This window comes from Pan troglodytes, chromosome 6 (assembly GCF_028858775.2).
Source record: "Pan troglodytes isolate AG18354 chromosome 6, NHGRI_mPanTro3-v2.0_pri, whole genome shotgun sequence".
NCBI lineage: Eukaryota > Metazoa > Chordata > Mammalia > Primates > Hominidae > Pan > Pan troglodytes.
Window position 1 is genome coordinate 49,550,269 of NC_072404.2, and position 260,313 is coordinate 49,810,581.

The 260,313-nt window shown below is 42.3% G+C and overlaps 2 protein-coding genes, 1 long non-coding RNA gene and 4 pseudogenes across 5 annotated transcripts; 2 read left to right on the top strand and 5 right to left on the bottom strand.

The window, feature by feature from the left end:
* The first annotated feature begins 39,451 nt into the window (after nucleotides 1-39,451).
* Nucleotides 39,452-41,403, top strand: LOC107975776 (protein capicua homolog; annotated as a pseudogene).
* A 1,881-nt stretch (nucleotides 41,404-43,284) lies between these two features.
* Nucleotides 43,285-44,583, bottom strand: LOC101057798 (putative uncharacterized protein FLJ44672; annotated as a pseudogene).
* A 794-nt stretch (nucleotides 44,584-45,377) lies between these two features.
* On the bottom strand, nucleotides 45,378-105,136 carry LOC104007201 (proline-rich protein 36-like). Its single transcript, XM_063814180.1, is given in 13 exon segments — nucleotides 45,378-45,685; nucleotides 45,687-47,050; nucleotides 47,143-47,200; nucleotides 49,253-49,443; nucleotides 50,192-50,314; nucleotides 55,964-56,028; nucleotides 56,866-57,018; nucleotides 57,409-57,525; nucleotides 58,139-58,260; nucleotides 59,375-59,489; nucleotides 67,679-67,765; nucleotides 71,145-71,380; nucleotides 104,657-105,136. Coding segments are annotated over 3 exon segments (1,545 nt in total). The 5' UTR covers nucleotides 47,146-47,200; nucleotides 49,253-49,443; nucleotides 50,192-50,314; nucleotides 55,964-56,028; nucleotides 56,866-57,018; nucleotides 57,409-57,525; nucleotides 58,139-58,260; nucleotides 59,375-59,489; nucleotides 67,679-67,765; nucleotides 71,145-71,380; nucleotides 104,657-105,136; the 3' UTR covers nucleotides 45,378-45,507.
* Nucleotides 70,340-70,439, bottom strand: LOC112209873 (U6 spliceosomal RNA; annotated as a pseudogene).
* An 11,417-nt stretch (nucleotides 105,137-116,553) lies between the features above and the next one.
* On the top strand, nucleotides 116,554-139,024 carry LOC112209780 (uncharacterized). The gene is made up of 2 exons (XR_002944620.2): nucleotides 116,554-116,753; nucleotides 138,468-139,024. It is a non-coding gene; the product is annotated as an uncharacterized LOC112209780 (long non-coding RNA).
* RALA (RAS like proto-oncogene A) lies at nucleotides 131,100-214,438 on the bottom strand. 3 transcript variants are annotated; one of them, XM_054655565.2, is made up of 5 exons: nucleotides 214,098-214,438; nucleotides 152,063-152,213; nucleotides 148,266-148,474; nucleotides 142,020-142,194; nucleotides 131,100-133,097 (listed from the first exon to the last, which is right to left on the bottom strand). In XM_054655565.2, exons 2-5 carry the CDS (start codon nucleotides 152,174-152,176, stop codon nucleotides 132,975-132,977), a joined length of 621 nt encoding a protein of 206 aa, XP_054511540.1. In that variant the 5' UTR covers nucleotides 152,177-152,213; nucleotides 214,098-214,438; the 3' UTR covers nucleotides 131,100-132,974. The 3 variants fall into 3 exon arrangements, with proteins under 3 accessions (XP_054511540.1, XP_054511541.1, XP_054511542.1); XM_054655566.2 differs by lacking the exon at nucleotides 214,098-214,438 and adding an exon at nucleotides 213,495-213,964; XM_054655567.2 differs by lacking the exon at nucleotides 214,098-214,438 and adding an exon at nucleotides 172,590-183,545.
* A 13,217-nt stretch (nucleotides 214,439-227,655) lies between these two features.
* On the bottom strand, nucleotides 227,656-228,401 carry LOC129135477 (akirin-1-like; annotated as a pseudogene).
* Nucleotides 228,402-260,313: the final 31,912 nt, after the last annotated feature.

The following is a 260,313-nucleotide window of genomic DNA, read 5'->3' on the forward strand; positions in this document are numbered from 1 at the left end:
TGTAACAAGTATGATGCAAAAAAATTCTGAAATCAAAGCCTTACCCTATGGTTATTAAGAGTCTCTGCTTCTAGAACTGGTTGTTATTTTGGGCAAAGCATGTCCTAGCCCATTAGTCCAAATTCTTCAATTTGAGGAGTTTTAAGTATGTTCTTAATTAAGTGACTTAGAAAACACAACGGAATCCCTTTATAATGTACATTTGGAGAAAGAAAATTTACATTTCTAAATTTCCACAATTTTTTTTTTATATGAGAGAAGCAGTGTTGCTATGTTGGCCAATTTGGTCTCAAATTCCTTGGCTCAAAAAATCCTCCCACCTAAAACTCCCAAGTAGCTGAGATTGCAGGCACGTACCACAATACTCAACTAAATTTTCACAATTTCTAGTATTAGTCTAATTACAGAACCAAGGTAGAAATAGGGAAAGAGTGCTATCCTAAGAAGTATATGATACCAAAATATTAACAAAGAAACTATATGCTATCTGCTGTACAGTTTTGGAACTAAAATGCACCAGGGAGAGTCCATGATTACTATGATAAGAATTTATTTAGGCATAAGTATTATAAAAGTCATGTTAGTATGAATTTAAAAGTCACAGAAAGCATACTCATCCAAATAAACCCTGACCACATTTCAAATTTCCTGTATTGTGAGAAAGCTTAGCCAAATATAATTTTTCTGTCACAATATAATCATTTTCCAGCACATTCCTTTTCTCACCCACACACCCTCTTAGTATTTAACAATCTATTATTTACCAAAGTACAATTTTTACAAATTCAATTATTCATATTTCTTTAAAATGCTTTTTTGTAACCAACTTTCCATTACAAACATAAAACAATGACAGGTTGACCACTGCTAAATTTTAAGAGTAAATTATATAGAAAACTAGATTCATAATGAGAAAATTAATTTCACATGTGAGCACTTTACCTTGATATCACAATCACGGTCTTCCTTAGCTGATGTAGGCTGTAAATCATTGATCGCCTGTTTGCCGGAAAGCCTTTAGAGCAAAAATATACAACAAAAATGAGTGTGTTCATTTCTTTAAAAAAGTAATTTGCAGGTCCATACCTGAGTGTCACCTCCAAAAAAATAGAAATAGAAACAAATCTGGTGAGAGACCAGCTATCTGTATATTAATGTTGCTTAAGAAAATTAAAATTTGGCCTCTGTTGTAGATTTTAGTTACTTATTTCTATTTCCACCTCTCCCAACCTATGAAATAGTCAAGACCCACGCGTAGTTCCATAACAAATCATGGCAGCCAATACACTGGCATAGTCTGAGAATAATTTGTCTTCACAAATTGTATGTCCTACAGGCTGAGCTGAAAATCCAATTAATTGCTGACATAATTTTTAATACCTGAACTGGAACAAACCTGATAATCTAAAACAAGGTAGAAAAATATAGAGTCTCCTCTTCTTCATTTATTTCTGGTTCAAAGACTAATCTCTGTCACTCAAAAATGGCAGCCTGGGTTCTTCAGCATGGAAATCACTTAAGAAGGCCTCAGTGCGGGCCAGGTGCGGTGGCTCACGCCTGTAATCCCAGCACCTTGGGAGGCCGAGACGGGTGGATCACGAGGTCAGGAGATCGAGATAACCCCCGTCTCTACTAAAAATACCAAAAAATTAGCTGGGCGTACTCGGGAGGCTGAGGCAGGAGAATGGCGGAGCTTGCAGTGAGTGGAGCTTGCAGTGAGCCGAGATCGCGGCACTGCACTCTAGCCTGGGCGGGAGGCGGAGCTTGCAGTGAGCCGAGATCGCGGCACTGCACTCTAGCCTGGGCGACAGAGTGATACTCCGTCTCCAAAAAAAAAAAAAAAAAAAAAAAAGAAGGCCTCAGTGCTTACCTTTACCTTGAAACATTTGAAATAATTGAAAGCTAAATATATGAAAGTCAGAGGACAAATGTCTATGTTGTTATTAAAATATTCTTCTTAGAAATATTGAAACATTAAAAATTAGAAAATCCTAGTATTTTCCCTATATAGGTCCTGTCCTATTCAGGTTCACATAAACTAGCAAGCCCTTAACAACCTTTATAGGCACTCAGATACCTAAAGAGAGGGACTGCTGAAAAAACACAGTCCTGGTAGTTGTACAGCTCTATGTCCCTAACTACTATTAAGTACTATCTAAATATCTTCCTTCCTTTTAGATTCCTCTTCTGCAAGATTCTATGGCAGTCTCCAACCTTTAAATCTTCAGCCAATGGAAGCACAAATTCCTAAAAGCATGGGCTCAAATAACCAAGAGTAGGAGCTATTTCCTTGCTCCCGGAAAACAAGCTAAATGCAGTCTGTTATCTGTCCCCAGCAGGTAACAGATTCAACTACCCAACTGAAGCTCCATGACTGATTTGACAGCCAATCCTACCCCTGCCCTAGTCTGCATGGACATGGGAAAAAGTCAGTAGACTGGAAAAAGAAATAGAGGTGAGGGGACACTTGCCCTGGGCCATAGATCTGTCAAGTACAGCAAACTCTAGTCCCCTAGTACTTGAGGGGCTCTGAGCCACTCCTCTGCAAGTTGCAATGAAAGTAGATGATACGGCAGTCCTATCTGCTGTGCAGACTCTTCACAGTGACTCAAATTCTTTTACCATCATTCAATAGAAACTCTGAAGTTTGTCAGCTGCTCCAATTAAACAACCAAAAAGGCAGCCACTTGTTTGCGACTTCCTTGAACCTCTTATTTTAATACGCCGTTCTAGATAACTCCCAACATCCTGTGCCCTTTCTTTCTAAAATCTATCAAACTTGTCATAAACCCCAATATTCTGACCTCTTTTCTAAAATCTTTATTCCTACCTCAGTGTTCTCTTCAAACTAGGCCTTCCCCTACTCCTTTCATTCCTATCCTCTTCCATTGGGTTCATCAGTTGATTCCATTCTTTTCCTCTTCCACTGTGTTCACTACTCCCACCTTCCCTATTATTAAAATGCACACTGACAGGAAGATGAAGAAGGGAGAGGACTGGGCTTTCAAAGGACTTCAAATCTCATTTCCGCCACTTCCTGTATCCAAATAAGTCACTTTAACCTCCTTAAGTTTCAGGTTCTCCATCTGAATAACCACTTGACCAGAATGTTAAACATAGGTTTAAGTACTAGAGGTTATTTTGATTAGCCACTAAGATTCCTTAAAATTCTGAAATTCTATGTGCTTTTGATTCTGTCTACAGAAAAAAAAAAGGAACACTTAGCTGGCAGAAATGGAAAAAATAATAGAACAAAAGACACCCCAAGAAAAGTGAAGAAGAAAGTTAAAAACTCAAGAGAAGATTATAAAAACTAATGGAAGAAGAAAAAAGTCTCTAGGGAAAAAAGCTTCATGGAACTAGGCAGAGTAAACTAATGGGAAAATTAAACTGGGAAGTCTAAGTACAGAAATCACCTAGACATAGCCTGTAAATAGACGATAAATATAATTAACATGACACAGATATGTAAATATGGATATGTAACATAACAGGGATATGTAGATATCTTTCACTTAAAATAAAATAATTCTTCCAATAAGTCTCTAAAACTTGCCTGGTCTTGCTTATGTAAAACCTAAGGTTCTGTGGCCGTAGCTAAATGAGATCTGCCCTAAAACCTTCGATGGTAAAAACAAGTTGCTGGTTAGCACTGAAATTGCCAAAACTATATAGGACAAACTCTTGCACTAATCAGACTTCTAAAGAAAAGTGTAAATCAGAGTTAATGTATAACTAAATGTGACTTTCTGAATTAATCTGATTTGGACCTGTACCTTGATTCCAGAGATACACAGGTCTATCAGGTCTCTACTCTTGTTCTATGAGTCAGCTAATTGTTAATTATAGGATCAGGGGCCAATTAACCTCTCTGAACCACAGTTGCCTGATTAGTAAAAAGTAGGTTGTAATTGCACAGACACTTTGCAAAGCTGTTGTGATGACTATATGGAATGAGTTAGGCACATAATATGATGTGTCATTTTGAGTGCACAACAGGGTGCAACAATCAACAGTTGTTCGTTTCTTTTCCTTCTATTCCCTTAGTTAACAGATAAATATTTAAAATCTGTAAATCCTACCTGATTACAGAGTCTTCAGAACTCCCATCCACTGTTAAAGAAAAAAGTAAAATACCTTTTAAATCAACAATAGAAACACATAGAATACTTAAAGCATAAAAGTGCCTGGTAGGCTGAGGCTGAAGGATCACTTGAGGAGCCCCGAAGTTTGACAACGGGCTGGACAACAGAGCAAAACTCTACCTTTATTTTTAAAAAACCGTGCACACTTTTCTGCATGCTTTAGACTTTGTTTTTTAAAAAGGCATAGGACTGATGCTTTGTTACAAAGTATTCCTTTGGGACCATACCTGGAGATTATACTAGAATATTAATTATACTACTGGTAGGAAATTAATGCATTAAGAACTCTTACTGCCCCTCCTTTGCATCTATGAAATGCAAGGAAGAATGGGAATTATCAAAATGTGGTCCTTAAAAGGAACTGCTGTGTACAATTATAATCCTAAATGAACCCTATCAGTCTCACTGGTATCAATAACAAAATCTGTATCATAAGCTAACAGTGTCAAACGTAGCATGATTTCTGGACTAATGGACTAGGAGCAGTTAGAAGGCATGCACAGTAACACCCCCTTACCCATTTTATGTGTGGAAAAAAAAAATGACCACAATGTATTTTTTCTCTGCTCTCAAAGTACAACAATAACAAACACAGAAGACTTCTGTGACCAAATGAGGGGAAGACTTTTCCGCACCAACAAGCAATCAATCAATCCTGCAGCAGACACCCGCTGGGGGTCCTCTAAATCAATTCCTCACAAGTTGGGGGTGCAGTCCCCAAGGCTGCCCCCTCCCCTCACCAGTCACAATTCTGGGCCTCCAGAATGACTAACTGCAAGCTATGGTTCCCATGACCTCTCCTTGGGTTTCATTAATTTGCTAGAGCAGCTCACAGAACTTAGAGAAGCAAAAAAATTTGCATTTCCTGGCTATTACAAAGAATGTTACCAAAAATACAGATAAAGAGTTGCACAGGGCCAGGTTTGGGGAAGGGGTGTAGAGTTTCATAACCTTAGAGGGTGCACCACCTTCCAGAAACCTCCATTTATTCAGGTATCTGGAAGCTCCCTGAACCCAGTCCTCTTGGGTTTGTAGGAAAGCTTCATTCCACAGGAATGGCTGATTAAATCACTGGTCATCAGTGATCAGCTTAATCTTCAGTTCCTCTCCCCTCCCAGGAGGCTGGAAGTTCCAATCCTCTAATCATGCCTTAATCTTTCCAGTGACCAGCCCCTATCCTGAAGCTGCTTAGCCATCAGTCAACTATTAGCATACAAAAATACATCACTTTGGAGATTCTAAGGATTTTAGGAGTTGTATGTCATGAAATGGAATTGTTAAAGCGAACTAAATGTGACCTGAGAAGGACTCCTTACTTCTGTATTTGAGTCCTTGTGGATGAACCGGAACCTAGCTTAATAGGTAGACAAGATTAAAAACCTAATTTAGGAGTATGCGCCTGTAACAATAACTGAGTCTTGGCCAATCCCAGCAGCCATACCTCAACCATTCATACACCACTGAGTGTTTGAACTGTGTTCAAACAAGGCAAACACCAACCTGTAACCAATCCAGCTGTTCTGTACTGGACATCATTTCCTCTTTTTTTTTTTTTTTTTTTTTTTTTTTTTGCCTATAAATCTTCTTCTACCATGTGACTGTGCTGGAGTCTCAGTGAATCTGCCATGATTCTGGGGGCTGCTGGATTCACGAATTGTTCATTGTTCAATTAAATTCCTTTAAATTTAATTCAGCTGAAGTTTTTCTTTTAACAGAGTTGAAGACCAAATATGTATTTCACGGTATCACATCTGTGGTTTTGCTTTCTGTGGTTTCAGTTACCCATAGTCAGTCATGATCCATAAATATTAAATGAAAAGTTTGGAAATAATAAGTTTTAAGTTGCATGCCGTTCTGAGTAGTGTAAAATCTTCAGCCATCTCAATCCATCCCAGCCAGGGCATGAATCATCATTTTGTCTAGTGCATCTACATTGTATATGCTATCTACCCATTAGTCATTGGCAGGTCTTCTCCTGACATCCAACCATCAGTATTATCAAGGCTTAATAATCCAGGATCACCCAAAGCAGATAATCCTTCTCCTGAAGGTCAATAGTAGCCTAGCACTACATCACAATGCCTATGCCATCTTATTACAGAGGCACTGTATCACCACACATCATCAACAGAATAAGGGTGAGTACAGTGCAAGAAAATATTTCAAGGAACCATATTCACAAAACTTATTATAGTATATTGTTATGATTGTTCTATTTTATTATCTATTGTTAAGTTCATACTGTGCCTAATTTATAAATCAAGCTTTATTATAGACATGTATGTATAGGAAAAAACATTGCACATATAGGGCTTGGTACTATCCACAGTTTCAGGCATTTGCTGGGGGTTTTGGGATGTATCCCCTGTGGATAAGGGAAGACAACTGGACTTATTTTGTTGTGACACAACAAAGCTTCTCCAGTTCTTCAGTTAAAACTGTTCAGTTTAGAATAAAACATCCTGTCATGAGGAAGCTAGGTCCATGGGCACTGTACTATGTTTTATGGCAAAACATAGGAAACAGACCAGGGACAAAGATTCTTGCAAAGACTTTTCAGTTGCCAGTGGAGAAGATCTCAAGGGAGATCACTGTACTCACTATTGCTGATACTCTTCTGGGGAAAATGCTGGTTAAGTTTACTTAGTTCTGGCTATTTTCTCTGCCCTATGTATGCCACAAACAAGGCTCAAATTTGCCTGCCATTTCACTCCTATGGAAAAGAACCACTGGAAAGATCATTCCCTTAAGAGCTTATCCACTCACTCAGAAGCATACCACTTATTCAGAGAGAAGCTTAAGAAGAAACACTGAAGAGGTGGTGGCAAGTTGCCAGTGAGTACTATCTGATGTGAAAAATATATATGAACAGAACTATCAACTCACTCAAGCTACTAGAATGTGCCAACAGTTGTCACTCTCTCCAGTGGAAGAAAAAAGTTCTTTTGCACTTCATGTAAAGCAAAAACTGTGACTCTCTGGGCATTTCTCATGACAGAGAATCTAGTTGTAGGTGAGCCATGTCGTAATAATATAGACTATTTTCAAACTCGTATCTCAAAGGAAGATAATCAGTGAGGAATATATTTATCCACCTGTAGTATTCACTGCCTAGTCTTATTTTCAACTGCAAGGCATGAAGGTTTTATAAAGTATGAACTCTTAAGATTGTCCCTTTTCATTCATAGAAAGTCTATCTGGACCCATCTCATAGAGCAGGATGGTCTGTAGTGCTGCATGATGTCATTTTTGTCAACCCTATTATGTGGCAAGTGTCTATAGAAATCATGCTTTCTCAGTATGGAAAACACATATCATCATATTCTATGACGATGAACAAAACAAAAAGAAAACAAAAGGACAAAAAACATCTTCAATGACTACTGCAATTACCATGGAATTTTAATTTTTTAATATTCAAATAGTTATCCACTTTATTATTCCAATACAGTGGAATTCCAGACTAGTCTGGAAAAAGCAAACTATGGAGACAGCAAAAAGATCAGTGGTTGCCAGGGGTTAGTCGGGGGGAGAGATGAAAAGGCACAGTACAGAGGATTTTTAGGGCCATAAAATGATTGTGTCTAGGATACTTACAAGGGTAGAAACCTGTCATTATAGATTTCTCCAAGTCCAGAGAATGTACAACACCAAGAGCGAAACCTAATGTAAACTATGGACTTTGGGTGATGTGTCAATGTAGGCTCATCAATAACTCTAGTGAACTTTGGTGGAGGACATTGATAATGGGGGAGGCTGTGCATATGTGGGGGTCCATGGAGTATCTGGAAAACCTCTACCTTCCTCTCAATTTTGCTGTGAACATCAACTGCTCTAAAAAGTAAAGATTAATTTTAAAAAAGATATTCACTGAATTTGCTATTACTCTATATTATGAAAAGATATAGTCACCCTGAAAATTGCAAATCACTAAAGGTCAAAGAATTAATAACAGAATATGGATATTATCTCCCAAACTGAATTATATAGAGCATGTATAGCTAATAATTTTAACTGTATACTTAAGCAAAAAATAATTGATAAAAATTATTAAATATTTTATCTTATTTTATAATTATAAACAGGGATTTAACACTGAATCAAAACAGGTCCATTCATTTAATTAAAAGACAATTTTTACTGTAATTTAAAATCAGAAATTAGTATGCTTATTTAACAATTTTACTGAAAGGTTAATCAGATAAGAAACACAGATTATGATTATCTAATATTGCCATAGCAATTCATATAAAAATACCTGTAAAATATCCACCAAATGTCAAAACCATAAGCATCATTACAACTTAGTATGAGTGATGCAACTGAAAACAGTACCGTGTTATGTCATTATATTATTATTTGCTATTAAAATAAAATACTAAGAACCCCCCCAAATTACATCAGGGCCATAGCTGTTGTGTAGTAAAGGTTTCATACAAGAGGCAGGAGACTACCATCCTGAGAAAGGCCAGCTTACAAGACTGGCCCTTGGCTGATGTTTGGGACCTTGGATTTGGGAGGACCGCCACCATTCTCTAACTAAGAAGAGTGGCTCACTGTGCCTAAATGGCTTGTACAAACAATGTGGTATAATCTGCGCAGTTGCTTTTCTACGGGGAGCCCGGTATTTTGGTACTGTGGAGAGGATGCCTATATGACTAGGCTCCACTAAAAAACAAAACAAAACAAATCACAATACGTGGATACTTGAGTCTCTAATGAGACTCTGGTACTGGTAGACAACATTGCACATGTGTTGTCAAAATTTGAGGCTGGGAGAATTAGGCACATCCCAGGTGTGCTTTACTCAGGTAACTGGAATAATTGTTGAAAAAATGGTACTATTAATATATCTAATATAGTCATTATAGTCATCTAATATAGCCATTAGATAGTATGTTACTGTGCTACTAATCACAGAGTTTTTTTTTTTTTTTTTTTTTTTTTGAGACGGAGTCTCACTCTGTCACCCAGGCTGGAGTGTGGAGTGCAGTGGCACGATCTCAGCTCACTACAAGCTCCGCCTCTTGGGTTCACGCCATTCTCCTGCCTCAGTCTCCCGAGTAGCTGGGACTACAGGCGCCTGCCACCACGCCCGGCTAATTTTTTGTATTTTTAGTAGAGACGGGGTTTCACCGTGTTAGCTAGGATGGTCTCGATCTCCTGACCTCGTGATCCACCTGCCTCGGCCTCCCAAAGTGCTGGGATTACAGGTGTGAGCCACTGCGCCCGCCCTAATCATAGAGTTCTATTTGCTTTTGAACTTGTTCTTAATTTCTTATAAAACTAGAAACAAGATTCACCTATTAAAAGCTGTTCTTGATAGAACAAGTCCAAAAGTCAAAAAAATTGCACGCAAAATGTAGGATGAGTTATCCACTGATCCTCCATTAACGATCAACAAAACTTTTAACTTATTTGGGGTGGGGAAGGAAGTTATCTTACATACAGATGGTTAAAAGTGTGCCAATCCAATTGACTACATGTTTTAGTTAAATCACAGATTACCAATTTCTTAAGAAATGTAATACCAGAAAAGCATTTCACATTTAAACTATGTCAGATAAAATTATTTCTATCTGACCATACAGAGGACACTTAAATCTTGGCAGACCATCATGGGTGACACTGTCATTGTGGTCCACATATAAAGAAGTTTATTTAGCATTACAAATGAATAAATACCAGATATACTTTAGGACAGACAGCCAATTCTTTTAAAAGGAAATAACACATACTTGTCAAACATATATACATTTCTCTTATACTATTAAAAGTGTGTTTTAAGAGTATTTTCTTTAGAGATGAAATTCAAAACAAAGTAGTAAAAGCAGAGATCTCACAGGAGGGTAAATGAAAAGGAAATGAAAAGGAAAAGGGAGGAATCAGGTGCTGAATTCCCTACTGATGTCACCAGAATTCCCCAAAACACTGACAACTAATATATTCAGCATATCTTACATTTTTCTCTGTGATATTGTATTAGTTTTCTGCAATAAAATATTTAAAGATGTCAGTTTCTCCACACTGCTGGTCTGTAAACTATTTCTGATCAAAACTTGAAATTCTGTTGAAACACGGCTGTATTACGATGATTCCATGTCAGAGAAAGGATATGTGCATCTGAGAATGGCTTCCGGTCATTGCTGCTGGATTTTTGTTTGGAAACACATCCAGAAGAGCGTATCAAGAACATGAGTGCTAAAAAATTATTTCCACAAAAACCAGGTGAGAAAGACCACACTTTTCCTGATACATGACCTTTAGGTTTTAAAAATTCTGGAAAAATGTTGGCATGTGAACTCACCAGTCTAGTTACAAAAAAGTTAGGTAGGATCCTGTTAGGTGGATTCTTCCATATTTGAACACCAGAAGTACCAATCATATAAATAGTAGACCTTACAACTCTAAAATTGTTCATTTGATAAAGGTACCATCAAGAGATTTTAAAAGGTCAATTCAATTTACTTTTTAGTAATCTTGTTTGAATCAATATTCCCTCCTTGAGATTCTCACATTTTAAACAATTTTTTGTAACATTTCTCTCCTACTTTTTCTTTCTCTACCCACTGCTCAGTCTTCTTTACTAACTTCTTTTCCTCTGAGAAATGTTCCTATTCCCAGGTGGTTTCTGCTGATTCTACATCTTTCCCATTGTGGACAATCTCCTTCAGACCTATGATTTTGCATAATAATTACAATAAGATTATTCAAAGTCTGCATCTCCACTCTCAAGCTTTATCCAGGTATAAATGCCAATTATCCAATTACCTATTAAAAATATACCATATGGATATTCCATTGAACTTGACATGCATAGAAAAAAATTAGTCATTCCTGCCGACCTGCTGCTCTTTGCTCTTCTGTATTCACCAGAAAATTTCCTACTCCTTCCTCACGTGCAGGTTAAATGCTAGCGTATAACCTGGAAACCTGTGAATCATCTGAGATTTCTCCCTATCTCACAAACTTTTCACATTCAGTAATCACTAAATCATATTGATTATACCTCTCTTTTGCCTCTGCTTTATATTCCCACTGCCACTGGGAATATAAACATTTACAAAATATTTATATTTTATTTTTATATTTCCTAGTTAAACATGGGCTCTTAACTGATGGCTTTTATTTTAAAAACTCCCACCAACTATTAACATTTTTTCTTTTTTTTTTTTTTTTTTTTTGAGACAGAGTCTCGCTCTGTCACCAAGTCTGGGGTGCAGTGGCACAATCTTGGCTCACTGCAACTTCTGCCTTCCAGTTTAAGTGATTCTTTCACCTCAGCCTCCCAAGTAGCTGGGACTGCAGGTGTGTGCCACCATGCCCAGCTAGTTTTTGTATTTTTAGTAGAGACAGGGTTTTGCTATGTTGCCCAGGCTGGTCTCGAATTTCTGGGCTCAAGTGATCTGCCCACCTCGGCCTCCCAAAGGGCTGGGATTACAGGCATGAGCCACCACACCTGGCCTGTTTTATCTTACATGAAAAAAAATTTAAGCAAAACAAATGAAAGAAGCCTAACACCAAGAAGAAGACCAACATTTTAAAATAACTGAGATTCCCAACTGTATTTCACCAAGAGTGGGTGAAAACCTCATAACAAACTGATACTAGTCCAAGGATATGTGACAAGAAAACTATAGCTGACTACTGCAAAAGCCTCTTTGTCTCCTAGTTTCTTTACAGGGTTACCTTCCATCAGTCCTCTCTGAGGGGTCAGCAAAGTATAGGACATAGGCCAAATCCAGTGTGCCTTATCTTTTGTAAATAAAGTTTTATTGGAGCTCAGTCATGCCTGTTTTTTTACATATTATCCATGGTTGCTTTCACACTATGATGGCAGGGTTAAATAGATATGACAGAGACCACATGGTCTAAAATATTTCCCACCTCTTCCTTTACAGAAAAAGCTTGTCAACTCCTGTTTTACATGATAATCAGAATGCCTTAATACTCAAATTTAATCTTATGACTCCCCTGCTCAAAATTCTCCAGTGTGCCCCTACAGCAAACATTGCTGACTCCCTAACCAACAGCCATTCCTTATTCTTCCTTGTAGAAGAAACACAAGTCTGTTTGGATATTTATCATCCCAATCCCCCTTTCCCCAGCTTCAAAAAGAGAAATGATTATTCTAAACTAATCACATAATTACATTTGCTTTCCCAGTGCCTGGTTTAGGGATGAGCATGTGGTATGACCCAGCCAATACAATGTTACAGAAGGTCTACTGCTTGCTTCTAAGTTTTCTCCCTATTTAAAAGAAACATGTGAAGGAAAACAGCTCTTGTGATGTTGTGTTATGAGAACAAGATGTTTGGAGCTGTTGTGGATTAGCCAACCATGAAAGGAAACATGGATAAAACACTGCCAACAGCACAGCTGAAAGAGGGACAAGTGGGATTCTAGGATATAATTGAAAAACCAAAACAACTCTGGTTCCTACTCTTTTAGCCACTGGTCTTCTAGTATTTGCAGTTTAAAGCATTCCCGCTGGTAAAATGCCTATGGCCCACAGGATAAGATCTACTCATTTCTATAGAATCAAAAAGTCTGTCATAAACTTGCCTCAGCAAAGTAGTCACCTTATTCCCAACCTCTCACATCTCACACTATTTGTACTAGCAAAAGTAAACTGCTCATAAACCCTGCAAAGTTCACTCAAGGGTCTTACTTTCTTCACTTGCCCCTTCTCCTGCTAAACACGCAATCTAGTTATCTGTTCCTTCTGCCAAACACATAATCTTGTTAGATGTTCCTCCTGCCAAACGTCATTCTTCTGTTCTTTTAATTAGAAAAATTCTACTCCCACTGCATGCTTACCTTAAATCCTTCCTACTTTCTTAAAGCTTTCATTCCTCATCACATACTTAAAGTGTCTGGCACATATTTAATATAATAAATTTAAATCATAATTACAAGCTTCCAGTGGGTATCTATCACAAAGTAAGCACTGAATAAATTAGCAAAATAATAAAAATGATAATGATAATGGACGATAACAAGCTCCTGACCGTATTTTTAATTGTTTGGGTTCTGAGGCATTAGAAAAATGCTTAGCATCTAAAAGATGTGATAGTTATCTGTTAAGTGGACAAGTGAGAAAGTGAATAAAAGGTTTTCTTTGAAAATTCTGTTGAAACAACACAAAAATTAACTAGAGAGAGCTCTAGTCCATTATGAGCAACTTAATGATCAAAACTATGTCTATTCCACCTCTGTCTCCTGAAACTTACAAAACCTAACTTACAGAAGCTCTTTGATAAATACGTACTAAATCAAAGGTGTCCTCATACAGTTTGGATTGTACAATGTATTAGATGTCCATATCCAGGTAGCATAGTAGCATTTTTGTCCTTGTAAAACATTTTTGTACTTTTATTATAATCTGCTGAGCCTAGAGTTGGGCAATTTGCCTATTTATTATGATAATCTTTTGGCTAATAGTAGCAGAGCATCTTGTTCTAACAAAATTACTGTTATGACAATTAACTGGCAGGTAGAAAACACATCTTTTTCCAATAAAATCAATATATCTCCTTCAACTTCAAATTAGAAGGAATGAAGTCAATAATAGTGAGACCTTGTTGGTATAAGGATATGTAACATGACTTGTGCTTCTCAACAAGAAATTGCTTTCCTGACTTCTGCACTCAGCAGGTATCTTGAAAAAATAATTTCCTATTGGTATTGGTGCACACTGGCTAAGCCTGGCAATTCTTACTGCCATTTGCTTAAGGTACTAGAAAGGTATTGGTGTTTCCAGTTTGTTACTTTCCCACTTCATCATCACCTATTCACTGCCAATCAGGCTCCTCAGAAGCCTCCTAAAATTGATCTAAGCAGTTTACAACTCACTAACTCCCTTCCCCAAACTAAAATCCTCAAACTGAAGAGAACCTTGTCTAAACATACAAACTGGGAAAAAATGAATGAACAACAACAAAAAACACACACAGAGAATCTCTTCAAGGCCTTTTCCCTCACTTATATAATTTCCAAATTAGTCTCGATATTTCTGATTGCTCTCCTTTTCCTGTTCCATTTCTGCCTTAAGAGCAATCAGAAATATCTTAAGCCTCGCCACTGAGAGATACATCACTTTCATATCTATTACTTAATATAAGGAACTTGTTAAAGCATCAAGATTTTTATTCATTGTAAAATGCATTCATTTTCTTGGAGTTTTAATGTAAAACTATTTCCAGGGCAAATTCTGTCATTTTACATTGGTTAGGAAAAAAAATTCTGGGAGGAAAAAATTGGAAAAAAACTATTACCTTTTATAAATTGAATGTTTACCACAAGTGCATAAAAAAGGTGTACCCCATAATGCTTCTTTAAAGGTAACAATATTTAAAACAAAATCATAGATAATAAAGTCATTTCAAAATATTTTCATTCAGGTTATGCTTGAGCTTCCAAATATGGAAAACTGACCCTTACACAGGTCATTGTAAAAACAAATGCATTTCAGTATTTTGAAAATAAAATTGGTGGATCTATACCTTCTTTTTTGATTCAATATCTGCGTTGTATGAAAGCAGTTTTGGGGCCACTGATTTATCCTCATTTTACACAGCGTAGTGGAGAGCAGTATTACCATACACATCCGGAAGATTTGGATCAGTGCCATGCTCTAGCAAAATTGTCGCACATTCCTCTTCCAGGCATTGTACAGCCTGTTGGTATTAGACCAAGAAATAGATTTTAAATCCTAGGAATTCAAAATAAACATTCCACATGTTTCACCAACTATTTATAATAAGAAAACTCATTTTTATTCTATCTATTGAAATCAAATCTATCTCATGCCGACATAGTTGGCTACTGTATATACCCTTATCAGATCTGTCCTCTTTTTGCTGTCAAAGGCACGAAATTGACATTTTCTGTCCAGCAGGAGTTTTACTACTTCTGAATTCCCATGACACAGGCCAAATGTAGAGCAGTCCTATGAGAGTGAGAAGACTTTTTAGGAAATTGTAGTGCACTATCTGCAGCCATATCAACGATTCATGTAATTGCAAACACTGAATAGCCTGCTATTACTCTGCCTTCAAAACATTTAATTTTCCTTTGAAGAAAGCACACTGTTTATTACCTCTCGTTACTCACTGTATTAATGAAAGAGCAGCCTATTTGAATAGAAAGAGCATAGCCCTTGGATTACATTCAACTTGGGCTGGAATCCTACTTTAAGCTCTGTCACTTCCTAGCTGTTGCTTAGCCTTTTTGTGTCTCAATTTCCTTATTAATAAAATGGGAATGAAAATAGCAGCTTTCTCACAGGAAACCACTGTAATGCTTAAATGAGACTCTACACAAAAGATATAGAATAGTTCCTAACACAAATAACAGCTCGCAACAAGGGAACCAAATAACCCAAAATTAAATGCAGTGAACACATGCTTTTTTTTTTCCTCCAAAAGCACAACTGTTGAGACAACTGGGTATTCACATGCAAAGGATTGAACTAAACCCTTACATTGCACAAGACACAAAAAACAACACAAAATCCGCTGAACACCTAAGTCTAATCCTGAAACCCAAACACTTCAAGGAAAATGCATAGAGTGAGTGTCTATTTTGGGGAAACCTGAATCCGTGCACCTAAACTGCAAACAGAAAAGGAAGACACAGGAGACAAATAACCATAGACAACACAATGGCTTTGCCACCTTGCTTTTCTTCTCGATGGGACACAGAAATCACTGCTAACAAAAGCAAACATAACCATGTGAGGCTAAGGAAAACTTCACAGCTTCGGCACTGCAGAGAAAACAGTGAACGCAAACAGAAGGCATCCCACTGACTGGGAGAAAATTATGGAAAATTATGAATCTGGAAAAGCTTGCTATCTAACACATACAAGAAACTAATGGTCCTAAGTGGGCAGAAACATAAAAATCAATACACATGCTAAAAATGCCCAAAAGACCATCATAGACATTTCTGAAAGAAGACCTGAAACTCACGAGTAATACAAAAGTTTGTCCACATCAGTAATCCCAACCACACTCAGATACTATCAAATTCCCCAGAGAACAGGTATGACCAGAAACAGCAATAAAACTTTTTGAAGGCAGGGGCCAGAGGATCCTTTGCAGACAGAGGATCACTTATGCACTATTGGTGGAAATGTAAATTAATATACACACTGGGAGAAACAGCTGGGGGTTCCTGAAACAACAGTACAACTACCAGTTCAATCTAGCCACCCCAACACTGGGTATACCCATAAAGCCAACGAAACCCATACCTTAAGGAAATACCTGCCTTCCCATGTTTCATGAAGCACTATGGACAATAACCAAAGTATGCAGTCAACCTACCTGCCCATTCACAGATGAAGAAATGCAGAAACTGAAGTATATATGAACAATGGAATAGTATTAAGCCATCAAACTTCTGGACATCAGGTCACTTCCAGCATTAGGTTAAATGAAATCAGCCAGGCAGAGGAAGACAAGAGTTAGGACAATTTTGGGGGACTGTGTGTCCTGCATGTAGCAAGTCTGGAAATGTCAAATGTCTCTCTATACCGTGGAGAGCAGAGTATGTATGGAAATCTGGGAGCTGCAAAGAAAGCAGTCTTCTTCTTATAATTGTCCCTGTCACTGAGTTTGTAACAATAGTTTGTCCCAGGGTTGGAGAAATTACATTTGATTAATTTTTTGCTTCTTTACATAGCAATGTAAAAGTTATCTTTAAAGCATTAATAGTTAAGGCAATGTTGCTGCTTGTATTCCCTTTTGGTAAATGTGTGATTTAACATGTTTATGGCTTTACTGGACTGGAACCACAGCAAGAACCCAGGTTTTAATTTTCCTGTTCTATGGCTTGACCAGTTTCCACCATGAATGCATGGGGAGACAGTTGAGGTTGAAACTGCTGAGGAGAACTCTTGTTTTATTTCCCAGCCAATTTTAAGATGGAAGGGTTGTAGTGCTTCTAAGTATAACCCATAGAAGTTATCCTCCAAAAATTCAAGTAAGTATAAATACATATATCTTAAAAAACTAAAAAGGTTGTAGCGAAGTTCTTCAGAGTGTCCCTTTAGCAAAAAAATTTGAGTATATACCACCAAATATTCACATCTATGTGGATGGATGTTTATATGTATAAATTAGTAAGTTACATATATGTATTGCTATAATTATTATGAAACATTAATGACATACAGCCAAAAATGCTTTGAGATAAAATAAATAGAAGTATAAATACTCACCATATGAAACACTGGATTATCTCAGGAATATCTTCTCTGGAGATAATTGCCTACAGTGGCAAACAATTCTACACATTGGTGAGAATCATTAAAAAGCATCAATATCCCCTGAAGAATAATCTAGGGCATTTTGTGTGAGACCTGAAAGGCTGTACTGGAAGAGACATTTCATTGAGATAGCAGGATTGGATGGCAGCCTTCAGAAAAACGCTTTTCAGAAACATTTTGTAGATGGATTCCAGATGTAGAAAGTGTTTCCATCCATAGATGCCACAAGGAAAAAAAACAGACATGGAATAATATCAATTTTTCAGAAAGATAAATCTTTCACTTAAAGTTCATTATTGTTCTTTTTTACTGAGATTATGTCAATACCAACTTTTTGGTGCTAAACTGGAAACATGCTGATAGTAGTTGTGTTGTAGAATGCATCATTACATTGCAGTACTAAATTTGGACATCCCTGTGTAATTTTCTAAAATGTAGAAACATTTTCTTTGTACATAAAATTCAGAACATCGGGACTCAGGCTATTTAAAAGAGGACCCAAGGAAACTAGTGTTCTAGAACCTGGGCATACTCTAAGAATGAGCACATGTGTAGCCCCAAAGCAGGTCTCCTGGGAGGCAGAGTTTGCAGTGAGGCCGAGATCACACCACTGTCCTCCAGCCTGGGTGACAGAGACACCATCTCAAAAAAAAAAAAATGTTTCTAAAAGGCAGCATGATCTCCAAAAGCATATGGGCCAGGCATAATGTTCACACCTGTAGTCCCAGCTACTCGGGAAGCAGAGGTGAGAGGATAGCTTGAGCCCAGAAGTTGGAGGCAGCAGTGCCACTGATGAGGCAACAGTGCCTCCAAATAGCCATGCACTCCAGTCTGAGAAACACAGCAAGACACGGTCTCTAAAAAAATAAAAATAGGCTGAGCACCGTGGCTCATGTCTGTAATCCCAGCAATTTAGGAGCCTGAGGTGGGAGGATCACTTGAGCTCAGAAGTTGAGACCAGCCTGGGCAACACAGTGAGACCTTGTCTCTACAAAACATAAAAAAATAAAAAATTAGTGGGGCATAGTAAGGTGTGGCAGCATACACCTGTAGTCCTAGCTACTTGGGAGGCTGAGGTGGAAGGACCCCTTGAGCCCATGAGTTTGAGGCTGCAGTCACACCACTGCACTCCAGCCTGGGCAACAGAGCGTGACCCTGTCTCAATAAGTAAATAAATAAATAGATAAATAAATAAACAAATACCTTGGAGTATATCTGGAGAGAAAAAAATATGATTCAAATAAATGTTTGAGCCATTCAGGGTAGATAATGCTCTCTTTTCTTTTTGATGATTTATAAAGAATCTAAAATCTCTTTCTTTGGCCCACTCCAGTATCCAGATCAGAATTTCTTTTTTCTGTTCAAAAAGAGTCCCTTTCTGGTGTCCTAATTATCTCTCACTTCATTAGTGCTTGGTGGATAAGGCAAACAGAACAATGTCATTGTAGGAATTAAACTTGGATTTTTTTAGATGCTGAAAGTAATACTCTTTTTTTTTTTTTTTTTTTTTTTTTTGAGACAGAGTCTCTCTTTGCCACCCAGGCTGGAGTGCAGTGTGGCGCGATCTCCGCTCACTGCAAGCTCCGCCTCCCGGGTTCACGCCATTCTCCTGCCTCAGCCTCCGGACTAGCTGGGACTACAGACTCCTGCCAACACTCCCGGCTAATTTTTGTTTTTTGTTTTTTGTTTGGTAGAGACGGGGTTTCACCGTGTTAGCCAGGATGGTCTCGATCTCCTCACCTCGTGATCCACCGGCCTCGGCCTCGGCCTCCCAAAGTGCTGGGATTACAGGCGTGAGCCACCGCGCCCAGCCAGTAATACTCTCTTTTAATCTGGTTGGAATGAAAACACAATTGTGAAATCACCCCCATCTCTCTATCTCTTCCTTTTGCTTTGCTTTTCCCTTCATTGACAAAACTTTTTAAGAATTAAAACGTTCACAGGCGAAGCTAGCTGTTTTCTTGAAAAATTACAGCAAGCTTCTCTTAAAAAGATTTTCTTCCTTTCTTTCCTTCTTTCTTTTCTTTCTTTCTTTCTGATGGAGTCTCGCTCTGTCACCCAGGCTGGAGTGCAGTGGCACGATCTCAGCTCACTGCAAGCTCTGCCTCCCAGGTTCACGTCATTCTCCTGCCTCAGCCTCCCCAGCAGCTGGGACTACAGGCGCATGCCGCCAAGCCCGGCTAATTTTTTGTATTTTTAGTAGAGACGGGGTTTCACCCTGTTAGCCAGGATGGTCTTGATTTCCTGACCTCGTGATCCACCCCTCTGGGCCTCCCAAAGAGCTGGGATTACAGGCCTGAGCCACTGTGCCCGGCGGAAAAGATTTTCTTTTCTTTCTTTTTTTCCTTCGTCTCCCCTCCCTCCTTCTCTCCCTCCCTGCCCCACAACCCCGCTACCTCTCTCTATCCCCTCCCCTCCCTTCCTTCCTCCCTTCCCCCCTTCCTTCCTTCCTGAGAAGCAAGGTTCAATGCTCTCCTTCTACAAATTGTTCTTCCATGGTTGTGTGTGTGTGTTGCTTAGTCCACATGAGGGGTGTGAGTGTGTGTGTGTTGCTTAATATGATTCCTATTTCTAGAAACATCCATTTACAACTACAGAATGCCAGAAAGCATCAACCACCATAACCAGTCCCCAGTCTACCAGTGAATCAGACTTCCCCCTTTGCATTCTGAAAGATTAAACAGTATTTGTTTCTCCCCACTCCCAGACAGTCTGGCAGTCATCCAACTTGTCAGCGGGTCATGATTTACTACTGGGGAGTCTCCAGGGATGCTCATGGGAAGCTTGTGGACTACCAAATCACACTTTTCAGATGCTGCCTCTGGAGAGCCTGGGGACAAGACTGTTGATGTTTGTACTCTTCAGCTATGCCCAGAGCTCTGGAGGTGCAGAGGCAACTCAGAAGTGATGCCAGTCATGCACTTGCAAAGAGTTTGCCAGGCACTGCCATTCCAGCTAGAAGTACTCACCCCAGAGCTGCAGTTGTTGGCAAGAAGACAAAAGTAAACATAACTATGACAATATATTTGCAGCAGCCATTTGAGAAGAAGACAAAGTGAAATAGAAATACTTCTGCCTGAATTATGGGTCTCTGTCACTATTGGTGTAGCATTATTCTCTGTTGGGAGCAGGACTCCCAAAATCTGACCATATACTGCCCCCAGAACTGGCCATAAACAAAACCTCTGCAGCACTGTAACATGTTCATAATTGCCCTAACGCCCACACTGGAAGGTTGTGGGTTTACCGGAATGAGGGCAAAGAAAACCTGGCCCTCCTAGGGCAGAAAATTGCTTAAAGGCATTCTTAAGCCACAGACAATAGCTTGAGTGATCTGTGCCTTAGGGACATCGTCCTGCTGCAGTTAACTAGTCTAACCTATTCCTTTAATTCGACCCATCCCTTCCTTTCCCATAAGGGATACTTTTAGTTAATTTAATATCTATAGAAACAATGTTAATGACTGGTTTGCTGTTAATGAATATGTGAGTAAATCTCTGTTCGGGGCTTTCGGCTCTGAAGGCTGTGAAACCCCTGATTTCCCACTTCACACCTCTATATTTCTGTGTGTGTGTCTTTAATTCCTCTAGCGCCGCTGGGTTAGGGTCTCCCTGACCGAGCTGGTCTCGGCAATTCTCTGTAGATTTCCTTGCACCACGCAGACTGCAACACCTCGCTCCACCTGTTGGACAAGACTTATTACCTCAGCTCCTTTTCTTGCAATTTCTTATCGCACCAGCCCTTTCCAGCCTCAAAGCTCATCTCTGCTCTGCCGAGCTGTGCTGTGTTATCTGGCCCATGTGTTGCCTAAGATATCATGTATGGTGGAAGGCAGTGGGGCTTTGAAAGAAGTGGCATGTTCTTGTCAGTGACAGTGATAACGTGTGGGTCCAGGGACTTGTTCCAGTCCTTGACCAGTGCCTTCTATGTGTGCTACTGAATCCAGGAGACCTCTTGAGTTTAGATCCCAAAGCAAATTACAGAATGTCTGCGCTGGTAGTTCAACTATAATAGTATATATGTGTGTGTGTGTGTGTGTGTGTGTGTGTGTGTGTGTATAAACTGGACATAGATTTCTCTTCCTAATGGTAGACTGGGTTCACATTCACCAGCTGTGTGACCTTGAACAAGGTTTCTGTGTTTTAGTTTCCTCTTCTGTAAAATGAAGGTAGTCATAATATATGCTTAATAGTGTTGTTGCTCTTTAGTCCAAGCTAGGAATGAGTTAATACTGTATGTAAAATTACTGAGAATATCCAGAATGTAGTAAGCACTTAATAAATGTTAGCTTTTAATGTTTTTAAAATTATTTTTAGTTCACTTCTGATACTCCTAAATTTCTCAGAATTCTAGGTTCAAAGGACTAAACTCGGTATCCTCAGTACTCAGTGTGATAATGGGAAAACAATAAATTCCTCTTCAAGTCTATGCTTAAAGGATGGTGTTTTCCTGAGACAACAACTTTTTTCACAGTTTGGTCAGGAAAACATTATTATCCATTAGGACTCATGAGCAAAGCCTCCCAAAGACAAGAATACAACTTTGCATTTCTTTCTTTCTTTTTTTTTTTTTGTTTTGAGATGGAGTTTCACTCTGTTGCCCAGGCTGGAGTGCAGTGGCCTGATCTGGGCTCACTGCAACTTCTGCCTTCCGGGTTCAAGCGATTCTCCTGCCTTAGCTTCCCGAGTAGCTGGGACTACAGGCGCCCGCCACCACACCTAGCTAATTTTTTGTATTTTTAGTAGAGATGGGGTTTCACTATGTTAGCCAGGATGGTCTCGATCTCCTGACCTCATAATCTGCCTGCCTGGGCCTCCCAAAGTGCTGGGATTACAGGCGTGAGACACCACTCCCGGCCACAACTTTGCATTTCTTAACCGTACCTTGTATTTGTGAAAGTACATCACTTAGGTGCTTGGTCTCCAAAGCATTTACTTCCTGTGTCAGTCTTTTTCTTTGTTTTTCCTTCCCTGTCCAAAGAAGGTTTGAATTCTATCAACAGAGATTTTGGTTACATATTGCCCAAATACGGGATAAACAGAAATTTTCCTTTGGAATGAAAACAGCCTTGCAAGCAGTAACACAAATCAGGAAGCATTATGTGAATGAGTTTACCGGATCTCTCTTTCTCTCTCTCTCTCTCTGTGTGTGTGTGTGTGTGTGTGTGTGTGTGTGTGTGTGTGTGTGTAGCAGAATGAGGAGAGAAGGGAGATGAAATTGGGGAGGAGGCTACAATAAGGCAAAAGATCACAAAATAAACAATGAAGGGCACCAAGGCAACAGCACTAGCCTCCTGATTTCAAGACATGGCAAACCTCATTTTGTGTCTTTGTCAACAGTGGCTCCCCCGGAGGGTATGACTGGATGATTTTTTAAAATTAGAAGCAGAATATGAATGCTTTGGGGACCTCTCTGCCTTACCAGACTTGGGAGTAATACAATGGTGGTCCTAGCATAAGTCGCTGGTTCTAGGGCAGATGGAGGTTCTTTGGGTTCTATCTCTGACATTTTTCTACTCTTGTGCAGTCCTGTGCAGTAAAACACAATGGACAAGAGCACGAAGGACTGGCATATAAGCTGCAGGTCCAGGAAGCTGCTCTCAGTTTATATTCCCATATGCTAATTATGGAAGTGTTTCTTTCCCTCCAAGTCTTGCTAATAGTGGATAGCATCATCTAAGCCTGTTTTTATTAACTTCTAAGGGGAGATCGTTTACTGTTTTCACTAGGATTTCTTAAAGTCTTTGCGAGAGTGAACAGTTTCAGTATGTTTATTTGTCATTTTTATTTATTCTGATTTATTCAGAATAAATCTGGATTATTCAGTCCATATGTTTAATTCATTTTTCTACCAGCATGTCATATTTTTATGCCAAAATAAGACTTGCTTGGTAAAACCTTGGTAGTCTTCTGCATGTTAAATGTGAACTTCCACTCCCACCAAAAGCTCTGTCTTTTGTTAGAAAAATTATCCAACAATTGAAAAGAGGCCTCAAATTACATGGTGTTTTTCAGAACAGTGGTGCATGTGACCTTCTGTTGATTTTCTATTTTACAACTCTGCAGCAGCAAAGGTTACCATGAAAATTTTTATTCAATAGAATGCAAATAACTCCTATCTGGTAGAACATACAACCCAAAGGCTTATGGACCAGATACACATTAACCAGTTCTGTATCTAACCCATCAATCAATTAAATTGCCTATATACATTCAGCTTCTCAAATGACCCTAGGACCAGTGTTTAGATCTTACTGGTTCCCTCATCAATTAATGAGTTAAATAAAATATTTGACACTTGTTCAGTCTATTGGCCTGAGATTCATAACTTTCCTTACCAAAAATCATACTTTAACTCTGTTGGCTTTGAAGATTTCTCTGCCAGAAGGAGCTGAGAAAAGCACCTAACTTACCCTAGGAGGGGGCATCAGGACATGCTTATATTACAAGGTAGAGCTAGAACTGAGTCTTGGCAGACAAATCGGAGTGAACTGGAGAAGAGGATAAGGACATTCCAGATAAAGATAAGCATCCTGAATGGCACAGAGGTGTCAGAGCATATCGGACATGCAGGAGCTATTGAAAGGAGCCGGGCACATTCCTCAGCCCCGGGCTCAAAACAAACAAGCCCAGTACAAACACATCCCATCCTCCCATCCCACCACATATCGCCATATATCTCCCAAACTTCCTGAGCCCAGTACAAACACCACCAGGAAAGTCTCCGATAAGGGGACAGCCGTTCAAAGTTTTACTGAAAGAGCGGGAACCAAAAGAATTCCTTTGTTCCCCTGTAACTTTCAGGCTATAAAAAGCAAACACTCGCGTTGTTCAGGGCCCTCTTGTATGCTGTGGAATGGAGGGACCAGGTTCGAACTTGTAGTAAAGATCCTTGCCACTTGGCTTTGACTCTGGACTCTGGTGGTCTTCTTTGGGGAACTAACGGTCTGGGCGTAACATCTGGGGGCCCATCCGGGATTCCCTAAGCCCACCAGACCCCTGGTCAACGGATCTGCTAGGATCGATCTACTGATAGGTGAGCTGGCTCATCTCCATTTGTCTGTCTGTGTCTGTTCTGAATCCGAATCTGTGACTCGCGAGGTCTGAAACTGGAGCTGGCACAGTCCTGGCGGACGCGCTATAGGACGGCCAGCGGAGACCGGTGGGAGACGTCCCCTGGCTCTCATCTGATCTATATTGCAATCTGAGCTGCCCTGGTTTGGCGGGCAGCAGCTGTCTCTGATCTGAGCTGCCCCGGTTTGGCGGGCAGCAGCTGTCTCTGATCTGGGCTGCCCCAGCGCGACCGCGATCCAGGCAGCTAACTCTGACCCGGGCTTCCGGTGCACGCTTGCGATCTGAACTGCCCCGGTTTGGCGGGCAGCAGCTGTCTCTGATCTGGGCTGCCCCAGCGGGATCGCGATCCAGGCAGCTAACTCTGACCAGGGCTGCCAAAGTGCGCCTGCGATTAGATATCATTAATAAGTCAGATCAGATTTCCTTTACAGGGATTCAAACCCACATTCCTTTACAGGAAGAGACTACAAATTATTACAGGATGGGTAATACCCAGAGCACTCCTCTATCTCTCCTTACGAGTAATTTCAAAGAAGTTAGAGCAAGGGGCCATGATCTTGGTATAGAAATCAGGAAAGAAAAGCTAATTACTCTGTGTCTCTCCGAATGGCCTGCCTTTGATGTGGGGTGGCCGCCCGAAGGGACCTTCCGACTTGCTGTCATCACTAGGGTAAAGTCCAAGATTTTCCTACCTGGGCGTGCGGGCCACTTAGATCAAATCCCATATATCCTCATATGGCAGGACCTTGTTGAGAACCCGCCTCCTTGGCTGTCCCCTTTCCAATTAGCCTCTGAACCCTGTAAGGCACTGGTTGCTCGACCACTAAAATCCAAGCAACCAACTGCCCCCCCCCCATCCTGTTCTACCTGACAGCGGGGACCCACTGTTCACAGAACCCCCTCCGTACCCCTCCGGGCCCCAGGCCCCAGCCCCCCTGGCTGAGCTGCGGGAGGGAGCAGGCGGATGGGAGGCGGCCGGCACACACGGGCCCGCTGAAAGGGAAAGTAACTTTGAAGGGCCGGCGGGGCGGACGCGAGGGCGCACTTCGCGGACTAGCCCCCTTCAGCCGCCTGACTCCACGGTGGCTTTACCCCTTCGGGAAATAGGACCCCCAGATGACACAGGAATCCCCAGGCTCCAGTACTGGCCATTCTCCACCAGTGATCTGTATAACTGGAAGACTCAGAGTGCTCGGTTTTCAGACAACCCCAAAGATTTACTGGCTTTACTGGATAGTGTCATGTTCACCCACCAGCCCACTTGGGATGATTGTCAGCAGCTCCTCCGAATCTTGTTCACCACGGAAGAGCGAGAGAGAATACAGATAGAAGCTAGAAAGCTGGTCCCAGGGGACGACGGTCAACCGACTGACAACCCCGACCTCATAAACGCAACCTTTCCTCTGACCAGGCCGGCGTGGGACTACAACACGGCAGAAGGTAGGGGACGGCTACACCTTTATCGCCAGACTCTAATGGCAGGTCTCTGGGCAGCTGCTCGCAAGCCCACTAATTTGGCTAAAGTATATTCTATTCTGCAGGGGAAGACAGAGAGCCCAGCTACCTACTTAGAAAGATTAATGGAAGCTTTTAGACAGTACACCCCCATAGATCCAGAGGCTCCAGGAAGTCAGGCAGCTGTTGTAATGTCTTTCGTAAATCAGGCAGCCCCAGATATTAAGAGAAAACTCCAGAAATTAGAAGACTTGGAGGGAAAGCGGATTCAGGACCTCCTTCAGATAGCCCAGCGGGTTTACAATAACAGAGATACTCCAGAGGAAAAGCAATTTAAGGCCACTGAAAAAATGACCAAGGTCCTGGCAGCAGTGGTACAGAAAGAGCATCTACAGCCAGAGTACACCCAACCTAGGCGGCCCCCCCCCCCGGCATGATAACCTGAGCAAAGACCAATGTGCTTACTGTAAGGAGGCTGGCCACTGGGTAAGAGACAGCCCCCTTGTCTCCGAATGATTGCGGCCACGGCTCTGATGGTGCAAGATGCTGATAAACTTGTCATGGGGCAAGAATTGCGGGTCGTTACTCCACATGCCATCGAAGGTGTACTCAAACAGCCACCTAATCGATGGATGAGTAACGCCCGGCTCACCCACTACCAAGGACTACTACTAAATCCTCTCAGGATAATTTTCCTGCCCCCAACAACCTTAAACCCTGCCTCGCTGCTGCCCAACCCGGACCTGGACGCCCCACTCCATGACTGCACCAAGATACTAGCTCAGGTGCACGGAGTTCGAGAAGACCTGCAGGACCGCCCACTTCCTGATGCTGACCTCGTCTGGTTCACTGATGGGAGCAGCTTCATGCATCAAGGCCAGAGGTACGCTGGAGCGGCAGTAACTTCAGAGACTGAGGTAATCTGGGCGGAACCCCTGCCCCCGGGGACATCGGCCCAGAAGGCCGAACTGATAGCGCTCACCCAAGCTCTTACCTTAGGGGCGGGGAAAAAGCTGACAGTATATACAGACAGCAGATATGCTTTTGCAACGGCGCATATACATGGGGCCATTTACAGGGAGCGAGGGTTACTGACGGCTGAAGAAAAAGAGATAAAAAAACAAGCAAGAGATCCTAGCCCTGCTAACAGCCCTATGGAGGCCAGAAAAATTAGCCATTGTACATTGCCCAGGGCATCAGAAACTAACTACTCCAACTGCTCAAGGCAACTTTCTGGCAGACCAAACTGCAAGGAATGTGGCGAAGGCTCCTAGCCAACTCCTTGCACTCCAGCTCCCTGACCCGGGCCCCCGGGACTTGCCATATTTCCCTGAATATTCAGAACAAGATCTCCAGTGGATTGACAAACTTCCCCTGAAACAAATCCAGAATGGGTGGTGGACTGATACTAATGACCAAACCATCCTACCAGAAAAATTAGGACAACAGGTGTTAGAACACATCCACCGAACCACCCACCTGGGGGCCCGGCGGATGATAGACCTGATCAGACGCTCCAAGCTCAAAATCAGACATATAGCTGAGACGGCCAGCAGTATCCTGACAAGTTGCAAAGTCTGCCAGCTTAACAACGCATACCCCCAATCTCAAGCTGCAACAGGAACAAGGCTCAGGGGAACCAGGCCCGGTATCTACTGGGAAGTAGATTTTACTGAAATAAAGCCAGGAAAGTACGGGTACCGGTACTTACTTGTCTTTGTAGATACTTTTTCAGGGTGGACTGAAGCATTCCCAACCAAAAGAGAAACTGCTCAGGTCGTAGCAAAGAAAATTCTGGAAGATATCCTTCCCAGGTATGGCTTCCCCATCCAGATAGGGTCAGATAATGGGCCCGCTTTCGTCGCTAAGGTAAGTCAGGACTTGGCTTCCATCCTTGGGACAAATTGGAAACTACATTGCGCTTACAGGCCCCAGAGTTCAGGACAGGTAGAAAGGATGAATCGGACCTTAAAAGAGACCTTAACTAAATTGACTATAGAGACTGGCGCTAATTGGGTAGTCCTTCTCCCCTATGCTCTGTTCCGGGCCCGTAATACCCCTTACAAACTGGGCCTTACCCCTTACGAAATCATGTATGGCAGACCTCCACCCCTGGTTCCTAGCTTAAAAGATGATCTGCTTAAGTCTGAAACAGAAAATGTCTCTGAATTCTTATTTTCCCTACAAGCCTTACAGGAAATTCACCAAGAAATCTGGCCCAAGCTGAAAGAGCTATATGAGACCAGTCCCCCACCGACACCCCATCCGTACCAGCCGGGAGACTGGGTCGTGGTTAAGCGACACCGACAAGAGACCTTAGAGCCCAGGTGGAAAGGACCACTCCAAGTACTCCTGACCACACCCACCGCCCTGAAGGTAGAAGGCATTGCGTCATGGATCCACTACACCCACGTCAAGCCAGTGGACCCAACCTCCGACCTTCTGGGGCCAATCACGGCGGCGGCTGAAGCACCGGACACGTGGACTGTGGACAGAGCTAAGAACAACCCCTTAAAACTCACCCTGCGCCGGCAGCATAGCTCACTGCAAACATGCAGTTAGGTAGTCTAACTCTAACATTAGTCTCCCTAGTGGCCACTGGGGAAAACATAAAGCCAGCTCCTAATCCCTTTGTCTGGAGATTCTGGCTTTATGAAAACCAAACCCACCCTGGGCAACCTCATAAGCCCAGGAAATTAGTGGCCAGTGCAGATTGCCCCTCCTCAGGGTGCAATAGCCCAATTTTACTAAATTTTACCGATTTCCCAGTAGCCAAACCAGTGGCACCAATAATATGCTTCGAGTATGATCAGACTAAATACAATTGTAAGCACTATTGGTGGCACCAAAGTGCCGGCTGCCCTTATAACTATTGTAACATCCATAAATACCAATGGTGGGGTGGAAAAGAACAGATAGATCCCAGATGGCCCTTCCATCGCAGACGAGATAGAGACCTTTCATATACATGGATAGTTAGAGACCCCTGGAACTCCCGCTGGACCACGCCTCAACACGGGGCTGTATACTACTCCTCCGCCTCCACATGGCCTAGCAGTCACCTCTATCTGTGGCGGGGTCTAGTGCAGGTGCGGCCCCTGGTCCATGGAAATATCCAGCGACAAGAAAACCGCCTGACACAAGATTTACGTCCTTTTTCCTGGTTAAAATTATTACAAGAAGGATTAGAACTTGCCAACCTTACAGGACTTCACAGCCTGTCTGGCTGCTTTCTGTGTGCCACTCTAGGGCGTCCAACGCTAACCGCTGTCCCCCTGCCATGGGGATCCTCCACCTCTGCCCAAGCTAACAACCACCGAAACCTCTCATATGCCCCTATCCCTAACGTGCCACTATACCTAAACCCCAGTCAAGAAAAGTTTCCCTACTGTTTCTCAGGAACTAATTCCAACCTCTGCAGCATCACTGCAACGCCCCCTAATATCACCTTAAGGGCTCCGTCAGGCATATTCTTCTGGTGTAATGGAACATTATCTAAAAACCTATCAAGCCCCTCTGTTACCAACCTACTGTGTCTTCCTGTCACATTAGTTCCCCGGTTAACTCTACTTACTGCCGGCGAGTTCCTAGGGTATACCGGTAACTGGACTAGTGCTGTTATTCACCCAGACCCTAGACCGAGACCTGCACGAGCCATATTTCTCCCCCTCATTACAGGAATCTCCCTCACCGCATCCTTCATGGCAGCCGGACTGGCTGGGGGAGCCCTAGGTCACACCCTCATAGAAAGTAACAAGCTGTACCAACAATTTGCCATTGCTATGGAGGAGTCAGCTGAGTCCCTTGCCTCCCTCCAGCGGCAGCTCACGTCCCTAGCACAGGTAACCTTGCAGAACCGGAGGGCCTTAGACCTACTCACTGCTGAAAAAGGGGGAACGTGTATGTTTCTAAAGGAAGACTGTTGTTTCTACATAAATGAATCAGGGCTCCTGGAAGACCGGGTCCAACAGTTACGCAAGTTAAGCACAGAAGTAAGAACACGGCAGTTTGCTTCAGCTGCAGACCAATGGTGGAACTAATCTATGTTTTCTCTGTTAGCCCCCTTCCTTGGACCCCTGCTGAGCCTACTATTTCTGCTTACCGTAGGACCTTGTGTTGTTAACAGAATTTTGCAGTTCGTTAAAGAAAGGTTTAACACTGTACAACTCATGGTCCTCAGAGCCCAATACCAACCTGTAAATGCTGAAACAGAATCAGACTTATAAGACCCAAGATTGGCTCTAAAAAATACCTGAAAAGAAAGGGGGGAATGAAAGGAGCCGGGCACATTCCTCAGCCCCGGGCTCAAAAAAAACAAGCCCAGTACAAACACATCCCATCCTCCCATCCCACCACATATCGCCATATATCTCCCAAACTTCCTGAGCCCAGTACAAACACCACCAGGAAAGTCTCCGATAAGGGGACAGCCATTCAAAGTTTTACTGAAAGAGCGGGAACCAAAAGAATTCCTTTGTTCCCCTGTAACTTTCAGGCTATAAAAAGCAAACACTCGCATTGTTCAGGGCCCTCTTGTATGCTGTGGAATGGAGGGACCAGGTTCAAACTTGTAGTAAAGATCCTTGCCACTTGGCTTTGACTCTGGACTCTGGTGGTCTTCTTTGGGGAACTAACGGTCTGGGCATAACACTATGTGTAAATCAGAACAGCTGAAAGGGGGTACGTGGGGATGCCACACATGGTGAGTCTGGAAAGTTACAGAGAGATCAGAGCTGAAGGGCCTTATTAGTCATAAAGAGGGGCTTTAATTATATGTATTCTCATAGCAGCGAGAGGAGCCATTGAAGGATTTTAATGAGGGGAATGAAACAATTCTATTTACTTCTAGGTAAAATCATTTCACTGTAAATGGATAATGCATTTGCTAGTCGTTTTGTGGGGTTGGGGAGAGGGAGTGGAATGTGAGACTGTGAGCATTTAGGAAGAAAGTTACAGAAATCCTGGTGAGAAACTCTGAGAGTAATGTCCTTCTCAAGTTAGCAAGAATCCCATTCACAATGACCTTTGTTTTGGATGTGGAAACAGAAGGAATTTAGTTTCTCTTTCTTTTTTATTATTATTTAATGTAGGTTGTAGCCCTTCCTGGGATTCTCCTGTCTCAGCCTTCCAAGTAGCTGGGATTACCCAGCGCACCACCACTCCCAGCTAATTTTATATTTTTAGTACCGACAGCGTTTCACCATCTTAGCCAGGCTGGTCTTGAATTCCCACCTCAGATGATCTGCCCACCTCAGTCTCCCAAAGCGCTGGGATTAAAGGTGTGAGCCACCTGGCCTAGCCCCAGCTAACTTTTTGTATTTTCTATAGAGACAGGGTTTCACGATGTTGCCCAGGCTGGTCTTAAACTCCTAATCTCAAGCAATCCACCCATGTTGGCCTCCCAAAGTGCTGGGATTATAGGTGTGAGCCACCACACTGGCATTATTCTTTAAAAAATATATTATGGCCGGGCGCGGTGGCTCACGCCTGTAATCCCAACACTTTGGGAGGGTGAGGCGAGTGGATCACAAGGTCAGGAGTTTGAGACCAGCCTGGCCAACATGGCAAAACCCCATCTCTACTTAAAAATACAAAAAATTAGCCGGGCATGGTGATACGTGCCTGTGGTCCCAGCTGCTTGGGGGGCTGAGGCAGGAGAATTGCTTGAACCCGGGTGGCGGAGGTTGCAGTGAACCAAGATCACGCCATTGCACTCCAGCCTGGGCGACAGAGCAAGACTCCGTCTCAAAAAATATAGATACAGATATAGATATATTATGACCAGGCACTGTGCATAACAAAACAAAACAAATGCATGTACATATGAAAAAATGGCAGTTGCTGCCACTGCACCTGACCCTTTTTCCTTTAATTAAAAAAATAACTTTTTCAGTCAGGGCCTCACTATGTTCCCCACCCAGGCTGGTCTGGAACACCTGGCCTCAAGTAGTTCTCTCAAAGAACTAGAGGTGTGAGCCACCACACCTGACCTCAAACTCTTTTTAAAACAAAAATGGGGCTGGGCACAGTGGCTCATACCTGTAATCCCAGCACTTTGGGAGGTCAAGGATGGGCAGATCATTTGAGTTCGGGAGTTCGAGACCAGCCTGGCCAACACGGCAAAACTCCATCTCTACTAAAAATATACAAATTAGCCAGGTGTGGTGGCACACGACTGTAATCCTGGCTACTTGGGAGGCTGAGGCAGGAGAATCACTTGAACCCAGGAGGTGGAGGTTGCAGTGAGCCAAGATCACACCACTGTACTCCAGCCTGGGTGACAGAGCAAGACTCCGTCTCAAACAAACAAACAAAAAAACTGCATACCCTTCTGTCACTTGCTTTTTTATTTACTACCTCAAAATTTTGAGGTTCATTCATCCAACAAATGTTTAGTTAGCCCTTAAATGTGTACTCAGAAGCAGCCAGGCACAGTGGCTCACGCCTGTAATCCCAGCAATTTAGGAGGCCAAGGCGGGTGGATCACGAGGTCAGGAGATCAAGACCATCCTGGCTAATATGGTGAAACCCTGTCTCTACTAAAAATACAAAAATTAGCTGGGTGTGGTGGCGGGTGCACCTCTAGTCCCAGAGGCTGAGGCAGGAGAATGGTGTGAACCCGGGAGGTAGAGCTTGCAGTGAGCCGAGATAGTGCCACTGCACTCCAGCTTGGGCGACAGAGTGAGACTTAATCTCTAAAAAAAAAAAAAAAAAGTTAAATATGTACTCAGAAGCTAGGGACCCAGCAATATCCTTGCCTTCAAAGGATTTTCATTGCAGTGGAGGGGACAGATGGTAGACAACAAGCAAGTAGTAATGAAAGACAAGAGAGAAATGACAGGTCACAGGTTAATAGGGCCCGGGTGCAGTGGCTCACACCTATAATCCCAGCACTTTGGGAGGCCAAGGTAGGCAGATCACCTGAGGTCAGGAGTTCAAGGCCAGCCTGGCCAACATAGTGAAACCCTGTCTCAACTAAAAGTACAAAAATTAGGTGTGGTAGTATGTGCCTGTAATCCCAGCTACTTGGGAGGCTGAGGCAGGAGAATCGCTTGAACCAGGGAGGCGATGAGGTTGCAGTGAGCTGAGATTGAGACACTGTACTCTAGCCTGGGCGACAGAACGATATTTCATCTCAAAAATAAAAACAAACAGAAAAACAGTTAATGGGAAGACAGCCTGTATGGTCTGGTGTCATTTTTTAGTAATTCCGTGAAGTACAATGGAGTTTCCAGGTTTTCTCTGTGACAAAGGGATGCTGCTTTGTCACTTTTTTTTTTTTCCTTTTGAGACAGGGTCTTACTCTGTAGCTCAGACTGGCGTGCAGTGATGCGATCACAGCTCACTGCAGCCTCGAACTCTTAGGCTCAGCAGATCTTCCCACCTTCTGAGTAGCTGAGACTACAGGTACATGCCACCGAACCTGGCTAATTTTTGTATTTTTTGTAGAGACAGAGTCTCACTAATGCTCCCCAGGCTGGTCTGGAACTCCTGGGCTCAAATAATCCTCCTGCCTTGGTCACCCAAAATGTTGGGATTACAGGCATGAGCCACTGTGCCCAGCTGAGACTTGATATTTAAATAGTGGTCTGGGGACCAGCAGCACTGACATCTCCTGGGAGCTTGTTAGAATTGCAGAATTTCAGGTCCTACTTCAGACCTGTTGATTGAGCATTTTCATATTAACAAGATTCACAGGTGATTTGTATGCACATTTTAGTTTGAGAAGGACTGATTTAGAATGGAAAATAAAAAACGGCAGAGAAAGAGTTAAATACCTCCAGTTCAATTAGGGATTGATGAGAGATGGTGTGATCTAAAACATTCTTCTGGGTTGAATTTGGCCTTGTTGCCTGGACTATCAATATTGTGGTGTTTATCCTCTTAGGGAGAGAACTCCAAACTCCAGATCATTTCCTTAATCTGCTTCTCTAACCAGGTGTGGGAATCCAGATTGCCTCAAAATCTTGAGCTGTTAAGGCTGGGAAGAGCCTGAGATGTCATCAGTTCAGCTCTATCCTTAGTTGCTGCCCTGCCCACTTCTGCCCACCCCCATTTCACAGGTGAGTCTCTGGGAAGGGCAGTGGTTTGCTCAAACTACATATCAGCCCAGGGCTGGCCAAAGTCCTGAGTCCCAGCCAGTACTTATCTTTTCTCTAAGTTTTGGTCCATTATTTTTTTTCTTTTATGGATTCAGCCTATCTTTTTAGAAAAATGAATTTTAAAAACATATATTCATTCATATTATAAAAGTATCATAGGCTTATTGTAAAAAAAATCAAACAGCGTTGGGTACAGTGGCTCATAACTGTAATCCCAGCACTTTGGGAGGCCAAGACGGGTGGTTCACAGGGTCAGGAGTTCGAGACCAGCCTGAGCAACAGGGCAAAACCCCATCTTTACAAAAAATTTTAAAAATTAGCCAGGTGTGGTGGTGCATGCTTGGAGTCCCAGCTACTCGGGAGGCTGAGGTAGGAAGGCTGCTTGAGCCCAGGAGATTATCAAAGCTGTAGTGAGCCGTGTTTGCATCACTGTACTCGAGCCTAGGCAACAGAGTGAGATCCTGTTTCAAAAAAAAAAAAAAAAAGGCAGAGCTCAAGACATTAAAGTTTATTTTTCAGTTGTACTTTGGCACCTGTGTTACATGATCGGTTCTGGAACATTCTAGAATGTGGATTTCTGAAGTGGGTCTGTAGTGGAGGCCTATAGAGTTTTCACTGGACCTGCTTTGATCCTGTCTCTGCTGTGCAGCCTCGTGCAGTTATACTAGCTCTCTGATGGGCAGCTTCCTCCTCTTTGAGGATGTCAATATTGATACTTCATATATTATTTTGTTACCTAAACTACATTAAAGTTAGGAGAACATTTCTTGGAAAATGTCCTTAGTCCCTGCAATTCTTACTTATCAGCCCAGCCTCCTCCCCTCTCCCCATCCCAGTCCCCTCAGCTCTCCATTCAATTCCCCATTTCCACCATTTATCTCTCTAGCAGGGTAGGGAGGGGCTTGGGTTGCTCTGGAGGGGCTGGCCTGCACTGGGTGAAGTTCACACCTGGGTGTGCCCTCAGGAAAGGGGCCTCTGGGGACAGGGTAACCATCAGAAAGGCTCAGGGCTCCCCAGTGCGCCATGCTGTCCTTTGTCCATCTCTGATTCTGTGCTTACTGTGCCCAAGTATGGAATTGCAGGGTAGCAGCATGGGGACTTCCAGGTGGGCCCCTCCTAGCAGTGGGGGTTGCAGCCAATGAAGAATTCAGTCTCCTGACATAGGTCTCCCTCGAAAAGGGCATGTCTCCAGGACAGCTGCAGCAATTCCACATCCATATCACTCACTTTCTAGTTTTTTTGTTTTGTTTTGTTTTTGAGACAGGGTCTTGCTCTGTGGCCCAGGCTGGAGTGCAGTGGCCTGGTGCGATCTCAGCTCACTGCAACCTCTGCATCCCGGGCTCAGGTGATCCTTCCACCTCAGTTTCTCAAGTAGCTGGGACCACAGGTGCCCGCCACACCCAGCTAATTTTTCTATTTTTAGTAGAGACGGAGTTTCTCCAGGTTGCCCAGGCTGGACACTTTCTTTCTTTATTTTCTTTTTTTTTTTTTTTTGACAGAGTCTTTCTCTGAGATGAAGTCTCGCTCTGTCCCCCAGGCTGGAGTGAAGTGGCATGATCTTGGCAAACTGCAACCTCTGTCTCCTGGGTTCAAGCGATTCTCCTGTGTCAGCCTCCTGAGTGGCTGGGATTACAGGCGTGTACTACCACACCTGGTTAATGGCTAATTTTTGTATTTTTAGTAGAGGTGGGATTTCACCATGTTGGCAAGGCTGGACTCAAACTCCTGACCTCAAGTGATCTGCCTGCCTTGGCTTCCCGAAGTGCTGGGATTACAGATGTGAACCACCGCGCCCAGCCTGCCATCCTTTTTAAGGCTGAAGAATCTTCCATTGTCTAGATAGACCACATCTTGTCATCTGTTCTTCTGTTGATGGACACTTGGTTCCTTCCCCCTTTTGACTATTGTGAGTAATGCTGCTATGAACATGGGTGCACAAATATCTTTTTGAATCTAGTGAATATATTTTATCTCTGCCAGTGAGTCTATCCAAAGAAAAGGGAAATCATCTTTGCCTGGAGTGTTCTGATTGTGCCTACACTTGGCAGGCACCCTCCAAGTGAGATCAGAGAAAAGGAAGAAAAGAGGAATGAAAATTGGTTGGGAGGGTTGGGGTGGAGGAGGTGAATAAACACTACTGAGTGCTCCCCTTATGGAAAGATTTATACACGGGCAGCCCAAAAAGCAGAGGCATCTCCCAGAGTTTCATCCAGGTAACACCCCTCCAAACACATCCAAACAGAAGCATGCTAGGACATGAGGAATTACAACGAGGCCATATATATATATATATATATATATATATATATATATGGCCTTTTTTTTTTTTTTTGAGATGGAGTCAAAACTCCCAACTCTTGTTGCCCAGGCTGGGGTGCAATGGCATGATCTTGGCAACCTCCACCTCCCAGGTTGAAGCATTTCTCCTGCCTCAGCCTCCAGAATAGCTGGGACTACAGGTGCACACCACCACAGCCAGCTAATTTTGTATTTTTAGTAGAGACAAGGTTTCGCCATGTTAGCCAGGCTGGTCTCAAACTTCTGACCTCAGGAGATCCACCCGCTTCTGCCTCCCAAAGTGCTGGGATTACAGGTGTGAGCCACCATGCCCCGCCAATAAAAAATTTTTAAAAATTGCTCCAGATGAGAACATCAAGGCTGAGGGTTACTAACTTGTTCACGCTATTGAGTACAGAGATAGGTCTGAGATCTGGGTGGCCTGTTCCCAAGCCAGTGCTCTTTCAGGCCACAAACTTTCTCTTGGCCTGTGCCCACGAAGGGAGCCCAGGGGTCAGTGTGCAAGCTTGCAGAGGGAGAGCAGCCTGGTTACGTGTAGGGAGCATGCCCTGGGAGTGAGTGTTCTTTTTTTTTTTTTTTTGAGACAGGGTGTCACTGTGTCACCCAGGCTGGAGTGCAGTGATGTGATCTCAGCTCACTGCAACCTCTGCCTCCCAGATTCAAGGGATTCTCCTGCCTCAACCCCCCAAGTAGCTGGGACTAGAGGCATGCGCCACCATGCCCAGCTAATTTTTGTATTTTTAGCAGAGGTGGGGTTTCGCCATGTTGGCCAGGATGGTCTGAAACTCCTGGCCTCAAGTGACCCGCCCACCTCAGCCTCTCAAAGTGCTGGGATTACAGGCATTGGCCACCACATCTGGCCTGAGTGTTAATTCTTTTTTTTCGAGACGGAGTTTCCCTCTGTCGCCCAGGCTGGAGTGTAATGGTATGATCTAGGCTCACTGCAACCTCCACCTCCTGGGTTGAAGTAATTCTCCTGCCCCAGCCTCCTGAGCAGCTGGGATTATAGGCATGCACCACCATGCTCAGCTAATTTTGTATTTTTAGTAGAGAAGGGGTTTCTCCATGTTGGTGAGGCTGGTCTTGAACTCCCAACCTCAGGTGATCCGCCCGCCTTGGCCTCCCAAAGTGCTGGAATTACAGGCATTGGCCACCACGCCCAGCCTGAGTGTTAATTCTTGAAGCATTTGGCGGCCCTAGTGAGGCCCCTGCAGCCAACCCCGTCAGTGGTGGCCCTTGTCCAGAAGAGGCACACCTGTGAGTTGGCCAGCATCAGTCTCTGGTGTTGGGCATGAGGCAGGAAACGAGCCCCTCTGTCTGCTGAGCTGAGCCCCAGCACTCTTTGGACACCCCCGCCATAGTGAGCAGATGCCCAGCAAACATCTTTCCAGGGCTACTACCAAAGGCCAGGGTTTACCTGTGTGAGAGCTTATATGAAACACAGAAGAGCTTCTACCAGTTATGCATTTATTTTCATGTGCAAGAAGGAAAACATAACTAGCCTGTGAACATGACTGCATGGATACATGGGCTCGGCACAAGGAGAAAGCCAGGAGTGAGTGAAAACAAAATAACATGTTGATTTAAGTGAAATAACAGAACAGGATGCCTTTGGTTATAACAGTTCTGGAGGTGGTCTGTGAATGCAGAAGTTCGGGACTCCCTCCCTGCTCTAGGCTTAGGGCTAGATGCTGTGTTCTGGGCTGAAGCCCCTGGGTTCTACAGAGAAGCTCGACCAGTGCATGGCCCCTGTGGCATTCTCCCAGGAGCCTGTGGGACAGCGAGACCTCAGGGAGGAAAGCACATTCTGTTTAACTTGTCCATGCCCTACAAAATGTCTTAGAAGAGATGAAGCAACAACGATGATTCTCCCTCAAAGGGAAGAAGAATCTGCCAGGTGTCGCTTTGAGGAGGCAGTGGTTACAAGACAGGCTGGGCTGCAGAGCCCAAGTGGGGGTTGCAGTGAGCCAAGACCACGTCATTGCACCCTGGCCTGGGTGACAGAGCAAGACTCCATCTCGAAAAAAAAGAGAGAGAAAAGAAAGCCATCGAGACACCATTAGGCAATCCACTGTCATGTGAGTTTGAGAAGGAAAGTAGAGATAGGAGAAGGAAGTTTATTTAAAGAAAGGATGGCTGAAACTGCCTAAATCATGGGAAAGATTTAGACATCCAAGTGCATGAAGCTTAAAGATTCCTAAAGAGGTTAAAACCAAATATATATAATCACAATATAATCAAATAGTCAAAAGTCAAAGATTTTTTAAAATGTTGAAGAGGCAAGAGAAAAGTGGCATGACACCAACAAGAGAATCTTCATTAAACTATCAGCAGATTTCTCAGAAGAAACTTTGCAGGTCAGGAGAGAATTGAAGAATATATTCAAAGTGCTGAAAGAAAAAAACTGCCAGCAACTAATACTATATTTGACAAAGCTATCCTTCAGAAAGAAAGAATAAATAACATGTTCCCTAGACAAACAAAGCTGAGGTAATTCAGGAGCACTAGGTCTACTTTAAAAGAAATGCTTAACGGAGTTTTTCAAGTAAAAATGAAAGAAAGCAGCTGGGTGTGGTGGCTCATGCCTGTAATCCCAGCATTTTGGGAGGCTGAGGAGAGTGGATCACTTGAGGTCAGGAGGTCAAGACCAGCCAGGCCAACATGACAAAAACCCATGCCTTCTAAAAATACAAAAAATTAGCCAGGTGTGGTGGTGGGTGCCTGTAATCCCAACTACTCAGGGGGCTGAGGCAGGAGAATCAATTAAACCATGAGGCGGAGGTTGCAGTGAGCCGAGATCACACCGCTGCCCTCCAGCCTGGGCGACAGAGCAACACTCTGTCTCAAAAAGAAAAAAAAATGAATGCTAATTAATCACATGAAAGCATAAGAAAATATATAATATTCAGCAGTAAAGGTGCATATACTTGGGAGGCTGAGGCCGGAGAATTGCTTGAACCCAGGAAGTGGAGGTTTCAGTGAGCTGAGATCGCACCACTGCACTCCAGCCTGCCAAACTGCACCTCAAAAAAAAAAAACAAAAAAACAAAAAACAAAAAACAAAACTTGAGGCCTGGTCTCGTGCTCCCCTCCCATCCCCCCTTCCATGGGTCCAAGCTGCCTTGGCTGAGGAAGGGGCTGAGGAGGTGTCAGCCCCTGCCAGGAACCCCCTGCCCAGACCATGTACTTGGCCCACAGGCCCCTGATGTCTGCGTCCAGCGAGGCCTCCGGTGGCGTCAGCATGTTTGTGTGGAGGAACGTGGAACCTTGCTCTGTGGCTGTGTTCTCCTGGTACTCTGTCCCCTTCCTGACCCCTCCCTGCAGCCACGTGAGGCCTAGCAACCTGCCAGTCACTCAGTGGCCTCCAACCAGAGCAAAGAACCTGCCAAGTCAGCAGCTGTTGCTCACGAGTGTCCACCAGGTGGGACAGGGAGTGCTGACCCTGGGCAGCCCCCTGGAGCCACCTGCCCTGAAAGCCCAGGGCCCGGAACCCCACACACTTTGGGGGTAGTGGAACCTGGTAAAAGCCCACCTCCCACCATGAAGGAGGAGCCCTGGGCCCCTCAGGGGAGTCCCTGCTGGACAGTGAGACAGAGAATGACCATGATGATGCTTTCCTCTCCGTTATGTCTCCTGACACCCAGTTGCCTCTACCACTCAGATGATGTCAGGCCCAGTCCCTCAGTGCCCTGCACAAGGAACAGGACCCATCTTCTGAGAAGGATGGATGCAGCCCCAACAAATGGGACAAGGACCACATCCGGTGGCCCATGAGTGGCGGTCATGATCTTCAGCAAGTGGCACCAGATCCTGGCAGGGCGCACCAGGGTCACCCCAACCAGGATAACCGGACTGTCAGCCAGATCCTGAGTGAGCGGTGGTACACCCTGGGGCCCAATGAGACGCAGAAGTACCACGACCTGGCCTTCCAGGTGAAGGTGGCCCACTTGCAACAAGGACCGAAAGAAGTCCAGCTCAGAGGCCAAGCCCACAAGCCAGGGGTTAGCAGGAGTGTACAAGGGCTCGTGGGAGCAGAGCATATCACAGACGGGCACTGCCACTGCCCCTGGGGTGTCCTCTGAACTCCTGTCAGTTGCAGCCCAGACACTCCAGAGCTCGGATACCAAGGAGCAGCTTCTGTGGGGCAGGACGGCTGCACAGTCAGGGAACCTGGCTCAGCCTGGCCCAAGCCTTCTCCCACAGGGGGGTACACAGCCTGGACGGCAGGGAAATAGACCATCAGGCACTACAGGAACTGACACAGGTGGTATCTGGCACTGCATCATACTCTGGCCCAAAGCCTTCTACTCAGTATGGAGCTCCAGGCCACTTTGCAGCCCCTGGTGAGGGAGGTGACCAGTGGGCAGCCCTGCTGCTGCCCACCTGAGCTGCTCATTCCCAGCACATGGCCAGCAAGGTCATAGCGAGTGACGAGGAGCACATGGTCATCCATGAGGAGGAGGGGGTGATGATGTCATTGCTGATGACGGCTTTAGCACCACTGACACTGATCTCAAGTTCAAGGAGTGGGTGACCGACTGAGAGTGGGGACAGCTCTGGGGAGGAGCCAGAGGGCAACAAGGGCTTTGGTGGGAAGGTATTTGCACCTGTCATTCCTTCTTCCTTTACTCCTGCCACCCCTTGCTGGATCCTGAGCCCCCAGGGTCCCCCGATCCACCTGCAGTTTTTGGCAAAGTCTATGGTCCCACCCCGTCCTCCTCCTACACATACTCGGATGCTTCCTCCTCAACCTTGGCACCCACCTCCTTCTTACTGGGCCCAGGAGCCTTCAAAGCCCAGGAGTCTGGTCAGGGCAGCAGAGCGGGCCCCCTACGGCCCCTACCCCTGGGGGTGGGGGCCCAGGGACGCCTTCCAAGGCGACCTGTTTCCTCCCAGTGGATCCTGCCACCTTCTGGTGCAAGAGACCTGAAAGTGTGGGCGACCTGGAGCTACCAGGCCCCTTAGTCATTGCGGTCCCTCTCAACACCAAGGCTTTCCTAGGCAGGAGCTGGGCTGAGCCACCCGGGGGGCAGAGCCTGAAGAGGAGAAACTGACTGGGCTTTGGGGGTCGGGGCAGAGGGAACCCCACGGACATGGATCCCGCACTGGAGGACCCCACCATGCCCAAATGCAAGATGAGAAGATGCTCCATCTGCGGCCCAAGTGTGCCATGTGTGATGGGGACAGCTTCCCCTTTGCCTGTACAGGTGGAGAAGCCGAGGATGGGCTCAGGGAACTGGAGACCAAGAAGGCGCTGTCCTCTTCACTGCACGTGCCCTGGACGTGCCGGCCCTGACCATGCAGCTCTTCCAGGCCCACTGCTTCTTCCTGTCCACTAGGCCACAGCCGCCCTCCAGGCCCACTATACACACATCTTCCCCTCCAAGGTTTGTTCTGCCCCTGCCCTGATTCCCAGCCCTGCGGGGGTCCTGACCCCACCTCACCTGGCTCAGACTCTGAAGCTGCCCTGCCTCTGCCCGAGAGTCACGTGAGGCTGAGAGTAGGGGCAGGGGCAGCAGTGGTGCCAGTTGGGGGGCAGTCCAGTGGGAGGAGCCTCAGCCTCATGGGCTGCTCCGTGGGACTGATGACTGCATGATCTTCTGGGCACCTCATGGATCTTCCACTGCAGGTGAAACAGATACTGGTGGTGGGTGCAGGGCTGCTGGGAGCCGCTGCATGGGTCCCAGGGGCTGGACTGGGGCAGGTGCCAACTGAAGCTGCTGGGGCAGCATGGGCAGGATGTTCTGCACACAAACCTTGAAGAAGAAGATGTGTGCATAGCGGGTCCACTGCTGCTGCCCCTGCCCTGACTCCCAGCCCTGCCTGACCCCACCTCACCCTGCTCAGGCTCTGGCGCAACCCTGGCTGCCCTGCCACTGCCTCTGCCCCAGAGTTGGGGCCTCGACAGCCTGGCTGGAAGGTGCACCCCAGCCCTGCCTCAACACCTGGGTCCCTCCATAACTACCACAGGCAGGTGGGCGACCCCAAAGAAGATCCCAGGACTCACAGTACCCCCTGAGAACATGGACATTATGTGGGGGTAGCAATGGAGGGCAGGACGGTTATCTTCTCCCAGGTAAAGCCATTTAATCCTTTCAGTTTGGGACGGAATAAGGCCTGCTTTCTTTTTTTTTTGAGACGGAGTCTTGCTCTGTCGCCCAGGCTGGAGTGCAGTGGTGCGATCTTGGCTCACTGCAACCTCTTCCTGCCGGGTTCACGCCATTCTCCTGCCTCAGCCTTCTGGGTAGCTGGGATTACAGGTGCACGCTAACATGTCCAGCTAATTTTTGTATTTTTAGTACAGACGGGGCTTCATCATCTTGGCCAGGCTGATTTCGATCTCCTGACATCGTGATCCGCCTGCCTCCACCTCCCAAAGTGCTGGGATTACAGGCATGAGCCACCACGCCTGGCCAAGACCTGCTCCTCTTATATATACCCCCTACCCCTGCTGCTGTGCTGGGGGAAAGCTGGGCAGTTTCCCTCCTCCGAGCCCCTGTACATACCATGAAGTGTGGGACCTTCAGAGCTTTTCACTTTTCGGAAAATAGCTCCTGCTGGGGCTACAAGATGGAGTGTGAAGAGGGCCTTGGGCCACAGGGAGGCGCCTGTGGAATAGGGGGAGTTCATGCACCCCTTCTTTCCCCAGAGGGGCTGGACTCAGGTGAGTATGGGGGTGGGGGCTCCTGCACTTCGACACAGGCAGTGGGAGGGTTTTCTCCCCATTCCCTCTGCACTCCCAACTTGAGCTGTACTTTTTAAGAAAGTGATTCACCCTGCCTTGGCCCCCTTCCCCAGAACAGAACACGTTGATCATGGGCGATATTTTTCATTGTGCCAAAAAGTTGCCATGACCGTCATTAAACCTGTTTAACACCAAATAATAAGGAAAATAAAATAAAAAATTCGGGCTTGGTGCAGAAACTCACTCCAAATAAATTACCTACCAAAATATTTATATAATGGTGGAAATATTCCAAAATTCCATATTTTGGGATTTATACACAAAAGATAAAAAAATTAGAGGCCAAGAGGCTGCTGGAAGGGAAAAACGGGGCCTGGAAAGGCCGCTGTGAGGAATGAGCTGGGCCTAAAGAGGCCACTGGCCGGCAGGAGCTGGGCCTGCCGAAGTGGCCGAAAGGCAGGAGCTTTGGACTGGGGAGGCCGCAGTGAGGCGAGAGCTAGCTGGGCGTGGAGAGTCCTCTGTGAGGCCGAGGCCGGGCCCATGCAGGCCTTCGAGAGGCAGGAGGCTGGGCCTGCAAAGGCCGACTGGAGGTCAAGTTCTGGGCCTGAAGAGGCCACCAAAAGTCAAAAGCGGGGCCTGGGAAGACCGCCGAGAGCCATGAGCTGGGCTGGGCCGAAAGAGGCCACTGGGAGGCAGGAGGAGCTGAGCCTGGAGAGGCTGACTCGAGGAAGTTTTGCACCTGGAGAGGCCGCCGAGAGGACGGAGCTGGGCCCGGGGAGGCTGACTTGCAGCTCTTCCAGGCCCACTTCCAGGCCGACTTGAGGACGACTTAGGCCTGCAGAGGCCGCCGGGAGGCTGGAGCTGGGCCTGGAGAGGCCGACTTCAGGACGATTTGGGCCTGCAGAGGCTGCCGGGAGGCCCAAGCTGGGCCTAGAGGAGCCCACCGACCGGAGGCCGTTTGGGGCCTGGAGACGCCGTCGGAGGGCAGGAGCTGAGCCTGGAGAGGCCACCGTGAGGCCTGAGCTGGGCCTGGGGAGCTTGGCTTCAGGAAGTTGTGTGCCTACCAGGGCCGCCGGAAGCTGGGCGGGAGCTGAGTCCAAAGACCTTGTTGGGAGGCCGGAGTCGGGCCTGGAGACGCAGCCGGGAGGAAGAGCTGGGCCCGGAGAGGACGCCGGGAGGCTGCAAGTGGGTCTGGAGAGGCCGACTTGAGGAGGCCCAGCCTCTGCCTCCCGCATGGCGGCCTCCGCAGGCCCAGCTGTTCCTCCTGGCTGCATCTCCCGGCCCAGCTCCTGCCTCCCAGCAAGCAAGCTCTTTTGGCTCAGCTCTCGCCGGCGTTTGTAGACCCCGAAGTTTCTGCAGCCAAGCTCTTCAGGCCCACATCCTGCCTCCCAGTGGCCCGTACAGTCCCAGCTCTGGCTGGAGAAGAGCGTCTGCAGGCCCTGCTGTTGCCTCCCAGGGGCGTCTCCAGGCCAAGCTCTCGCCCCACCGCGGCCTCCCGGGGCCAAGTCCCTGCCTGCCTTCCGGCAGCCCGTGTGCGGCCCTGCTCCTCCCTCACGGTGGCCTGTTGAGGCAGGGGCTCACGCTGACCTCTGTCAGCGTGGGAGGGGCCGGTGTGAGGCAGGGGCTCACGCCTCTGGGCAGGGTGCCAGAGGCATGAGTTGGGCATCAACAGGCCACCGTGAGGGAGGAGCTGGGCCGCACGCGGGCTGCCGGGAGGCAGGCAGGGACTTGGCCCCGGGAGGCCGCTGTGGGGGCGAGAGCTGGGCCTGGAGAGGCCCCTGGGAGGCAAGAGCGGGGCCTGCAGAGGCTGTTCTCCAGCCAGAGCTGGGCCTGTACAGGCCACCGGGAGGCAGGAGGTGGGCCCGAAGAGCTTGGCTGGAGAAAGTTCGGGGCCTACAAAGGCGGTTGGGAGCTGGGCAGGAGCTGAGCCAAAAAAGCTTGCTTACTTGCTGGGAGGCAGGGCCGGGAGAGGCTGACTTCAGGACGACTTGGGCCTGCAGAGGTTGCCGGGAGGCCCAAGCTGGGCGTGGAGGAGCCCACCGACCGGAGACCATTTGGGGCCTGGAGACGCCATCGGAGGGCAGGAGCTGATCCTGGAGAGGCCACCGTGAGGCCTGACCTGGGCCTGGGGAGCTTGGCTTGAGGAAGCTGTGGGCCGACCAAGGCCGCCAGGAGATGGGCAGGCACTGAGTCCAAAGAGGTTGTTGGGAGGCAGGAGTCGGGCCTGGAGACGCAGCCGGGAGGAAGAGCTGGGCCTGGAGAGCATGCCCGGAGGGTGCAAGTGGGTCTGGAGAGGCCAACTTGAGGAGGTTCTGGGCCCGGAGAGGGCGCCGGAAGGGAAAAACGGGGCCTGGAAAGGCCGCTGTGAGGAATGAGCTGGGCCTAAAGAGGCCACTGGCCGGCAGGAGCTGGGCCTGCCGAAGTGGCCGAAAGGCAGGAGCTTTGGACTGGGGAGGCCGCAGTGAGGCGAGAGCTAGCTGGGCGTGGAGAGTCCTCTGTGAGGCCGCGGCCGGGCCCATGCAGGCCTTCGAGAGGCAGGAGGCTGGGCCTGCAAAGGCCGACTGGAGGTCAAGTTCTGGGCCTGAAGAGGCCACCAAAAGTCAAAAGCGGGGCCTGGGAAGACCGCCGAGAGCCATGAGCTGGGCTGGGCCGAAAGAGGCCACTGGGAGGCAGGAGGAGCTGAGCCTGGAGAGGCTGACTCGAGGAAGTTTTGCACCTGGAGAGGCCGCCGAGAGGACGGAGCTGGGCCCGGGGAGGCCGACTTGCAGCTCTTCCAGGCCCACTTCCAGGCCGACTTGAGGACGACTTAGGCCTGCAGAGGCCGCCGGGAGGCTGGAGCTGGGCCTGGAGAGGCCGACTTCAGGACGATTTGGGCCTGCAGAGGCTGCCAGGAGGCCCAAGCTGGGCCTAGAGGAGCCCACCGACCGGAGGCCGTTTGGGGCCTGGAGACGCCGTCGGAGGGCAGGAGCTGAGCCTGGAGAGGCCACCGTGAGGCCTGAGCTGGGCCTGGGGAGCTTGGCTTCAGGAAGTTGTGTGCCTACCAGGGCCGCCGGAAGCTGGGCGGGAGCTGAGTCCAAAGACCTTGTTGGGAGGCCGGAGTCGGGCCTGGAGACGCAGCCAGGAGGAAGGGCTGGGCCCGGAGAGGACGCCGGGAGGCTGTAAGTGGGTCTGGAGAGGCCAACTTGAGGAGGTTCTGGGCCCGGAGAGGGCGCCGGAAGGGAAAAACTGGGCCTGGAAAGGCCGTTGTGAGGAATGAGCCCCATGGGCCTGAAGAGGCCACTGGCAGGTGGGAGCTGGGCCTGCCGAAGCGGCCGAGAGGCAGGAGCTTTGGACTGGGGAGGCCACAGTGAGGCGAGAGCTAGCTGGGCGTGGAGAGTCTGCTGTGAGGCAGAGGCTGGGCCTGTGCAGGCCTTCGGGAGGCAGGAGGCCGGGCCTTGTCGAGGCCTGCAGAGGCCGCCAAAAGTCAAAAGCGGGGCTTGGGAAGGCCGCCGGGACGCATGAGCTTGGCTGGGCCGAAAGAGGCCAGTGGGAGGCAGGAGGAGCTGGGCCTGGAGAGGCTGACTCGAGGAACTTTTGCACCCGGAGAGGCCGCCGAGAGGCTGGAGCTGGGCCTGGGGAGGCCGACTTGAGGACGACTTGGGCCTGCAGAGGGCGCCAGGAGGCAGGAGCTGGCCCTGGACAGGCCGACTTGACGACAGTCTGGGCCTGCAGAGGCCGCCGGGAGGAAGAGCTGGGCCTGGAGAGGTTGCCAAGAAGCATGAGCTGGGCCTGGTGACGTCGACTTGAGAAAGTTCAGGGCCTAGAGAGAAGGCTGGGAGGCAGGAGCTGGGTCTAAAGAGGCCATTGTAACGATGGAGCTGTGCCTGTGGAGGCTGTTGTGAGGCAGTAGCCTCATCTGCGGAGACTGCCGTGAGGTAGGGTATGGGCCTAAATAGGCCATTGTGAGTCATGAGCTTGGTCTGTGGAGGCCAACTGGAGAAAGTTCTGGGCCTGGAGAGGCTGCCGGGAGGTAGGAGCTGGGCCAAAAGATTTAAGCAGATTACATTTATTAGGCACTTTATTTCCATTAGTACACTGTAATATATAATAAAATAATTATAGAACTCACCATAATGTAGAATCAGTGGGCGTGTTAAGCTCGTTTTCCTGCAACTGGATGGTCCCACCTGAGTGTGATGGGAGAAAGTGACAGATCAATAGGTATTAGAGTCTCATAAGGACAGCGCAACCTAGATCCCTCACATGCACGGTTCACAACAGGGTGCGTTCTCCTATGAGAATCTAATGCTACTGCTGATCTGAGAAGGTGGAGCTCAGGCGGGAATGTGAGCAAAGGGGAGTGGCTGTAAATACGGACGAAGCTTCCCTCACTCCCTCACTCGACACCACTCACCTCCTGCTGTGTGGCTCCTTACGGCTCCATGGCTCAGGGGTTGGGGACCCCTGCTCAAGAGCATCCAAAATGACCCTTCCCACACCAGTCTTCATAGTGGTCAAGTGCAGCAACCACTTAGCTCCCAAGGCATGTGCCTCAGCTGGCATTTCGTCACAATCAACAGTAAGTGGTAGCTTGAGTCATTGTGAGGTCACTTCCTGGAAATCACCAGCATCCCATTTCCCACTGGCAAAGAGCTCAGCACTGCCCCCTGGGAAACCAAACCTATGCCCAAATCCCATCTGTGTGGGTTTATCTCCTGGGACCCTTCCTAACATATTAGTCAGAGTCCAATCAGGAAGCATAAACCGCTCAAAAGTTTAAAGTGGTAAAATTTAATACAGAGAATTATTCATTATAACAGGTGAGCAGCATAATGAGAGATTGGCTAGCACAAAGTAAAGAGAACTCTAGAGAATATAGGACTAGCCCAGGCCAGGCATGGTGGCTCATGCCTGAAATTCCAGCAATTTGAGAAGCTAATGCAGGAGGATTGCTTAAGGCCAGGAGCTAGAGATCGGTCTGGACAACACAGTGAGACCCTGTCTCTATCCAAAAAAAGAAAAAAATTAGCTGGGAGTGGTGGTGCACACTTGTAGTCCCAGCTACTCGGAATGCTGAAGTTTGAGCCTAGGAGGTCAAGGCTGCAGTCAGGCATGATTATGCCACTACAGTCCAGCCTGGTGACAGAGCAAGACCCTGTCTCAAAGAACAAAACAACAACAACCATTTACAGACAGAAAAGAAATAGAGCTAATAAGCTAAGGAAAGATGTTGAAATGTGACAAGTAAAGTAATATGAGGTCTTTTATCTATTTAAAATAATCAAACAAAAAATGACTTACTAAATTATAATACCCTGTGCTGGCAAAGGTGCAGTGAAATGGGCACTTTCTTATACTATCAGGGGTGTTTAAATTGTGTATAAGCCTTCCAGGGTAAAGATTGTCAATTTTTTAAAATAATAGAGACAGGGTCTCACCATACTGCCATACTGCCTCCTCAAACTCTTGGCCTCAAGCAATCCTCCTGTCTTAGCCTCCCAAAGTGCTAAGATTATAGCTGGGAGGCACCCAAAACCTTGTCCATTTACATCAAGGGTAATGAGAATGTCCATTCGCCATGACTCACAGTAATGTTACTTCTGGGGAGACAATTCAATCTAAACAAAAGGTCATCTGTACAAACAGTAAAAATCTGGGAGTAACTGAAGACAGAGTTGGTAAGTGAAATAAGAAAGTTATAAGAAATTAAACTATGGTATCAATAGGCACCTGGTAAAAGGTCAGTTGATGTTAGCTGCTACTTTTTTGTTGTTTTGAGACAGGGTCTCACTCTGTCACCCAGGCTGGAATGCAGAGGCCTGATCATGACTCACTGCAGTCTCAGCCTCCCTGGGCTCAAGTGATCCTCCCAGCTCAGCCTCCCAAGTAGCTGGGACTACAGGAACATGCCACCACACTAGGCTAATTCATGTATTTTTCTGTAGGGATGGTGACTCCCTTTGTTTCCAAGGCCTATCGCAAACTCTTGGCCTCAAGCCATCCTCCTGCCTCAGCCTCCCAAAGTGTTGCGATTACCAGTGTGAGCCACCACACCTGACCAGCTGCTACTTTTATCAATATTATTATTATTCCACTCAATTAAAAATTATTATTTTCAAGGCTACGCAACAGTATGTATCCTACAGTCTAATTGTAAAAACATATACAGTCCTCCCTCAGTATACAGAATTAGTTCTAGCCCCCCATCTCTGCATATACCAAAATCCATGCTTACTCACGTTTCGCTATCACCCCTCTGGAATCCACGTATAGGAAAATTCCAAATATTAGTTGGGCATAGTGGCAAGCGCCTGTAGTCTCAGCCACGTGGGAGGTTGAGATGGGAGGATCGCTTCAGCCTGGAAGGTTGAGGCTGCAGTCAGCTGTGATAGCACTACTACACTCCAGCCTTGGACAACAGAGGGAGACCCTGTCTCAGAAAAAAAAAAAAAACAAAATAAAACAGGTTAGAAATTGTAATGAGGTCTGTTGGGCAAAATTCCATATAAGCAAAGTATAAATTAATAAAGCAAATGGTGATAAATTAGTACGATTGACTTTCTGGAGTTTCTGACAATAAAAGTAAGGAAAATGCAAAACACAAAGAGAGTAAAAAGAGAAATTAGGAAAGCATTCTACATGTTTAATAGGAAGACACTGGCCATGTTCGTGCAGCAGCAGTATGTCATGATATGACATACCTTGGAGAGAAGTTAACAGATGAGGAAGTTGATAAAAATGATCAGAGAAGCAAAATACTGGTAGCGACACTCAAGTAAACCACGAAATTTCCATAACTTATGTCAGCAAAGTGGGAATATTATACAGTGTGTGTTGAAGTTCCTACACAACATTGTTTATCTGCCTTTTGTTTGTTTGTAAGGAATGTATATACTAAAAGTTCTTCTTGCTGTCAAAAGAATATGTGTGAATAAGTCATTTTAACTTATGCTTCTGTTTTTCTTTTATCTTCCTGCCATCATCCCACAGCTTTACTTTAGAAATTTTTTTTTTAGCAAATTGAACAAGTGCTCCTTGTGGTGGCACATACCTCTAGGATGAGAGGCAGGGGTGGAAGGGTCACTTGAGGCCATGAGTTTGACACCAGCCTGGCCAACAAAGTGAGACCCCATGTCTACAAAACAATTTAAAAATTAGCCAAGTATCGTCATGTATACCTACAGTCCCAGCTACTCAGGAGGCTCAGGTAGGAGGATCCTTAGCCCAGGAGTTCAAGGCTGCAGTGAGCTGTGATAGCACTACTGTACTCAAGCCTGGGTGACAGGGTGAGACCCCATCTCCTAAAATAAAAAACAAGGGAAAAAAATAGTTCAAGTAGCAAGTTGTATGTGGCTTACTCTGAATATTTCTAAACTAGAAATTCTCAATCTTTTGGGGTCTAACATCCCTTTACATTTTTTAACTTTATTGAAGATCTCTAAGAGTATTTCTTTCTGTAAATAATTATATTAAAACTAGAAAATAAGACAAAAATTTTTAAATATTACTCATCACATATTAATAAAGCCATTACATGTTAATATAATACAAGATTTTAAAAATATTTAATATTCTTTATATATTAATAATAAAACCATTACATGTTGATATAATACTTTTTTTTTCTTTGATACAAAGTCTTGTTCTTTTGCCCAGGCTGGAGTGAAGTGGCGCAATCTCAGCTCATTGCAACCTCCGCCCCGCAGAGGTTCAAGCGATTTTCCTACCTCAGCCTCCCAAGTAGCTGGGATTACAGGCGCCCACTACCATGTCTGGCTAATTATTGTATTTTCTTAGTAGAGAAGGAGTTTTCTTAGTAGAGAAGGCTGGTCTTGAACTCTTGACCTCAGGTGATCCACCCGCCTGGGTCTCCCTAAGTGCTGGGATTACAGGTGTGAGCCACTGTGCCCACCCCAATTAATATATGTTTTAAAACACTGATTAGTCAGGCAACAACACCGAGCAGGGGTCTCCTCATTCCCAGCGACGCAAACCCCACTGCACGGCTGAGCGATTGCAAGGGCTGCAGAGCCAAAAGGCTCTGACTTGAGATTTCATTATTTTACTTGTATGTTTATTTGTATTGTGAGACAGGTCCTGCTCTGTCACCCAGACTGGAGTGCAGCTGTGCACTTACAGCTCACTGCAGCCTCGACCTCCTGGGCTCAAGTCATCTTCCTGCCTCAGCTCCCCAGTAGCTGGTAGTACAGCTGAGTGCCACCATGCCTGGTTATTTTTTAAATTTTTTTGTAGAGTGACGGGTCTTGCTATGTTGCCCAAGCTGGCCTCAAACTCCTGACCTCAAGAGATCTGCCCACTTCAGCCTCCTGAGTAGCTGAAACTACAAGTACACATCACCATGCCTAGCTACATTTATTTAATTTTGAAAAATATTTTTGTAAAGAGCAGATCTTGCTGTGTTGTCCAGGCTGGTCTTGAACACCTGCCCTTAAAAGATACTCCCACCTCTGCTTACCAAACAGCTGGGACTACAGGCATGAGCCACTGCAATGAGCCTGAAGAGATTTCTTTAATCTAGCATCCCATATTTGGTAGGATTGGGAAGGGCAGTAGTGTTTTTTAAAATTACTTAATAACTTTAGTAACAATCAAACTCAACCTTGACCCCTGCCTTCTCTCACACCCTATATCCAGTCTGTCAGGAAATCCTGTTGACTGTCTTCGACAGGTACTAAAGATCTCCACCCAGTAACTCCCTGGCCTCCTCCCCTACTTCTCCCCTCTGACCATCTCTCAACACCACCATGGCCCTGGTCAGGACCACCATCATCTCCCGCCTGGATGTTGCCAAAGCTTGGCCCCCATGCTTCTACCCACATCTTCCCACAGTCTTTCTCAACTCAGCAGCCAGAGAATGCTTTTAAATCGGGAGACAGATCATGTCGCCTCTCTGCTCAGAACCTTCCCGCAGTTCCCATCTGAGTCAGAGTAAAAGCCAAAGCCCCAGCAATAACCTCCCAGGGCTTACGTGATCTGTACTGATCCCACCCAGCAACTCCCTGGCCCCCTCCCCTAATTCTCTCCCTCTCTCCGTCTGCTCCATGGGCCTCCTTCCAGAGCCTCAGACACACCTCAGACATTTTATTCTATTGTTTCTGCCTATGATCCTCTTCCCTCAGCACCTTGGCCAGCTCCTTCCCCTCCTTCAAGTCTTTACTCAATTTTCGCTTAGGAGGCCACCCCTGACCATTCTATTTAACATTGCCATCTGTCCCCATGCCCACCATGCTCATTTCTTCTTTCTTTACTTTCTTCTTTCTTTTTTTCAAGATCTCACTGTCATGAAGGCTGGAGTGCAGTGGCGCAATCACAGCTCACTGCAACCTCAAATTTCCAGGCTCAAGTGATCCTCCCACCTCAGCCTCCCAAGTAGCTGGGACTCCAGATTCATGCCATCATGCCTGGCTAAATTTTTTGTATTTTATTTTATTTTGAGACAGAGTTTCACTCTTCTTGCCCAGGCTGTAGTGTAATGGCGCGATCCCGGCTCACTGCAACCTCCACCTCCCAGATTCAAGTGATTCTCCTGCCTCAGCCTTCCAAGTAGCTGGGATTACAGGTGCGTGCCACCACGCCCAGCTAATTTTTGTATTTTTAGTAGAGCCGGGGTTTCGCAATGTTGGCCAGGCTGGTCTCGAACTCCTGACCTCAGGTAATCTGCCCGCTTCGGCCTCCCAAAGTGCTGGAATTACAGGCGTGAGCCACCACGCCTGGCCAATTTTTTCATTTTTTGTAGAGACAAGGTCTTACTATATTGCCCAGACTGGTCTTGAACTCCTGGCCTCAAGTGATCCTCCTGCCTAAATTCCTAAAGTGCTGGGATTACCGGCATGAGCCATCATGCCTGGCTTCATGTTCATTTCTTCTTGCTGCTGCAACATAGTTTGCAGTTTCCTACATTTAGTGGCTTAAAACACCACAAATCTACCATCTTACAGTTCTAGGGGCCAGAAACCCAAACTAGGTCTATTAAGGCTAAAGTCAAGGTGTCAGCATGGCTGCATTCCTTCTGGAGACTCTAAAGTGTTCCCTTGGCTTTTCCAGCTTCTAGAAGCCACCCCCATTCCTTGGATCATGGCCCCTGACTCCATCTTCACAGCCAGAAGTGAAGCATCTTCAAATCTCCCTCTCTTACCTCTGCTTTCATCACCACATCTCCTGCTCCAATTCTGAATCTCCTACCCTCTTTTTTTTTAAATAAAGACCCTTGTGATTGCTGGGCATGGTGGCTCCCACCCAGAAGCCCAACACTTTGGAAGGTCAAGGCAGGAGGAACACTTGAGGCCCGAAGTTTGAAACTAGCATGAACAACATAGTGAGACCCCCACCTCTAGAAAAAAATAAAAATAAATATTAGCCCAACATGGTGGTATGCGCCTGTAGTCCCAGCTACTTGAGAGGCTGAGGTGAGACAATCGATTTAGCCCAGGAGTTTGAAATCAGCCTGGACAACATAACTAAATCTCATCTCTACAAGGACGAGGTGGGAGGGTCACTTGAGCCCAGGAATTTGTGGCCAGCCTGGGCAACAAAAGAAGACCCCATCTGGCCAACATGGCCAACTTGGCCACCATGGTGAAACTCCGACTCTACAAAAATGAGCTGGGCATGGGTGACATGCATGTGTAGTCCTAGCTACTTGGGAGGTTGAGATGGGAGGATCGCTTGATCTCAGAAGGCCAAAGCTATAGTGAGCTATGATCACATCACTGCACTCCAGCCTGGATGACACAGGGAGATTCTGTCTCAAAAAAAAGAAAAGAAATATATATTTAATCTCTGTCCCTTGTTCCTGGCACAGAGCTTCTAAAGCTTACAAAGACCTCAGTGATAGATGTGACAGGAACATCTTTTGTTTTAATATTTGGTCTTGGTCCCAGGTTTCTAACACAAGAGCCTCTAAGAACTTTGGGATCTCCAGCATGGTAAGAATGCATTTGGGGATGTTGTTGAGATGACTGGGTGACTGCAAGCTCCTAAATTTCTTCAAGAGGAGGGCTGATTACCATGCAACCACATGGTAAGAGGCTTGGAACTTTCAGCCTCATGCACTGAACTCCAGGAGGAAGAGGGGCTGGAGACTGACTTAATCACCAACAGCCAAAGATTTTATCAATCATGCTTGCATAATAAAGCCTCCATAAACACCCTGAATGGGGTTTGCAGAGCTTTCAGGGTTGCTGGACACAGGAGATGCTGGGAGGGTCGCATGTTCAACAGAGGGCATGGGAGCTCTGTGCTCCTCCGAACTTAACTTGCCCTGGGTATCTTTCTCTTTTTTGAGACAGGATCAGGCTCTTTTGTCCAAGCTAGAGTGCAGTGGCACAATCTCAGCTTACTGTAAGCTAAGCCTCCCCAGTCCCCAGCTCAAGGCATCCTCTCATCTCAGCTTCCCTAGTAGTTGGAACTCTAGGTGCACAACACCACACTGGTTATTATTATTATTTTTTAATTTTTTATAGAGACATGTTTTCACCATGTTGCCCAGGCTGGTCTCAAACTCCTGAGTTTAAGCAATCCTCCCACCTTGGCCTCCCAAAGTGCTGAGATTACAGGCATGAGCCACTGCATCCAGCATGCACGTCTCTTTCATTGACTGCTTCTGAGATGTATCCTTCACAATGAACCAGTAATAGGAAATGAACTGGCCAGATGTGGTGGCTGACATCTGTAATCCCAGCACTTTCAGAGGCTGAGGTGGGAGGATCACTCGAGACCAGGAATTTGTTGTGGCCAGCCTGGCCAACACAACAAGACCCCATCTATACAAAAAAAAAAGAAACTAGCCAGATGTGGTGGTGCAGGCATGTAGCCTCAGCTACTAGGGAGGCTGAGGTGGGAGAACCACTGGAGCCCAGACAATCAAGGCTGCAATGAGCTATGACTGCACCATTGCACACCAGCCTGGGCAACCAAATAAGACCCTCTCTCTCAGAAAAAAAGAAAATAAACTGTTTTTCTGAGTTCCGTAAACTGTTCTAGCAAATTATTAAACCCAAGAAGACAGTTATGGGAACCCCCGATTTGTAACAGGTTGGTCAAAAGTACAGGTGACAACTTAGGACTTGCCATTGGCATCTGAAGTGAGGATGGTCTCGTGGGACTGAGCCCCTAACTTGTGGGGTCTGTGCTAACTCCAGCTAGTGTCAGAATAAAATCATGGGATACCCAGTTAATATCCAGAGCACTGAAGAATATGGTGTAGAAACTCCATACATACATTCAGTCGGAAGTGTGTGAGTAGAGACAAACATGGGCTTTTCTGTCACTTGTCTACCTGCTTAACTGCATAGGAGAGGCAATACGTGGTGCTCATGAACAAAGCAAACATTAAAATCAGACCAGACCCAACATTTGACTCAGTCTTAATATCCAGGTGAGCTTGGGCAAATCATTCATTATTCCTAAGGCTTCATCACTCCATTCATAAAATGGGGATAACTGTGGCACCTACCTGTGATTCTGTGAGAATTAATGAAATATTATGCTTGGGGTTATTGTGATCATTATACCTATTCCAAACTATTTGACAAGGACAGTGATGGATGATGACATCAAAAAATCAGAAACTGCAATGAGGTCTCTTGGGCAAAATTCCATACAAGCAACTTACTGTCTCTACAAAGCATTCCTGCCACACTTAATTCACCGTTCCGTGAACAAAATATGCCATCTTTGTTGTTCAGGTCTGTACAGTGCTGGTTTCCCTTCCCGGGCAGTTTGCTCCATCCCATCCCAGCCCATTCCCCATCCCTCCACCTCCCCCTTCCCTCCCCACTCTCATGCAACTCTTCCTCATCTTTCAGGACTTGGCTTCAATGTCACCTTAACTGGAAGCTTCTCTCACTCTCCAGAAGAGCTTCCCATTGCACTTGATGCATGCACTATTATTTGATCATTTTTGAGTTACAGTCCAAATCTTTTTGTACCTGAATAACATGTTGCCCAGTCAGTCTCTCTTCCTGGATTCAGAAGTCTTTCATGGTAGATCCAGCTGGAAGTGACAAAAAGGCATCTTTTGACATAAAGGGATGACACAGACAGACATAAGTTCTTAAACGTCTTAAATGTTATGTGAAAATTAAACAGAATTCAAAGACTTGTGGGGAACACTTAGGAGGGAAAGTTACTGGGAATGTCATAAAGGGTTCATTTGTATTTTATTTTATTTTTTGAGACAGTCTCATTCTGTCACCTAGGCTGGAGTGCAGTGGTGCAATCAGGCTCACTGCAGCCTTGACCACCTGGGCTCAAGTAATCTCGCTTAATTTTTATTTGGTTTAAGAAAGTCTTGGTTGAGGGTGGTGGCTTATGCCTGTAATCTCAGCACTTTGGGAGGCTGAGAGAGGTATATTACTTGAGGCCAGGAGTTTGAGATCAGCCTGGGCAATATATTAAGACCTTGCCTGTACCAAAAAACAGAGTGAATATGTGGAAGGCAATTTTTCCACAGACTGGGAGTGAGGGAATAATTTCAGGATGATTCAAGTGCAATACATATATTGAGCACTTTATTTCTATTATTACTACATAGTAATATATAATGAAATGATTCTACAACTCACTATAACGTAGACTCAGTGGAATCTCTGAGCTTGTTTTCCTGCAACTAGACTGTCCATCTGGGTGATGGGAAACAGTAACAGAATATCAGGCATTAGATTCTCATAAGGAGTACACAACCTAGATCCCTCACATGCACACTTCACAACAGAGTTTGTGCTCCTATGAGAATCTAATGCTGCTGCTGATCTGACAGGACATGGAGCTCAGGTGGTCATGCAAGCGACGGGAGGGGCTAGAAATACAGATGAAGTTTCCCTTCACTTGCCTGCTGCTCACCTCCAGCTCTGTGGCCCTGTGGTTGGAGACCGCTGCTCAAGTGCATTCGAAAGGATCCATCCCATGCCATTCTTCAGAATCATCTTTACTGCTGCAGTGGTCAACTTGTAGCACCCCTAAGCTCGCAGGACATATGCTTCAACTGGCATTTCACAATGAACAGTATGTGGTAGCTTGAGTCATTGTGAGGTCACTTCCCGGAAATCACCAGCCTCCCATATCCCATTAGCAAGGAGCTCAGCACTGCTCCTTGGATAACCAAACCTGTTCCCAAATCCCATCTGTGTGGGTCTATCTCCTGGTACCCTTCCTACCATCAATTCTGTATTTGTAGGAGTCCAATCAGGAGACACAAACCACTCAAAGTTTAAACTAGAATGAGCAAGGTGGCTCACACCTGTATCCCAGCACTTTGGGAGGCCATGGCGGGTGAATTGCTTTGAGCTCAGGAGTTTGAGACCAGTCTGGGAAACATGGCGAAACCCCATCTCTACAAAAAACACAAAAATTAGCTCGGTGTGGCGGCACTTACCTGTAATCCCAGCTACTCGGGAGGCTAAGTCAGGAGAATTGCTTGAGCCTGGCAGGTAGAGGCTGCAGTGAGCAGAGGTTGTGCCACTGTACTGCAGCCTGAGTGAGAGCGTGAGACCTGGTATCAAAAAGAAAAAAAATATATATATATGTAAATTTAATATAGAAAGTATTAATTTTGGCCAGGCACCATGGCTCATGCCTGTAATCCCAGCACTTTGGGAGGCCAAGGCAGGCGGATCACCTGAGGTCAGGAGTTCAAGACCAGCCTGACCAACATGGAGAAACCCCATCTCTACTAAAAATACAAAATTAGCTAGGCATGGTGGCACATGCTACTCCCAGCTACTCGGGAGGCTGAGGCAGGAGAATCGCTTGAACCCGGCAGGTGGAGGTTGCGGTGAGCCAAGATAGTGCCATTGCACTCTAGCCTGGGCAATCCAGCCTGGGCAACAAGAGTGAAACTCCATCTCAAAAAAAAAGTATTAATTTTAGCAGAGGATCAGCATAATGAGGGACACACTATCACAAAGTAAAGACAACTCTAGAGAATACAGAACTAGCAGAGGGCAGGCACTGTGGCTCATGCCTGTAATCCCAGCAATTTGGGAAGCCTAGGCAGGAGGATCACTTGAGGCCAGGAGTTGGAGACCTGTCAGCGCAACATAGTGAGACTATATGTCTACCAAAAAAAAAGAAAAATATTAGCCAGGTGTGGTGGTGGTGCATACCTGCAATTCCAGCTACTTGGGAGTCTGGGGTGGGAGGATCCCTTGAGGCTGGGAAGTCTACACTACAGTGAGCCAAGATCATGCCACTGCACTCCAGCCTGGGCGACAGAGTGAGACCCTGTCTTAGAAAGAAAAAGAAAAGAAAGTGTTAATCCCCCTAAGGGAATCTCCTCTTCTCCTGCCCTCTCTGGAACCTCACTTGTCAGTTCTTCCTCCCACTTTCCTGTATCTTTAACCTATCTCCCACTTTTAGCGCCTTCCCACCATCATTTAAATTACTCAAACTTCTTCTGTTTTAAAAACCTCTCCCTCAACTCAGTGAGAGGTCTCCTGCACACCCACTGAGCCATCTGCTCCCCCTGGTGCCTTCTCTACAGAAGCCTGAGCCATGTCTCTAATCCATGAATCTCATCATGTTACTCCCCCATTTACATCACTTCTCCTTGCCTTGGGGATTAAGTCCAAACTCCTTAACAGCCCCCGCTCTGCCCTGCCTTGCAAGGCAGCCTCACTGCTTGCTCCTCTCCATTTCATCTGCTATGGAGTCCAACTCAGCCTCATCTGCCCCCTGAATGCACACTCTTTCTCCTCTGGGAGTCTCTGAAGTGGGTGATATCCTCTGCTTATAATATGCTTCCCCTTAAACCTCTACTCTCTTCCTGGCTAGCTTCGGCTCCTCTGTCACTTGTCCGCTTTGGCATCACCTCTTCATGGAAGACTTCCTTGACTCCCCAGATTCTCAGGAGCATGGCAGGTGAGGTGCTCCTCCCATGAATGGATGGAGATTAGGGAGTGTGTGTTATTCATGCTTAATTCACCAGTGCTTAGCTCAGTACCTGGCACAAGTTACTGTGGTGGCCAAAGTAATAACCCCCCACCCTGCCAACTAATTGCTCATGTCCTATGTTACACAGCACAATTACATAGGAAGGGGGAATTAAGAGTGCAGATAAAATTAATGTTGCTCATCAGCTGACCTTAAAACAAGATTATCCTGGAGTATCTAGGAGAGCCCATGTAATTACAAGCATTCTTTAAAAGTGGAAGAGGGAGGCAGAAGGTTAAGAACCAGAGACAGTGGGCACAATGGCTCATGCCTGTAATACCAATACTTTGGGAGGCCAAGGCAGGAAAATCCCTTGAGTGCAGGAGTTCAAGGTCAGCCATGGCAACATAATGCGGCCCCATCTCTACAAAAAAATAAAAACAAAATTCACTGAGTGTCATGGTGCTTACCAGCTACTGGGAAGACTGACGTGGTAGGATTGCTTGAGCCTGGGAGTTTGAGGCTACAGTGAGCCATGATTGGACCACTGAACTCCATCCTGAGTGACAGGGCAAGGTCCTGTTTCTAAAGAAAAAAAGGACATTGGAATCAGGGTCCCCTCCATCCTAAGGTGGCTACAAGGCATCTCTCTCTGCAAATGAGTAAACATCATCCTCCAACTCCTCACAGAGTGAAGCAGCAGGAAAACTCCCTTACCTCATTTCTGTGCTGCTTGGGAGGCCTGGACACCCAATAACCAGCACCTTGCTGATGAAGCAATTAGGAAATAGCTCAAGTTGAGCTAAGGAGAATTTGGATCCTTCTTTTGGTTCTCAATAGGCAGGGTAGGGGCCAGGCATAGTGGCTCATACCTGTAATCCTTGCACTGTGGGGGGCCAAGGTGAGAGGACTGCTTGAGGCCAGGAGCTCAAGACCAGCCTAGGCAACATAGAAAGACCTGGGTGGCATACACCTGTGGTCCCTACTACTTGGTAGGATGAGGTGGGAGGATTCATCACTTGATCCCAGCAGTTTCAGGCTGCAGTGAGCCATGATCACACCACTGCACTTCAGCCTGGGTGACAGAGCCAGACCATGTCTCAAAAAGTAAAAAAAAAAAAAAAAGAGAGAGAGAGAGGGAGAGAGACTGTAGGCAGGTACCCCCACATTTGGCTAATTTTTAAATATTCTGTAGAGACCAGGTCTTGCTAGGTTGCCCAGGCTGGTCTAAAGCTCCTGGCATCAGGCTGGGCATGGTGGCTCATGCTTGCTATCCCAGCACTTTGGGAGGCTGAGGCAGGCAAATCACCTGAAATCAGGAGTTCGAGACCAGCGTGGCCAACATGGTGAAACTCTGACTCTACTAAAAATATAAAAATAAGCCGGGCAGTAGTGGCATGTACCTGTAGTCTCAGCTACTCAGGAGGCTGAGGCAGAGGTTGCAGTGGGCCAAGATCGCACCACTGCACTCCACCCTGGGCAACAGAGTGAGACTCTGTCTTAAAAAAACCCCAAAAACCCAAAAACAAAAAACAAAAAAAACCTCCTGGCATCAAGACCTCTTCCTGTCTTAGCTTCCCAATGCCCTGGGATTATATTGTTTCCTATAATTGAAGAAACTCGTTCTTATACTGCTTTAAGGTATAAAGAAAAAAAAAAACATAATGACAAATGTTGGTGAAGGCCGGGCATGGTGGCTCAGCCTGTAATTCCAGAACTTTGGGAGGCTGAGGTGGGCAGATCACTTGAGGCCAGGAGTATGAGACCAGCCTGGGCAACATGGTAAAATCCCATCTGTAAAAATTAGCCAAGCATGGTGGCATACACCTGTAATTTTCAGCTACTCAGGAGGCTGAGATGAGAGAATCACTTTTGCCTGGGAGGTCAAGGCTGCAATGAACTGTGATGGCATCATTGCACTGCAGCCTGAGAGACAGAGCAAGCCCCTATCTAGAAAAAAAAAAAAATGTCAGTGAAGATGTGGAGGAGTTGGAACCCACATACATTACTGGTGGGAACATGAAATCGTGTAACCACTTTGTTTGGGTAGTTCTGTTCTTGTCATTTTAATTGGATTTTTTTTTTTTTTAATCAAGACAGGGTTTCACTATCTTGCCCAGGCTGGTCTTGAATTCATGGGCTCAATTCCTCCCAACTGAGCCTCCTGAGTAGCTAGGATTATAGGTGTGAGCCATTGCACCCAACTGGTGTAGCCACTTTAGAAAACAGTGTGGCAGTTTCTCAAAAGGCTAAATGTACAGTCATCATACAATGCAACAATTTCACTCCTAGGCATATATCCCAGAGAAATAAAAATATATGTCCACACAAAAACTTGTACAACAGTCTTCATAGCAGCATTATTCATAATGGCCAATACATGGAAGCAACCCAAATGTCCACCAACTGATGAACAGATAAACAAAACGCAGTGTGTCTCTACCATGGAATATTGCCATAGAAGGAATGAAATATTGATAGACACTATGACAGAAAGGAACTTTGAAAACACTGTGCTAAGAGGGAAAAAAAGCCACAAAATATCACATATTGTACAATTCTATTTGTCCAGATTAGGCAAATCTATAGTGACAAAAAATAAATCAATGGCTGCCTAAGGCTGGGGGCCAAGGCATGTTGGGGGAGTAGGAGGTAGTGGCTAAGGGGTATGGATATGGATTTCTCTACAGGGTAATGAAACGTTCTAAAAGTGACTGTGGTGATCGATGCACAGCTCTGTGAATAATCTAAAACCTACTGAATTGCAGATTTCAGTAAAGTGAATGGTATGTGAATCATATTTTAATAAAGCTATTATTTAAAATAATAATAATAGGGGGCTGGGCACAGGTGGTCATGTCTGCCTGTAATCCCAGCACTTTGGGAGGCTGAGGCAGGAGGATCACTTGAAGTCGGGAGTTTTGAGCCCAGTCTGAGCAACCTGGCAAGATCCTGTCTCTATGATAAAAAATGAAAAAATTAGCTGGACATGGTGGCACATGTCTGTAGTCCCAGCTACTTGGGAGACTGAAGTGGGAGAACTGCTTGAGCCCAGGATTTTCAGGCTACAGTGAACCATGATCATGTCACTGTACTGCAGCCTGAGCAACAGAGCAAGACACTGTCTCTGAAAAGGAAAGAAAACAAATGCAAGTTTTTATCACTTTGTGAGTATAGCCAAGTTGGAGGAGAAATAGACAATAAAAAAAGAGCACTGAATAATGAGGGTGAGTGGCTGATTAGGCTCAGTTGCTAGCTAAGTGGCTTCTAAAAAATTCATTAGTAAAGTTATAGCTCTGGGGACAGTCATGTAGTCAAAGAATGAATGCTAAATTCCTTACAAAGGTCTGTGGTCTTTCTTTACATGCCTTCTAGTGAAAAATTCCTAAGTGCCTAAATAGCAAGTCTGCAACGATAGCAGCTATTTATTAAAGACTACAAAAAAGAAATGGAGGCCCGGAGTGGTGGCTCATGTCTGTAATCCCTGCACTTTGGGAGGCTGAGGCAGGCAGATCACTTGAGTTCAGGAGTTCGAGATGAGCCTGGCCAACATGGTGAAACCCCATCTCTACTAAAAATACAAAAATCATCTGGGTGGCGGGCACCTGTAATCCCAGCTACTCGGGAGGCTGAGGCAGGAGAATTGCTTGAACCCAGAAGGCAAGGGTTGCAGTGAGCCAAAATCGCACCACTGCACTCCAGCCTGGGCGACAAGAGCAAGACTCTATCTTAAAAAAAAAAAAAAAAAAAAAAAAAAAAAAAATGGCATCTTCTTAAAGAATGACATAGTGTTTCATGATAAAGAAGCTCTAATTTTGCATTTGTTCAAGTATTGATTAGATTTAGCCAATATGACACCAATCTTGGATAAAGTGCAAACAACACAATTTCATTTTCTCATTAAAAACTGATTAGGTAGTCTAATATCAATTCTGACCTTATTAAAAACTGATCAGATTCAAAAAATTATGGAATGATGGAGCCAATAAGATGTTACAACCTGTTCCAAGGGGAATTCCAAAACCCACACATATTTGAGACCATCAAATATGATGAAATATATTTGATTACTATATTGAAAAATAAACTGATTATATAGCCAATAACAATTGGCAGGGGTTTCCTCATCCACAGCCACACAAACCAGATCACACAGCTATGTGGTTGCAAGGCCTACATAGCCTAGAAGGGACTGGTCTGACTTGAGATTTCATTTCATTTGTATTTGTATTTTGAGACAGGGTCCCACTCTGTCACCCAGGATGGAGTGCAGTGGTATAATCATAGCTCACTGCAGCCTTGACCAACTGGGCTCAAGAGATGCTCCTGCCTCAGCCACCCCAATACCTGGGAATACAGGCAAGTACCACCATGTCAGGCTTTTTTTTTTTTTTTTTCAATTTTTGTAGAGAGAGAAATCTTGATATGTTGCCCAAGCTGGCCTCAAACTCCTAGAATCAAGAGATCTGCCCATCTCAGCCTCCTGAGTAAGTGGGGCCACAGGTACACACCATCACGCTTGGCTATATTTATTTTATTATATTTATTTCTTTTATTTTTGTAGAGCAGTCTTGCTATGTTGCCCAGGCTGCTCTCAAACTCATGGCCTTAAAACATACTCCCATCTCTGCCTCTCAAACTGTTGGAACTATAGGTGTGAGCCACTGCACCTGGCCTGACTTGAGATTTCTTTTATCTAGCATCCTTTACTTGGTAGGATTGGGAAAGGCAGTAGTGTTTTTTAAAATTACTTAATAATTCAATTAGAATCAAACTCAACCTTGACCACTGCCTTCTCTCATAGCTCACATCCAGTCTGTCAGGAAATCCTACTGACTGACTTCAACATGTATCCAGGCTCTGACCATCTCTCACCACCACCGTGCACTCGGTCAGGATCACTATCCTCTCCCAACGGGATGTTGCCACAGCTTGGCCCCCATGCTTCTACCCAAATCTTCCCATAGTCTTTCTCAACTTGGCAGCCAGGGTGTGCTTTTAAATCAGGAGACAGATCATATCGCCTCTCTGCTCAGAAAACCTCAGTGGTTCCCATTTTAGTCAGAGTAAAAGCCAAAGCCCCAGCAACAATGTCCCAGGGCTTACCCGATCTGTACTGATCCCAGCCCAGCAACTCCCTGGCCTCCTTGCCGACTTCGCTCCCTCTATCTCTTTGCTCCACTGGCCTTCCAGAGCCTCAGACACACCAGGGAATTTCCTCCTAATGCCTTTATTCTGTTGACTCAGCCCACAATGCTTTTCCCTCAGCACTTTGTCCAGCTCCACCACCTGCTTCAAACTTTGGCTCAATATTCACTTATGAGGCCAACCCTGACCACTCTACTTAACATTGCCATCTGTCCCCATTCCCACCATGCTCATTTCTTTCTTTCTTTTTGAAACAAGATCTTGCTCTATTGCCCAGGCTGGAGTACAGTGGTGCAATCATAGCTCACAGCAACTTCAACCTCCCAGGCTTAAACAATTCTCCCACCTCAGCTTCCCTAGGAACTGAGACTACAGCTGCATGCCACAACACCTGGCTAATTTTTTTTTTTTTTTTTTTTTTTTGAGACGGAGTCTCGGTCGCCCAGGCTGAAGTGCAACAGCACAATCTCAGCTCACTGCAATGTCTGCCTTTCAGGTTCAAGTGATTCTCTGCCTCAGCTTCCCGAGTAGCTGGGATTACACCCACCACCACACCTGGATAATTTTTGTATTTTTAGTAGAGATGGGGTTTCACCATCTTGGCCATGCTGGTCTTGAACTTCTGACCTCGTGATCCACCCGCCTCCACCTCCCAAAGTGCTGGGATTACAAATGTGAGCCACTGCGCCTGGCCTTTTTAAAAAAATTCTTTTAGACATGAGGTTTCATTATGTTGCCCAGGCTGGTCTTAAGCTCCTGGGCTCAAGCAATCCTCCTACCTCAGCCTCCTAAAGTCCTGGGATTACAGGCATGAGCAACTGTAACATGAAGCCCTGGCTTCATGTTCATTTTTTACTTGCTGCTACAACAAACTACCCTACATTTAGTGGCTTGAAACACCATAAATCTACCACCTTACAGTTCTACGGGCCAGAAGCCCAACTAGGTCTATTAAGGCTAAAGTCAAGGTGTCAGAGGGGCTGCATTCCTTCTGGAGACGCTAGAGAGAATGAGCTCCTTTGCCTTTTCCAGCTTCTAGAAGCCACCCCCATTCCTTGACTCACCTTGAAGATGGCCCCTGACTCCATATTCAAGGCCAGAAGTGCAGCATCTTCAAATCTCCCTCTCTGACCTCTTCTTCCTTCACCACATCTCCTTCTCTAATTCTGACTCTCTTGCCTCCTTGTTTGTCTTATAAAGATCCTTGTGATTGGTGGGCATGGGGGCTCCCATCTGTAATCCCAACACTTTGGGAGGCCAAAGAGGAAGGATTGCTTGAGGCCAAGAGTTAGAGATCAGCCTGGGGAACATAGGAAGACCCTGCCTTTACAAAATTAAAATTAAAATCAGCTGGACATGGTGATGCAAGTCTGTAGTTCCAGCTACTGGAGAGGCTAAGGTGCGAGGATCATTTTAGCCTAGGAGGTCAAGGCTGCAGTGAGCTATGATCACATCACGGCACTCCAGCCTTGGTGGCAGAGAGAGACTCTGTCTCAAATATAAGAAAAGAAATATACATTTGGTCTCTGCCCCTGGTTCCTGGCATAGAGCTTCTAAAGCTCTTATAAAGTCCTTAGTGACAAAGGTAATATGAGCACTTTCTGTTTTAATATTTAGTCTTAGTCCCAGGTTCCTGACACAAGGGCCTCTAAGGTCTTTCAGATCTGTAGCATGGTAAGAATGCAAGTGGGATGCTGTTGAGCTGACAGGGTGGCTGCAAGCTCCTAGACTGCTTCAGGAGGAGGGCTGGCTGCCAGAGGAACCAACCACATTTTTTTTAAATGGAGTTTGGCTCTTGTAGCCCAAGCTGGAGTGCAATGGCACAATCTCAGCTCACTGCAACCTCCGCCTCCCACGTTCAAGCAATTCTCCTGCCTCCGCCTCCTAAGTAGCTGGAATTATAGGGATGCACCACAATGCCCAGCTAATTTTTGTTATTTTTAGTAGAGACGGGGTTTCACCATGTTGGTCAGGCTGGTCTCAAACTCCTGACCTCAAGTGATCCACATGCCTCGGCCTCCCAAAGTGCTAGGATTACAGGCATGAGCCACTGTGCCCAGCCCCAACCACATTTTTTGAGGCTTGGAACTTTCAGCCTCATCTGCTGAACTCCAGGAGGCAAAAGGGACTGGAGATTGACTTAACTACCAATGGCCGATCAATCAGGCCTCCATAAAAACCCAAATAACAGGGTTTGGAGAACCCTGTGTTGCTGAACACAAGGAGGTACTGGGAGGGTAGCATGCCCAACAGAGGGCATGGAAGCTCTGTGCCCCTCCCCACTTACCTTGTCCTGTGCATCTCTTTCATTGGCTGTTCCTGAGATGGAGCCTTTACATTGAGCAAGTAATAGGAAATAAGCTGGCCAGATATGGTGGCTCATGCCTGTAATCCCAGCACTTTGGGAGGCAGAGGTGGGCGGAATCACTTGAGCCTAGGAATTTGAGACCAGCCTGGGCAACATAAGACCCCATCTATACAAAAATTAAAAGAAATTAGCCAGATGTGGTGGTGGGAACCCTGTAATTCCAGCTACTTGAGAGGCTGAAGCAGGAGAATCACTTGAGCCCTGGAGGCTGAGGCTTCAATGAGCTATGACTGCACCACTGCACACCAGCCTGGACAACAGAGTGAGGCCCTGTCTCTTAAAAGAAAAGAAAAAAACCTGTTTTTCTAAGTTCTGTGAGTTGTTCTACTAAATAATTAAACTCAAGAAGAGGGTCATGGGAAACCCTGATTTCTAACTGGTTGGTCAAAATACAAGTGACAACCTAGGACTTGCAATTGGCATCTGAAGTGAGGGTGGTCTTGTGGGACTGAGCCCCTAATCTGTGGGGTCTGCACTAACTCCAGGTAGTGTCAGAATGGAATTGTGGGATACGCAGTTGGTATCCAAACAGTTGGAGAATTGGTGTAGAAACTCCACACACATATTTGGTCAGTAGTGTGTGAGTAGAGAGAAACATGAGTTCTTCTCTCACCTGTCTACCTGCTTAACTGCATAGGAGAGGCAATGCATGGTGCTCATGAACAAGGCAAGCATTAAAGTCAGACCAGACCTAACATGTGACTCAGTCTTAATACCCAGGTGAGGTTGGGCAAATTGCTCATTAACCCCAAGTCTTCATCATTTTGCACGTATAATGGGGATAACTGTGGCACCCACCTGTTTTTGTGAGATCAATGAAATATTATGCTTGATGTTATTGTGATCATCATACTATTTGACAAGGGCAGTGATGCATGATAACATCAAAAAATTAGAAACTGTAATGAGGTCTCTTGGGCAAAATTCCATACAAGCAAATGACCATCTCTCCAAAGCATTCCTGCCACACTTAATTCACCATTCCCTGAACAAAATGTGCCATCTTCATTGTTCGGGTCTGTACAGTGCTGGTTTCCCTGCCTGGGTAGCTCACTCCATCCCATCCCAGCCCATTGCCCATCCCTCCACCTCCCCTTTCCCTCCCCACTCTCATACAACTCTTCCTCATCTTTCAGGACCTGGTTTCAATGTCACTTTAACTGGAAGCTTCTCTCACTCTCCAGAAGAGCTTCCACTGCATTTGATGCATGCAGTATTATTTGATCATTTTTGAGTTATAGTCCAAGTCTTTTTGTACCTGAATAACATGTTGCCCAGTCAATCTCTCTTCCTGGATTCAGAAATCTTTCATGGTAGATCCAGCCGGAAGTGACAAAAAGACATTCTTTAAAAGAAAAAACAAAAAGAGGGATGACACAGACAGACATCAGTACTTGAAAGTTTTAAATAGTATGTGAAAAACAAAATTCAAGGGCTTCTAGGAGAAATGTAGGAGGGAAGGCGTTACTGGGAAATATGATGGAAGGTTAATTTTTATTTTATTTTATTTTTAGAGAAAGGGTCTTGCTCTATCGCCTAGGCTGGACTGCAGTGGTGCAATCACAGTTAACTGCAGCCTCAACCTCCAGGGCTTGAGCAATATTCCCATCTAATGTTTATTTTATTTAAGAAACACAGTCTTGCTCTTACCAGAGCTAAAGTGCAGTAGTATGATCATAGCTTACTGCAGCCTCAACCTTCTAGGCTCAAGTGATCCTTCAGTCTTAGCCTCCCCAGTAGCTGGGACAACAGGTGTATACTGCAATGTGTAGCTCATTTTATTTTTTAATTTTTAGTAGAGACAAAGTGTCGCTATGTTGACCAGGCTGGTGGTGATCTCCTACACTCAGGCAGTTCTCCCACCTCAGCCTTCCAAAGTGCTGGGATTACAGGTGTGAGTGCCACACCTGGCTGAGGGGGTTAATTTTTAATTATAAAGAGCTCAAAGCAAATATTAGAAGGAGCCTAAATGCCTACAGCAGCTGACTGGTAAATTGTGATACATCCATATAATAAAATATTATGTAACCATGAAAAGGATTAAGATAGATCAACAGGTATTGGCACAAATGTCCACAAAATATGAAAATGTGAACTTGATGTTCAATCACCGTGTATGTATCTTGAAGGATATGGCCCGTTTTCTCAATAGCAATTATTTCCTGAGATAAGATTATGGGTCTAAAGAGTGAAGGAAATTCTTCACTTCTTTATTTAAAAGTATTTACTATTTTTATAATTTAATAAAAGATTAAACAGATCATTGAATTAGTAAAAGACAAATTCACTCTATAAATAAATGGAAAAGACACGGACAGCCCAGGCATGGTGGCTCACGCTTATAATACCAGTACTTTGGGATGGGGCGTTGGGGGGATCGCTTGAGGCCAGGAGTTCCAGACCAGCCTAAGAAAGAAAGCAAGACCTCATCTCTACTAAAAATTAAAAAAATATTGGCCAGGCATAGTGGCATGTGCCTATAGTCCCAACTACTGAGGTGGAAGGATCACCTGAGCCCAGGAGGTCAAGGCTGCAGTGAGTTGAGACTGTGCCACTACACTCAAGCCTGGGAGAGAGAGCGAGACTTCATCTCAAAAAAAAAAAAAAAAAAAAAAAAAAAAAGGACAATAAAGAAATAAAGCTAATAAGCTAACATAAGGAAAGATAAAACATGTGACAAATAGGCCAGGCGTGTGGCTCACGCCTGTAATCCAGCACTTTGGGAGGCTGAGGTGGGTAGATCACGAGGTCAGGAGTTCGAGACCAGCCTGATCAACATGGTGAAACCCTGTCTGTACTAAAAATACAAAAATTAGCATGCTGTTATAAAGACACATGCACATGTATGTTTACTGTGGCACTATTCACAATAGCAAAGACTTGGAACCAACCCAAATGTCCAACAATGATAGACTGGATTAAGAAAATGTGGCATATATACACCATGGAATACTATGCAGCCATAAAAAATGATGAGTTCATGTCCTTTGTAGGGACATGGATGAAGCTGGAAACCATCATTCTCAACAAACTATTGCAAGGACAAAAAACCAAACACCGCATGTTCTCACTCATAGGTGGGAATTGAACAATGAGAACACATGGACACAGGAAGGACAACATCACACACTGGGGACTGTTGTGAGGTGGGGGAAGGGGGAGGGATAGCATTAGGAGATATACCTAATGCTAAATGACAAATTAATGGGTGCAGCACACCAACATGGCACACGTATACATATGTAACAAACCTGCATGTTGTGCACATGTACCCTAAAACTTAAAGTATAATAATAATAATAATAATAATTAGCTGGGCGTGGTGGTGTGCGCCTGTAATCCCAGCTACTCAGGAGGCTGAGGCAGGAGAATCACTTGAACCTGGGAGGCAGAGGTTGCAGTAAGCCGAAATCACACCACTGCACTCCAGCCTGGGTGACAGAGCGAGACTATGTCACAAAAAGAAAAAAAAAAAAATGACAAAGTAATATGAGGTCTTTTATTTATCACACAGAAAATAACTTGTTAAATTATAATACCTGTGCCAGCGAAGGTGCAGTGAAATGGCCATTTTCTTGTAGTATTAGTGGTGTTTAAATTGTATACAAGCCTTCCAGGATAAAGCTTGGAAATTTTTTTAAAATAATACAGACAGTGACTGATTATACTGCCTCCTCCACCTCCTGGCCTCAAGAAATCCTCCCACCTCAGCTCCCAAAGTGCTAGAATTACAGGCTGACAGCCACCATGCCTGAAAGCTCGGCAATTTACATCAAGAGTAGTAAGAATGCTCATACCCTGTGACTCACAGTAATCTCACTTCTGAAAATATCATCTTTGGATATAATTCAACCTAAACAAAAGGTCATATGCACAAATACAGTGAAAATCTGGGAGTAATTTTTTTTCTCTTTTTTAAAAAAATATGGAATGCTTCACAAATTTGCATGTCATTCTTTCAGAGAGGCCATGCCAATCTCTCTATTGTTCCAACTTAAGTATGTGTGTTACTGGAGCAAGCATGAGTAATTTAAGATAGAGTGGTTAAGTGAAATAAGGAAGAGTTACGGGGAATTTAAAAATCTATGGTATTTATACGCACCTACTAACAGCTCAGTAAATATTAGTTGCTACTATTGTTATTTTTATGGTAATTTCACTCAATTAAAAATTGTTATTAAAAACTACCATTGTCATGGAATGTAATGTATCCTACAGTATAATTGTAAAAATAGATACAATTTGTCCCTTGGTATATGGGGGGATTAATTCCAGCTCCCCCATTTCTGTGTATACCAAAATCCATACATACTCAAGTTTTTGAAGTCAGTCCTGTGGAATCCACATATTAAAAAAAATACGAAAATTAGTGAGGTGTGGTGACAAGTACCTGTAGTCCCAGCTACTTGTGAGGCTGAGGGAGGAGGACTGCTTGAGCCCAGGAGATTGAGGCTGCAGTGAGCCATAACTGCACCACTGCAGTCCAGTCTGGGCAACAGAGTGAGACAGAAGGTTGACTTTTTAATCAAATTTTTCTGTTCACTTGAAGATATGGTCAGGACTGTGGCATAGGAAATTCTTCATAAAATAACTGTCTAATCCAATTTATGCTGGAATTAGGGACAGAAAATGTTTTGGTGACTATTTATTCCTTCACTTGCTGTTATATAAACTATTGCTAGTGGGCACTTACCAACCAGAAGTATCATCTCAGAGCTACTCACAATGAAAGGTGATCTCTGCGGCTCAAATGTGTTGAGGTCCCCATGCCTGGGCTATGGGTGCTGAGTGGGATTTACTTGTCCATCCATTTTCTATATTCCAGCACTGGGAAACTAGGGTTTATCCATCTTGATAAGATGTCATTTAAATTCCGCTTGGCAAGAACCACAAATGGAAGAAAGGCCATGAAACCACAGGACAGTACTTGTTCTCAAGGGAATCTTCAGCTTAGGTGACTCTGTAAAAGAGAAATTACATTCTTGAAAAATCATCACAGGTCAGTTAAGGTGGCTCATACCTATAATCCCAGCCCACTGGGAGACTAAGGCAGGAGAATCCCCTGAGGCCAGGAGTTCCAGACCAGCCTGGGCAACACAGTGAAACCTCATCTCTACAAAAAATTAGAAAATGAGCTGGGTGTGGTAACACATTCCTATAGTCCCAGCTACTCTGGAGGCTGAAATAGGAGGATTGCTTGAGCCCAGGAAGTGGAAGCTGCAGTGAGCTCTGATCTCATCACTGCACTCCAGCCTGGGTGACAGAGTGAGACCCTGTCTCAACATACACACACCCACACACACCCTCATCTCAGTCTGTCCAGCCTTGACTAATCAAAAGGGTCTTCTGGTTACAGAAGAGGTATGCTCTTTTGTAGGACAGGGAGAGACCAGCAAGCTTGTTCACAGACTTTTCCTCATCCTTTGCTTAGTTTTCCAAGAACTCTCATAGTGGAAACAGAGTCACTGGGAAAACGACCTAAATCTTTAGGTTACCAGAAGAGAAATATGCGTCCTTTGTCAATTAATAAATGGAACACTTGCCTTAAAATCCAGGGAGTTCTGCTAGAATGAATCACTCCCTAAGACCCTGACCTATGCATGGAACATGAAAAACTGGAGTTTAACTGGGCACAGTGGATCATGCCTGTAATCCCAGCACTTTGGGAGGCTGAGGCAGGTGGATCACCTGAGGTCGAACCTGGCCAACATGGTGAAACCTCGTCTCTACTAAAAATACAAAAATTAGCTGGGCGTGGTGGTGGATGCCTGTAATCCCAGCTACTTGGGAGGCTGAGGCAGGAAAATTGCTTGAATCTGGAAGGCAGAGGTTGCAGTTACTTCTAGAAGAATTTCCATTAGCCGTTTGAAATCCTTCAACATTCATTAAGGCCAAAGAGTTTTCACCTAATTTAATCTGATGGGTATGTGACCAGAGTCTTTCTAGGGAATAGAGACTCCCAAACTGTTCAGCTGGGAAGTGAGGAGATAATTTATTACTCAAAATCAAAGGGAAATGAAAAGAGGCCAATGCAGAATGTCATTATTCTTTTTTCGGGGGAAATGGATTCCAGAGTCATTTTGTGACCTTTATATGACCTCCTTATTAGCATCTAAAAGCTTCCAATGTAGGATGCAGCCAGCTAGGTTCTCTTCTAATGTAATACAATCTACTTCAGCAAAGCTTATGCAGAGCCATCTCCAGACTCCAGAAATACTAGGCTATAAATTACTGGATCTCCCATTTGATATAATGAACTATAAGCACAGTCCTGAATGACTCCTCTACATACTACTCTGGGTGGCTTGAAGTGAATTTGATACAAGAACTGTAGCGAGCGCAAAGCAGAGCTAGATCTAGGATTAATGAACTTGGGCCCAGCTCCTCACTACTCACCAATGAGTCCAGTTCCAGAACCCAAGTAGAGGGTGGGGAAACAAGGCTCCTGGCATTTCCCAATGTCTGCATCTCTTTCACATTTCTTATCTCCTTGCAAAGAAACTAAACAGGCTCAACTGAAATAACTAAATGATTAAACCCTATGCAGAGAATCTCCAAAGATTCACAAAATATCATTCAAGACTGTTACACAGACAACCTTGAGGATGACTTGATGTACCAGTGATCTACAATATTTGGGATCATTCCAAATTCCCATGAAGGATCTGCCTATATCAACACGGGAGCCAAGGACCAACCATTCAAATGGGCCCTGCTGCCAAGCCTTTTTTTTTGTTTCTTTTTTTTTGTTTTTTTTTTTTACAATGCCATCTCTTCATATTGTTGTGTTTAACAAAACTGCAGCCTGTCACCCATCCTTAAGTCCCTTGGCCAATGGTACAGAGCCAGAGTATGCTACTCCCTAGGAGGAAATCAGCAGGATGACCTACTAAACACCATTCAGAAGATGCTAAGACCCATGAATTGCAACAGGAAAGAAAAGACAGAGAATTAGTCAGACAGGTACATGCTGTGCCAAAAATGCACTACAGCCCCCACCCAATTCTGCCTAATCCTAGCTAGGCTGACACCAACCTGATGAGACAGGCCTATAAGATCTCAAACTAAAACAGAAACTCTTGAACCAGGTTCTTGAGAACCCAGGAAGCAGCAGTAAACCATTAAAGAACACATAAGTTCTTGAGCTGAAGAAGAGTTTCAGATAAATGGAATGCTGGTAGAACACAGGGCCCAAAGGAGCAAAAGTTAACCTAAGCCTAGGTAGAACCTTGTTTACTAGAGTATTAGGCATGGGTTGTGGCAACTATTCTAACCAAAGAGGCTCCACTGAGGGCGGGTTGGCAATCCAAGGTATAGCATGCATAGGGCTAGTGAAATTCAGGGTGACTGAAACAAAAGCTTCAGAACCAGAAAGACCACATCTGGGGGTAGAGCACAAAACTCTCAAGAGATGAATCTTTGTAAGAGTGAGGCAGAACTATATAGCAGTTTTAGGAGATCTGTTGGTGCCCAGCAAGAGCTCCAAACGGGCTATATGCAGGGATGCAGGCTGTAGTTTCAGAAGAGAAGGTTCACAAAAGTCATTCAGTCCAAGATCCCAAACTGCATTCTCTACTAAAAGGAATCAAGGCCTCCTAAAGAAATGGCTGACTCCATGTATGGAACAGTATATTGATCCTGGAACATCTTTTTTGCCAGAAAGCAAGGAAGCCATCAAAGTCCAACAGGATCACATCAAAAAGACGTAAGAGTCAACTTGGAGAGATAATTATTAACCTAGATGAGACAATGTAAGCATCCAAAACAATAAAGACTGCAAAGGCCTGAAATACATCAAATGCAAACAATAATCTATGAGTTCATAATGGTATTCAGAAAAAAAAAAACTATTGGTCACTAGAGTGAAGGTTAGTAGGTCACTAACTTATAAAAGTGACTTAAAGTGAGAGGTTAGGTGGAGAATTAGCTATTTTTTCAGTTTTTCCTGTACAAACATAAATTTTTAGGGAGATTGAAGCAGATGAAACAAATCTGGAAAAATGGAGGTAACTGCTTAATCTGCGGGTTGGGTACATGAAGGTTCATCATATTTCTTTTGTGTATATTTGAACCCCCTACAAAAAAAAAGCACAAGACAGAATGTGAGCCAAGCAGCTTAGGGTTTAGGCAGGGCTTCTGCCTACAAGAGACACTAGGATATGAGGGGTAGTTTTAGCCCTGATGGGCTGAGCCAACTGGAGGTATATAAGGAGGTGCTAAATTGCAGAGGTATCATGTTGCCCAGCACTTGATCAAATCCTAGATCCTAGGTCTGCTTGGTAGCATGCTTCCTAGATGGTGGATCTGAGGCTACCTACAGAACTTCGTTTGCAGTCATAATTCGCTCAGAAACTACAAAAGTGCTTGCTCTTGAAAATGGAGCCTGTCTTTGTCCATTTCATGCTGCTATAAAAGAATGCCACAGACTGCATAATTTACAAGGAAAAAAGGAAGGAGGGAAGGAGGGAAGGAGGAAAGGAAGGGAAGGAATGGAAGGAAGGGAAGGAAAGAAAGGAAGGGAAGGAAGGGAAAGAGGGAAGGAGGAAGGGAGAGAAGGAGGTAGGGAGAGAGAGAGGGAGGGAGGGGAAGGGAAGAGAAGAGAGGAGCAGGGAAAGGAGGAAGAAAAGGAAAGAAAAGAAAAGAAAAGAAAAGGAACAAATTTTATTTCTTACAGTTCTGGATGTTAGGAAGTCCAAGGATGAGAGGCCTGCATCTGGTAGGGATCTTCTTGCTGTGTAGAGGAAGACTATCTTCCTCTACACATCATCCCACAACAGCAGGCAGAAGGACAAGAGAGTGCAAGAAAGCAAGAGGGCAAAAGGGGCTGAACTCTGTTTTATAATAAGCCCACTCTGTGATTACTAATCTATTACCACAATAACAACATTAACTCATTCATGAGGGCCCTCTTATTAGGCCCCACATCCCAACTGTTGCATTGAGGACTGAGTTTCCAGCACATAAACTTTGGGGGACACATTTAAACCATAGCAGAGCACTTATGTTAATTCAACCAAGAGGAGCTGGGAAAATCAAAGGCAAGAGAAAGACAGCAAATGCTGGCAAAGAAATATGTGCCGGTTAAGCACAAAAGTCACAATGAATCCTGTAGTGCAGGCTACTTCATCAAAAGCACCTAAAAAAGATCTCATTAACTCCCCCAACTCACCTCCACCCACATCTAAAGGGCCACACACAGCACTACAAAAGGCAGCACAATGAGAACAGCATTCTCCTCAACAGACGCGCTGTGAGTACCCAGACACCCGACCTCAACAGCTCCAGAACAGCCCTAAAACAGCTCCTCCCTAACCACCACTCGAGTCACCAGCTGGGAAAATATTCAGAAAACCCAAATCCTGACACACCACTATGAAACAACTTAAACAGCAAAGAACAACCCATTCAAACAGCAATGCCAGCGGCTGGGAAAACAGGAACAATGAGTAGAGGAAAAGCAGACTTCTTGGGGTCCACTAAGACCCAGTCTCTCAGCTTCAGCACTTTCAAATGCAGAATCCATACACCTCTGGGGCCTGTGGAGCTCCACGAGGCACGTTGTCCTCAAAGATAAATGAGCAGGCAAGCTGGCTAGAAAAGCGCTAAGGGTATTATTCTTTAAAGAATCTTTATAGGGTCAAAGAGGAATGGGTCTTACAGGCGATGTGTATTCCCCACAGATTCTGAGGATGATGTCAGTATCTCCTTCCAGATGTGTTTAACACTTTGTGGTCGCTTGTATTCCTGCCACTGAGTGCCAGTGCTTTGCTAATTTGAACTGATTCCAACTTACGCTGACCCCGGCTCCCTGAATCTGGTTACCATTAGCCAAGACTGTCATCTATACTGTACCCTTTTAAAGAGTCCTAAAAACAACTCTTCACCTACTCTTCCAAGACAAGTAAAAATCTCTGCCAAAGAAATGGGGAAAAAAGATTGAGAGAGAGAAAACAATTAACATACTAACAAGAGAGTAGAAAGAGAAGCGGGAGGAGAAACTAGGAAAATCATATGTGGGCTCACACCTATTTCCAAAGCTTATGTAGGGGATCAGTCAGGATGGTGGGAAAAATTGTAAAATAAACACAAACCTTCTTGGAAAGCTGGAAGGTTTTTGCAAAAGCCTCAGGATAGAGATATGGCTGAAGGCAGCCTAATCCTCCTTGAGCTACAGCAAGGATAATTAACATAGGAATATAGAGGAGTCTATCTAAATAGCTTGTTTACTCATGTGGTCCTAAGACAAACCTTTGACCATCCGCGGGTGCATGATTGCTCTCTACTCGGGGGTTGGCAATGGTAATTACCTTCTAGTGGTGTTTACTTGATACTTTTGTCATTTAACGTGTGGTGTATAAATGCCGGGAGGGCCAGCAAGTTGGGACCATGGTTGCAACTCTTTACAGCACTCTTCTGGGAGTCTGTAAGTGGGCCAGACTCTCAGCTGGACTGACATGCATAATATCTGTGTCAGTGTATGTTATTCATCTGTTGTTGGACAGGGTCTGTGGGATGGACACCTGCAGCAGGGCAGTGATTTTTACCCCTAGTGCAATTGGTTCCTACTGCTATGTGCTTTCTCCATTGGCTGGGGTTGGACCACACAGTCTAAACTGACCCAATTGGCTAATGTTTGAAATTGAACACAGCTATCTAGGTGGGAAGGGGAAGGCTATTCGTTATAGCACAAGGCACATCTAGGCTTGTCAGGGCACGGCAAGGGTGGGAAGGATTGTTTACCACACATGGGTAACTACAGAAACTAGAGAAACAAAGAATGGGAAGAACAGGGAATTAAAACCTTTTGAAGAGGAATTTATCATCTCTGACAATTTCCTCCTCTTGATTTTATAGTTTGTTTTTCCTCTTCAAAACGTCTCAGCATATCTTGGCTCTGTTCTTCTTGGGTATCTAGAAGGATGAGTTTATCTGAATAAGGCAGGGGTGAACTAAGGGAGGTTTTGGTAAAGCTGTTTCTATAAATGTTTGCATTAAACCACGAATACAGAATATGATACAGCGTCCTACAAGAATATACCTATAATGATTACAAGGGAGGTGAATATTGAGGTCATAATTCCTTTCCATTTCTCAAACCATTTTTCCATGAGGCTTGTAAAGGGGTCATTTATTCCAGAATTTTTAGCTAACTCATTTGATAAGGAGGTAAGGCCTTGTAAGGCTTTTGTATTGTTCCATCAGGGGCAGTGTTATTAGGAATAAAAGTACAACATTGGACTCCAATCATGACACAAACCCTGCCTTTTTCAGCTAATATCATGTCAAGGGCTATTCTATTTTCCCAGGCCATTTGGCTGGTAGGGCCTAATTGTTCAACTATTCCTTTAATAGCATCTCTAGTATAATTAACAAAGTGTTGTTAATTATAAAAGATATAATTTATCTTCTAAGCTACATTCTTGTTTACAGTTGACAACCAGAACAATATGGACTCGAATCCTGCAGCTATTTGATTTCTGTCTTTGAATTCATCTGGTACCCCTAGTGGTACTCCGACAGCATCTATATAAACATGAGGATCAAAGGATCCGTGAGAGACATCTCTCTTTTTACAATATTCTGTTTTCAACTTTCTTGGTTGATGAAATGCCAAGGTGAAAGGGATAGCCAATTGAACTGGCTGCTCCAGTTACTTGGCAGAGTACCCAGCAATAGTCTCCCACAATACCACCAAACATTTGCTCGGGGATGAACAAGGGCAGACTGATCAGTAAGCTCTTGAAAAGGCTTCGTTTCACTGCACCCTGTTAAGTCTCCAAGGAAGGCTAATTTTTCCGCCTGCCATGAAAGGTATGAGGTGAAGTTAACATCAGGGGCTGGAGGCTGGATGGTCCTCAGGGGCTGACCCGCAGGGCTCTTGACCTCAGGGAACAGCAGTGAAAGAGTCTTGCATGACTCATTGCCTCAGACTGTGGGGTTCTGGAAGAGAGCTCGGACCATACAGCTCATGCCTGGTCTGTGAAAGGACCACCTCACGAGTGGAAAGGGGACAATTTGGGTCTCTGGCCTGCCTGTCACACAAGCATAACAGTCGCTTTTGTTTAGCGTGTGAACAGAATATTTAATCCATTCCAGCCAAGCATTTGTGTCCTGCTACCCTGTTTCAATGGCTATAATTTGTTTTAAATCTTTAACCTCTATAACAGCTACTTTCAGTTTATCATTGGGTATACAATGAGAAAAGGTTTGGTTAGTGGAGAACTTAGGAGAGGGAGAAGGGGGTACAGAAGGTAGGGAAGCAATGAAGTGCATTTCAAAGTATCCTGCGGGGTCCTTCCCTGAGACTTCTGCTCCTATACCACAGAAATGGCTTAATGAAGGGGAAGAACTCTGGGGAGCAGGGATGGTAATCTGTGCTGGATTACATTGGTTCAGCTGACAAATGGGAGGGGGAATTCCTTTAGTAAAATGAATATATGGCTTTAAGAAACTGCAAGTACCAGTTGAGGTGGTCCATTCTTGCTCTTTAGTATTTCATCAAACATTGGACCAACTTCGGCAGAGAAGATCTGCTCTAAGAGGACAAGATTTCCAGTTCATACTGAAGTCTTCATCAAACTCTTCCCAAACTAACTTATCCCGATTAACAAATGCCCAATCTGAGGAAAGCCAGGAAGGATGGAGATACTTTTCTGAAGAAGAGAGTTGCTTTTGACTTGACAACTCTCCACAGGGTATAACAAGGCAAGCATCAAAGGTAATAGTTTGGGGTGAGCTTGACTTGGTTACATTAATGATAAGGGGACTAGGGATGGGGTAGGGGGAGGAAATAAATACAGAATAAGAGGGTTAAACCCTCTTTAGCCTTAGCTTGGTAAGAGTTGGTCCTGGAACAAGGGTCCATGATTCTGGGAAGGGTGGTGCCCGCTTAACTTGAGTGTGATGAGTCCAGCCCTTCTTGGCAGTCCAAACCGCTGTATCAGTTGTTAAGAGCACTAAATAAGGTCCTTCCCAAGTGGGCTCAAGCTTCCCTTCTTTCCAACTCCTGATGAGGATGTGAGCTCTAGGCTGGTGGTAGTGAACTGGAAACTCAAGAGTTGGAGTCTGGGCTAGAATGCCTTGAGTCCTAAGGGAGGAGAGGGCAGAAGACAGATCTAATATATAGTTTTTGAGAAATTGAGTGAGGGCTTTCCCACTCAAAGGCAAATAGGTCCCGGCTGTCCTCTGCTAACAAACAAGTCCAGAAGGCATCTTTTAAATGTACTACTGTAAACTACTTGTGGCTGTATGGGATCCTACTGATAATAGTATAAGGATTGGGAACAACAGGGAGTGCAGTTTGGACTATCTGATTAATAGCTCTAAGGTCTTGCACTAACCAGTATGACCTGTCTGGCTCCTTTACAGGCAGTATTGGAGTGTTATAGGGTGACATTCAGGGTTCAAGAAGCCCATCACGGAGAAGACCTTAAATTATAGGTTTTAAATTTACTCTGCCTTCTAAAGGAATAGGGTATTGCTTTCTCTTTACTACTTCCCCAGGGGTATTTAATTTAACATGAATCAGAGGAATCTGTAACTTTCCTCATCCCATCTTTTGACCATATCTTGGGATGAATGTGTTCTTTGTCTGCGGTGGTGAGCAAGTTTAGGGAGGAGTGGAATTTCCCATGATCGATTTGGAGGCCTAAGCCTAATTTTAGCATTAAATCTCTTCCTAATAGATTTGCTCCTGCTTCCAGAATAAACAGAAATTTGATACTAGCTGATTGGTTTTTATATTTAACTTCTGTCTCCTACTTACTGGTTCCTTCTCTAAATCTGTATTTTCATTTCTGGGTGTTATGACTCCTCCCATCTCTCTCAGCCTCTATGTCCCAGCCAGGACAAAGCACTCTTAGTTGGTCTGGCAGAGAGGAGCTGAGCTGCTGGCAGGAGTGCGCTGATAGTGCTAGAAGGCCCTGACCGAAGCCAGCCACACCTTTGCAAGGACTCTGGCTGCTATAAACATGTGGCTGGGCTGAAGTGGAAAACACTGGGCACAAGAGCCCTCCAGAGTGGTCCCTTGTCCAACCAGTCCCAGCTACCCAGCTTACATCCGAACTTGCCCTTTTTCCTCTTTCCTCACCAGCTTCACAGTCATGCCGGGATGGGGTAAAATGACAAGCTTTTATCTACTTTAAGCAGTCATGCCACACTGCCAACAGTTTTCAAAGCATTATAGCCTTCAAAGAGATCCTTCCTTCCTTTCCTAATTTTAAGTTTCCAAGCTTCACTTTTTGGTGTTCTTTATATGGCCTGGAAAGTGGGGGCCTAGGCTCTTTTTAGGTTCTGGCCCCCTGAGTACTTTGTTGTATGGTGGACAGCAGAATTTTTGCCTTCTGTTTTTGTTTTCCTTTGTCCCTTCTTACATACTCTTTTTGAGCCTCCCTAAGAAATTCACTCATGGGACAGTGTGGAAGATCAGTCAGTATGGCAGAAGAAATTACAGGAATAGAAAGAAGCAAACCTTGTTGGAAGGCCAGGAAGTTTGGCATAACTTCAGATAGTTTGGCTGAAGGCAGCCAAATTCTCTTTTCAGGAGCCAGAGAGCTTAGGGCGCAGATACATAGGAATGTGGAGAAGTTTATCTAAAGAGCTTGTTTACTCATGTGGTCCTACAACTAACATTTGATCACTTACGGGCGGGATAGCTCTCCTGGGGTGGGGGCGACCAGATTAATTACCCACAGGTGTGTTGACTCAAAGCCTTTGTCATTAAAACTGTGCCAAATAAATGCCCACAGGGACAGCTAATTGGGGCTGTGGCTGCTGATTCTTTACACCACCTTCCTTGGTGTCTGTGAGCAGCTCGGATCCCTAGAGGCACTTTCACTGAATATCGGTGTCTGGGTACATTATTCATCCATCATGCGAGCTGGGGCCTGCAGGACAGACCCTCCGCAGGATGGTCTTTCCAATTTTCCATCTTTTGTAATTTCTTTGAAATATCTGGCCAACTGTTAACAACAAAATGAAGTTTTAACATTCCCCATCCAAGAGGATCCTCAGGATCTAGATCAGCATACTGTCTCATTTGTTCCTTCGATCTGTCTAAAAATTCTATAGGCCCTTCATCTTGCCCATGCTGTATATCAAATGCTCGGGTAAGGTTCTGGATTTGGGGTACTGATTCTTTAATCCCTTTTATTATCATTTCCCTAAGGTCTTGCATATGTAGTGGGCTGCATTGTTATTTTCCCACTGGGGGTCTTTGGTGGGGAATTTTTGATCGGCTGCAGGAACGTTTTGGCCAGGAGGGTGTTCACATTATCAGACCACCATAGCAGCTCTACGGATCATGCTTCTTTCTTCCCCTGAGAAGAGGATGCCTAGGATGAACATTAGCTCAGTCCAAGTATTAACTCAAAAGAATGCAACCTTTGTCTCTCACCTATCTGTGACCTGGAAGCCACATCCTGCTTCCAGTTTTCCTCCCTTTGCTTTGAGTTGTCCTGCCTTTCCAGATCGAACCAACGTACTTCTTACATATATTGACTGATGTTTCATGTCTCCCTAAAATGTACAAAACCAAGCTGTGCCCCGACTACCTTGGGCACATGTCATCAGGACTTCCTGAGGCTGTGTCATGGGTGCATCCTCAACCTTGGCAAAATAAACTTTCTAAATTAACTGAGACCTATCTCAGATTTTCTGGGTTTACAACATAATAAAGATTTATGGAAGAGTTTTGGGAACAGTATAAAGAATTGCTATATACCCTTTACTCAAGTTCCCCAGTTATTAAATTTTTAGCCCGTTTGCTTTGTCATTCTTTCTCTTGCCCTCCTACTTTCTATATCTATTATCTGTTTTGTGTGTGTGTGTGTGTGTGTGTGTGTGTGTGTAATGTAATTATTCCTGAACCATGGGCAAATAAGTTGCAGATGTGATGACCGTACATGTCTAAATACTTCAGTGTTACCTAAAATAAGAACATTAACCACAATAAAAATTATCAAACTCAAGATATTAACACTGATACAATAATATCAACTAATCTACAGATCTTAAATTTCACCCATTTTCCTGATAATATCTTTTATAGGAAAAGAAAACCACAGATTATTAATTGCATTCTATTATCATTTCTCTTTAGAGACTGCTGGATTCCCCTCCATAAGGTTATAACATTTGGCATTTCCCACCAACAATTAAGTTTTTAATACTCTGGGTTTAATTTGTGTCATGCATTTTTTCCCTGAACCAATGACTGTCATCTGGGGAAAGAGGCTGTGCTGGTGAGCTTAGCCTCACTCACTTTCTACTCCCCAGGAGGCCGTAGATGGATTCAGGTTCACCTGAAGCAAGTGGGCTCAGACAGGGAGGGTGATTCCCCAAAGCAAAATTGGGGTACTATTTCTACAGAATAGAGCTGAGTGAAAACCACCACCACCAATATCCAATAAGCTGGTTCATGGATGCCCAACTTGCATCTATACAACAAAACAACAAATGCCTCTGACACTTGGCTAAAGAGAGACAGTGAAATTGGAACTAGAGCACAGGTAGAGTCCAATCTAATTCTTTCATTTTCATGCAGTAAATATTTTAGTTTCTTTTTTTTTAATTCATAGCACGACTTTTTTTTTTTCTTTTGAGGCAGGGTCTCACTCTGTTGCCCAGCAGGCTGGAGTGCAGTGGTGAGATCATGGCTCACTGTAGCCTCAACTTCCCCAGGTTCACGTGATCCTCCCACCTCAGCCTCCCTAGTAGCTGGGACTACAAGCATGCACCAGCATGCTCAGCTAATTTTTTTGTATTTTTTATAGAGTTGGGGTTTTGCCATGTTGCTCTGGCTGGTCTTGAACTGCTGGGCTCAAGTGATCCTCGCGCCTCGGCCTCCCAAAGTGCTGAAATTATAGGCATGACCCACTGCACCCAGCCATAGCACAACTCTTAAGAGAAAGATTTCAGTCTATCTACTGCCTGTGATTTTTTGGTTTTTAATTTAGTTAATTCTCACAGCAGCTCTAGGTAGCAGGAAATTGTACATTTATCCCACTTCTGAAAAGTCTGTACTAAGGCAGACACTTGAAATAATTCTACTAAATGTGCTCAGCTAAATAAAATAAACTTAAACCCAGGTTTTTGTTCCAAACAATAGGTTTTGTGAAATTGTGATCTTTCTAGAAGAACTTAGATGTGATTTTTCCTCTCAGTTTCTCTTTTTAAAAAAATCTTAAGAATTTTCATTGTTAGCATGTTTATTTTTCTGCCTTTTCCAATGAGAGAGTTTCCATCTTTCTCAGAAACTGGAGGGCTCTAGTGGAGAGTGATGATGTGTCATCGTTTCACATTTCCTCTCACGCTCGTTTTTCTCCTGGTTGTAAAGCTTCTAAATGATTGATTGCCATCTTAACAGATTTGAGGCCAGTCAGGGTCTCCTGCTCTCAGCACTGTGTTCTGGGGCAGTTTGTTTAAGCCCAGGAGTATTAATGCTCCCAGATAAGTCTGCACCAGGACAAACTGAGTTCTTATATTAGATCCAAAGTGTATTTGAGAAAGCATTCACTGAACCTAAGTGCTCAGTGTACTTTGAAGCACACGTTTGTTTCCCTTAGTCATTAAGCCTCAAAAAGTCCTACCATTCCTTGAGGCAGGAATGCACTCTTTTTAAATTTTCTATTCAGCAGAATGAGAAATGTCTAAAAATAGAAATCCCACTTAATGATTTAAGTCTGTCTCCATCCTTACTCAACAACTAGGCAAATATTAAACAAAAAGAGCCCCAGTGCTGGCCTGCCGGCAGCTTTCCCTTCTGTGAGTTGAAACTGGGAAAGCGCAGGGAGGTATTGAAGTACAAGGGGAGGTGGAATGAGCATTGGTGGTGGAGGTAGTGAGAGGTGACAGCATGCTGGCAGCCCTCGCTCGCTCTCGGTGCCGCCTCCGCCTCGGGGCCCATTCTGGCGTGCTTGAGAAGCCCTTCAGCCCCCTGCTGCACCATGGGAGCACTTCTCTGGGCTGGCCAAGGCCGGAGCCGACTCCCTCGGCTTGCGGAGATGTGTGGAAGGAGAGGCATGGGTAGGAACCGGGGCTGCGCCCGGCGCTTGCAGGCCAGCTAGAGTTCCAGGTGGGCGTGGGCTTGGCGGGCCGGCCCTGCCGGCCCAGGCAGTGAGGGGCTTAGCACCCAGGCCAGCAGCTGTGGAGGGTGCGCCGGGTGCCCCAGCAGTGCTGGCCCACTGGCGCTGCACTTGATTTCTCGCCGGGCCTTAGCTGCCTCCCCGCGGGGCAGGGCTAGGGACCTGCAGCCTGCCATGTCTGAGTCTCCCCAAACACCGCCGTGGGCTCCTGCACAGCCTGAGCCTCCCTGATGAGCACTGCCCCCTGCTCCATGGCGCCCGGTCCCATCGACCACCCAAGGGCTGAGGAGTGCGGGCACACGGCCCGGGACCGGCTGGCAGCTCCACCTGTGGCCCAGGTGCGAGATCCACTGGGTGAGGCCAGTTGGGCTCTTGAGTCTAGTGGGGACTTGGAGAACCTTTGTGTCTAGTTAAGGGATTGTGAGTGCATTAATCAGCACTCTGTGTCTAGTTCAAGGTTTGTGAACACACCAATCAGCACCCTGTGTCTAGTTCAGGGTTTGTGGATGCACCAATGGGCACTCTATCTAGCTAACCTGGTGGGGACTTGGAGAATCTTTATGTCTAGCTAAGGGATTGTGAATGCACCAATTGGCACTCTGTATCTAGCTCAAGGTTTGTAAATGTACCAATCAGCACTCTGTGTCTAGCTCAGGGTTTGTAAATACACCAATTGACACTCTGTATCTAGCTAATCTAGTGGGGACATGGAGAACTTTTGTGTCTAGCTCAGGGATTGTAAACGCACCAATCAGCACCCTGTCAAAACAGACAAATCAGCTTTCTGTAAAACAGACCAATCGGCTCTCTGTAAAATGGACCAATCAGCAGCATGTGGGTGGGGCCAGATAAGAGAATAAAAGCAGGCTGCTGGAGCCAGCGATGGCAACCCGCTTGGGTCCTCTTTTCTGCTGTGGAAGCTTTGTTTTTTCGCTCTTTGCAATAAATCTTGCTGCTGCTCACTCTGGGTCCACACTGCCTTTGTGAGCTATAACACTCACTGTGAAGGTCTGCAGCTTCACTCAAGACCATGAACCCACCAAAAGGAAGAAACTCCAAACACATCCAAACATCAGAAGGAACAAACTCCAGACACGCCACCTTTAAGAACTGTAATACTCACTGCCAGGAACTGTGGCTTCATTCTTGAAGTCAGTGAGACCAAGAACCCACCAATTCCGGACACCAAGGACCCCTTGGCTGTAACCTCAGCCAAGCCACTTACACTTTGTGGGGCTTAGACCATGATATCCAAGAAAAATACTTCAGAATTTATTTATTTATTATTATTATTTTTTGAGACAGAGTCTTACTCTGTCGCCCAGGCTGGAGTGCAGTAGTGCAATCTCAGCTCAGCGCAACCTTTACCTCCCAGGTTTAATTGATTCTCCTGTCTCAGCCTCCCGAGTAGCTGGGATTACAGGCACACGCCACCACACCCGGCTAGTTCTTGTACTTTTAGTAGAGATGGGGTTTTGCCATGTTCGCCAAGCTGGTCTGCAATTCCTGACCTCAATTGATCTGCCCACCTCAGCCTCCCCAAATGCTAGGATTACAGGCGTGAGCCACTGCAAATACTTCAGGATTTAATACAAAAGTCATAATTCTCCCCATATTGACAATCCCAAAAGGAAGAGTCTTCCTGAGAGAACTACCATAACTTAGTAAAATTATAATTTAGATTCTTCCAGATAGTAGTCATTTGTATAAACTTCCTTAATATGATAATAGAGCCAATCCCTCAGATACATTCTTCTGTTTTGTTTGCCTGCAGGAGAAAAGGAGGCATGTTCCTAGTAAAGGTGCTCTGTTCACTGAGCACAAGGTAAACTCAAGCCCATTTCTTTAAAAATCTTGTGCAAACTATGAGAGACAAGTCTTTATAAAAGAAAAGGGGGGAGAGGAAGATGAATTATTCCTTTAAAAACAACTCATCTGACTTTGAAATGGGAGGGTATGAGAAAGTCATTAGAGGCTTTTGAGTGATGCTGGCTACTTTTCCAGAAAACTCCTTGCCCCAAAGTAAATAGCAATTATGTGTTGGAACCCATATTTTGCCTACATTCTATATATATATAATTGGATTAAAATGTAGAAGAATTTTGAAATAAAACAGAATGGGACAAAATAGTCCCTAAGCTCTCTTAAAAAACAAACAGTCAAAATCAATTTTCTGCATTCCAATTGGCAACTCTGGATGCTCTCATTGAAAAACAGAAGAAAAAAAAATTTTTTTTTTTGAGATAGAGTCTTGCTCTGTTGCCCTGGTTGGAGTGCAATGGCGCAATCTTGGCTTACTGCAACCTCCTCCTCCCAGGTTCAAGCAGTTCTCCCCCTCTGCCTCCTGAGTAGCTGGGATTATAGGTGCCCACCACCACGCCCAGCTAATTTTTGTATTTTTAGTAGAGATGGGGTTTCACCATGTTGGTCAGGCTGGTCTTGAACTGCTGACCTCAAGTGATCCACCCGCCTCAGCCTCCCAAAGTGCTGGGATTACAGGCATGAGTCACCTTGCCTGGCAGAAGAATGATTTTTGATTTATGGCCTCCAAGTCTGAATGCTTGGCCTCCAGGTCTTTTAATTAAGAAATATTTCACAATGTATATCCATCATTTTGTAAAAGGCAAACAATAAGTCTAATGATCTCTGTTAACGTAACTTAGTCTAGATAGTACACTCAATCAGCTCCTTGTCCCTCCCAAAATCAAAGTAAAATAATTTAACCACCAGGGAAGGTCTTAGAGATACTCTTGTTAGAGAATATTCATTCATTCATTTGAATGTTTATTGAGAGCCTGTGAGCATGTGGAAATGAGCCAAAACACTGGCTAGGTGCGGTTGCTCACACCTGTAATCCCAGCAATTTGGGAGGCTGAGGAGGTCGGATGGATCCCTTGAGCTCAGGAGTTTGAGAGCAGCCTGGGCAACATAGCAAAAACCCGTCTCTACCAAAAATACAAAATTAGCTGGCCGTGGTGATGCACACCTGTAGTCCTAGCTACTCAGGAGGCTGAGGTCGGAGGATTACCGGAGCCCAGGAGGTGAAGGCTAGAGTGAGCTGTGATCGCACTATTGTACTCCAGCCTGGGTGACAGAGTGAGACCCTGTTTCAAAAAATAAATAAATAAAAATATTTTTTAAAAGGAGTATTTTCTCTAGGTTCTCACTAAAATTAAAAAAGAAAAGGAGATGAGCCAAAAGAAAGGTCCCGATCTCATGAAGCTGGCTCTTATGAGGAGAGACTCATAATAAACAAATACCTCTATAACATCAGCTTAGGATAAGTGCCACAAAGAAAAATAGCTCAACATAACATAACAGTGCAAAGAGCAGGTAGGGAGAACGTGTTCTGTTTAAGTAGGAAGATCAGGGAAGACCTCTCCCCACCAGGGTGACATTTGATCAAAGACCTGAACGAAGTGAGGGAGTGAAACGTGAGGTCACCTAGAGTAGGGGTTGGCAAACTTCCTCTGTAAGAAGCCAGACAATAAATATTTTGGCTTTGTGGGCCATACAATCTCTGTTGCAGCTACTCAACTCCGTCCTTGTAGCAGGAAACCAGCCATAGATAACATAAATAAGTGTGGCTGTGTTCCAATGATCTCTTATTTATGAATGGTAGAATTTGAATTTCATGTAATTTTCATGTATCACAAAATATTATTTTTCTTTTTTTCCCCAATCATTAAAAATTGTAAAAAATATTGCTAGCTCAGAAGCTGTACAAAATAGCCTGTGGGTTGCATTTGACCCATGGACCATAGTTTGCTGATTCTTGATCTTAAGCAAACACATTCCAGGAGAGGCAGCAATTCCAGCCTGGATCAGGAACATGCATGACTTGATGACAGAAAACAAAAGAAAGGTCCATCCCGAAGCATCAGTTAGTAGTCATTATGGAAGACAGCCCACTACACTCATTCCAAATGATTTTTACCTAACTTCCCAACTTCTAACTTTCTAGCTAACAACTTGTTGTATATTGAGCACCCTTTGAAAGACAGATACCATGTTCCAGAGAGATGGGTGGATTGGGAGAAACATCTTAGAGGAAGTAGGTATTGAACTGGTTTGGCTTTGAAAAAAATGAACAAGATCCCAACAGGTGAGTCTGTTGGAGAAAGACTATTCTAGTTAGAGGAATAACCTGAATAAAGGCATGAAAGTGGGAGAGTTCCATGGTGCAGGCTAGAGATTCTTGTAATCCCCATCAAGTATTGGGTGTATGTTGCATATCCTAACACTTTGAAAAGCAAGCCCTAAACAATGGTACTCAAACCCTTGCCTGCATCAGAATAGCCTGGAGGACTTGTTAAGCCGACTTGTTAAGCCAACTTTCTAGAGCATTCCCCCAGGGTTTCTGATTCAGTAGATCTGGGGGAAAACCAGAGAATTTGCACTCCTAATAAGTTCCCAGGTGGTTCGGATGCTGCAGACCCTGGAAGCACACTTTAAAGAGCCACTGCCCCACAGGGTTGGCTGCTACAGAGGAAGAGTGGGCTCTAGCAAGCTTATATTGCCTACTTTCAAAGTGAGGGTGATACCTCAGAAGTTTGCCTGAGATCAGCTATAAAACATAATAGTGCCAGGTCCATCCTAGGCTTGCTTGTGCATGAATTCTCTTCCTGTCCTGTAGTCTTTCCTGCAACTTCTAAGCCTTTCCCAGAAGGACTTAAAATTTGTAAATGCATTTCATGTGGTGCTTCTGCTTCCAGATTATTTTTAAAAGTCATAGTGACATGTTTGCCATCAATAACAAAAAAAGCAATAATATGGAGTGGTGTACATCACACCAAGCATTCAGAGAATCCTATGATGTCATCAAAGGGACAAAATAATTGGAGACATTTTGAAAATGACTCATACAGTGAGTTTGTGTATCCTCCTCATAAATTAAAGGCCAAGATTAAACTCAAGCTCTCCAGCAGCTAAACATATCATAATAAAACTTCCCATTTGCACGTACTACTGATTTTTTTTCTTATTCATTCTTTTAGAGTGACAGAGCAGCACATATTTCTTTAAAATCCTTGACTTGCATCAAATTTCCAGTGATTGAAAGGCAAGCAGTAGAAAGACCAATATGCCCCGAAAGAAATAGGTTTTGGCAAGCTGGGCATGGTGGCTCATGCTTGTAACCCCAGCACTTTGGGAGGTGGGAGAATCACTTGAGCACAGGATTTCGAGACCAGCCTGGGTAACATAGCAAGACCTCATCTCTACATATATTAAAAGGAAAAAGAAGGGGGAAAAATAGGTTCTGGCCAGGTGTGGTGGCTCATGCCTGTAATCCCAGCACTTTAGGAGTCTGAGTGGGAGGATCACTTGAGCCCAGGAGTTTGAGACCAGCCTGGGCAATATAGCAAGACCCCATCTCTCTCTATAAAAAATAATTAATTAAAAAATAACAAAATTAAAGCAAAAAAGAGATAAGTTTTTAAAACTTATCTGGCCTGGAAACCACCAGGCCAGATGTGGTGGCACCCACATCTGTAGTCCCAGCCACTCAGGAGGCTGAGATAGGAGGATCACTTGAGTCCAGGAGTTCAAGGCTGCAGTGAGCTATGATGGTGCCTGTGAATAGCCAATGCACTCCAGCCTGGGCAACATAGTGAGACTCTGGTTCTTGAAAAAATTAATTAATTAATATTAAATCCAACTAAATATATGGAGCAAAAAATCAAAGTTTGAATTCAGATCAGTTTGATGGTTTGCTGAGCTTGTTGCTGACTAGTCTCTTTTAAGGGATAAGGCCCTGTCTACAGACTAAGGTTGGTACCACACGACCCTGTTCTCCATAGCTATGGCTTATTGGGCACTTGATCCAAGGGTGGCCTATATCAGACTGGCCAGCAATCTATGATGTGGCATGTCTTAGAAACCTGAGCTGGGCCAATCAGATTCCTCATTGAGGAACTGATAGTTAGGAAATAGAGGGAGACTGGGCTAATTCACCATTAGAGCTAGCAAAAGTCTCCTGTGGGCCATGTGCAACGCATGAGTATGAAGAGGCTTAGCCATAAAGGGAGGAGGACAGAATGGACAGATTCACAAGAAAGCAGCAGAGAGGCTGTGAGCAAGAGAGCCTGTGACCACTGGGGGAAAGGAACAGACTGGTTCTGGATGATTCTGTAGTTCCAGTGCACATGTGTCCTCAAAGTCAGCTCCCTTTTCCTTGAAATATAACTAACTCATGTGGGTTTCTTTCCTCAACCAAAGAGACCTAATGCAAACCAGCAGCTCTTTTTCAATTAGAAAAATTGACTATTAACTATCATTGTTTCTAATTAGAAAAGCAAGCAAAAACTACGTTATTTTAATACATTCCAGCTTATATACAGAAAAAAATATAGTTTAGTAGCAAGTGTGGATCTGGGTTTTGTGGGGCCTGAAGTTTATACAGATTACAGATACAGATCTTTTAGAAAAGAATGCCAAATTATAGGTAAAACATAGGTAGAGGGTCCAGGAGGGGCCTGTGAAAGTCAGGAGCCTTTTGAACCTGAGCTTCACTAACTGCATGGTAAATTCAGCTCTGTTTAGAAGAAAGAACATGATCCTAAGGCTAATGTGGCCTTAGGCACTTTTTAAATTTAAATAACAACATTTAGCTTAAATAAAAAGTGGACCCCAGAAAATTACATACTGTTCCCATACTTTGGTTGATTGCTTTTTAAGCTATCGCAAATGAACTTTTCTTGGCCAGCACCAGTACTTTTAAAAGGATGAAATAAAATGGAATAGAAAGGAAAGCCTCAGGGTACATTGTATGATGTAAGGATGACTATTGTAGTCTGAGACTTTTGTTTCCATTTTATAAATATATAAGTCAGTGACTCGCAAACTCTTTGGTCTTAGAATCCTTTGTTCTCTTAAAATATACAGAGGACTATTATTGTTGCTGTTTTTAGAGACAGGGTCTCACTCTGTCACCCAGGCTGGAGTGCAGTGGTGTGATCATAGCTCACTGTAGCCTCCATGTCCTGTGCTCAAGTGATCCTCCCACTTCAGCCTCTCAAATAGCTGGGACCACAGGTGCTTGCCACCATGCCTGGCTAATTTTTTCTTTTTTGTGTGTGCGGAAACTGGGTCTTGCCCAGGCAGGTCTCAAGCTCCTGGCCTCCAATGATCCTCTTGCTTCACCCTCCCAAAGTGTTGGAATTACAGGCATGAGCCACCACATCTGGCCTAGAGGAGAATTATTTAAGGTTAGCACCTAGAGTTAAAAAAAATACACACATACACACACGCACACACACACACACACACACACACACGGCCCCAAAATGTTTTTGTTTATGTGAGATATATCTGTTGATATTTACTGTATTAAAAATTAAAACTAAGGCCAGGCACAGTGGCTCATGCCTGTAATCTCAGCACTTTGGGAGGCTGAGGCAGGTGGATCACCTGAGATCAGGAGTTGGAGACCAGCCTGGCCAACATGGTGAAACCCCATCTCTACGAAAAACACACAAAAAAACTAGGTGGGCGTGGTGGTGCATGCTGGGAGGCGGAGGTTGCAGTGAGCTGAGATCACACCACTGCACTCTAGCCTGAGCAACCGAGGGAGACTCTGTCTCAAAAAAAAAAAAATTAAATTAAAACTAAGAATTAAACGTATATATATTTATTAATTGTTGTTTTTTAGAGAGTGGAATAGTAAAATCACAAGAAGTGAAGACATTTAAGGAGGCATCGAAACCCCTCAAATATAAGAGAATCACATTTCTTTCTGACATTGGAAAGGCTCTTTTTCTCAACGCTTAATGTGGGGAGGATCTGATTAACACAACAGGAGAAAAAGAGTGAAAGAACTATGTTGCCAGGAGGTGGCGCCTGCATGCAGCTGGGAGCCAGGAGGAAAATGACGGGGCAGAGAGGCAGCCTTCCTGAGATGAGAGGTTCCCAAAGGATGCTGGCAGCAAGGAAACTTCAGGGCGAGGGCGGGGGATCTTCCTGGCCCAACAGCAGATCAGAAAACGGAAGAACAGCTTTTTTCCATCCCTCACTACCGCCCCAGCATAAGCAAGTGGTTTTCAAATTCCTTGGGGTGCACAAGAATCACTGAAGATGTGTTGAAAATGTAAATGTGATGATAGGGTCCACATCAAGATTTAGAGCTGCAAAGTCTGCATTCTAGGAAGCTTCCCAGAGGATCCTGTTGTACGTGTGGTCCTCAGACCACAGCCATAATTATTTTAGGAGAAATGAGCAAACTTTACAGCCCTAGGTTTGCATGTAAAAAAACTGACATCAAATCTCACCTCTCAGTTGACAAAGGGCTTTCATATCTAAGGTCTTATTTAAGATGCAGAATTACCCTTTTGTACATGTGGCAACCGAGTAGCCTGAGCCAGCCCGCAACCAGAACCCTCAGCTTTCAAATCCAGTGCCCTTGTCTTAGCCCCAGGCAGCATCTCCAGGGCCCTTGGTCAACGAGGATACCCGGCTTGGATTACCTTGGTGGTTCTCAAAACATGGTCCCTGGACTAGAATCACCTGGAACTTGTTAAAGCATAATTTAGGGGGCCCCCTTCTAGACCTGCTGAATCAGAGACTCAGGGATGGGCCCAGCATCTTGTGTTTAATAAGCCTACCCAGTGATGCTGAAGATGTAGGCTGAAGTGCTGGGTTACCTTGGCTAGACCCTGGAACCTAAGTCATCCTCAGCATCCAGATCCTCGGGGCATACTGCCAAATGGAGCCAGCCGTTGGACAAATCATGGCGGGTGGAGGGGGTGGAGGAGTGGACTAGGCAGGGCTTGTTTCTAAACCTTTCCCTGTGGTCAGGCATAAACCAGTGCCTTCAGGCCCATGTTTTCTGCTTCTCTGCCTCGACACACTGTGCCCATATTTCCACCCTGCCCCCCGGGAAATTGAACTGATATCAGATAAATGTGTATCTGACTCAGCCCCACCCCTTCTCTTCTGCAGGCCATATAGTTGCTGCTGACCTTCAGCTCCAACCCCTGCTCAGGTCTTGGCACAAGCTGGCCCTAAGAGGGAGGGCTTGAAGGAGCACCAGCCCCACCCTTGGGGAAGTAACTCATCTTCCTCATCTGCCTGCCTGGGTCTCTGCTGCTGGCTAACACATGCTTCTAATCATGGCTGTTTGGCTCTTGAAAGCTGAGAATTCCCTGCCCCCACTTAGAGGTACCTGATACCTTGTCTTGTCTGCAGAGCCAGGCTCACACATCTCCTTGGTGACATCTTTCCAATTACCCATCCCACCCTCTTTACAGGAAAAGTGAGCAAGTTCTTCCTTTGGGCTCCTGTGACACCTTCAGCTTACCTCACAGCATTCGCCTCACTCTATTATAATTCTTTATTTACTCTCTGAAGTTCTTTTTGGATTCCTGGCCCCAGGCAGAGCTCAGTAAATGTTCCTCAGGTGGGATGAATGTTCGATTTCCTCCTAATCACCGGATGAGATCAGTGCACTGCCTTTTATGTATCTGGATTCCTGCTACCTGGGGAGGCAATGCAGGAGCTCAACAAATGAGGGTGACCATGAAGGTGGGAAGAGAACCAGAGCAGGCATTATTGCCTCCTGGGTCTTTCCCACACTGGGTTGAAAGCTTTAGACCCTTCCTGCACTCTCCCTTCCTTTTACCTTTTTTAGGAACCAGTGTCATGTCCCTGGAACCTTGCTCTGCAAACCTTGGCTGCCAAATCTTGCAAACTATTGAGAGAATAGCAGAAAGGATTCTGAATAAGGAGATCAAATAATTTATCGCTCAAACTGCGACACTTTGGAGAGTGAACGGGGCAGTATTAATGACAACAGGCGGCCGGGCGCGGTGGTTCACACCTGTAATCCAGAACTTTGGGAGGCCGAGGCGGGTGGATCACGAGGTCAGGAGATCGAGACCATCCTGGCTAACACGGTGAAACCCTGTCTCTACTAAAAAAAAAAAAATACAAAAAAAATTAGCCGGGCGTGGTGGCGGGCTCCTGTAGTCCCAACTACTCATGAGGCTGAGGCAGGAGAACGGCGTGAACCATGGAGGGGGAGCTTGCAGTGAGCCGAGATTGTGCCACTGCACTCCAGCCTGGGCGACAGAGCGAGACTCGGTCTCAAAAAAAAAAAAAAAAAGACAACAGTCATAAATAGGAGTGTCACAGGCAAATTGGGAGACATGGACACCCTATCTCTGAGCCACGGGGTGGCTTGGCCCACCTGTGTTCAGGAGCTAAGTTTGGCTCAGCTGGGCCCAGGTAGAAGCGGAACTGCAGACAGTGAAAGAGGTCTCATGGCTGAGGCAGACAGCATTTTTCCATGAAAACTAGTGCCAAATTTTGAACTATGGGCAGGCCAGAATAATGAAATCTCAAAGGTCACCCCCAGCTGCCTCAGGAATGTCTTCATTTTGGGCAAGTCCTCTACCTTCTCAATGGGCCCCACAGTTAGAGCCCCCTACCTCCAGCATGTCCAGATGTTGAGGGACCTCAGGAAGTCACCGACCTAGTTACAATCCTCAACCTGTCTGGCCTTTGTCTAAAAATCATTTTCAGATGCTCTATCTCTTTTGGGCCACACAATGGCTTTCCGGGAGGAGAGTGCTTGGAATGACGGGACATCAGGACACCCGTCACAGAAACACACGACACAGCAGAGTGAATAAAAGGACTTCTGTGTGAGTAAGCATCCCCTTCCCCACACTGGGCAGTATTTTACATGATTAAATGTAATCATGCTTACCATTTATTTTCTTACTGCACCAAATTAGAGGGTGAAATTATCCTCATAACTAAAAGATTCCCCAGATTACAAAAGGATCTCTTTAAGAAGCAGCTTCTCCTGTGTATATTTATAGATCTTTAAATGCTCAGCAGAGGGAGAAAGTAAAAGCTGAAGGATTCCAAGTCGCTGCTTATTAAATATTGTTAAAAATTAAGATGAAGCGAATCTTGGCCGGGCACGATGGCTCATGCCTGTATTCCCAGCAATTTGGGAGGCCAAGGCGGGTGGATCACCTGAGGCCAGGAGTTCGAGACCAGCCTGCCCAACATAGAGAAACCCCATCTCTAGTATAAATCCAATGTCTTGCTGATGTTCCAAATACAAAAATTAGCCAGGTGTGGTGGTGTGCACCTATAAGCCCAGCTACTCGGGAGGCTGAGGCAGGAGAATCGCTTGAACCTGGGTGGTAGAGGTTGCAGTGAGCCAAGATTGTGCTACTGCACTCCAGCCTTGGTGACAAAGTGAGACTCTGTCAAAAAAAAAAAAAAAAAAAAAAAAAAAAAAAAAAAAAAAGCAGTGAATTTGAAATTATGAGGTTAAAGTGTATTTTCCTATGTTTAGCTTTAAAGGGTCATTTCACCAGTAACGTTTTCTTTCCTACCTTACTGGGTAGGAAGCTAAAGTGCCAGACGTCCAGCTCAATACTGGACCCAGAGAGCATGAGTTAGATGACTGGCCATAATGCACACCATTAGAAAGAGGCAGAGCTGGGGCTCGAACTCAGTCCGCAGCCACAAAGCCCAGTCTGAGGCCTTCAGTCCTACCCCACTGGTAGCCAGAGCCGCCTGAGCCCCCAACTTGCAGCCTCCAGCCTCTTCACACCCACCAACCCTTCCTGGGTCTCTTCCAGGTGGGAGCAGTACCGTCCATGATCATGAATCATGAATCACCACCTGATCATGAATCTCCAGGGCTTTGTCCACAGAAGTCGGAATGGTGCTTCCGATTGCTCTAAGGCAGAGTGGGAAGACCACGTCTCAGCGCCCTCCAAGGCCCGTGTGTGCTACTACCGCGCGTAGGACTCTTGACATCTAAGTATACTCAGCCCTCACTGCAGCACCGCATCCCACCGGCAGGGAGCGCTCCTCCTTCTCCAAAGAATGAATCTCCTTTCCTCTTCAGGGCCTTCCTCATGAGGTTCCCGGGCCTTGAAAGCTCTTGCCCATGGTGGCTTATCTACGATCCCCTCTCTATGGGCTGAAAGCTCTATGCATGCTTTTTGTGCTCATCTGTTGGGTTTACTACCCTCTCTTTAGCACTTACGTGCTAAAGATTTAGTACCTGGTACATAATCACCTGTTGAGTGACTCAGCTTTTAGGTGTTCTTTTCTGGCAGCCAAATAGAGACTTCCTGCAGCAGCTCCTGAAGTGGGAAAGCTTTCAACACCACCATGCAATTTGGAATTTCTCCAAAATTCTGTTACCTTTGTACCACCATGAAATGAAAAGCCAACAGGACACATTACAAAGCAACTATGATCATTTTTAACCATTATTATTATTATTTTGAGACAAGGTTTTGCTCTGTTGCTCAGGCTGGAGCGCAGTGGCGCGATCTCAGCTCACTGCAACCTCCGCTTCCCAGGTTCAAGCGATTCTCCTGCCTCAGCCTCCTGAGTAGCTGGGACTACAGGAGCACGCCACCATGCCCAGGTAATTTTTTGTAGTTTTAATACAGATGGGGTTTCACCATGTTGGCCAGGCTGGTCTCCAACTCATGAGTTCAAGCAATCCTCTTGCCTCAGCCTCCCAAAGTGCTGGGATTACAGGTGTGAACCACCGTCCCAGAACTTTTTGGTAATTATTTACAAATAAAAGAGGTAAGTAAAATTTCCTTAAGACACTGAAGTTCTAAAAAATATTTATTAGTTTCTTTTACAATGTGTCATATAAAGACCTCCCTGGAAGAAGATCCTATTCACAAAAGCAACCAAAAAACACAAACTATCAAAAAAAAAAAAATAAACAACCAAACATAATCAACATAAACAACCAAAGACATAAACTACCTAGGAACAAACTTAAAAATAAATGCAAAGCTGGGTGAGTGGCTAAACACTTGTAATTCCAGAGGTTTGGGAGGCTGAGGCAGGAGGATCAATTGAAGCTAGGAGTTCAAGGTTAGTCTGGCAACATATCGAGAACTCCCTCTCTACAAAAAAAATAGAAAAAGAAAAATAGCCTGGTGTGGTGGTGCAAGTCTATGGTCCTGCTACTTGGGAGGCTAAGGGGGGAGGATCACTTGAGCCTCAGACTTTGAGGCTTCAGTGAGCTACAATCATATTGCTGCACTCCAGCCTGGGCAACAGAGCAAGCCCTCATCTTTAAAAATTTAAGAGTAGAAATACATAAATGCATAGAAATGATGTGAAGAAAACTATAAAACTTTCCAACATACATGAAAATTTTAATAATACTGAATGACAATTCTCAAAATCAAGATGTTCATAGTAGCATTATCCATAATAACCTAAAATTAGATAAAATCCAAATATCCATCAACAGTAGATGAATAAATTGTTGTGTATTCACACAGCAATAAAGAATGAACTCCTGCTACACCCAACAACATGGATGAATCAGACATAATGATGAATGGAATAAGCCAGTCATCAAATAATACATATTATATGATCCATTTATCTGAAGTTCAAAAGTAGGTAAAACAAATCAAGGGTGATAGAAATTGGAAGACCGGTCACCTTTGGAGGAAGTAATGATCGGTAGAGGGCACAAAGGAGGCTTAAGGAGTGATGGTTACACGTGAGTATTCACTTTTTAAAAATTAAATATTAGCTGGGCGCAGTGGCTCACAGCTGTAATGCCAGCACTTTGGGAGGTTAAGGTGGGTGGATCGCTTGAGCTCAGAAGTTTGAGACCAGTCTGGGCAACATGGTGAAACCCCATCTCTATAAAAAATACAAAAATTATCCAGTCATGGTGGCACATGCCAGAGTCCCAGCTACTTGAGAGGCTAAGTGGGAGGATCACCTAAGCCCGGGAGGTCGAGGCTGCGGTGAGCCATGATCATGCCACTGCACTCTAGCCTGGGTGACAGAGACCCTATCTCAAAATAATAATAATAATAATTTAATATTAGAGCTTACCCTCCAAAAATACAGCAATTAAAATGAATGGGCTACCACTATACTTGACAACATAAGTTCATAAAGATAATATTGAGTAAAAGAAATCAGACACAAATGAGTACATACTGTATGATTACATTTATATAAAGCTAAAATAAGTCAGAATTAATCTAGTATATTAAATGTTGGACGAGTGCTTACATCTGGAAAGGAGGTGCCGTGAAGAAAAGGAGAGGGCTGGGCGCAGTGGCTCACGCCTGTAATCCCAGCACTTTGGGAGGACAAGGTGGACCACCTGAGGTCAGGAGTTTGAGACCAGCTTGGCCAACATGGCAAAACCCTGTCTCTACTAAAAATACAAAAATTAGCCGGGCATGGTGGTGCACGCCTGTAGTCCCAGCTGAGATCGTGCCACTGCACTCAAGCCTGGGTGACAGAGTGAGACTCTGTCTCAAAAAAAAAAGACAGGGAGGAAGCACGAGAGAGGTTCAGAGTATTGGTGTTTCTCTATATCTTAATCTGGGTCAAATATATAGGTTTTTTTTCCTTATTTACATTGAAGGACTAGAGTGAGTCATATTTATACAGGTGCATTTTTATGATTTTTCATCAAACTATAATTTGTGCACTTTCAGTATATGTGATATACTTTAATTTTTTACTGTATGTATTTGAGGTGTATGACATGATGTTTTGATATACTGACTTATCTTGATAGACATAATGAACTGATTACTATCAAGCAAATGAACATACCCATCATCTTATATAATTACCTTTCTTTTTCGTGATGAGAGCACTTCAAACCTACTCTCTTGGAAAATCACTGATATACAATATTATTGGCTATAGTTTTCATGCTGTACATTAAATCTATAGCCTTACTTATCCTACAAGACTGCAACTTTGTTCCCTTTGACCTGCATCTTCCCATTTCCTTCTATCCTGCAGGGCTCCCACCCTCCATAACTACCATTTTAATGTTTCTGTATATTTTATATATGTGTGTATAGATAGATAGATGATAGATAGATAGATAGATAGATAGATAGATTTAAAATTTACAAAAAAAATGCATTCCCTTTGACATTGCAAGTCTACTTTTAAGAACTTTTCCTAAGGAAACAGAACAAAAGCTCCCAAAGATGTACAAAGATATGCATGGAAGCATTATTTACAATAAATAAAAATTAGAGACAACCTAAATGTCTAATGATAGGGGAGCCAGATGAATAATTTATGAGACAGACAAGTACTGAAATACTATCCAACCAACTATAGATGACATAGACCTACATTTATGGATCTAGAAAAAGGCTCACTGTAACAGCTCAGATGACAAAAACAGGTAAATATATTGGTGTTTTCAAATATAATACCAAAATGTTTCGTGTGGTAACTTTGGGTGGGGGATTATGTCTGATTATTTTGCTTTTTCTTATATATTTTTCTTTTCTTTTTATTTAAAAAATTTTTTTTCAAGACAGACAGAGTCTTGCTCTGTCACCCAGGCTGGAGTGCAGTGGCACAATCTTGGCTCACTGCAACCTCCACCTCCTGGGTTCAAGCGATTCTCCTGCCTCAGCTTCCCAAGTAGCTGGGATTACAGGCACGTGCCATCATGCTCAGCTAATTTTTGTATTTCTACTAGCGGTGGGGTTTCACCATATTGGCCAGGCTGGTCTCAAACTCCTGACTTGGTGATCTGCCTTCCTTGCCCTCCCAAAGTGCTGGGATTACAGGCATAAGCCACTGTGCCTTCCCTTATATATATTTTTCTAACTTATCTATAAAACTCGTATCTTTACAGGCACGGTGGCTCACGCCTGTAATCCCAGCACTTTGGGAGGCTAAGGTGGGTGGATCACTTGAGGTCAGGAGTTCGAGACCAGCCTGACCAACATGGTGAAACCCAGTCTCTACTAAAAATACAAAAGTTAGCCGGGCATGGTGGTGCATATCTGTAATCCCAAGTACTCAGGAGGGTGAGGCAGGAGAATTGCTTGAACTCGGGAGGCAGAAGTTGCAGTGAGCCAATATGGCACCACTACACTCCAGCCTGGGTGACAGGGCAAGACTCTGTCTCAAACAAAACAAAACAAAACAAAACAAAACAAACAAACAAACAAATATATATATATATATTTAGCTATTTTACTCACTATAAGACAGCCCAGCTATTGATAAACAGATGATTGCCTCCCCTAAGAACCTGTAGGTAGATCCAGAATGGTGTTCCAGCCACAACCACGTTAGTCATGGTACTTTGTAGGTATGACCTCAATTTTAGAGCTTCCTTTTCTAGACCCATAAAAGTGAAGATAGTTTTGTTTTGAGGGCTTAAAATTATTCAACATATGTAAAGCATTTTTGTTAACTGACACACAAAAGACACCAATAAATGTCATTGCCCTGCTTTTGGTGTATCCAAGGAACTTAATTTCAGAATTTGGGTTTCAGATACACCACATCATTTCAAAAGATGCCCAGTTTTCCAGGGGATTAATAAATAGTCTGTAGTCTCTCTTGGTTTGATAAAGTATTTTTGTCTTTGTGTCAGTTACTTTGGATAAAAATTGCCAACAGTTCCTGGACCCTTTTCCTTCAAGAGAGCAAAAGAAATGGGATTGGTGGGTTAGGACAGATATTCTTTTTTTTTCCTTTGTGGCAGGGTCTCTCTCTGTCGCCCAGGCTGGAGTGCAATGGGATGATCTCGGTGCACTGCAACCTCCACCTCCCAGGTTCAAGCGATTCTCCTGGCTGAGCCTCCCAAGTAGCTGGGTCTATAGGTGTGTGCCACCACACTTGGCTAATTTTTGTCTTTTTAGTTGAGATGGGGTTTCATCATACTGGTCAGGCTGGTCTCGAACTCCTGACTTCAAGTGATCCACCCACCTTGGCCTCCCAAAGTGCTGGGATTACAGTCATGAGCCACCGCACCTGGCCTCAGGTATTCTTGTTTAATCCTGTCAGCAGGTTGAGTTGCCGCACTTGTGCTCCAAGTTTGATATATAAAGGATCAACATCTGAAAGGGTTTAGAAGAAGCCAGACTGTTTGTGAGGTTTCCACCCACGCCCCTCTGGGCTCTGATACTATAACAGCATGGAGATGGCATACGTCTCAGGATCCCTGGAGAACAGCAGGTGGGCTCTTTGACTGTATTTTTCTATTCAACATAGTTAACCAAGTGACTTCAGACAGACCAACCGACTATGCCACACTCAACAGTCCCTGGCCTCAAAGCTTCTGCCTCCTAAGTTTCTTTTTTTTTTTCTTTCAATAAGCCCAACCAGAAGGACAAGCCATAGGCATAAGCATAGCATTTGGTGGGTAGAGAGGAAACTGAAGTCCCTTCCAAACAAAATTCCATGTCCTCAATATGTTAAGAGGTACCTCCCCCAACATGGCTAGTCCTAGTATAAATCCAACATCTTGCTGATGTTCCAAAGGAGAAAAATGCAACTGTCAGAAGCCTGATAGACTATGAAGCATATAAGTACATGAAAGCTACATAATTGGCTGGGCACAGTGGCTCACACCTGTAATCCCAGCACTTTGGGAGGCTGAAGCAGGAGGTTCGCTTGAGCCCAGGAGATTGAGATCAGCCTCAGCAACATAATGAGACCCTGTCTCTATAAAAAATAAAAATAAAATATTAGCCAGGCATGGTGGCATGGTGGCATTGTCCTAGCTACTCCAGAGGCTGAGGCAAGAGGATTGCTTGAGCCCGGGAGGTTGAATCTGCAGTGAGTCGTGATTGTGCCACTGCACTCCAGCCTGGGCAACACAGTGAGACCCTATCTCAAAAAAAAGAAAAAGAATACTACACAATTTATGAAACAGAAGTTCATTTATACTGTGACAGTGTGTAAATATTGCAATTCTTTCAGTAAAACAGAAACTAAAAACAAAGGTTAACTTACGAATATGTTCATATAAAGAGACCACATTGGCAAAAGAAGAGATGTGTGTGGAAAATCTATTTTATCCACTAAAAAAGCTACCCCATTTTCTCACCTCTCCAAACGATAATAATAGCTAAGATTTACATACCACTTAGTAACGCTTCATATGCATTCACTCATTTATTCCCCATAACTACCCATGAGGCAGATAGTATTTTTCTCACTACTTTACAGATGAGGAAACTGAGGTCGTTAACCATCAGCCCTAGCAGCACGAGCCTTGCTACTTCACTTTGTCATCACTCAGCTCTTTCAGTGGTTTTTGAGGCCTGGCTAAAGGCCAGTCTCCCTGGTCTAGGCTTATTGGTTCTGAGATAAGAACTGCCAGACCTCCATGCACCCTAGGGATAGCTTCCTGCCACCAGCTGAGATCAGTGATGCTGGGTTATCCATAGCTATAAAGGGCTGTCATCACTGAGACTGTCGGCATCCCTGCAATCTGGCTGCTCCTGCCTGGTTCACCCACCTCCAGGTTGTTAAGTTAGGTCAGAAATAGGGGGCTTGTCTCTCACTGGTTTATTCCTCTTGAGAGCTACTTAGAGAAGTGGAGAGATCAATACTCTTGAATGGAAGAAGGACATGAGTCCATAGGTCAGGAGAGATCTGAGCTGCCAGTAAAGAGGTAGGAACTATCTGCAGAGAGGGTACTTGAGGTGAGAAGCCAGCTTAGGCCAGTACCCACAGGGATGCCAACATCTAAGCATCTGGCAGATGACTTGGTGTTATTTCCTTAAGCTCCATAATTACCTCTAGTTTGTTATTCTCCTTGCATCCAATTGTGTTTCCATAATAAAAACTGCAAAACCCTTAATTATGGCAAAGTTCTGTAACCTTGTCTTTGGGAATAGTGAGGACAGAGGGAATGTAAGAGACAGGGTCCCATTTTACAGCAGATTAGGGTAAATCTAACTTTTTTCCTATTTTATTATTTATTTATTTTTGATTTTTGTTGTTGTTGTTGTTGTTGTTGTTTTTGTTTTTTTGAGACGGAGTCTTACACTGTCACCCAGGCTGGAGTGCAGTGCCATGATCTCAGCTCACTGCAACCCCCGCCTCCCAGGTTTCAAGCAATTCCCCTGCCTCAGCCTCCAGAGTAACTGGGATTACAGGTGTGCACTATGCCCGGCTAATTTTTGTTTTTGTTTTTGTTTTTTTTCAAGATGGAGTCTTGCTCTGTCATCTAGGTTGGAGTGCAGTGGCACGATCTCGGCTCACTGCAATCTCCACCTCCTGGGTTCAAGAGATTCTCCTGCCTCAGCCTCTCGAGTAGCTGGGATTACAGGCACACACACTATGCCTGGCTAATTTTTGTATTTTTAGTAGAGACAGGGTTTCACCATGTTGGCCAGGCTGGTCTCGAACTTCTGACCTCGTGATCCGCCCACCTTGGCCTTTCAAAGTGCTGGGATTACAGGTGTGTGCCACTGTGCCCGGCCTAGGGTAAATCTATATATAAAAAAACTGATGCCTGGAACGGGAAGGAGACTAGCAGATTAAGGTACAGACCTCTCAAGATCTACTGGAGGGGAGAGTGAAGTGACCAGGGTAAGAGAGAAGCAAGCTGAATCCCTAGGAATTCCAGAAGTGGGAGGTGAGGTGGAGAGAGGAAGACCAGGAAGCCAGACTAGCTTAAAGAGGAACGAGTTAACAGAAGAATAAGCATGATGACCCAACACAGAATACAAATTTAACAAGAACCCGTTTTCTTTATTAAAAATTAAAGACATAATGGCCATTTATTAAAAGCCATGTGTTTGGCACTTTTTGTAGTGGTTTCACATAATTCTAGGGGCATCCCACTGAAGAAGGGTTTACAATCCTCATTCTACAAATGGGGAAGCAGAGGCTCTGAAGGATCTCCTTGTGAATTGCTAATTAGAAGCTCTGGAAATTACCTATGTTCTGACTCAGCCACTTCCTCACTGTGGGACCTGGGGCACGTCACTTCATCTTGAAAACTTGAAAGACACCTGGCAGCTGAGCGACCCCTCTGACTGGGAGTCACAGGACTCTAGGGGTTCTAATGTCCCTCCACTGCACTGTCCCCCTGCCCCCTGCATTCTGTCAACCTTAAACAATGGAGTTCAGAAAATGTAAATAAGCATAGAGTTTATTTGAACACAAAGATTGAGGATGGCCATCCAGGAAAGCGCTGACTCCAAACAAATGATGTCAGCGTTTCCAAGGTGAAGTTAAGGTTTCAATTATATAGACGGAGGCAGGGACATTCCAGCAGGATTACAAATATGCATGCAAGTTGCATACCTACAACGATGTGGTTGGTTTCAGATTGCTACATTCCAAGGAAGATTATGACTGTGAGGAGGGACAATGATCTAAAGGGGTCTTACCTTGGATGCTACTTGGTCTTCTTAATTATTTACAGCGGAAAAAGGCAGAGGTTGCATCTGCATGCCACATGACTCAGGCTGCATAGCCACATTCCTCTCAAGGCTCGGGATCATGTAAAGTTCCAGCAGCTTTAAGTTGTAATTCTTTTAAGTTTGATTTAATTTAACAGTTCCAAAATCCCTGTTTTACAGGTAAAGAAACTGAGGCCAGCAGCAAGGGCAGGTCTAGCATCCACGTTCCCTCTTAAGTACCTCTGATTCTGAAGCGGAACCTGCTTACAGAACATCACGGGCGGCTCCAGGGTCTATATAAGAAAAACAGATGCCCAAGCGGGAAGGAGACTAGGAGGCCGTGTTGAGAAAACCAGACCCAGCCACTGGCCTTGAAGTCCGGATGGAAGCTTGGCGCTTGCCTCGCCTCGTCTTCCTTCCGCCCTGGTGCTGAGCGGCTAGTCCAGAGCCGGCAGGATCTGCGCTTCCGGTTTCCGGGCTCTCCGGGTGTAGCCGCCTCTGCCCTGGGGGATCCCCTCTCCTCCAGCAGGCCGGGGAGGCCTACGTGGGCGGCTTCGTTGCAGCCAGCTTGCAGTTGTCACGGAAACCTCCTCCGGCGTCTCCAGGGACCACAGCGGGAGAGGAAATAGCCACCAATGAGATAGCGGGGGTCTCGTGACGTCACGGTAGCTGGGCAGGCTTCACAGCGTTAGCCCGCGAGCTCAGCCGATCCCAGGAGTCTCAGGCCTGGGGTTGGGGTTCTGGTACAGGGCGAGGAGTAAGAGTGGCAGTCTGAGAGACGCAGCTTCGTCGCCTCCAGGGTGTCCCAAGGCACCTCCTATCAAGTTCCTCCAAAATGCACCTCTCCCCTCCCCCTCACGTGCTCCTCCTCCTGAATTCCATTTCGATGCAGGCACCGCCGTCTACTGTAAGAGGAGCGGCCCTTGGGTGGGGGAGAGTGGAAGAGGAACTGTCGTTGGCAGAGAAGACTTCAGGAGAAATCCGGTCCCTGGCTTTCGCTTCTGCAGGGCCAGGCCGAGTGGGGTTCAGGCAGCGATGGGAGCTCAGGAGAAGAAGGGCTTTTCCTAACGGGGGAGGGTGGGAAAGGGAAGTGCCACCCTGGAAAACTGCTCCACTAGTTGCAGTGTGCATGGCGGGAAGGAGGAGAATTGGCTAGAGCTGAGCTGCAGGGAGCCTGAATGACACCTTGTCTTGCTGCAGATGGCCCCAAACCTTGCGGTGCTCTTCCGCAGGTGGTCATAGGACCTGGCTCAGTCCAGCTTGAGGAGGGTCCCCGGAAGGAAGTCATTCCTCCTTCCCTTCTCAGAATTAATAAGAACCAACTATGAGCCAGGTCCTTTTCCAAGGCCTGGGGATGCAGTAATGAATAAGAGAATAAGGTTCCTGCCCTCAAGGAGACTGGCTCTAGGACGTGTTAAAACTTAAATTCCAAACTCTCCACCCCAGCCTCTGCTCTGGAAGTGATCGTTTGTACTGAACAAAGTGAACAGATTATAACCAGACATGGCCCTAGAAAGGGTATCCATTCTTGATGGTGCCCTGACCATATCTGGAAACCTGCTCCTTTGCAGTGCTCGGGGCTGAGGTCTTTGGGCCACCTCCTGAGGCCCCAGCTTGGTGTCCATCCTGTCCCATCCTCTCTGTATGTTCTCTTCACCTTCAGTTTCTGCTTCAAGGATTCCTCCAGAAAGAACGAGGCTGGGCTGGAAGTGGTTTATCCTAATCTCTCGTCCCCAGGAAGGAGTACATGGGCTTGAGACTTACAAGGTCTCAGGGTTTCAGGCGTTTGGAGGCTGATCAAGAAAAAAGATAGAAACACTAGAGGCAGGCACACAGAAGCTTTATTGGGCAGTGCTTGGATAGGGATGCATAAGAGGGGAAGTTCCTCATAGTGTGAGACCATCCACAGCTTTAAGATGGGGGAGCCATCTTCCCGAATGGGAGAGTTTAAGGCATCTCCTGGGGGAGAGGGTGACCAGAGAGGGGGCTTCCCTGTCTAGGTGATGTCCCTCAGCAGCATGGCAGGGAGTCTCCAAAGGGAAGCAGCAGCTTGGGGTCTTATAACTACAAAGCTATGTCGTATCTATTGCTAGCAAATGTGTGTGAGGTTTTGCAGGGTATGCAAAGCAGGCAGCCTCTAAGTGGCTAAAAATATGCTTCTTTGGACCATTTTAAAAAATAACTGGATGTGTAGAAATTTGAATGTGGCACTGGCAGGCTTTTGAGCTAACAGGTCTCAGCCCATGGTGAAGAAATTAACAACCTAGGGACCCACACACAGAGGCCACCTTTGGCTCATCAATATAACACATGGACTGAAGGAAGAGAGAAAGGTCTGCTGCTGGCCTTGCCTCTTGGCATGACCTTGACCCAGGGTCCTCTCGGATAGTACATGAGGGACATCTCATAGCAGGCATTCCCACCCTCCAATGACTCTTAAGCCTGCCATTCAAGTCCTTCATGATCTGGGTCTGCTGAGTCTTACACCCTGTGCTGAGTGTGGTAATAGCGTCATGGGCAAGGTAGTCTTCAATGGGTGAGACAGATCTTTCCTCATGTCATGTCCCACTCAAGAACCTTAACAGCTCCCTATTGTCCACTTTGTCCCGAAAACAGGCCTAGCCAGATCCACTGATTCTTAGTGCCATGTCTGCACTGCCTTGGCCACTTGCAGAGGTCATTCTACTGCTTTCTGGGTAAGTAAGTTGTTGAGTTCTTTGGGACTTAGTGAGATGTTCTCAAGCCTGCTGGCCTCAACGCCTGTGGCAGACGCTCCACTTATTCCCCACTTTCTGTTCTCTTCTTCTTCTATGATAACAGAATCTCACACAGCTGCCCTGAATAATATCTGTATTTCCTGGCCTCTCTTGCACCCAGGTGTGGCCAGGTGTGTTAACCTCCGAGGGCTGCTCTACCCAAGCACTGTGAATCGAGTGACTTAAAACAACAGAAATTGATTGTCTCACAGCTATGGAGGCTAAAAGTCCAAAAGCAGGGCTGTGCTCTCTCTGAAACCTGAGAGGTGAGTCCTTTGTTGCCTCTTCTGGCTTCTGGTGTTTGCCAGCAACCCTTGGCATTCCTTGCCTTGTAGACACATCACTCCAACCCCTGCCTCTAGCATCCCATGGCATCTTTTCCCTCTAGGCCTCTTTTCCTCATCCTATAAGGACATCCGTCATATTGAATTAGGGCCCACTTTAATGACCTCGTCTTTTTTTTTTGAGATGGAGTCTCGCTCAGTTGCCCAGGCTGGAGTGCAGTGGTGGCATGATCTTGGCTCACTGCAACCTCCACCTCCCAGGTTCAAGTGATTCTCCTGCCTCTGCCTCCCGTAGCTGGGACTACAGGCGCCCGCCACCATGCCTGGCTAATTTTTGTCTTTTTAGTACAGACGGGGTTTCACCATGTTGGCCAGGATGGTCTCTATCTCTTGACCTCGTGATCCGCCCGCTGCGGCCTCCCAAAGTGCTGGGATTACATTCGTGAGCCACCGCGCCCGGCTGATCTCGTCTTTTTTGTTTGTTTGAAATGACAGTCTTGCTATGTTGCCTGAACAGGTCTCAAACTCCTGGGGTCAGGCAATCCTTCCATTTCAGCCTCCTAAGTAGTTGGGATTACTGATGCACGCCACTACACCCAGCAGTGACCTCAATTTAACTTGATTACATTGGCAAAGATCCTCTTTCCAAATAAGGTGACATTCACAGGTACCAGTGGCTGGGACTTCAACTATCTTTTTGAGGGACACAATTCAAACTCTAACAAGTGACTAACTTCTGGTCAAACATTGTGATGGAAATACATAGGAGCTCCAAAAACATTTCATAGGAAACAGCATGTGTGTTCCCTTTGCTCTTTCTTTGTCTCTCTCTCCATCCTGCTGCCCAGAACATGGATGCTACCATCTTGAATTATGATGTCGAGGCCACACAAGGCAGAGAAAAGCCTGGGCTCTCAACAGTGTAGAACACCTTTCCAGCCAGCCCTGGGAAACCTACCTGGACTTTTACTTTTTTTTTTTTTTTTTTTGAGACGGAGTTTCCCTCTGTTGCCCAGGCTGGAGTGCAGTGGCACGATCTCGGCTTCCTGCAACCTCTGCCTCCAGGGCTCAAGTGAGTCTCCTGTCTCAGCCTCCCAAGGAGCTGGAACTACAGGTGTGCCCCACCATGCCTGGCTAATTTTTGTATTTTTAGTAGAGGTGGGGTTTCAGCATGTTGACCAGGCTGGTCTTGAACTCCTGACCTCAAGTGATCTGTCCGCTTTGGCCTCCCAAAGTGCTGGGATTGCAGGCGTGAGCCACCGTGCCCGGACTTTTTTTTGTTTTTGTTTTTGTTTTAGAGACAAGATCTTGCCCTGCTGCCCAGGCTGGAGTGCAATGGTGTGATCATGGCTCACTGCAGCTTTGAACTTTTGGGCTCAAGCCATCCTCCCACCTTCTTGGCCTCCCAAGTAACTGCGACTACAGGTGTGAACCACCATGCCTGGCTAATTTTATTTTTATTTTGTAGAGACAGACTCTTGCTATGTTGACTGTTCTTGAACTCCTGGCCTTAAGCAATCCTCCCATCTTAGCCTCCCAAAGTGTTGGGATTACAGGCATGAGCCACTGTGCCTGGCCTTTTACTACAAATAAAAATAAACTTATAAGTGTATAAATCCCTTATTATGGAGTTTCTATCCCTTGCAGAACCCAGTTGTAGCACACATACTTCATGCTATCTCAGACTTGGAGCTTATTAATGAGGTTTGATTTCTCCTTGGAATTACCAAGGGGAATAGAGCACAGGTGCTTTTGGTTTTAGATCTTCAGATTTATTTGGGGATTCTATCATGCATTCTCCTTCTCAGAGACACTCACCAGTGCCTAATCTGGGACTTCTTTTCTGGCTTTTTTTTTTCTCCCTTCACTCAATTCAGAGATTCTTAATCTCTTAATCTAGAGCCGGAAAAAAAAGTATTCTTTTGCATTCATCCAAATCTATTAATTCTGCCATAAACTGCCTGCCCTGAGTTCCTTGGGGCTTTGACGGTTAACATTCAAACCTTTGTCTCTGCTGGGTGCTGTGGCTCATGCCTGTAATCCCAGCACTTTGGGAGGCCAAGGCAGGCGGATCTTTTTGAGGTCAGGAGTTGAAGATCAGCTTGGCCAACATGGTGAAACCCCGTCTCTACTAAAAATACAAAAAAAAAAAAAAAAAGTTAGCTGGGCATGGTGGCATGCGTCTGTATTCCCAGCTACTCTGGAGGCTGAGGCAGGAGAATCGCTTGAACCCGGGAGGCAAAGTTTGCAGTGAGCCAAGATCGCGCCACTGCACTCCAGCCTGGGTGACAGAGTGAGCTTCCGTCTCAAAAAACAAAACAAAACAAAACAAAACAAAACAAAACAAAAAAACCTTTGTCTCCTTTTGTTGTCTCAAAGATGTACTTTGAAAACCAGAAATTCAGAATGGACATTTTTGCGTTTCTGTGCCCCTCTTTCCCTGGGACCGGGAGCCCGGAGTGCTGTAGTGGATGCCCAATAGGGGAAAGGTCACAGGCACCAGGAATGACCGGGGTGAAGACACATTGGCTAGTTTATCAAATGATCCTGCCACATGAGCATTCACCTAGATGTAGTATCAGAAAATGCCAATACAGAAAACATGAAAAGTCTTCAAGAAACTTTCCCCCCAAAAGATTCTGTGTTCAAGTAAGTTTGAGAAACACTTGGAGCTTTTAATATGCTAATATTCACTGTGAGATGGATAGAGTACTATATTTCCAAAATTTACTCCCCGACTCCCCGAACCACTTACTAACACATCAAAGCACACACAGGGTTCTATGTTCTAAAATGCATTTCTGTGTAAGTACATGGGGTGTGTGGATGCAGAGATGATGTCCGGGAGGAAACAGAAGATGCAGGTACAAACAGTCGCCTCAGGGAGACGAGGTGGGAAGGAGACCCCTTTTCACTGCGTATCTTTTGGTATTTTTGGCTTCTGTTTACCATGTGCATGTATTAAAATAGATGAAATTAATTTGTGGAAGCTTAGATGAGCCCAAAGCTGAAAATGTATTGACATTATATTTAACTGAATGCTTATGAATGATAACTACCGGACTTACTGAGGGTCATCTTAAGAAATATCCCTCATTGGTGAGGATGTGGAGAAAAGGGAACCCTTGTACACTGTTGGTGGGAATGTAAATTAGTACAGCCATTTCAAAAACCATGGAGGTTCCTCAAAAAACTAAAAATAGAATTACCATATGATGCAGCAATCCCACTTCTGGGTATATTTCCAAAGGAACTGAAATCAGTGTGCCAATGAGATGCCTGCACTCCCATGTCCATTGCTGTGTTACTCACAATAACTAAGATACGGCAACAACAAAAGTGCCCATCAATGGGTGAATGGATTTTTTAAAGGGGGCAAATATACGTAATGGAATACTACTCAGCCTTTAAACAGCAGGAAATTCTGTCTTCTGTAACAGCGTGAATGGGCCTAAAAGGACCCAAGAGAAATAAGCCAGGCACAGAGAGACAAATACCAAATGATCTCATTTATAGGTGGAATCTAAAAAAGTTGAACTCAAAGAAGTAGAAAGTAGAATGGTAGTTGCCAGAGGCTGGGCCAGTGGGAGTAGTGGGGAATGTGGGTGGGAAAAGGGGGGATGTTGGTCAAAGGATACATTTCAGTTAGACAGGAAGACTAGGTTCTGGTAATCTATTCTACAACCTTAATCCTAACCCTAACCTAATTATCTACAGCATGGTGACTATAGACAATGTATTGTATATTTCAAAATAGCCAAAAGAATGGATTTTAAATGTTCTCATCACAAAGAAAAGATGAGTAACTGAGGTGATGGATATGCTAATAAGCCTGATTTGATTACTGCACAACATACATATATTGAAACGTCACATTGTACCCCATAAATATATATGGTTATTATTGTCAACTAAAAATAAAATAAAATGAAAAATGAAGAGAAATATCTCTCAGAAACTTTTCATTGAACCTGATATAAGAATGGCATTGGAGATGCTATAAAAGAAGAAGCAAGAAAAATAAAAACAAAAAATGAATTTAACTGGTGTGGTGTAGAACTGACGCTACTAAATTTTTTTTAAAGCTCTCATGTGCAGCTGGAGTTGAGACCTATTGGGATTTAGAGAGATCTTTAAGAGGTCCTCACTCAATAGCCATTTCCCTTGTATTAGACAAGGTACTAGACAATGGGAAATTTTAAAGTGATACTCAGTCTCTATCCTTAAATGGCTCATGGAGATGGAAGTCACTTGGTTTCTTATCAAAGATGTGTCCAGAAACAGCCTTTTCTGCACCCATTGAGCCCAGCCCCCTTGTGTATGTGCTAGGGAAGGGCTTGGCATCAAAGTGAGGCCAGAGATGGGCTTGCCCAGATAATGACTAAAAGGAGCTTATCAAGTCAGCCTAGGAAGCTAAAGAGCTTTGGGTCACCTGCAACCCTGAGGGCAGCCTGGTCCTTCCAGGCACTGCAGGGAGTTCTACATCCCGGGTGACATTCTCAGGCCTAGGAAGTGCAGGAGGGGGTCAGCTTGAATAGCAGTGGCTGCTGGATTTTGCTCTAAAAAAGCTTTTCCACTTGCCAGGCCTCTAATCACATTTTTTTTTTTTTTTTAAGCATCTCAGATATAGAATCACCCAGCTTCTATTTTAAACTCCAGCAAATGGAGAAATCACCGTTTCAGGGAAGAGAGCATGTCAGTTTTGGACAACTCTAATTTTATTTTATCTCAAACTTTCTATTGGAAATAATTATAAACTCAGAGAAAATTACAAAATTAGTACAGAGTCCTTTCCCTGCATAGTGACGCCTTCCATGGGTATAGTGCAATATCAAAGCTGGGAAATTTGCATTGGCACGTTACTGTTTTAGACTACAGGTTTTATTTCACCATTAAAAAAATCCTTCATGCATTTTGTGTGTATGTATATTCTTCAATGCAATTTTATCCCATGTAGAAATTTGTGTAACCACCACCACAATTAAGATGCAGAACTGTTCTGTCACTGCAAAAGACCTCTCTCCTGCTACTTTATACTCACACCTACTCCTTCACTCCCCACCCCTCCCCTGGAAACCACTTATCTTTTTTCTCCATCTGTACATAGACAATGTTATATAAATGGAATCATTCAGGATGCAATCTTTAAATATAACAGCTTTATTGAGATATAATTAATATAACATGTAATTCCTCCATTAAAAGTGTACAATTCAATGGTTTTTAATCTATTAAAAGAGTCATGCAACGATCACCACAATCAATTTTAGAACTTTTTCATCACTGAAAAAGGAAACCTTATACCCATTAGCAGTCACTCCCTATTTCTCCCAAACTCTCAATCTTAGGCAACCACTGATCCACTTTCTTTTTTATTTATTTTTTGACTGTGTGCTGAACTCTTAATTTGCTTTCTGTACCTATAGATTTGTCTATTCTGGACATTTCATATAAATAGAATTACACAACATGTGGTCTTTTGTGACTGGCTTCTTTCACTTACTATAATGTTTTCCAAGTTCATGTATGTTGCAACACGTACCTCATTATTTTTTATAGCTGAATAATAATCCAGTGGATACATCACATTTTGTTTACCTATTTGTCAGCTGATGAACATTTGGATGTTTCCATTTGTTGGCTGTTATGAATTATGCTACTATGAACATTTGCATACGAGCTTTTGTGTGGACACAGTGTTTTCATTTCTCTCAGGTATACATGTGGAAGTGGAATGCCAGATCATATGACAACTCTATGTTTAACTTTTTCAGGAACCGTCAAACTATTTTCCAAAAGCTGTACTATTTTACCATCCCACCAGCAGCGTATGAGGGTTCCAATTTCTCCACAACCTTATCAACACTTATTATCATCTATTTTTTTTTTTTGAGACAGGGTCTTGCTCTGTTGCCTAGGATGGAGTGCAGTGGTGTGTGCATGGCTCACTACAGCCTCAGCATCCCAGGTTCAAATGATCCTCCCGCCTCAGCCTCCTGAGTAGCTGGGACTATAGGAGCACGCCCCGACACCTGGCTAATTTTTAATTTTTTTGTAGAGATGCGATCTCATTATGTTGCCCAGGCTGGTCTCGCAAGCAATCCTTTTGCCTTGGCCTCCCAAAGTGCTGGGATTACAGGCATGAGCCTTGATTATAGGATGGCTATAATCAAGAGCCATCTGTCCTAATTATAGCCATCCTACTCGGTGTGAAGTAGGAGCTCGCTGTGGTTTTAATTTGCAATTTCACTAATGACTAATGATGTTGAGGGTCTTTCATTTGCTTATTAGCCATTTGCCTATATTCTTTGGAGAAATATTCAGATTCTTTGCCCATTTTAAAATCGAATTATTAGTCTTTTTATTATTGAGTTGGAAGAGTTTTTTTAATATATGCTAGATATAAGTCCTTTATCAGATACACAGTTTGAAAATATTTTTTTCCATTCCACGAGTTGTCTTTATGCTTTCTTCATGGTACCCCTTGAAGAACACAAGTTTTTAATTTTGTTTTGGCTTCTGTTTATGAGACAGAGTCTTGCTCTGTCACCCAGGCTGGAGTGCAGTGGTACGATCTCCACTCACTGCAACCTCCGCCTTTCGGTTCAAGCAATTCTCCTGCTGCAGCCTCCCGAGTAGCTGGGATTACAGGCGCCTGCCACCACACTCGGCTAATTTTTGAATTTTTAGTAGAGACAGGATTTCACCATGTTGGCCAGGTTGGTCTCAAACTCCTGACATCAAGTGGTCCACCTGCCTTGGCCTCCCAAAGTGCTGGGATTACAGTTGTAAGCCACCACACTTGACTACTTTTTGTATTTTTAGTAGAGCTGGGATTTCATCATGTTGGCCAGATTGGTCTTGAATTCCTGACATCAAGTGATCTGCTCACTTCAGCCTCCCAAAGTGATGGGATTACAGGCATGAGCCATTACACCCAGCCCAAAAGAGTCTGTTTTGTCAGTCTTTTTTTTTTTTGGAGATGGAGTTTCACTCTTGTTGCCCAGGCTGGAGTGCAACTGCACACGATCTTGACTCACCGCAACCTCCGCCTCCCAGGTTCAAGGGATTCTTTTGCCTCAGCCTCCTGAGTAGCTGGGATTACAGGCATGTGCCACCAGGCCTGGCTAATCAGCTCACTGCAACCTCCGCCTCCCAGCGTGCACCACCATGCCCAGTTAGGTTTTTTTTTTTTTTTGTATTTTTAGTAGAGACAGGGTTTCTCCATGTTGGTCAAGCTGGTCTCGAACTCCCAACCTCAGGCAATCCACCTGCCTCGGCCTCCCAAAGTGCTGGGATTACAGGCATGAGCCACCGCACCCAGCCTTGTCAGTCTTAAGAACTCTGTTTTAATGTTAATGTTGGTCAACTGTTCTGAATTCCAAAGGGAGGGAGGTACAATGAGGCACCCTGGACCCCTCCTTCCCATCGTGACCTTAACTAGATGTTCAAGTTTACATTGGAATGCCCTTGGCTGAGAGGGGGTCCATCAGTTGATTGGGGGGCTCAGAATTTTATTTTTGGTTTATATTTTTCACGTATAGTTTGAGGAAGAAGTTCAATTTTATTTGCATGTGGATATTCAGTTGTCCCAGCGCCATTTTGTTAAAAAGACTTTCTTCCCCTTTTGAATTATTTTGGCACCCTTGTCAAAAATCAATTGACCATAAATGTAAGGGTTTGTTTCTAGACTTTCAAGTCTATTTCATTGATCTATTTGTCTATTCTTATGTCAGTACCACACAGTCGTGATTACTCTAGCTTTGTAATAAGTTTTGAAATCATGAGGTGTGACTGCTCCAACTTTGTTCTTTTCTAAGATTGTTTTGACTGTTCTGGATCCCCTGAATTTCCATATGAATTTTAGAATCAGCTTGTCAGTTTTCTTTAAAAAATTAGCAGAGTTTTGATAAGAATTCCATTAAATATGTAGATCATTTAGGGGAGTATTGCTATCTTAGCAATACTGTATTAATTCTTCCAAACCAGTATGTTTTCTATTTATGTAAGTCTTCTGTAATTTCTTTCAGCAAATTTTTGTAATTTTCAGGCTATAAGTTTTCCAATTCTTTTTTTCTTTTTTTGAGACAGAGTCTTGCTCTGTCACCCAGGCTGGAGTGCAGTGGCACAATCTCAGCTCACTGCAACCTCCGCCTCCTGGGTTCAAGCCATTCTCCTGCCTTGGCCTCCTGAGTAGCTGGGATTACAGGTGCACCCCACCACCCCCAGCTAGTTTTTGTATTTTTAGTAGAGACAGGGTTTCACCATGTTGGCCAGGCTGGTCTTGAACTCCTGTCGTCGTGATCCAACCTCCTTGGCCTCCCAAAGTGCTGGGTGTGAGCCACTGCGCCTGGCCAAATTTTCCAATTCTTTTGTTAAATTTATTCCTAGGTATTTTATTCTTTTGAAACAATTATAAGTGGAATTGATAATACGACTTAAGAAGAAATCACTTAGGCAGATAGTAAGGGTATGGGAGTCTTTGACAAGGCTTTTCTCTTTAATGAAAAGCAGCTCAAATCATTTTCTATCAAAGAGCAGCCGGTAAAGCTGAGCTGCAGACATAGACAAGCAAGCTGGGAGCTTGCAGGGGTGAATGCTGGCAGGAACTGGGGACTAGACATGTTCAAGATGGAGGCTCCATCTTCCCTTCTCAGCCAGACACGCGTACAGTAAGGAGCAGACAAGATGGCGCAGTCCAAGGAGAATTCATCTGCATAATAAGATTAGAGTGGGGCAACCAGCCTTCCCCCGCTCTCCACCGCCCCCGCCCCCACCCCCACCCTCCGCCCCACACTATGTAAATGTCATACCTGATCAAACCAATCTGTGAGCCCTATGTAAATCAGACACCGCCTCCTCAAGCCGGACTATAAAATAAGGTACATTTGCGCCAGCCAGTCTTTTCTGCTCAGAAGACCCCTCTCCATATGTAGAAAGAGTTGTTTTTCTTTATCTTCTCTTCTGCCTATTAAACCTCTGTTCCTAAACTCCTGGTGTGTGTCTGGTCCTAAATTTCCCTGGCATGAGACGACGAACCCTAAGGTATGTAACCCAATCAACGTAGCCACTTCAGAATTATTATGTTTTAAACATCACTTTTGTTGGGTTGTTTATAGCTGGTGAATAGAAATGGAATTGACTTTTGTATATTGATCTTCTACTCTGCAATCATACTGAACTAGTTTATGAGTTCAATTAATTTTTAATGGATTCTTTAGGATTTTCTGTACACAGCATTATGTCATCTGCAAACAGAGTTATATTTCTCTCTTCCTGTGGTGTTATTTTATATATATATAGGTTTTTATCCGTGGTTCCTGGCCCATAGCCTTTTATAGTCTCTTGTTATAATGTTGGGTGTGTTAGGCCTCAGGAAACAGAATCTCTTGCCTGCCCTCCTTTCACCTGTCCCAAGGCAGGACTCTAATCTTCCCAACTTTCTGATTGTGGGTCTTATGACCCTCCTCTGAGAGGATCCTGCCTCATACCCTGGGGGAAGGAATGCTGACTTCCTGAAGCTTCCATAGAAACCCAAGATAATTGGGTTCAGGAGTTTCCAAATAGCTGAAAATGTGGAGGTTCCTGGAGGGCGGTGCCCCAGGGAGGGCATGGGATCCCTTAGCCCGTTCCCCCACACCTAGTCCTATGTACCTCTTCATCTGTATGCTTTGTAATATCCTTTATAATAAGCTGATAAATGTGTTTCCTGAGTTCTGTGAGCTGCTCCAGCAAATTAATTAAACCCAAAGAGGAGGTTGTGGGAACCCCGACCCAAACCCGGTGGTCAGAAGTTCTGAAGGCCCAGGTTTGTGGTTGATGTCTGTGGAGCAAGGGTAGTCTTGGGGACAGAGTATTCAACCAGTGGAATCTGATGCTATCTCCAGATAGTGTCAGACTTGAATTGGAGGACAACCAGCTGGTGACCCCTGCTTGATAGTAGGGAGAAACTCCTAAAATTTTGTCACAGAAGTCTTCTATATAGATGATTATTGTTGTGGTGTAAGAGTAGAGGAAAAATGCAGTTTGAGAGAGTTTTTCCTGACATAATTTGTGTCAGTGAATTGGGATTTGCTGGAAAGGCCCTGACCACAGAAACATGTGGTTTGGGAAAAGAAAGAAAAAAAAGGGTGGGCGGGGGGTGGGGCAGTGGTGAGAAACCTTTGATTCCTGGGTGGCCACGTGGTCACCCATGTATGAGGCGGCAGCTGTGTTGAGATTGTAAACCGAAAATAAAATTCTAAGCCCCGTGACGGACTGAATGGGCCTACTCCCTCTTGGCTAAGGAGATCACACCTAAAACCTGAAAAACTAGTTCAGGCCATGACAGAAATGAGGGTGCTGATGTTAGAGTAGGTAGCTAGGCAGACATGAGAAGGGCAGGAGAGGAGGTTTCCCCTGCCCAATCGCCAGCAATGTTAGGCAACCATCAGGTGAAGGTGGTTGTTAAACTGCCTAAAATAATAATTGGTAGTCTCCCAATAGATGGAAAACACCTGAAGCTGGTGATCAGCAGCTTCTCAAAAAGATCTGAGGATTTGGGCAAGCAGGCTTAATCATGCACACTAAGGGGCAAAATGGCAGAGTTTCACTGGTGTATGACCTTCTTCTAGGAACATTTGACTGGTGTGGGAAAAAAATGCCTCAGATGAGCACATTGCACAACTTCAGTAAACACACTGCTCATGTGGCCCCTCTCAAGTGCTGACAGGCCACTGTGTGTTTAGACAGCCCACCCCAAGGAAAGAATCAAGGGAGAGGAAACACAAACCCTGGAACCATGCCAGTGTATAAAACCCCTATTTGGCCAGGTGTGGTGGCTCACACCTGTAATCCCAGCACTTTGGGAGGCTGAAGTGGGTGGATCACAAGGTCAAGAGATCGAGACCATCCTGGCCAACATGGTGAAACCCCATCTGTATTAAAAATATATAAGTTAGCTGGGCCTGGTGGCATGCACCTGTAGTACCAGCTACTCGGGAGGCTGAGGCAGGAGAATTGCTTGAACCTGAGAGGCAGAGGTGGCAGTGAGCCAAGATTGCACCACTGCACTCCAGCCTGGTGACAGAGTGAGACTCCATCTCAAAAAAAAAAAAAAAAAAAAAGAAAATTCAAGGATTGGATGGGGCACTTAGATCTCTCAAGTCACCTGCTTGGCCTTCTTCCAAGTGTAATTTGCTTCCTTTTGTTCTTGCTCTAAAGCTTTTTAATAAACTCTCACTCCGGCCTAAACTTGCCTTATTCTCTCACTCTGCCTTATGCCCCTTTGCTGAATTCTTTCCTTTGAGGAAGCAAGAATCAAGTTTGCTGCAGACCCATCGGATTCTTACTGCCAATACAGACATGCCTCATTATACTCTCCTCCCTTTAGAATTCAGGCACAATTGACCAGCATTAACATTAAAACAGAGATCTTAAGACTGTCAAAACAGACAGTTTGTAGCAATAAGATACCAAAGTTCAAACCAGTGCTAATATAGCATCACATGACAGATAGCAGGACCCGAAGAAAATCCAAAATATATTTCTTTGACATATTTTGAAATGACCCTCAAAGCCTCTTTGTGTGTGGAGAAATTTTGCGTATGTAAAGAGTCTCTATTAACATAGCTAGAGCTTTCCCGTTCCAGGTGCTCCCAATCCTGAAAAGACTCACTGAAAGTCTAGCATCTTTTAAAGGTCTACATAGGAAACATTTGCCATCTATTATCTCTAAGGTCGCTACCTATGAGACTTCATCTATATAATAGGAACCTTGGTCTCCACAACCCCTTATCTTAACCTAGACACTTCTTTCTGTTGAGTCCAGGTTTTTAGGTAATAACTCTTTCAACTAATTGCCAATCAGAAAATCTTTGAATCCATCTATAACCTGAAAGCCCCCTTCCCCACTTCTCCAGCTTCAAGTTGTCCTGCCTTTCAAGACAGAATTAAGGCATGTATATGAGGTATCAGTTGATGTCTTATGTCCCCCTAAATTGTATAAAATCCAGCCATAACTCAACCACCTTGGGCGCATGTTCTCAGGACCTCTTGAGACTTTGCCTTGGGCCATGGCCACTCATATTTGGCTCAGAATATTAAAAATTTTAGAGTTTGTCTTTTTTCATCAATAAGGTAAATGTTTCCAGTGGAATTTAAAGATGTATCCAACTCCCAGGGAGTTGGGTCACTGGAGGCATAAGGAAATGCAAACTAATAAGAAAAAAATAAAATATTCAATCTCTTGGCTACTGTTATCTATAATAGCTAAAATGAAAGTAAAAGAGGCTGGGCATGATGGCTCACACCTGTAATCCCAGCCCTTTGGGAGGCCGAGGCGGGCGGATCATGAGGTCAGGAGATTGAGACCATGCTGGCTAAAAGGGTGAAACCCCGTCTCCACTAAAAAATACAAAAAAAAAAAAAAAAAATTAGCCAGGCGTAGTGGCGGGTGGCTGTGGTCCCAGCTACTCAGGAGGCTGAGGCAGGAGAATGGAGTGAACCTGGGAGGCGGAGCTTGCAGTGAGCTGAGATTGCGCCGTTGCACTCCGGCCTGGGCAACAGAGTGAGACTCTGTCTCAAAAAAAAGAAAGTAAAAGAGAGTGTGAAGTTGGGTCTTGAGGCTGGACCAAGCTCAGATGTAGGTCTGAGCTCAGGCCACTAGCCTCAATGCTACCCACAAGTGGGAACATTATGCCAGGACAACAAAAAGTACCTCTAAGAACTGTGGTTACCAAGAAGGTATTCAACGTGGGAGAAGGAGGAAACCAAGTAACGACTGAAGCCAGAGGGAATACTGTGAAGGAATTGTTTCATTTTGTGGATTGGTATCATCAGCTTCCTAAGGCATCTTTACAAAAATGGATTGAGAATAACTAATTCAGGAGCAGTATCTTTGGTTTTAAATGCTGAGAGTGGAAGAGCATGTTTGGGTTGATGCAGGACCCATAGCTCACTATTGAACAGTCACAGATGGGTATATATGATCTGGACACACAGGAGGTTATGCCTGAGGGAACAGCCAGCCTGGTGCACTGGATAAAAGCCACTGTGAGGTCTGTTTACCCTGAGAAGGGAAACTGTTTAACTTCACCTATAAAGGCCAATGGACACCCCAGATGAGGCAGCTGATTCACTTCATATGCAAGCCATGTGCAATTGACTCTATGACCTCAGGGATATTCACCCACTGAATATGTCTGCTACCCAGGTCATAGATAATTAATGTTATAATTTTTTATACAGACAGTGTCTCATCATCTTGCCCAGGTTGGTCTCAAACTCCTGGGCTCAAGCCATCCTCCCTGGCTCAAGACATCCTCCCACCACAGCCTCTCAAAGTGCTGGGATTACAGGTATGACCCACCATGCCCAGCCCTATTTTTAATTTTAATTTTGTTTCTTTTTTTTTTTTTTTGGAGACAGAGTCTCGCTTTGATGCCCAGGCTAGAGTGCAGTGGTGCGAGCTTGGCTTACTGCAACCTCCGTCTCCTGGGTTCAAGCGATTCTCCTGCCTCAGCCTCCTGAGTAGCTGGGACTACAGGTGCATGCTGCCACACCCAACTAATTTTTGGTATTTTAGTAGAGACAGGGTTTCACTGTTGTTGCCCAGGCTGGTCTCGAACTCCTGAGCTCAGGCAATCCACCCGCCTTGGCCTCCCAAATTGCTAGGATTACAGGCATGAGCCACTGCGCCTGGCCAATTTTGTTTCTTTTAAAGACAGAGTTCTCACTATGTTACCTAGGCTGGTCTCAAACTTCTGGCCTGAAGTGATCCTGCCCCCTCAGCTTCCCAAAGCATTGGGATTACAGGCATGAACCACCAAGCCTAGCCTATTCTCTCTACTCTTAGGAATGGATCCAAAATTTTCCATAATAAAAAGTTAAAATGTTAACACTGCTCAATGAAAGTTAATGGCTTAGTGACTCTGCATTTCTTTCTTCTTTCTGTCATCTTCAATGACACTTCCTATGTTGTTTTACACTGTTCACAGAGTCTGCCTCTCTTTCTCCTGAAGTGTCCTGGTGGGCAGGAACTGTGTCCTGTTCACAGTCTTATCTCTGCAACAACGCCACTCACTCCAACAAATACATGATGATGTAAAATACATGTCCTGGGGACACGATGGTGTGTAAAAGCAGATATGGTTGCCAAATCATTGAACTCAGAGTTCAGGGGAACCCTCAATCATTAATTAAATAGTTGTGCCCGTAAATGTACAATTGCTCCTAAGTGTTGCATAGGAGGATATGTAGAGTTAACAGGTGGGGACTCGATTAGTTAGGCAGCTCAGGGAGGCCTCCCTTAGAAAGTAACAATCAGCCTGAGGGATAAGAAGCTTCAGTCTGAAGGATGAGAAGGAATTAACCTTGTTTATCAGTTAGGATGCTTTTGGCTTCAAGTATTGAAAACCGTAACTTAGTTGACTCAACAATAAGGAAAATGGATCATCCCATATAAGATGCCCAGAAATAAAGAAACTTCAACATTGGACGACTCAGTAGTTCAACAATGTCATCAAGAACCCAGGTCCCTTGGGAGGCTGAGGTGGGAGGATTGCTTAAGGCAAGGAGCTTCAGACCAGCCTGGACAATGTAGCAAGACCTCATCTCTACAAATATTTTAAAAATTAGCCAGGCATGGTGGCATGTGCCTATAGTCCCAGCTAATTGAGAGGCTGAGGTGAGAGGATCACTTTACCCAGGAGTTTGAGGCAGCACTGAGCTATGATTGCATTACTGCACTCCAGCATGGTTGACAGAGCAAGATCTTGTCAATAATTAAAATAAACAAACAACAACAACAACGACAAAAACCCACGTCCCCTTCATCTTCCTCTTGCTATTGTCAGTGTTGGCTCATTTCCCCTCATATTGCAAAAATGGCTTTCACAGTTCCAGATGTTATGTGCAGAGACAAATGTGACCAACAGAAGAGGAGCCACTACTCCCTGTGCATCTACATTTAGCAGAAAATCTTCCCATGAAGTCTTGAGACAGCATCCCAAGTCTTATTGGCTAGAATCACATGATGCCTAGTCCAATCGATGGCAAGGGTAATGGAATCATCCTATTTGCTTAGACCAATCAAACATGATTTACTCCCTGGAGCTAGAATTGAGCCTTCAGCCTCTTTTCATACAGAAAAGAATGGATTCCTGAACAAAACTGGGCTGTACCAGAAAGGAAAATGGGTGGTGGAGGAATAAATTTGGGGTAGGAACCAATGTTGTTTGCTATGCTTGACAAAGAGGAATGTGAAAGAGGTTTTCCAGCAGTGGGACTAGCATGTGCAAAGGCTCTGAATTGGGAAGGGATACAAGAAATGAGTGTGGCTGAAACATGGAGTGCCAGGGGAAGGGAGCACAGCATAAGATGGGGAGAGCTTGCAAGGCCCAGTGAGTCTTGTGCATTAGTTTCCTGTTGCTGATATGACAAATTATCTCAAATTTAGTGACTTGAAACAGCACAGACTTATCTTACAGTCCTGAAGATCAGAAGCCCAAAATGGGTTTTATGGAGCTAAAATCAAGGTGTCAGCAGAGCTGCATGTGTTCCTTCTGGAGGCTCTAGTGGGGAATCTGCTTTTTGGCATTTCCCACTTCTAGAGGCTGCCTGCATTCCTGGGCTCCTGGCGTCACAACCCTCATTCTCTGCTTGCATCTTCCCATCTCCTTCTCTGACTCTCTGACTCTTACTCTCCTGCCTCCATCTTAGAAGGACCCTTAAGATTACACTGGACCCACCGAGATAATCCGGGATAGTCATCTCATCTCAAAATCCTTAACTTAATCACACCTGCAAAGTCCCTTTTGCCATATAAGATAATAACATATCCACAGGTTCTGGGAATTAGGACATGGACATCTTTGGGGGGCTATTTTGCAGCTCACCACACTATTTTTGGAGTCCTGTATTTATCTTAAAAAGACTGCTCTCACAGTCTTTTGAGTGCCTGTGGCTTTTCCAAGTGCAGGATGCAAGCTGCTGGTCTATCTACCATTCTCCGATCTGGAGGGTGGGTGGTCCCTTCTCACAGCTCCACTAGAAGGTGTCCCAGTGGGGAATCTATGTGGGGGCTCCAACCCCACATTTTCCTTTGGTACTACCCTAAATAGAAGTTCTTTCTGAGGGCTCCACCCCTGTAGCAGGCTTCTGCCTGGACACCCAGGCTTTTCCATACTGAAATCTAGGCAGAGGCTCCCAAGCCTCCTTCACTTTTGCATTCTGTGTGCCTGCAGGCTTAACACCAAGTGGAAGTCATCAAGGCTTAAGGCTTACATTCTCCCAAGTGGCAGCTCAAGCTGTACCTGGGCCCCTTTGTGCCCTGGCTGGAGCTGGAATGGCCAGGATGCAGGGAGCAATGTCCCAAGCTATGTAGGACAGCAGGGCCCTGGGTCTGGCCCATGAAACCATTCTTTCCTCCTTGGCCTCTGGGCCTATGATGGGAGGGGCTGCCACAAAGTTCTCTGAAATGCCTTTGAGGCCTTTTCCCCATTGTTTTGGTTATCAGCACTTGCCTCCCTTTTAGTTTTGCAAATTTCTCTAGCAAATGGTTGCTCCACAACCTGCTTGAATTCCTCTCCTAGAAAAGCTTTTTCTTCCTCTGCTACATGGCCAGGCTGCAAAGTTTCCAAATTTTTATGCTCTGCTTCCCTTTTAAATATAAATTCCAGCTGCTTATGCCTGTAATTCCAACACTTCGGGTGGCCGAGGCAGATGGATCTCTTGAGTCTAGGAGTTTGAGACCAGACTGGGCAACATGGCAAAACCCTGTATCTACTAAAAAAACAAAAACAAAAAACGTTAGCGGGGTGTGGTGGTGCATGTCTATATTCCCAACCAATGAGCAGGCAAAGGCAGGAGAATTGCTTGAACTCAGGAGGCAGAGGTTGTGTTATGCCCAGACCGTTAGTTCCCCAAAGAAGACCACCAGAGTCCAGAGTCAAAGCCAAGCGGCAAGGATCTTTACTACAAGTTTGAACCTGGTCCCTCCATTCCACAGCATACAAGAGGGCCCTGAACAATGCGAGTGTTTGCTTTTTATAGCCTGAAAGTTACAGGGGAACAAAGGAATTCTTTTGGTTCCTGCTCTTTCAGTAAAACTTTGAACGGCTGTCCCCTTATCGGAGACTTTCCTGGTGGTGTTTGTACTGGGCTCAGGAAGTTTGAGAGATATATGGCGATATGTGGTGGGATGGGAGGATGGGATGTGTTTGTACTGGGCTTGTTTTGAGCCCGGGGCTGAGGAATGTGCCCGGCTCCTTTCAGTTGCAGTGAGCCAAGATCATGCCATTGCACTCCAACCTGGGTGACAGAGGGAGACCCTGTCTCAAAAAAATTAATAAGGTTTATTAAAAAATGAATATAAATTCCACCTTTAAGTCATTTATTTGCTCCTGCATTTGAGCATAGGGTGTTAGAAGCAGCCAGGCCATATCTCAAATGCTTTTCTGCTTAGAAATTTATTCCACCAGATACCCTAAATCAATCATCACACTTTAGTTCAAACTTCCAAAGACCCTTAGAGCATGGACACAATGTAGCCAAGCTCTTTGCTAAGGTGTAACATGCATGACCTTTCCTCCAGTTCCCAATAAGTTTGCCATTTCCATCTAAGACCTCAGAAGCCTGGACTTCATTTTCCATATCACTATCACCATTTTGGTCACAGTCATTTAACCCATCTCTAAGAAGTTCCAAACTTTCCCTCATCTTCCTGTTTTCTGAGCCCTCCAAACTCTTCCAACCTTGGCCCGTTACCCAATTCTAAAGTTGCTCCCACATTTTCAGGTCTCCTTATAGCAATATCCCCTCCTGGTACCAATTTTCTGTATTAGTCTGTTCTTGCATTGCTATAAAGAAATACCTGAAACTAAGTAATCTATAAAGAAAAGAGGTTTAATTGGCTCATGGTTCTGCAGGCTATACAGGAAGCATGGTGCCAACATCAGCTCAGCTTCTTGGGAGGCCTCAGGAAGCTTACAATCATGGCAGAAAAGGGGGCGGACATGTCACATGGTGAAAGCAGGAGCAAGTGAGATGGAGGGGGAGGTACCACACACTTTTTAATGACCAGATTTCATGAGAACTCACCATCATGAAGACAGCACCAAGCCATGAGGGATCCACCTCCCACCATGACCCAAACACCTCCCACCAGGGCCCACCTCCAGCATTGGGGATTTCAATTCAACATGAGATTTGAGTGGGGACAGATATCCAAAATATATCACCTGCTGAGCCCTGCATACCCTGACAATCACTAGCTGTCCTTTTAAGGCTCATTTGTCATGATAACTTGTCAGAAGGTTTGTGGCTTCTCTCTTGGAAATGGTTATTGACCTTTGAATAAGGACAGTGCTTCATCTGAAGCCTCCTCCCAGCAGTGGAGCAAACTTACAAAGCAGTTGCCAATTTCCCGGAATCTAATGTTTCCTTCTGTCTTTGGCAGATATGTAGTGGGACAGGGGGATTACCTAGATATGCTACTGGCCAGCCTTTTCACCAGAGGCTGCAGCTGCTGCTCAGCATTTTCCTGTTTTCCTTTTTCTATTGTTTAAAAATTCTGTGTTGATACAAGCTCTTAATGTTAATGGGTCTCAGAATAAATACAACTGCGACATAGGCTTCACAATGTGTTTTGCTGATTTCATCATGTATTATCATTCTCATTTACTATCACTTTCCTGAGACAGTATTTTCTTTCTGGGACTGTAGGAGTGTGATGTGCTGGGGGCAGGATAAGAGAGACACAAGATGTGATGTGATATGCAGGTGTCTGTGCACCTTCACCTCCGTGCTCCACTTATGCTATTGGCCCTCTCAAGAAGATTTGCCTTTGGTGATGCAAGCTGACCCCCAAAATAGAGAATCAAGGTGAAGGCAGGCCGCTTTAGTTTAGTGGTTTGAATCAGTGAACCACCTCATAATTCCCAAAATGCAGCCTCGCTCACATCCAATGCAATGGGGCCTGAAAATAAAACCCCACAAACTCTTGGAGCTGGTATCTCAGGTTGCTCTAAAAAATTCTTCAAGAATGAAATTCTTCGTCAGTGCTTAACCATGTGCTCTCTATATATCTAGGGTCAAAACGTTGAATGATTCAATCTCTCCAGTCTCTCAGTCAATGAGTAAAAGTGTATTGAAGGCCTCTTCTAAGTCAGAACTTTCGTATCAGGGGCCAAAGAGAATATTCATCCCCACATTAATGGTCTCTTGAGTTTGCCTCTCCCCCGGTGCTCCAGGCCTTCAGTGAAGCTGAGAGAGGAGCCTTCTCTGTAACTAGTCAGGTATCTCTGACCTGTCCTTCCTTCTAGGGTCCTTATGCTCCATATCCCCATCTTCCTGGCAGGAACTCCAGATATTGATGAAAGATACTAGAGTGGGATAGAAAGAACACGAGAGACTCAGCCAGCAGTGCAAGATTAAGTCTTTCTAGCTGTGACCTTGCACAGGCCACCTGGTCTCTGCAGACTTCACTTCTTTGTTCCCATGACTTGCCATCTGAGGGTACTTTCCGTGCTAAGACTCAGTGAATACAAAGGTGTGGCAACCTGAATCTCTGGTTCCTTAAACTAGAGTCTCCCAGTTTCTTCTTTCCAACATAAAACATGGACTTCAGGGGTATTGTCAATGGTTTAATTGGTGCCAAGCAGAATGTCACACAGAAACTGCTTTTACAGAGAATAGGGGGCCAGCCACAGAGAACTTTTCTCTGCATTTAAAATATATATACCCTGTACTAAAAATAGCTTATTTTTTTGTAAAATCCTCACAATAACCCTAGGAATTAGGCACTGACTAGGAGTTTCACAGTGAAGAACCTGGGGTTCAAGGAAGTTCCTCAAGGCAAATGAGAAAGGATGGAGGCCAAATTTGAATTTCAGTTCATCACACTCTGAGAACCCTCAGACTATTGTGCTGTCTCCATTTAAAGCACCCTCAGCCCCCACCCAGAACTTGGAAAGGTAAATAGGAAGAGCTTGAAATTAGCAGACTGATGACTCGGCTGGATGTGGTGGCTTACGCCTCTAGTCTCAGCTACTCAGGAGGCTGAAGTAGGAGGATCACTAGAGTCCAGGAGGTCGAGGCTGCAGTGAGCTATGATCATGCCACTGTACTCCAGCCTGGGCAACAGAATGAGACCCTGTCTCTAAAAAAGAAGACAAAGATGACAGATGCTTTTTTTTTTTTTTTTTCGATGGGGGTCTCACTTTGTTGCCCAGGCTAGTCTCAAACTCCTGGGCTCAAGTGATCCTCCCATCTCACCCTCCATAGGCATGAACCACCATGACTTTTTCTTTTTCCTTTTTAAATTGAAGCTCTGCATTCTAATTTTGCTTCTTATGTTACTTCGGTGATCCTGTGCAAATTATCTTTCTTCCGATCTATAAACTGAGGGAATGGCTCCTAAGGTGCCTTTTAGGCCAACTTCTAGGATTCTAGGAAAACCATCTAAATATCTACCCATTGAATCCATTGAATCTGGCATTCTTTTTTATTGTTGTTGTTGTTGTTGTTTGAGATAGAGTCTTACTCTGTCACCCAGGCTGGAGTGCAGTGGTGCAATCTCTGCTCACAGCCAACCTCCACCTCCCAGGTTCAAGCAATTCTCTTGCCTCAGGCTCCCAAGTAGCTGGGATTACAGGTGTGCACCACCGCGCCCGACTAATTTTTGTAATTTTAGTAGAAACAGGGTTTCACCATGGTGGCTAGGCTGGTCTCAAACTCCTGACTTTCGGTGATCCACTCGCTTTGGCCTCCCAAAGTGCTGGGATTACAGGTGGGAGCCACCGCGCCCAGCCGAATCTGGCATTCTTTACAAAGACCAGTCCATAAACAAATAAAAGAGCTGGCATGTGATGATGCAGCTCTCAGGGCTTTAACCTGAAATCCACTTCACTTCCTTCATAGACCAGTTACCTGTCAGCAGAGGCTCAGAAGTTAGCTCTAATACCTGCTTCCAATTCAACAAGCCCCAAAATTGTCTTTAGGAGTATTTTCTAAGTACTATATGCTTGCAAGCACCTAAATGCTTTTCTGTTTATTTTCCTTGGGGCTTTTGATGAAAGCAATCTTTTATCAGATATCTGACAGTTTTTCTATCAGATTAGCCTTGCAAGTTTTCATGTGTCTCATATCCTCTCTTAAACAGATGTTAACTGTTCCTCCACCCTGTCCCCAGCCCCATCAATGGTGCCTGGGTCCTGATTGAGAATAGATGACCAAACCTCACTTCCTGCCCATTTGCCGTGCACCCACAAGGTATTGTCTACAGTAGCTGCATGCAGAACTGCTACAGTAGAGGACTGAAATGATTTTGCAGTTAAAAAAATATGGGAGGAAAGCTCTGGGCTGCCAAAGGAATGCTGCCTCGTTACTGATGTTATGGAAAAAGCAGAGTCAGTCCTGGCTCCACAGCTGAGCTCTGCACAAGGTTTTGCCTCTTGGCTCTTGATCCTCTTAGCAACCAGGCTGCAAGCACAAGAAGCCTCTTTCCCATTCACATCTGAGCTCTGCACAAGGTTTTGCCTCTTGGCTCTTGATCCTCTTAGCAACCAGGCTGCAAGCACAAGAAGCCTCTTTCCCATTCACACAGCAACATCTGCAAGCTTTGTCATTCAAGAGGCTGCAGCCCTGGGGAAATCTCGGGTGTTTCCCACTTTAGTATAGGAAATAACTAACTGTAATCTGAGCTCCATTCTGTTGCTTCTCCACTGTGCAGTGATTAATAAGAGCACGGACTCAGAGCCAGACTACTTTGCTTCCAATCTCAGTTAATAATGACCAGTTCTGTGGCCTTGGGGAAGTTATTCAAATTCTCTATGCCTCAGTTCCAACATCTGCAAAGTAAGGATTAATGGCACTATCTACCTCATTGGGTTAAGTATTAAATTTAGATATATAAAAATACAGTATCTTGCATGTCAGATGTACTGTTTGCTAATATTATATGGATTGACGATCATTAAGAAATAGGGGGCCTAGTTCGGCATGAGGAGAATGAGACAACCTCTAATCTTTTTGAAACTTCACTTCCTCTCCTTATACATGGGGTACTTTCTTCAGTATGAATCTCTGCAATTGTCCCTTACGCCTGTTTGTCCTTCACCTGCGTATTCCCAGCCGAACCCAGAGCAGGCAGTCCATCAAAATCTATTGAATACTAAAGGCACAAAGACCTCTACTGACCTGCCATTCTTGACTTCAGACACCAAAGGAGGCTTTTTTTTTTTTTTTTTTTTAAATACAGATAGGGTCTCACTTTGTCCCCAGTGGCTGAAGTGGCTTGTTCATAGCTCAATGCTGCCTCGAAATCCTGGGCTCAGTGGATCCTCCTGCCTCAGCCTCCCTGGTAGCTGGGATTACAGGCGCGCGTCACTGTGCCTGGCTAATTTTTTGATTTTTTTGTAGACATGAGTTCTCACCATGTTGCCCAGGCTAGTCTTCACTCTTGGGCTCAAGCAATCTGCCCACTATGGCCTCCCAAAGTGCTGGGATTACAGACTTCGCCTAAAGGAGACTTCTGACACTGGATTACTCAGAAACCTCTACAGAAATTTTAGTAAATGCTTTGATAGCTTAAGGTAGTAACATAAAGTTGCCAAATTTTTACGTTCTTCTCACAAAATTTTGGGACATGACTTTCTAACTCCTTCAGGTGAGCAAGACCATGCCCAGCTAATTTTTTAATTTTTTTGTAAATGGGGCTATGTTGTCCAGGCTGGTCTCGAACTCTTGGGCTCAAGCAAACCTCCTGCCTTGGCCTCTCAAAACGCTGGGATTATGAGGCATAGTATTTAACATCATATTCCATATTGGTGTTAAGGATCTGTACACACAATGAGATTTAAAATTATGCCAATTATTACTTAAATGTGCTCATTCTAGCACTGCTTATGAGTTACGAAATTAAAATGAACCAGATTTTGAAAGGTTGTGCTCAATATTGGGCCGGATTGTTTCTAACTTGCAGGCTATTCAATAGTTAATAGGCCACGCTTCCCTCCAGACATCAAACGTTGGCCTGAAGCTTGGTGAAATGGTACAGGGTGTCATTCTTCCCACAATTTGGAAATTGTCTCTGGGGGTCATTCTGATTAGAAAATGAATATAAAGCTGTCACCTATTCATTCTAGAGTTTGGAGCATTCTAAAAGTAATGTACACATTTGTCATTTCATGACGGCACAGAACATCTTCAATGTAGTTGTACACGAGTCCTTCCATTTCTGAGCCTTGATTAAATCTGAGCAATGCTGACACTGTTATTTAGGAAATCTGGCATTACACAAAAGAAGTCTCCAAACTGAGAGCTCAAAAGATTTAGTTGTTTGGTAAAGATGCCTCATTTGATACATTTGAATGTTACATGTTACATTGTAAACATCAAGTAACACCACAAACATTTTAAAAAAGGAAGTTTATTGGTCTTTAAATGGCTCAAATTGCAAATAAACAAATCGGGTAGTGGCATCAGCCTAAGACACGTGATGCATCTTTGTCAGTTGGCTTCATAGCACCTCAGTACCCAGGAGAGGAAAGGTCTCAAAGCAAAGTCACAATGTTAGTGGTTAGGACCCCTGGTTAAATAAGACTGTAATGAGTACACATGGAGATTGCTGGGCCCGCTGGCCAGTGTTACATTGGTAACTTGAATTCCGCACATGGCATAGCCTATGAGAAATACGAAATGAAAGATGTACATCTCAAACCCTTTAAGGACAAATATTTAACATGAGAAGATGGATGTAAATATCTAAAGAGTGAGTTCCTAAAAAGCCTATTTTTAACTTTACATACACACCTGTTACCTGGAATGCCTGAACACATCTTTGACCTGTTCAAATTAGGACTGAGAAAAAAGAAAAAAATACTTTGTTGAATCAACTGTCCTAGCCCCACTGCAAAGAGGAAAAAAAAAAATCTGACAGTGGCATATTTCCCACTGAAATTATGTCCCCAAGTAGCATGCTAGAATTCTTCCAGCAGGTACAGCACACAATGGTGACACAGCCTAATGTGTGGTCAGTGTGTGCCACACGTTTTCTGCACTATACCCAGGTTTGATGGCTTGATGTTAACTTCTGAAAATGTAGCTACAGTGTTCTTCATTATAAACATAAACAGAAAAGAATTACTCCTAATAATTCCTGTATCAAACTGTAACTTTATGAATATAAATTTAGAAATGAACAGATGGCAAGCATGAATATTTTCCCCAAGTGTTCTAGTGCAAAATGCATTAGCACTACTGACATTTTCTTCCTATGCCCTGCTCCCAGATTAAAAACTTAACACTTACAGGCTCACCACTAGCAGAAAGGGATTTCCAGGGACCAGAATCTCAGAGAAAAGGAGGGTTCATTCAAACATAACTGGTGCTGAATCCTTGCAGTTGAAAATTATCTTGCAAGTATATATGCTGGCCCTTCATTTAAAATGAACTTGCAGTTTATTAAAAGCGATCAAAGAGCTCTGGAATCTTATTTTCAAGAACCAGAGTATGGCACACATTTTAAATTTGGACAGACTTCTAGCGGACAGTTACTTCTCAAGAATTTTCTATACAAAAGCTGTGCCAGGCATATATTTTCTCACCAGGACACATGGGGCAGCGGACCCCTGGTGTCAGTAAGAACACACCCAGAATGATATAACCGGATATTTTTCAGTTTCTAAATTAAGGCATATTCAAAAAATTCCATGTACAAGTTTACACCACTTTTCTAAGTTACTCACCAGGTAATTAAAGCAGATTCACAGATGAATTACTCTCAGTTTAACTATATGCAACAACCATGCCAATAACTTTTCTTCTAAATTTTGCATAATAATGGTTAAAAAAGTGGTAGTTTAACTATCATGTTCACAATTGTCATTTTTCAAGGCAGTAGAAGACCAAGACATTTTAAAATGATATAAAATTTAAGCTTTATAATAAACACCAGAGGAAGTCACCTTTCCTCCCACTCCCCACCCCCATTTCACCTCTTCAATTTCAAGAAAGACTGCCCAAGAAACACAAGCTTACACGCTACATTCAGGACCATGATAAATGTAGGCAATTATGAAATAAGTTGAACTTTGCTTCTTGGTGAAGCCACATTAATTTCTTTTTAAAGTAAATTTGACTTTCATTGCAGTTCCAATTCATGCTTTTAGTGATATACAACAATTTCCAAAATGTTAAAGTAATTTCAGTCAATTAAGCCTTCAATGGCAATGCTTATAAATTATATTTATTAGTATGGTCAAGATAAGAAAGGAGTTTGGGCTTTGATTATAAAATGCAGCATCTTTCTCTGATTCTCTTGGCTAAACTTTTCCTCTTCTTTTTTCCATTCTTTTCTTTGCTGTCTTCCATCTTTCTCGCTCGAATTTCTCTCATTAAATCAAAAAATACCTAGAAAGAAAAAAATAGGATAAATAAAGCAAACAGATACATGAACTTGGTACTTCTCCAAATCACAGCAGTAAACTTTGGGGGTAACAGAAGTATAAATATTTAAGAGCTCTTGTTTGGGAGTACAGAGCGGAAAGCATAAAACTAAAGCCTGATTTTCCTAGTATCTTGAAAAAAGGAGGAAACTAGGAAGTTTTCTGAATTACACTTTATGGTAAAAATGTTCATATGTAATAAAACCTGATCTTTCTGTTCCAGTTTTCGAGACAAAAGTCTAAAAAGTTCTATAAGGTGACGACAGACCCAAAGATAGAACTCAATGGATTATATTTAAGTACTTTATAATCAATAAATGTATTTTATTAATTTATATTTAATAATATATGCTTAAATTTATATTTAATAATTTGATTATATTTCATAACTTGGTTTCCTCAGTTCCATTTTTAGAAATGAAGCTGAGGAAGATGGGTGTATGCTTTATCATCTTGATACCAGACACTATGAAACAACTGTCTGTTACTCTGTATTTGAGAATTTATCAGTTTTTGTCTGATGTCTAGGAACCGGTAAATAATGAGATATTAGCATAGTAACTAAGAAAATTACGAGTATAACAATTCAAAGTTAAATTTCAATAAGAAATTCCTCTGTTCTGTAACATAGAAGGGTCTGGAAGGCTACACACTCACACTCCTACTCCACATAAACGGCTGAGAGTATATGATAAAAGGAGGAATAACTTTTATGATCACTTTTGAATTCTGGATTTAAAAAATGTTTTTACTTATAGAATTAAAAAACTCAGTAAGACTAAAGCAAGAAATATGAAAGCGACAATGAGTGCTGTGAGTAAAGAAGCGTGTGTATGTCATGACTGATGTGGCCTTTCCTAACGCGTCTGAAAAAAGCAAGGCACAGAATAGCAGATGGAGCGCTACCTGTGTGTGTGTGTAGGGCAGGAGTATACATGGATTTGTTCGCCCTTGCACAAAGAACAATGAAATAATAAACCAAACCCTAATAATCAATTTCATTTTGAAGAAGGGAGGAGGGTACAAGGAAGAGTGAGGCATCTCTGAGTGTATCTTGCTATAGAATTTCTACTTTAGAGACATAGGTGTTTTACGTATTCAAAAATAAAATTAGGCCAGGCATGGTGACTCACACCTGTAATCTCAGCACTCTGGGAGGCCGAGGCGGGCAGATCACCTGAGGTCAGGAGTTCTAGACTACCCTGGCCAACATGGTGAAACCTCGTCTCTACAAAAAATACAAAAATTAGCTGGGTGTGGTGGCGGGCACTTGTAATCCCAGCTACTGGGAAGGCTGAGGCACAAGAATTGCTTGAACCCAGGAGGTGGAGGTTGCACTGAGCCGAGATTGTGCCACTGCACTCCAGCCTGGGCGACAGAGCAAGACTCAGTCTCAAAAAAAATAAAAAATAAAATAAACAAATAAATAAATAAAACAAAATAGCAAATCCTAAAAATTGAAAATCAAATTAAAATAAATTAAGACTGGCCGGGCGTGGTGGTTCATGCCTGTAGTCCCAGTACTTTGGGAGGCTGAGGTGGGCGGATCACCTGAGGTCAGGAGTTCAAGACCAGCCTGGCCAACATAGAGAAATCCCATCTCTACTAAAAATACAAAAATTAGCCAGGTGTGGTGGCGTATGCCTGTAATCCCAGCTACTCGAGAGGCTGAGGCAGATCACTTGAATTCAGGAGGCGGAGGTTGCGGTGAGCTGAGATCGTGCCACTGAACTCCAGCCTGGGCAACAGAGTGAGACTCCATTTCAAAAAACAAACAAACAAACAAGACACAAACAAGTAAGACTGACTAGAGGAATTATTTCAAAGGTCTATAAGACAGCATAGAAAGTATCTATTTTAGAATAGATGCTAAGGATAAAAATAGGAACAAAACAAAGACAAATCTTAAACTTCTTTTTTTTTTTTTTTTTTGAGAGAGTCTCTGTTGCCCAGGCTGGAGTGGGATGGCGTGATCTCAGCTCACTGCAACCTCTGCCTCCCGGGTTCAAGAGATTCTCCTGCCTCAGCCTCCCAAGTAGCTGGGATTACAGACAGGCACCACCATGTCTGGCTAATTTTTGTATTTTTAGTAGAGACGGGGTTTTGCCATGTTGGCCAGGCTGGTCTCGAACTCCTGACCTCAGGTGATCTACCTGTCTCAGCCTCCAAATGTGCTGGAATTACAGATGTGAGCCACAACACCCAGCCAAACTTCATTTTGTAGTTTGTTTGTGACAGCAATGTTGCTCTTTTGGAACTATTTTATTAATGCAAGGGAGGAATTATGTTAATGTAATTTAGGAACCAAGATCTTCAGTGTAAGAGAAAAGATACAAGTACAAAATCAAAGATGTAAACATTTGTAATGTTAAATTTGAATTGGAAATAACAACATGATCACATTTTTTCTTTTAATAATACCTATTTCCTAGAACTATTCACTGAAAAATGACAACACAATAGCAACAAGCAAATTATGTAACTATGCTGTGGCTGCTAAATATCATTCCTCCTAAACAGAACCTGAGTTCCTTAGATGAATGGCTGATTCCTGATCTGCAGCAAGAAGCATAAAATTTAAGTCAGAAAGCAACGAAACTATCAAAGATGAATGGGCTGAGTCAAACGGACATAGGACCAACATGAAGGAGCATAAACGGTTAAAGGGAAAAAAGTATAAAACACACACCCACACACAAAGTATGCAACAGAACAGAACACAATGATGACATAAAAGCCATGAGTTTTTGCCCCTAGTGGTTGTGATTCTATTTCCTCAGAGACTAGGAATTTCAGAAGACCTCTGTTTCAAGTCTCTGGCTAACTAGCTAGGACAGGAGGTCTCGATTCTGACTAAATGTAATTATTGGAATACTCCCAATATTGCTTTCTAATGCAGATAAATCACTATGAAAAGGAAACTAGACGAAGGTTTAATTTCTGATTTTATTTTCAATTGAATTTTGTCTGTTTAATTGATACATATTCACAGAGTACACAGTGATGTTTTGATACATATAACGTACAGTGACTAAGACCAGGGTAATTAGCACATCCATCATCTCAATCATTTATTATTTGTGTTGGGAACATTCAATATCCTCCTTTCAGGTATTTGAAACTATACATTATTGTTAAGTATAGTCATCTACAATAGTATAGTACACCAGAGCTCATTCCTCATATCTAGCTGTAATTCTGTATAATTTAACAAATCTCTACCTATCCCTCCCATTCCAGCCTCTAGTATTCTCTGTTCTATTTTTTACTTCTATGAGATCAACTTTTTCTAAGCTTTTACATATGAATGAGAACATGCAGTGTTTAACTGCCTGTTCCTGGCTTATTTCACTTAATTGTCTCCAGTTCTATCCATATTGCCATGAATGACAGGATTTCATCCTTTTCAATGATTGAATAGTACTCTATAGTGTATATCTATCACATTTTCTTTATCCATTCATCTGTTGTTGGCACTTGGGTTGGTTCTGTATCTTGGCTATTGTGAACAGTGCTGTAACAAACAAATGTCATTAATAGGAAAATGGCTGAATTGTGGAAAAGTCTAACCATGGAATACTTTGTGGTTTTAAAAAGAATGTGGATACATCTATATGCAGTGACATGGAAGAGCTGTAGGATTTGTCATAAAATTTAAAAAGCGCACCACAGAAATATGCTCTATATATACAGATACAAAATATATTACGTGTGTGTATATATATACACAAATCCTATTAATACAGGAAGAAAAAACAAGCAAACGCAAACTTTCCCTTAGAGATATGTATGCCTGCTTTTAACGTCTGGAAAGACACACCCGTGTTGGCACTGGTTACTGAAAGGGAGGGGAAAGGAGTGAACTATGGGAGAAAAATGACTCATTTTTCCTCCTTATGTTTCTATATTATAAATTTTTCTTTATATAAGCATGTATCCATGTATTACTTATACAATGAAAAAACCCAAATATGATATTTTCCAAAAAATACAGTGTAGTTCTACCAAAATTCTTCCCTCAACATAAAACTGATTCTCTTGACATAATAAATCACACTGCCCCTTTGGACATCTGTTAATATTTGCTCAACTTCTCTCTATTCTGCCAAAATGTTCCTTAAAATCAAGAGCAACCTTGGAGTCGTGAATTAAGACCCAGAGCATTTAGCTAGAAGGATACTAACAAGGTCACTGAATGAATCCAATGAGTACACAAGTAGGATTGCCCAGATGTTCCTCTAGCCTCAGAGTGATCCCTCTGTGACAAGCATGGCTTCCTGAGACATGCCATGCCCCAGCTCTGGTGGCTATGACACTTTTTCATGACTAGATTTAAAATCTGCATCTTTGAAACTTCCACCTAATGGTCTATTTGGACTCCAGATAAGGATAACGCATGAGCCAATGATCTTATGGAGAGCTAGCATTTGTTCTGTGACAAAGCATGACACTTCACAATTTAATAAAAGGAAATAACACTTGCTATTCCTGAAAATTTGTGATCAGGCTTCTAGTAGTGGATGACATAAGAAATGGGAGATACACTAGCTATTCCAACCATTGTTTTGTTTTGTTTTTGAGATAGGGTCTCACTCCATTACCCAGGCTGGAGGGTAGTGGTTATGATCTCGGCTCACTGCAGCCTCCACCTCCCAGGCTCAAGCAATCCTCCTGTCTCAGCCTCCCAAGTAACTGTGACTACAGACATTCGCCATCACACCTGGCTAGTTTTTGTATTTTTTGTAGAGACAGGCTTTTGCCATGTTGCCCAGGCTGGTCTCAAACTCCTGGGCTCAAGTAATCCGCCTGCCTTGGCCTACCAGAGTGCAGGGATTATAGGTGCGGTGGCACCTGGCCCCAACCATTGTTTTGAGTAAAATATTGAAGAAAGAATGTGAGCATGTGAGCGCCAGAGTTGGCCAGACCCAGAAGCTGCAGATGCCACCACGAACCCCGTGACCTTGAGCCAGTTATGTAATCTCCCCACACCGCAGCTTCCTTGTCTAAAAAGTGAGCATCAGAAGAGTATCTACGCCTCACACAATTAAGGATTAAATGGTTGGTACTTACCACAGTGCCTGGCTCTTATAAACACAAACAAATATTAGCTTTTCTGATTATTAGATTATTTCCTCAGGAAAACAACCACGAACACAAGTATAACCTAATTCTGGAAATTGAATAGTTGCTGCAAATGACTTTTATGTAGCCACTGAGGTACTTTATCTGGTAGCCACTCCGCAGGACGTAGCAGTACATGAAATTATAGTCTTCAGTATGGATTTGCACCTCACTTTACAAGCAGCCTCGTTTAATGTAATTCTGTTTTGGACAGGTGACCACCGACTGCAGACTGTATTAACTGAAACTGGCCACAGCAATGTTTCCTATGTGCTTTTCCAGAATCCTGCCACTTTTCATCAAGAGCTGAAGTCTATTCCCCTTCCTTCTCAACCTAGGTGAGACTTTGTGACTATCTCCAACCTGTAGAATGAGGTAGAAATAATGCTGCATAACTTCAGAGACTATGTCATAAAAGGCCGTATGGTTTCTGCCTGGTTCTTTTTCTCTTGTGACACTTGCCCTTGGAGACTCTGCCCACTGTGCTGTGAGGAAGCCTAAACTAGCACACATGGAAAAGGCCACATGGAGGAGCCCACCTGGAGAGGAACTGAGGCATCCTTGGATAATGGCCAGCATCATCTGGCTGAGCCAGACATGTGCGAACAAGCCTTCAGAACCTAAGTTTAGGTATTTCCAGTGCCTAGACTTGAAGCTTTCAGCTGAGGCAGCAGACACTGTAGAGCAGAGCCAAGCCATTTCCACTGTGCCCTGTTCAAATTCTTGGCCACAGAATGTATAAGCAGAATAAATGACTGTTTTACCCATAAAGGTTCTGGGGTGTACTTTGTTATACAGCCATAGTAACTAAAACGGCCTTATACCTTTATTTTATTTTTTATTTTTTGAAAAAGTAACACAGTCGTACCTCAGTATCTATGGGGGATTGGTTCCAGAATGCCCGTGGATCCCAAAATCTCTACCTACTCAAGTCCCGCAGCTGGCCCTGCAGAACACATGGATGCAAAAAGCCAGCCCTCCGCATATGCAGGTTTCACATCCTGCTGTATTCTGTCTGCATTTGGTTGTGGATGCAGAGCCCACCGACATGGAGGCAGACTGCATCTGTGAAAAAAAAATCTGCACAGCTCAAATCTGTGTTGTTTGAGGGCCAAGTGTCCATGAATATGGCAAAAAGTTCACAAGGGTATTTACAGTGAAAAAAGCATAAACTGTGGCTTAATTCTCTGGAGGCAACCACAGGTACCAGAGTCTTATATATCCTTATGATGTGTACATAGATAATGTGTATGTATGTGTGTTTAAAACACATGGCAGCAAGCTACAGACACCACTCTGTACTTTGTTTCACTTACTTTATAATTGAAGATCATCTGATATCAGCACATTTAGTTCTATCCTCATTTCTTTTTAATGGTTGGGCAAAACTCCATTATTTAAACCAGTCCATTACTGAACACTTGGATATTTCCAGTCTTTTGCTTCTAAAAATAATGCTTCACTGACTACCACTGAACATACATGTATACGTGAGTGCATAATTTGTTCTGTATAATAACATTTTTAGCACTTAAATTGCTGGGTCATAATTCTGATGGGTATCACAAAACTGCCCTTCCACCAACATATGAGAGGTTCCTGTTTTTCTATACTCTTGCTAACAGTATATTCTATTCTCAACCTCTTTGCTTTTTTTCTCCCAAAGTGACAGGTAAAAAAAGGACATTCCACTATATTTTAAAGTTGTACTTCCCTTTTTATAAGTGAGACCGAGCCTCTCTTCCAGTTTAAAGGCCATTTGTGTTTCCTTTCTACGACATGCCAGTTGCTGTTTTTGGGCCATTTTCCCTAGGCTTTTGTCCTGTAAGAGCTGTGCTAATACAGACACCATACTTCCCAGGGCCTCTGATGCCAACAGATGATCACCACAAGGACTGTTACAATATAGCTTTCTATCTTGGACTGCCAGTGTCTGCATCTCTTCCCCACTCCCCTTAGGTTCAAATAGTTTTTATAGTGTGTTCTACAACCTACTCGAAACATCGATTAGAAAAGTATATATATGCTATGAGAATGTTCAACGTTGCCTTTTAAAACCTCAAACACCCTCAATCTTAACATATATTTTCATTAGTACTTTAAAAATATTTGCCATACAAATTGTCTCTTCAAATCTATAATTTTCTAATGACTTAGAAATGGCAGGCACAGGCTGGGCATTTTACATATGTGATTTCATTTCATCTTTACAATAATCCTGTGAAGCAGGTATTCTTGTTCCCATTTCCAAATGGAAGCTAACTGAAATACCCAAGCCCTAGTTACTGTGTTCAGAAACCATGGTTCCCAGGAAACTATGATAGGGCATGCTATGGACTGAATGCTTGTGTCACCCCAAAATTCATATACTGAAACCCGAATTCCTTATGTGATGGCAATAAGAGATGGGGCCTTTGGGTCGTAATTACGTCACTAGGGTAGGGTTGTCATAATGGAATTAGTATCCTAAGAAGAATCAGGAGAGCTATCTCTCTCTCTCTGTCATGTGAGGACACAGCAGGAAGGTACAAGGAAATCCAGCAAATCAGGAAGAAAGCCCTCTCCAGAATCATATTGTCTAAGACCTTGATCTTGGACTCGCCAGCCTCCAGAACTGTGAGAAATAACTTTGTTATTTAAGCAAAACACACATACACACACACACACACACACACACTTGCCCTAGTCCTAACCTTAGAAAAAATTAGTATCCTGAATAGAATCCTGTAGTACTCACTTTGTACAGATATCTTAGACCTAAAGGAATCTGACAATGTCTTAAAAAGTTAAGAAGCTTAAGACAGCAATGACACTGTCTTAAGACCTACAGCAAAATAACAGAACAAATCTCAAACTTTTTTTTTAACCTAGTACTTTCTGGATCAGGGTTATAAATCTACAAGCACATGCAGCACTTGCTAGAAGCGTAAATTCTCAGGCCCCATTCCAGACCAAATGAATCCAAATCTCTAGGGGTAAGACCCAAGAATGTGTGTTTATCAAGATTTACAGGCAGTTCTTTTGCCTATTGGAGCTTGAGAGGCACACTATAGAGCCTAGATACTTGCAGGCTGAAGAAAGACCCCACTTGGAGGCCTTTAAGATTCTGTGCTACCTCAGCCCAGTGAGCAGTCTTTCTAGATACTGGAGCTGGTCTAGGGCAGTGGGATGAAATGTACTTGCGGGTGTTCCACATCTGGTCTTCAGGAAGGGCCACTCTGAACAAAGCGAGAAGACAAGAAAGGAGGGCAGAGTGTTTACTTTCCTTTCTTTCTCTTTCAGGAGAAAACAAAGGTTGAGGGTGGGGAGTGGAGAGTGGCAGGAGATATTTTAAAACACTCTTATCTGGGGGCTTCTTCATCTTGGGAGGTACCCTTATTTTTAAGAACTTAAGTGGGGTTGGGTAGATGTCAGGTCAGAGGTAAGAACGGTTTAGTGCTGGAATCTTGGGACTCACACGATTCCTTCTAAATTATCCAAAGACTCAATAGGATAAGGGGGGGAAAAAGTCAGGAATGCCATCAGTGCTTTAAAAAAAAAAAAAGTACATTTAGCTGTAGTGTCTCATGTTTTAATGTCTCTTGGGAAGCTAAGGACAAGGTGAACTAAAATTCCTAACATGTATCTGAGTATTCAGGGATGATAAAAATCAACAAGGATTAAATCTCTATTTGAAAGTTTCATAGACTCTCCAGACAAAATGGAGCCAAGTTAAAGCAAACCAACCTATTTTAACATGATGCAGTAGTAAAGAATCACGTGTTACCTTGTCAACATTAGCTCGTGTTTTAGCAGATGTTTCCACGTAGTTAACATTCCACTGCTCAGCTCTGTTTTTTGCCTCTTCTACAGAAACCTGTCTTTTATCTTCTAAATCTGATTTGTTACCAACCAGTAGAAATGGAACATTCTCATCTTCTTTTACTCTTAAAATCTGCTCCCTGGATAAGAGAAAATGAAAAAGAAATATTAACATTATAAGGATAGCACAGAAAGTTCTTGTTTGCCCCATACCTAGTTTTCCCTATTGTTAACATCTACTACTGTGGTACACAAATCACAATTAATGAACCAATATCGATACAGTATTAGCAACTAAGGTCCAAACTTTATTCAGATGTGCTTGCTTTTTGCCTGACATCCTTTTTCTGTTCCAGGATCCCATCCAGGTTGCCACATGACATTTAGTTTCGTCATGTCTCTTTAGCCTTGAGTTGGCCATGGTAATTCTCAGACTTTCCTTGTTTTTGATGACCTTAATAGTTTTGAGGACTGCTGGCTGGCAGTTTGTAGAATGTCTCTCAATTGGGATTTGTCAGATGTTTTCCTCATGATTAAAGTAGGGTTATTGGTTCTTGGGAGGAAGATTTAGAGAGTGCTATTCTTATTGCATCATATCAAGGGTCCCACCAATTGTTTTTTAAAACCCAAATGTGCCAGAAATTACTGGAAGTCAGACCTTGAGCATAGATTTTGCATTGAGAGGTAAGTTATCCACTGTGAAAGTGTCATCAATTTTAAAGTACCATGGTTCTGCTCTTCCTAGTCATGTAAGTCTGAGCAAAGTGCAAAGTACTTCTTACCTCAGTTTCCTCATCTATAAAATGGAGCCAACAATTATACCTTCCTTATAAAGTTGCTATGAGGGTTAAATGTGAAGTGCTTATAACTGCATCAACAGAGTAAATATTCAAAAAATGTTAGCTCATTATTAATCTACTGGAAGAAATGTTTTCTTGTAAAATCAACAAACAAAAGGAAATCTGTAAGACTTAGGTTCAATAATTTGCTACCTTAAAAATGCCTCTCCTTTGAAATTATTAAGAGCTGTTGAAGCTATAGGAACGTAAAGTCAGCCCTCTGTATCCACAGACTCAACTAACTGCAAATAAAAAATATCTTTTAAAACCCCAAAAACAGCCAGGTGCAGTGGCTCATACCTGTAAACCCAGCACTTTGGGAGGCTGAGGCAGGAGGATTGCTTGAGGCTAGGAGTTCAATACCAGCCCAGGCAACACAGTGAGACCCCCATATCTATAAAAAATAGAAAAAAAAATTGGCTGGGTGTAGTAGTGTGCACCTGTAGTCCTAGCTACTCAGGAAGATCGCTTGAGCCCAGGAGTTCAAGGCTGCAGTGAGCCATGATTACATCACTGTACTCTAGCCTGGATGACAGAGTAAGATCCTGTCTCAAAAAAAAAACCAAAAACCAAAAAAATGCCACAATAAAAAGTAAAACAAAATTTAAAATGCAGAATAACAACTATTTACATAGCAATTACACTGTATTAGCTATTAAAAGTAATCTAGAGATGACTTAAGGTACATGGGAGGATGTGCATAGGCTATCTGCAAATACCACACCATTTTATAGAAGAGACTTGAATATCCATGAATGTCGGTATCCATAAGGAGTCCTGGAACCAATCCCTGCCCCGCCCTGATACTGAGGGACGACTATATTTTAGAATAAGAGAAAATGAGAAAATTAAAGGGATATTAGAATGGCAAATCAGCAAAGTACACTTGGTTTTGCAGACTTTTTTTTTTTTTTTTTTTTGAGACAGGGTCTTACTCTGTCACCCAGGCTGTAGTGCAGTGGCATGATCACGGCTCACTGCAGCCTCAACCTCCTGGGCTCAAGCAATTCTCTTACCTCAACTTCCCGAGTAGCACACCTATACTATAGGCACGCGCCACCACACCCAGCTAATTTTTTTTTCTTTTTTTTGTAGAGATGGGGTTTCACCATGTTGTCCAGACTGGTCTTGAACTCCTGAGCTCAAGTGATCTGCCTGCTTCAGCCTCCCAAAGTGCTGGGATTACTGCTGTGAGCCACTGTACCTGGCTGCAGGCATTTTATAGTGATGCTTGAAAAACTGGGAAAAATCTTCTTGCCTTATTTTCAGATTATTCTATTCTGTGCTTCTTAGACAATGTGTCCTAAATACCACCACCACACTACTACCACTAACATTTTACTCAGCGCTCACAATGTGCCAAACACTGCTTTCAGGACTTACATACATTTTCTCATTTAATCCTTACCTAAACCTATGAAGTTAGTATCATGATTATTCTTGTCCTACAGATGAGGAAACTGATGCACACAGAAATTATGTTAACTTGCTCAGAGACACACTTAAGTAGAACCAGGACTGAGAAATCCAACTCCAGAGCACACAATGAACTTGTACAGTAGATACCAAGAGAATACAAAGGCAGACCTCCTGCATTTTAACTCTATGCTATTCCTGACTGCACAACCTGGGGCAAGCCACTTAACCTCCCTGCATTTCTGTTTCTTCATTTATAAATTTGGATGTCACTTTTTAAAAAAAAGTCAAATTTAAGACATCACTAGTTCTCAATCTTATTTTATGGACTCTAAGAAAAACTGCTGGCAATTATAACTGTATGGTGCCATATCATAAGACATAGCCCTCAGAGATGTTAAAATGTACATCTTATAATCTATGAAATCCAGTAGTATCTATCTCACAGTGTTGTTTGAGAAACTAGTTTATATATGTGAATGCTTAGAACAGTCTGGCTCCTGGTAAGTGTTGCATGAGTATGAGGTAGTGTTACTATTATTATTACTTCATTCACTTGATTACTCACGATGTAGCAAACATTCTAACACATTCAACACTCATAGGAAGTTCTTTGGACCTGAACTCTCAGTTCTTCTAATGTGAATAGACTATAGGCCGCACAGACTATGGGCCACAGAGAAAGTAAACTCCATTCTTCACTTATTTGTATTTGTCTTAAACATCCTTTTAGAAGTCAAACAAGCACAGTATCTGGGTGATGCAGGCTAAGACGTACAGCACTACACAGTGCTATGATGCTTCCTACCACTCACATGATTTCTTGCAAAAACCATGTCAACTTTCACCATGATTACTATTAAATATATGCAGTACTTGTGAAGGGCATTTTGGCCAATCACAATCTTTTTCTAGGGCGTGCTGTGACTTTCTTAACCAGTTTCCTTTGTGAATGACGGCCTGAATGCTGTTCTTTTTTCTTTTTTTAATTATACTTTAAGTTGTAGGGTACATGTGCACAACGTGCAGGTTTGTTACCTAGGTATACATGTGCCATGTTGGTTTGCTGCACCCATCAACTCGTCATTTACATTAGGTATTTCTCCTAATGCTATCCCTCCCCCAGTCCCCCACCCCACGATAGGCCCCAGTGTGTGATGTTCCCTGCCCTGTGTCCAAGTGTTCTCATTGTTCAATTCCCACCTATGAGTGAAAATATGCAGTGTCTGGTTTTCTGTCCTTGTGATACTTTGCTCAGAATGATGGTTTCCAGCTTCATCCATGTCCCTGCGAAGGACATGAACTCATCCTTTTTTATGGCTGCATAGTATTCCATGGTGTATATGTGCCATATTTTCTTAATTCAGTCTATCATTGATGGACATTTGAGTTGATTCCAAGTCTTTACTATTGTGAGTAGTGCCGCAGTAAACATACATGTGCATGTGTCTTCATAGCAGCATGATTTATAATCCTTTGGGTACATACCCAGTAATGGGATCGCTGGGTCAAATGGTATTTCTATTCTAGATCCTTGAGGAATCGCCACACTGTCTTCCACAATGGTTAAACTAATTTACACTCTCACCAACAGTGTAAAAGCATTCCTATTTCTCCACATCCTCTCCAGCATCTGTTGTTTCCTGACTTTCTAATGATCGCCACTGAATGAAGCTGTTAACAACGACTAACCTGCCACTCAGTCTCACCACTTGGAAGGTGAGACTGACTCAGGTGTTTGTAACTCTAGCACCTCTGGTCATATGTGTATATATAGTCATTAATTTATTTCTTAATAAATACCTACTAAGCTACTCTGAGTCAGGTGCTGCAGGGAAACCAATACTGAAAAAGTATAGTGTGATTGATGCTGGCAGAAACACGGCTGTAGAAAACCTGGACCTACTGGGTTCCGAGGTGAGAAGATGTTATTTTTTTAGAGTTAATAGATTGGTTTTATTAGCAACTTTGCTGGATGTCAGAGAAAAGTAATTCTACGGTATAAACTTCATATACATTTTGCTTAATATAATACTCCCTTTAAATACAGTTTTAGAGGCTATTACAGAATTTCAGAATAGGGAAGTACAATCTGGTCCAACTTCATTTTTGACATAGTAAAGTAAAAACCAAAAGGTAAAGGTTTTTGAATCAAGAAAAATGTTTACTAAACATGTACTTACTATAGATTATATGCTATGAACTATGTCATATATAGGTACTGGGGATACTGAGACAGGAAAGGAATGGGTGTTAAGTGTGATAGTGGAGCTGCAGCAAGGACATTGCATATATAGACGAGGAAGCAATGGATTTTGTGGATCACAGAGATGACCAGGAAGGCTAAAGGGAGGAGCTGATATTTATGCTACTGTTTTATTTATTTATGCTACTCTTGCAGTTTAGGCCACGTGGAGTGCCCACTGTAACCATTCAGACCTTTTCAAAAAAGCCTTTCATATTGTTGGTGAGTCACTAGGGTCATTTTTATTTATGGCAGAGGCATTGGAGGTACACCCTAAGAGTAATGAATCATCCTTATTTTCTATAATAGTAATAGCCCAAGATTCTTGCATGAAAATACCTTATTCTCTTGAAATATCACTTTGACTTTGGTGACTATGGTGATAACATTTATTCCATTACTTAGAACAAGACTTGCTACATTATAAGCACTCAAATATCTGCTGAATGAATAAGCATTGGCATTTACATAACTTTCAACATGTCTCCCACAATTACAAGCTACCAGAGTCTGCCATCCTTTGCATGTCATCATATATGAAATTTCTTCCTCATAGAAACCAACAAACTTTATGAATAAATCTATACTTCAGAGTTTCTCAATTACCTGCTTTTTGCAAAGAATGCTCTCTTAGAATAAGTTCTTGAGATTTTCAAGTGTGCATAAAAAGGAATGCTCTGTAAAAGCCTTGGTTTAGTTTTTTGCTCACCCACCTGAAATGCCCTCTTTCCTTATGTGTGAAAATCCTTCTTTTCTTCAAGCTCATCTATTTCATGAAGGTTTCCCAGCTTCTTTCCCCTCCCGGATCCTCTGCACTAACCACTGCCCATGTTTCCTACTTTGTCACTAACTTGCTCTTGGTTAAATGCCTTATATATTCATCTAGGCTGTGTGAATCTTGAAAATAGAGGATACATTGCATGCTTCTTTTCTGTCCTCCATAATCAAGTAAGACACTTCACACAGAAATAAAAATATGTATCATTTAATTAAAGAACACTTGATTTATGCATGTAGTATTTGCAAGACCACGCAAGAACTCTATGCCAAATTCCTCTTAGATATAGAGGAACACCTCTTTCCCCTTCACCAAAACCACCTCCTCTAAAACCAAATGGATTCCAGATTTTAATTAAACAATAAATAATAAAAATATTATATAACAATCTAATGTGCCCATCTACAGAGATATTATTTCTATTAAAAATTCATTCATTCTGAAGGTTCCCATGTAATAAGAAAAAGAAACAAAAAATTCAGTCTGTGCTATCAGGGCATCTATATTTTGAGGAGGATGGCAACGTGCCTACTGAGCATTACATAGGTGCTGAGAAACCATGACTAACAGAGAAAGATGTAAAACCTGAGTAAGCTCCATTATGTGCTCTAAGTATGAACTGTTATGGCAGTAGTAGTTTACACTAAAGAGAAATACTTCAGTAACTCATAGAGACTCTGGGTAACTGAAGCTGTCACAAAATCAAACTCCAATACAGGTGACACCGGGAGAGCTGTAAGACTATGCAAAGTATCCTAACTGTGTGTACATAACACAGTAAAGAGAGTCATATACTGATATCAAAAAGGGAATAAACACAATTAGAGACAGAGTAAAAGACTAACAAGTTAGAACCTCTAGTTGTCTACTTGTTTCTGGGGAAGAAATTGTTGTATAGTATGTCACAAGCAACAACATTACTCTAGGACATACCTGAAGTCAGCTGTAGCTGCAAAGGATTCCATTTCTGTAATAGAGAAAACACAGAGGAACCCCTCCCCACTTCGGAAGTAGTTGTCTCTAATTGCAGCGTAGTCCTCCTGCCCAGCTGTATCTAAGATGTCGATCTGGACTTCCTCCCCATCTAGCACTACCTTCTTCCGATAGCTGTCTGCTTTGGTAGGCTCGTAGTCCTCCACAAACTAGAAAAGATAAAAACACACCATTTTTTAATTATTACGTTTCAAAACTTCTTATTTTGAAATAATTATAAATTCATGTGAAGCTGCCAAAATAGTACAAGAAGAGTTCTGTATACCCTTTGCCCAGATTCCTCCAATGGTAAAAACTACACTAATTTTAATTTTAGACAATTTCTTGGTTTCCTCATTTGCAAACAGAGAGGGCTGAATTATTACCTCTAGGCTGTTTACAGCTTGAAAACAGCTTTTCTTCCTTAAAACACAATACCTGCAAAAACTATTACACATATATTTTACCAAATTTATAATAGTCTTTTTTCTTTGTAACTCTGAATATAAATTTTCATGCTAGAACTGTGGAAATAACTTAAAGGTCAATATTGTGGTAAGCACTGAAAGTATCATTAAATCCTTTCTTTTTCTAAAATGAACTAAGTCAATAGAGTGATTTACACTACTCAACAGAAAGTCAAATCTTAAACTTTATGAGACTTCTTCCCAAACTTTTGATTTTTTAAATAGTACAATTCAACAACTTTACATTCCCACTCCTATCGTCAGCCCCATAAATCTCACTTTAATATACCTTGATAAACCGTAGGCAGGCAGATGATAAGTATGTGTATATGTACGCAGACAAGGCCTTACTATGTTGCCCAGGCTGGTCTTGAACTCCTGGGCTCAAATAATCCTACTGCCTTGGTCTCCCAAAGTGTTGGGATCACAGGTGTGAGCCACCAGGCCCGGCCTATCTTTTGATATCATTGTTAGCATGTATTCATTTACACACAGACATTTGTGGGTTTTTTATTAGCTCTTGTAAATATTTTCATTATCTGATATATTCTTATTTATTTGCTATGACTGTATCTTGTCATTAGAGTTTAACCCCTCAGAGCAGGGACCTTGCATATGCTATTCATCATTATATCTCTAAAGCCTATAACAGTGCCTGTTACATGGTAGATACTCAATAAATAATTATTTTAAAAATGGACACAGTGTATTTGTAACTGTAAAAGTTAAATAACATTCCACCACATTTACATGCTATTAATGTGCTTAGTCATTCATTACAAGTTAGGCATGTGGGCTGGGTGTGGTGGCTCATGCCTGTAATGCCAGCAGTTAGGGAGGCTGAGGTGAGTGGATCACTTGAGCCCAGGAGTTCAAGATCAGACTGGGACACATGACAAAACCCCGTGATATGGTTTGGCTCTGTGTCCCCACCCAAATCTCATGTTGAACTGTAATTCCCAATGCTGGGGGAGGGATCAGGTGGGAGGTGACTGGATCATGGGGGCAGATTTCCCTCATGCTGTTCTCAAGATTGTGAGTTCTCACAAGATCTGATGGTTTTTAAAGTGTGTGGCACTTCCTCCCTTGCTCGCGTGTGCTCGCTCACACTCTCTCTCTCTCCCTCCCCTGCCCCAACATGTGAGGATGCACTTGCTTTCCCTTCACCCTCTGCCACAATTGTAGGTCTCCTGAAGCCTCCTAGTCATGCTTCCTGTTAAGCCTGTGGAACTGTGAGTCAATTAAATCTCTTTTCTTCATAAATTACCCCAGTGTCAGGTAGTTCTTTATAGCAGTGTGAGAACAGACGGATACACCCCGTCTCTACAAAAATATACAACAATTAGCTGGGCATAGTGGCACATGCCTATAGTCTCAGCTACTTGGAAGGCTGAAATGGGAGGATCGCTTGAGCCTGGGAGGTGGACGTTGCAGTGAGCTGAGACTGCATCACTGCCAGGGCAACAGAGCAAGACGTTATCTTTAAAAAAAAAAAAATTAGGCATGTGAATATTCTTACTTTTGGCTTCCTTATTGTCAAGAGGAGACTGATTTAAGGATTAGTCTGAGAGAAGATTAGCTCTTAAATAAACAGTATGAAACAAAGAATTCAATGAATAAATCAGTAATTTCATTTAAAGTACCATTTCAATCCACTCTCCACAAACTTTTTTTTTTTTAAGAGACAGGGGTCTTGCTCTGTTGTGTAGGCTGGAATGCAGTGGCACAGTCATTGCTCACTGTGACCTCCAATGCAAATGATCCTCCTGCCTCAGCCTCCTAAGTAACTAGGAAAACAGGCATGCAGCACCACACCCAGCTAATTTTTTAATTTTTTCATAGAGACAGGGTCTCACTTTGTTGCCAGTTGGTTCAAGCTCCTAGCCTCAAGTGATTCTCCAGCCTATGCCTTCCCTAAACTTTTTAATTCGCTCACTAACAAGCATGGCAACTGACAGATTTAAGGGTTTTATGTATGTGTGTAAAAAGAATGGTGAGACACAGGCAACAGAGAAAGACATGGAGGGTTGGGTGCACTGGCTCATACCTGTAATCCCAGCTTTGGGAGCCCAAGGTGGGAGGATCGCCCTGGGCAACAGAGTGAGAACCTGGTCTCTATTTAAAAAAAATAAAAGGTAAAAAAAGAGATAAAGACATGAGGTGGGAAAAATCTGTAGGGACATTTTTAGTCAAAAGACTAGGTTTAACACTTTGTTGCTCATCACAGATCACTTTTCTTGGGTAAGTTGGGTAACTCTCTGAGGTTCTGTTTTCACATCTGTAAAATGGGGATATCACCATCTCCCACACAAGATTGTTACGAGGACTAAGTTGTCTGCAACCATAAAACCTGGCTTTTGTTGGGAGAAAACAGAAGTGAGGATAAATGCTTACATTGGATTACCAACTCTTAAATCATTAAGACTTGATAACATTCCTGCAGGGAAAGACTATATTGCTATATATAGGCTACACCTTAACTCAGGGATGATGAAGTCTGGTATGAATACATGCATACAAATCTGTAACCTGTGTGGTAATTATAAATTTTAGTGACTTGGCCTGCTTAATGATGAATGTAGTGCCATGCCAAACACACAATAAACGACTTTTTCATCAAGTTTATTAAAAGAATTTTTTTTTTTTGGGATGGAGTCTTGCTCTGTCGCCCAGGCTGGAGTGCAGTGGCGCGATCTCGGCTCACTGCAAGCTCCGCCTCCCAGGTTCACACCATTCTCCTGCCTCAGCCTCCCGAGTAGCTGGGACTACAGGCACCCGCCACCACGCCCAGTTAATTTGTTGTATTTTTAGTATAGACGGGGTTTCACTGTGTTAGCCAGGATGGTCTCGATCTCCTAACCTTGTGATCTGCCCGTCTTGGCCTCCCAAAGTGCTGGGATTAGGCGTGAGCCACCGTGCGTGCCCAGCCTAAAAGATATTTTATATATGTTAACCTCAAGTCTCTCTTAAGTATTATACACACCACTTCTATTAATTAAAGGTAGGAATCGCCAATAAAACCTAAAAACAAAAAAGCTAAAGTTAGATTACTAAAAAAAGGCGTACTGTTTTTAGTTTAGCTTTGTTTTTAAAGCCTGAGGTTTTTAAGGACCATAAGTTCCTGATTTGTAAAATCAAGTTATGTACAGATGGCTCTAAACACAAAAATGAAAAAAAAATTATTAGTAATTTCAAGGATTCAAAGAATCCATACAAAATAGCACCAAAACTAAGCTAGGGAAATACTCTCTGAAAGCCTAAACTTTGATCCATTATAAAATTAGCACTTACCTCATCGTACATGAACTGTAGAGTCAGAGCTGACTTGCCCACGCCACCACTGCCCACCATGATGACTTTGTGTAAAGCCAAAGAATTCTGACCCTTGGGCTTATTTGCAGCCATTTTGTGTCTCAGTTTTCACCAAAGGATTAAGAAGAATCTAAGAAGAATGAAAGAATAAGTAATGCTCAGTACATTCTTCTTTAGAATTCCAGTGTAAGAAAGAGATATGTCCTTAGAGTTCAATATATACTAGTTTTCAATCTGTAGTGATTTTAAACAGATGGCAAATGAAGTATGCTCACTTAGGGGAAAAACCATGAACCATTTATCAGAGAATACCATTGCAATAAAACAAGCCTATGACTCAAGGGCATTTCTCTTAAAATAGTTGGGTTTCAGTAATGAGCTATGATCAAAAGTGAAAATTTCCCAGTACAACTGCATGCTGACAATAATGGGGGTATCAGCTGCACTGCAATATGTCCACACAGATATGAAAGCCGGCTAAAGGATCTCTTTGTTTTCACACTAATTTATATTGGCAATAATTAAAGAGATGTTTCTTCCTTTTTTTTTTTTTTTTTTTTGAGACGGAGTCTCGCTCTGTCGCCCAGGCTGGAGTGCAGTGGCGTGATCTCGGCTTACTGCAGCCTCCACCTCCCAGGTTCAAGCGATTCTTGTGCCTCAGCCTCCTGAGTAGCTGGGACTACAAGCGTGCACCACCATGCTTGGCTAGCTTTTGCATTTTTAGTAGAGACAGGGTTTCGCCATGTTGGCCAGGCTGGTCTCAAACTCCTGGCCTCTAATGATCTGCCTGCCTTGGCCTCCCAAAGTGCTGGGATTACAGGCGTGAGCCACCGCACCCCCGACCAAGATGTTTCTCTTGAGTAAGAAACAAGTGACCAAAAAAAGACTGCTAATGTGTTTACTACATCACGCCTCACATTAAGGACCTCATTGAAATGCTTACTTACTGCTATTTTATAGAAGAAGATATCCCATCCCAACAACTTGGTAGTAGAATTATAAACAGAATTCAACACTGTATACCCCAACTAACAGATTACTGGAACATCTGTTTCTTGGGATGGCTGGCCAATCTAACTTAAATGCTTGGATCTAGCATGCCTTCACTTTTCTCAGAGCATCCATTGTTTAATACATTTTTACACTCAGTGTGGAGAGGCCAGGTTCTTACAGAAGTTGTAGTGACCTTCGGCCATGCTGACTTGGCCTTAGAAAAAATCCTGTGAGGCCACAACAAACACTCTGAACGTGTGTGGAGATCCAAGCAAAGAGACTTTTTGTTATTGGGGGTTGAGGGGGTTGCACCCCTTGTCCTCAGCAACTCTTTGACTTGTTTCGGACACAAACAGCTTTCTAAGTTGCAGCTCCCAGAACCACGCCCCCTCCTGTTTACCTCTCTATCTTGGGCCAATCTTTCCTAGCTCAGCTGCATCAGACCCACAACGGTCTCCTTCTGTTTTTCACTTTCCTAAGCCTCTTGGCCTTTGCCATGCAGCTTCCTCTGTCTGGCATATTCTTATTCCATCTGGCTAACTCCTCTTGGTTTTTGGGTCTCAGCCTTACCTGAAACTCTCAACCTAAATTCGGTTCTCCTCTGCTCTGTGCTCTCAGATAGCATCTGATACTTTTCCTTCATAATCCTTATCACAAGTTGAAATTGCCTGAATATGTATTAGGTTGGCGCCAAAGTAATTGCGGTTTTGGCCATTACTTTCAATGGCAAAACCGCAATTACTTTTGCACCAACTTAATAGTATAAGTATTCCTCTAGTATACCAGAAACAGTGAGTTCAGGACCATGTTCACTTGGGTTAATAGTCTGCTTAATGTAACTAACATGGCTGGCAAAATCAGCCATTTAGTGCAAAAGCATTGAATGAATGAATGAATACACAAATGTTTGCAGTCTGACTTAACCCTGAGAAATGCTTTAAGCCAAGCTTGTCCAACCTGCGGCCCGTGGGCCACATGCGGCCCTTTGAATGCCCAACACAAATTTGTAAACTTTCTTAAAACATTATGCGACTTTTTTTTTTTTTTTTTAGCTCATCAGCTATCGTTAGTGTATTTTATGTCTGGCCCAAGACAATTCTTCTTCCAATGTGGCCCGGGGAAGTCAGAAGATTGGACACCCCTGCTTTTAGGTTGTACCGGTGTAAAGTAGCTCTTGCTACTAGAGGTTCAATCACAAACGGGCCAGGACAATCTGTCATGGGTCTGTGCCTCACATACGGGCTGTACAGGGCACCCAAGAACTGGGTGCGGCTTCAGGTCTCACCCATAAATCATTCCCATATGCCTGCTTGCCCAATATATAAAAGTACTAAGAAAAATCCCCCATAATCCTACTGTCCATTTAGCAATATGAACAGGCTAACATACCTCCTTGGAGACTGCTTTCAATCTACATTTAACATAACTGAGATCACATATAAATAAATGCATTTTTTCATCCTGTTCTTATCATTCTATCAAAAGCATTTTAGCAGAAGCAGTTTGAACTGTTAAGCGTATGGCAAAAAATTTACACTTACAGGCTAAGAGTTCAATTTAACTCAACAAACACAAATTCAGCCACTCTTTTACTTGGGTATTGAGAACATGACCATTAGATTGTGAGTGCTTATCACTGCTCAAAAACAGTGAAAATTACAGTACACTGCAGGTAACTAAAAGTCTGAAAGATACCAAGTCTAAGCCAGTTTATGAAGCATGCTGTTGCTGGTGTTCCTAAATACATCAGGAAGTGACTTCTTTATTATGATCATTACTTGCTGGCAGTTATAATCATGTCACAGCTAATATATGTACTGTTTTATTTTTAAAACAGTACATATCACATGAGCTCAGGGCATTACCATATCAATTAATACTCTAAGAGTTGTGTGTGTGTGTGTGTGTGTGTTCAAAAGAAAACACTTAGCAGTCACTACAACTGGGTTAAAACACTTTTCCTTCTAGAATAATTTAAAATACAATCTGTGACTCAGAAGCAGAAAAGACAGAGATTTCCAAGGATGTTTTTCCAAAGTGCAAACATTTCCTAATAACTATGAGCTGCACATTCCAGACTATTAAGAGGCTATTCAGGAAAACAAGCTTCTGCCAAGGAAAAACTACTCGACCCCCATTTTAAAAGACTTGGCACTCCACCACTTAATTCCCAAGCCCTGGTCTAGATATTGTTTTGAATGATAAACAAGCCATAGCCCCTGCCTATGTGGAACTTAAGACAAACACATACACAAATAAGCAAATACCATTAGTGCTAAGTGCAATGAAAAAAAATAAGACAGCAATGGGGGGAGGAGCTACTGTAACCAGATGGTCAAGGATGACTCTGAAGAGGTGGCATTTGAGCTGAGACCTGAATGTTCTGAAGAAACCAGTCAGCTCTGAGGGAAGAGCGCTCCAGACACAGGGAATAACAAGTACAAAGAACTTAGAAGAGGGTGGGAGTGGGGAGCATGTTCTAGGAAGCAGAAGAAGGCCAGAGTAGATGAAGCCTAGTGTCAGTCTGTTTCCTGTTGCTATAACAGAGTATCTGAGACTGGGTAATTTATTTTTTAAAAAGAAATTTATCTCTTACACTTCTGAAGGCTGTGAATCCCAAGACCATGGTGGCAGCATCTACATGGCTTCTGGTGGAAGGCATCACATGGCAAGTGGGCAAGTTTGCTGCCTCTTACAAAGCCACCAGTCTCATCATGGGGGCCCTACCCTGATGATCTTATCTAATCCTAATTACTTCCCAAAGCCCCACTGCCAATCAACATATGAATTTGGGGATTAAATTTCCAACACATGGCCAGGTGCAGTTGCTCATGCCTGTAATCCCAGCACTTTGGGAGACCGAGGTGGGCGGATCACTTGAGGTCAGGAGACCAGCCTGGCCAACATGGTGAAACCCCACATCTACTAAAAATACAAAAAAAATTAGTGGGGTGTGGTGGCAGGTGCCTGTAATCCCAGCTACAAGGGAGGCTGAGGCAGGAGAATCGTTTGAACTCAGGAGGCGGAGGTTGCAGTGAGCCAAGATCGTGCCACTGCACTCCAGCCTGGGCAACAGAGTGAGACTCCGTCTTAGAAAGAAAAAAAAATTGCCAACACATGAAATTTGCAGGACACATTTAAACCACAGCACTTAGTGAATGACTGGAGAGTAAGAGGAGGTAAAATTGACAGGTAGGCAGAGGCCAAATCACAAAAAGCCTTGAAGGCCCCAGAAGTGTTTGGATTTTACTAGAACTGCAATGGGAAGCCTCTGGAGTTTTTAAGAAGGATAGTGGTAAAATTTGTGTTTTTAAAAAGATTACCCTGGTTGGTGTGTAGAGAATGGACAGTGGAAGTATCAAGAGTTGAAGTATAGGAGGCTATCCCAGTAATCCATGCAAGAGAGGACAGAGGCTTGGGGTACAGCAGGAGCAGCAGCAGCAGCAGTAATGGTATTACCAGTTCTCGTATAACTACTAATACCACCTATACTGAGGACAACCAACATTTACTGACCACTCACTAAGTGCAAGGCACTGTTCTGAGCACTCTGCACATACTAATTCAGCTGAGTACTACATTTCAGATATTTACAATCCTAGGCGGTATGTACTATTTTAACTTCATTTAACAGATGAGGAATCTGGGTCACAGATGTCAACTTGCTCAAGACCGAGCCAGAATTCAAACTGAGGGAGCCTGCTCTCCTAACCACTATGTTATTTGGGATACATTTTGAAGAAACAGTTGATAGGACTTCCTGATTGACTGGATGGGAGAAAACAAGATTAACCTTTAAGTTTTTGTCCCAAATATGTGAATGTTAGGCATCTATACCTAAGATGGAGAAGGACCAAGAAGGAATAGGTCTGGGAAAGAAATCCCAAGCTCTGCTTGCACATTAGACATTTCAACTAGAGTTGAACAAGAAAAACTGAATGTTTTAGTCTAGAGTTCAGGGATGAGGGTAGAGATGGAAAAAAAAATTGCACGTCAGTTTACAGATGATATTTGAAGTCACAAAATGGCATGAGCTTTCTTAGGGAGAAGATGAAGATAGATACGAGAAAGTGGCAAAGGAAAGAGCCCTGAAACAACTCAACAGGCTAGTTCAGCAGGAGATCTAGTAATCGCACAGTCACTGAGGCTGGCTGACTTAAATCCTGCCGACCGACTGAGGTGAGATATGAGGAGAGACAAAAAAGAGCTAATTCTGTGCAAGATGGAGGTTGTTGTTAATCTTGGGAAGAGTCATTTCACCAATTGAGGTAAGAATGGGGTGGGTAGTGCATGCCAGTAATCCCAGCTACTTGCGGGGCTGAGGCATGAGAATCGCCTGAACCCGGGAGGTGGAGGCTCCAGTGAGCCAAGATCCCAGATTGCACCATTGCACTCCAGCCTGGGCTAGAGAGTAAGACTCTGTCTCAAAAAAAAAAAAAAAAAAAAAAAGGAATAGGGTGGGTTTGGGTTGAGGAGAAACAGAAGGTACAGAATTGGATTTTTACTCTCAAGATGAATGGAGAAATGCAATCATAATGGGAAGGTGTTGTTAGGAAAAGGGCTTTTTGTTTGGCTGCTTTTTAAATGTTATTAGGGGATGTTTGCATGACAATCATCCAAAAGAGGCATAAATTAATGATCTAGAAGACAGAGTGAACTCTAGGAGCAAAGTTCTGGAGTGAACCAGAATTAGGACCTGGAACATAACAGGAGCAAGGACATCTCTTCCTTTGTAATGGGAGGTAAGACAATGCAAAGAATAGGGGTACAGATGCCGGCTGCAGGTAGATTTATTTCTTTGACTGTATCTAAATTTCTTCAATGAAATATAACCACAGATAATTTTGCGAGGGAGCCGGAATTCAAAAGCAAGCCTGTCTAGATAGATCAATAGAACAGAATATACAAAACCAGATTCAAATACATACTGTAGTGTAGTGTGTAATAAACGGTGGCACTTCAAATGGGGGTGGGGGAAGATGGAGAATAATTCAACAGGTAGTGTTTGGACAATTGTCAAGCCAACTGGAAAAAAATAAAAGTTGGATCTATTCTCCTCATACCAATATAAAGCCTAAGTAGATCAAAGATTTAAGTGACAAAATGAAATCACAAAGGCACAAGGAAAAAAATATGAAAGAATTGATCATCTTTTTTAAATCTTTTTTTTTTTTTTTTTTTTTGAGACAGTCTCGCTCTGTCACCCAGGCTACAGTTCAGTAGCGCACTCTCGGCTCACTGCAAACTCTGCCTCCTGGGTTCATGTGATTCTCCTGCCTCAGCCTTCCGAGCAGCTGGGATTACAGGCATGAACCACCATGCTCAGCTAGTTTATATATATATATATTTGTGGTGTTTTTGTTTTTGTTTTTTTTTGAGACAGAGTCTCACTCTTGTTGCCCAGGCTGGAGTGCAATGGTGAGATCTCAGCTCACTGCAACCTCCGCCTCACCAACCCCAGGTTCAAGCAATTCTCTTGCCTCAGCCTCCCGAGTAGCTGGGACTACAGGTGCATGCCACCACACCTGGCTAATTTTGTATTTTTAGTAGAGACGGGGTTTCTCCATGTTGGTCAGGCTGGTCTCAAACTCCCGACCTCAGGTGATCTGCCTGCCTTGGCCTCCCAAAGTGTTGGGACTACAGGAGTGAGCCACGGCGCCCAGCCTGTTTCATAATCTTAGAGTGGGGAAGGTCTAAAGTATTACATAAAACCCGTCATAAGTTTGAAAAATTGTACTACTGAAAAAAATTTCTGGCCAGGCGCGGTGGCTCACGCCTGTAATTCCAGCACTTTGGGAGGGTGATCATGAGGTCAGGAGTTTGAGACCAGTCTGGCCAACATAGTGAAGCCCCATCTCTACTAAAAATATAAAAATTAGCCAGGCATGGTGGCGCACGGCTGTAGTCCCAGCTACTCAGGAGGCTGAGGCAGGAAACTCACTTGAAACCGGGAGGCAGAGGTTGCAGTGAGCCAAGACTGCGCCATTGCACTCCAGCCTGGGCAACAGAGAGTCCGTCTCAAAAAAAAAAAAAATTCTGCATGGCAAAATCTTCTAGAAGCAAAGTAAAAAGATAAAACTGTGGAAAACATTTGCAATTCATTTTACAGATAAGAGATGATTTCTCTATATAAAAAGCTATACTGCACTTCTCACTACTGCACTTGACTAGTCTTTAAAATAGTTACTATAAATAAAAAACTGCAGGAAATTGGGCAAAAAATATGAATAGTCACAGAAAAGGATATACAAATGACTCAGTATACTTGACCTCACTGATAAGATAAATACAAATAAAGCTATACTGGGATAACGTTTTATCCACCAAACTGATAACTGTATGTTTGCAAGGGCCAGCAAACCAGAGCCCCCTTGACTTGTTTTCGTATGGCCTGTAAGTTAAGAATGGTTTTTGTTTTTGAAGGGTTGTAATTAAAATCAAACCAAACCAAGAAGAATATGTAACAGAGAATGTGGCTTGCAAGCCTAAAATATTTTCTGTCGGCCCTTTACTGAAAATTTTTGTCTATCCATGGTGTAGAGAAATAGGCATATTCAATGATTGCTGGTGGAACTGTAAATCTGATACATGGAATAATATGTAACCACAAAAAATGAGGAAGCTCTTTACGCACTGAAATAGAAGGAACTCCAACACAGAGCTAAAGTGAAAAAAAAAAAAAAAAAAAAGATACAGAACAACATATCCCATATGCTATTTGTTGCCTAAAAACATTAAAACTAAAAAGGAACATTCAGGATTTGCCTGTTCATATATTTGGAAGGATATTTTTTTTAAAATGGTAACACAAGGTTGTCTGTGAAAATGGAAACTAAGTCACTACAGAGGTGAGAGAGTATACCATTTTGTACATTTGATTTTTGTATCATGTAAATGTATACTTTATTTAAAAAATATAATTAAAACTAGTCATAAAATAAATCAACAAAGCCCACTTATTTATTGTACTTGGCAAAACTGCAATTAACTATGTTCTTGGTACCTTATATAAACTAGAAATTGGAGGTATGAGCTTGAATTTTAATTAAAATACAACTTATCCACATGTACATGCCTTTGTATTTTTCCCCTTCAAAGGAACAGGGGTCCTTGAATTCCAAATTGTGTGACTTATTTGGCTCCTCAATTATTTTCTGTCTCTTACCATTCAACTTTTTAAAGTGATATCCTAGAATAATACTATAGAACCTATTTGGGGTGATGGGTGGGCTTCAAGTTTTCAAGCTCACTTCAAGCTTTGCTTCATCCAGAAACTAGACAACTACACCATGCTCATACGAGCTACTTATTTCCTTTCTTCTTTCCTCCATTTTTCCTTCTCTCCAAAAATACACCAAGGGCCTACCTTACTACGTAAGGCACTGTGCTAGGTGCTGAGGCTATGGAATCCTGCCCTTGTATGTTTAGTTAACAGGTTCCACAATGTATTAGTTTCCCGTTTCTGCTGCAGCAAATTACCACAAAATCAGTGGCTTAAAACAACACACATTTATTCTGTTACAGTACTGGATGCCAGAAGCCCAAAATGAATCTTAAAGGGCTAAAAAGAAGATGCCAACAGGGTTGGTTCCTTGAGGGGGCTTCAGGGGAGAATGTGCTCCTTGCCTCTTTCGCTTCTAGAGCCTGGGGCATCCCTTGGCCCCTGGCCGCATCACAGAAGCACCACTCTGCTTCTGTGGCCATACTACCTTCTCCTCTACTTTAGCCAAACTCAAACCTCCCTCTACTTCCCTTTTATGACACTGGTGATTCATTTGGCCCAACCAGATGATCCAGAATAATCTCCTCACTTCAAAATCCTTAATTATGCTGGCAGAATTCCTTTTTGCCACACAGAGCAACATTCACAGATTCTAGGATTTAGGACATGGATATTTTGTGGGGCCATTACTCAGCCTACTGCTTACCATACACAAGAAAGTGGGTCAAGGAGCTTCGGACCACAAATCTCCAATCCAGACTCTAAACTCTCTATCTTAAACTTTAAAAATTATTCTAAAAAACAATCAACCCGTTTTTTCAATACTTACTAAGGAATACTCTACCAAGTAAGGTGTCAAATACCCCATGCCTGCCAAAACAAAAACCCCAATGATCTTTGTATGTCCAGAATTCATTATTATCTTCTTTAGATTTTCGATAGAGAAGCTCATTACAGGATAAGCACAGCTAATCCAAAAATCCAAAATGTGAAATGCTCCCAAATCCAGCATTTTTTAGTGATGACATGACCCTCAAAGGAAATGCTCATAGGAGCATTTGGGATTTTTGGATTAGGGATGCTGAACCGGTAAGTATAATGCAAATATTCTAAAAGCTGAAGAAAATCCAAAATCCCAAACACTTCTGATCCCAGGCATTTCAGATAAAGGATACATAACCTGTTTTAGGCTTCAGTCTAATAAAAATATTGGCTGGTAAAAGTTGTGAGAGTCCTTTTTAATAAACTGATTCAAGGAAGCATTTCCCTTGCCTCTGATCTGAACGGTGCATTAAAGGCTTATGATCAGCTGGGTGCGGTGGCTCATGCCTGTAATCCCAGCACTTTTGGAGGCCGAGGCAGGCAGATCACCAGGTCAGGAGATCGAGACCATCCTGGCTAACACAGTGGAACCCCGTATCTACTAAAAATACAAAAAATTAGCCCAGCGTGGTGGTGGGCGCCTGTAGTCCCAGCTACTCGGGAGGCTGAGGCAGGAGAATAGTGTGAACCCAGGAGGCAGAGCTTGCAGTGAGCCTAGATCAGGCCACTGCATTCCAGTTTGGGTGACAGAGTGAGACTGCCTCAAAAAAAATAAAAAGACTTATGATCATTAAAGTTCTGCCCCTATCAAATCATTATAAATCACAAGTAGGTAAAGGCCGTCTTAGTGAATGGAAAGTATTTCATATAAACAACTCACACATGATACTCCCTATCTGCATTAAGAATATTTGCTCAATTAAAAAAAACCAGGTAATATAAAATGAACAATTTCAGAAGAGGTAGAATATACATGACCAAGAAGAGGAGATATACAGTTTTTTTTTTTTTTTAAATTTCCCAGACATGGTCTCACTCTGTTGCCCAGGCTAGAGTGTAGAATGTAATGGTACCATCACAGCTCACTGCAGACTTGACCTGCTGGGCTTAAGTGATCCTCCCACCTCAGCCACCTGAGTAACTAGGACTACAGGCACGCACCACCCTCAGCTAATTTTTAAAATATTTTGTAGAGACAGGGTCTGTGTTGCCCAGGCTGGTCTTGAACGCCTGGGCTCGAGCGATCCTCCCGCCTAGGCCTCCATGTTAGGATTACGGGCTGAGCCACTGTGCCAGGCCCACAAGTATATTTTCCTAACTGACAGAAGAACAAGTATCATCAATACAGGTTGAACATCTCTAACCTGAAGATCGGACATGCTCCAAAATCTGAAACTTTTTGAGCATTGACATGATGCCACAAGTAGAAAATTCTACACCTCACCTCATGCGACCTCATGTGGTCAAAACGCAAGTGCCCAATACAGTTTATTCAGCATCCCCAGGACCCTGCTAGCTCTCTTCAGCTGCAATGTATCTTTTCTGCACATGCCCAGATTCTCTCATGCAAGCATTCCCACAGAGCAGCAAAATGGTTCCACATATACAAACTTTGTTTCACACACATAATTATTAAAAACTGGCTCACGCCTGTAATCCCAGCACTTTGGGAGGCCAAGGCAGCCAGAGCACCTGAGGTAAGGAGTTTGAGACCAGCCTGGCCAAAATGGTGAAACCCCGTCTCCACTGAAAATACAACAAAATTAGCGGGGTGTGGTAGCGTGTGCCTGTAATCCCAGCTATGCAGGAGGCTGAAGCAGGAGAATTGCTTGAACCCAGGAGGTGGAGGTTGCAGTGAGCTGAGATCATGCCACTGTACTCCAGCCTGGGCAACAGAGGAAGACTTTGACTCAAAAAAAAAAAAAAAAAAAAAAAAAAGCATAAAATTACCTTCAGGCTGCTATATGTATAAAGTGTATATAAAACATAAATGCATTTCATGTTTAGACTTGGGTCCCATCCCCCAAGATATCTCAATATGCATTTGCAAATATTCCAAAATCCAAAAAAATCTTGAAACACTTCTGGTCCCAAGCACTTGGGATAAAGGATACTCAATCTGTACTATTTAATGTCTCAGAGCACAGGGAAAGCTTCCAAATTCTTTTTAGCAAGCTAGGCTAATAGTGATGCAGAGTACTGACAAAAATAGAATAAAGACAAAATAGAATGATTGGACTATCACATGAATATGGGGCAAAGAATTCTAAGTGAAAAATGTTAACAGATAGAATCTAGCACATTAAAAGAATAAACCCAAGTGACCAGGTGTGATTCAAACCAGATACGAGAATGGCTTAGTAAGTCATAATTTCTGATATTAATAGATGAAAAAAATCATATGAGTATCTCTACAGGTTCTAGAATAATATTTGATAAAATTGTTCATAAAACAAGTAGAAATAGATTATTGTTCACTTAATCACATGGAAACTGTCTCAAAACCCAAATCAGGCCCAGTACAGCGGCTCTAATCTGTAATCCCAGTGCTTTAGAAGGCTAAGGTAGGAGGATGGTTTGAGCCCAGGAGTTTGAGGTTACAGTGAGATATGATTTTGCCACTGCATTACAGCCTGGGCTACAGAGTAAGACCACCCCCCCTCAACCTTTTATTTATTTATTTATTTATTTATTTATTTATTTTTTTACAGTGCATGCCTGTAGTCCCAGGTAATTACTTCCAGGCTAATTTTCTTTGTTCAATTTTTAGTAGAGACGAGGTCTCACTATGTTGCCTGGGCTGGTCTTGAACTGCTGAGCTCAAGCAATCCACCTGCCTCAGCCTCCCAAAGTGCTGGGATTATAAGTTTGAGCCACTAGGTCTGGCCAACCCTCTTAAGGGAGACCCTGTCTCTTAAAAATCATTTTTAATGACAAAATAAAAGCACTTCCATTAACATCAGGAGTAAGATAAGTGTGGCTGCTAGCATCACTCTTACTTGGCACTGTTCTGGAAGTGGTACCATATTAGAAAAGGAAAGAAAGAGGCAAATGATCATTATTAACTGATAATATGATTTCATACCTAGAAAGACCAAAGGAATCAACTGCAAAATTACTACAAATAAGAGATTTCAAAGGGTAAATGGTTATATAAGGAATATAACATATACAATTAAATTTCTTCTCAAATGACAGTATAATGAAAGACCCAATTTACAACCTCACTCACAAAGAGTATATAACTAAGAATAAAATTACCACTATCTGTGTAAGATATACATGAAGACAGTTTAATAATAACACTTAAGTAACATAAAGCATGACTTGAATAAATGAAGACGACCTGTTCTTGAGACATAAAGAGTGTATTTTGGTAAAGGTACAAAACTCTGACAGTAAAAAAAGACTATTAATTATGAAAATTAAAAATATCTTCATGATTAAAAAAAACCTAGTAAGTCAAAACACAAAGCACCTGACTCAGAAGTCTTCTGATCTGTCTCCTAAAGTTTTCTTCACCATAAAATTTGTGAAGATAATTTCTCTCTTTTTTTTGAGACAGAGTCTCGCTCTGTCGCCCAGGCTGGAGTGCAGGGGCACGATCTCGGCTCACTGCAACCTCCGTCTCTCAAGCTCAAGCAATCCTCCCACCTCAGCCTCCTGAGTAGCTGGGATTACAGGCGTGCACCACCATGCTCAGCTAATTTTTGTATTTTTAGTAGAGAAAGTGTTTTGCCATATGTTGAAAACTGACTCGAACTTTTTGAGGGAAGGTTGATTTACATACAATAAAATTCACCGTTTTAAGTGTATAGTTTAATGAGTTTTGATAAATGTATACAGTCATGTAACTACCATCACAATCAAGGTACAGAACATTTCCATTACCCCAAAAAGTTTCCTCTTGTCCCTTTGCAGATAATCTTCTCCATCACCCTGGCAGCCACTGATAGGATTTCAGGCCTTACTGTTCTGCCTTTTGGATCATAATGTATGTAGCTTTTTATGCCTGGCTTCTTTCTGTTAGACAAGGCTTTTGAGACACACAAATATTGTTGCATGTATCAGTGCATGCATCTTTTTTTTTTTTTACGACTGAATAGTATTCCATTGTCTGGATGTATCATGATTTATGTTGTTTCCATTTTTTAAAATTTTATAAGTAAAGCTGTCATAAACTTTTGTGTACAGGTCTACCCATGTTTTCATTTTTCTTGGGTAAACAACAGATGCAGAACTGGTAGGTTGTATGGTGTGTGATTAAATGTTTTTCAAAGTGGCTGTACCTTTTTGCATTTCCACTAACAATGTATGAGATTTCCAGTTGCTTTCACATCCTGGCACTGTCCCAGGCTTCTAATTTTAGGCAGTCTAGTGAATGTGTAGTGGTATTTCCTTTTAATTTGCATTTTCCTAATAACTAATCATGTTGAGCTCTTTTCATGTAGTTACTTGCCATCCATGTGACTCTGGTGTTCAAATCTTTTGTCCATTAAAAAATTTTTGTTTTGTCTTTTAAGTGAGTTTTAAGAGTTCTTTATATATTCTGAATCAAATCCTTTCCAGAGATGTGTTTTGAAAATATTTTCTTCCAGTTTGTGGCTTATCTTTTCATTTTCTTGACATATTTTTTGATGAGTATTTCTCTTTACGCTTTTGGTGTCTCAAAAATGTTTGACATTTTAAGTGGCAAAGTAACTACTATGTTTTGAATATTTACAAATAAAGCCTTATTATTTAATAATTTATTATAAAGAGATGGAAGGAAGTCAAAAAAATGACATTAGTTATAACTGACATCCTAAATAGTTAAACCCTCCATTTTAAATACGCCATCAAGCTCGGTAGGAACAACATTCAAAGAAAATCCCTGCGGCATTTTTCTACTTTTGAAACTTAACAACTTAGTATTTTCACGTTACTCTAATTGTACTGAATAAGAAGAACACAAAATAATAACAAAGACTGAACTAAGAAAAGTAATATTCTGTTTTAAGGGTACAGTAGTTGATGGCTTAAAGATGGTTTAACGTTTTGCCTTGTCTGCAAAATAAAATTTATTTATAAGACTTGCCAGACATGTTGTCAGACATCAAAGCACAGAATCTTAACATAATGAAGGGTCGAGTTTTATCTCCCTGGGTTTCAGCTTGTTTGTAACACTAAGGTTAACATTAATAAAACAGCATATGTAAGATATCTAATATGCCTAAATAATTATTCAATAAAGGGTAACAAATATTCAGGCGTCTTTTTAGAAGACCCTAACTTTATATGCCACATATACACAGTCCACAGTCAGTGCAAAATCATTACCAGTAGCACAAAGGTAAAGCCCTTACCACAGTTAAAACTTATAAAAAATTTCTAAAACACATGAGAAAGTGATGGCTGAGACTTGAAAGACAAAGCATTAACAAATTAAGTGAACCTTGGGGTGACAGTAAGAAAGAAAGCTATAAAAAGTAAAAGGGCCAAAGACAGAACTTTATAAACCAAGTCTTTAGATTTTTATCCTTAGAGCAATGGAGAAGCACCAGGGGTTTTAAAAAAAGAGACTGGGACTCAGAAGGCAGGAAGAACAGGTGGAAGGCTACAGGTCAATGATGACTTGAGTTAGGACTAGGGAGGTGGGACAGATGGATCTAAAAGATATTAAGAAAAAAAAAGAGTCAAATGAACTAGATTAGTTGTGAGGGGTAAAGGAAAGTGAGAATTTAAGCCAAAACAACAAACTTCCTAGCTTAAGTGACTATGGTAAGGAAAGGAAAGGGAACAAGCAGCTTCTGTGGGACCAGGTGGGAGTAGAAGGGGAGAGAAGAGTTACTGTAAGGAAATGATGGAAATCAATATTGATCTATTAAAAGATCAAAATATTTAATAAGAAAAATCTGAGAGTAGCTTAAGAATAAGCAGTTTTCTTACCCCAGCCCCAGTGGTTTTGCTACTAGACTATGACCTGAATGTTTTCAGCAATATTGAGAAATAAGTAACAGGGTAGAACCTGAAAGGTGGAAAAGGAAATAAAAGACTCATAAACTGCTATTTATATTTTAATATTTGTTTTTAAACCCCTGTGTTTTCAAAATAAGATATAGTTTAGAAAAGCATTAATAATTAATTGCAAAGATATATGTGTGCTTCCATATTCTTATGCTAATTCTGGAAGGATACATCACCTTTTGAATTTTGATCCATGTGAATGTATTACATATTTGGAAATTAAATACATAGATGTTTTTATTTACTGAATTTAACAGCTTACAAAATTGAATAAAGAAATAATGTTCAGCTGAGCATGGTGGCTAACACCTGTAATCCCAGCATTTTGGGAGGCTGAGGTGGGAGGATCACTTGAGACCAGGTGTTTGAGACCAGCCTGGGCAACACAGTGAGACTTTGTCTCTACAAAAAATAATAAAAATTACCTGGATGTGGTGGCACACGCCCGTAGTCCTAGCTACTCAGGAGGCTGAGGTGAGAAGATCACTTAAGCTCAGGAATTTGAGGCTGCAATGAGCTAAGATTGCACAACTGTACTTTGGCCTAGGCAAGACAGCAAGACCCTGTCTCTACAAAAATAATAATAATGCAGGCTTAGATGTTTAATAGATCTAATCTTTAAAAGTATAATTTAAGTAATTTATACCTGCTTTAGGTTCTATGTATGAGCTACTACAAATTAAGCATATATATAGCCTGGTAGTTTGAGTTTCTGTTATTGATATGTTTATGAACTTGATATTGTCTATGAGAGCTTTGTTAATTTTAAAAAATGCAGCCAGAAAAAATAACTGCATTAACCATGCCTGAATGATCCAGTTTAAAAATGAGTAGGGCACTTGCTTAACTGATTAAGACTTACATCAAACCATGTATTAGAATAGTGACAGAAAGTTTACTAGCAGGCTTTTTTTTTTTTTTTTTTTTTTTAAAGAGACAGAGTCTCGGTCTATCACCCAGGCTGGAGTGCAGTGGTGCTATTATACCTCACTACAGCCCTAAACTCCTGGGCTCAAGCAATCCTCCTGCCTCAGCCTCCTGAGTAGTTGGGACTACAGGCACGCCTGGTTAATTTTTTTCTATTTTTTTTGTACAGACAGGGTCTCACTATGTTGCTCAGGCTGGTCTTGAACTCCTGGCCTTGGCTTCCCAAGGCCCTTGGTGAACTTCTCACCTTGGCTTCCCAAAGTGCTGATATTATAGGCATAGGCCACCGTGCCTGGCCCACAAATGAAATATTTTAAAAGAAAAATCTAAGCATAGCCTCTGGTTTACATGAAGACATCTGTTAAATCCCACTCTTTAACACACGTTTCATCTGTAAGTTGGCTCTCTTTGTATAGCTGCTTCTCTGATCTTTTGGTATGCTTCTGGATTTCCTTTTTCTTTTTCCTATGACTATATTCTGCACCAACATGTATTTATTGAGTCAGGTACTATGCTAGGCATTGGGAGAGGGTGGGGGATGGGTTCATAGGTGAGCAAGTCAAGATCCTTGACTTCAAAGATCTTAAAATCAAGTACAGAGATGGAGCAAGAGGGGGAGGGACAGGATGTATTAAATTCTTATACATCATTTTGCCTTTTGCATTCCTTACCACTTACGTCCCACTTGTATTTTTATTTTATTTATTTATTTATTCAGACAGAATCTTGCTCTGTCGCTAGGCTGGAGTGCAGTGGTGCGATCTCGGTTCACTGCAACCTCTGCCTCCCGGGTCCAAGCGATTCTGCTGCCTCAGCCTCCTGAGTAGCTGGGACTACAGGCAACCGCCACCATGCCCAGCTAATTTTTGTATTTTTAGTAGAGATGGGGTTTCACCATGTCGGCCTGGATGGTCTCGATCTCTTGACCTCATGATCCGCCCGCCTTGGCCTCCCAAAGTGCTAGAATTACAGGCGTGAGCCACTGTGCCTGGCCTTACTTTATCTTTTCTTTTCTTTCTTTTTTTTTTTGAGATGGAATTTCGCTCTTGTTGCTCACGCTGGAGTGCAATGGTGCGATCTCGGCTCACCACAATCTCTACCTCCTGGGTTCAAGTGATCTCCTGCCTCAGCTTCCCGAGTAGCTGGGATTACAGGCATGCGCCACCATGCCCAGCTGATTTTTGTATTTTTAGTAGAGATGGGGTTTCTCCACGTTGGTCAAGCTGGTCTCAACTCCCGACCTCAGGTGATCCACCCACCTCAGCCTCCCAAACTGCTGGGATTACAGGCATGAGACACTGCGCCCAGCCTTATGTTGTTTTACTGACTTCATAGCTGTAATTTTTAATGGCTATGTAATATATCATCCTGTAGACACAAAGCAATTTACTTACCATAAACCATAATATAAGACATTAGAGCTGTTTTGAATTCTTCAAAATTATAATGGATGACCACCTATTTCTACATTTAAAGTACTTTCCATGAGATAGAATCTAAGAAATAGAAAATTAATAAATTGACTGTTTAAGGTTTATCATGCACATTGTCCAAATGCTTTCTTAAAGTGCTGTACTTTAGCACAGTAACTATGCTAGTATTGCTAGTATCCCTACTGGCATTGTGTATTCTTTTAAAAAACCTGCTACTTGTATACTGTGAAAAATATCTCATTGTTATTTCTAATTATATCTCTGATTTCTTAAAGAGGGTGGATACTTTTTCTATGTAGTATTTATTTTGTGAATTGCTAGTTCTTATCCTTTACTCATCTGGCAATAATATCTTGTATCACATTTTGTGTAATTTCATGTCACCATTGGCTAGACTTTCTTTTATCTTGCTCTCCCAGTCCACTATAGTAAGTTTCCTCCGTTGTTCGGTAGATCTGCTTCTCACAACAGATCAGGAAGACACTTTAAATTCACTGGGTATTTAAAGTTTCACTTTAGGTTCATGGGCAAGAAACAGGTTGACAGATTGGCTCCTTCTCCAAATATCAAAAAAATAGAGTTTACCCTGGGTTGTTAACATGTTCATTAGAACTCCTAGTCCTCCCAGGCTGTGAGTTCAAAAAGAAATGTTTTTCAAAGTAGATTTCCAAAATTAGCATGGAACAGATGTTGCTGCAATCTTTGTATGGGCTGGTTGTGTGGGCAGGATATCAAGCTAGCTTTTCACTTATATTCCTTTAATTAATAGCAAGTCCTATCATCTCTTCTGCCCTCTGTTCCTATTGACTCATTGCTTAAAGTCTCTTCAGGACTCAGTGGGGAAGAAGAGATTCCCCTTACAGGCCTCCCTCACGGGAATGCTGGGTAGCCCTTCCTTCGCCCTGCTTCATCAATCAGCACCATCTGTCTTCTGTCTTCTACAACTAGAAAGTCTCTGCTTTGCTGATGGTCACTCCATCTGTTCTCATTCTCAGTGCTATTACAGAATTACAAATTTCTGTCTGTAAATTCTTTTTCCTGTCTTTTCACAGGGAGTTGGGGATAAGAGGAGGTAGACACATATATTTAGTCTACTGGCTTTCATTACCATGAACTTGAGTTAAAATCCTGAGTTGACTTGATTTGGAACCCCAAAATATTTCAAATTTAGAAAGTATAAAAAAAATTCCAAGACATTCAATTAAAATTAGCCTGAGTTTTAAAGAATACTATTTTTCAATACCAACTTCAAGAGTAAATCAGTTTTCTGATATGGATGACCAAAGAATCATAAATAAACACAAAAGTTTAAGATGGGGCAAGACCTGGCATCAAAAAGAGTGGGAGTGAGGCAGAAATAGGAGAGAAGAGAAAGGAAAGCTAATGGTCTGAACTGCTACAGAGAAGGATTGAAGTGATTTTTTTCCCCAAAAATGTTTTTTTTCTTCAGCATTGGGACAAGCTGGCTAAAACTCAAAATTTATAAGAAGATGTATTGATCAAAGCCTTGAAAATTAAGCACTGACATTATTTTTACAAACCAGGAATGTAAAGCTAAAGACTGACTCTATAGCAACAAAGATTCCCTTTGTGCCAATTAACCTTTACTACAGCTCTTTTACAGACCACCTGCTGAATTCTTACTTTGTGGAACTGCGGGTGAATAGCCAATTCTTTTTAAGGAGTAACAGCGAGCAGCTAAGAAGAAAGAAAGAAAATATAAAGTAGTAATCTCTTAAATTCTGACTTGTGTATGTGGCACCCCACATCCATCCAGTCAGGTTAACCTCTTAGTATGTACTGTTAAGATCCTTCCTGTGTAAGTAAGGCATTGCGAATGTCACTTTTTAAATTTAAAGAATCCCTTTGGCACTGAATATAAAATATATTACCCGAAACTATGTTTAATGACAACTATTATCAGTTACATTCTCCATCACAAATCTGTTTAGCACAGACTCACTTCCACGGGTGATCTTGAATGCTGTTGAATACGCCTAATCCTACCATTTGAGTTCATCACCTTCCAACACACACAGGCACAGGTGGAACTTGAGCTCCTCCTATCCTCAGTGTTTTTTCATGACTATAAAAGTAACATATATTCATTATATATAACTTAGAGAGTAAAGTCAGAAAATGTCACCTTTGTGGCCCTGACACCCAGTATACATTTTTTTTTAATTTTTACTCTCTTCTAGGACTATCTTAAACAAAGTAGTCAACCAGTCACAAAGTTCAGCAAGCTAAGAGAAAAATTCCAAGGAAAGCAGGAAAAAGAAAGAGAAAAAAGGGAGATTAAAAAATCCAAATAACTGGATAGGACAAAAACCTTGGGGGAAAATAAATATCTTCCTATTTATTGAGTGCTTATTCTGTGTCAGACACTTTTTCAACTGCGTACTTAATTATCTCATGAAACCCTCAAAACAACTTCAGACCTATCATTCACATTTTATAGGTGAGAAAATTGAGCCATATCAAGCTTTAAAAATGTGCCCTAGGACACACTACTGATGTGAAGCCAGGATTAAAAAAAAAAAAATTCACATCCTAAGTGTTTGCCAACTAAACTTTATCACCACGATGGAAGAAACTAGTAAGAATGACCTTACACAAAGGTTAGAGGCAATTTCTCTTAAACATAAAAAGATAATTCTCACGGGTGGCACAGAAAAGCTACCCAAATCATTTTATAAGGTCAGTGGTATAAAATAGCAATAATCACACCAAAAAAAAAAAAAACTACATTGCAATCTCATTTATGAACAGAGAAATTCCATAAAATACCAACACCTGAAATTTACCTCTCAGCACACAAATAATCCATTACTGTATAGTGTGTTATACAGTCGACTCTTGGATAACACAGGGATTGGGGTACTGAACCAACTCCCCCAACCCCACTGTGTGCAGTCGAAAATCCAACTTTTGACTCCCCCAAAACTTAACTACAAATGCTTATTTGACTGGAAGCCTTACCAATAACATAATAGTTGATTAACACATATGTTATATGTATTATATACTGTATTCTGACAATAAAGTAAGCTAGAGAAAAGATAATGTTAAGAAAATTTTAAGGAAGGAAAAATACACTTACTAGTCATTAAGTGAAAGTGGATCATCATAAAGGTCTTCATTCTCATCATTTTCATGTTGAGTAGGCTGAAGAGGAGGAGGAAGAGGAAGGATTGGTCCTGCTGTCTCAGGGGTAGCAGAGGAAAAAGAGGTGGAGGAGGTGGAAAGGAGGCAGAAAAAGCAGGCACACTCATTGTAGCTAAAGAAATGCACTGTAATTAGACTTTTTGGCTTTTTCATTTTTCTAAAAATGTTTCTATGTGGTACCAATCCTTCTTCCACCATTTGCTTTAGTTTTAGTGCTTGTATCACGGAAGAGTCTATGTTGTAAACGAAGTCAAAAGCAGTCTTGAATAATAAGAACCCTTCTGCTAGATTATCTAACGTCACTTTGTTTTATGGGTTTGCTTCTTCTAGGACTCGTTTCTCATCACCCGGCACCAGTTCAGAAGCATTGATCTCTATCAAGCAGACTTTTGTTCCCCCTCCCACTTTTTTTTTTTGGCACATCCACAAACTCTTTCAAGATTTCCTTGACTGGCTATGTCATAAATCTTGTGAAGTCATACACAACATTCGGACACAGTTTTCTCCAGCAGGAATTTATTGTTTGGGGCTTAATGGCTTTCACAGCTTTTTCTGTAACAATGATGGTACCTTCAATGGTGTGAGCCTTCTAGGCTTTCATGATGTTCCTCTATTGGGGTCCTCCACAGTACTGACATCCTTTCCACAGAGTGCTGTGTGTAATGAGCCTTCCAGGTCCTTACGACCCCCAATCTAGAAGCTGAATTCAGAGACGTTGTGTTTGGTGGCAAGTAGACCACTTCAGTGCCTTCAGTTTCGACCTCATAGGGTTTGGGGTGGCCAGGGGCATTATCCAATATCAAAAGAACTTTAAAAACCAATCCTTTACTGGCAAGGTACTTTCTGACTTCAGGGACAAAGCATTGATGAAAGCAATCCAGTAAAAGCGTTCTTGTTGTCCATGCCTTCTTGTTGTACAACAACCTAAAGACTGGCAGCTGGTGTTTATCTCTTCCTTTCAAGACTTGGGGATTAGCAGCTTTACAGATAAGGGCAGCCCTGATCATAAACCCGACTGCACTTGCACAAAATAGTAGTTAGCCTATTCCTTCCTGCCTTAAATCCTGGTGCTTGCTTTTCTTCCCTACCAACAGAAGTTCCTTGTGGCTTTTAAAATTTTTTCCAGAATGGGGCAATTTTGTCTGCATTAAAAATCTGTTCAAGCAGATATCCTTTCTCCTCAATGTTTTTCTTAATGGCTTCTGGGAATTCACCTGCTGCCTCTTGGTTGGCAGAAGCTGCTTCTCATGTTATCTTGACATTTAAAAAGCCAAACCTCTTTCTAAAATTATCAAACCATCCTTTGCTGGCATTAAATCCTCCAGCTTTAGATCCTTCACCTTCCTTTTGCTTTAAGTTGTCATATAATGACTTTGCTTTTTCTGGAATCACATTGGAGTCTACAGCTATGGCTTTTTTTCGTTAGACCCAGGGACAGATTGGAAAGGTATGCCTTTCTTACAGCAACCCTGCACCCTCATAAAAGCTGAATTTTCAATTTGATAAAAATGTATTTTGCAACAAATGCAAAGCTTTTGTGCCTGCTGCTGTAGCTGCAGTGAAGGCTTCATATATTTTTTCTTTTTTTTTTTTTTACAATGTCCCTTACTCTGGATTCATTCATCTTGAAATGATGGGCAATCACAGCTGAAGACCTCAATCTATGGTACATATCAGGCAATTAAACTTGTTTCTTGTAATGTTGACTTTTCTCTGCTTCTTGGGAGCACTTCCAGCATCACTAGTAACATTTCTTATGGGTCCCACGGTGTTATTTAAAGTTTACAGTGTTGTACAAACACTACATTTACTGGAGAGATGAACTGCTCACACAGAGATAATTAGTGTCACATGGCATTTGAAGTAGGTATTTGCAACATTTGAGCTCAACAATAGCAACAGGAGGTAGTTATAAAATTATTACAGTAGTATATGCACTACAGTTAATTTTATGCAGTTATAATTTAATACTGAATCTTTACATTGGTTTACATTTCTCTTGACTGCAAATGGCACCACATATAGTTGTGTTTGTATGTGATATGATTTGGTTGTGTCCCCACCCAATCTCATCTTGAATTGTAGCTCCCATGATTCCTACATGTTGTGGGAGGGACTCAGTGGGAGACAACTGAATCATGGGGGCAGTTTCCCCCACACTATTCTTATGGTAGTGAATAAGTCTCACTTAGCTTGGCTCTCTCACTCTCTCATCTGCCACCATGTAAGATGTGCCTTTCACCTTCTGCCATGATTGTGAGGCCTTTCCAGCCACAGGAAACTGTGAGTCTGTTAGACCTCTTTTTCTTTATAAATTACCCAGTCTTGGATGTGTCTTTATCAGCAGCATGAAAACAGACCAATACAGGAAACTGGTACTGGTAGAGTGGGGTGCTGTCATAAAGATACCCAAAAATGTGGAAGCGACTTTGGAACTGGGTAATGGGCAGAGATTGGAACAGTTTGGAGGGCTCCAAAGAAGACAGGAAAATGTGGGAAAGTCTGGAACTTCCTACAGACTTGTTGAATGGCTTGGACTCAAATGCTGATAATGGTATATAGACAATGAAATCCAGGCTGAGGTGGTCTCAGATGGAGATGAGGAACTTGTTGGGAATTGGAGTAAAGGTGACTCTTGCTATGTTTTAGCAAAGAGACTGAGAATTTTGCCCCTGAACTAGAGATCTGTGGAACTCTAAACTTGAGGGCGATGATTTAGGGCATCTGGTGGAAGAAATTTCTAAGCAGCAAAGCACTGAAAAGGTGACTTTGGTGCTGTTAAAAGCATTCAGTTTTAAAAGGGAAACAGCATAGAAGTTTGACAAATTTGCAGCCTGACAACGCAATAGGAAAAAAAAGCCAATTTTCTGAGGAGTAATTCAAGCCTTCTGCAGAAATCTGCGGAGCCGAATGTTAATCACCAAGACAACGGGGAAAATGTCTCCGGAGCCGAATGTTAATCACCAAGACAATGGGGAAAATGTCTGGGGAAAATGTCTCCGGAGCCGAATGTTAATCACCAAGACAATGGGGAAAATGTCTCCAGGGTATGTCAGAGACCTTTGCGGCAGCCTCTCCCATCACAGGCCTGAGGCATAGGAGGAAAAAATGGTTTCATAAGCTGGGCTAAGGGCCCCCCCACCCATGCTGTGTGTAGCCTAGGGACTTGGTGCCCTACCTCCCAGCCACTCCAACTATGACTAAAAGGGGCCAGGGTACAGGTCGGGTTGTGGTTTCAGAAGGTGCAAGCCCCAAGCCTTGGCAGCTGCTTCCATGTGCTGTTGAGCCTGTGAGTGCACAGAAGTCAAGAACTGAGGTTTGGGAACCTCTGCCTAAATTTCAGAGGATGTATAGAAACGCCTGGATGTCCAGGCAGGGGCAGGGCCCTCATGGAGAACTTCTGCTAAGGCAGTGCAGAAGGGAAATGTGGGGTTGAAGCCCCCCAACAAAGTCCCCACTGGGACACTGTCTAGTGGAGCTGCGAGAAGAGGGCCACTGTCCTCCAGACCCTAGAATGGTAAATCCACTGACAGCTTGCACCGTGAGTCTGGAAAAGCCACAGACACTCAACATCAGTTCATGAAAGCAGCCAGAAGGGAGGCTGTACCTGGCAAAGCCATAGAAGCAGAGCTGCCCAAGACCATGGGAACCCACCTCTTGCATCAGAGTGACCTGGATGTGAGACATGGAGTCAAAGGAGATCATTTTGGAGCTTGGATTTGACCGCCCTGCTGGATTTTGGACTTGCATAGGGCCTTTGGCCCCTTTGTTTTGGCCAATTTCTCCCATTTGGAATGGGTGCATTTACCCAATGCCTGCACCCTCACTGTATCCAGGAAGTAACTAACTTGCTTTTGATTTTACAGACTCACAGGCTGAAGGGACTTGCCTTGTCTAGATGTGACTTTGAACTGTGGACTTTTGAGTTAATGCTGAAATGAGTTAAGACTTTGAGGGACTGTTGGGAAGGCATGATTGGTTTTGAAATGTGAGGACATGAGATTTGGGAGGGGCCAGGGGCAGAATGACATGGTTTGGTTGTGTCCCCACCCAAATCTCAACTTGAATTGTAGCTCCCATGATTCCCAGGTATTGTGGTAGGGACCCGCTGGGAGATAACTGAATCATGGGGGCAGTTTCCCCCATACTATTCTTTTGGTAGTGAATAAGTCTCATGAGATCTGATTGTTTTATAAGGAGTTTCCCTTTTAGCTCGGCTCTCTCATTCTCTTGTCTGCCACCATGTAAGACATGCCTTTCACCTTCTGCCATGATTGTGAGGTCTCTCCAGCCACAGGAAAAGTTTGAGTCCATTAAACCTCTTTTTCTTTATAAATTACTCACTCTTGGGTATGTCTTTCATGTCAGCAGCATGAAAACAGACTAATATAGTATGCATGTATTTTGATAAATTTTAACTTTTTATAAGATTTGTGTATATGATAGTAAATAATAAACTAGTATCTGCATATATTTAATGCATTCATGATATACCTATCTTGTTTTCAATATTTCTAGGTTATACAGCTCACCTGCAAGTTTTTTCAAATTGTTGTAAATCTGTAAAAAAATTTCCAATATATTTATTGAAAAAATCTGCGTAAGTAAACTATTGTGGTTCAAACCTGTGTTGTTCAAGGGTCAACTGTATTCCAAAAATGCAATATTAGATTAATAGTAAGCATAAAAATACAATCACATGAATGGGCCCAATAAGAAAATCAATATAATCAATGCAAGTGAAAAGAAAAAGTTATGCAGAGAAGGCAAATTCATTAAAAAAAGAGAGACAGAAAAGAAATAAGCATTGGATAAAATTCAATATTCCTTCTTGATAAGAATTCTTCTGAGTTAAGCACTAGAGACTGCCTCTTATAAGTGTTATGTATTTGTAAAGAAATGGATCACAAGTGGGAGTCATTTTACAATTTTTTTTTTTTTTTGAGATGGAGTCTCTGTTGCCCCAGCTGGAGTTCAGTGATGTGATCTTGGCTCACTGCAACCTCTGCCTCCTGGGTTCAAGCAATTCTCTTGCCTCAGCCTCCCAACTAGCTGGGACTACAGGTGCACACCACCACACCCGGCTAATTTTTGTACTTTTTAAGTAGAGGTGGGGTTTCACCATATTGGCCAGGCTGGTCTTGAACTCCTGACCTTGTGATCCGCCTGCCTGGGCCTCCCAAAGTGCTGGGATTACAGTCGTGAGCCACTGTGCCTGGCCTTAAATTGTTTTTAATTAAAAAAAAATTTTTTTTAAAGAGGGGGCCATGGGCAGACAGATTCAGACTCCCAGCCACAGGCATCCAAGGGAGAGCTGCACATAGCTCCCTTGGAGAGCATGTTCCCTTTATTACTATTTTTTGAGAGTCATTTTTATACAGGAGCCACACTAAACTTATCTGTATTTTTAAAAAATATACATGCCACTAAAGCAAGTGCAACTTATTTTTAAGGAATGCAAATTAGAGAGAACACGCTAGTGAGAGATAGAAGGAAGCTCAGAACTCTTTTCTGGGCTTTAGTACTCCTTTCTGCAGTGGCCAATGAATTAACAGACAACTTTTGCTCATATTTTTGGGCTTATTTAGTGCCTATTTACCCAGAGATTCCAAAAACAGTGATTAATAATAATAGCATAACATACCAATTACCAGCAGTGAAGGGAGACAGATGCTGTTCAAAGAAACTCCATTTTCTCTTGGCTACGATAAAATTATGAATCACGTAGGGTAAGCTGCATTGTGAGTCATAATTAAGTTAATAACCAACTACAGCCTGCTCACTACTGTTAACTCCTTTTCATGAAAGATAAAAGTGTATTTGAAAAGTAAAAAATCTTAAGTTGAAGTTATACAAAACATAACGTGAAGTTACAAACTAGGGGAAAAAAAAAAGACTTGACAATTCCCTGAAAATCATAAAACATCTTGTAGCACTTATATTTTTCTTCCTAAGAGTACTGAAAAATCTAAATTTAAGATTTGATCATATTTATTTTTTATTTTTGAGACAGAGTCTCTCTCACTTGCCCAGGCTGAGGGGTAGTGGTGCAATGCAATCTCAGCTCACTGCAGCCTTGACCTCCTGGGGTCAAGCAATCCTCCTGCCTCAGCCCATTTCATCCCCACCACAGCAGCACCACCATACCTGACTCATTTTTTTGCTGTGTTTTTTTCTAGAGGGGTTCTGCCATTTTGCCCCAGGCTGGTCTGGAACTCCTGGGCTCAAGTGATCTGCCTGCCTCGGCCTCCCAAAGCGCAGGAATTACAGGTATGAGCCATCTCACCCAGTCCATATCTTAAAATTTTAAATAGTAATTTATGAAGTCATAGACTTAAAAGTTTCAGTTCATATCAGACAACTGATTACACCAAAAACATATGCATCTGTATGCAGTCTGCTTGAGGCAGGCTCGGTGGCGCACGCCTGTAGTTCCAGCTACTCAGGAGGCTAGGGTGGGAGGATTGCTTGATCCCAGGATTTTGAGGCCAGCCTGGGCAACATGGTAAGACTCCATCTCTAAAAAAAATTAAAATAAAAAAACTAAAAATAGCCTAGAGGGAAGATTCGCTTACAGGTGTAACCAGGAGTATGACTCAGAATCAGGTTTTTAAAAAATGCATTTACTCTGGAACCATCCATGAAGATCCTAATTCACTGGTCAAGGATGCAGACAGTGTGTGTGTATATATATATTTTGTAAAAAACTGCCTAGGTAACTGTAGTTCATATCTCTGGTTAAAAATCATCACTGTGTATATTTATAAAGTGAAACCATATAAAACTGCAAACATCATATATATATATACATACAAAAACAGCAGTTTCATATGGTTTATCTAATAGAAAGTGGCTAGGGGATAAAAATATCCAACAGACTGAACATACTACTTTGCACCAGTGCTCTTTACTAAGTTCTTTATACTAGTTGTTCGAAGTATTGATAACACTAGGCAAGAAATGGGCAAAAATATACCCAGACTTTGTAGGGGGAGGTGAGAGGGTTGGAGAGGCGGCTGAAGGAGAAAAAGGAGCAAAGTCATGGATGCCACAGTGCAAACCACTGTTATGTCTGGGATGAAGACCACTGGGGTTAATGATGGAGCGAGATGGTAATAGAAGACACCAGAGAACATTAATTTAAGACAAGCCCTGCATTTAGCAACTGTCTGTGTGCTCAAGAAAGCGACAACGCTCCTCAGTCATTTCCAACATGTCTTAACATCAAGAATATGGACTAGAATGCATGTGCTATTAATACTCTTAAAGAAAGAGAAGTAGGAGGAAGAGTACCCTCTCTTTAAGGGGCTTAGTGGGTACAGTCATGGCTCATCAGGAATGAACTAGTATCACACAGGCTGGGCATCAGGCCCATGCACAAGTAAACCTCCAGTCTTTTAAAACTATCATTAAAAGACAATCATATTTAAAATTGAAATACTAAACACATGCACCTACATTCAAACTAGTGGTTGGAAGCAGAATTGTAGCATTTCATTAACATTTTTTTTTCTTTTTTTGTGGAGACAGGCTCTTGCTGTGTTGCCCAGGCTGATCTTTAACTCCGGGGCTCAAGCAATCCTCCTGCCCCAGCCTTCCAAAGTGCTGGGATTACAGGTGTCAGCCACCATGTCTGGCTGCATTTCATTATCACTTAAGGCTTACAGGCCTCAATTAATATAGAGGACAGGTTAATGACCAAAAAGATAATTTTTAGAAGGTCCAGACCCCACAGAAAGTAGGGCTTTCCTGGGACCGTCTCCAATACAATATCCTTCAGTATACTAGTATATTTCTTTCCATTTTACAATTTTTAACAAGTTGCTTTTATGTTTACCTAGAAGTTTCATTGAACAATTTTTAAAAGTAAACATAATGAAATTGAAGAATCACAGAAGGAAGCCTTAAAATAATCCAAACCCTTCATTTTTTATATGAGGAAATAAGGGTTCGATAAGAGTTACATCACTGGCATGAAGTTCCAGAGAGTTGTGGTGGAGTTAAAATGAACTGGGCTGGGCATGGTGGCTCATACCTGTAATCCCAGCACCTTGGGAGGCTGAGGTGGGCAGATCACCTGAGGTCAGCAGTTCAAGACCAGCCTGGCCAACGTGGTGAAACCCCGTCACTACAAAAATACAAAAATTACCTGAGCGTGATGGCAGGTGCCTGTAATCCCAGCTACCCGGGAGACTGAACGGGAGAATCGCTTAAACCCGGGAGGTGGAGGTTGTAGTGAGCTGAGATCACACCACTGCACTCCAGCCTGGGTGACCGAGCAAGATTCCGTCTCAAAAAAAAAACACAAAAACAAACAAACAAAACTGGAACAGAGCCAGGATGGTACGATCCAAGAGATTCTATATATCCATGCCAGGGTAGTCAGATGTGACATCACTGGAAACTCCCCAATGACTTTTGAAGTGAACATCCCTTACCCTCATCCCTTCACTTTATCCCAAAATCCAGGGTCCAGATCAAGAGATGGGCTGAGCATGTTTGTTTTACTTAGTAACTGGTACCCACTTCCACATTCACCAATCTGTCATGCTGGAGGACTGAGTTTAAATAAATGAGCCAGAGTTCAACTAACTTCCTTCAGGATTAGCCACAATATAACCTAACAGTTTCATGTTATGCCAGGTGTTCAAAAACACGGTCTTGTTGCACAGAAACAGGTGCTGTATGAAGACAAAGAAACTTGTTACAATAGACTCTTAACAACAAGGCATTCTGGTTGCCAGATAATTGGCTGCAGCTCATAAATTACCTTTTTTTCCTTTCCTGGGTTCTTGTTCCTATCAAAAATCAGTAGTAGCCTCATAGAGTCATAACTAATCCCAAATTAGTGAGTCTTAACTCTAAAGGATTGAAAGAAAGACAAATAAAATGCTAATGCTCTTACATGCTATAGGATTTTAAATTGGGAAATAGCAAACATGAATAGATGGGACCTGTATTTGCTTAATTCCAGTAGACTAAATACTTTGGCCTAAATAGAGTTGTCAATCTCATAAACCCAAGAAATACTCAGAACAAGAACATTCAAGTAACTCTGAATTTTGAATTGCTAGTTACAGTTCACTTGACAGGATGCAACTATAATGTACAAGGCTTGGGAATAAATTTAAGATATCAGAATAGGGGTTTTGACTCTGCCACTATAAAAAACTATATACTCACTAAAACACCAAAGGGACTGATGCAAATCCCCTTAGATAAATACTGCCTGCCTTTTTTATGTAAGTTCAGCTGATCACAATAAAAAGTGAAATTAGTTTAACTCAGCTTACTTAAAATTCTTCAGAGACTCCACATTGCTCATAGGTGAAAATCTAAATTCCTTAATTCTGCCCCTGCGCATTTCTTTTTTTACTCCTCTCCCCTTAATCCTTATATGCCTTGATCCTGATGTATTCTGTAATTTCTATTAATAATATAATTGTGGAAAATTTGGGGAAGTTTGGGTTAAATTATAATAAGCAAAGTGAAACAATGATACCAAGTAAGGTTAACAGACTCTGTAGGGACTGGCATGACATAACTCAAAGAAACAGAAGATATACTTGAAGTGAGTTTACAACAATCAATTATTTTCCAAATGCTATATTCAGATCTACATACCTTTTTAAGAAGAACAATAAACTGGAGTTACAGTATGAAAAAAAAATTAAGAAATGGGAAAAGAAAAACCTTGGTTATCAAAAGCTTATCTAGCCACTATGTTATTCTATATAAATTTTAGAATTATATTTGGAGCAGCTTTATTGAGGTACAACATACGACAAACTGCACATATTTAAGCCTGTTCAACTGTAATCCCTCCCTTTCCTTTCCCTCCATCTCCCCTCCATACAGTGATCTGCTTTCTGTAAATATAGATTAGTTAGTACTTTCTTCAGTTTCACATAAAAGGAATTATGCAACATGTACTCTTTTATCTGGCTTCTTTCAGTAAGCATAATTTTGACATTTATCCCTGTTGCTTGTATCTATAGCTCATTTCCTTTTATTGCTGAGTAGTATTCCATGTTATGGATATCTTACAATTTGTTTATTCATTCACCTGTTGATGGACATTTGAGTGGTTTGTAGTTTTCAGCATCTGCTGACAAAGGTGCAAAAGGCAATTCAATAAAGAAAGAATCACTTTTTTAACAATGATGCTAGAACAATTAGATGCAAAAATGCAATTGCAAAAAAAGAATTTAGAGGCTGGGCGTGGTGGCTCATGACTATAATCCCGGCATTTTGGGAGGCCAAAGCAGGAGGATTGCTTGAGCTCAGGAGTTCAAGACCAGCCTGGGCAACATAGTGAGATACAGTCTCTACAAAAAGTAAATTAGCTGGGTATAGTGTGGCACACGCCTATAGCCCCAGCTGCTTGGGAGGTTGAGGTGGGAGAACTGCTTGAGCCTGGGAAAGCGAGTCTGCAGTGAGCCATGATCACACCACTGCACTCCAGCCTTGGTGACAGAGCAAGATCCTCTCTCAAACAAACAAACAAACAAAAATTTAGATTCATATATACACCATATACAAAAAAATTAACTCAAAATGGATTGTTTCTAAATGTAAAACCTAAAGCCACAAAAGTTCTAGAAGAAAGCATAGAGTTAGGCATGTGACCTTGGGTTAGGCATTCGATGATTTCCTAGATACAATGTCAAATGCAAAATCTATCAAATTGATAAGTTGGACTGCATCAAAATAAAAAACTTCCAGTCTTTGAAGGTTAAGAAAATGAAAGGATAAGTCACAGACTGGGAGATAATTTTTACAATTTAAAACTGAAATCACTGAGGAGAAGACAAAAAGAGGCAGATTTGGCTCACTAGCAAGATCTTTCCAATTACTTATTACTGTAAAAATTGGAATAAACTGTCTGTAAGCCCCATCAAAGAATTCAAACAGATAAAGAAAGAGGATTGGAGACTGAGCTGATTAAATTCAAATACCTTCTTATTCTATAAATACATATTTTAGCCATTTCTAAGATGACCAATTTAATGCATATTTGATAACATATTATTCAATGGTGAAACAAGCAATTATGTTCTTGATTCATACAATTCAATAAAAATGTTTTCAATTAAAACATTTTTACTGATAGGGTGATGTGACTGTGTACATAAAGGTAAAGAAAGTTGTTCAAATAGAACCCCCTGTGCAGTGTCCTCTGCCTTCCAATTGCTCTCCAGCCTTCAATGGGCTTGTTTCATTGTTCCCTAGTATTCTGGATATAACTTCTATCAGTGCTACTCATCAAATTAATTATTGGGAGCTGAGAGCTATCTTTCTCAGTTCTGTAATCTCAGCATCTAGCACAGTATATGAAAATAACTAGTACATATTCAGATGGAAAAAAACCCTAAACTCTAGAAAATGATTTTGGAGAACAGTTCATCAGTATTGGCAAAATTCTGAGACATCCATCCAGGAGGAATAGGAACTCTGCTTAATGCTGTTTTATCACCTGGAAGTACAATGTACTACAAACAAATTAAATGCTGGTCTCAGAAGCTATAAGCTACTACAAGACTAATGTTCAAAAAGGTCCTAAAAAATAAAATGGAATTGTGAGGGAGAATTCTGCTGAGCTGAGGTGACACTTCATATAATTATTCTAAATAAATAAATTCTAAATAAATTATTCTAAATAAATTATTACAACTAGGTAGGAGGATTATAGGAGCTCAGGAGTTTGAGACCAGCCTGGGCAACATAGCAAGGTCTCATCTCTACTAAAAATGTTTTAAAAATTGGCCAGGCATGGTGGCACACATCTGTGGTCTCAGTTCTCAGAAGGCTGAGGTAGGAGAATGGCTTAAGCCAGGTAGTCAAAGCTGCAGTGAGCCATGATTGTGCCACTGTACTTCAGCCTGGGTGACAGAGCAAGACCCTATCTCAAAAAACAATAATAATAGGCCGGGCGTGGTGGCTCATGCCTGTAATCTCAGCACTTTGGGAGGCTGATGCAGGCGGATGATAAGGTCAGGAGTTTGAGACCAGTCTGACCAACATGGTGAAACCCCATCTCTACTAAAAATACAAAAATTAGCCAGGCATGGTGGCGCATGCCTGTAATCCCAGCTACTCAGGAGGCTGAGGCAGGAGAATCGCTTTAACCTGGGAGGTGGAGGTTGCAGTGAGCTGAGATCGCACCACTGCACTCCAGCCTGGGCAACAGAGTGAGACTCCGTCTCAAAAAAAAAAAAAAAAATAATAATAATAATAGTTTGAGACCAGCCTGGCTAACAATAATAATAGTTTGAGACAAGCCTGGCTAATATGGCAAAACCCCATCTCTACTAAAAATACAAAAATTAGCCATGTATGGTGGTGCATGCCTGTGATCCCAGCTACTTGAGAAGCTGAGGTGGGAGAATTGCTCGCACCTGGGAGGCAGACATGGCAGTGAGTCAAGATCAAAACACTGCACTCCAGCCTGGGCAACAGACCATCTCAAATAATAATAATAATAAAATTAATTAATTCAACTACATCAAGATTTGACTACAAAGAAATTCAAATCCTCTGATAGGCATTTACTAAAATCACTCTAGAAAGTAGCAAACCTCTGTAAAACTTTTCTTGCTTCTTACCTTATACAGGTATTATGAAGTTTAGGAGTCTGAGGAATATTAGAATTGCTTTATTCTTATATCCACTCCAACAGGTTTATGTTACTCCTATGATTACAGCAACTGAACAATTTTTGCAAATTAACTGAGGATTTGAATATCCTAGTCATCCTTGAGAACCCAATAAAACCAATGGACCTTCATCCTAGAAGCCCTACTATGGTCCTGTTTAAAAACTAATGCAAATACCATAAAACTTATACCTACAATTATTACTTTTGGTGAATCTGTATGTGAATTTTTAGTAAGAATTGATATGGGGTGGGGAATGGCTATTACAGTTTGAATGTTTGTCCCAACTCATGTTGAAATTTAACTGCCATTGCCACAGTATTAAGATGTGGGACCTTGAAGAAGTGAGTAAACCGTAAGAGGCCACCCTCATGGGTGGGATTGGTGCCCTTATAAAAGGACAGGTTCATCACTTTTCACCTTGCCCTTTCACCCTCTCTTGCTCTGCTGCCATAGGAGGACACCACATTCCTCCTCCCTAGAGGATGCAGCAATAAGGGACCATCTTGGAACCAGAGACTGAATCTGCTGATACTCTGATCTTAAACCTCCCAGCCTCCAGAATATGAGAAGGAAATTTCTATTCTTTACTAATTACCCAGTCTGTGGTACTTTGCTCTAGCAGCAGGAAATGGACTGAGACAATGGCTATCAGTGTCATGATTATCCATAGAAAATTAGTGATAAGAATATTTATTGTAACATTATTCATCATAGTAAAAAATTATGGATAGCCATGAACCATAAAACAGTCATTTAAAAATGACACTGAGTACTGAATAACACTGAAAAACGTTCAGAAAATAAAGGCTGCTTACAAACAGTATTTATATATTAACTTTATTTTGAACAGATATGTATTACTACAAACATGAAAAAATTAGATAGCAAAATAAAATTTCACTAAGAGTAATCTGAACAAGGGAATATGAAAAATGTTTAACTTCCAGGGCTTTCTGCCTAACTGTATTCCAGTTTTCTACCACAAATGTTACTTTTGTAATCACGAAAAAAAAAAAGCTTAGTGAAAAAGGAAAAATATTTAAAATATTTGTGGTTAGGCTCCAATATAATCAAACTGTCACAAATAGCTGCTTCAGCAATTGTAGAAACACTGGTCACATGACACGGAGTTTTGCAGACACTCAAGTGGATCAGTGTGGTGAGGAGCCTCCAAGATGGCTTCCAACAACCCCCACACATCCTAGTATTCACGCCCTTATGTAGGCTTCTATGTTGTACCAGGGTCGGTCTGTGTGACAAATATACAGATGTTCCTTAACATACAATAGAGTTACATCCCAACAAAACCATTGTTAGGTTGAAAACATCATAAGTCGAAAATGCATTTAATACACCTAGCCTACCCTGAACATGCTCAGAAGACTTATATTAGCTTACAGTTGGGCAAAATCAACTAACACAAAGCCTATTTTATAATAAAGTGTTTGTTGACTATCTCATATAATTTATTGAATACTGGGTTGAAAGTGAAAAACATAATGATGGTACACCATTGGAAAGCTGAAAAATCCTAAGTCGGGGACTGTCTACGATACAGAAGTAAAGGCATGTCACTTCCAAAGATTAGGATATAAAAGGCTGAGGCTTCTGTCCTGGGCACTCTGTCTCATTACTTTCTACAGGGGAAGCCACATTATGACTAGTCCAAAGGAGAGGCTGATGTGGCAAGGAACTGAAGCCTCCTGCCATTAGCCATGAATAAGATATGAAGCCGACTCTCTAGACCCAGCCAAGTCTCAGAAGTCTGCAGCCCTGGCTGACACTTTGATTGCAGCCCCATGGGAGATTCTAAGTCAGAACCATCCAGCTAAGCTGCTTTCACATTGCTGACCCACAGGAACTGTGGTAATAAATGTTTGTTGTTTTAAGCAGCTAAGATATTGGTAATTTATAACACAGCCCCAATAGATAACTATATAGTTAGCTTACAGTTTGAGACTAGGGCCCCTTCCAAGAACCCGCCTTAGGAAAAAGCACCGAGACTGCAAGTCTAAATTCAAAGTTCTGATTTTCTATGTGGTTTGACCAAAACCAGAAAAGGGGTCTTACTACCTTCTTCAAACTGTTCAGTTCCCTAGATTTGATACCTATTTCTTCCCCTCTCCCACTCATATTTCATCCTATCTTTTCTTCAGTTACTGTAAATCTAAGGGTTGGCAAACTCTTTCTAGTAAATATTTTAGGCTTCTCTGTAGCACTACTCAACTCTGCTGCCATAGTTTGAAAGCAGTCACAGACAATACCTAAATAAATGCACAAGGTTATGTTCCAACAAAACTTTATTTTAAAAACAGGCAGCAGGCTGAATTTGGCTCCAGAGCTGGGGTATGCCAACCCCTGCTATAAATGAAACTGATCAAGATCCTAGTAAGCCCGATGCTTCCACTCATGCCGATCTCATTCCCTCTAGCCAACTCAACAGAGACTGCTCCAGAAATTCTCCCCCTTTCATCCATGAATTTGTTCCTCTCTACTGGATTCAAATGTATTTTTTTCTATCTTAAAAATAAAACAAAAACTCTCAACCCTACTTCATTTCTCAAACTCCCTGTCTCCAATTCTGTTCCTTTTATTCTCTCCCAAGCCTACTCATATAAAGCTTTTGTTAAGGTCACCTCCACACTGCTAAATCCAACAGTCAATTTTCAATCTTCGTTATACCTCACTTATCAGTAGCAGCTGACCCAGATCATCACTCCCTCTTTCTTAAAACATTTTCTTTATTTGGTTTCCAGGATACCACAATCACCTGGTTTTCCAAAGTCATTATGGCTTCTCTTTTTCCATCCATCTCTTTTTGGGCCTCTTTTTTCTATCTACATTCTTTCCTTTCATGAGTTCACTTAGGCTGTTTGAGTTGCTGTAACAAAACATGTAAGCCTGGGTAATTTATAAAGAACAGAAATTTATTTCTCATAGTTCTGTGGCCTAGAAGTCCAAATTGAAGCAGGTTTGGTGTCTGGTGAGGACCATCAACTGCTCCAAGATGGCACCCTGTTGCTGCATCCTCCAGCGGGGACGAATGCTGTGTCCTCACTAGGAAAAGGAGCAGAAGAGCAAAAAAGGGCCTAGCTAGTTCCTTTAGCCTTTTTATAAAGTTGCTGATCTCATTCATGAGGACTCTGCCCTCGTGAACTAATCACCTCCTATTGGCACCATCTCTTAATATTGTTGAATTAAGGATTAAGTTTCAACATGAATTTTGGAGGCAACACAAACATTCAAACCATAATACTCAGTATAGCATCTATATGGGGATGACATCCAAATTTATATCTCTGGATTTCATCTCTCCCCTGAACATCAGATTCACATGTAACTGCCTACTTAACACATAAAACTAGTTGTCTAATAGGCAACTTAACTGTCCAAATTCCAAACTGTCCAAAACTCCATGCCTGGTTTAACCTACTCCAACCTGCTTCTCTCTTAGCTTTCCCTCTATCAGTAAATGGCAACCTCATTCTTTAGGTTGCTCACACTGAAACTCCTGGAGTCATTCTTTTATTTTTATTGAGACAGGGTCTCGCTCTGTCGCACAGGCTGGAGTGCAATAATGGCATGATCACAGCTCAGTACAGCCTTGATCTCCTGGGCTCAAGCGATCCTCCCACCTCAAGCCTCCTGAGTAGCTGGGATTACAGGCGCATGCCACCATGCCCAGCTAATTTTTGTATTTTTTGTAGATACTGGATTTTGACTTATTGCCTCTACTGTCTCTAACTCTTGGGCTCAAGTGATCCGCTTGCCTCGACCTCCCAAAGTGCTGGGATTACAGGGGTGAGCCATTGCACCTGGCCCCTTGGAGTCATTCTTAACTCTTCTTTCACAGCCCACATCTGATTTGCTGGCAAATCTGTCACCTCTACTCTCAAAATACAGCCATTCCTAAGACTTCTCATATCACTGGGAATAAAAGCCTTATGAGGTCTAAGAGATCCTAAATTACTTTGCCATTCCTTCTACTGGAAGATTAGCACATGGCTCACTCCCTCACATCCTTTAGGATTCCTCTCTGCAGAACATAAGATCCATGAGGGCAGAATTTTGCCCACTGTATTTACTGTTGTATCTCCACTACCTTAGATAGTGCCTGACACATGAGGCCCTTAATATCTGCTGGAGGAAAGAGTTAACTGTGAAAAGAGACAAAAAAAAAAAAAAGCTATTAAGTTGATGGAAAACTTACTGGCAAAACAAACTGTATATATTAACTCCTTTTTCATTTTCACACTGTTTTTAAACATAAAGCTCTGGATTACACATGATAGCAGAAAGAGGACTAGAGTATGAGTCAATGGGCCTAGGTTCTACCACCTAATAGCCTCTAAAGATTTCGGTTTTCTGCCACTACAAACCTCTGAAGACCATGGTTTTCAGATATGTAAAATGAGAGGACTGAACCCAGGCCACTGGGCCCCTGTAAAACCTACAAAATTCCAAAATTTTGTATATGACTTTAGAAGCTTACATGATGACAGCCTCTATAAAGGTGTGTTAATAGGGAAGTATAAATCTGACTTCCTGAGAAAAATGTTATACCATATAGAAGTGGCATACCAGCTGATGCAGTTGTTGAAACAAAATGAAACAGACACTTACTTAAGGACTTAAAATAGATCTAAGACTTTATGATAGATACTTGAAAAGTTATCTCTGTTTTCAATAATAACACTGAAAAGCAGGAATAAATTTTCATTCTTTCTTTAAACAACAAAAATTTATTTCTTACAGTTCTGGAGTCTGGGAAGTCCAAGATCAAGGTGCCAGCAGATTCGGTGTCTGGTGAGGACCCATTTCCTCCTAGATGGCTGTGTTCTCACTGTAACCTCACATGGTGGAAGGAGCAAGGGATCTCTTTGGGGTCTTTTTCAATAAGGACACCAATTCCATTCATGAGGTCTCTTCCCTCATGACCTAATTACCTCCTAAAAGCCCCAACTCCTAATACCATCACCTTGCGGTCTAGGATTTCAACATACAAATTTGGGGGGAACATAAACATTCAGTCCAGTGCAAACATGTCCGGGATCACACAACAATAAGCTGGAATTCAAATGCAGGACTATGACACTCCAGACCTACATTGTTTCAAATGTTTCCAACAATACCTCAAGTTTTAGTTACAGGATACACAATACACCTAGGATAGACACAGAACCTTTTGATCAGAAACAATCACAGAGTAAGCCTCATGAGCGGAGAAGCTATGTGGATTTCCACTAGAAACAATCTGCAGCCAGGCGTGGTGGCTCACGCCTGTAATCCTAGCACTTTGGGAGATCAAGGGGGGTGTACCACTTGAGCGCAGGAGTTCGAGACCAGCCTGGGCAACATGGCAAAACTCTGTGTCTACAAAAAATACAAAAATCAGCTGGGCATGCTGGCACATGCCTGTAGTCCTAGCTACTTGGGAGGCTGAGGTGGGAGGATTGCTTGAGCCCGGGAGGTCGAGGCTGCAAAGAGCCATGACTGTGCCACTGCACTCCAGCCTGGGTGACACAGTGAGACCCTGTCCCCAAAATAAATAAATAAGAATCTGTTCATAAGCTAACAGGAATACTCAGTTATACTGATCTCACTAAACAATGGTTTAGTGCCAACACAACATTTATATACTATTAAAAATAAAATTTTACATTTTATAATAGCTTATCCAACCTCTCATTATTTTCTTACTTTTTCTAACTTATTATTTTATGGTTTATAATGGAAACCATATAACTGAACAGCAGTACATGGGTAAGGCTGAAAAGTAAATATATACATGGGAGGCTCTAGAGTTCTGTACTGAGAGCATGCAGGACCAAAAAAACATTACTCCTCTGTAACAGAGGTACTCAAAGTGAAGTAGTTAATGACTAGAACAGAATAAATTTGAGAGTACACACTTAGAAACTTTTATAGAGAAACTAGAGCAATTTTATGTCTATTCAATGTTCAATCTTTTTTTGAGACAGGGTCTTGCTCTGTTACTCAGGCTGGAGTGCACAGCAAGAACATGGCTCACTAGAGCCTTGACCTCTGGGCTCAAGTGAAGTGATCCTCCTGCCTCAGCCTCCTGAGTAGCTGGGACCACAGATGTGTGCTGCCACATCTGGCTCATTTAAAAAAAATTTTTGTATAAATGGGGGTCTCACTGTGTTGCCCCAACTGATCTCAAGCAATCCTCCCACCTTAGCCTCCCAAAGTGCTAAGATTACAGGTGTGAGCCACTGTGCCCAGTCTGTTCAATCTAATTTAAAAGTGGGCTTGTTTTTATTTTTTATTTTTGGCAGGGGGGTTGTAGGGACAGGGTCTTGCTCTGTCATCCAGACTGGAGTGCAGTGGCATGATCATGGCTCATTGCGGCCTTGACCTCCCAGGCTCAAGTGATCCTCCCACCTCAGCCTCCCAAGTAGTTAGGACTATATGCATGAGCCAGCATAGTTTTATCTTTCAAACATTTCATTCTTCTAGTAATTCATTGTGGTTGTATTTTCCAAAGTTATCAGTTGGCCACTTATTAAAAATTTTTTAAATAGCCTTTCACCAGAGATAATTTTGAGAGCTCTGAAGTTGAGAATGGTCCAAGTCTGTCTAAAGGCAAATCTTATAATGCTTCTTAAATTGTTTTGATGACTTCCCACTGACCTGAAATAAGGTGTTTATGATCTGCCTACAACCTCCTGACACCTCTAATCAGCCTCTTTTCCCTCCCCTCTTCACCCCTTAGGAATATACTCTTGCTCTAAATTCATGGCATGAATTTTATTTCCCAGTTTTGAACATTCAATGTCAAACTCAACCTGATGCATCTCCGTTATCAAATTCCTATTCGTCCTCCTGTGGTCACTTATGGAAAGCTTTCCTTGTTCCTTAAGCCTAGATTAAGTGCCAGTGCCTATTATTTGCCTAGTACAGTGTCTGGCACATAGTAGGTGTTTATTCATTCAAGAAACATTTTATTAAACAAGATTTGTGCTCATGTCACTATACCACACTGTCTCCCCTAAAAGGTTATATGCTTCCTTTACACTTTACTGACGATAAATGGACTTTTATCAGTTTCAAATATTAAAGGAAAAACAAACTATAATTTCTAAAGAAAAAACCCTCCATTACTATCATCATTCCCTCTCTCATTTCATTTATGAGGCCATAATTGTCAATGTGTCCCAGTTTAAGAATTAAGAAAACACACATTAGTAACAACATTCATCTCAAAATATTTTCATATTACTGCCTTAAAAACGAAATGTTCTTTCTGAACCCTTCTGCCCCCACCTCCCACACTGTCACACAGGATTTACAAAATAGGTTTATTGACTAATATAACAAAAATAAGCTACAAAACCCTGCTGTTGTTTACCCTTGTCCCAAGAATTTTAATGTAAGTGATAATACTTTATACTGACATTAAATTGGAAAAAAAAATGAGTACTCAGTTCTGAACCTGGATGATGTTACAATTATAGTCTCAATATTTTAAGCCAAAGGGCACTTCACACTTTTAACGTCTAGGAAAGCCATCAAAAAGTCTGATTGCATCAAACCGACTTAATCCATCACTGTAAAGAAAGAGGAAAAAGTAATTTATAAGCAGAACTTGGGTTTCCTACAAATTTGCACAAATCTGTCACGTGATTAAATGTATTGTATACTGCACAACAAAACTTTTTAAAATGAAGTACCTAAAATTTCACTAAAGGCATAGAAAAGTTTGCTACTTTTTAGTCTCAATGGTAGTGATCCTCTGACAAACATTACTTCTGGGTTTTAAACAATCAAGAAATAGCAGCATAAATATGCTGGACTATATATTTACCTAATCTTTTTTGGTTGAAGAACAAATTGTCAATATTTGCATCAAAGATTTAAAGATCTAATGAAATTAGATAGTTTAAATTCACTAAGAATAAAGGGCAGTACTCTGTTTATGGCAAAATAGTAACCAAATGAACAGCTGGGGTTGAAGGAAAAAGAGATGAAGGATGAAACAAAGTATTTCAGTAGTAATGCAATCTTATTCTTTTATTTCCAAGTCTCTACAAGAAAGCAACTATTATCTAGATAATTTTAAAAGTATTCACATACATATTTATATGAAAAATTAAACTATGTTTCACTCAGGCTAATAATAACAGCACTCTCTAAATACTTAACAACTGATAGCAGGGAAAGTGGACCAGGATGTGCTAAGACACAAAGGGAAGTCAAGCTGGGATAAACCTCAACACAGTCAAGATGGGAAAACCTTGATGATTCAACCAAGGTTGCAAGAAATGATACATTCTAACTGTATGAATTAGCTCCCAAAATAAGCACCAATGGGTGAATACCTACTGAGTATCTTATTACACTTAACTCTTAACACATACAAATTAAAAAAAAAAAACATAGGAATTTCCCAGCAAGACCATAATCAATAAGAAACAATCAATTTAGCCACCAGAAGTAGTACTCAGGTAGAATAGTATTTAGATTTCTGAGTTATATTCAGTAAAGATTTTGAGTCCAGAATTTTGTCTCTCTCACAAATTCCTCAATTTAACTGAATAATTTTTTAAAAGATTTCTGAGGACCTGGAGTCATTATATGTATTAACCTGCTCTCAGAGGCTATTATGAATTCAGGGCAGTATTCCTTGAATTCAATAGCCCTGTAATGTGGAACTCTGAATTCTTCTATCAGCACTGCATATTCTTTCTTTTCTTTTCTTTCTCTCTTTCTCTCTTTATTTCTTTTGAGATGAAGTCTCAACTTTGTCACCCAGGCTGGAGTGCAGGTGGCGTGGATCTTGGCTCACTGCAACCTCCGCCTTCCAGGTTCAAGCCGTTCTCCTGCCTCAGCCTCCTGAGATGGCTGGGATTACAGGCGTGCGCCACGACACCTGGCTAATTTTTGAATTTTTAGTAGAGACGGGGTTTTGATATGTAGGCCGGGCTGGTCTCGAACTCCTGACCTCAAGTGATCCGCCTGCATCTGCCTCCCAAAGTGCTGGGATTACAGGCGTAAGCCACCACGCCTGGCTAATTTTTGTATTTTTAGTAGAGAGGGGATTTTGCCATGTCGGCCAGGCTAGTCTCGAACTCCTGACCTCAAGTGATCCGCCTGCCTCAGCCTCTCAAAGTGCTGGGGTTAGAGGTATGAGCCACTGCGCCTGGCCGTTTTTCTGCCTCTTTCTTCCCCCGCATAGTTGTCCCCCGCTGATCACTACTGCCTATGTGCCTGCCTGCAGCAGCATCCTTTTACCCCTAAAAATTGTTTGGAAATAAACTATCAAGTTTACTACTAGGTATAAAGTAACAACAAGTAGGTTCTGGGTGATAACCTAATTATTCTCTTATGCATCAGATACATAATAGTCTTTAGTGCTAGGACTTTGGCATTTATATGGATGCTCAAAGGTGTTCTTTGTTTGAACTTTACTTCCTAATTCTTAATGGTATAGTCTTAAGTTTCCTTATCTTCTACCTCACAGGGTTTTACTGGATGATTAGATGTAAATAATGAATATAAAATTGCTTAGGTCAGGGCATGGGAACAGAAGGAAATCTACAGATTCCAGTAACTTCCTCCTGCCTTATGTGTTTCATACCTAAGCTGTAAAACTTGAGCTCCAAGTAAGTGAATGTTACAGTGTTATTTTCAGAAGTTTGCCATCAGGATGGTTAGAAACTAACTAAAGAAATGAATGATGTGTGGCCTGAACAGGCAGACTGCTTGGGAAACCAGTGGGAAAGTTTTACGACAGCCAGCTTCCATTATTTGATTAAAGGTATATGTAAAATGAATACTCTCAATTCTGTCAACAGATGTGCTATTTAACAAGTGCTCAAAAATACGTCTACTAAATGCTGCTCCCAATAGCAAACCAAGGAATAAAGAGAAGTCACAACAGTCTTCAGTTCAAAGAGGACATATTTTTAAATATAAACATCCAAAAATGAAGCAGATTTCCACAATATCACTACAGGGGTTTACGAATGGCTAATAGCTGGATAGTTTTGAGGGGATTTTTGTAAAGAGTGTGAAGGAAATCAGAATATATAACCCCAAAAGATGCCTCTTTGATGTAAACATTACTTTTTAGATGAAGACAACTGAGAGATAGCAAACCAAGGAAAATCTATCTCTACCCTCTCCCTTTTCTACCTAAAGGCAGGATATAGGATATAAATTCTGTTACTAGAGACAACTCTAGACTCATCAGCCCAGAGACAGCACCAGAGGAATCTGCAAACAAATCTTACTCCTTTACTTTCCCCCTATATCTTTACCTTTCCACCGTTTCCCACCCCTGGAAGCCTAAAACCCTTTCCTTTGTCCTGTCATTTACTCACACATTTACTGTTCTTTGTTGAAGATGCTATATAAACCAAAGCTCTAAGCCACTGTGCTCTGAGTTCGTTTTCACTGAGGTTTCTCCCACATGTTGTATGCTGCACATGCTTGTTTTTCTATTGTTAAATTGCCTTTTGTTACAGCGGTTGTCCCAACTGAGGAACTAAGAGGGGTAGAGATCAGTCTCTCTCTTGGGTAGAAAAATATACAAGATGACCCCTTAAGGGCTGTTCCAACTCTGACAGATAATACATTTTATGCAGATAATCTCAAGCCAGAATTTTTCAATTCTGCAATTAATTTTCATATTAAAATAAATCCCAAAAAGTACTATATGGAAGAAACGTAAGTTCCACACAGTATCCAAAGATATCTGTTCAACTACATGAACAAATTCCAGTTATATCTATCTACTAAGGGTTTGATAAGAAGCACTTCAAGTGATAAAAATGATTTCCTTTTTTGAGCAAGAAAATCACAAAAACTACATCAATAACACCATCACCATCACCATCCACATCATATACCCAACATCATGAAAATGAACTGGGAATTATCCTTACTTAAAAAAAATTATCCTTACTTAAAACAAAAATCACTTCAAATATGAATCATATAACATATGGACACTGACAGAGCCTGGGAATCCAAATATATGAACAGAGGGGAAGCAAACCAATAACAAAAAATTGATTTCAGTAATCTGTAGGAATATAGGAACTCCAAGATGGTCATAACCCCACTCAGAGAGCTAAAGAAAACTACATAAAAGAACGTCCATGAGAAGTGGGGAGGTCAGCCACAATTATCAAGTTGTTATCATTGTTGATACAGGTCCCCTCCCTTCCTTGGGAGGTGGGAAGATGTATGTGGAATGTTTTAGCATAAACCAAGTATCATATATGTTTGTTTCAATATGAAAATGGTGCTATTAGTAAAGTCTGATTTAATGTTAAAATTAATCAGAAAATAAATGTGAGTTTTCAAAAATAGTCCAGGTATTAACCTTCTATTCATGACTTTTGGTTTAACCTCATAAAAATGGGCAAAAATGATATAACACCCACAAAGAAGTAGACATATGATTTGTCTGCCCGGCACCCCTCCAGCACCCCTTCCCCTCCTTACCCCATCACAACAGGACTAAATTAGGATGTGCTACTTCCCTCAAAAGCAAGGCATGAGACCCAAGCTGGCCAAAGCACTCCATTTCTTGGGCTCTTCTGATAGGGCTAGTGAGGAAGACTGTCTCTGCTGAGCTGGGAAGAACTGAATCTGGAGATAAAGGTGACTATATTCCTGACCACATGAAGAGAATCTGCCAGTAAAATGGAGAAGGAAGTAGAAGAAGAGAGGAAAAAAATGGCAAAATTCTGTTTTGCTGAACTGGATTTCTGGCTCTTACAACTGAAAGAGTCCTAATACCCAAAGTATGACTATTTGCTTCACATGGTCCAAAGGGGAAGAGTTTCTCACTGCTTAACTGTTGAATGAAGATGAAGGTGACTATTCTTTCTTTAATTGATTCTGCTTCAATACTATTAATAGATACATGGAAGAATTAAGACCAGAAGATTTAGCTTTTCTTCCAAGCCTCCAAGAAAGTCTCATGGGAAATTAGAAAACATTAAGAAAGGCTCATGGTCAACATCATTACAAAAAAACATAGCACTCTCTGAGAGAAAATATCTGCCATTCATATATATCTGATGTAAGATTTGTATCTGTAATAAACGAACTCTTACAACTCAGTAACAAGAAAATAAATAACCCAATTTAAAAAGAAACAGGAAAAAGATTTGACTAAACATCTCACCAAAGAAGATATGTGAATGGCTAAGAAGCACATGAAAAGATGCTGAACACCATCAGTTATTAAGGAAATGCAAATGAAAACCACAGTAAGATACCATTTCACGCTGGGTACAGTGGCTCATGCCTGTAATCCCAGCACTTTGGGAGGCCAAGGCGGGTGGATCCCTTGAGCTCAGGAGTTTGAGACAAGCCTGGGCAACACGGCAAAATCCCATTTCTACAAAAATTAGCCAGGAGTGATGCTATGCACCTATAGTCCCAGCTGTTGGGGAGGCTGAGGTGGTAGGATTGCTTGACCTGTGAGGCTGAGCTGCAGTGTGCCAAGATCTCACCACTGCACTCCAGCCTGAACAACAGAGCAAGGCCCTGTCTCAAAACAAAACAAAACAAAACAAAACAAAAACCAGATACCATTTCATACACACTAGAATGGTTATAATATAGAAAAAACACTAACGTCAAAAAAGACTACAGCAGGTCCTCAAATAATGTTGTTTGGTTCATCATCATTCGGTTTTAATGAAATAAGGGAAAAAAAACCCATATTCCAAAGATGTGCGTAAGAGGTTCACAGGCATGTCTAAATTGTCCATGTCTGAGTGAGTGTGGGTGTGTGCATGAGGGCATCCTACAACAGGACGGTGTCCTGTTCAAGGCTGGTTCCAGCCTGGTTCCCTGAGTTGCTGGAATAGGCTCTCACCATCCAAGAGCCTGAACTGGAAAAAGCAGGTTGGAAAATGAATGGATGAATACAAATTATCAGAAAATAAAAATCTGTAAAGTCTATGATCATAGGACAAATGCATGAAAACACAGGATATGATATAAAAGTGCTCAGAAAGCCTGCCGTATTTGTTATTATTTCTCTCCCTCTACTTTTTAAAGGAACAGGGTCTCACTATGTTGCCATGGTTAAGAGTGCAATGGCTATGCAGTCTTAACCATAATGCACTACAGCCTCAAACTCTTGGGCTCAAGAGAGCCTCCTATTTCAGCCTCTCGTGGAGCTGGGACTATGTGCGCACATCACCGCCATTTCTTTTTTAACTGTGGTGGCAGAAAGTGCTCCTTACAATTTTCACTTTGTAAAGATTTCTTCTTTGATTTGACCAACCACCAATGCAACTGCTGTCACTCACTGATTTCACCAAAAATTGGGTAAGTAATAATCTTACTTGTTTGTATCAATCTTTCTGAAAGGTATGTAAAGCTCACAATTCTTTCAATGTTTAGAAGTGTTTTGGGTCTTGATTTAGAAGTTTGTGATGTTTTTGTGACCAGAAATATGCTGCAGAAACTTAACTCTTGTATCAATTAACCTATGGTAAAATTGTTTTTGTTATACACCATTTCACTTAAAGTCACATTTTCCAAGAACCTACCTATGACATTAAGTGAGGACTTACTGTGTAACAACTGTCCATAAACATGCAGAGAAAGAGAAGCCCTCAAACACTGCTGGTGAGGATGCAAAGTAATGTGCAGCCACTCTGGAAAACAGTGTGGCAATTTCTTAAGAGGTTAAACATAAATGTACCATACAACCCAATAATTACTCTCCCAAGTATATATACATGAGAAATGAAAACTATGTCCACACAAAGACTGTACATGAATGTTCACAGCAAGATTATTCACAACAACCAAAAAGTGGAAAAACTCCAAATGTCCACCAACTGATAAACAGATAAACAAGATGGCCTGGGCACAGTGGTTCATGCCTATTATCCCAGCATTCTGGGAGGCCAAAGGGGAGGACTGCTTGAGCCCAGGAGTTTCAGACCATCCTGGACAACACGGGGAGAACCCTATATCTACAAAAAAAATTTAAAAATTAGCCAGGCCTGGTGGCATGTGCCTGTGGTCCCAGCTACTTGGGAGGCTGAGGTGGGAGGAATGCTTGAGCCCAGGAGGTCAAGACTGCAGGGAGACATGATGATAAACAAAATGTGGTATATCCATATCCATAGAATAGAATACTACTAAGCAACAAAAAAGAACTACTGACACATGCCTTAACATTAATGAACCAGAAAGACACTATGCTAAGTAAAAGAAGCCAGACACAAAAACCACATATTGTATGATTTCATTTCTAAGTACCATCCGGAAAGGGCAAATCTATGAAGATCCCTATTATAACCTTAGAAAAATCACTGACTTGACACTAAATATTGTTCTAAATCTATGAACAAGTGGCACACTCCTGTAATCCCAGCTACTCAGGAGGCTTAAGCAGCAGGATCACTTGAGGCCAGGAGTTAGAGGTTAGAGTGAGCTGTGATCACACCATTGCACTCCAGCCTAGGTGACAGAGCATTCAGCCTAAGTGACAGAATAAGACCCTGTCTTTTAAAATAAAATTTTAAAAAAAGACAGAGAGAGACATTAGGAGACAACTGGGAAACCTGAATCTGGGTTAGATATTAGAGGATGTTATGGAATTGTTACTAATTTTCTTAGGTGTTACAATAGTATTACAACAGTATTATGCAGGAGAATGCCTTTATTCTCAGAAAATGCAAGCTGAAGTACACAAAGGTGAAGTTTCTCCAACTTACTTTCAAATAGCTCAAAAATCAATCAATAAATAAAAGCATCTATACTCAGAAAAAGCAAATGTGGCCAAAATGATAATTGGTGATTGGTGAATATAGGTGTAGGGTATGTAGGCATTCAATACACTATGTTACTCTTTTCTATAGGTTTGAAATGTTTCAAAACAAAAAGCTGGGAGGAAATAGCACTCTCATTTGAAACCTAACCAAATGTAAATGGAATCACCAATACAGTTATCTGTGCATTTAGAAAGAAGCACATAGTTGGTGTATAAATACTGTCATCTTTTTGGTCTACCTGTGTTAACATACTGAAACTAACAGAGGGAACAAATGGAAACTAAAAGTATAAAATAATTATTCAGAGACTGAACCACTTAAAGCTTTACAAAAAATGCTATTGTTAAGGAATACTTTTTGAAGTATTACGTAAGTCAAAGTAACATAATGAATTGGTGCTAAAATCTTTAAGTTACAGGTGTGTTCAAAAGAATTGTTGAATGAAGGTTAATAAATGTGGAAGAACAGCCGTCCTCTCTATATCTCTTGGCTGATAATAAAGATCAAAAAAGGATAATGTATACAAAAGTGCAGGTTCCATTAAAAAAAATTAGTCACACTTTGTACCTTCCTGTTAATAGGGACAGAAATATAGGATTAAACCTAGCATCATTTTGGGTTACTTTGGCTATAACTGGGACTCCTCAATTATGTAGTCAATGCTGCCCTAAAAATTCACTTAGACAATGTCAGTATTCACTATGAATAATTCCCCTTCATTACTCTTAAACATTCTATTTGCTATACCACAAATTTTAACAGTGTGCTTTTAACAATTTAATGTTTTTAATAGCTTGAAACTCATCTGATATGGTCTGACTCTGTGTCCCCACCAAAATCTCATGTCAATTTGTAATCCCCACATCAGGGGACAGACCTGGTAGGAGGTGACTGGATCATGGGGGTGGTTTCCCCCATGCTGTTCTAGTGATAGTGAGTTCTCATGAGATCTGATGGTTTAAAAGTGTAGCACTTCTTGCCCCCGTGTCTCTCTCCTGCTCCACCATAATGAGAATGTGCTTGCTTCCCCTTTGCTTTCTGCCATGATTGTAAGTCTCCTGAGGGCTCCCGGTCATGATTCTTGTTAAGTTTGCAGAACTCTGAGTCAATTAAACCTCTTCTCTTCATAAATTACCCAGTCTCAGGTAGTTCTTTATAGCAGTGAGAGAACAAACTAGTATAACATCAAACACACAAATGTAAAACAGAAATTTTGTTGATGAATCAAAAAGAAAGTCCACCTGGAAGTTCAAACAAAAAGTCATGTTTATAGTTTTTACAACAAAGAAAGTGTTCTTGGGACTGGACCTCAAACTTAGAGATCTAAGAAGAAAAGACATACACGATATGCTAAAATATAGATAACTTAATAAACATAGGTGAGCTCAAAGTATCCTAGCAGATGAAGGAAGACAGAAATTATATTCACTAGAATGGCTATAATAAAAAAGACAATAACAACTGTTAGTGAAGTTGCGGAAAAACTGGGAACTCTCATACGCTGCCAGTGGGGATGTAAAATGGTGCAGCTGCTTTAGAAAAGTTTGGCTGGCCTTCAAAATGTTAAACTTGGGAGTTATTATACGACCCAGCACTTCCACTCCTAGGTATATACACCCAAGAGAAATGAAAACATACATCTATGCAAAAACACATACATCAATGTTCATGTCAACATTATTCAATATAAGCCCCAAAGTAGAAACACCCACATGTCCATCAACTGATGAGTGGATAAATTATGGCATACCCACACAATGGAACATTATTCAGCCATAAAAACAAATGAAGTATTGCCGCATGCTACAACACGGATGATCTTGAAAACATTATGTTAGGTGAAAGTAGCCAGACACAAAAGACCACCTATTGTATGATTCCATTTATGGAATCCAAAAATTATCTGGAATAGGCAAGTCTGTAGAGCAGGCTCCCCAACCCCTGGGCCACAAACTGGTACCAGTCTGTGGCCTGTTAGGAACTGGGCCGCACAGCAGGAGGTGAGCGGAGGGTAAGCAAGCATTACTGCCTGAGCTCCACCTCCTGTCAGATCAGTGGTGGCACTAGATTCTCATAGGAGTACAAACCTTATTGTGAACTGTGCACCTGAGCAATCTAGTTTGTATGCTCCTTATGAGAATCTAACTAATGCCTGATGATCTGAAGTGGAACAGTTTCATCCCAACGCCATCCTCCTCCCCATCTCCCCTGGTCCGTGGAAAAACTGTCTTCCACAAAACCAGTCCCTGGTGCCAATAAGGTTGGGGACCACTGCTGTAGAGAGAGAAAATAGATTAGTAGTTGCCAGGGGCTGAGGGGCAGAAGAAATCAGGACTGATGACTAATGAGTATGGCTTTCTTTTTGAAAGTAATGAAAATGTTCTGGAATTAGATATTGGTGATAATTGCACAACTCTGACTATATTAAAAACCACTAAATTGTACTTTTTCTTTTTCGAGACAGGTCTGGCTCTGTTGCCCAGGCTGGAGTGTAGTGGCACGATCTCGGCTCACTGCAACCTCCACCTCCTGGGCTCAAGCGATCCTCCCACCTCAGCATCCCGAGTAGCTAGGACTACAGACAGGCACGTGCCACCATGCTCGGCTAATTTTTCTGTATTTTTTGTAGAGATGCTTGGCTAATTTTTTTCTGTTTTTTGCAGAGATGGGGTTTTGCCATGTTGAACTCCTGGACTCAAGCAATCTGCCTGCCTTGGCTGCCCAAAGTGCTGGAATTACAGGCGTGAGCCACCACACCTGGCAAAACTGTACATTTAAAAGGGCAAATTTTATGGTATGTGAATTATATCCCAATAAATCTGTTATTATAAAGAAGATTCAAGTCCTCACTACAGAAAAATAATAAGCAAAGGAAATAAAGACAATTCACAGGCTAAGAAATATAAATGACCAATGAATGTGCAAAAAAGACAAGCGTTGTAACCAGATAAGTAGAAACTTTAACAAAACAAAGAAATGGATTTTATGAACTGGATCAAAACAAAACATAAAAATAAATAAGCATAGCAACAAATGGCAACAAATAGCAACAAAATGATCAAGTTTTATTTTATTCTTAGGGACTAAGAAAGCTACTGAAAATCACAAGCAGCAAATAAGAATGAAGTAGCAGGCACCGAGAATTGTCTTAGCTGTATTATGTAGACATAAGAAATAGGAAGACCTTGGAGATTAATAGGGTAGTGGGAAGGTTACCAATTATTCAAACATTAAATGACTAGGGCTGGTGTCCCAGAAACCTAAGACTTCTGGGGATGGACTAAATATTTTAGGCAGAAAGATGATGGAAGACAGATTTCCCTCAGACTAAAAATGGTGGGGGCAGGCAGAGGAAATAAGACAACAACAAAAAAGAACAGAAAAGATCACCCTCCTGCTGAAGTGTGCCATCAGGGTAGCTGCATGTACCACAGGACAAGATCTGAGGATCTTCAAGGCAGGAAACCCCCAAGTCTGCCCCACCCAAATCTGAATTTCATAACAGTGAGGCAGCAAGACCCAGAGAGAAAAAGGTGACATGGGTCACAGGAAAAGTGAAAACAGACAGCTGGAATGGACCAAGGAATGGACCAAGGTGAGTGAGGGCTCCTCAACCTAGGGACAAGAAGAGATCATTAAATACTCTACCTACCAGCACTCCTGGGACAGCAAAGATGGACAACAGGCCATGGACTGAGAGTTGTAGGGAGTTCTAGGAAGGAACTCATTAGTATATGGGGCAATAAATTAATAAATACCCTACCACCCAGCCCTCCTGGGAGAGAAAACAATAGAATGACAGAGAAAGGCAACAGGATGTGGTCTGAGAGTTCACACAGGGACCTGGTAATCTTGAAATTATAAGAATCTACAGAAAATACGCTACTTGAACTTTCTGGATAAATTAGATGGCAGTGAAATAAAAACACTCTCCAGAACTTGGGAGACCAAGCACTGGTGTGCAATGACCATCACTGCCATGTGGATGGAACATGTGCAGGATGCTGGGCCAACACCTGATTTCACACCAACAAATCATTCCTGTCAGATGAGTGGATTCGCATTAATAAAACCTGGAGAAAGAACTGCCTCAAAGCCAGATGTCCCAGGCCTTACACACTTGTCAAGAACCACCCACAGATATGTACTCTAGGATTACCCCCCAGTGGATAAACTCATCTAATTACAAACCTGCTGATAGGGTTTGGCTGTGTCCCCACCAAAATCTCATCTTGAATTATAATCGCCATAACCCCACTTGTTGAGGGAGGGACTAGGTGGGAGGTGACTGGATCATGGAAGCGGTTTCCTCCATGCTGTTCTCGTGACAGTGAGTGAGTTCTCACGAGATTTGATGGTTTTATAAGGCAGTTTTTCCTGCTCTTGCGTGCACATGCTCGCTCTTGCTCACTCTCATGAATTCTCATTCTCTCTCTCCCCCTTCTCTCTCTTTTCTGCTGACATGTAAGACACGTCTGCTTCATCTTCTGCCATGATTTTAAGTTTCCTGAGGCCTCCCCAGCCATGTGGAACTGTGAGTTAATTAAACCTCTTTTCTTTATAAATTACCCATTCTCGGGTATGTCTTTAGAGCAGTGCGAGAACAGACTAACATTTACCTTGCTATATGATCTAGAAATCCAAGAAGTCAAGGCAGCAACATATCAATACAAAACAAGCCTTGCTCATCTGCAAAGCACGCACACCACTTAAGACTATGAAGCCTAGAAGGGAATCCCTAGATTTTCATAGACCTATGACAGCTTTAGCCTAGAAGGGAAAAGGAGGTCACCCTGTGGCATCTGTAACTAGCTGGGTAAAAAATAAAATGAAATCCAGGAAACTGTGTAGAGAAGCAAGAAAACTCAGGGCTGCTTGTATAAACTGAGAAACCATGGAGCAGTTATCATGCTAAACACCGTATTTTGCTACCATGCACTAGGAAAGTTGACCTTTCCTGCTTCTTACCACATCCATCTCCTTAAGTATCTTTTGTTAAAATTTAATTTTTTAAAAATTGAGATGGGGTCTCACTCTGTCACCCAGCCTGGAGTGCAGTGGCATGATCTCAGCTCATTGAAGCCTCCCCTCCTGGGCTCAAGTGATCCTCCCACCTCAGCCTCCCTAGTAGCTGGGACCACAAGCACATGCCACCATACTCAGCTAATTTTTGTACTTTTTGTAGAGACAGGGTTTCATCATCTTACTCGACCTGGTCTCAAACTCATGAGCTCAAGCTACCTGCTAGCCTCAGCCTCCCAAAGTACTGGGATTACAGGCCTTAGCCACCACGCCCAGCCAATCTCCAAAAGCATCTCTTAAAGACACAGCGAAGGACTGTGTGCAACCCTTGTAAGGTATATACATAGCCAAACTATTATCTACGTTGAAATGTACACATTTGTATATCCATGGTGAAGATAATACAATGAAGCAATCAGTACCTCTATTAAAGACATTGTTACACTGCTATTTAATCTTGTTCTGGAGATATTAGTCAGTGCAATTAGATAAGATAAATAGTTAAAGGCATAAACACTGGAAAAGAAGGAAAAAAAACTACAGATGACACGATAGTATATCTGGAAAGTCTGAGAGAAGCAATGATGGAAGTAATTGATATGATTTGGATGTGTGTCTCTTCCAAGTTTCATGTTGAAATGGAATTCCCAAGGTTGGAGGCGGGCCTAGTCGGGGGATGTTTCCGTCATAGGGCAGATTCCTCACGAATGGCTTGGTGCTGTCCTCACAGTAATGAGCAAGTTCTTACTCTATTAGTTCACATGAGAGCTAGTTGTTTAAAAGAGCCCAGAACCTCCTCCTCTCTCTCACTCTTCTTTTGCCATGTGTCACACCTGCTCACCCTTCGCCTTCTTCCATGAGTAAAAACTTCCTGAGGCCTCAACTCGCCAAGCAGATGTTGGTGTCATGCCAGTACAGCCTGCAGAACCGTGAGCCAAACAAATCTCTTTCCTTTATGAATTACCCAGTCATAGGTATACTTTCATAGCAATGCAAAAGAGGCTAACATAGTCAACTTAGTAACAATTTGGCAAGGTGGCAGGAAAATATGCAGAAATCAACAATATTCGTATAAATGGACAATAACCAGTTAAAATACATAAATGATAAGAAAACTATAATAGCAACAAAAAAGATAAAATAGCTTAGGAATAAGCAAGAAATGTTGAAAACTTGTATGAAGAAAACTATAAACCATTCCTCAAAGACACAAAAGTAGAATGTAAAAAATAAAAAGACATTGTTTGTTTTAGGTTAAGATGTCTCAGTACCATCAAGATGTCAATTCTCTAGCGGGGCATGGTGGCACACACCTGTACTATCATCTACTTGGGTGGCTGAGGCAGGAGGATCACTTGAGCCCAGGAGTTCAAGGCTGCAGTGAGCTATGATGGCACCACTGCACTCCAGCCTGGGCAACAGAGGGAGACCCTTTCTCCAAAAAAAAGATGTCAGTTCTTCATAAGTTAGTATAAGTTCAATGTGATCCCAATAAAAACAGCAATGAGGCCGGGCACCATTGCTCACGCCTGTAATCCCAGCGCTTTGGAAGGCCGAGGCAGGTGGATCACTTGAGGCCAGGAGTTTGAGACCAGCCTGGCCAATATGGCGAAACCCTGTCTCTACTAAAAATAAAAAAATAAGCTGGGCATGGTGGCACACGCCTGTGGTTCCAGCTACATGGGAGGCTGAGGCAGGAGAATCGCTTGAACCTGGGAGGCAGAGGGTACAGTGAGCTGAGATCGCACCACTGCACTCCAGCCTGGGTGACACAGTGAAACTCTGTCTCAAAAAAAAAAAACAAAAACAAAAAACCAGCAATGAATTGTTTCATAGACTTAGACAAATTGATGCTAAAATTCATACAAGAAGGCAAGAAAAACAATGAAGAGGAAGCGCTATAATGGGGGACTAGCCCTACCAAACATTAAAACATACCACAAAGCCTCTATGATTAAAATGATGTGGTGCTGGTGCATGAATGGTGAGATAATCCAATAGAAAAAAAAATACCCAACTGCATATAGAAAGAACAAGAATTTTTTTTTTCTTTTTTAAATAAATGTCATTGGGGCAACTGGATAGCCACTTGGAAAAGGATAAAATTAGATGCATCCCTTATATCATACATAGAAATAAACTCTGAATGGAACTAAATGTGAGAAATGAAACTATATGAGTACCAGAAGAAAGCATGTGTGAATTTCTCTATAACCTGAAGGTAAGAAGTTTCCTGAATATGACTAAAACTTCAGATGCAGTAAATTTAAAATTTATATATTTGACTATATAAAAACAATCTTTTGCATGGCAAAAAATCACCACTAGCAATGCCAAAAGACGACTAGCAAAAATATCTGCAACATATGTCAAAATTAAACGGTTAATATTCTTAAATAGAAAGAACTTTTCAAAGCTGAGAGGAAAAAAGACTGAAAGTCATATAGAAAATGGGCAAATTGGTCGGGCACGATAGCTCATGCCTGTAATTCCAGCACTTTGGGAAGCTGAAGTGGGCAGATTGCTTGAGCCCAGGAGTTTAAGACCAGTCTGGGCAACATGTTAAAACCCTATCTCGACAAAAAAAAAAAAAAAAAAATTAGCAAGGCATGGTGGCATGCACCTATAATTCCAGCTACTCAGGAGGCTGAGGTGGGAAGATCACTTGAATCTTGGAGGCTGAGGCTGCAGTGAGCTGTGATCGCACCATTGCACCGCTGCACTCCAGCCTGGAGGGTCCAGCAAGACTCTGTCTCAAAAAAAAGAAAAAAAGTAAAAGAAAGCTCGGCATGGTGGCTCACGCCTGTAATCCTAGCACTTGGGGAGGCTGAGGTGGACGGATCACGAGGTCAGGAGTTTGAGACCAGCCTGACCAACATGGTGAAACCCCATCTCTACTAAAAATACAAAATTAGGGCCAGGCACGGTGGCTCATGCCTGTAATCCCAACACTTTTGGAGGCCGAGGCAGGTGGATCACGAGGTCAGGAGATCGAGACCATCCTGGCTAACACGGTGAAACCCCATCTCTACTAAAAGTACAAAAAATTAGCCAGGTGTGGTGGCACGCGCCTGTAGTCCCAGCTACTCGGGAGGCTGAGGCAGGAAAATTGCTTGAACCTAGGAGGCAGAGGTTGCAGTGAGCTGAGATGGCGCCACTGCACTCCAGCCTGGCAGAGTGAGACCCCATCTCAAAATAAATAAATAAATACATACACACATACAAAAATTAGCTAGGCGTGGTGGCGTGCACCTGTAATCCCAGCTACTCAGGAGGCTGAGGCAGGAGAATCGCTTGAACCTCGGAGGCGGAGGTTGCAGTGAGCAGAGATTGTGCCACTGCACTCCAGCCTGGGCGACAGAGCGAAACTCCATCTCAAAAAGGAAAAAGAAAAGAAAAGAAAGTGAGCAAATAATATGAACAATAAAAATAAATATTAAAATGACCCTTAAACATATGAAAACATGTTCAATTCACTTGTAATAGAAGTACAAATGGAAAATACACTGAGATACAATTTCTTACCTGTTAGATCAGCACAAATTCAAAAGCTGACAAAACACTGCTGGTGAGGCTGTGAGGAAATAAGCACTCTACTCTCATACACTGCTGGTAGGAATGCAAAATAGTATAACCCCACAGGATGAGGAGTTTGACAGTACCTAACAACTCTACATATGCATTTATCCTGAAGATGTATCTCTCCAACAATACAAAGATACATGTACACAAAGTTTTTCACTGTAACATCATTTGTAATTGCAAAATATTAGATATTACTTAAATGTTCAAACAGGACATTAGTCGAGAAAACTATGGTACATACACGATAGCAGTTAAGAATGAAAGTTACTGATTTTAGTTTATGTATTTTATCTTTTCACACAGCTACTGACTTGTTAGGAGATACATACTTATTAAGTTGTTCAGACCTAATTACTTAATAAATTAAACTGGCCAGGCATGGTTGCTGATGCCTGTAATCCCAGCACTTTGGGAGGCTGAGGCACATGGCTCACGAGGTCAGGAGTTCGAGACCAGCCTGGCCAGCATGGTGAAACCCCGTCTCTACTAAAAATACAAAAAATTAGCCAGGCATGGTGCCGCGTGCCTGTAATCCCAGCTACTCGGGAGGCTGAGGCAGGAGAATTGCTTGAACCTGGGAGGTGGAGGCGGCAGTGAGCCGAAATCGCGCCACTGCACTCCAGCACGGGTGAAAGAGCGAGACTCCGTCTCAAAAAACAAAAAACAAAAAAATTAAACTGTTAGGTGTTTCTTTTGACCTAGGCAAGCTGTGAAAAAAATTACTGCGATAATAAGGGTGCCATGAATTGAGAAAGTTTGGGCACTTGACTGATAAAGGCCTACGAAGAAGGCCTTTAAGAGAGAGAAAGAATGTGTGTGTGTGTGTGTGTGTGTGTGTGTGTAGTTATGAGGTTACTGTGGACTGCTGTCAACAAAATTTACAATAGGCTAATGAAAGTATTCTCTCCAGTGTAGTTAAGAGCTGTAACAGATATTATGACAGCACATAAGAGAAGCAACCAGCCCAGTCTTAAAGGTTTTTTGTTTTTTGTTTTTTTTGAGGGATGGGATCCAGAGAGAGAACCTAATTGTAATTTTTTGGAGAATTATAACCTAAACTGAGTTCTGAAGGACCAGTAGGAGTATACTAGATTAGGGGAAGGAAGAGAGGCTAGAATTCCAGGAAGAGGAAATGGAGGACTGAGTAAACAAACACTAGCATTCCAGAAGCTGGGTATTGGTAGAACAAAAGATCATCCAAGAAGAGAGATAAGGCTAAAGGGTTAGGTAAGAAAAAAAATGAAAAATATGAAAGATAAAGGGGAAAAAAAGAGAGTTAGGTAAGGAGCACATCTTGAAGGTTTTGTATATGAGATTAAGGATAAATGGAGTTTGAATTTTATTAATGGGCAAAAAAGAGCCACAAGAGGATTTTAAGCAGAGAAATATCACCATTGTTCTAAGCAAGAATGGGAAAAGTATCAGATGGGTTCCAACCATAGGCTAGAAGGCTGCTGTAGTAATCCAGAATATCTAGACAGGGCAGCTGAACTCAGTGTTTGGTCACGCAGTGTGGCAACCTCCACTTTTAATGGAGTACTATGTTAGCTTCTCAACTACATAAGAAAACAGATCCTGTGGCTTAGATGACCATAATCATAATCTTTTGGAAACTGGGGGATCTTTGCCCACCTTCCCAATAAATCTGGGAGTATAAGCCATTTTATAATCTAACTATGTCTTATTGTCCAAAATAACATTACCAAACCCTGACATTTAGTTTCAAAAGTAAATTCAGCAATAAAATTGGATCCCAGACTTTAAGGAGACTATGTATGTCAGTGTTACATCTATTGCATCTAATATAGGACCCTAGCTGTGAAGGCCTTTAAGAATAGTATCATTTTATGGAAGCATGCCTTTTTTGGCTTGTAAAGACTACTCTCTTGACTTTGAGAAACTAAGTCATCACCTTCACGTATAATTAAATCAAAGATGCAAATTCTCACCTAAAATTTACTCATACATATTTTAGAAACCCATAAAACTTTAACTTCTTTTTTTCTATACGGCAACCCAAATCCTTATGAATGCGATAAGGTAATAAGAAAGATGTCTTAAAGAAAAAACAGAATAACTGTTACTTATGGGGGCCAGACAATCAGCTGTTTTTTACTTAAGGGTATATCTTTAAAAAAAAAAAAAAAGAGAGAGAGAGAGAGATGGACACATTCTTCAAATTAAGCCTATTTAAAAGTGCATTTTAAAAAGTGCACAGGCTTAGAAGGAGGGAAGAGAATTCTACCAGCACTGAATAGCAGCTAAACCCTTACAAGACTTCTGCCACTTTTAAGTCTCCATCTTAAACCCAGAGAAAATGATTAATGGTCTCAAACGGTTAAAAACAGACCAAGCACATCTCCGCTTCTTTTACCATTCTTTCTACTGTCCCCCATAGCTTCTCCCCCATTTCCATTAATGAAAGAACGAACTAAAAAAAAATGTGATTTCAAGGAAAGGTCACTACAAATAGATTTATGGTACTCCTCTCAAATAGGGACGATTCTGTTACTTTAAAAAGCACTAATCAAACACCAGAATTGAGTCCAAATACTTTACCAGGACACCTACGGGAACAATGCCCAACCATTTTTCCATCATGGCACACATGGACGGTGATAACACTGTATTTGTAGGCACGCTGAAGATAAAAGAGAAGAATGGCTGCTGCTTGAGGCCACCTGGCCAGGACTGCTGGCAACCCCAGGCCACACTTGATGTCCAAGAGAGAGGAATCAGTATCTTCACCTTCCTGAAGCTCCAGTTCCAGCTCAGTCAGAACTGCCTTTTCCACAGCCATTTAGGATTAACTGCAATAATACTCAGTGCTCTCAGCAATTGTTACTTTCAAATCTAGGCTCTACTACACACAAGCTAGGTGCCTAGCCTCTGGCAAATAACTTCAATTTACCTTAATAAAGTATGGGAAAACTACCTGTCTTGCAGAAGTGTTGTGGAGATTAGAAATAATTTAAGTAAAGCTCTTATCACAGTGCTCGGCAGGCAATCAACACATGAGAACTCTTATTACCAAGAGGGTTGCTGAATTAAAGAAGGAAAATCTAACCTCTGTATAGTGGTAATGTCACTGAGGTAAGAAATTGCTGGCTTCCCTCTCCTTAGTGTCTAAGAGTTAAAATATTTTATAAAACAATGAAAATCATAAACTGTCTCCTTCAAAATCATAGTCTTTTTCCTCATTAACATTCACAGCCTCTTATTCCAGTATTTTAAAAGTAATTGTCCTTGCCGCTCATCTACTAAAGAATACAAATGCATATTACACTGATATGCATATCTACAAGAATTGACACTGGTACATTTATTTATGTTCTGTAGAAGCTAAGCTTGGAAAAACAGTGCAGGACCACCACCACATACTTGGAGAGGAGAGAAAACGTCAGCACTTTCTTCTTATTTAAACCTCCCTAATGTGAAAATAATCCAACCATCTATAGACAAAAATATTCCCTCACAAATGGTAGACAAGATTCTTTTCTATAATTAGCCCTTTCTTCCTTTGGAAAGCCCTGTGAAGAAAGTGTTGTAATGAAGTACTGCTTCAAAATAAATGATCCATATTATTGCACACTCAGCAAATACACTAGAGAACAGCATCTGGATCTTGGAAAATAAATGTAAAAGAGGCTATTGGTAAATCATGCCAAGGTCACATCAGGATTTCAGAGGATTGCGTGTATTCATGGGAAGAATGAACCACTATAAGCATTCTGGGAAGCACCACGTTATCCAAACAATGGTAACTCCTAATTTCCTCTTTTTCATTAAGATAGGGTACAGTTATCAACCCCAAACATAAACGTATCACCAGGCAATCTCTTCGTACTAACTCTGAATATGCTCAAGTAGTAAGCATTTAACATTAGAATACAAGTTATAATGCCCAGCACAATTTTAATATAATTTTAACCTTTCAGAGGAGGATAGTTTTGGAAGGCAAAGAACTCTGACTGCTGAAGAATGAAACACGAAGTAAAGTCTGTAAGTGGCAAGAACCTAAAACAAAACAAACAGCCTAGCCCAACAAAAATAAGCAACTCCTGGATGGTGACTGTGAGATAACCTATACACTCATTCATTCAGTGCAGAAATGTGTGAACAGCTTCCATGTTCAAGGCATACTGCATAGAAACAGTCATAAGTAGGACATGGCTCCTGCCCTAAAGAAATCCAAGGTCAAAAAACGGTGTTGTCAGATAATACTTTACAATAATAGTGTATTATTTTAATACAGGAGTCGGTTTAGAATAATATTGTATTACCAGAGACAGAAAAACATGAGCTAATAAGACACACTGAAATACATTAATAAACATACTGTAAGAGTTTATCAATGAAATCTGTTATCCAATTTCTGGAATATGATTAAAGTTGCAATTTACTTTCTGGAAAAGAATTAACTTATGATACATGTTTTATAAAGGTTGTTCCCCCCACACACCACACAATTTGTAAATTAGGTGCTTTTCAGCTTGACACGTAGGGCGTGGCACGGGACTTCGCACACTACCTCAGCCACACTTGGATGAGCTCTTACAAGTCTGGACATTCAGGTTTCCGAGCACAGGCCAGTTAACTCCCTAATTCTCCCTAAATCCTGAAACAACACTGCCACCCCTGTGTGCCGTCACCCCCGTCTACTTAAACACATATATCCATGCTAAAGCATGCCAATCACATCTTCCACTTCTGGAAATCTTTCAGAAACGAACCACAGAGGAAACACCTCTCTCCCAAAATGTATTCTCTTCCTCATATTAGAAGCTAGATTACCTGAAAATGGGCTAAAGCTGTGCAAGCGCCCAAGGCCAGGTATTCAGTTCAGTGCGGAGAGTCTAATGACTTTAAGTCTGAAAAACCATTCCTTTAACTGGCAAAAAAAAAAAAAAAACCACAAACAAACAAAACAAACAAACAAAAAACCCTGGCGGAGATGCTTAAAAAGCAGCGGCTCCAGCACAGGCAAGGAGTGGAAAGAAAGGGAAGGAGGGGAGAGGGGTGGAGTGAGGCGCGGGGACTGCGGCGGCAGCGGGTTGCCCCAGGTCGCGGGCACCGCCCGGGCGGGAACTTGGGCGCCGTGGACGAAAGGTGCGGGGTGACCTTCGGACGAGGCCAACTGAGACCGGCTGCCGGGCGGAGGGGACCTCTCTGCAGCCGCCCACTCTCGGGGGCTCACTCGCCCCACAGCGGCGAACGCGGTGCCCCGGATTCCAGCCGGGCTCATCTCGCACCTCGTCCCCGGGCAGAACGTGGGATGTGCAATCTCGGCAGCCCGAACCCGCGTCAGGGCCTCGGCCCGCCGCCGCCCGGACACACCCCCGCCGCCGCCCGGGTGGCCCAGTCCCTCCCCGGGCGGCCCGAGCGGGCATCGCTCACCTGCACCGCGAGCCAGTCCGCCGCCCCGAGGGCTCCGGAAGCCGCGGCTGCGTGGCTCCGGCCGGAGGGTACTCGGTCCTTGTCGCCTGGAAGGCCCCGCGCCGGGAGCGGTCGAAGGAGGAGTCTGACGGGTGGCGGGGGAGCCTGGGCGGCTGGAGGAGGAGGAGGAGGAGGAGGAGGAGAAGGAGGAGGAGGACTCCGACGCTTTGCTCTGGGGAGATCCACCCTCCTCCTGGCGGCTCTGCAGCAGCCGCCACAGATCACTTCCGGGGCGCTGGGGAGCGGGGCGGGGCAGCTGGGGAGCGACTTCCTGTCCGTGGGCTGAAAGGAGGGTGATCATGGGCCTGGGCCGCAGAACAATGGCTCGGAGGGCGCAGGCTGCCCGGCCTCCGCCCCCTGCAAGCTGAGGGCTGTCCGCGCTGTCTTTCCGACGGCCCCACCCCCGGCTCTCTGAGCTCCGCGAGGTGAAGTCATCTCCCGGGGTCTCGGGAGTGGCCGCGGGCCTCGCGGAGGTTCCCGGATCTCGGCGTCGTTGCCGCGGTGTCCTTGTCTTTCTTTTGGGGACCAGGAGGGGGTTCTTGGGGGAAGGAGGGGAGAGCGGAGGCCGCCATCTTGCTTCTAGAGGGTCAGCTCATGTTCCCTGGGCGTCTCAGGCTTGAGGCCGCTCGTGTGGCGTGGCCGGGGGTATTCAGAGCGGAGCTGGCGACGTGGCTTGTCACGGGCCAAATCCCAGGAGGCGGGTCAGCCGCCTACCCTGGCTGGAGGGTCTCGTGGCTGCCCTGGGCCTCATCTAACTGCTGACCCCCTGGAGAATTCGCTTTCTCGGACGGTCTGCGAGTTCTTTCTGAGGGGTGTCGGACCCCCCTGCGACTCTGCAGGTGTCGGTGTGGCACTGAGATCATCTTGCGGCCCCATGGCACTGTGATTTGGTAGCTTGTGAGAAGTAGTTTCACTAAATCCATAAATTTAAGTTAGCAGCTACAGATTCTTATGTCTTGACATTTATTCGCTTATCTCTCTTTGCTCCCCACAAATTGAGTACCAACTATATTCCTGGTATGAGCCATTCAAGGAATGTCCAGTCTAGTGGGCAGACATACATGAAAGCAAATCATTGCTATTGGAAGTATGGTTTATCAAGATGATACAGCGTAAAGAATGGATAGCTTTACTAACTGTAGGTTAGAGTTTTAAAGATAAATAGGCATTTTCTACTACAAAAATAGGGGTGGGATGGCAAATCCGGATCTGAACAGAAAGGAGATGCAGCACGGGGACAAATAATGTGTTGAGAAGAATGAGTAATAATTACAGGTCTTGAAGTTCAAACTTAGGTTGCTGAAAAAGATGAGGCTGGAGAAGAAAACAGGAGCCAAATCACGAATCGTCTATGCCTTGGTGAGGCAATGAGTGGACAGATTACAATTTAAGCTATTCTTCTGTTGGTAAAGAACAGATAACTTGAGGGGTGGAGGTGGGGGGGCAGAGAAGGATAAGCAGAGAGCCCACAAGGGGGCCATTGCAGAAGCCAATAAGAGAAAACTTAAGGACCCTGTGTGAATGGTAGTGAGCATCCAAAGGAGATGGATTCCTAAAATACTCAAGAGGCCATATCAACTGGTAATTGGTTGCTAGGGGCAGCTGCCAGATAGGAGAATGGAAGAGGCAATGATGATGCCTTGTTTTGCTTTGAGGGAGGGGCAGGATAAGGGTGTATTTTACTAAATAAGATAAGGAAGAGTTAGGATGAGTTCTGGGAGGGGACATTTTTGCAGAAAAAAAATGAGTTCAGTTTTGGAGTTGATGAGTGAAGTAAGAGTGGTGCTGTCTAATGGTGGTTGCTATATGGGTCTAGAGCTCTAGGGAGGAGCTGGGCTGAAGTTGGAAACACCACAGGTTTACATTACCATATCCAAGCTGACTGCAGTCTTACGTCATTGAGCACAGTTGCAAAACCACTTCTCCTTTCTCCCTGCCTTTACTTGGGAAAATTACTGAAATACTGCATTAAAAAACCCAATATGGTGATATGTGTCCATCTATAGACCAATATTCTAATGTTTAATGGTCTTCTAAGGACCTTAAAGGTCAGGTTTAGCAGAAACTGGATGTAACAGTGGTAACTATTAATAGTATAGCATCATTAACTCATAAAATGAAATATTATCTATGTTTATATTTTAATATTTTAATTTTTTATTCTGTAGGAATTGGTCCATTCCAATAAAAATATTTTAAATTTAATCATTGACAACAGTTAAGCTGGCCATAGGCTGAGGATTGAGGATGGTGGGTTCCACAAATATCTGCTGAATGGAGAGCTAGAAGGAGGATGACTTCAAGAAGAGTGAGCAATAGGAACGCAATGAAAGACAACCTCAAATTCATTAGTCAGCCTGTCTCAGCTGCTTTTTGGTGGCTCACAGCTATGCTAACCTAGCATAAAGCAGTGAGAAATAGAATACTTCATTTTGAGCAGAGCTTCAGAAAACCACAAATAGTAAAAGCCCTATAAATAATAGCTACAGCTGCAAACCAAAGACTAATTATTAGTTTTTAACTCTATATCCCTGTAGAGCAGCATTTTTGAACACACAAAAAAAGAGAAACGCGTTCACTTACGTCTTAGATTATTTAAATACAGTATTCTCAATTTGTCTAGGATAAAAAAGCATTTAGTTGTATTGAACAACCATATAATGGATAATATACTGAACAGGAAATGAGAATAATTAGCTTGAGTCCCTTTTTTGTCAGTTGTTCACCGTATGACCCTAGCAATGTTACTTAACCTCTCTATGCCCTAGTTTCTCTGACTGTAAAATAGAGATAATAATAACTTTCTATCAGCCGCCTCTCAAGGATATTATAGGAAATAACAAATTAATGCTATGAAAGCTCTTTGAGGTACTTGGATGAAAGGGCATAATTGTAAGTACATATTATTAGTAATTAGCACTAATATCCAGTAGCACTCATGAGCATTCCTGACTTTGCTGCCTGGATTACTCAAAGAACATGAAGGATCCTGTTTTGAAATACACTTAGATCTTTTTTCTTAACTTGTGAATTGACTTTACTATTTATGATCAAACCTCGTGTATTAACAAATATAGTTAATGAAAGAGGGAAGTAAAAAGAAGTTTTGGTAACCACAACTTTTATATTCATGCTACTCAGAGCTAATATATGCTTTGGGGGAAAATACAGGGTAGATAGGGATTTGCCAGAAGCATGTTTTAGAATTAATGATTAGTCTACTCCAGTCAGTTAACTGGAATTTTGTATTAAAAACATTATTCATGTCCCCATAGAATAATGCAGTCCCTATAGAATTTATAGACAGTTACATGTTTGACACAATTAAGTTGAACATTCCTGTGAAACTCTGTCATTCTCATCACTGTTTAATCACAAACATGTAATGAAATATATAGACTTGTGAAGTTTTGTCCAATGTCTATCCCTAAAGTAGATGAGAATTTTTTCCATTAAATTGGTGACTTCAGTATTTCCTTTAGAGAGGTGTATGCATAATGTAAACATTTAAATGTATTCATGACTACATAATGTGCATATTTATTTTTATACACTTGCTTATATACCAATTTATAAAATTATCATATAATGTATATTAACTATACATCTGGGAACAGCAATGACAAACAAGGCTTCTTTGTGTTTTAGGGCCAGATAAGAAAGTAATTGGTTAATAGCCATTTGTCACCACTGGTGAAAAATCAACTCAAAGTCATGTTTTATTATTTATTAGAGTTATGAGCATTATCTAGAAGATTCATGACACCATGACTGGGTGTGGTGGCTCACACCTGTAATCCCAGCACTTTGGGAGGCCGAGGCATGTGGATCGCTTGAATACAGGAGTTAAAGACTAGCTTGGACAGCATAGGGAGCCCTCATCTCTATTAAAAAAAAAATTAAAAAAAAACAACACTAGGCAGGCATAGTGGCATTCACCTGTGGTCCCAGTTACTCAGTAGGCTGAGGTGGATCCCTTGAACCCAGGAGGTCGAGGCTACAGTGCCTGTGATCATTACACTGTACTGCAGCCTGGGCAACAAAATGAAACCCTGTCTCAAAAAAGAAAAAAAAAATTCCGTGACATCTTGACATTTGTACTATTTCATTTTGTTTTCACAATTTTGTGAGATACAAATTGTTGAAAGAAATAGGCTCAGAGTGCTGAAAGACTAGCGCTCTGAGACTAGTTTTTAAAGACTTAAAAATTCACTACAGTTGTCAAGTAACGTACCCAAACACACATTTTGAGATTCTCAAATATATTGTTTCTTTTAGTACTTTATACCAGGGTCACCAGCTTGATATGACAGTCCAGAATGTATTTATAATATGGACATTTCTGGCTTATCATTGATTGCCTGCAGCATCTCCAAAATTCAGCCAAACTTAACGTTTTTAAAACTGAAAACTACAATTCTTATGTTTATGGCTGTATCTTTACCAGCTTGAAGACAGGTACTTTGTTTTATTCATTTTTGTATCCTTCATGGTGCCCAAAATAAGTACTCAGAAAATATTGTGGGGATGAGTAAAATGTATATTGTGATGTTTAGTTGAATTAGCGGGAAAAAAGCTGACACAATCACCTCCGAAACTTTTTTAGGAGGTCGTACACATTTTCAGCACATTCATGTGAAGATAGTTTATTTGGGTTTGTACTTTAAATTGGTGGAACCATTGCCTCAATTTCCCACTTCATTTTTAATGACGTCATGCCTTGGAGAGGTAGGCTTAAGTAGGTGATGCAGATGACAGTCACCTGTATGATATGCCTCTGGATATGTTTGTTGGGCTTAGATAGTCCGGATGACCCACAACAAAAGGGTCATCTAGAATATCTAAACACAGCTTTAATGAGAATGTGTAAAGAGTGGGGTTATGAGAGTTTGGGTCTTCATAATTCTCCCCTTCATGCCAACGACCCTTGTGGACCACATATTTCTATACTTTTCTGTCAAGGGATTAAAGGATAAGACTACTCTATCAGTGGTTCCCAAATGTGACTGCTTATCACAATCACCTGTGTAGTTTCAAAGGCAATTCAGATTCTCAAGTCCCACTCTAAACAGAAAATATTTAGATTTAGGATTAGAAAATACTGGGTGAAGTCCAAGGCATCTGTAACTGTAATAACACTCTCCATCGAATTCCAATGATCAGTCAGGTTTGGGAAGTTCTGGTTTCAATAACTTGTTCAAGGTCACACAGAACCCTAAATAGAGCCAGAAACTAACTCAAATCTTTTGAGTCCAAGTTAAATATATTTTCATTGGACTCCTGCTGTCCATTTACTGACAATATATGATGGGGTAGGATGAAGAGGTGGGGAGAAAAGTAGCAATTTTAGTTTTTTCATTTTTATTTTTTACCATATTCTATGACATGGTTTTAAGATTAAATGAGCTAACATCCATAGAGTGCTTAGAACAGTATCTGGCACATGGTAATTAGGTGTAACGGTTCAACGAATAAGTCTCCATTGTCCAGTCATGGCATTCACTTTGCCTGGGGTTACATTAGGTAACATTTTATTGGATATCGACTTTTTCTATGAAGAAAAAAATGTATGTAAATAAAGGTGGAATCTTTAGCCTTTATTTGTCATGGAAGCCCTGAATTTGTATAGCTGAAAATATTTCTATATTGTTTCTTTTCATCTTTTCTGATATATTAAGAAAATGTTAATGATATACTTATTAAATAAAATTGTGGATGTATAGCTGTGTAGTATTTTTATATTATCTAATTTAGCATATAAGATAAGGTATTTTACATTGTCTTCCTATCACTGAACTAGCTCCAAAATTGATTCTTATTGGTATGTAATTAAGCATTTAGTTTTTAGAAGTTATTATTTGGATTGATCTTCCAGATGAAATATTTCCCCTTAACGAGGTAATAGATATACGTGGCTCTATTTTATTCCCTTATTTCTCTGCAAGTTTTTCAGTTTTTCAATCTTGAACAACTTTTTACACTTGTTAATTATAAATAAAATTATGCATTTTCATTACTAGTAAGGGAAGAACCCAATTTAATACTTTAAAATGCTCTTTGATACATTTGGACAAAGTCTGTGAAAATATGCCTTTGGTCAGTCCCTGTCACTATGAAAATTGACATCCATTTTTGTTTTTATTCAGTTTTATAAGTTATATTATTTTTGAGGGATTACCCTATACCCAGCATCAATTTCTAGTGGCTCCTGTAATCTCAGCACTTTGGGAGGCTGAGGCGGACGGATCACGAGGTCAGGGGATCAAGACCATCCTGGCTAACACGGTGAAACCCCCGTCCCTACTAAAAATACAAAAAATTAGCCGGGCATGGTGGCGTGCTCCTGTAGTCCCAACTACTTGGGAGGCTGAGGCAGGAGAATGGCGTGAACCCGGGAGGCGGAGCTCGCAGTGAGCCGTGATCGCGCCACTGCTCTCCAGCCTGGGCAACAAAGCGAGACTCCGTCTCAAAAACAAAACAAAACAACAACAACAACAACAAAATTATTGTATTATAAATGAATTGATTTATCCTGGAAAAAGGTAGAAGTAGTGATAGACCAGAACAGAAGATATTTATAACCTCAGGAGGTATCTGGCAGGTAGAGTAGATCAGACTAATGGAGAAGCTAGAAAAAGAATCAGATATCATCAGTGATGAAGCCCCTAACTATTTGAATCCAGAGTCAGCCAAGGAAATGGGGTTAAATTACCACTTGTGAAATATTTGCAGTATTTCAGACATTGTATAAGGCACTTACCAAAACAAGAAATGGCTGGCTAGGTCCCATGAATCTAGGTAGTTTGAGTCTTGAGAGTCAGAGAAGATAGTAAACAGGATATTTATATTACTCTATATTTCTACACTTATATACTTTATTATAAGAATTCAATTAATAATAACATGAGTGTGTGTTAGTTACTACTTATAATCAAATTAACAAGTTTTGAACTATACTCATTCCTTCCTCCATTCTTTTTACAATAGAGGCCATCATTCAATGTGTATTCTAGGTCTTGGCTACTCCTGTCTAGTTGGGACTTTGGTCCATCAATTATTCTCTTTCTGTTGTGTCTTCAGCCTCTCACTCTTTACTGGTTTCTTGCCATTAGCATTCTCATTTGTTAAAGTGTCTTCTTCATGCATATCCTCCTTCTAGCTTCTGCTCAAATTATCCTTTCCCCTAAGGAGAATTTTTGAGAAAATTGTCTATGCTTGCTTATCACCAATTCCTCACCTCCAAGTTACCCTCAACCATATATTAGACTTTTACCCCCAATACTGCTGTGAAACTACTCTTGATGAACTTACCAACATCATTCCTATTATGAGATATATCTTAGTTGTTAATGTTTCAATAGTATTTGAAGCTATTGAACATTTTTTCCTTTCTGAAACAATCTTTTCTCTTGGCTTCTGTGATACCATGCCTAACTGTTTCATTGTCCTTTGCATGCTCTGTCTTTGCTTAAATATTGCCACTCCAAGGAATTGTAAGGCTCTTATCAATGTAGTCTAGTCTCCACATTCTTTTTGGATGATCTCATCTACACCCATGGTTTTATACACCCATGGCTTTACTTTCTGTATATTGGTGACTTCTAGCTGTGAGCTCACTCCTAAGCTTGAAACCTATATATTTAATTCCCTATCTGATATCTCTTTGAGTGTTTTGTAGATACCCAGCTCGAACTAGGCATGTCCAAACTGACTGATGATAGCCAAATGATCAAAGCCAGAAATCTATATGTTCGCTTTGAATTTTCTCTCTACTTCTTACACATCCACTCATTTACCAGGATATGCTAAATCTTCCTCCTCATTATATCTCAAAATCATTCATTTCACTCTGCTTCTATCACCACGTCCCTAATCCAAGCCATTATTACCTCCTTACTATTATTGTAGTATAGATTCAATGGGTTCAGACTTTTCCTGCTCTAAACGCAGTCTTCACTGTGCAGCCATCATGATCTGGGAGGCAAATACAACTTCTCTGCCTAAACTACTTTAATACTTCCATTAATCTTAGGATGATCTGGAATGGCTTGTTTGTCTTTCTTACTAGGAGGGCAAGAACTCTGTTTCATGTACTGTTATCACCCCCATATTGATTGGCTCAATATTGATTCTTTTAAGATGAATCATGGGAAAATATTATGAAGGAAAGTGCCCTGTGTGTTAATCAAGATAAGCTAGGTTATATTGCAGTAGCAGAAAACTTCAAAATCTCAGTGGCTTACCATCACAAAAGCTTATTGCTTGCTCATGCTACATGTACAGTTTGCTAGGATTCTCTCCTTTTCACTGTTACCTAAGAACCTACCCGTTGGAGGCACCAAGTGACATGTGTTTTCACAGTCACTGCAGGTGACTGCCAGGTACATAGAACATGGCAAATCTTGCACTGGCTGTTAAAGTGACATACTTGCACTCATAATTCATTGACAAAGCAAGCCACATGTCATGCCTATTCAAAGTGGATAATCAAACCATATATCTGAAAGGAAAGGGAAACATAAACATTTGTATATAACCCAATGATATCATACCCTCTTAGTTGAGACTCTTTTGCTTGCAGATGACATAAAACCGGCTCAGTCTAGCTAAGGGATGATGAGAAAAATATCCCTTCAAATTTAAAAAGGGAATGAAAGACCAGTGTGGCGGCTCATGCCTATAATCCCAGCACTTTGGGAGGCTGAGGTGGGAGGATTGCTTGAGGCCAGGAGTTTGAGACCAGCCTAGGCAACTTAGCACAATGCTGTTTTATTTTTGTTTTTGAGATGGAGTCTCACTCTGTCACCCAGGCTGGAGTGCAGTGGTGCGATCTGGGCTCACTGCAACCTCCGCCTCCTGGGTTCAAACAATTCTCCTGCCTCAGCCTCCTGAGTAGCTGGGATCACAGGCGCACGCCACCATGCCCAGGTAATTTTCATATTTTTAGTGGAGATGGGGTGTCATCATGTTGGCCAGGCTGATCTCGAACTCCTGACCTCAAGTGATCCTCCCACCTTGGCCTCCTAAAGTGATGGGATTACAGGTGTGAGCCACAGTACCTGGCTTCATTTATTTAAAAAAAAAAAAAAAAAAATTAGCCGAGCATGAGGGCCCGCAGCTGTACTCCCAGCTACTCAGGAGGCTGAGGCATGAGGGACTGGTTGAGCTCAGGAGTTTAAGGTTACAGTGAGCTATGATTGCACCACAGCACTCCAGCCTGGGCAATGGAGCAAGACACTGTCTGTTGATCAAAAGGGGGTGGGGAGGGGAATCATAAGACAGCAGATCATAAACTGAAAAACTTCAACAACTGAAAATGCAGGAGTATATCTGGGCCTCAGTGATAACTGGAACCAGGACTCTTCCTCCAAATCTTGTCTCTGTTTTGTAGGTTTGCTTCAGTCTCCTCCATTTCAGAATGACTGACTGTCCATATGGCCACTGATATCTCCCAATCCTCATACCTCATGGCTGCCACGACACTAGAGAGGGCTAGATGTCTTTCGGTTTTGTTTTTCCAGTTTCTTTAGTAAATCCTGGGTTGGGACTCTGAATGGTTTGGTGGGAGTCATGTGTCCACTATTAGACTAGTGATCTATGAGCCAGGAGACAGAGTCATGGGGCACAACCATGGTGCCTGCCACCCACCCCTCAAGGGGCCTGTGATGGTTAATTTTATGCATCAACTTGGATGGGCTGTGGTAACCAGCTATTTAATCAAACTCTAAGTATGGACGTGAAGGCATTTTGTATATGTGGTTAACACCTGCAATCAGTTCACTTTAAGTAAAGGAGAATACCCACAATAGTGTAGGTCAACCTCATCCAATCAGTTGAAGGCCTCATAAGCAAAAACGGAGGTTTCCTGGAGAAGAAGAAACTCTGCCTCAAGACTGCAGTGTCAACTCCTGCAGAGCTTCCAGCCTGCCCTGTGGATCTATGGATTTTGGATTTGCCAGTCTCCACAATTATGTGAACCAATTCATTAAAATAAATCTAGACAGCTATAGATATATCTATGTATCTGTGTCTGGAGAGCTCTGACTGATACAGAGACAATTCCAGGATATGACAGAATCATTGTAATGCGAGCCAGGTGGCTACCCCAACCGAGTATCGGTGACAGGAAGAGAGATGATACACTGAGGAATGGGAAAGAAAAAAAGGGAGGTGGGAATAAGAAAAAGTACATGTGGTAAATAACATTAGAATGTAGCTACGCATTGACTCATAGAAGACTAGCTTTAAGTTACAAAACTTTGTCCTAATGCATAGTGAGTATTCACAAAACCATGATAAATATATTGAAATTGTCATCCCTTTCTGATTTAGATTATTCCTTCATTTTGAATTACTCTGTCAGCAGATGGCATGTTTTCTATAATTCATGTCTTACCATGTTTTATTTTTCTTATTTAACATTCTACAACTGGTGGTTTTATTTTCTAAGTAAATTTATGTCACCTATTGCTGCTATAGCAAATTAATGCAAATTTAGTGGTTTAAAACTAACAAAAAAAAGTTTTATTTTACAGCTCTAGAGGCCAAAGTCTAAAATGGATTGGCAGGACTGTGTTCCTTCTGAAGGCTCTAGGGCAGGGGTCCCCAACCCCCGGGCCAGGAACTTGTACAAGTCTATGGCTTGTTAGGAACCAGGTGGTACAGCAGGAGGTGAGCGGCGGGCTAGCCAGTATTACCACCTGAGCTCCACCTTCCATCACTTTAGCAGTGGCATTAGATTCTCATAGGAGCAAAACCCTATCGTGAACTGGGCATGCGAGGGATCTAAGTTGTGTACTCCTTGTGAGAATCTAACTAATGCCTGATGATCTAAGGTGGAACAGTTTCATCCGAAAACTATCCCCGCTAGCCACCTGTCCATGGAAAAATTTTCTTCCAAAAAACCAGTTCCTGATGCCAAAAAGGTTGGGGACGACTGCTCTAGGGGAGAATACTATTCTTTGCTTCTTCCAGCTTCTAGAGGCTGCTCAGTCCTCGACTTGTGGCCCTCTTCCATCTCCAAAGCCGGCAGTCTCATCACTCCGTCTTCTGCTTCCATCATCATATCTCCTTTCCAACTCTGACTGTCCTGCCTCCCTCATAGAAGGTCTCTTGTGATTACACAGGGTTTACCAAATGATCCAAGGGAATTTCCCCATCTCAAAATCCGTAACTTAATCACATGTGCCAAATCCTTTTGCCTTTAAAGTAATATATTCACAGGCTCTGGGGCTGAGGACATAAACGTCTTTAGGTGAGGGTATTCATTGTTCAGCCTATTGTAATAAATAATTATTATCAAATTGATACACATAAATTAAAAAATCAAATAATATTGAAAAATCCCTCTCTCCAAGGCAAGTATTTTTAGCTTTTGTATCTGTTTCTTCTAGTATTTATCTTCATCGTTCTCAATAATAGGCTTACATGGTCATTTCTTATTTTACCAGTTTTATTTTATTTTTGAGACGGTCTCACTCCGTTGCCCAGGATGGAGCACAGTGGTGTGATCTTGGCTCACTGCAACCTCCACATCCTGGACTCAAGCAGTCCTCCCATCCTAGCCTTCCAAGTACCTGGAACTACGGGCACACACCGCCACATGTGGCTAATTTTTTGTACTTTTTGTAGAGAGGAAGTTTAGCCATGTTGCCCAGGTTGGTCTCAAACTCCTGGGTTCAAGCAATCCACCTGCCTTGGCCTCCCACAGCGCTGGGACTGCAGGCATGCACGGTGGCACCCAGCCTATTTTGTCAATTTTAGACATTGTATGCTGACTTTCTGTTTTTTTAAGAAGACAAGGTAAACAAATAACTTAAGTAATTTATTTGTTTGCAGTGAAGCTTGTTAACACCATATAATGAAAATGTACAAAGAACCATGTTGCAATTACTGGGTAGATTTAAGTTAAAGACATTCATTAATAAGGAATCTTTGAATATGAATATTCCAGGACTATCTCTAAGCCATTTGATCAGAACATCTGTCTTTGACTATTACCTTATTTGGGAAGGTATTGGCGTAAATTTGAATTAAGCTCAGAATTTTTCAAAATAAGCCCTCATTTTAAAAAACTATATTCTATATTCAAATAAAATAATATGAATAGGACTTTCCAGAAACAATAATAAAGGAAACAAGGTATCTTGTAAAATGTGGTCCTGAACAAATCATGGTAAAAAAATAAATGTATACTTAACTCCCAACTCCTCACAAAAGAGGCTACTTTCTGTGCCTCAGCTGTGGAAACAAGGGGCAGAATACCCTATTAGCAACCTTGGGCAGGGGTTTGCCAACACAAAAGCTCAAGCACTTAAACATGGCTACCTCAAAATAATTTGGGGGAACCTGACCAAAGGATTCAAATTTTGTTTTTAATAACTGATACAAAGGTAAAGTGCTCCTGCAATTAGCAGTGCCAGGGGAGCCTGCCTCGGCCCAGCACTCACCTACCTTATGCCCCCGAGCAAACTCTGATGCTCCTGCTCCAGGGGAGACCTTTTCCCTTTAGAGGTTCAGGACCCAGTGAACTCTTGGATTGTGTGAATGAGGTAAGCACCAACTCCATTTGGGAATTTTAAGGCTTGGAGTTAAATATTTTTCTAACACAGCTAGGCAGAGTCCATGTGTCAAAGGCCAGTCTCCAGTTTGTTCTAATTTCTCACTATGTATTTGTATATCTAAGACAACAGACTTTCACTGTATTGTCATAACCACAGCCAATGGCCATCTTCACTTTTTTTTTTTTTCTTTGAGATGGAATCTTACTCTGTCACCGAGGCTAGAGTGCAGTGGCACAATCTGGGCTCACTGCAACCTCTGCCTCCCTGGTTCAAGTGATTCTCCTGCCTCAGCCTCCCAAGAAGCTGGGATTACAGGTGCTTGCCACCATGTCCACCTAATTTTTGTATTTTTAGTAGGGACAGGGTTTCTCCACGTTGGCCAGGCTGATCACGAACTCTCCTCAAGCGATCCGCCCAGCTCGGCCTCCTCCCAAAGTGCTGGGATTACAGGCATGAGCCACCATACCCAGCCTGCATCCTAATTTATGATTCCTATTTTGTGCCTGGTGAACAGTCCCCATATTTAACAATAATACCTACACATAAAACAATCCACTGTTACAATTTATATAGTCACAAAGCATTAAGTATCTTCTGTAGACCATAAGTTTTTAACCATAATTTTCTGCATCAAATCCACAGCCAGAATCCCCAAGATCAAAAAAATTTGCACAATACAAACCATAATCTAAAGTACATGTACAGACACATACACACTCTCACACACACTTCTTACAGAACCGTGCTTGGGGAAACTCCATTTGTTGAGTGCCACTGAAGGCATATTTTGCTACACTGCTGCTCCAGGTATTTTTGTTTGGAAAAATCTGTCACAGTAGGGTATGACTATTTACTGGATGAACAGAAAAGAAAGATATACCTGTGGCAACCAGAAAGTTTTAAGGTCTTTCAAGTCGTATAAAATGGACCTGCAGAAACGTTGGAATGTTCTCAGGATGCAAAGTTGGAACTGAAATGTGATATCAAACAGTTGCAAAAAATGTATAGCAACCATGCCTTGAGGTCAAACCTGGTACCGAGATCTGCAACAAAAAGCTTCAAGACACATAGTTTGTTGGGCTTGTCCCACATGGTCGCATAATCTGATCATGTGTGAATTTCACAAACGACTCGTATTGCTCTGCTAGTTTGGTATTGAGGATTTGCTCATACTCCTCTCAAATCTTCTCTTCATAGTTTGAGAGACGTGTACATATTGTTCTAGCTTGCCGGAGGGCCAAGGTGGGCTGGTCCATCTTCACCCAGGAGAAACCTGCAGCACTGGGTGCTGGGTGCTGAGGACTGAGGCTGGCTTTCCTAAGCACAAGCTGCCCTCTGATTAAGAACAACTTCTGAATGTGTCCACCTCTGATAATGATTCTATTATGTGTTGAAAAATGTGTTTCGGAGTTGGAAGGTGCCTCTGGCGGCCAGGCGGGGCAGGCTGCTGCAGGGTCGCGGTGGGGTTTGCGTCTGAAACGGCGGCGGTGGCTCGGCGTCCCAGGGCCTGGGGCCCGGAGCCGGGCGGGGAAGCGGGGAGTGGCGCGGCCGCTTTGGGGAACCAGGCTCAGCAGCGTCGCCTCGAGCTCCGTGGGCTGCTTCGGTGTCGCCCCGCTCGCCATGTGGCCGGGGACCGGGAGGGGACGCGGCCGTAGTTGCGTCCCAACCTCCGGACTCCTCAGCGGGGCTCTCAAGCCCAGTAGGCTCCAATCCGTTGAGTTCCTGTTTTGATAGACAATTGGATAGACAGAGATTTGGCTCTGTTATCACTGTCCCCACAACTTTCCCCATTCTCCCAATTCGATAACATCGTCATTTTCTGATAAACTTATAAGGAAGATTTGTCTCTGTTACAACCCCCCAACTTTCCCCATTCTCCCAATTTGATAACATCATTACTTTCTGATAAAATAATAACCAGTGTTCCCACATGATGGTGATGTAAATATGATTCACTGCACAGCTTAATAGAGAAGTATGACTGCATTTCCTTTTAAAGATTTTTGTTTGGCTTTGGTATCTGCCTTATTGTTTCACTTATCTAATTTTCTATCCAGATGTTCCTAATGCTTTCCAAATATTTCATCATATTATCTGTGGGGTCTCCCTTTTCCTGCAGCTCTTCCCCTGGGGGCCTCCAGTCCTCCTGATCTCTGGCCTGGTTATTCTTCCCGTCTACAGCACAGTTATCCTGGGATTCTTCCTCACTGCTTTCTTGGATAGCACATTAAAGGGGCTGGCGGGCTGGAGTGCAAAGAAAAGGTGACAACTTTTCTGAAAGTGAGATTTCTGACATGTTGGACTGAAATTGTCTTTATGTTCTGCAGTGATGGGAAGGATTTTTAAATCTGACTTAATCATTTAAGCTGATGTCAGGCTTGACTTTGGTATAAAATGAACCCTGACTCAGTATTTCTGACAATCAAGTAATACTCAGAATGAGTATTGGTTGTTTTAATTATATAACTTCTTCAGTTAGAAGCCCAAAGTCTTTTATGTAATGACTGAAAGAGTAATTAAAAGTATTTGTTTACACTCCATATCTGAATGCTTTCTGAAGGAAAGCATTGGTGGATCCCTTATTAGTAGTTACTGAGAATTCATACATAATTAATAAACTTCTGTAATGTAGAATGAAATCCTAGAAAATGTAAAATTTTGTTTAGACTGTAATCATGTCTAAAATGTATGTTGAATAGAATTAGCTTATTTCCTGTCTTTCCTCTTGGAAGAAATCAGAGTCCCTCAAATCAGTCATTCTGTAAATACTTGTTGGGTGCTTATTATGGTCAAGAGAGCAGATCTCCTGAGAGATCTTATCTTTGCCACATTCTCTTCCTCTCTTTGTTTTCTACCCTTTTCTTTTTCTTCTTTCCCAGAAATCATCCCTTAAACTTTCTCTATCTCCTACTCCATCTGCTCTTCACTTCCTGTCTCTCTCAATCCCTACGTCTTCTCTTGTCAGCAGTCACTTGATCAACACAGGTGCCTTCTGTGTATTCCCAAGAACTTTGCCATGTGTATTGTCCCAATTTTTAACTTCCCTAGGGTGCTGTGCTGAATATTTTATAGGCGTTAAATTAATTATTGAAAGGCTTTAGAACTATAGGCAAATGGCATTTCACTTATGTCCTTGTTTCTAAGTCAATTTTTAAAAGTTGCATACCTTTATACCTTTATAACAATGGCACCTTTGTTGATTTCAGGGTTATTCAGTAGTTTCCTTAATTACTTTTTTTGACAGAAATAAAGGAGTCAAGGGAGGGTGAACATGTTCTATGATCCTTGGATTTGGCCTGAAGGCTATTAAGGATTTCAACAGAAAAGGAATCAGTGCAGAGGAAAGGCCAAAAACCAAACAAATATATTACGGCCAGGCGCCCTGGCTCACTCCTGTAATCCCAACACTTTGGGAGGCCAAGGCAGGTGGATCACATGAGGTCAGGAGTTTGGGACCAGCCTGGTGAACATGGTAAAACCCCGTCTCTACTAAAAATACAAAAATTAGCCAGGCATGGTGGCACACGCCTGTAGTCCCAGCTACTCAGGAGGCTGAGGCAGGAGAATTGCTTGAACCCGGGAGGCAGAGGTGGCAGTGAGCCAAGATTGTGCCATTGCACTCCAGCCTGGGAAACAGGGTGAGACTACATCTTAAAAAACAAACAAACAGTAACAACAAAACCCAAATATATTAGTTTTCTATTGCTGCTGTGATCAATTACCACAAACTTAATGGCTTAAAACAACAAAAAGTTTATTATCTTAGAGTTCTTTATTGAATTCAAAAGTCCAACATGGATCTTACTGGGCTCAGATCAGTGTGAGCAGGGTGTAGCCTAGAGGCTGCCTGATTTCCTTGGCTCATGGCCTCCTTCCTTCACTTTCAAATCCAGCAATACCAGGCCAAGCCCTTCCCATGCTGCAGTTTCTCTGGTTCTCCAATTCCTTCTTCCGCTTTTAAGGGTTCTTGTGATTATAGGATAATCCAGGATAACTTCCTATTTTAAAGCCAGCTGATTATCAACCTTAATTCCATTTCCAACATTCATTCCTTTCCTATATAATCTAACATAGTCTCAGGTTCCAGGGAGTAGGACATAGACAACATTGGGGAGGTCAACAGACATTATTCTATCGACCACAGTGAACAAAGGAGAGGATCCTGACAATCCCAAAGAAGGGAAAAATTATGACATTAAGTAAACCTCATGATTTGGAGATGAAGAAGATAACAGAAAAGCACTGAAGACAGTATAGCCCATGTTGTAGTGAATACTTGACATTTTCATAGAGTATGAGGCTGAGAAGAACTTGGATATGTCACGTAATTGTTGATAGCAAGCAAACCACTAGAGTCAATTTGCACTGGTATAAAGACCAACATTTTAGAAAGGAATAAAAATTTTATTTTTCTCCTGAAAGACTCAAAATAATGACAGTAGGCAACTCTATGCAAATCACCCTGAAACAAGAAAGTATATATTTTTAAAGCTCAATACAGTTTACAAAATGATTATATTCTGCAGTTATACAATTTGATGAAATTTGGATTTTAACTTATTCAATAGTTCATTCTGTATGGCATCTCATAAGTACTGCATAATGCTATCTTGGATTTTGATTTTTTTTAGTGCTTTTTTGGTATTAAGTCTGGAATCTTCTAATTTGCCCTTAAACCTAGATAGAGAATTGTGGGCACACCCTTTTGTGTGTGCACAAATATAGCAACTGGAATGTTATCTGTGTACCACCATTCACCCGGTTCCACCTCCATGCTCAGCAGAAGTCATCAGGGTGGAGTAGATTTATACAGCACAGAATAATAGTTTCATTTTCTCCTTTGTTCTTGCTATGAGCCACAAACTAATCACTGTCAAAGAGAATGAGATTGGAATTATCTGTTCCTTTTGAATGTACATGAGGTTTCTCAATGTTAAACTAAAAATTTAAGTACACGTAGGTGTTTAATACACTAGCATTCTTCTATTTGCTAAATTTTATTAAATGAAACTTGAAGTCAAAATCCAAAATGTCTCTGTATTTTTGAAATGGTTATTAAAAATAACCATTTTATTGTTGTTTAAAAATACAATCTGTAACTCTGTTCCTTCTATTCTACTTCTGACTCTTTGTGCTTAAGCTTTTTTATTTTTTTTGAGCACAAAAAATACAGCTAGAAGTCACAAAGGAAGAAAAACAATTGGAAGCAATAAGCAAATGTAATAATGAGATTTTAAAATCGTAGGAGACTTTTGAAGTGGTTTTCTGGAGAGAATTTCTAAAAAAAAAATTGTTTACCATGATTCTTGGGGGTAGGGCAAAAGACCTTGTAGCTTACCTGTTTCAATTTTCTAGTAAAAAGAACTCTGTGTTTCTAAACAAAACAAAACAAAACAAAACAAAAAAAAGAACTCTGATGATGAATGAAACAATAAAAATTGAAGTAGAACCATAATTCTAGTCATTCTCAAAGCCCAGCAGGAAGTAAAAACGATAATCTAGAGAACATACTCGGTTTACCTATAAGAACTGAAGAAAGAACTTGCTTTGGGAGAAGTTCTCAGCCCATGTCATAGGGTTCTGCAGAGAAACAGAACCAACAGAGAGAGAGAGAAAAAAAGATTGGCTCACGCAATAATTGAGGCTGAGAATTCCCGAGATCTGCAGGCAATGAGCTGGAGACCCAGGAGAGCCAATGTATAGTTTGTCTGAGCCTGAGAGCCTGAGAACCAGGAGAGCTGATGGTGTAAGTTCCAGTCTGAAAAACAGCTGGCTCAAGACCCCAAAACAGCCAGTGTTTCAATTCAAGACTGGAAGAGGGAAAGATTAATGTCCCAGTTCAAAGCAGTCAGACAGGAGTTCCCTCTTACTTGAGGGAGGGTCAGTCTTCTGTTCTATTCAGGCCTTCAACTGTTTGGACAAGGGCTACCCATAGTAGATAGGACAACTTGCTTTATTCAATCTTCTGATTCAAATGTTAATGTCATCCAGCACCAACCTCACAGACACACCCAGAATAATAATTAACCAACTATTTGGGCACTTTATGGCTCAGCCAAGATGACACATAAAATTAACCATCACAGCTCATAGGTTAACCACAACCTACCTCATAGTAGGTTGCAGACCATGGTTACAAAGTCACTTTGACCTGGTCTGGTTTCCCACCCAAAGCAAGAATCTCTCAACAACATTGCTGCTAGATGGTCATATACGGTCTTCTTGGAAATTTCCAATGGGGAAATCAATATTTTATGAGAAAGCTCAGGGGCAGCTTTAATTATTTTAGATAGGTCTCTGTTATTTTGAACTGAAGAATATCTCACTGTAATTTCCAGACATTTGTTCTTCTTCTAACCTTTGGAACTACTCAGAATAAGTCTATATTCTATTTCACACACCAACTCTTCAAACAAATGAAGATTCTGTTATATTCTTTCAAACACTTTTTTCCCAAGTTAAACATTTCCAGCTTATTTTTCTAATCCTCATAGTATATGATTTCTGTGACACATTCTAGTTTTGTCAGTTTTCATAAAATGTGATACCTTAAACTGAACACATTTTAAATGTGTTCTAACTCCTTTATACTAGGGAAAAATCAACTTTGAGGCTCTGTTTCTCTTATTTTCATATAAAGAGAGAAGTTTTCTGTTGAAAAAACCACTGAAACCATTATTTATGACTATATAACTACTAATCAAAGTAGGTTTAATATTATTTCAAGTTGTCCAATCCAAGTAGTTTACATAAATGGTTTCCCAAACTCCTCTAAGATAAATACACAATATTTCACATATATATTAACACAATCATTCTGCAATGTATTGTTTTCCTTGAGACTCAAATATCAGTGGAGGTCACACTACATACCTAAAACCCTGATTTTGTTAGGTATCGACTTATCCCCCTTGTGACTCAGGTAAAGGTGACACTAAGAAGTAAATCCTGATTGGTCTAAGACAATTAAGGTGTTTCAGAATAGGAGCAATCCCTCTTGCCAAAAGAATGGTTTAATGGCAGGCATGTGATATAGCTCTGGCCAATTAGATGTGTAAGAAACTCTGTTGAGTTGCTTCTTGAAAAGGTTTCCACATTTTTCGAAAGGAGATGTTAATAAATTGTCTCTTTCCTTCCTCTGGATGTTCTGTGTGGATGTGTTGACAGGCACAGCTATAGCCACTTTGCTCTCAGCTGGAAATGTCAGAGGAACATATTGAAAGAATCTGCGTCCTTGATGTCAATCAACCCTTCCTCCATATTTCCTGCCCTTCCTCCATACTTCCTGTTATGTAGATATTAAACTCTCTTATTATTTAAGTCAAGTTGAATTAAGGTTTTCTGTTACTTGCAACCAAAGTCATCTTAATTGATAGATTCTGCCCTTGAACATACCAAAAACTGAGTTAACGCTCATCTCACAGTTGGCAGAAGATCTAATATCCTCTCGATATTTCTTTGAATTTCCTCAGAATGACTTTCTCCAAACCCAACTTCCTGATACAGAACTCTTGAACACTGTGCAGATCCAGCTGTGGAACATGACTTCTTTATCTCAATTTATTAAAAAAAATCCACTCCCATAATACACACTAAACTTTGTGTGTGTTAAATTTTATTGAAGATTCAGACTGAGGGAATAGATTTTATATTACTCTGGTGAAACATCTTAAAATGAATCATTAGATATTCTTGTTTTTGACATCCTCAGCAATTCCATCTACTGGAATTTTTTACTGGTCACCTTCCATGGTCAGCAATCTCTGGTTTCATTCTCCAGGCTAATATCTTCAGGAAAAAGCACTTCATCACAATTCCCACAGCTTAATTTTCTAATTAATTTAGTTTTCCACCTACTTAGGGACTCTGGTTTACTTTTGCACATCAAAACTCATCACATGAGCCGGGCGCGGTGGCTCACACCTGTAATCCCAGAACTTTGGGAGGCCAAGGCAGGCGGATCACGAGGTCAGAAGATTGAGACCATCCTGGCTAACACGGTGAAACCCGGCTCTACTAAAAAATTCAAAAAATTAGCCCGGCGTGGTGGTGGGCGCCTGTAGTCGCAGCTACTCGGGAGGCTGACGCAGGAGAATGGCGTGAACCCTGCAGGTGGAGCCGAGATCGCGCCACTGCACTCCAGCCTGGGTGACAGAGCGAGACTCCGTCTCAAAAACAAACAAACAAACAAATAAACTCATCACATGCTCTGCTAAATTAAAGGCCATCTACTTTGGGTCTTACTTTTCTGGGGCACAGAATTATTGGCAGAAACTTTGAAATTTAGACCCGGCACAGTGGCTAACGCCTGTAATCCCAGCACTTTGGAAGGCCAAGGTAGGCAGATCATTTGAGGCCAGGAGCTTGAGACCAGCCTGACCAACATCGTGAAACCTCATGTCTATTAAAAATACAAACATTAGCCAGGTGTGGTGGCGCACGCCTGTAATCCCAGCTACTCGGGAGATCGAGGCACGAGAATTGCTTGAACATGGGAGGCAGAGGCTGCGGTGAACTGAGATTGCGCCACGGCGCTCCAGCCTGGATGACACAGTGAGACTCTGTCTCAAAACAAACAAACAAACAAACAAAAAACCAAACTTTGAAATTTCAATCTCTGTTTTCTTCTTCTTCTACCTGCCTCTGCAAATGGAAAGAAACAACGTAGAGAGGAATTTTCCCATTGATAGAATTCAGCCACTCCACCTTAGAAGAATGAAGCAGCTGTAGTCATTCTGGGTTTTAAATAACACATTTTTTTCTATGATAGACAAGAATGCTAATATAATGAGTAATTGTGCTAAAATATTTGCAAAGTGAATCTTCTCAGAAACTTTGAATCTTTTTCTGATGCTAAAGAGTTCTACAACACGGAAATCCATCATTTCATTATGAGTTTCTGTTCATGGTAAGACTTGTTTTAAATCTCAGAAACTTATTGTCTAACTAGCTCTGCAGGTCTCTTAGATATTAAGGAAGCCACATTGTGTTACTGTGTTTGTTTCAGCAGTCTATCGGCTGCATTGGGCTGGAATATTCTACCTTTCTAGCATTAACAGTTTGATGATTTTTCAATGATAGACTCTATAGAATTAGTGCTGAATTTAATAATGCATCTCTAACCAGATGTTCTCTTAAGTTTCTTATGTTCTTTCTGACTGGCTGTCTCTTTGAGTCCTCTAGTTTTCCCTAAAAAGGATGGAAATAACAAACATGATTCCAGGACAATTATTACTCCACAAAAATTCCTGTTAATTACTCCTAGGTAACACAATTTTTTCTAAAGTAATCTGCTCTCTTAATCCATTCATTTTTTTTTCATGCATTCATTCAGTACCTATTGACTGTCTTCTATAGATAACCACTTGCTGGGCACTCTTCGGCATTATGCCCCTTGAAGTTAGAATATTCATGAAAATACTTTAACTTTTCTAATTTCATATCAATGTCAAATCTATATAATGCTCTACCCAAGCATCTGCTTAATTCAAATGCGATTCAATGCAACAAAAGGATTAAGTCAAAGAAGTTGGACTGTTCTTTATAGTTTTCTTTTTTTTTGAGACGGAGTCTGGCTCTGTCATCCAGGCTGGAGTGCAGTGGCTCCATCTCGGCTCACTGAAACATCTGCCTCCTGGTTCAAGTGATTCTCCTGCCTCAGCCTCCCGAGCAGCTGGACTACAGGCGCCCGCCACCATGCCCGACTAATTTTTGTATTTTTAGTAGAGATGGGGTTTCACCATGTTGGCCAAGCTGATCTCGAACTCCTGACCTCAGGTGATCCACCCACCTCGGCCTCCCAAAGTGCTGGGATTACAGGTGTGAACCACCGTGCCCGGCCCTTTATAGTTTATTGTTACATTTATAGTCTGTTATTCTTAAGAATTAAAAGGAAATACTGCCATAATCAGAAGCTTTGTTTACTTGTGTTAGCTGCCCTGTAAACCTTTTACAATGTTTTTGTAATAGTATTAAAAGTGGTTACAGAATTTTGACTTGAGTAAAATTAAACAATGAAAACTGTTCTGCTGTTGTTCTCAGTCTGCTTACTGTATCAACCAATTTAGCATTTATGTCAGGAATTAAGCATGTTCCTGGCACAGAACTTAGTAATATGATGCTGGTCCCCAAAAACCTTACTTAGATATCTTTTTAGAATTGTGCCTAACCAAAGAGCATTTTCGCTTTGTGCTTGCTTTTGTTTGGTTTGAATAATGTCTGCTTACATAAAATAATACAGACAAAATCTTCTCTTTCAGACTAGATTTAAACCAGTCAAAATCACAGCATATGAAGATGATGATAGTACTGACTTGTTGTCTTAGTTTGGTAGGGTTGCCATAACAAAGTATCACAAACTGGGTGGCTTAAACAACAGAAATAGTTTGTCTCATAGTTCTGGAGGCTAGAAGTTCAAGATCAAGGTATTGACAGGGTTTGTTTCTTCTGAGAGCTGTGAGAAAGAATTTGCTTCATGCCTCTCCCTTAGCTCCTTGTGCTTTGTTGACAATCTTTCCCATTTCTTGGCTTGCAAATGCATTACCTTCTGCCTCCATCTTCACGTGGCGTTCTCCCTAGTGTGCATGTTTGTCCCCAAATTTCCCCTTTTAATAAAAACAGCAGGCCAGGGGCGGTGGCTCACACCTGTAATCCCAACATTTTGGGAGGCCAAGGCGGGTGGATCACCTGAGGTCGGGAGTTCGAGACCAGCCTGACCAACATGGCGAAACCCTGTCTCTACTAAAAACACAAAATTAGCCAGGTGTCGCAGCACATGCCTGTAATCCCAGCTACTTAGGAGGCTGAGGCAGGAGAATCGCTTGAACCTGTGAGGTGGAGGTTGTGGTGAGCTGAGATAGTGCCACTGCACTCCAGCCTGGACGACAGAGGGAGACTCCATCCCAAAAATAAATAAATAAATAAATACAAAATAAATAAAATAAATAAAAACACCAGTCATATTAGATTAGGGGCCCATCCCATTCTAGCATGACCTTACCTTAATTATATCAATAACCCTATTTCCAAACAAGGTCACATTCTGAAGTACTGGGGGCAAGAACTTCAACATGGGAATTTGACGGGACACAATTCAACCATAACACTTTTAATCAAAGTTATGTTTTATATTAGTGGTTCCTCTATTTCCTTAACAAATATTTACTGTCTGCTAAGCACTATGCTAGGTAGTGGAAATACAATAATAAATTGGATACGGTCCTTACTCTCGAGAAACTTCAGTTCATGGATTTGTGCCTCTTCCTTTACAATCTTTTCACTTCCAAGGAAATGAAATAAAAAGGGGACTATCAATGTTTAAGGACCACATGGCAGAATACCTAAAAACAATAATAATGGCCAATATTTGTTGAATACTATGCAAATATCATCATGTAAATTATCTCATTTAATCTTTAAAACAACACTTCAGGCCGGGCACGGTGGCTGACGCCTGTAATCCCAGCACTTTGGGAGGCCGAGGTGGGTGGATCACCTGAGGTCAGGAGTTCAAGACCAGCCTGGCCAACATGCACTCCAGCCTGGACGACAGAGGGAGACTCCATCCCAAAAATAAATAAATAAATAAATACAAAATAAATAAAATAAATAAAAACAATAAAAAAAAATAAATAAAAACACCAGTGTCTACTGGTCTCTACTAACTTACTATGAGAGTTAATTAACTTACTATAATTCTATAATTATAAGAAGTAATAACTTCTTATAATTACTAACTTAATATAAGAGCAACCCGTCTCTACTAAAAATACAAAAACTGGCCAGGCGTGGTGGCACATGCCTATAGTCCCAGCTCTCAAGAGGCTGAGGCAGGAGAATCTCTTGAACTTGGGAGGCGGAGGTTGCAGTGAGCTGAGATTGCGCCACTGAATTCCAGCCTGGGCAACAGAGCGAGACTCCATTTCAAACAAAAACAAAAACAAAAACAAAAAAACAAAACCAAAAAACACTTCAACATAGAAACTACTATTATCACCTCATTTACGAATGAAGAAACTGAGGCTCTGAGAAGCCTAGCAAGTGGCAGAGTGAGGATTTATTTATTTATTTATTTATTATTATTTTTTTGAGACCATGTCTCTCTGTCACCCAGGCTGGAGGGTAATGGCATGATCTCGGCTCACTGCAACCTGTGCCTCCCGGGTTCAAGTGATTTTCGTGCCTCAGCCTCTCTAGGAGCTGGGATTATAGCCATGCACCACCAAGCCTCGCCAGTTTTTGTATTTTTAGTAGAGACGGGGTTTCACCATGTTGGCCAGGCTGGTCTCAAACTCCTGTCAAGTGAACTGCCTGCCTTGGCCTCCCAACAGAGTGAGAATTTAAACCTAAGATGGCACCTGAGCTAGATACCATTGCTGTAGAATCCCTACGTTATACATCTTCTAATGGTGGGGAGAACTGAAAAAACAAGTCTTTCCTTTATCTTTAAACAGTTTATGTAACATAATACCTATCGTCTAATTTCTTCTCCTTCTCTTTGTTGCCTTCTTCTTCTTCTTTTTTTTTTTTTTTTTGAGACAGGACCTCAGGGTCTCACTTTGTCACCTAGGCTGGAGTGCTGTGGCATGATCATAGCTCACTGCAGCCTTGACCTCCTGGGTTCAAGCGATCCTCCTGCCTTAGCCCCACAAGTAGCTGGGACTACAGGCATGAGCCACCACACCCGGCTAATTTTTGTATTTTTGGTAGAGATAGAGTTTTGCCATGTTGCCCAGGCTGGTTTCACACTCCTGAGCTCAAGTGATCCACCCTTCTTGGCCTACCGAAGGGCTGGGATTATAGGTGTGAGCCACTGCACCTTGCCTGTTGCTTTCTTTTTTACTTGCCAATATTTACAACTTCATTTGTTTCTTCCATCAACACTTCCTTAAAAAAAAAAACAAAAAAACTTGGCCCAGGTGCGGTGGCTCATGCCTGTAATCCCAGTACTCTGGAAGGCGAGGCAGGTGGATCACTTGAGGTCGGGAGTTTGAGACCAGCCTGGCCAACATAGTGAAACCCCATCTCTACTAAAAATACAAAAATTAGCTTGGCATGGTGGCTTGCACATGTAATTCCAGCTACTCTGGAGGCTGAGGCAGGAGAATCGCTTGAACCTGGGAGGCGGAAGTTGCAGTGAGCTAAGATTGTGCCACTGTACTCCAGCCTGGGTGACAGAGTGAGGCTCTGTCACAAACAAACAAACAAACAAACTTGGCAGGGCATGGTGGCTCATGCCTGTAATCCCAGGACTTTAGGACACCAAGGAAGGAGGATCCCCTGAGCCTAGGAGTTTGAGACCAGTCTGGGCAACATAGTGAGTCCCTGTCCCTATTTAATAAAAAAAAGAAAAAAGAAAAAAAAGAAAAATTTTTCTTATCTCACTTCTTTCCTCCCCATTTCCCTAGAGGACTTCTCTTTCTACCCAGAAACTGAATTTCCTCCACAGAACATGCTGGTAATACAGAATTATCTGCTGGGAAATTGAGTGGGAAGTGGTTGGCTTACTATTCTGGGACAAAAACCAGCATCTCACTTTTAAATGTAAACCTTTTGGGAAGTGAAAGGATGGGGTTAAGTTCTTTCCAGAAAGGAAAATAATACTACTTTCGGGCCATATCTATTGGCCCCACCACTACCGCTACTATTAAAAACCCAGCTTCTCGGCCCTGCTGCTAACACTGGTTTTACATTGACATGGTGACAGTGGATAAAGGTTTGCTAGATGATCAGAAGTATATTTTTCCCCAGAGTCTAAAGCAAAACATAACTTAGGAATGGCACTGCTATGAGGAAAAGTGAGATGTAATAACTGAGACCAGCGAATTATCAGAACTAAGTATCCAATATTAACCTCATAGTAAGTTAAACAGGTTCCCAGTCATACATTCCAACTCCTCTTTAAAAAAATTTTTTTAAATAGAGATGGAATCTCACTATGTTGCCCAGGCTGGTCTCAAACTTCTGGGCTCAAGCAGTCCTCTCACTTCCACCTCCCAAAGTGCTAGGATTACAGGTGTGAGCCACTGTGCCTGGCCTCAACCTCTCTCTTTTCTAATCAGTGACAAGATTCTGAGAGAGAAATTAATAGAGTTGATTATGTAGCCCATCATGAATAATGAGAGAAAGCGTTACTAGACTAAATATTTTCTTTTACATTTCTAAAGATTTTAGTAGAATCTTTTTTTACTATGAAGAAGCCACAGTTCAAAAATGATTTCCTTTAAGGGACAAGCCTTGTATTTCTAATCTGTTAAATGATGGCAAATGCCATAGTCATCATGACTTATCACAGAAATGTCTTTTAAAAGTCCAGGTACAAATTTAAATTGCAAGCACAAATTACAAGAGAAAGAAAGTCAGTTTCAGAGATGTCAGATCATATTTGCTTCTAAAATCTTTCCCTTGAAATTTTTGTGGACATGGCCTGTTTACTTAACATGTTAGTTATTGTTCCTATATTAGTTGTGTCTTGTATTCATTTATTTATTCAACAAGCATGTGTTGAGTATCTATTTTATTCTAGGTACTGACCTAAGGGCCAAGATACAAAGTCAAGTGAGAGACAGAGTATATCCTCAAGGAGCAGATTGTCTAACGGGGAAGAGAGGTAAGTAAATAGGCACTTTTCATGTAACGTCATAAGTAATTTAATGTAAATATGCACAGGGAGCACAGAAAATGGTGCCTGAGTCAGGGAGTGAGGTAAACAGGGTTAGCAAAGTTGTTAAGGAGAAGTAAACATTTAAGCTACATAATGAGGAATAATTATTATTGGAAGTGACTTAAAGCCAGGCATGGTGGCTCATGCCTGTAATCCCAGCACTTTGGGAGGCTGAGGCGAGGCTGAGGCTGAGGTTAGGAGTTCAAGACCAGCCTGGCCAACATGGTGAAACTTCGTCTCTACTAAAAATACAAAAATTAGCTGGGTGTGGTGACGGGCGCCTGTAATCCCAGCTACTTGGGAGGCTGAGAGGCTGAGGCAGGAGAATTGGGAGGCTGAGGCAGGAGAATTGTTTGAACCAAATTGGTTCAATTGGTAGGCGGAGGTTGCAGTGAGCCGAGATCACGCCACTGCGCTCCAGCCTGCGCGACAGAGTGAGACTCCGCCTCCAAAAAAAGAAAAAAAAATAAGTGACTTACAGATTGCCAAATCTGGTAAGATTTTATTTTGTTACTTTTCAACTGTTCCACGTGATAAATGCCTCTCTTTTGCAAACTCTAAAATGAAATTAGTTTGATGATGGAGAATTCAACCATGTGTGACTGCCTTTGTCTCTTGTAGCTCTATTGTTAAGACCAGATATCAAGAAAAAGGCATAGCCAATGGAGAAAATTAATGATTAGGTCTGAAATTTAGCTGCTGGAGTTAGAGAAAGAAATAACTGCTGTATATATCTGCTGTATATAGACTTGACCAGAAAAAAAGCAGAGATGATTTCTTCTCATCTCAAGAAGGCTTGATGAAGGACAGCTTCCAAATGAGTTCCTTGAGTGCTGAATCTCTATTCTTTTCATTTTTAAACTCATCATTCTAGGCTTGAAACTCACCCATGTTGTATGCCACCACAGAGTTTGAATATGTACAAGGGCATCTCCAGTCATTGTACTTGGGAGGAGGAGATGAAGGCACCATTTCCCTCTTTATCTGCAATTGAGTAGTTACTGAGAGAGTTGTTTACAGAGCTCTTTATTCATTCATTCAGATATTACTCATTGTTAAAAATACATAATTTGGGATGTAAATTATATCTTAATAAAATTGTTTTTTAAAAGCCATTTGTAGTATACTTTAATGTCTTTTCCCCTAGGCCAGCATAGTTTGGCACATAAAGCCTTCTTGACTGAGTTGACTGTGTGGCCTGTTTGGGTCTCTCTGCAGTGTTTACCAGCTCTTCTGGCATACGTCCCAGAATGACAATCCTTTTTCCTTTCAGATTATGACACTGGATGTGAACTCAAATCCCCTTAACTCAGAAACTTACTGTTCAAACCTCCAGAAAAACGCTGGACAAAATCCTCATCAATAAAAACAGAATAATTGAATGTGATGCTTGGAAATGTTCCCAGCAATGTCCTTAACCTTGGGAAAAAAAATCCCTAGTCTATAATGTTTCTACTCACTTATCCACAGAAATAGAATTGAAGGGTAAATCAGAACAAGCAGAAGTCCTATTAGTGTGGAGGTTCTGGAGAAGAGGTTGCCTGGTTACTTTTTTCAGCGGAGAAGTTAGAAAAGAACACCACAACATGAGGGGGAACATAGTCCTCCTTTCAAAAAGTTTATCTCTAAAAGATTAAAAACAAAAACAAAAACAAACCAAAGCATAACATCATAACCTGGAGCAATCAGGTTGATTTAAATATATAAATATGATACAAATGTCTAAATACGGAGCAGATTTTTCTTGGTTAAAAAAACGAGGTTCTGGCTGGGCATGGTGGCTGACACCTGTAATCCCAGCACTTTGGGAGGCCAAGGCAGGTGGATTGCTTGAGCTCAGAAGTTTGAGATCAGCCTGGCCCACATGGTAAAAGCCCATCTCTACTAAAAATACAAAAAATTAGCCAGGCATGGTGGCGGGCACATGTAATCCTAGCTACTTGGAAGGCTGAGGAGGGAGAATTGCTTGAACCCAGGAGGTTGCAGTGAACCAAGGTCATGCCATTTTACTCCAGCCTGGGCAACAAGAGTGAGACTGTCTCAAAAAAAGAAATGAGGTTCTACTTCCATTAATGGGAGAGTAGCATGTATCAGACCAATCATTCCACAAGTAATACTTATAAACTCTGAACAAAGCATTAAAAAAAAAATGAAGGCATTGAGAAGGGACCAAAGTAGGCAGAAAATGGAAAGGAATCAAATTTAGAGGAAAAGAAAGGCATTGGGTGAGTTTTTCCATTTCTTATGACTCTTTAGCTGAGGGTGGGCTCCAGCAAGGCTTGCACCGGGTAGCTAATACTCACAGACTCATAATCATACAGGTTATGTATTAAGAGTCAGAGTTTGGAGCAACCACAGCTGGAATGTGAGGGAGAAGATTCTAGAATGGAGAAAGCCACAGATGAGGAGCCCCAGTTTGTGAATATAAAATCTACTTGGAAATCTGGCTGATTCCTGTACTATCCCTGTGCAGGGCAGAACCTGAGAAGCCCATACATGGCTAAAAGAATGGAACAAAGATTTCAGCTACTGCCCAACATAGAGGGGGTAGAGTTTGGAGTTTGAGTTCTGAAAAGTTATCTGTCTACTACAACAAAAATTAATACTCTTGAGAAGAACATAACAGAGTTCAGAGTTTCTCCAATTTATCATTCACTGACCATGTCCAGGATACAACCCCAAATTACTAGACATAAGAAGAAACAGGAAAATGTGATCAACCAACACTCTAAGGAAAAGACAATCACTAGAGACCAACCACAGAATGCTTCATATATTGTAATTAGCAAAGATTTTAAGGCAGTTATCGTAACTATACCTAAGGATGTAAAAGAAAACATAATTTAAATGAATGAACATATAGGAAATCTCAGCAGAAAAACAAACCGTAAAGAAATAACCAGGCTGGATGCGGTGGCTCATGCCTGTAATTTCCAGTACTTTGGGAGGCTGGGGTGGGCAGATTGCTTAAGCTCAGAAGTTTGAGACCAGACTGGGCAATGTGGCAAAACCCTGTCTCTACTAAAGATACAAAAAATTAGCTGGCCATGGTGGTGCGTGACTGTAGTCCCAGCTACTTGGGGGCTGAGGCAGGAGGATTTCTTGCACCCATAAAAGGCCAGGCACAGTGGCTCATGCCTGTAAACCCAGCACCTTGAGAGGCCAGGGCAGGCGGATCACTTGAGGCCAGGAGTTCAAGACCAGACTGCCCTACATGGTGAAACTCCATCTCTACTAAAAATACAAAAATTAGCTGGGCGTGGTGGCACTGGCCTACATGGTAAAACCCCATCTCTACTAAAAATACAACAATTAGCTGGGCATGGTGGTAGGCACCTGCAATTCCAGCTACTCGGAAGGCTGAGGCACATGAATAACTTGAACCCAGGACTTAGAGGTGGCAGTGAGCCAAGATTGTGCCACTGCACTGCAGCCTGGGTGACAGAGTGAGACTCTGTCTCAAAAAAAAAAAAAAAGAAATAACCAAATGGAAATTATAGAGCTAGATATTAAAGTATCTGATACTTAAAAATTCACTAGATAGGCTTAACTGTAGATTGGAGATAAAAGAAGAAAGAACTAGTACCCTTGAAAATAGATCAATAGAAATTATCCAATCTGAAAAAAACAGAGAAGAAAGCCTGGGAGAAAATGAGCAGAGTCCCAGTGACTTGTTAAACAGCATTAAGAGGTTTAAATATGTGTAACTGGAGTCCCAGTAGAGAGAGAATGACCAAAAATTTAAAGAAATAATGGCCAAAGTGTTTCCGAATTTGGTGAAATATATGATTTTGGCAAGCTCTAAGCAGGATAAGTGCAAAGAGAACTACATCTAGGCACGTTGTAATGAAACTACTGAAAACAAAAGTAAAAAAGTATTTAAAAGAGCCAGAAAAAGCAGCACATTGTAGACAGGATAACAATGACACATAAACAGCTGACTTCTTACTAGAAGCCACAAGGTAATGAATCATATGTTTAAAGCACTAAAAGGATAAAACTTAGAATTCTGTATCTATTTCATATCTAGTAAAATTACATATGGTTGCCTACATATGATGCTTCAACTTGTGATTTTTTGACTTTACTACGGCTTTATTGGGTGGTAGTATGTGCATTTTTGACTTGTGATATTTTTGATTTGTAATGGGTTTGCCGTGGGTTAAATCCATCACAGATAAATTTATCATGGGTTTATAACGCCATGGTAAGTTGAGGAGCATCTGTATCTCACATTTTACATATAGCAAAAATATCCCTAAGGAAATGCCAATTAAAACAGTGAATTACTACTACAAATAGATGACACTAAATACTGATGAGGATATGAAGCCACAGGAACTTTCATTTATTGCTTGTAAGAATGCAAAATGGTAGAGCAACTCTGGAAGATAGTTTGGTGGTTTCTTTAAGGACTAAACATACTCTTACCATATGATCCAGCAATTGTACTTTTTGATATTTACCCAAAGGAGTTGAAAACTATGTTCATGCAAAAACATGCACAAAGATGTTTATTGCAGCTTTACTCATAATTGCTGAAAACTGGAAGAAACCAAGAAGTCCTTTAGTAGGTGAATGAATAAAATGACTGTGAAATATCAACTATGAAATATTCAGTGCTAAAAAGAAATGAGCTATCAAGCCATATAAAGATATGGAGAAAACTTAAATGCATATTGCCAAGTGAAAGAAGCTAATCTGAAAAGGCTACATAATGTATGATTCCAACTACAGTATATGATATTCCGGAAAAGGCAAAAATACATAAGTGTAAAAAGATCAGTGGTTGCCAGGAATTAGGTAGGGAGGGAGGGATGAATAGGTAGAACACAGAGCATTTTTTAGGGCAGTGGAAATACTCTGTGTGATACTATAATGGTAGATACATGTCATTATACATTTGTCAAAACCTATAGAATGTACAACACCAAGTGAATGCTAATGTAAACTGTGGACTGTCAGAGATAATAATGTATCAATGTAAGTTTGGTAATTGTAACATATGTACCAATCCGGTGGTGGACGTTGATAATGGGGGAGTCTATGCATGTGTGGGGGCAGGAGGTATCTGGGAACTGTCTGTATCTTCTATTCAATTTTGCTGTGAACTTAAACTTCTCCAAAAAATAAAGTCTATTTTAAAAAATCCTTCAAGAACAAAAGGGAATAAAAAAAGAATAAAAGGGAAATAAAAGGCATTTTAAGATAAATGAAAACTAAGAGAATACATTGTCAGTGGACCAGACCCATAAAAAATGCTTAAAAAGTATTTAGTACTATGTGTCGAACAGTATCCTCCATGTTTTATCTTGTGTTTCCCAGGCCAATGCTGAAACAAAATTTCAAGTGAGGTGGTTTATTTGATAGGTGTTTTGCACTGAATTGTGTCCCCCCCACCAATAAATTGAAGACCCAAAGGTCTTCTAAAAGGTTACTAAGTTAAAATGAGGTCCTTAGGGTGGGCCTTAATCCGGTCTGACTGGTATTCTTGTAAGAAGAGGAGTTTGGACACAGAAAGAGACACCCCAACACATGTGCACACAAAGAGATGACCATGTGAAGACACAAGAAGGCAGCCGTCTGTAAGTCAAGGAGAGAGGCCTCAGAAGGAACCAAGCCTGCCAACACCTTCATCTTGGACTTCCCAGCCTCCAGAACTGTGAGAAAATAAATGTCTATTGTTTAAGCCACCCAGCCACCCAGTCTGCAGTTTTTGTTATGACAGCCCTAGTAAACTAATACAGTAGGTGATCTCAGGAAATGTGATAGAGAAGTGGGAAAGGAAGAAAGGGAAAGAAGGGCAGCCAAGGTAAGATATTATTACAGGTTGAGTGTCCCTAATCCAAAAATCTGAAATCCAAAATTCTCCAAAATCTGAAAGCTTTTCAGTGCCAATATGATGCCACAGGTGGAAAGTTCCAGACCTGACTTCATGTGATGGGTGGCAGTCAAAACTTTTTTTCATGCACAAAATTATTTAAAATAGTGTATGAAATGGCCTTAAAGCTATGTGTATAAGGCACATATGAAACATAAATGAATGTCATGTTTAGACTTGGGTCCTACATAATGAAATATCTTTATCTCATTATGTTTATGCAAATATCCCTAAATTAAAAAAAAATCTGAATTCTGAATTTCTGGTCCTAAGCATTTTGGATAAGTGATACTCAACAGCATTGGAGTCTGGCAGATGTGGGTTTATCCTCTTAGCTCTTTATCTGTAAAATAGGGATCATATTGCCACTTTATGAGAATAAAATAACATAGTCCATATAAAACCCTTAGCAATTATCTGACATATCTTAAGTACTCAATAAGCATCTTTAAAAAAAAAATTTAATTTCGTGACAACTCTAAGATTAGAGTAAATGATTATCTGTTTTAAAATATCTCCATTAATTAAAAAGATTACCATTTAAGTTGTGTTGGGAATCTTAACAGTATTATTTTGGTGTATTATGTTTAGTGCAATGGCTTAGTAAATACTTAATGTACTAAATACTTAATATATAGCATGCATTCAGTAATGACTTATTTATACACTCTTATGATTTTCCTATTGATATGGCTAGGCTGTACTCAAATTACATTCCTTTGTGTTCTGTATTTTGCTATTTCTGCAATTACACACTGTAAACCATAACACGTACATATTTTATTATGACACATGTCAGGTGTTTTCTTCCTCTAAGTCCCAAGGTTTTTGGAAAGGGACTTTTGGTGAGTCATAGTCTCCGTCTCTTGTGGTGAAGTGTGTGACCTTACCATCTGTCTACCGCCTCTAAGCATTGTTTCTTGAAATAAGACCACAGTTCCCTAAATGTGACTGCCTGCAGCTCCTTTGGTCTTGCTGCAGCTGCATTCCTGGAATTGCCCTTCATAGGTCTCCTGGGGCCTCCTGGGAACTGGAGAGCATTTTGTAATGGAGATGTCAGATACTTAAGCAAATTACCTTTAATTACGGAAAGCACAAAAGCTCAGAACAGAATTAGTGATCAAAATGGATTAATGGATTATCTTTCCATCAGTAATAGTTATGAGAAATACAAATTTAAATACAGAACTCCTACCTTCACATTTAAAAATACAGTCTCAGGCTGGGTGCAGTGGCTCACACCTGTAATCCCAGCTCTGTGAGAGGCCAAGATAGGAGGATTGCTTGAGCTCAGGAGTTTGAGACCAGCCTAGTGAAACCCTGTCTCTACAAAAATTAAAAAAATTAGCCAGGCGTGGTGGTGCATGCCTGTAGTCCCAGCTACTTGGGAGGCTGAGGTGGGAGAAATGCTCAAGCATTTCTTCATACCCAGCCAATGAAGCTTTTTAAAGTTTAACTTTAGAGTTCATATTCTAAAACACATGTGTTCATGGGGGCACTGAAATAGCTATATAGAAGACTACATAGTAAAAATTTTTATTTGTTAACATTGTTTTTCAAAACTTCATCAATCTGTAAGGTAAATGAATAATTTCTAAAGTTAGTATGTGACTTATTTTATAATAAAAAGCCTTTGTTTTAAATTGAAACTAAAATTAGCCAGGTGTGGTGGCTCACACCTGTAATCCCAGCACTTTGGGAGGCCAAGGCAGGTGGATGGCTTGAGGCCAGGAGTTCGAGACCAGCCTGGCTAACATGGCAAAACCTGTCTCTATTAAAAATACAAAAATAATCCGGGTGTGGTAATGCATGCCTGTAATCCAAACTATTCAGGAGGCTGAGGCAGGAGAATTGTTGAACCCGGAAGACGGAGGTTGCAGTGAGCCAAGATCATGCCACTGCACTCCAGCTTGGGCGACAGATAAAGACTCTGTCTCCAAAAAAAAGAGAAAAAAACCCTAAAATTATATATTGTTTACATTTTTAAAGTAAATTCTAAAATCAAGTGTGATTTCTTTAAAACTCAGAAGGAAGCAGGCAAGGGAATAAACAGGAAGCTTTGCTTAATCTGTTAATAAGACCAAGTAAGTGGATGTAAACAACGTTAGTACTAAGCAAATATCCACAGACTTGATACATGTATCAAAGTCTTCTCCTTTGAGACGGAACTTCCATTATTAGGAAAGAAACACTGTGGTGTTTCCTGCGACTGCTGTGCAGTGTGTGGGGGGTAGCTCCCATTTTTTCCTTCTTGTTATTCTTTTTTTTTTTTTTTTTTTTGAGATGGAGTCTCCCTCTTGTTGCCCACGCTGGAGTACAATGATGAATGATGAGATCTGGTTTCACTGCAACAAGCGATCTCCTGCCTCAGCCACCTGAGTAGCTGGGATTACAGGCACACGCCACCAAGCCCAGCTAATTTTTGTATTTTTAGTAGAAACGGGGTTTCACCATGTTGGCCAGACTGTTCTTGAACTCCTGACCTCAGGTGATCCACCTGCCTCAGCCTCCCAAAGTGTTGGGATTACAGGCGTGAGCCACCACGTCCGGCCCATTTTTCCTTCTTCTAAACTTTGTCAAGCTTTCAAGCCTACAACATGTACAAAGAAGGACTAAGTAATACTAGCTTTTCAGAACTAAATAGTCCACAGAAATATGTTAATTAAAAGTTTAGGCTGGAGCAAAAGGAAGACTGGAGAAATTTTAACACCTCAGAGTGACAACTATATAGGGGTTGGGAGCGACTGTTATTAACAAGTCCCGGAAACCAGCAGAGACTAAGAATGAATTGGAGCCAATTGGCCAAGAAAACTAAATGAGATTAAATCGTGATTTTAAAAAACTAAAAAGTAGTAAGGATATATACAAAAGTTTTTGTTTTCTAAATTTTATTCTAAGTTATCTTTAAAGCAGGGTTTTTAGACACAGCACCCCTTTTCATAACGAATATATTGTAATGCTCCCTGTACTGCCTTGAAGTGAAGTTTATAGACAATATAACTTACCTACACACATGATTTTTAAAAAGTTATAAGGCCTTGATTGTAATATAGAAAATAAATAAAAGGAAGATACTCAACAGCAAAATATGTATTTTGATACATAAGTGTTTGTGCACAACTCCATTAAGGCATCATAAAGGAGCCCAAAGCAGGGGATGTGGCAGATGTGTTGCATGGGTGACTCAGGACCCAGAGCAGTGCTGCTGTCAGTTGGTAAATTCCAAATACAACATGGTACAACAGGGTGCAACATTCCTTCTGTTTAGACATTAGTCATACCCCTGGAAAATTCAGTGTATATTAAACTGTACCTAAAATTATATATACATATATAGGTGTAATAGTACAAGGGTGGTAAAGATTAACTGAAAGTCAGGACACTTGATTTCTTTTTTTCTTTTTCTTTTTTTTTTTTTGAGCCAGAGTCTCGCTCTGTTGCCCAGGCTGGAGCAACAGCCTGTAATCCCAGCACATTGGGAGGCTGAGAGGGGTGGATCACTTGAAGTCAGGAGTTCGAGACCAGCCTAGGCAACATGGCGAAACCTCATTTCTACTAAAAATACAAAAATTAGTTGGGTGTGATGGTGCACGCCTGTAATAACAGCTGCTTGGGACGCTGAGGTGGGAGAATCACTTCAACCTGGGAGGCGGAGGTTGCAGTGAGCCAAGATCACACCACTGCACTCCAGTCTGGGCCACAGAGTGGGATTCCATCTGAAAAAGAAAGAAAGAAAGAGAAAGAAAGAAAAGAAAGAAAGAGAAAGAAAAGAAAAGAAAAGAAAGACTCTTTCCAGACTTTAGGCTGGTGGTGAACCCATGACCTGCAGCTGTGGGGAGAAACCCCTTTGTATTTCACTTGAGTTTTAGTGTTCCCACAGGGCTTGCACGTCTATCATCTCATCTGTAAGATGAGTACTCCAAGACAACGTAAGCAAAGTGTTTATCCCAGTCCCTGGAACATACAAAGCCCTCAAGAAATCATAGTTATTGGCCGACTGCAGTGGCTCACGCCTGTAATCCCAGCACTTTGGGAGGCCGAGGTCAGCGGATCACGAGGTCAGGAGATGGAGGCCATCCTGGCTAACACGGTGAAACCCCGTCTCTACTAAAAATACAAAAAAATAGCTGGGCATGGTGGCTGGCGCCTGTAGTCCCAGCTACTTGGGAGGCTGAGGCAGGAGAATGGCATCAACCTGGGAGGCGGAGCTTGCAGTGAGCCGAGACTGCACCACTGCACTCCAGCCTGGGCGACAGAGCAAGACTTCTTAAAAAAAAAAAAAAGAAAGAAAGAAAGAGAGAAATGATAGTTATCATTACTGGCCGGGCGCGGTGGCTCACCCCTGTAATCCCAGCACTTTGGGAGGCTGAGGCGGGCGGATCACCAGGTCAGGAGATTGAGACCATCCTGACTAACACGGTGAAACCCTGTCTCTATTAAAAATACAAAAAAATTAGCCGGGCATGGTGGCAGGCGCCTGTAGTCCCAGCTACTCGGGAGGCTGAGGCAGGAGAATGGCGTGAACCCGGGAGGTGGAGGTTGCAGTGAGCAGAGTTCGCCTGGGCGACAGAGTCTCTAAAAAAAAAAAAAGAGGAAAAAAAAAAGAAAAAGAGGTGGTAGTTATCATTACTGACATAGACTGATACCTAGGATATATATTTCTTTGAGATAGGGTCTTGCTCTGTCACCCAGGCTGGAGTGCGGTGGTGCGATCGCGGCTTACAGCAGCCTTGACCTCCAAAGTTACAGTGATCCTTCCACCTCGGCTTCCCAAGTGGCTGGGACCACAGGTGCACATCACCATGCCTAATTTTTGTATTTTTTTGTAGAGATGAGGTTTTGCCATCTTGCCCGGGTTGGTCTCGAATTCTGAGCTCAAGTGATCCACCTACCTTGGCCTCCCAAAGTGTTGGGATTACAGGCATGAGCCACCGCTCCCATCAAGATATATTTTTTAAGTGAAAAGAGCAAGCAGTTTTTGTACATTTGGTATGATTTCATTTCAGTAGGAACTTTTTGTTCACCAATGTATCTATTCCCTGAAGATAGTAGGTATTTAATAAATATCTGTTGAAGAAATACATTTCTATAAACGGAAGTTGTGCCATTTGCTAGTCTGCACATAGAAAAAATCTGGAAGAATCTGGAGGAGTAGTGTATGAGCTTGCCAGGGCTGCAATAACGAGGTACCACAGAACGGGTGGGTTGAACAGACATTTATTTTCTTACAGTTCTGGAGGCGAGAAGTCCAAGATCAAGGTGTCAGCTGGTTTGTTTTTTTCTGAGGCTCCTCTCCTTGGCTTGCAGATGGCCGCTTCCCCTGTGTTCTCACATGGTTTTTTCCTCCATATATGAGCATCCCTGGTATTTCTTTGTGTGTCCAAATTTCCTCTTCTTATAAGGATACTGGTCAGACTGGGTTAGGGCACACTTCTATCTCCAAATACAGTCACCTTCTGAGGTACTGAGGACTGGGGCTTCAACATGGATTTTGAGAGGACACAATTCAGTCCATAAAATATGGGATTAAGAAATATTCATTTTTCCTAAATAATATTTTCTACAATGTTTCTGAATATCTAAATATTTTACTAGAAGCCCATATGGCAGATGGACCTGATAGTAATAACTGAAGCACAGCCTGAGAGACTCTATGGTCTAAGAACAATGTGTTGGTCAGAATCTCCACATAAGAAATTGCAAGTGGCCAACCTGGAGACTCGCTCCTTATCTATGAAGGACATTTGAACCTCTGGGCCATTCCCTGTAATGCAGGACATGCAAGGAACTGAGGCACTTTGTTTTGGGTTAAATGGAGGTTGCTAGGTGGAGGCTGCTAACTGGAGGTTATGAGGTGGAGGGTGCTAAGTGAAAATGCTATATAGATTGCATGATTTTTGTTGTTGTTGTTGAGATGGGGTCTTACTTTGTTGCCCATGCTGGTGTCAAACTCCTGGCCTCAAACGATCCTCCCAACCCGGCCTCCCATAGTGCTGGGATTACTGGCCAGAGTCACCATGCCTGACCATACTACATGCTTTTTACAAATGATAGCAGTGTTCCTGTCCAGCCCACTGCCACTGGACCATCCCTGTATAAAAGTCCTCAATAAACTCTACATCTCGTTTGCTGGCACCAGTTCTCTTCTTTGGCCTCTTGGACACAGTGCCATCCCCACAGGAGTCAATAGGGGTCAGCACAATAGGCCCTAATTGTTTTATAATATAGAAAGGCAATAAATTAGGATAAGGGAAAAAATACTGTGTTTACATTTAAAATATAGTTAATTACAGGCTTTGATACTTATAAACAGATTTTTCATTTATATGAACATCTCCTGGGGCATTTGAAAGTCATGAAGGATGCAGGGCAATTCTTTTTTGTGCACTATTGACCTGGACATTGCAGGACATACAGCATCTCCTCCCCATAACTATTGCTAGTAGTACCCCCTTTCCATCACTCTGGCGAACAAACAAAAAATATGCCCTGAGAGTTTCCAAAAACTTTCTTATTGATCACCACCACTTTAAAGTATAATTTTATATGAACTTTGCAAATGTTTAAAAGGTTTTCTTATTTTTCCTCCTTCCTTAGTTTTCTTTTAAAATAATAATGGGGTGGGGGGTGGTGAGCAGAAATCATGCTAATTACCTTTAGTTCTGCCAGAGGGAAGCTTGGCTGTGTCTGAGTCATGGCAGAGTTTCATGATAGCGGTTGTGTAAAGACAGTTAAACCTCTTGCAGCTTATTCAAATTCTTACAATTTATTCAAATTGCAGGTATGATGTTCAGGAGAAAATACAATAATAATAGCTAATGTCTAGTGAGTTGTGAACATGTAGCAGGCAGTGTCCTAAGTGCTCCACATATGCAGATTCTTTACAATAACCCTAGGAGGTAGGTCTGACAGATGAAGAAACAGGCACAGGAAAGTGAACTGACCTGTAAACGATGAAGCTGTGCTTCAAAGCAATCACCAAACAAGGGCTTTACATACATAACTGCACGTAATCCCCACAGAAACAATGATGTCACTACCATTACCTCCATTTTATAGATCTTACACATTTGGAAAATAGGAGGCTCAGATCTCCTGGGAAATACATGGCTTATAGGCACACTGTTATTAACATGTACAAAATAATGGCAAAGAAGGCCAAAGTTATTGCCACAATCAAATCAATGTGGAGAACCAAATAAATTCTGTAAATATCATATTCTCTTTCAAATCTATGTTAAGTTAAAGATCAGTCACTTCTCATAGAATTTTCTGAGGTTCTGCCTGAGTATCTTATTGGATATTGTGGAGAAGTGACTTATGAGTATGATTTTGATTTTCCCCTGGAGTTAATGAAAAATAACTCAATTGGGCTAAGAGTTGCCCCTGTTTTGTAAACTGGTCTTTCTCTTTTAAAACAGAAGCAATATTGTGACAAATGCAATAAAGAACTTTATTTTGTTAAGAGCAGGCACTCCCAGAGTTTTATCTGCAAAATATACATTTTTGTATAATATGTCCACATGTATACATTTTATATGACTTTCACTTAAAAATATAACATATTCCTTGTTTCTATAGTTCTCATAATGATAACTTTTAATGGGTGCATAACATTTCTTTGAGTGGATGTTATAATAATTTACTCAATTTTGAAAATTGTTGATCATTTGGGTTATTCTAATTTTTCTCTACTCTAGATTGAATGCAGCAACCAATAGCTTTGCGCTGCAAGTTTTTAAAATCACCTTTATAATTCCTTTAACTAAATTCCTAGAAGTGGGATTTTTAGGTAAATGTATATAAATGGCTTTGATTTGATACATCTTCTGCTATACCAAATGGAAAGCTATACCGATCTTCGGCATCTTTCTCTGTCAGCTTCTCCATTCATTCTTTCTATCAGCTGAACACCATCTGTCAATGGCAACTTACTTTGCCTGACTTTCTCAAGTTGTCCCTGGTTACTTCCTTGGAGACAAAAGCAACCTGTGATGAGGTCAGAAGTATCATGTTCACACTAAAGAGGCAAGGTCTCTGATGTGAAATCCCATCTCTGACCTCAGTGCTTCTGCTACCTTTCATGAAGGCCATCCTTTGTTCCAGCACACTGACAGAAATAAAAACGCTCTCTAAGCTGACAAATGGGGTGGGTCATAAGTGAACATTGTGACAGATTTCAGACATCATACAGACCTCATATTGGCCTATAAGATAAAAATCACAGACTAATAATATATCGTTTGGCAGCTTGAATGACAAAACAATGTGATTTTAAATGAAAATACTTTTAATTGGCTTCTACAAATGAATTAAATGAGTTTTCCTTCTACATTCAATTCTATTGCAGTCATTTCTAAACAGCTGATAGGGTAAAATTATATGGTTAGTTAAAATAACTATTTTTAATTAATTTTTTTTTTTGGCTGGGCATGGTGGCTCACGCCTAGAATTCAAGCACTTTGGGAGGCCGAGGGAGGAGGATCACTTGAGCCCAGGAGTTCTAGACTAGCCCAGGCAACATAGTGAGGCCCTATCTCAACAACGACAACAACAAAAATGACAACAACAAAATTAGCCCGGCATGGTATAGTCCTATCAATAGTCTGATCTTTCCAGAAAGAATATCACCAAAGTACTAATCAGAACTACCTACAGACACAGTTCTCAGAAGCTGGTGTAGTGCCTGTAGTCCCAGCTACTTGGGAGGCTGAGGCAGGAGGATTGCTTGAGCCCAGGAGATTGAGGCTGTCATGAGCTGTAATTGTACCACTGCACTCCAACCTTAGTGACAGAGTGAGACTCCATCTCTTAAAAAAAAAATTAACTTTTACTTTTTAAAAAGCTATTTTTATGGTTATTTTCTTGTTTTTTATTTTTTTTTTTGAGACTGGGTCTCACTCTGTTACCCAGGCTGAAGTGCAGTGGCAGGATCACGGCTCACTGCAGCCTTGAACTCCTGGGCTTAAGCCATCCTTCTGCCTCAGCCTTCCCAAGTAGTTGGGACCACAGGTGTGCACTACCACGCCCGGTTGATTTTGTATTTTTTGTAGAGATGGGGTCTCCCTATGTTTCCCAGGCTGGTCTTGAGCTCTTGGGTTGAAGTGATCCACCTGTCTCAGCTTCCCAAAGTGCTGGGATTATAGGCATAAGCCACCGTGCCAGGGTGGTTAGTTGTTAATAATAATTTGCTGTTCCATGGTATAATTTTTAATTACAGGTTAGAGAGTTTTTGGTTATTTCAGAATCTGATTTTGGAAGAAAGGTGTTTTGCAATGCCTCCAAATAAGAAAAAGAAGATATTTTATTTTCAGGTTATTTACATTATACCCCAATTTCAGTCATTTTGCTTTATTGGCAAAAGCTATCATTATACTATTGTCAAATCTCTCATATTTCATTATTACAAGCAATTTGACAACTCATTTGTTTTGTGTTTAAAAATCTATCTAGAACCATATACTTCTTTTATAAATAACAAAGCCATGTTACATAGATAACGATGACTATGTCATTAATAAGGAAACAGGCTTAACTATTCTAGAGTTGTATTTGATGAGAGGAAAACCTAGTTGGTTGTCGATTTGTTGACTAAAAAGAGAAGAGTTGTGATATATTTGAGTAGGTTAACAAAGTTGTTGTCTCTCCCTATGTTTACAACCTGAAAAGTTGTGTTTGTGTGTGTGAGAGAAAAAGAGAGTGAGATCAAGAGATGAACTGCAAGTGTTGTTTGAAACAGTTTAGGTGCAGTCCTGCTTGGCAAGTAGAGATGCTTCCTGCAGGTGAGGTTAGAATTTTACATCGCTTCTGATTGAAGGCTGCATGCTTTGGGTTCTAGGTGTTTACTTTTAGGCCTCAGAGCTTTGGAAAAAAGGTGCTTTTTTCTTTTGAACAGGTTTTCTTACGATCAGTTATTTTGATTTAGAAAAATTCTCGTCCTAGAATTTAAACAAGAACAGGAGGATCCTAATTTCTTATTTGTCGACATACCCCAAAAGCCCTCCTCATCCACCCAATTTCACAAATGGCTCAATCTGTCTGGTATAGCTTTAGGGATAATCACTAGCTTCTTGTACTTGTGACCATGAGGACTAAGCAAAGGGCACATTACCAAGGAATGAAACACGTGCTAACTTATCAGGGTGCACGAGCACCACCTAGTGGCCTTGAACTAACTCAACAGCTTCTTCGAAAGAAAGAGGATCCAAAGGTCCAAGGCCTCTCTCAGTGGTGAGTTGCATACACATGCATGAAAGCACCAGGATTCAACTTCCGCAAAACTCAATCTGTAGGTAGTTCTGATTAGTACTTTGATCTTCTTTTTGGAAAGAGAAGACTATTTATAGGGCAAGAAAACGGAGTGTTAGACACTGAGGACTCTTGGCTCTTTTTGGCAGATCTGCAGCAGTATGCACGTATGTGAGTGGTGAGCTAACACCCTTCCTTTCAGTTGAATAGGAATATGTAAAAGCTAGACACATCATCACAAAATGAGTGACATAAACTATCTTCCCGTTTGGAGGATAGAAAGTCTAAGAAGTCCGAGGAGAATTTAGTTTCTCCTTTAGTATATGTGCTAAACCACTTTTTACATAATATTCTCCCCTCGAGTAGGCAGGGACCATCTCTTTTTCTACATGTATAGCAAACAAATCTGGTAAATTTTTTGTTCCTTATAACTGTTGGTTATTATACTTTTTTTGTTTTTTTAGACACAGGGTCTCACTCTGTTGCCTAGGCTAGAGTGCAGTGGTGCGATCACAGCTCACTGCAGCCTCAAGCTCCTGGGCTCAGGTGATCCTCCCACTTCAGCTTCCTAGGAGGCTGGGACTACAGGTTGCATGCCACCATGCCTGGCTATTATTATTTTGGTAGCGACAGGCTTTTGCCATGTTGCCCAGGCTGGTGTGGTCTCAAACTCCTGGGCTCAAGTGATCCTTCCAACTCAGCCTCCCAAAGTGCTGCGATTGTAGGTGTGAGCTATAGACACATAGCTCGGCTATTACATACATTCTTAAAATAAAAATAATACTTGCTGACTGGGGAAGACTTGAAAAATGCAGAAAAGCAGGATTTTTTTTTTTTTTGAGACAGAGTCTCACTCTGTTGTCCAGGCTGGAGTGCAGTGGTGTGATCTCAGCTCACTGCACCCCCACCTCCTGGGTTCAAGCGATTCTCCTGCCTCAGCCTCCTGAGTAGCTGGGATTACAGGTGCCTGCCATCACACAAGACTAATTTTTGTATTTTTAGTAGAGATGGGTTTTTGCCATGTTGGCCAGGCTGGTCTCGAACTCCTGACCTCAAGTGACCTGTCCACCTCGGCCTCTCATAGAAAAATAGAAATTAACAGCAAAGTAAACACATAGCTCACAGTCCCCCTCCTAAACACAGTCACTGCTACCATGTTATTATTTAGTAAGCATCCACCCTGAGTACACACTCTGGAACCAGGCTTGCCTTGGTTTAAATCTCAAGTGGGCCATTTAGTAGCTACGAACTGGACACATTACTTAGCCTTCTTGGTGCCTCGATTTCCTCAGCTCTAAGATGGGCATAAAAGCAGCTCTGCAGGAGAGGGCTATTATGAGGATTAAAGAAATTAATATATGTAAAGCTTTTAGAATATAGTGCCTATATATAGTAAACACTGCCTGCGTTAACCATTACTTCCCCTCTCTTTTTCCTCCAGCTCCTTACTGTTATTAGAACTATGCACCAGGGATCCTGCTAGAAACTAACATCTTGGTTTGTTTTCACCTAGTTTTTGCCTTTGTGTAGTTTCTTTCTGTCCTTTCTTAGTAGCGGAAACTATACTAAAACATAATTTTGTATTTTTTAAAGTTTTGCTATATTGTAATATTAACTTATTCATTGTAAAATTTGTAATGACTGGTAAATGCTATTATATTAACGTAACTGTTTAGCCTGGTGTATGACGATGTAGTGTCCGGAATTGGTGGATTCTTGGTCTCACTGACTTCAAGAATGAAGCTGCAGACCCTCGCGGTGAGTGTTACAGTTCTTAAAGGTGGTGTGTCCGGAGGTTGTTCCTTCTGATATTCAGACGTGTTCGGAGTTTCTTTCTTCTGGCGGGTTCATGGTCTCACTGGCTTCAGGAGTGAAGCTACAGACCTTCGCGGTGAGTGTTGCAGCTCATAAGGCAGCGCGTCTGGAGTTGTTCATTCTTCCAATGGGTTCGTGGTCTCGTTGGCCTCAGGAGTGAAGCTGCAGCCCGTTGCAGTGAGCGTTACAGCTCACAAAGACAACACAAACCCAAACAGTGAACAGCAGAAAGATTTATTGCAAACAGCAAAAGAACAAAGCTTCCACAACATGGAACTAGACCCTTGGGCAGCCTGCAACTAGACCCTTGGGCAGCCTGCTTTTATTCCCTTATCTGGCCCCACCCACATCTTGCTGATTGGTCCATTTTACAGAGAGCTGATCGGTCTGTTTTACAGAGAGCTTATTGGTCCGTTTTGACAGAGTGCTGATTGGTGTATTTACAATCCCTTAGCTAGACATAAAGGTTCTCCAACTCCCTACCAGATTAGCTAGACACAGAGCGCTGCTTGAACTAGACACAGAGTGCTGATTGGTGCATTTACAATCCTCCAGCTAGACATAAAAGTTCTCCAAGTCCCCACCAGATTAGCTAGACACAGAGCACTGATTGGTGTGTTCACAAACCTCGAGCTAGACACAGAGTGCTGACTGGTGTATTCACAATCCCTTAGCTAGACATAAAGGTTCTCCAAGTCCCCACCAGATTAGCTAGACACAGAGCACTGATGGGTGTGTTCACAAACCTCAAGCTAGACACAGAGGGCTGACTGGTGTATTCACAATCCCTTAGCTAGACATAAAGGTTCTCCAAGTCCCCACTAGACTCACGAGCCCAGCTGGCTTCACCTCGTGGATCCTGCACTGGGCTGCAGGCGGAGCTGCCTCCCAGTCCCGCACCGTGCACCCGCACTCCTCAGCCCTTGGGCAGTCCGTGGGACTGGGCGCAGCAGAGCAGGGGGTGGTGCTTGTTGGGGAGGCTTGGGCTGCGCAGGAGCCCACAGTGGG

Bases quoted from the DNA above. Each gene is read 5' to 3' on its own strand.
- RALA (XM_054655565.2), bottom strand. From the start codon at position 152,176: ATGGCTGCAAATAAGCCCAAGGGTCAGAATTCTTTGGCTTTACACAAA. The intron at 142,195-148,265 runs GTATGTCCTAGA...TCTCTTATCCAG, and splicing joins GCAGCTACAGCTGACTTCAG to GGAGCAGATTTTAAGAGTAA. The intron at 133,098-142,019 runs GTAACACGTGAT...TTTTCTTTCTAG, and splicing joins CACGAGCTAATGTTGACAAG to GTATTTTTTGATTTAATGAG.